This window comes from Carcharhinus amblyrhynchos, chromosome 7, assembly GCF_965287045.1.
Source record: "Carcharhinus amblyrhynchos chromosome 7, sCarAmb.v2.hapA, whole genome shotgun sequence".
NCBI classification, from domain to species: Eukaryota; Metazoa; Chordata; class Chondrichthyes; order Carcharhiniformes; family Carcharhinidae; genus Carcharhinus; species Carcharhinus amblyrhynchos.
The window spans coordinates 78,317,135-78,522,181 of NC_137330.1; the positions used below are offsets into that span (position 1 = coordinate 78,317,135).

The 205,047-nt window shown below is 42.3% G+C and overlaps 2 protein-coding genes across 3 annotated transcripts; both read left to right on the forward strand.

The window, feature by feature from the left end:
* The first annotated feature begins 59,668 nt into the window (after window positions 1-59,668).
* LOC145345076 (4-galactosyl-N-acetylglucosaminide 3-alpha-L-fucosyltransferase 9-like) lies at window positions 59,669-127,613 on the forward strand. The gene is made up of 4 exons (XM_080192644.1): window positions 59,669-59,852; window positions 111,904-111,981; window positions 112,358-112,437; window positions 125,967-127,613. Exons 3-4 carry the CDS (start codon window positions 112,383-112,385, stop codon window positions 127,025-127,027), a joined length of 1,116 nt encoding a protein of 371 aa, XP_080048770.1. The 5' UTR covers window positions 59,669-59,852; window positions 111,904-111,981; window positions 112,358-112,382; the 3' UTR covers window positions 127,028-127,613.
* Window positions 127,614-132,976: 5,363 nt separating this feature from the next.
* Window positions 132,977-189,193, forward strand: ufl1 (UFM1-specific ligase 1). Of its 2 annotated transcripts, none has more exons than XM_080192645.1 (19): window positions 132,977-133,090; window positions 136,720-136,865; window positions 138,618-138,646; window positions 139,383-139,480; window positions 141,407-141,521; window positions 142,881-143,011; window positions 148,220-148,278; window positions 151,565-151,711; window positions 156,411-156,586; window positions 157,549-157,728; window positions 159,409-159,532; window positions 159,756-159,872; window positions 162,141-162,261; window positions 172,382-172,548; window positions 178,739-178,869; window positions 179,382-179,462; window positions 185,651-185,736; window positions 187,701-187,881; window positions 188,769-189,193. In XM_080192645.1, exons 1-19 carry the CDS (start codon window positions 133,014-133,016, stop codon window positions 188,991-188,993), a joined length of 2,391 nt encoding a protein of 796 aa, XP_080048771.1. In that variant the 5' UTR covers window positions 132,977-133,013; the 3' UTR covers window positions 188,994-189,193. The 2 variants fall into 2 exon arrangements, with proteins under 2 accessions (XP_080048771.1, XP_080048772.1); XM_080192646.1 differs by having other exon boundaries at window positions 159,418-159,532.
* The last annotated feature ends 15,854 nt before the right edge of the window (window positions 189,194-205,047 follow it).

Here is a 205,047-nt window from a genome sequence, read left to right on the forward strand (position 1 = left end):
AAGGGACAGGTTTTCTCTGGTCTCATTGGTAGCCAGCATTTTCTGGGTCCTCACAACTCTTGGCTGGGCCAGCATTTGTTGCCCTTCCCTAACTGCCCTTACCTGAGTGGCCATTTCAGAGTCAACCATATTGCTGTGAGTCTGGAGTCACATATATACTAGATCAGGTAGTGACAGCAGATTTCCTCCCCTAAAGGACATTTGTGACCCAGATAGGTTTATACAGCAATCATTGTTAGACTTTCAACTGCAGATTTTATTGAGTTCATATTTCACCATCTACTATGGTGGGATTCGAATCCTAGTCTCTGGGCTGCTAGCATCCCGCCCGCCAAATGACCTGTTAGATCAATTGCTGATTTTTTAACCTAAGATGGATGGATTTTCATTAAATATTAAGAGAATATGGGGGGAAATGTAGATAAATGGAGTTAGTTTGTAGCTCAGCTGTGATCAGATTCAGATTAGACTGCAGTCTAAATTGCACAGTCCTGGGAACGGTAGTAAATGGGGCAGATGAGAGGAAAATTAAATGGGAGGTCAAGTTCTGTGAACCATTTTGCCAGCATTTGTATGTGATGGGATTCTTGTTGCTGTTCTCCCAATTGCGTTTTCACTATTTCAATTAAGTAGCTTCACAGGCTGATCAGGAGAGTTATCATTCTACCTCTCCTTTAAATGTTTATTAACTTGTAGCTCTATTCTAGTATTTCTTGTATTAATATTTCAATAATACAGCATTCACATTTTATTTGATTATCCCTTCAATAGTTTTATTGATGGGTTTGACCTGCACTGCGTTTCTGAGATTAGATTTAATAAGCAAATTTGAGTGACTTGTATGAGCTTTAGAAGAGTAATTGGATTGCCATGTACCTATGAATTATGAGCTTGCAGCATCAGTGAAGGTGGCAGCAATATTAGCTTTATGTGCCACCGGCGGTTTTCTGACACAAACTGGTATAGCTGGTTATCATTCAGGCAGTGAAGCCTAACCATATCTCACAGCTCTGCTGCTCTGTGCATTATTTCATTTATTTTTCGATCCTCCTTCTTCCAGCTGCGTGCATATATCATCTAGATGTCTTTGACCTTGCTGGATTGTTTTTGATAGTTTTGACAATCTGCACATTCATTCTCTATAAAATCATGGAATACAACTCAGGAGACAACTCAATCTATCATATAATTAACTAAGGGAAGCAGTGGTGTAGTGGTATTGTTACTGGACTAGCAATCCAGAGACCCAGGGCATGATCTGAGGACCTGGATTTGAATCCCACTATGGCAGAAGTTGAAATTTGAATCCAATAACAAAAAAGCTAGAATTACAATGTTAATGATGACCATAAAAATCCATAAAGATCTGTCATCTTTGCCTGGTGTGGCCTTCAAATGACCTCAAAATGGGCAATAAATGATGACTCACCCAGCAATACTCACATTCCATACATATTTTAAAAATTATCAATTCTTTGCTACAGCAATCTAGAACAATCACATCAATTCAATCGCTTCTCATAGTTTGTAATTTATTTGATTATCCCTTAAAAAGATGCAAGTTTCCATTCTTCAACAATGTGCAAATTCATTTTTCATAATCTTTCTCACACACAGATTTCAAACTGATGATTACTCATCCCCGAGTCCAAACTCAAAAGCAAATAATCACTATCCAAACATTCCAACATTTTAGAAACCTTTATCAATTCTTGTCCTGGACCTTCTCAACTCTAGTGGAAGTAGATCTGAGATGAATTTTGATCTTGGAGGTGGGAATCAGGAAGCAGGATTAATTCCATCACCACCACCAGGCTGGTGGGCCATAGGGTTTTCCAGCAGCCATGTTCTTACTTGTGCTAGAGAAAAGCCTGATGCAGAGAAAGAAGTGAAATAATTCCACAGCAGGTTAAAAAGCTCATCATCTTTCCCAAAATATCATCAACCTGGTTCTTCCAACAGACTCTGCAGTGAAGGTTGAGCTGTACTGAGAAGACCTCATATGCTACAGGGAACATTGAGCTCACCCTCACACTCCTACCTCACCCACAACACCCTCATCTATTCCTCCCCCCCATCCATTATCCACTTTATGAACAGAATTCACAAGCCCTATTAGCGTGTTGAAAGCCATTTAATCACTCATAAATCTCCTAGTAAGTAAATTAACTCTAAGTCAGTTGTGCACAGAGTCAAGCATTTATAAATTCATTGAACAGTTAGATTTCAGCCAACAGCTCAAAGCCTGCCAAGTAAACAATTCCATGCCACTCAATGTCCAGGCATGCCTTGTAGCCAAAAGGTAGGATGAATGCAACCAAACTGATTACCGTCTCATCATGAACTGCGATCCAAATATTAAGAAGCAATGGAAAATCTAAGCAGCTGGATATTATTGTAGTGGGCTACACTTTCAGAACTGTAAATTGCACTCCACCCTTTAATCTATTCAATCAACATTTTTAACTCAACTAAAGATTTTTTCTCATTTATAATGCTAATCCTTTTATCTTTACAGACAGCAGAAATAAGAATCTGACAAACTGTTTAACAAATAGTCACATGATATCATGGTCATGCTAAATGCCAGTACAGCATTTCATGATGTATTATGAAGGAGGCAGAACCATTCTGATTACCTTTTAAATTCTTCCCATCTCCAGCCCATGGTTCATGCCTCCATGAAGCTGATGTGGAATCCAACAGCAGCTAAAGTCCAGGCATCTCCATAAAGTTAAAAAAAACTTTGCCGGGGCAGGCTCTTAACAAGCCCACAATGTTGTTATACTGTCAGTAATCAACATGGATCTGGTTCATGCTTGTGCCTTTCCCCTGTGCTGCACAAAATGGCATGAGGTAGACCTAGAATGTAATGAGGTCAGGAGTCAAGTGGCACTGTTCAATCCCAAACTGAGCATCAGTAGGAAGGTCATAGCTAAATAAGTGCTGCTTGAAAGCACTATCAGGGACAACTTCTCCCAGAAGTGCCAATGTAGGTCATGAGATGATGGTGATTGGAAAGTGGAAATTAGGTATATGTGGTCATATGTTAGATTTGAGATTTTTATGGTTTGTCTATAATTATCATTTTGTAACCATCTTAAGAAATTGTAATGTCAATGTTTGATTACAAAACATGATCAACTTCACAGAAAAATGTCACTTTATCAATGTTGGAACACTTGTGTGTGAATGAAAATGCTCAGACTGAAAAAGAAGTAATTCTAGAAGAGGCCTATGTGCTGACTCATACAATGGTTATACAAATATAATGTAAGTATAAGTCAAATTATTATTTTTTCATTAATTTATGGGGTGTGAGTGTCATTGGCTGAGCCAGTGGTTGGCCTTGAACTGAGTGGCTGGCTAAGGCCATTTTGGACAGCATTGCAGAGTCAGCCACAGGGAGCCTGGAATCAGATGTAATGCAGCATAGATAAGCACAGCAGATTTCCTTCCTTAACAAGTGTGCCAGATGGGTTTTTACAACAATAACAATTGTTACATGGTCATCATTAGACTTTTAATTCCAGATTTTTATGGAATTTGAATTTCACAATCACACACGATTGGATTCAAATCCGGATCCCCAGAGCAATAGCCTGGATCTGTGGATTACTAATCTAGTGAACATAACACTTTACCACCAACTCCCCTATTAATAGAACTAATTATATATTATGTGCAGCAATATATTGACTTTTGATAACCAGAACCAATTTGCCAGAGGCAGAATCAACCGAGAGTCTGCAGCAAGCCAAGTGAAGACCTGGACAATATCTGAGGACTTCACCAATACATGAAACAATTAGGGAAGACAGTACTTCAGTTGTAAATAACAGCAAGTCAACCTTTGAACACTCACCAACTCTGGTGAAGACAACCACGGACAATGCCCAAACTAAACCAAAAAAACCAGAGGTTGCAATCAACATGAAAAAGTAATGCCTGAGGTTGACATCTGCCTCCCACTATTAAGTCGGAAGTGGGTGGGTTCGGGGGGGGTAATGGGAGTTTGGGGCCAATTCCTCAGAACCTCTTGTCACCACTCCCACCTGCTCCCCCCACCAGTCTCCTGTAACACCCCCTCCCTCACAACCCTCATTCTTTCCCACACAACAGTATGCAGGGTCCTTTGATCCTTGATGAAGTCTTCAGAATATTACTGGCACTAACAACCAATCCTGGTGCTATACATTTCTTCAGCTAACCAAAGAGAGAGAGACACACTCACAACATAGACTTTGGAATTGTAAGCCAAGCAACCACATTTAATGTTTTTGAAGAGTTGTCTCAAGTATGCCAGGGGAATGTTTATTCATGTTACTTTAACTGGCAGGATATGACTAGTGATGTCACTTAAGGAGCTACACTGGCTCTGAATCATGATTACTAATAACTTAGATGATGGGATAGAAAGCTGCATATCCATTTTTTCTGGTGACACAAAGATTGGCAGCATTATAAGCAATGTAGATGGAAGCACACAATTACAAAGAGGAGTTGACTGATAATACCAATGGACAATGCTGATCCCCTATCCACATGTCACTCTACCCCCTATAGCCTCAAACACCTGCCAGCCTATCCACTTACCTCACCCATCCAACCGTTTACCCATTAATTCTCTTAACTGCTCCACTCATTCATGAACTCACCAATTTACCCATTCACTAACATTAATCCATTTACCCATCCACTAACATTCACATTTAAACTTGTCTTGCAGCATCAGGAATCATAACAGGGACCTGTTCCAACCTTCCTCCATTGCCACTGCGATTTGATGGATGTCTCGGATGGAATTCATAAGCCAAGGGCAAAAGCTAGCAAACTCAGATGGCCTAACGAATAGACAAAGCCTTCAGACTAAGTGTCTGGAACTGGCAACAGGTGACCATGGGAAAGTCAGGCAGAAACCACTGTTCCCATGTTGTCAGAGAATATCTGTAATTGGTCAAGGTATATGACATTTACCAATAATTAATCTGCATTAACTATTGGATCATTTCCAACTGGGATGAGCCAGAGGGCGGGTAAAATGTCTTTAGGAAGATGTATAATTGTATTGCCAATGTGATGTAACTTCAGAGTAGTATTGGACTGCCCACTCTCTCCCAGCGTACATTGGTCAATAAAGAATGTTTTTCATCAGGATACTGTGCTTCTGAGTCATTGTATTAGCTAAAGTTGAGCTCAATACTTAGCTTCTGAAAAAGCCCCTACAATTGCCCACCAGAAATGTCTGAAAACTCTTCAATTCAGCCATCAACCATTACCCTCCTCTGCTTCCATTCGTTCCTCCACGTTAAAGAAACCCATAGGATTCCCAGCTCTGCCTCATTTTTCATAGGATCTGTGGAATATACTTTGTTCTCCTCCTAGTTGGATATCTCCGTCACTTCTTTTTCCTGATACATTGATTCCTGCAATATCATTGGTCTGTACCTTATTTAAAAGTTTACCTGGTGCTGCTCCTGACACTCTTGAAAAACATCAGAGCAACCACGGTTTAATGTAAATCAGAGGAGCACATCTCAGGAGCAGCCTTCAAGTGAGGTACAAATGTGAAGATGGAGCACTGTAGTGGTTCAAGGAGAATTTCCAGCAACATCGTTTCAGAGGAACTAGGAATGTATGTCAAATTGACATATGCCAGTGTTGCATCCTGAGAACAATTAAAAAAGGAAGTCTTTGAGTGCAAGTTAGATCCAAGCATGCTGCTCAACTGTTTCCATCTCTCTTCATTTGGAGTTTCATACACTGTTCTCTATATAAAAGTAGAGGTATGTGTATTTCTGTGTATAGATACTGGGGTCAGGGCATTGAGGAGTAGGAATAGAGGATGCCTGGTGATGCCTTTGCTATCTGGGACCTCTTTACTTCTTTCAGAAAAGGACAAGTTGCAAAACAAAAAAAATGACAGTGTCACAAAAACTAACCCAGCTCCTGATCACACCGGGGGACATAGGAGAAAATTCTAAATTTAAAGCAAAAAGGCTTAACCTTTATTTTTCCTAAAAAAAAACCTCTTGCTAGTGTTTTTATGGGGACTGCAAAATTCCACATGCTTAAACACCTTGTTCTCTCACTATACCTGAATGTCCATTTTATCTGGGCTGGAAGCACAAAGCAGCAGCAAGACAGTGGCTGTGATTCTCTAACCTCATCTACCCCGCCACCGCTGCCAGCAGGAACAGAGAATTTGGTGCTAAGCCAAAAATCTATTCACAGCAGGGGGACTGGATGCGGGCGAGGTCGGAGAATTCCAGCCAGTGTGAACACTGGAAAGTTTGGTGAATAACATAATGATGCCATTGCATTCTCATTTGCATCTGCTTCCTGGCATTCTAATAGATATTAAATGAGCAGAGATCATATATTGAGAAGAAGCCTTTAATCAAAACCTTTCCTTGAAATAAGCCACAAGCCCCACATGAGTAGAATCATTGAAAATTAGACATCAAGTTTCATTAGCACATTTGATGTGAACAGATGGTGTGGGTGACGCCTCCACAGGCAGATTCTCCTCTAAAGACACCCGGTGTTCATACAGTGAGGTTGGAAGTAGGAGTGTGCTACATGGGGGGATCTGCACTGAAGGGGGTGGGAGAGAGATGATTTCAGGGATTATTCCCCACTCATGTGGTGCCTGCCTCTCTACAGAAAGGATTTAAATAATGAGAAATCCACTTACCTCTTCTTTGAGCCACTGAAGAATCCTGAAGGTTTAGAGCTGATATTTTCCCCTCTCCCATCATCTACAAAAATTCCAATCGGAGGTTTTTCAACTGCTGTTAGACTGGTAAATTGCAATAGGAACACTGACCTGCCCACCTAATCCCATTACCAGCACTTGGCCCATAGCCTTGAATGTTATGGCATGCTAAGTATTCATCTAGGTACTCTTTAAAGGATGTGGGGCATCCCACCTCCATCACCCTCCCAGACAGCGCATTCCAATCCATCAGCACTCTCTGAGTAAAAAAAAAAGTTTTTCTCAAATTCCCCTTAATGTAGGCTCCACAAATTCTGCAATGGGAACAATTGTATAGAGGCCTGTGCAGTCTCACAGGGCACCCTGGAGCAACCCACCAGCTGCTCCAGTCACTGATGAATTCTCCATGTCTTCAGGTTGTCTTCTGCCTAGAGACAGCTCCACATCCTGGCCTGATGACGCACTCTCAGTCCTAATTGTTGCCTCAAGCCAAGTGACCCTCTTTTGCTGTGCTGCCCTTACAGGGAGAATCACCACGATTATCACAATCACCACACGCAGGATTAAAAATTAAAAGAGGCAGAAAAAATAAAATAAAAATTAGGTTTTTAATATTCTTAAAGCTTACAACAATAATTAAAGGTTAAAGGACTAACATTACAAAGTTGTAAAATTAAGTTTTCAGAGCCAGAGAGGTTGTTTGACAGTGGATAAAATCTATGTTGCTAAAAATTTGCTTACACTTGAAAGAACAAGCCCAAATTGAAGGACATAAACAAACGAAACCAAACAAAGATAAAATAATGGCAGAACTGTGAGAGCCAGAATAGAGCAAGACCAGCAGGGAGAACCAAAGAGAGTTCAAGTGTCTGGGTTCAAAACCCACTTAACGCATTCAAAATAATCTTAACATGAACATCAAAGAAAAGGAAGCAAATGATCGTTTGGTGAGTCTTCTTCCTCTCCTCTCTCTGAACACAAAGCTGACAAATTAAAAAATTCACCTGAATGACTACAACTCTACAAGTGTGTGAATATAAGAACAGAACAGATCGAGAAGCATAAATAGGCTAGACCAGCAGGTTTATTTGATACAGGGGGAATAAAAATAGTATATTAAATTAATAGTTTATTAAATTATTAAATTCATAGTTTAGTTAAGTTACTTGATGTAACAACAAATAATTGTTGAGTAATTTTTCAAAACTTGAAACATAATTAATTGAATTAATCACAATAATGTTGTCAGAACAGGGTATGAGTTGTAGCTGTAGCATGTGGGCACCAGTGCAACCACAGCAAACAGTTTCTGTAGCTCGAGGAAATTTAGCCCAGCGTTGAAGAGCTAGAGTCAGAGCTTCAGACGCTGTGGTGCATCAGTAGAGGTACTGGGTGCTTTTTTTTGAGGAGCAAATCACCGTTCTCCCTGATGGCAAACGTGGGCTGAAAATCGTCTCCAACGTCTCAGTGAAGCACTTAGGGTATTTTATTAAAGTTTTTTTTTACAAAAAGCATTGGTGCAGTAATTCTGGCTAGTTTAAACCTAGCGTCATTGCAGGTCATGGATATATTATAGTCAATGTGAAGCACAAATGAAATGAAGCTTTGTCATGTTATTGATTTTGTTTGATGCACCAGCTCTCAAATTGCATTATCACGCTCCCATATTGTTACAAAAGAATGTTATGTACACATTAGCATGAAAATATTAACGTGACTGCACAGAAAATCAATTATAGTTGCGCGTTGTGGACTGTAATAGGAGAACCTGAACTCGTTTAACTTCGGAGTCTGTTACAGAGATGGATTTACACACACACACACACACACACACACACACACACACACACACACACACACACACACACACACACACACAGCTCTAGTGTGCACACACACTCACACACACACAATACTTTGTCTCCAATGCAGTTTTGCAGAGCACAGTTTTTCCCCTGGTTTATTTAACAAAGAGTAAGCTCATTGTAGACCTGGGTGTCTTGAATATCAAATGACCTGGGGCATTTGCTTGTCAGACTGTCAAGTTGGTATAAAGGAGATCAATTAAAGGGATAGCTGAGTTTTAAAAAATACACACTTTTCAAACAGATAGCTCCAGAAGTTACCAGAACTGAATGAAAATATAACTCATAATACTCTGTAAATTATCACCATTACAAAAACTGAAATATAGATGTTGGACAATGTTCGATTCATTGGTAGTTGTTCCAATAATTTGTAATTCTTTTGTCAGCTTTTTGGTTGTTCACCAACTATTTGTAAAGTGCCCCCAACCCCCTATGTCTGCAGCTTTTGTTATCTTGGATGAAAGCCAGTTTCCCAGTGATGGAAATCTCTTATTTTCCACACAGCCTCGTTTCAGAAAGCATGAAAGAAACATTTTTGACATGGCAGTCATTGAATTAGAACCGAATTAACTCTCACTGTGATTCGAACAAGTAAAATAATAAAAATAAAACTTCCTATCCAACAGGCTGAAAAATATCTGACAGCTGTATTGCTTTGGATCATTTCTGCTGTTTGCAGCATACATTTTCTAACAAAACTCGTCTCATTTGTTCAAATAAAATAATAATTTATTCAAATTCTGTAGAATTTATTTACAATGGGATTGAATTTCTGAGCACTGTCCTCCATTACATTATACTGAAACTTTAAATTCTGAATTATTTATATTATCTTACAGATAACAATTAACTGACAAACTAAATTATTAATCTGAACTATCAGAATACTTTCTAATTATTATAAATGTTCAAAGGATTTTCAATTCTACAGAAGAATATAAGAATATAAGAACTACCATTGTAACAAGTCCACAGCAGACATCATCTCCTTGGCCCGACCCTCAACCCTAGAGCATCTGGATAACAAAGATACCTACTTCAGATTCCTATTTATTGACCACAGCTCAGCCTTCAACACCATTATTCCCACAAAATTCATCTCCAAACTCCGTGGCTGAGGGTCCGGCTCCTCCCTCTGCGACTGGTCCCTCGACTTCTTAACCCACAGACCAAAATCAGGAAGGATAGCCAACAACATTTCCTCCACGACCATCCTCAACACTGTGCCCCACCAGGCTGTGTCCTCAGCCCCTTACTAAACTATGCTTAGACAACTATGATTGTGTGGCCAAATTCCCCTCCAACTCGATTTTCAAGTTCACTAATGACAGGCGGCGTGGTGACACAATGGTTAGCACTGCTGTCTCATAGTGCCAGGGACCTGAGTTCAGTTCCCAGCTTGGATCACTGTCTGCATGTTCTCCCTGTGTCTGCATCGGTTTCCTCTGGGTGCTCCAGTTTCTTCCCACTGTCCAAAGATGTGTAGATTAGGTGGATTGGCCATGCTAAGTTGCCCCTTAGTGTCAGGGGGCCTAGCTAGGGTTATGAGGATAGGACTTGGGTGGGATTGTTGTCAGTGCAGACTCAATGGGCTGAACGACCTCCTTTTGCACTGTAGGATTCTATGATTCCATAACACCACTGGGTCAGATCTCAAACAATAAGAAGACAGAGTACAGGAAAGAGATAGAGAATCTGGTGAACTGGTACCAATACAATAATCTCTCCCCCAACAAAATGAAGGAGACCGTCATCAACTTCAGGAAGCATAGTGGAGGATATGCTCCTGTCTACATCAAAGTGGAAATGGTCGAGACCTTCAAGTTTCTCGGTGGTCAGATCACCAACAACTTGTCCTGGTCCCCCCATTCCGTGCAATAGTTAAGAAAGCCCACCAAAGCCTCTACTTTCTCAGGAAGCTAAGGAAATTTGGTACGTTCACTACAACTCTCCCCAACTTTTGCAGATACACCATAGGAAGCATTCTTTCTGGTTGTATCACAGCTTGGCTCCAGCTCTGTCCAATTATTCTGAAGGGTTGTGAATGATGCCCATTACGCAAACCAACTCCTCATTGTTTGACTCTGCTACACTTCCCACTGCCTTGGCAAAACAGCCAGCATAATTAAGGACTCCACTCATCCAGACATTCTCTCTTCCACCTTCTTCTATCAGAAAAAAGATACAAAAGTCTGAGATCACGTACCAACTGACTCAAGAACAGCTTCTTCTCTGTTGCTGTCAGACTTTTGAATGGACTTACCTCATAATAAATTGATCTTTCTCTACTCCCTAGCTATGACTGTAAGGCTTGGAAGAGATGGTGCACCAAGATTTTATCTGCCTTAAGCTACCTCCACTCCTGTGATTCTCCCATCATGATGTGGTGATGCCAGCATTGAACTGGGGTAAACACAGTAAGAAGTGTCACAAAACCAGGTTAATGTCCAACAGGTTTATTTGGTTGCAAAAGTCACTAGGTTCCAGAGCGCTCGCTGCTCCTTCATCAGGTGACCCACTCATCTGACGAAAGAGCAGCGAGCGCTCCGAAAGCTAGTGGCATTTGCTACCAAATAAACCTGTTGGACTTCAACCTGGTGTTGTGACACTTCTTACTGTATTCTTCCATCATCCATGGCAATCTGACCTGTAACACCATATTCATCCACCATAAAAGTCTTATAAAAATTCAGTCTGTCGCACCTGATACAATTAACAACCACGTAAAAACATGTAGAGAGGAACAGAACAATCTGCACTTTTTTGCTCCAGAAGGTAGTTAGAAGGACAAGCACGCAACAGTGCAGCCACCTGGAATGTGATTTTAGTCTTTTTTCTTAAATCAATAAACCTTTTCAGCCAGTCATATCAAAAATTGGGCGATTCTCCCAAAAGGTGTTGAATTCACATAAAAACTGGATTAAATTCCACTGTTTTTTTCAGTGTGAGTTTAAAAAGGAATCTCACACACTCTGTGCACTGCAGACAGCACTAGCGTGAATCACGTTAATGGCCTCCCTCCCTCTCACTCAGCCCAAATGCAGGGCAGCAGCTGGAAATACAGCGCTGGGAGATGTGCGGAGGCCCAGATGTTCAGCATAGTTCCCATGGATCAGCCGCCATTAGAGTCTCACGGCCCGCTGTGCTAAAAAAGCAGCACAGCGGGATGGGAGAATCGCACCCCCCTCCACCCATCCACCCTCCATATTTCAATATAAAGCATAGTTTGATGGCCAGGACATTTTCCTTACACGGGAACTTGGCTGCACTGTTCTTGGGCCATGAAAGAAATGTGCAGTCTGGGGGGATTCCCGAGGCCTTCTGATGAATGCAGCAGATTTAGAGGGAAATAAGCCACGTCTCCTTTTTATAGCACTAGCAGTCGTAAAACAGGAAAGTTTAAATGTCCCGCCACTTTGAGAAGCCAGGAAGAAGGTGATTGTGTAAGGTATGTGAGTCTGATGGGGGATGAAAGGGAGAGGAGAATAGGATGGGTCAGGGATAGGGTCAGCCAGGGGACCAAATGGTCAGTAGGGGAGTTTGTGGTGTCAGATAGTCAGTGTAAAGGGGAGGGTGGATCGAAGGCATCAGGTGGTCACTAGGGGTGCAGCTGAATTTCAGTGGAGATATTGTGGTCAGTGGAGTGGGTGAGGAGATGTGTTGGAGGAGGCTGGCTGGTCAGTGGATGGGTGTGGGGGTTGAGAGGTGAACCAATTGTCAGGAAGCTGTGAGGGTTGTTGGGGGGAGTGTGGTCCAGAGAGAGGGTATTTGGGGGTAGTCAGGGGGACAGGATAGATGGCCAGTTCAGGGGTCCCATGGGAAGTTAGAGTAGGGGTGGAGGTCAGTACTCTAATCATCCAGGAATTAGACATGGTCTTAATTTTTCTAAATGTTCCTGGTTAACTATTCCTGCAAAGAATCATCCGATGTTTCAGATTTGAATCGGATGGCTCCCAATACACGGTAATTACCCATTGGAAATTTGAACTTCCTGAGCAATTCCTGTACAAGACTAACGTGGCAGCTTCTAGTGGTGGATGGGGGGTAGATTCCCCAAAACATCCTCTGGTATATCTCCTGGGTACGATACTTCAAAGATCGGAAGTTTTGGACCAATATCTTTTATTATGTTTTGTCACTTCAACTTTATCTATTCTTTCACCTTTTACCCCTCAGTCTTTTCAAAGGTGTGAAGGTTAGATGGATTAGCCAAGGTAAATATGTGGGGTTACGGGTATAGGGTGGGGGCAGGCCTGGGTGGGACAGTCTCTCGGAGAGTCAGTGCAGACTTAATGGGGTGAATGGCCTCCTTCTGCATTGTAGGGATTCAATGGATTTTCTTCAGTGCAAAGCTTAGCAACTTTAGCCCTTCTTCCTCATTTAGACCTCTAAGTTCTGGAATCTTCCTTGAACTTTTGTTTCTACCAATTTTTAAAGCGCATATACCTTTTTCAGCTAGTGTGACTGAACTGCATTCCATAATCCAAAACTGGTCTCTCACCGTTGATTTTTACATTACCTGTATGGCTAGCTCTAACTTGTTGCCAAGTAACTGATTTGCTTTTATCAGAACAGATTCATTCAGGCAAGTTAATTCAATAGACTTTCATTAATAGTCATTCCAAATCCCTTGAGCATCTTTATTGATTTCTATGGGTGTCCTGGTTGTTGGATGAAGGCAGCCCTTTCTGTCTGTCTGTCCCCTGGTTAGCAATGAAGGGGTGAGGGGGTGGGAGAGGAGGGGAGGCACTGGGTATGGTGAAGAGTTTGGGTGGTGAAGGAGTGGGGTGACAATTAGGCTAACCATCTATCCATTTAAAATGTCTTTTGTTGTGGAACAGGACAGTTGGATGTAAGGCAAGTTAATACTCTGATCAGAGTCAAATATCCTACACTGCACAGACACGAGTGGAAGAAATAACTCATCTCGTGTACCACAGAATCCAATACAGTTGAGAAGAAGCTCATTCAGCTCATCATACCTGTGCCAGTTCTTTGAAAGAGTTTTCCAATGTTTCTTATATCCCTGCTCTTTCCCCACAGCTCCAGATCTGCCACGAATGTATCACATTGTGGAGCAGGCTTGATGGGCCAACCAACTCAAGAACAGCTTCTTCCCTGCTGTCAAGAGACTTTTGAGTGGCTCTATCACACATTAAGCTGATCTTTCTCTTCACCCTATTGGTAACTGCAACACGATACTCTGCACACTCTCCTTGCCTTCTCTCCTACGTACTCTTTGACAGGAATTTTACCACCCGCCTGCCACGGGAGTGGGAGCAGGTGGGAGGCAGGGCATGGGAAGGTCCGTTGACCTCAGGTGAGATTTTACGGTTTTGGGACAAGTGAGGCCATAAAATCCCACTCTATGAATAGTACATTTTGTCCATATAGCTCACAAGAGACAGCACATTTTTCACCGTATCCAATACACACAATAATAATAAATCAAATCATTCAATTCAAATGGTTTACTCCTGCTCCTATTTCTTGTGTTCTTGACTCCATGAGATCTTGATAAATCTGTTGGAACTATTTGAAGATGTACCTAGTAGAGCTGACAAGGGTTAGGGTTAGGGTTAGGATTAGGGTCAGTCGATGTGGTATATTTTGACTTTCAGAAAGCGTTTGACAATATCCCACATAAGAAATTATCATGCAAGATTAAAGCACATGAGATCGGGGAAAGTGCATCGAGATGTATAGAAAACTGGTTGGCAGAGAGGAAATAAAGAGTAGGAATTAATGGATGCTTTTCAAATTGGCAGGCAGTAACTAGTCGGGTGCTGGGATCGTGGCTGGGAGCTCAGCTATTCGCAATATATATTAATAATTTGGATAAGGGAAGAAAAAGTAGCATCTCAAAGTTTGCAGATGATAGCAAGTTGGGTGGGAGGGTGAACTGTGACGAGGATGCAGAGATCCTTCAGAATGGTCTGGACAGGTTGGGTCAGTAGGCAAATCAATTGCAAATATGGTATAATTTGGATAAATGTGAGGTTATTCACTTTGGAAGCAAAAACAAGAAGGCAGATTATTACACGAATGGCTGTAAATTGGGAGAGAAGTGCACAGCGGGACCTGGGTGTCCTTGTGTCCTGAAGGTAAGCATGCAGGTACAGCAGGTGATAAAGAAGGCAAATGGCATGTTGGCCTTCATTGCGAGAGGTTTCGAGTACAGGAGCAGGGATATGTTGTTGCAATTTTATAGGGTGAGGCCACATCTAGAGTATTGTGTGCAGCTTTGATCTCCTCTTCTGAAGAAGGATTTTCCTGCTCTGGAGGGCGTGCCGCGAAGGTTTAGCAGGCTGATTCTAGGAATGGCGGATGTTGCAGAGCAATATCAGGGAATCATGCCTTCTATATTTTAATTTATGTGTCCATTCATATTTTGTTTGATTACAGAGTAACATATGCAGAGTTACATAGGGCAAGCCCAGAGAGTCAGGCCTCACCAGAGGGAAGAAAAGGGTTAACGCTGACAGCTCGAGACCTGCTCTACCGACTGATAACAATTAACGTATGCTATCAACTTCTAACAATAGTAATGTGCAAGACATCTTTCCAAATTATCATGACAATGGGAGAACCAGCATTGAGACAGCTAGGCTCTATATAATCTAGGAAAAGATGATACCTAGCAGGGGGGTGGGAGCAAATAACATGACATTGTAGATCAGATGGGCAAACATAACGCTTTGACACAATTATCGGGTAAACGGGAGATGTCTGGAGAAATGATTAGCAGGGATGTACTGAACAATGTATTTGTATGATAAGATTAAAAGACATGATGTGGATATGCCGGCGTTGGACTGGGGTAAACACAGTAAAAAGTCTGACAACGCCAGGTTTAAGTCCAACCGATTTATTTGATAGGAAACTCACTAGCTTTTGGGTTTGTCCCTTCGTCAGGTTAGAAGTCACCTGACGAAGGGACAAACCCGAAAGCTAGTGAATTTACTATCAAATAAATCGGTTGGACTTAAACCTGGTGTTGTCAGGCTTTTTACCAAGATTAAAAGAACCATCTTGTATCCAACTCAAAGAATTAATATGATAATGTTAAACTTTGTGACTCGAAAAGTATGTTAGCAAATATGAATCTCTGATGGGCAAAGAAAACCTGAGATTTCAGGCCCAAGTTCATCCCTCCTTCATGCATATGGGATAAAATCTTTCCTTGAAGTTCGGCATGGTCTCCAAGACTCAACTCGTTTTATTTCCCTCCTACAAGGGACTGATGTATGAGGAAAGATTAACTAGGTTATGATTGTTTTTGCTGGAGTTCAGACGAATGAGGGGAGATCTGAGAGACTTATAAAATTATAACAGGACTAGACAGAGTAGATGCAGGACGGATGTTCCCGATGGTAGGGGTGTCCAGAATAAGGAGAGGATACAGGGTAGACCATTTAGGACAGACGTGAGGAGACAGTTCTTCACCCAAAGAGTAATGAGCCTGTGGAATTCACTACCACCGGAAGTAATTGATGCCAAAACATTGAATGTATTCAAGAGACGGCTAAATATAGCACTTGGGACGAATGGGATCAAAGGTTATGGGGAGAAAAAACAGGATTAGGCTATTGAGTTGGATGATCAGCCATGATCGTAATGAATGGCTGAGCAAGCTCAAGTGGCCTCCTCTCTCACCCCTCTTCTATGTTTCTATTCATGTTTCAATGGCATCCTCTAAATTCCAATAGATTCTGGCTTGACTTGTGAAATAAGAGTTAAGACAACTTAAACTGTATAGTGTGCCCACTGAAGGCCCCCCTCTAGCTCAGGATTGAGTATTGAATTATTCATAATTGCCCATTTGAACCCTAGGTTTGATAAGGAAGAGATAGGAACCTCCATTTTCTCTGAGAAATTGGTACAATAGTTACAGAATGTATCCAGTAGAGGGCTGTACCTTGCTGCTGCAGAGCAAACAGACGAGAAAAAATCATAAATTAATGTGGCAAAAAATACTATTTTAAGCTTGTATGAATTTGTGCTGAAGGCATACCATCAGAAATTCCTTACCCTTAAGAATGTACTAGACGTACATTGAATTGGGAGCCAATGTTGAGTTCAGTAAGGGCCAGTTGGGAAGCAATCCTGGCTGATCGTTATGAGCTTGTCCACAAGCTCCCATCTCAACAGTAATCTTTCCCTAATCACCCCGACAATTTGAAAAGGAGAGAAAGTGGGATAGGAAACTGAGCACACTTGGGAGATAAGGAGCTGCTGGAAGCCCTCCTCAAGTCAATATGGATAGTGCTGAGAAGAGAAGCAATACTCTGTAGCCTGTGCGATCCATTGCTATAAGTCAAGACACCTTTGTGCTGATGATTGGTGGTCACCAGACAAAACCCGTAGGATTTACTGGGGCATTTAAACCCTGCACAGAGAATGATAGTCAGGCAGAGAGCACTGCAGAGCAGTGTATGGCTGAGACCACAGCAACAAGTCCCTATCAGCACATCCCTGTGAGGTGGGGCAGGTTTAGCAAAATCTTCAAAGTCACAAGGATTTTGTGGCAGAGGGAAAAGTGGCCCCATTCTCCCAGAGTGAGGCAAGTAAGCCCATAGTCATACTGAGGGACACAGGTGACAGCCAATTTCTACTATTAAGAAAAGACATTATCTGTCTATCAGAGGGCGCACTTAATTCAAAAGTGCTGGCAAGGGTGACAGAGGGTACATGCTCATACCTCTGTCCCAGGTGGACCTGCAGTGCAGCCTTATTTTAGGACCAGTGACCAGGAGAGTCATCCACAGTTTACCTATGGCAGATTGACCAATCCCTTGGCAATGACCTAGCAAGATCAAAGGTGGCAACATCCACAATAGTTTCAGAGAGGCTGAATGAAGTCAAGGACAGTAAGAAGTCTCACAACACTAGGTTAAAGTCCAACAAGTTTATTTGATAGTAAATCCACAAGCTTTTGGAATGTTGTTCCTTCGTCAGGTGAGTGGAAAGCTCTGATCAGAAACAGGGCATATAAAGGCACACACAGTTTACAGAATACTGATTAGAATGCGAGTCCCCTTACCTGCCTCACTTACAGTCACACACTCCTGTCCCTGAGAACTGACAAAACCAGAAGAGTTTATCCTCAGGGGTCTGAATGCCTCTTGAAACAGTGTTCAGGTAAATTTTCCCATTTCTGATGCACTGAGTCTGCAGCTCAGCCTCCAGTTCAATATCTCTGAGCTAATGCACATCAAACTACGCACGCTTACTCCAGGTCTGTTTATACTCTGGTGTCAAGTAACACACACATTTTGCAGTCATAACACATCAGCTGCACTGCCATCTTTATTATGTGCTAATTTATCTATTATTACAGTGAATAAACCCTGTTACTCCCAATAATCGTTACTAATGCTAGTAAACGTTACTAATAATACAACTTTGTTACAATAAATTGTATGAGTTTTGAAAGACAGAGGGCCCAATTTTACCAGTCCAAAAACATGGTAAAGCCAGGTGTGAGGCCTTTAACGTGATCCGCACCCATGTCCGCGCAGATGCCCACTTTACTGAGGCCCGGAAATGGCCGCAATCCAATTCGTGCCCGAAACGGGTGCAACGGCAATTTAAATGCATTTGCATGCATTTAAATTGAATTAATGAACTGCCCGCCCAACTTTACCATCACGCTCACGCGTCCAGATTTGGCACGAAACAGACATGCTCGGTAAAGGTCTGTTTCGAGTGCACCAGCTTCTGAAGAGGTAAGTTCAGAGCTTCCAACAGTTCTCTGACTCAGATTGGTGGTGGGAGATGGGGGAGGCGGGCCAGATCATTCTCCAGTGATGGGGGGGTGCAGGAGAAGGAAGGCCCAATCATTGTCTGGTGGACTGGTGGGGGGAAGGGAGGAGAGCAGTCTGCTGTCTGGTGGGAGAGGAGAGGAGGGGAGGCAGGCCTGAACATTGTCTGGTGGGGAGAAGGGAGAAGGAGGCAAGTCAGATGTATCTCTGGTGGGTGGGGGGGAGGGCAGATTGTTGTCTGGTGGGGGGAGGCCCAAACATTCTCTGGGGGTTGTGGGGGGGGTGGGAGGCCAGATGGAACTCTGGTGGACAGGGGGGGCAGAAGGAGGGCAGATGGATCTCTAGTGGGGGGAGAAGGGGACAGGGACTGGTGGGTCATGATCGGTGGGGGGGGGGAACAGGACAGGGGGTCGCAATCAGACTGGGTAGCGGGGGTTGGGTGGATAAGAGGGACAGTTATCTTGTTGGGGTGGGGGTGATGTCTGTGGGGGCCATCGCTCCCCGCCCCTTTATCTGCTTTTGCAGTCCGGGAGTAATGTGACAGTGGCGCAATTTTCAATTTTTTTTCTAACTACGCATGTGCAGTTCAGAGCTCCAATTGTTTAAGTTCCACTCACAGCACAATTCAGACTCGGGATTTTTTGTTTCAGGATAAGTGTGTATGAGGGCGCCTGAAAGCAGATTTCCAAGTCAGATCTGAATTGCATCCAGATTCAGGACTGAGAATGAAAATGGTAAAATCGAGCCCAAATCATAGAATCCCTACAATGCAGAAGGAAGCCATTTGGCCCATAAAATCTGCATCAAACCTCCAAAAGAGCATCTTACCCAAGCCTACCCCCTCCCTATCCCTGTAACCCCACACATTTACTATGGCTAATCCACCTAACCTGCACATCTTTGAGCTGTGGGAAGAAACCCACACAGATACAGGAAGAATATGCAAACTCCTCACAGTCACCCAAAGCTGGAACTGAACCTGTGTCTCTGGCCCTGTGAGGCAGCAGTGCTACCCACTTTGCCACCATGGCACCCTTGAATAAAAAAATACTCACCAATCTGTTTCTCCGTAAAGTCATACTTTCTCAGAATGTGATCAGTCCACAAACTGAGTCCATAATATAAATTAGCTTTCTAGCTCATTTAAATTGGTCTGCCACTCTCTGCACTCTTTTAAACTCAAAGTTAAGGGAGCTACTTAGTGTGAACAGCACTTCCCTGCTCAATGTCCAGGATTCCTGACTCACCAAACTTCCAACCTTACATTCCATGACTGGCTGCACTCAGTGACCAGTTGCTGTCTTTGTGCCTGCTTACATCATACCGTTGGCAAAGTACCTCTATTAATATTAGCTGAAATTCTACAAAGGTAAGTCAGCACTGCTGGCTAGAGAAACTACTTGAAACTAGCTACCTAATTAACTAACTGCAGCTGCCTCTCCTGTCAGGAGCTTGTTTAGGTCTGACTAAGACTGAAAGAAACTTAACTTTAACAGTAAATTGTATTTAAATTCTAAACACAAATTAGACTAATTTTAGAAAGAGATTAATTCTTAAAATTACCACTTAAACTTCTCTATCTCACCAAATTCCCAAGTTCACACTCTGTGCAATGTTGCACTCAGTAACCAGCTGCTGCCTTTGTGCTTGCTTACTATTACCTTTCATCTATCAGGTTCTTTAACCAATAATTTAAATTTCACAGAATCACAGAATACTACAGTGTAGAAGAGGCCCTACAGCCCATTCTGCACCAATGCATGAAAGACCGAAACCTGCCCACCTAATCCCACTTGCCAGCACTTAGTCCATAGCCTTGAATCTTATGGCATGTCAAGTACTCACCCGGGTACTTTCTAAAGGATGTGAGGCATTCCCACCTCCACCATCCTCCCAGGCAGTTCATTCTATACCATCATTACCCTCTGGGTAAAAAAAGCTTTCATAAAATCCCCTCTAAACTTCCCATGCCTCACTTTTAACACAGTAGCACAGTGGTTAGCACTGTTGCTAAGACGAAGGCGTGTAAAATTGCTGGCTCCAACGCACTCCTCCCTGATGAGCTCAATGCATCCTATGCCCGTTTTGAGCAAGAGGTCAGCGAGAGCATGTCCTCCACCCTGGGAGCCCTGGATAAACCTGTATCTGGGATCACCACTGCAGATGTCAGAGCAGCTTTCTTGAAGGTCAACCTCAGAAAGCAACTGGCCCGGATGGGGTACCCGGATGTGCACTCAGATCCTGCACGGATCTGCTGGTGGGAGTATTCACAAACATCTCCAACCTCTCTTTACAACAATCTGAGTTCCCTATTTGCTTCAAGAAGATGACCATCATCCAGGTACCTAAGAAAAACCAAGTAGCGTGCCTTAATGACTAATGGCCAATGACTCTGACATCCACCATTATGAAGTGCTTCAAAAGGTTAGTCATAGTACGAATCAATTCCAGCCTCCCGGACTACCTGAATCCACTTCAGTTTGTCTACCGCTGCAACAGGTCCACAGCAGACACCATTTCCCTGGTCCTGCACTCAACCCTGGAACACCTAGATAACAACAACACCTATGTCGGACTCCTATTTATTGACTGCAACTCAGCCTTCAATACCATTATTCCCATGAAACTCATCGCCAAATGTGGTCTGGACCTCGGCATCTCCCTCTGTGACTGGATCCTGAATCTCCTAATTCACAGACCACAATCAGTAACGATAGGCAACAACACCTCCTCCACGATCACCCTCAACATCAGTGTCCCACAAGGCTGTGTCCTTAGCCCCCTAATATATTCCTTATACACCTATGACTGTGCAGCCAAATTCCCCCCCAATTCGATTTTCAAGTTTGCTGATGACACCACTGTAATGGGTCAGATCTCAAACAATGATGAGACAGAGTACAGGAATAAAATAGAGAGTCTGGTGAACTGGTGTGGCAACAATAATCTCTCCCTCAATGTCAACAAAATGAAGGAGATTGCCGTTGACATCAGGAAGAGTAAAGGAGAACATGTCCCTATCTACATCAATGGGAACGAAGTAGAAAGGGTCGAGATCTTCAAGTTTTTAGGTGGTTCAAATCACCAACAACCTGTCCTGGTTCCCCCATGCTGACACTATCGTTAAGAAAGCCTACTAATGCCTCTATTTTCTCAGAACACAAAGGAAATTTGGCATGTCAGCTATGACTCTCACACCAACTTTTACAGATGCACCATAGAAAGCGTTCTTTCTGGTTGTATCACAGCTTGGTATGGCTCCTGCTCTACCTAACAGCCCAGGGAACTACAAAAGGTTGTGAATGCAGACCAATCCAACATGCAAAACCAGCCTCCCATCCATTGACTCTGTATACACTTCTCGCTGCCTCAGCAAAGCAGCCAGCTTAATTAAGGACTTCACACACCGTAGTCATTCTCTCTTCCACCTTCTTCTACCAGGAAGAAGATACAAAAGTTTGAGGTCACATACCAACTGACTCAAGAACAGTTTCTTCCTTGCTGCTGTCAAACTTTTGAATGGACTTACCTTGCATTAAGTTGATCTTTCTCTGCACCCTAGCTATGACTGTAACACTACATTCTGCACTCTCTCGTTTCCTTCTCTATGAATGGTAGGTTTTGTCTGTATGGCATGCAAGGAATAATATTTTTCATGTGACAATAATAAATCAAATCAAATTCACAGAGCCAGGGACCTGGGCTTGATTCCCAGCTTGGGTGACCGTGTGGAGTTTGCACATTCTCCCTGTCTCTGCGTGGGTTTCCTCCGAGCGCTCCAATTTTCTCCCACATTCTGAAAGTCATGCTGGTTAGGTGCACTGACCCTAACAAGCGCTGGACTGTGGCAACTAGGGGAATGTCACAGTAACTTCATTGCAGTGTTAACGTAAGCCTTACTTGTGACTAATAAGAAAAACTTTAAAACTTGTGTCCCCTTGTAACTGACTCTTCAACTAAGAACAGCTGCTCCATATCCACCCTGTCCATGCCCCTCATAACCTTGAGCATCTCAATCAGGTCACCCCTTAGGCTTCTCTGCTCCAGAGAAAACAACCCAAGCCTATCCAACCTCTCTTTATAACTTACATGTTCCATCCCAGGCAACATACTGGTGAATCTCCTCTGCATTCCTTCCAGTGAGATCACATCCTTCCTATAATGTGGCAACCAGAACTGCACACAGTACTCCCGCTGGGCCTCACCAAAGTTTTATACAACTCCAACATGACTTCCCTGCTTTTCTAATCTATGCCCCAATTGATAAAGGCAAGTGTGCCATATGCCTTTCTCACCACCTTATTAACCTGCCTTTCTGCCTTCAGAGATCTATGAACAAACGTGCCAAAGTCAATTTGTTCTTCGGAACTTCCCAGTGCCAAACCTTTCATAGTATACTTCCTGGTCAAATTATTCCTACCAAAGTGTACCGCCTCACACTTTTCAGGGTTACATTCCATCTGCCACTTTTCCATGCATTTGACCATCTCATCTATATCTTCATGTAATCCAAGACACTCAACCTGTTGACCACCCAGCCAATCTTTGTGTCATTGGCAAACTTATTGATCCTACACCCCCAGATAGTCATCTATGTCATTTGTATAAATGATGAACAATAGGGGCTCAGCACAGATCCGTGTAATATGCCACTGGTCACTGGCCTCCAGTCACTAAATTTGTGTCCTCTATTTATTTACCTTTCTGCAACTTGACGCGTTTTCTCTTCATTTCATGATTTTGAACAGCTTTATCTTTGTAGCATTCTCTGTTCCGTGGAGAATGATTCTATTTTCTCCTCTCTACATAATAGTCGTCCCTCATTCCTGATACCATTCTAGTAAAACCTTCCACCCACTTCAAGACCTTGACACGCCTCCTGAAGTGTGAAAAGAGAAATTGAGCTCAATACTTGTGCCATTGTTCTCTTACAATTTCATTGTTGTGTATAATCAAATTCTTTGACATGCAGTTCCTTTAGTTTTTAACATTTAGTATTTAAATCAATTCTGATATGAATTTGCGAAAATACTGTACCTTTAATAAATGTATTATTATCACACTTCTTATTGTGCCTTTTAGAAATGTATTCATATCATGTTTCTTGTGAGGGATATGCTAAAAATTCAGTTCTGTTTACATGGTTCTGAATTGTCCGCACCAGGCAGCTCGCATGCTGAGAATGTAAGCTAACGGAGCGTTTGCATTAATCTGAGTAAATGGACATTTGTTTATTTTGGTTTTTCTCCTGGGATTTCAGAGCAGGGTTATTTTGTTTATCCCTCTGGCGTTTTGAGTAGAACTTTGATTAGATTGATTGACAAGACTCAGAGTCATGTACTAATGAGAGAAGCTTATGGGGAAAAATAGGCAATTTCTGCATGGTTCTGAAAGAAGCAAGATCTCTCTCTCTCTCTTTCTCTCGATGCTGTGGTTGGAGTGCCAGAAGACATATCTCTCATCACTCCCTGTTTAGGACTGTTAACAAGTAAAAACATGTAAGCCTATGTTAACCGTTTTTGAACTTGAATTTAAGTCAAGGAGGAATATTGCTTAAATCAGAACTACGAGAGATAGATTAGCAGTTAAGAATTGTATCTTGTCAGGTTTAAATATTTCAATTATGGAATGTTAAGCTAATTCACTTGTTGTAGTTAAACTGCAATGTTAAATAAAGTTAATTTTGATAAAAGCTTCCTAGTGTGTCAATAGAACCCCACATTGAGTGAAACACCTTACAACTACACCAATGCCAAAATAAAAAAAGTTGTTGGGGTCTAGTCAGGCTTCGTAACAGACCTTTGAGTTTCTGCTCTGTTACACTAACAAACTGCACAGTTCCTTCCAGGTACACCATGCACAGTTGCACATAACCTCATGGAAAAAAACAATTGTGCATAATGATTGATTTTTAGCATAAATCCTTTGATATTGTACCCTGGACCTCTTTGTATAAACCCAAGAATCCCATATGCCTTTTTAACAGCCTATCAACTTGTTTTGCTGCAGTCAGATATTCATGTACATATATCCTTCCACCCTATCCTCAAGTTTTTCTGTACCCCACATTAAAATTGTATCATTTTGTTCAAATTTGTACAGATCCTAGAAAACTCCTCTATATCAATTTGCATCTTTCTTGTTTTTGTGCATTATCCCGAAGTCCTTTGCTATCCTTGGTAATACATTTGATTTTGTGACATCTGCAAACTATAAAATGATGCAAACAGAAGTCTAGGTCAATATTATCCTATAAACAAAGGCAGGGGCCCAACACTGACCCTTATATTGTTTTCTAAAGTTTGAAAAATCAGTCACTATTGTAAGTCAACGTATTATTTACCCATTTAAAGGACAATCACTTTTTAACTATGCAACCATTTGCTAATTTATTTGATATAAATCATTGTAGATGATTGGTTGTAAAGTTAACCTTGTGTGTGTTTAGTAAGAAGTCTCACAACACATCAGGTGATCACTCACCCGACGAAGGAGCACTGTTCCGAAAGCTCATTATACCAAATAAACCTGTTGGACTTTAACCTGGTGTTGTGAGACATGTTGAGACATGTTGTGATATGTTGTGATATGACGATCGAAGACATGTAAAGGACTGTACTGAACTGCACTGTGGGCTCAGAATACAAAGCATGATGGTCAATTTAGTCAAGTTAAAGATTTGCTAGCATCAGCAAAGTTCTGCAAAATGACTTAAACTGTGGGAGGTATCGTACCAGAGAAAATAAGCAGACAGAGACTCTTTAGGGGAAGGCAGAGGCATCGCAGTATTGTCATCGGCCTAGTAATCCAGTGACCCAAGGTAATGGTCTGGAGACCCGGATTCAAATCCCACCATGGCAGATGGTGAAATCTGAATTGAATAAAAATCTGGAATTGGAAATCTAATGATGACCATGAAAACATTGTCAATTGTCATAAGAACCCATCTAAACATAGAAACACAAAAACTAGAAGCAGAAGTCAGCCATTTGGCCCTATAAGCCTGCTCCCCCATTCATTTTGATCATGGCTGATTATCAAATTCAATATCCTGATTCCACCTTCCTCCCTTGATCCCTTTAGCCCCAAGAGCTATATCTAATTTCTTCTTGAAATCAGACAACATTTTGGCCTCAATGACTTTCCGTGTTAGTGAATTCCACACATTCGCCATCCTTTTGGTGAAGAAATTTCACCTCAACTCAGTTCTAAAAGGTTTACCCCTTATCCTCAAATTATGATCCCTAGTTCTGGGTTCCTCTACCATTATGAACATTCTTTCTAAATCTACCCTGTCTAATCTTGTCAGAATCTATTCAGTTTCTATGTGATCCCCACTCACTCTAATAAACTCCACTGACTATAATTAACTGACATAGTCTCTCCTTAGATAACAGACTTGCCATCCCAGGAATCAGCCTGGTAAACATAGAACATTGAACATAGAACACTACAACACAAACAGGCCCTTCGGCCCACAAGTTGCACCGATCACACCTATACCTACCAAGCCATAGAACTATCTGTAACTCCCAATGCCATTAGATCCCATATACTCATCCAGAAGTCTTTTAAAAGACCCCAGCGAGTTCGCCTCTACCACCACCGACGGCAGCCGATTCCACTCACTCACCACCCTCTGAGTGAAAAACTTTCCCCTAACATCTCCTCTGTACTTGCTTCCCGGCACCTTAAACCTGCGTCCTCTCGTAGCGGCCATTTCAGCCCTCGGAAATAGCCTCCGAGAATCCACCCTATCTATTCCTCTCAACATTTTATAAACCTCTATCAGGTCGCCTCTCAACCTTCGTCTCTCCAGGGAGAAGAGACCTAGCTCCCTCAACCTATCTTCATAAGGCAAGACACCCAATCCAGGCAACATCCTTGTAAATCTCCTCTGCACCCTCTCAATAGCTCCCATATCCTTCCTATAGTGAGGCGACCAGAACTGCGCACAGTACTCCAAGTGGGGTCTGATAAGGGTCTTATAAAGTTGCAGCATTACCTCACGGCTCCTAAACTCAATCCCTCGATTAATGAAGGCCAGTACGCCATACGCCTTCTTGACCACATCCTCCACCTGCGAGGCCGATTTAAGAGTCCTATGGACCCGGAACCCAAGATCATTCTGCTCCTCAACACTGCTAAGACTCCTACCCTTGATATTGTACTCCTTCATCCCATTGGTCCTGCCAAAATGGACCACTACACATTATCCGCGTTGAAGTCCATCTGCCACTTCTCCGCCCAGTCTTGCATCCTATCTTTGTCACGCTGCAACTTCTGACATCCCTCCAGACTATCCACAACACCACCAACCTTTGTATCGTCGGCAAACTTACTAACCCATCCCTCCACTTCCTCATCCAGGTCATTTATGAAAATGACAAACAGCAAGGGTCCTAGAACAGATCCCTGGGGCACTCCACTGGTGACCGACCTCCATGCAGAAAAAGACCCAACCACAACCACTCTCTGCCATCTGCAGGCAAGCCAGTTCTGGATCCACAAGGCCAAAGCCCCTTGAATACCATGCCGTCTCACCTTCTCAAGAAGTCTTGCATGGGGGACCTTATCAAACGCCTTGCTGAAGTCCATGTAAACCACGTCCACCACTCTTCCTTCGTCAATGTGTTCAGTCACATTTTCAAAGAACTCAACTAGGCTCTTAAGGCATGACCTGCCTTTGACAAAGCCATGCTGACTATTCCTGATCATTCTAAACTTCTCTAAATGCTCATAAATCTTGTCCCTCAGAATCCTCTCCATCAACTTACCAACCACTGAGGTCAGACTCACTGGTCGGTAATTTCCTGGGCTATCCCTGTTCCCTTTCTTGAAAATAGGAACCATATCCGCAATCCTCCAATCCTCCCAAACCTCTCCCGTCTCCATCGACAATGCAAAGATCATTGCCAGGGGCTCTGCAATCACTTCCCTCAGCTCCCACAGTAACCTGGGGTATATCTCATCCGGTCCCAGCGACTTACGTATCTTGATAGAATTTAAAAGTTCCAACACATCCTCTTTCTTACCATCCACATACTCAATCTTTTCAGTCTGCCGCAAACCTGTAGTACAACCTCCCAGATCACTTTCCACCGTGAATACCGAGGCAAAGTACTCATTAAGCACCTCTGCCATTTCTCCCGGTTCCGCACAGACTTTTCCCCCTTCACCTTTTATAGATCCTATCCCTTCTCTTCTCATCCTTTTACTCTTCACATAATTTGTAGAACGCCTTGGAATTCTCCTTAATCTTACCCGCCAAGGCCTTCTCATGTCCCCTTCTGGCTCTCCTAATTCCCTTTTTAAGCTCCTTTCTACAAGCCTTATACTCCTCTGGATCCTTAACGTCTCTTAGCTCTCTGAACCTTTGATGCACTCCATCTATAGCAAGGACATCATTCCTCAGTTAAGTTTACTAATGCCCCTTAAGGAAGGGGAAATTTGTCGCCCTTATCTGGTGTGTCCTCCATTTTCACAGCAATGGGATTGACTCTTATGTGTCCTCCGAAATGGCCATGCAAGCCGCTCAGTTCAAGGACAATCAGGCCACATCCCAGGAATGCCCTTTCATTAGTGAATTTACATTCACATTTTCAAATTTGACCAAGAGGCAATAGACAATAAGAAAAAGGTGTCTTGAGAAAAATAACAGTCCAATTTAGAAAAAGGCAGGAAGCAAAGGGTGGAACTATTAGCAATCACAAGGGAAAGTGTGTGAACAGTGTCTAAGAAATGGCAACACGAAAGAGGGTCCACAGGGTTAGGAACTGTTAAGTGTTACAATCGTGGAGAAAAAGGGGACTTTAAATGAAACTTCAGAAAGCCTTTTCAGGATAAGGGGAGCATTGAGCAGTCACCACCAAGCCTCGGTGGTCCCTGTGGGATCCTCTGTGTGGTTTGTTCAGTTAAAAAGCTTCATTTCTGCCTAATATAACTAATTGTGCTATGCTTTAAGCCAACTTCAGCTAATTTGGCCAAATCAGCTTGGCATTCTGGATTTAGCTTCAAAATTTGCGTTTAAAAAATGCAGTGTTAAGCAGAAATGATTCTTGTCATGAACAAGCTCCATGGTCACAAATGTGAGTTGTTTTTCGAAAGTTACATACATCATTTGTACTGTGTGTACCTGGTAATTTTGTATCATAAGAAGTTATAATGCTCCGTAAAACTGTATGGTTGCAGTTCAGTTGCTGTTTGAATGCTGTATATCGCTATTTCTCTCTCTCTTCTCTCTTACCTGTAAAATTATTTTCATTCTGTAAAATGCTAGTAGAAAGGATGCTTAATAAAGAAGTTTCCACTTTGAATCAGTCATGCTCAAGTTTTTTCTGAGGAAGAAAATAGACCTACAAGCCCGATGACCAGAATCCGACAGTGGAGTTGTCAAAGTGAGCAAGAGAGCCTGAAACATTACCGGGAAACAGAATGCAGGGGACCAATGCTGACGGTATCCATCCAGCCCGAGTCCTGTGTCTAATCAGGCATGATGAATGGGAGAGACCACGGGTGAATGTTGAGGTGGAGGAAACAATTGGAGGTTATCAAGTTAAGGGATTTTTTCTTTTTAAGGGTAAAGCTGAAGTCAACCGCGGGGTGAGCTGGGAAGAGTTTTTGTCGTATAAATAAAGCTACTCGCCCGCAAACCTTCCTCATTGTTCCCTGGAGCAAGCTGAATGGAGGATTGATTTGTGACTGGTGCAGTAAGGTAAGTGATTGAGTATCTTTTTTTTGCAGGTTTTTTCTTTTTACGATTAGTTTAATGGTAAAGCAGAAGTGAGCCGCTAGGTCAGCTGGGAAGGGTTTTTGTAGTATAAATAAATACTACCTCCATTCTTCCCGGGGCAAGCTGTGTGAGAGGGAGCAGAGCGAGAGCTGTAAGGGCTTTGGCTCAATGGGCTTAGGCGAAAAGGGTGAGGCAAGGATAAGCTTAATTCTTAATTACTTTTTTCTGTGTTCCTTGATAACAGGGAAATTATGAGTGTGAGGCCAGTCTGTTGTTTCCAGTGTCGGATGTGGGAGGTCCTGGAGGCTCCTGGTCTCCCGGAAGTCCATATTTGTGCCAGGTATGTTGAGCTGCGGATCCTACGGGACTGTGTTAGAGAACTGGAAGTGCAGCTTGAGGATCTTCATCTGGTCAGGGAAAATGAGGAGGTGATAGATAGGAGCTACCAGCAGGTGGTCACACGGAGGCCACGGGAGGAAGGCAACTGGGTAATAGTCAGGAAGGGGAAAGCTCGGGTGATAGAGAGCACCCCGGTGGATGTGCCCCTTCACAATAAGTACTCCTGTTTGAGTACTGTTGGGGGGGACAGCCCACCTGGTGGAAGTAGCAGTGGCCATGTCTCTGAAGCAGAGTCCAGCCCTGTAACTCAGAGGGCTAAGGAAAGGAGGAGGAAGGCAGTATTAATCGGGGACTCTACAGTGAGGGGGTCGGACAGGCGATTTTGCAGAGGCAGACGGGAATCTCATATGGTGATTTGCCTCCCTGGTGCTGGGATCCGGGATGTCTCTGGTCGCGTCCCAGAAATCCTGAGGTGGGGGGAGAGGAGCCAGAGGTTGTGGTACGTGTTGGTACCGCTGACATAGGTAGGAAGAGGGAAGGGGTCACGAAAAGAGAATTTGGGAGTTAGGCAGACAGTTGAAAAGGAGGAACGCAAAAGTAGTAATGCCGGGAATGCTGCCTGAGCCACAGGAAATGGAATGAGGTGGAGGATGAATGCATGGCTGAAGGATTGGAGCAGGGGGCAGGGATTCAGGTTCGTGGATCGTTGGGACTTCTTTAGGGGCAGGTGTGACCTGTACAAAAAAGACGGGTGGCACTTGAATCCCAGGGGGACCAAAATCCTGGCAGGAAGGTTGGCTAAGGCTACTGGGGAGACTTTAAACTAGAATGGTTGGGGGGAGCGAATCGAGATGAGGTGACTGGGAGCGAGGAGGTTAGCTCGCAAATAGAGAAGGATTGTAGACCATGTAAGAGGGAGGATAGATGGGTGATAGAGAAGGGGAGCGCTCCGACCGAAGGTTTGAGATGTGTCTATTTTAACACCAGGAGTGTAATGAATAAAGTGGATGAGCTTAGAGCGTGGATCGCTGCTTGGAATTGTGGTGTGGTGGCCATTACTGAGACTTGGATGTCTCAGGGACAAGACTGGATACTTCAGGTGCCGGGATTCAGATGTTTCAGAAGGGACAGGGAGGGAGGCAAAAGAGGTGGGGAAGTGGCACTGTTGATCAGCGATAGTGTCATGGCTGTAGAGAAGGTGGACGCCATGGAGGGATTGTCTATGGAGTCTCTGTGGGTGGAACTTCAGAACAGGAAGGGGTCAATAACTTTACTGGGTGTTTTCTATAGGCCGCCCAATAGTAACAGGGATGTTGAGGAGCAGGTAGGGAAACAGATCGTGGAAAGATGTAGTAATAACAGAGTTGTTGTGATGGGAGACTTTAATTTCCCAAACATTGATTGGAATATCCCTAGGGTACTTACGCTGTACTTACGCAAGGATATTTTAGCCTTGGAGGGAGTGCAGAGGAGGTTTACTAGGCTGATGCCGGAGCTGAGGGGGTTGAGCTATGAGGAGAGGCTGGATAGATTAGGCTTGTACTCGTTAGAGTTTAGAAGAATGAGGGGAGATCTCATTGAGACGTATAAGATGATGAATGGGATGGATAGGATAGAGGTGGAGAGACTCTTCCCGCTCAAAAAAGACAGTAGGACTAGGGGGCATAGCCTCAAGATAAAGGGGGGGCGGTTTAGAACAGAGTTGAGGAGGAACTTCTTCACTCAAAGGGTGGTGAATCTCTGGAATTCTCTGCCCATTGAAGTGGTGGAGGCTGCCTCGCTAAATATTTTTAAGACGCGGGTTGATGGGTTTTTGATGAGAGAGGGGATTAAGGGTTATGGGGAGAGGGCGGGAATGTGGAACTGAGCCACGACAGATCAGCCATGATCTTATTGAATGGCGGGGCAGGCTCGAAGGGCTAGTTGGCCTACTCCTGCTCCTAATTCTTATGTTCTTATGTAAGGGGTTTGGATGGGGAGGAGTTGGTTAGGTGTGTTCAGGAGGGTTTCCTGACACAGTATGTAGATAAGCCGACAAGAAGACAGGCTGTACTTGATCTGGTATTGGCTAATGAACCTGGATAGTGTCAGATCTCTCAGTGGGAGAGCATCTTGGGGATAGCGATCATAACTCTATCTCCTTTACACGAGCATTGGAAAAAGATAGAATCAGGCAGGCTAGGAAAGTGTTTATCTGGAGTAAGGGGAAATATGAAGCCATCAGGTAGGAAATTAGATGAGTAAATTGGAAGGAGATATTCTCAAGGAAAAGTACTGAAGTAAGGTAGCAGATTTTCAAGGAATGTTTGTCTGGAGCTCTGCACGACAACGTTCCGATGAGACAGGGAGGTTTTGGTAGGTTATGGGAACTGTGGTGCATGAAAGTTGTAACAAACCTAGTCAAAAAGAAATGAAAAGCGTACAGTAGGTTCAGAGAGCTGGACGATGTAAGGGATCTAGAGGAGTGTACGGCTTGTAGAAAGGAACTTAAGAAGGAAATTAGGAGAGCCAGAAGGGGTCATAAAAAGGCCTTGTCGGATAAGATTAAGGAGAACCCTCAGGCATTCTACAAATATGTGAAGAGTAAAAGGATGAGATGTGAAGGAATAGGACCTATAAAAGGTGAAGGTAGGAAAGTTTGTACAGAACCGGTAGAAATAGCAGAGGAGCTTAATGAATACTTTGCCTCGGTATTCACGGTGGAAAAAGATCCTGTACTGCAGGCTTGCAGCAGACTGAAAAGATTGAGTATGTGGACATTAAGAAAGAGGGTATGTTGGAACTTTTGAATAGCATCAAGATAGATAAGTCGCCGGGACCGGATGGGAAGTACCCCAGGTTACTGTGGGAGGCTAGGGAAGAGATTGCAGAGCCCGTGGCGATGATCTTTGCCTCATCGATGGAGACGTGAGATGTTCCGGAGGATTGGAGGATTGTGGATGTGGTTCTTATATTCAAGAAATGGAATAGGGATAGCCCAGGAAATTACCAACCAGTGAGTGTAATCTTAGTAGTTGGTAAGCTGATGGAGAAGGTCCTGAGGGACAGGATTTATGAACATTTAGAGAAGTTTAGTACGCTCAAAGGCAGTCAGCACGGCTTTGTCAAAGGCAGATCATGCCATACAAGCCTGATTGAGTTTTTTGAAAATGTGACTAAACACATTGACAAAGGAAGAGCGGCGGATGTGGTTTATATGGACTTCAGTAAGGTCCGCCATGCAGGACTTCTTGAGAAAGTGAGAGGGCATGGGATCCAGGGGGCTGTTGCCTTGTGGATCTAGAACTGGCTTGCCCACAGAAGGCAGAGAGTGGTGGTCTTTTTCTGCATGGAGGTCAGTCACCAGTGGAGTGCCCCAGGGATCTGTTCTGGGCCCTTGCCATTTGTAATTTTCATAAATGACCTGGATGAGGAAGTGGAGGGATGGGTTGGTAAGTTTGCCGACGACACGAAGGTTGGTGGTGTTTGGAGGGAAGTCAGAAGTTGCAGCATGACATAGATAGGATGCAAGACTGGGCGGAGAAGTGGCAGATGGACTTCAACCCAGATAAATGTGTATTGGTCCATTTTGGCAGGTCAAATGGGATGAAGGAGTATAATATCAAGGGTAAGACTCTTAGCAGTGTAGAGGATCAGAAGGACCTTGGGGTCCGGGTCCATAGGACTCTTAAATCAGCCTCGCAGGTAGAGGATGTGGTTAAGGAGGCCTGTGGTGTACTGGCCTTCATCAATCAAGGGATTGAGTTTAGGAGTCAGGAGATAATGCTGCAGCTTTATAAGACCCTAGTCAGACCCCACTTGGAGTACTGTGCCTCATTACAGGGGGGGATGTGGAAGCTATTGAAAGGGTGTGGAGGAGATTTACAAGGATGTTGCCTGGATTGGGTGTCTTGCCTTATGAGGATCGGTTGAGGGAGCTCGGTCTTTTCTCCTTCGAGAGGTGAAGGATGAGAGGTGACCTGATAGAGGTGTATAAGATGTTGCAAGATATTGATCGTGTGGATTCTCAGAGGCTTTTTCCCAGGGCTGAAATGGTTGCTACAAGAGGACTCGGGTTTAAGGTGCTGGGGAGTAGGTACAGAGGAGATGTTAGGGGAAGTTTTTCACTCAGAGGGTAGTGGGTGAGTGGAATCGGCTGCCGTCGGTGGTGGTGGAGGCAAATTCAATAGGGTCTTTTGAGAGACTTCTGGATGAGAACATGGGGCTTAATGGAATTGAGGGTTATAGGTAAGCCTAGCAGGTAGGGACATGATCGGCGCAACTTGTGGGCCGAAGGACCTGTTTGTGCTGTAGTTTTTCTATGTTCTACGTTCTAATATGGGTATGTCCCATATGACACTGTATTGCTCAGCACCTCAATCATCTCCACGGTCTAGAGGGACCCTGTTTGAATAAGAGAGATTTATAGGTGATTTGGCATCTGGGGAGGTATCTAATTGAATGGGAATCAGGATAGGACTTCTGAAAACCAAATGGAAGTTATAATGATGAAGTGGAGCCAACCTGAGGAGGTGCTTGGAGCTGACTGGATGACAGCACGTTGCATTGCTGTGGACATTTGGAGGGGACAGGAGGAATAGAAGGAGAGAAAGAAGTAGCTAGAATCCCAGTCCAAAGACATGACCTGTTACCTCTAAGACCGTATGATATTGAGTTCCTAAAGGTCAGGTGCCTCCGGAGTATCAGTAGATATTGAGGAAACACCAATACGTGTTCACAATCCATAAACAAGATTGTGAGCATATGGGTAACACAGAGGTGCAGCTTGATGGTAATCTCATGGTTAACCCATTGTGACAATATACATTTCCAAAGGGATTTAGAGACATTAGTACAATCACTTGTAGAGCAGGACGTTTTGAGAAAAATTGCTACCCATGTGAATTCTCCTACCAGGTCAATTAAGAAACTGGATGGTGAATGACAGTGGATTAGAGTTTTGAAAAAGAATATACCATTGTATAATATACCATTCTCTGCTCTGACAGTGGCAGCAGTAGCAGATCTGAGAGCTGCCATCCCAGGCAAAGTATATGTGTTCACAATATTGAACATATCCAAAGGGTTTTGATCTGTTCCATACAGAAGACTGGTTTATACTTTTAAGAGACAGCAGTACACATGGACTTGCTCCCTCCAGGGATTTCACAATAGCCATCTGTTATTTCACCATGTATGCCAGGATGCCTGCCTGGGTTTAGTCAGCCTGACCAGCTAATAGTGTGTGTGGATGAAGTCTTATTATTCTCAGAGACTCAGGAGCAGCACCAAGAATGGTTAAAGAAACTGTTTGAGCTGCTGCAACAGGCAGGACTGAAAGTCAATCCCAAAAAAGGTTCAAGTGCGTCACATTTTGGGTCTGACATATAGAGACAGCCATGGAGGAAGGAAAGTGTAAGGCAGTGCAAGAGTTAAATTGACCAGGCTTGGTCACAGCATTTAAATCATTCTTGGGACTGACAGGATACTGCAGGGAATATATTGGAGGATATTGCAGCTACATCCACACCAATGTTGAGACCCCTGCAGAAGGAATGAAGTGGGAAAGCAATAAGGTAGGTGAGGACGCTTTTGTACAATTAAAATGAGATTTGCAAACATTTCAGCGCTAGAGATGATTAATCAAGTGAGGGATTTCTCTTCAGAAGAAGCAACCACAGAAGCTTTTCTAACGGCAGTTATTATGTAGGAAGTTAATGAACAGTTTAGACCAGTAACCTGTGCCGCGAAGGTATAAACTGCAGTTGAAAAGGATATTCAGTCTGAGAAAGACACCTGCTAGCCCCTTTTTGGGCAATGAAGCACTTTGCTATGTACACCAGGACTCGCTCAGTGACTACTATGACCACTAACCACGCTCCGACTAGGTTATTACTGGAGGAGAGGGAACAGTGTTCAGCAAGTGCATAGCCAAGTGACAGTGGCACGAGGGGGCATGGAGTTGAAGGTTAATTTTTGCCCGAGCCCTTGTTAACCCTGGCCTTGGTGCCCAGGATGTGGGAATGCCAGCGTTGGACTGGCGTAAACACAGTAAAAAGTCTGACAACACCAGGTTTTAGTCCATTGACAAGGCATGGGACAGTAGTGATAGATTTAAAGCAGGAATAAACACAGGGAATAGATATTGATGTAGATGGATCCAGTTTGATGGAGAAAGGGGAATTTAAGACAGGGTGTGTCATTTATAATCTTGAGAGAGATCTAGAAAATGCCAGTATATGGCCAGTCACGTTCAGTACACAGCAGGCTGAACTAGTAGCTGTCACTTGTATAGTGATCCATCCTCAGGAATTTCCCACTCCTTACACTAAGAGCCCTATTTTACCATTTTGATTCGAAGTGCTGGGGGTTCTTGAAACTTGGAGTGTTTCAAATCCAAGTTTTAAACCCTTTCTCAGGCGCCCCCACATATACTCTGCCTGAACAAATATCAGCGATTCTGAATCACTCTGCACAAGCCTGTGGGCGAGGCTTAACATGCCCGTAATCCTGCAGCTCCGATCGGCGCCTCCAACTGCGCATTCGCAGAAAAAACATGATAGAATGCTGCTCCCCTGCCACATCCCTTCCTGGCCACATAATGCCTCCTCCGACCCCTAAAGACATTGCCTCACCCCCCAACATTACTGACCTCCCTTATTTCCCCACTCCCCGCCACCCAGTTCAATCACAGCCCCCTTCCCCCCACTGATCTCAGGCAGCGTGGCAGTGGACCTCCTTTCACCCTCACTGATCTCAGGCAGAAGGGCAGCAGACTCCCTTTCACCTCCATTGATCACAAGCAGAATGGCAGTGGACCCTCTTTCACCCCCACTGATCACAGGCAGAGTGACAGAAGACCGCCCCCCTCTCCCCCCCACACTGATTACAGGCAGAATGGCAGCAGACCCCACTTCCTCCCCTCAACGGTCTCAAGCAGAGAGCCATCAGACGCTTCTCACTAGCCCTCACTGACAGAGCACCCGAATTGGACTGACATGAAGCATGTCTGTTTCGCGCTGATTCCAGATAGGTCAACATAGTGGTAAAGGAGGAAGCCCATTAAGTCAATTTAAATGTATGCAAATGACCATTACACCCATTTCAGGTGCTGTTCCAATCATGGTCATTTTTGGGTTTTGGTAAAGGAGAAACCAGCGTGAAGGTGGGCGCATATCGTGCTAATCGCCTCACGCCTGACTTTAACAAGCTTTCGCGCCCGAAAACAGGCACAATGCGATGGTAAAATCGGGCCCTACCTATTCAGATTCTATGTTTAGGAGAAACTTGTGTACAGAATATTCAGCAATTTGAGCTTTGCTCAGCTGATGATCATACATGATCGTAATGAATGGTGATGTAGGCTCAAAGGCCTGAATAGCCAACTCTAATTTTCCATGTTTCTATGGGTGACCACCGGTTGTAGCCCTAATATTGAGAACTGTGTTGCAGACTATAGACGAAATAGATAATGATTATTATATTCAGAAGGTGAAGTTGGGTTCAGGCCAAACTACAATAGACAAAAATGAGGCAGAAATTCAGGAACAAGTCATCTTGATGACCAACTGAAGTGATCACATTTGACTCAATCATGTCACAACGTAGAAAGAAGTGGTTAGAAGCAATTCTGACAGCCTGCGACTATGTTTGGCTGAAAATAAAAGCATTTGAAAACAGCTTTCATTCAAAACCAGGCAGTGTTCATTTAATAAGAGCAGACTACTGTGCATGCTAAAAATCTGAAATTAAAACGTGCTGCAAACCCCGGGCAGGACAGGCAGCATCTATGGAGGGAGAAACAGAGTAAATGTTTTGAGTTTATTATTTGACCCCTTCTTCAAAACTAATGAGGTAGGAATGTGATGGGTTTTATGTTGTTGAAAAGAGAAGGATGGGCAGGTGGAGCACAAGTAAGATCAGGAATAGGTTACAGGCTGGGGGAGATTAAGTAACAAAGACTGATGTCAAAGAAAATGACACAGAGGAAAAGTAAAGTAAGTGGCAATGAGAGCAGTAGATCCAGTTAATAGCAGAATAAAGGATGTGACTGTCTAAGACAAAAACATGAGCACAAGATATAGACTGGCAATTGTGGAAAAATTCAGAATGGAGGAGACAGCACACGGTCTGAATCCTGAACTCAATATTGATTTTATTTTAAATTTGATTTGATGTATTATTGACCCATGTATTAGAATATAGTGAAAGTATTGTTTCTGGGACACTATACAGTCAAAGTATACCATTCATAGAGAAGGAAAGAAGAGGGTGCAGAATATAGTACTACAATCATAACTAGAGTGTAGAGAAAGATCAACGTAATGTGAGGTAAGTCCATTCAAAAGACTGATGGCAGCAGGGGAGAAGTTACTCTTGAGTTAATTGGTACGTGACCTCAGACTTTTGTATCTTTTTTCTGACGGAAGAAGGTGGAAGTGAGAATGTCCGGGATATGTGGCTCCTTCATTATGTTGGCTGCTATTCTGAGGCAACGCGAAGTAGAAGCAGAGTCAATGGAGAGAGGCTGGTTTGCTTGATGAATAGGGTTTTGTTCACGACCTTTTGTAGTTCCTTGCAGTCTTGGACAGAGCAGGAGCCATACCAAGCCATGATACAACCAGAAGGAATGCTTTCTATGGTGCATCTGTAAAAGTTGGTGACAGTCGTAGTGGACATGCAAAATTTCCTTAGCCTCCTGAGAAAGTGGAGGTGTTGGTGAGATTTCTTAACTATAGCGTTGGCATGGAGTGATCAGGACAGGTCGTGGTGACCTAAAAACTTGAAGCATTTGACCATTCCACTTTATCCCTATTGATGTAGACAAAGGCATGTCCTCCATTACGCTTCCTGAAGTTGGTGACTATCTCCTTCATTTTATTAACATTGCAGGAGAGGTTATTGACATGCACTAGTTCACCAAATTCTCTACCTCTTTCCTGTACTTCGATTCATCATTGTTTGTGATCTGATCCACTAAGGTGGTGTCATCAGCAGACTTGAAAATTGAGTTGGAGGGGAATTTGGCCACACAGTCATAGGTGTATGAGCAGTATAGTAAGAGGCTGAGGACACAGCCTTATAGGGCACCAGTGTTGAGGATGATGATGGAGGAGGTGTTGTTGCCTACCCTTACTGATTGCAGTCTGTGAGTTAGGGAGTCTAGAAGAACTAGAGTCTAGAGTCAAAGAACAAAGAAGATTACAGCACAGGAATAGGCTCTTTGGCCATCCAAGCCTGCATCAACCATGCTGCCCAACTGAACTAAAGTCCCCTACCCCTACAGGGACCATATCCCTATTTTTCCATCCTATTCATGTATTTGTCAAGACACTCCTTAAAAGTTACAATCGTATCTGTTTCCATGACCTCCTCCAGCAGTGAGTTCCAGGCACCTACCATCCTCTGTGTAAAAAAAAACTTGCCTTGTATATTGCCTTTAAACCTTGCCCCTCGCACCTTAACCCTGTGCCCCCTAGTAATTGACTCTTCCACCTTGAGAAAAGGCTTCTGACTATCCACTCTGTCAGGTCACCCCTCAACCTCCATCATTCCAGTGAGAATAATCCAAGTTTCTCCAACTCCTCCTCATAGCTAATACCCTCCATACAAGGCAACATCCTGGTCACAGAGGGATGAGCTGAGCCGCAGGTAACGAAGGCTGGAGATGAGTTTCGTGGGAATAATAATGTTGAAGGCTGAGTTGTAGTCAAGAAATAGGAGACTGAGATGGGTGTCTTTGTTATCTAGGTGTTTCAGGGTTGAATGTAGGGCCAGGGAGATGCCATCTATTGTGGATCTGTTGCATAAGAACAAAAGAACATAAGAAATAGGAGCAGGAGTAGGCCATCTAGCCCTTCGAACCTGCCCTGCCATTCAACAAGATCATGGCTGATCTGAAGTGGATCAGTTCCACTTTCCCGCTTTCTCCCCATAACCATTAATTCCCTTGTCTATCAGAAACCTATTTTTCCATGACTTAAATATATTCAGTGAGGTAGCCTCCACCACTTCAATGGGCAGAGAATTCCAGAGACTCCCCACCCTTTGAGTGAAGAATTTCCTCCTCAACTCCGATCTAAACTGACCCTCCTTATTTCGAGACTGTGCCCTCTAGTTCTGCTATCCTTTCTAAGCGGGAAGAATCTCTCTACTTCTACCCTATCTATCCCCTTCATTATCTTGTAAGTCTCTATAAGATCCCCCCTCAGCCTTCTAAACTCTAACAAGTACAGACCCAGTCTATCCAATCTCTCTTCATAGGCTTTGCAGCAATAGATGAACTGTAGTTGATCCAGGCAATTTGGGAGGCTGGAATTGATTAGTGCCATGACTGATCTTTCATAATGATGGATGTCAGAGCCACTGCACGTTAGTTACTAAGGTAAGTTACCTGGATTTTCTTTAGTATTGGGAAGTCTGTGAAGTGCCTAACTATAAGTTGAGGTTCTTTTCCTCCAGTTTGCATTAAGATTCAGTGGAACAGTATAGCAAGACAAGAACAGAAATATGGGTATGACAGCAAGATGGCAAATTGAATTGGCATGCATAAGGTTGAGGTCGTACATACGGAATAGGTGAATGTGTGCTGCAAAGCAATGTAGAGTCTTCCCAAAGTAGAGGAGACTGCATTGTGAGCAGCATTGAGGCTAGGCTGAAAATGTATAAGTAAATCACTGTTGCCTTAGAAAGAATGTATGGAGCCCTGGACAGTATGGACATAAAAGTTGGGGGGTGGAGGGGGGGGAGGCTTTACACCTTCTGTGATTGCACGGAAACATGCCAGAGTGATAAACCAGGGTGCCAAGGACAGAATTGTTCCTTCAAAATGCTGCCAGGAGAGGGGAAGATGGAAAATGTTCTTGGTAGTTTTTTAGATTGTGGGTTACATATGCTGAAGGGCAAGGTAAGTGAAGTACTTAAACAGGAAAATGGGCAGAAAATTATAAAAATAAGGTAAATTATGGAAGTTTAAAGTTATGTAAAGTTAATATAGAATAGATAAGAGAGATTAAAATGAGAAATTTAAAAGTAAAGGAGGATAGGACCAATATCTTACTAAATTTTAGCATACATTGTAGAACTATATAATTAATATTACAATAATAAGGCAACTCTAGTATGTATTATTCAGGATTGCTTCACTATAAGTTGCATAAATTAAGAAGTTTACAAAGTGGCTAACTTGCAGTCTAGATCTGTCATTACAATCAACGATTTAAGATTTGATTTGATTTTACACCAAGCTACATCTTAGAATGTACAAATATCATGTCCAAATTCATAACACAACATTGCATGGCACAGCATGGTGGCACAGTGGTTAGCGCTGCTGCCTCACACCAGGGGCCTGGGTTCAATTCCCAGTTTGGGTCACTGTCTGTGCAGAGTCTGCATGTTCTCCCCGTGTCTACATGGGTTTCCTCCAGGAGCTCCAGTTGCCTCCCACAGTCCAAAAGACGTGCTGGTTAGGTGCATTGGTCATGCTAAATTCACCCTCCGTGTACCCAAACAAGCACGACCAGGGGATTTTCACAGTAACTTTGTTGTAATGTTAATGGAAGCCTACTTGCCATACTAATAAATAAACTTTGAACTTAGTCTCTAAAACATTAGATTATTGGAATAGAGGAAATGAATATGTGCTGCACGGTCTACTATACTTTAGGATGGGACATTGAATCTTGATCTGAAGTTCTTTAAGAAAACCATTTAAAATCATCTAGAATTCTATGGCTGGCAGTACCTTGTGTTTAATCATGCTACAATTAATACTGTATGATATTCTCCAATAATTGGTTTATAGAGCGGACTCAGCACAATCTGCAAGGTCTCAATTTGATTTGGTGTTTTTGTTAAAATAGTATCTTTGTTCCCTCCAATGTTGTACATTGATTATACTTCTATCGTGCGATACAATCATTTCCACATTGTAACATGTTTAGCGCCAACCTGGGTCACTTCTGCGGATCAGCAAGGTAGTTTGTTGACTTGTAGTGAGAACTCTGGAAAATTACATTTAAAAGCATACCGAGCTCATTGGAAGATAGTTACAAATGCTCCATTATTTTGTTTGCATTATTTCTTTCCTAACCACTCTTGGTACAGTAGAGATTTTGGAATGAAGTCTTTTTATGTGAGGTTAGCAAGTTGGATGCCACTGAACTCTCCAAATTTAAACGTCCACCTAAAAGAGGCCAAATCTAAACCCCCATTTAATTTTGTATTGAAGTGTTGGTTCTGGCGATGTGAAGTGAAGTTGGGGGATGGAGGGGTGGAGGGCAGTGGGGCTTTGGTGGAAGATATTTAATCTTCGGCGTTTTGTCGCGAATGTGGAATTTCACACAATCATCGCTGAATGAGGTCCCGCAATGATCACAAACTCTGCTTTCACCGAAACTAAAACACACGCCAAATGGTTAGGATTCTGCTCAGAAATCCGGAATAATGTTACATTTATTTATTGAGAACATTTATATTTGAATTAATGCAATGCTTTAAGGTAAATATTTTGACAAGAAGCTTTGCGGGGAGTTGACATGGATTACAGACCGTTTTGAAAGATGAATTGTAAATCGATCTGCATTTTAATGTTGACTGGTTGCACTATAGTCCACAAATCAGCTCAATAAAATGCATTTTAATAATCCAACATCCACATCTTCAACAACTTTGAAAAAATATGTACGCAGCCCCGTCTGATAGATTTAAAATCTGATAAGAAATGGCCAAAAGGTATTTTAATGTAAAAACCTCTTCCTTATCCCTGGTAAGGTTGGCAGAAATGCCGACTTTTTAATTCTCATTTTGTTCTGACTTCCGAATCAGGAACGATTTTAATGAGAAAATCCATCTCCTTGTAAAAAATACACGCAGGTTATTTAGAATTACACAAACAACACTTCACTCGCATTGTTATTTTCTGTGTTGCAAACCTTTTCAAAAAGCTTTTTGAGAAAAAGGCTCAGAACGCATTCACAGATAATAAGTAACACATTCCCGGCCCTTTTACCACATTCTCATCACTCAATATTCTGCCAACACAAACCCCCAAACTGTGCAAATGCTGCAGTCCCAACGCTGGGGAAAAAAACACCTCCAGATGCAATTGGTGAAATCACCATGTTTTAACAATAAACCACATTCCCAGGTACTCACGGTCTCAGAGTAGGATCCGCATCAATAGTGCAAAAATTAATTTTGCACAGGGGACTTCTTAAATAACAGAACAAAGGTGTCCTTTCATCTGCAACACGGGATGCTCTGAATCCTGCGGATTTGCTGCAGATATTTGTCGGAGGGTCTTTATTCCTCACTGTAATGTTTCTGACCGACAGGAAGTGGCGTCTTCTCGTCAATTTCGGTGATATGGCGCTTAGATCGCGGTGCAAGATCCATGGCTCCGCGACTCAATTCACTCTGTATTCACCCGCTTCATTGTATTAGCATCCCTGTTTCCAGTTCAACCATTGCCTTTCCCGTACCGATGGATATCATTAAAAGGCGATACCACCGACAGGTAATTTAGTTCGGGTGATACAGATTGTTGACATTAACACAGCCTCTGATTTAGGCGATATCCCCTAATCGGCTGAAGATGTTTCCCTATCTGGTTGATCAAGGCAGCACTGCGCTGTTAGAAACCTGCAGGATTCACACGAGCAGGTGAACTGGGGAACGAATGATTCAGCAGCCACCAGGAAGGGGTTCAAATAGGTATCATGTCAGACGGGTTGGCATTTTCTCCACGTTCCTTTACAGGAGAAAATCTGTTAGTCTACGATCCAGCCGAGTGCAGTAATGGGTTCGCAGTTACGATGTACTTCAGGGTAACATCTGACCAATACGTGTGGATTTGCTGCTTGCCACTCAGATTGCACAGATTTTAAATCCTTAAATACTCTTGTATCTTACGGAATCTCAGCTTTTCAGCAGTGTATCCTTGCCAACCACCATTCTAACCACCCATTGGTATTCTAATTTATGTCCACCAAAATGGTGACACCCACAGCTCAGTTTCAAAACAGGGCATTTCACGAGATAAAGATGAGAAAAGACTCGCAGGCTGCTCATATTTTTAAAACTGTATTATACACTAACACGAACATTCTCTCTTCCATCTTCTTCCGTCGGGAAAAAGATACAAGTCTGGGGTCACGTATCAACCGAATCAAGAACAGTTTCTCCCCTGCTGCCGTCAGACTTTTGAATGGACCTATCTTGCATTAAGTTGATCTTTCTCTACACCCTTGTAATGACTAACACTACATGCTGCACTCTCTTGTTTATGTCTCTATGTACGGTATGCTTTGTCTGTATAGCCGGCAAGGAAAAATACTTTCTACTGTATGCTAATACATGTGACAATAAATCAAATCAAAAAATCAAAAGCCTTACCTGATTCACTTAATCTCCCACAGATGTCTGTAGAAATACTGGTTGATTCTCAGAGGGAATCACAAAATCCCAGGAAATTTACTCATCTCCACTATTCCACTTTTCTTCACTGACCACCTGCCCTCTATGGTCAGCAATTTCCTCTACCCTTTTTCAAATTGTTATGTTTTTGGGACTATTTAATCACTTTGGCATGTACTTCAGCTGCCAAGTAAGTCACTTAGACATGCATCTGATCTTTTTTAAGGAATTATTCGTTATGGCATCAATGTCTTTTCTGGGATCCTTAAATCTGCAGGGAAAATATTTATAATTTTGAAGTTTTCTCTCTAGCTTTGTGCTTCCAATCCAATACAATTTAATTTGTTTGAATCTATGTTACAGAATTTTTCTAGCTGCAAATGATCATCATTCTCAAGAGCAGTCGCTTTACCACACCGCTTCATATTTCTGAATGTACGCACTTACTGACACCACCCAGAACATGAATAAGGGGGAAGGCCAGAAACTGGGTGGTATTCAGCAGCCAGCAATAGCTGAGCAACCAGTAGAGGGAGGGAAACAGGAGTGTTGAGTTCACAGTTGCACAGTACAATGGTTAAGATCAACGTTGATGGACTTAACCATTTTTTCTCCCATTTCTTTTCCTTTGTATCCACGAATGCAACTATGTAGGCCACAATCTGGAAATCCAATATCTACACACTCAAAATAAATAAAACTACATTCAATGAGCATTTACTTTGTACAATAAATCTCCCTTTTTGTTTAGGCAGTATCATCAATAGTATGCCAGCTAAAACTGAGAATTTCTTGTAATATTTAATGTCCCAATAAATGAGTATTGCCTCACTGGTAGCACTGTCAGCTCAGCATTAGAAGGTTGTGAGTTCAAACACAAATCCAGACATTTGTCTACTTGACCCATGCTGAAACCTCATTGCAGCATTGAAGGAGTGCTGTCCTGTTGGAGCTGTCGTGCTTTGGACGACCCATTAAACAGAGGGGCCCTCTGACAAACCAGAATCCCAAACTACTTGTAGATGAGAAAGGTATTCTACCTGTGTCCTGGCTCATGCACCAGTTCAATTGGAGTCTCCATAGATATATTGTTGGCTGCCTTATACCTCTCACCTTACATGTTGCTTCTCAGGGACATCATCTAAAAACACAATGCCAGGTTGTAAGGCCTTAAATAGAACCAGGAGTTGGCAATTTTTCTCTTTGAATCTACTTTACCATTCAAAAGGATTATGACTCACCTTCGACCTCAACCATACCTTTTCAAACGATCCCCAATTCCCTGATCCCTGTAGTGCCTAAAAATCTATCCCTCTTTATCTGAAGTTAAAATGCAGACCTGGGTTACTTCCATTCCCAAAAAGAAGCAAAGTATAGCATTAACATTATTGAAGCTACCCAAAAGTAAGATAAAGAATAAAGCATTTTCAGAAAGCATTTACAAAAAGGATTAGTTATTAGAAATATTTGAAGCCTGGACAATCTTTGATAGGTTTAGAAAATCAAAGAATCAGTCCATGGAAGAATGTATCATGGATTTTGATAAACGTTATAACACACTACAGAGATTTGCACTTGAAATTCCGTATCTGTATTGGCATTTAAATTACTGGGTTATGCCCACATTTCCCATGTTGATAGTCTTTTGGTATTAATAGAGATTCAATTTCATTAGAAATCGAGATCAAATTGCTGCAGTCCTAAAAATAATTTCTGTCACAGTCATTCCCAGCCATTCTCGTGGCAAATGCACACAAAGTGCCATGAAATGAAGGATAGAGGATTCAATTGTGACCCAGCTTCAGGATCAACCAAGCTTTAGATGAAAACTACAATACAGAGATGGTGTTAATGACAGGAGGTCTGAAAATGGTCATAACTCTAGCCAGTTTGAAAGCTGGGTTAAAAAGCATGCCTGGGATGGTGACCGTAGGCAGTTTAAACCCAAAAAATACATGGGGCATGATTAATCACTGTTCCCTGTGTAATTCCCAGAATTATTATAGAATGAACTTCCCATAGCGAAGGATTTATGTTTTTGAAGTAAACAATGAGGCAGATTTGTCTGAAACTGAAAATAATGCTAGTGGCTGCCATGATGGAACTGCATTGGTCACTGAATGTTTGAATCTACTAATTAGCATATTGAGGCTCGATTCCTTTAACTGTGCAGTTTTGGATAATGGTTGCACCTCTACAATGTGTGGAATCGACTGGTTTAACTGCTTTCTGTGGTCTCTCGATCAGACAGGCTGACAGAAGGTCAAGGAGTATCAAGTTTGGCAAGGACAAAACATTAACATCCTCCAAATGAGTGATCCTCCCTTATAAGATCACAGGGATCAATCTGTATATCAATACTGATATGGTTTCTCGTGAGATATCACTATTGTTAAATTGATCTGTGATGAAGAAGGCTGAAGTGATGCTAAGTATGAGAAACGATCAAGATGATGTGTTTGGAAAATGTGTAGATCTGCATTTCACTCAATCGACCATTATTGCTCACCACTAAGTAAGCCAGAGATTTCTCCTCAAAAAATTCATGAAATTTTGTTAACCGCTGAGAATAGGAATTTGGTGGACAAAAAGAAGATAATGTGGAAATTACACAGCTTGCACATCCAGCATCACAGGAACTGAAGGTTCTTCTTTGAGATACAGAAATGCTTGATATAGGATATGATGATCTTACTGGACAAATCACTGCTCAATGCAAAATCTGCATTAAATATCACAAGACACCACCACATCCAGTTGCCACTAGCCAAGAAGTTTAACAACACAGTGGCAATGGACTTGAAAGTTTGGGATTAGGAAAGGGGTATTTATATACTATCCTCATAGATGTGCAAACAGATTAAGCCTATCCAATGTGATACATAGTAAAAGACAAAAGGACCATTGTTGATAAAGTCATGGAGAAATTGGTAGGAGAAGAATTAGGAACACCAATGATGTTCTTGACTGTTAATGGTGAAGCATTTGCAAATGAAGAATTTCAAGATATGTGTGAAAATCTAAACAACATAGTTATGCATACAGCAGTTGAGAGCCTGTTTCAGAATAGTTTTTCCAAAAGAAACCATGTGGTAATAGGCAACATGTTACAAAATATATTGCCTGATCAACCAGATTGTAAATTGCAAATGCAATTGGCATGGTTGGTGCCAATAAACAACTTTTTGCAAATGATTGCAGAGTAGACTATATCATTTGGTGTATGGAAGAAATCCAAAGTTAGCTTCCACGCTGTCAGATGCTCCCCCTGCTCTGATGGATTGTCACATCTCCCTAGCGATGACCTGATGTCAGCAGGATATGCAGTTGTAACACCACATGCAGTCTCAGAAGCTTATGCCTTGCCAAATGGGACTTCAGCCCAGGCAGCTGAACTACTTCTCTTAAGAAGAGCTTGTATACTGGCCAAAGATAAAACTGCTAACATTTATACTGACTCACGATATGCCTTTGGAGTAGTGCATGATTTTGGTCAATTGTGGAAAAATAGAGGATTTATTACGTCCTATCAATCAAACATGCCCAACTAGTATAGAACATAGAATATTACAGCACAGTACAGGCCCTTCGGCCCTCAATGTTGCGCCGACCTGTGAAACCAATCTAAAGTTCACCTAATCTACACTATTCCAATATCATCCATATGTTTAGCCAATGACCATTTAAATGCTCTTACTTTTGGCGAGCCCACTACTTTGGAGGCAGGGCATTCCACGCTCTTACTACTCTCTGAGTAAAGAACCCCCCTCTGACATTTGTCCTATATCTATCACCCCTCAATTTAAACCTATGTTCCCTCATGCTAACCATCTCCGTCTGAGGAAAAAGGTTCACACTATCCACCTTATCTAATCCTCTGATCATCTTATATGCCTCTATTAAGACATCTCTTAACCTTCTTCTCTTTAACAAAAATGGCCTCAAGTCACTCAGCCTTTCCCCATAAGACTTTACCACCATACCAGGCAACATCCTGGTAAATCTAACCTGCACCCTTTCCAATGCTTCCACATCCGTCCTATAATGCGGCGACCAGAACTATATTCAATACTCCAAGTGCAGCCGCACCAGAGTTTTGCACAACTGCAACATGGCTCCTAAATTCAATCCCTCTACCAATAAAAGCTAACATACCGTATGCCTTCTTAACAACCCTATTAACCTGAGTGCCAACCTTTAGGGATCTATGCACGTGGATACTGAGATCTCTCTGCTCAACCACACTACCAAGTTACTTACCATTGGCCCAGTACTCTTTATTCCTGTTTCCAAAGTGAATCACTTCACACTTTTCCGCATTAAACTCCATTTGCCACCTCTCAGCCCTGCTCTGCTGCTTATCTATGTTCCTCTATAACCTGCAACATCCTTCCGCACTATCCACAACTCCACTGACTTTAGTATCATCCACAAATTTACTAACCCATCCTTCTACACCCTCATCCAGGTTATTTATAAAAATGACAAACAGCAGTGGCCCCAAAACAGATCCTTGCGGTACACCCCTAGTAACTGACCTCCAGGATGAACATTTCCCATTAACCACCACCATCTGTCTTCTTGCAGCTAGCCGATTTCTGATCCAAACCACTAAATCATCCTCAATCCCATGCCTCTGTATCTTCTGCAATAGCTTATCAAACACTTTACTGAAATCCATGTATACCGCTTTTATACTGCTTTGCCCTCATCAACCTCTTTGATCACCTTCTCAAAGAACTCAATAAGGTTTGTGAGGCATGACCTACCCTTCACAAAACCGTGCTGACTATCCCTAATCAAATTATTCCTTTCTCGATGATTATAAATCCTATCTCTTATACTCCTTTCCAAAACTTTGCCCACAACAGAAATAAGGCTCACTGGTCTATAATTACAACATTCGCTATCTTCCAGTCTTCTGGCACTATTCCTGTAGACAATGATGACCTAAAGATCAAAGCCAAAGGCTCTGAAATCTCCTCCCTAGACTTCCAGAGAATCCTAGAATAAATCCCATACGGGCCAGGAGACTTACCTATTTTCATACCTTCCAGAACTGCTAACATCTCCTTCTTATGAACCTCAATCCTGTCTGATCCAATAGTCTGTATTCTCCTTGACAACATTGTCTTTTTCCTGTGTGAATACTGATGAAAAATATTCATTTAGCGCCCCTCCTATCTCTTCGGACTCTACGCAAAACTCCCCACTATTGTCCTTGACTGGCCCTAATCTTAGCCCAGTCATTCTTTTATTCCTGACATACCTATAGGAAGCTTTAGGGTTTTCCTTGATCCTACCTGCCAAAGACTTCTCATGTCCCCTCCTGGCTCTTCTTAGCTCTCTCTTTATGTCCTTCTGGCTAACTTGTAACTCTCAAGCACCCCAACTGAGCCTTCACGTCTCATCATGACATACGTCTCCTTGTTCGTCTTCACAAGCAATTCAACTTCTTTAGTAAACAATGGTTCCCTCGCTCGATCACTTCCTCCCTGCCTGACGGTACATATTTATCAAGGACACGCAGTAGCTCCACATTTCCATTGTGCCCATCCCCTGCAGTTTCCTTCCACATCCTATGCATCTTAAATCTCACTTAATCGCACCATAATTTCCTTTCCCCCAGCTATAATTCTTGCCTTGTAGTATATACCTATCCCTTCCCATTGCTAAAGTAAATGTAATCGAATTGTGGTCATTATCACCAAAGTGTTCACCTACTTCCAAATCTAACACCTGGCCTGTTCATTACCCAGTGCCAAATCCAATGTGGCTTCGCCTTTTGTTGGCCTATCGACATACTGTGTCAGGAAACCCTCCTGCACACGTTGGACAAAAACTGACCCATCTAAAGTACTCAACCTATAGCTTTTCCAGTCAATATTTGTAAAGTTAAAATCCCCCACAACAACTACCCTGTTACTTTTGCTGCTATCTAGAATCATCTTTGCAATCCTTTCCTCTACACCTCTGGAACTTTTTGGAGGCCTGTAGAAAACTTCCAATAAGGTGACCTCTCCTTTCCTGTTTCTAACATCAGCCCATACTACTTCAGTAGACGAGTCCTCATCAAACGTTCTTTCTGCCACTGTAATACTGTCCCTGACTAACAATGCCACACCTCCCCCTCATTTACCATCTTCCCTGATCTCACTGAAAAGTATTTAACCTTGTAGATGCCATTCAGCTGCCAAGCAAAGCGCTGTTATAAAATGTGAGGCCCATATAAAAGCAGAAGATGAAGTCTCTGTTGGTAATTGCCTTGCAAACTATACAGCATGCCAAGCTGCTATACAACAACACCCCCAGGTGCAAGCTGCTGCAATTGTACCTCCTACTGTAATAGACAATACCCAGTTGCAACAAGCCCAGGGACTGGCAACAATCCAGGAAAAACAAACCTGGAGCCAGGCTGATTGCTATGTACATAATAATATCTGGATACATTCAGATGGCCGCATTGCCTATCCCTGATCATTATTCTTGCCCATCTCACCTTGCACATGGAGAGGCTCACATGGGCAAAGGTGGGATGACACGCTATAACACAGCAATGGTATGCCCCAGGAATAACAGTAACCATTGAAAAAAATTGCAAAAACATGGGAATAATAAAGGGAAGTCCCCCTGCGAAATTTGATTATCTGCCGCAAGCACAACTTCCCCCATTTGAAAACTTACAAATTAACTTTGTACACATGCCGCTAATCAAAGGATTTAAGCACATCCTGGTAGTAGTTGATATTTTTTCTAGATGGGTAGAGACATGCCCAACTAGGAGGGATGATGCTAGGATAGTAGTAAATAGACTTATAAAGGAAATAATACCTAGATTCCGGATCCTCATGGGTATCAACAGTGACTGAGGTACTCATTTTACCAGTAAATTGATACAAAATTTGACTGAAGCCATGGGTTTCGATTGGAAACCTTACCAACGCCAATCCTCTGGAATGATGGAGAGGGTTAATGGAACAATAAAAGCCATATTAATAAAACTATGCCAGCAAAATGCAATGCAATGGCCTGATGCCATGTCCATAGTAAAGTATACTATGAGGAACCAGAAGAATAGGACCACAGGTTTGACACCCCATGAGATTCTGATGGGAATACCTATGACAACAGGTACGAGATCGCCCATGACTCCTGCTGTCGTAGCCCTGGTATGGTCAGATGAGACCACTCTGAAATATGCTTAGGCGCTATGTGAGATGGCTGGGAGAATACATGAAAAGGTTAAACAAGCTCAGAAACCCCTAACTGAAGGAAATATGCATCCATTTAAGCCATGTGATCAAGTCTATGTAAAAGCAATGAACAAGGATTCTTTTTCTCCTGGTGCTGCTGACAACTAGAACAGCCGCAAAACTGAAAGAAAAACCAGACTGTATCCATGTTACACCATGTAAGCTACATTGAACAGAAAAAGCAGAAGAGACCTAAATGCTAACGTGACAACATTTAAGGCTAAAGAAAAGACATGTCCTACGACCTCTGTTAAAATCAGTAGAAGGACTGTAAGCGGTAACCTTATTGTTTCTGTGCCTGTACTTGGACTTTATATACTAACAGAAAGAACTTAAACTAGAAAATAACTCCTGTAAACTGGCTTAAACCCAGATTATATGGGTCATTTTCTTTAAGGATAAATATCTTGCTCTTTCTTATGACTGTGCAATAACATATTTACTCTGAAAGGTTGTCAGGAGCTGCATTGTGATCTTCTCAATAGATCATGATGTTGTGCATTAATTATATATAACCACATTACCTATTGAGAACAATGGCTCCATTTTGGAATCAACCAGGGAGAGGTTGTATCACATCTGTTATTGTAGTAAAGACATCCCCATAGAACCATAGAGATTAACAGCATGGAAACAGGCCTTTCATCACGTTAAATTTTACCTTCCATTTGTCAGAGAAAAGAGTGACTCTAAGACTGGATTAAGGGCAATTATGAGAGTGTAAAAGCAGAGCTAGCCAGGGTAAACTGGCAGACTAGATTAAGGGATAGGTTCAAAGCGACACAGCAGCAGACATTTACATATCTCTCTCTGGCAGGACGTCACACCAGCATAAATCAGTACTGCTGTCCACTAGCAGAGACCTGGCACAATGGTGACACTGGGGAGCGGGGATGGGGGGGGTTGGTCGGGGTGGGGGTGGTGTTGGCGGGGGGGTGCTCAGAGGCCATTGAATCCCCCAGGTGGCTGGGAGCATGGCTGCATGGTGCTCATTGTGCAGTGCCCACCTAGCATATCTCATCTGGCATAGTGGCAGATGGCCACCAGTCACCCTATCAGTGCCAGTTGGGCACCATGGCAGCATGCCAGGGTGAGCACCAAGGGGATGGGGCCTGGGTGGGATCTATGAGGGGGGGAGGGGGCGTGCAGTGGCTGGGGGGGTGCATGCAGGCGTGGATAATATCACGATGGGGGACCCACTGGGAAGGCCTCTTGCTAGCGACCCATGTGGGGGAAGGGATGGGGGAATATATCGCCTTCTAGAATTTTATTCCCTTCTAGAATAGAAGGGAAGATTCTAATGTCTGTGGGGGGAGAGAGTGCATTGTGAAATCAGGACACCCTTGTGACATGGTGCCGAAGTACTCTGAAGCTGGGCTCACAGGCATGTTTACTAAGTAAGTTGCAGGATTTTAACCAGCAACGGTGAAGTAATGTTGATATTTCCAGGTCAGGATGGTGTAAGACATGAAGGGGATCTCCAAGGTGGTGGTGTTTCCATGTGTCTGCTTCTTACTCTTTCAGATGGTAACAGAAGTGAGTTTGGAAGGTGCTACCTAAAGAACTCTACTGAGGTCTTGCTGTGCTTCTTGTAGGTGGCTTACACTGCTGCTACTGGTCATTGGCGGATGTTTGTGGAAGGATTGTCAATCAAGTAGACTGCTTTGTTCTGGATGGTCCTGAGCTGACTGAGTGTTATTGGAGCTGCAGTCATCCAGGCAAGTGAAGAATATTCCATTACATTCTTGAGTTGTGCCTTGTAGATGGCGGACAGGTTTTGGGAAGTTTTGGGTGAGTTACTCGCTGTAGCTCTTGCAGTCACAGTATTTAATAGAGCTAGTCCAGTTCAGTTTCTAATCGATGAAAACCTTTAGGATGTTGATAGTAGGGGGATTCAGTACTGGCAGTGCCATTGAATGTCAAAAGGCAATGGTTAGATTCTCTCTTGTTGGAGACTGCCATTGCCTGACACTTGTGTGGCACAAATGTTACTTGCCATTTGGCAGCCCATGCCTGGTTATTGTCCAGTTCTTGCTGCATTTGGATCTGAAGAGTCAGGAATGGTGCTGAACATTGTGAAATCATCAGTGAACATCCCGCTTCTCATCTTATAATGGATAGAAATTGTTGAATAAGCAGCTGAAGATGGTTGGGCCAAGGACGCTAAACTGAGGCACTCCTGCTGTGATATCCTGCAGCTGAGATGACTGACCGCCAACAACCACAACCATCTTCCTTCATGTTAGGTACAACTCCAAACGGAAGAGAGTTTTCCACCTGATGCCCATTGACTCTAGTTTTGCTAAGGCTCCTTGATGCCACACATGGTCAAATGCTGCCTTGATGTCAAGCACAATCACTCTTGCCTTACTTCATGAGTTCAGCTCTTTTATCCATGTATAAAACAAGGCTGTGAAGAGGTCAGGAACTGAGTCCACTTGGCAAAATCCAAATTGAGTGTCTGTGAGAAGGTTATTACTAGGCAAGTGCTACTTGATAGCACAGTTGATGACCCCTTCCATCTGATAGTTGACAATAGTCTAAAGGGCAGATAATTGGCCAAATAATTTGTCCCTTTTTTTGTATATAGGATATACTTGTGTAACGTTCCCACATTGCCGAGTAGATGCCAGTGTTGTAGCTCTACTGGAACACTTGACTTGAGGCATGTAGCGCTGTTGCAGAAATATTGTCAGTGCCTTCAGCCATTTCTTGTTGTCTTATATTTGGAATTGAATTGGCTAAAGATGGGCATCTGTGATGATGGTGACCTCCAGAGAAGGCTGAGATGGATCATCTACTCTGCACTTCTGACTGAAGATTGTTGCAAATGCTTGCATCTTATCTTTTGCACTGATCTGCTGGGTACCCATCAATGAGAGGAGAAATGTTTGTGGAGCCTCGTCCTCTCATAAGTTGTTTAGTTTCCACTACCATTCAAGAGTGGATATGGCAGGATTGTAAATATTGGATCTGAGCCATTTGTTGGAGATTTTCTTATCTCTGTTGTTTGAGTACTTTGCATGATGGTTCAATGAAACTGGACCAGATTCAAAGGAAATTAAACATGTATCTAAAGGCATCAAACTCTATGCAGCTTGGTATCCTGAATTTATTTTTCACATTTATTGTTATGTTCATGATTGTGGAAAGATAAGAATATAAGAACATAAGAACTAGGAGCAGGAGTAGGCCATCTGACTCCTCAAGTCTGCTCTGCCATTCAATAAGATCATGGCTGATCTTTTTTGTGGATTCAGCTCCACTTACCCACCTGCTCACCATAACCCTTAATTCTCTTACTGTTCAAAAATTTATTTATCTTTGCCTTAAAAACATTCAGTGGGGTAGCCTCAACTGCTTCACTGGGCAGGGAATTCCACAGATTCACAACCCTTTGTTGACCTCCCTTTTTAAACAGTGGCATCACATTTGCTGTTTTCTAATCTGCAGGAACCACTCCAGAATCTAGCGAATTTGGTAAATTACTAGTGCATTTGCTACTTCTCCCACCATCTCTTTTAATACCCTGGAATGCATTCCACCAGGACCAGGTGACTTGTCTACCTTTAGCCCCACTAACTTGCCCAACACTCATCTCTTTCATGATAATAGTTTCTAGGTTTTCACTTGCCATAGCCTTTCTGTCATCAATGTTTGGCATGTTATTTGTGTCTTCCACGGTGAAGACCGATACAAAATACCTGTTCAATGCCTCAGCCATTTTCTAATTTCTAGTTATTACATCCCCTTCTCATTCTCTAAAGGACAATGTTTTCTTTAGCCACTCTTTTTTGTTTTATATATTTGTAGAAATTTCACTGTCTGGTTTTATACTCTAAGCTAGTTTAGTCCCATAATCCAACTTACTTTACTTTATAGCTTTTTTCTGCTTTCTGCTGACTTTTAAAGATTTCCCAATCCTGTAGGTTCCCACTAACCTTTGCCACTTTGTATGCATTTTCTTTCAATTTGATACCCTCCTTTATTTCCTTAGATATCCATGGCTGATAATCTCTTTTTACACAGTCCTTCCTTATCACTGGTATACACTTTTGCTGAGCACTGTGAAAGACCACTTTGAAAGTCCTCCACTGTTTCTCAATTGTCCCACCATAAAGTTTTTGCTCCCAGCCTATCTTGGTCAATTCCTCCCTCATCCCTTTATAGTCTCCTTTGTTTAAATACCAGGTACTGGTATTGGATTTTATCTTCTCACGCTCCATCTGTACTTTAAATTCAACCATACTGTGATCACTTCTTCCAAGAGGATCCCTAACTGCAAGATCATTAATTATTTCCGTCTCATTACACTGGATCAGATCTAGGATAGCTTGCTCCCTTGTCAGTTCCATTACATACTGTTCAAGGAAACCATTGCGGATACATTTTATGAACTCCTCCTCAAGGCTGCCTTGACCGACCTGGTTTGACCAATTGATATGTAGATTAAAATCCCCCAAGATAATTGCTGTACCGTTTTTACATGCATCAGTTATTTCTTTGCTTATTTCTCACCCCACTGTGATGTCATTATTTGGTGGCTTATAGACTACGCCTATCAGTGACTTTTTCTCCTCATTATTTCTAATTTCCACCCAAGTAGATTCAACCTTTCTTTCCATAGAACCTATATCATCTCTCACTACCACCCTGATGTCATCCTTAAATATCAGAGCTCCACCACCTTCCTTACCTTCCTGTTTGTTCCTCCAAACAATTTGATAGCCCTGGATATTCAACTCCCAGTTATGACCATCCTGCAACCATGTCTCTGTAATGGCCACCAAATCGTACTCGTTCGCAATGATTTGTGCTTTCAACTCATTGTTTCGAATGCTACAAGCATTCAGATAAAGTGCCCTTATGCTTGTTTTTGTACCTTCTTTTTGAATTCTAACACTTCCATTAATAACATCTTCTGAGTTCTCCTTCCTTTTAACTTTTTTCCTGATTTTTGATGTAGTTGGAACATTCTCCCCACATTTTGTCCTTGCTCTCTCCTTCTCGGAGTCCTTATACACATTCCCATCCCTTGGCATATTAGTTTAAACCCTCCCCAAACCTCTCTAGCAAACACTTCCCCCAGGACATCAGTCCCAGCCCTGCCCAGGTGTAAACCATCGAATTTGTACAGGTCCCATCTCCCCCAGAACCGGTTCCAACGCCCTAGGAATCTGAAACCCTTTCCCTGACACCGTACCTTCAGCATGTATTTATCCGATATAGCCTTTTATTTCTACTCTGATTAGCACGTGGCAACAGTAGTAATCCTGAGATCACTACCTTTGAGGTCCGATTTCTTAACTTTCTTCCTAGCTCCCTGTATTCTGCTTTTAGGACCTCATCCCTTTTTTTTAACCTATGTCATTTGTACCGATGTGTACTATGACTACTGGCTGTTTACCCTTCCCCTCCAGAATGTCCTGTACCTGCTCTGAGACATCCTTGACCCCAGCACCAGGGAGGCAACATACCATCCTGGAGTTTCGTTTGCGGCCACAGAAACGCCTGTCTATTCCCCTTACAGTTCAATCCCCTGCACTGGCACATTTTTTACCCCTCCCCTCTACAGCAGAACCAACCGTGGTGCAGCGAGTTTGGCTGCTGCTGCTTTCCCTACAGAGGTCATTCCCCTCATCAGTATCCAAAGCGGTATATCTGTTTTGCAGGGGAATGGTCACAGGAGATTCCTGCACTACCTGCCTATCTCTCTTGCTCTGTCTGGTGGTCGCTCATTCCCTTCCTGCCTGCGGAGTCTGAGTCTGTGGTGTGACCAACTCTATACATGCTATCCACGACACTCTCTGACTCGCGGATGCTCCATAGTGTCTCCAGTCGCCGCTCCAGCTCTGAAACTCGAAGTTCCATGAGCTGTAGCTGGAGACACTTCCTGCACACATGCTGATTTGGGGGCTGGAACTGTCCCCAGCCTGCCACATGGAGCAAGAGGAGCAAACCACAGCTTGGAGCTCTCCTGTCATGTCTTACCCCTTTAAATTAAACTTTTGAAAAATGTTTTGTTTCAGATATATACAATTTTCTAGGGCCCTTCTTTCCTGTTCCTTATTATTTCCCAGTATAATCTTTTCAAACTATTCAAAGATTTTTCATAGATAGACGGGTGTCCTCTGGAGATTTTTGAAATTAGTTGTGGCCATGCTAATTTGCCCCTTAGTGTCAGGCTGACTAGCAGGGTAAATACATGGATTTATGGGGTTAGGGTTGTAGTGGGATTGTTGTCAGCTCAATGGGCCAAATAGCCTCCTTCTGCACTGTAGCAATTCTATCATATCAATCACTTGCTGCTTACACTGTTTGCACGTAGGAGGTCCTGTGTTGTAGCTCAGTTTTAGGTATGCCTGGTACTGCTCCTTGCATGCCCTCCTGCACTCTTCCTTGAACCAGGATTGTTCCCCTCGCTTAGTGGGAATGATCAGGCATGTTACAGATTGTAGCTGATACAATTCCATGGTTGCTGATGGCCCACAGTGCCTCATGGTTGCTCTGTTTTGAGTTGCTAAATCTGTTCAAAATCTGTCTCATTTGGCACAGTGGTGGAGTCCCATAATACAATGAGACTTGATCTCTAAAAGGGCTATGCCATGGTCACATCTACTGATACCATCATGAACAGATACACATGCATCTGCGGCAGGCAGGTTGGTGAGGATGGTGTCAGGAATGTGTTTTCCACTTGTCAGTTGTCTCACCACATGCCATAGGCCCAGTCTAGTACCTATGACCTTTAGGACATGACCACCTCGGTCAGAAGTGATGCTACCAAACCACTCTTGGTGGATATTGAAGTCTCCCACTCAGAGTACATTGCACATCCTTGCCATCTTCAGTGCTTCTTCCAATCGGTGTTGAACATGGACGAGTATTGATTCATCAGCTGGGTTGAGGTGGTGCTGCTGGGTACGGTACTTGGAACCCAGCAGGAGGATTCCTTGCCCATGCTTAACCTTATGCCATGAGACCTCATGGAGGTCCAGAGGTGGTGTTGAGAACTCCCAGAGTAATTCACTTACCCCGCCTCCGCTGGGTCTGTCCTATCGGTGGGGCAAGATATACCCAGGAATGAGAATGGTTGTGTCTGGGACATCACCTGCAAGGTGCGATTCTGTGAGGATGACTATGTCAGGATGAACACCAATTGGCCAAGAGTGGCTCGGTAGCACCACTACTGGCTGGGATGGTCACATCCTAAAGGTCATAGCCTTGCCTGCTCTGTGACACAGTTCTCCCAGTTTTGGCACCAAGTCCCAAATGTTAATGAGAGGACATTGCCATTGTCGTTTCCAGTGCCGAGATCGATGTTGGGTGGTCCGTCTGGTTTCATTCCATTTTATTGATTTTATAGTGATCTAAGTGGCTTGCTAGGCTATTTCAGAGGGCATTGAAGAGTTAACTACATTGCTGTGGGTCTGGAGTCACATGTAAACCAGATCGGGTAAGGAAGGCAGATTTCCTTCCCTAAAGGACATTAATGAATTAGATAGGTTTTTATGACAATCAACAATGGTTTTATGGTCATCATTCAATGTTTTCTTTCTGATCTTTTTATTAAATTCAAAGTCTACCACATTTCCTGATGCCCAGAGCATTACTCTGGGTCCCTGGGTTACTGATCCAGTGACAATAACAATGGAGTGAAAGATTGATAATCAAGGGGGTGAAAGGTTATCAGGAGTGGGCGGGAATGCAGAGTTGAGGTTATAATTGGATCAGCCATGATCTTATTGAATGATGTGGCTGAAGGATCCGAGTGGCCTATTCCGCTCCTAATTCTTAAGCTTGTATATTTATTTCCATGGTAGCCTAAATGGATAATATTGGCAGACAGACTCATGTTCTAATGGATCCGATGGACAAAACCTTCCCATTACCATGGAGATCACTTTGGAGGTAGAATGTGGAGCAAAATTTGGGACTCTGGCCTTGGGATGCTTCATGGATGCCATCCCACCTCTACGTCACCTTGCTGGAAGTGGAATCAGCCTGACACTGATTATCTGTTTGGCAACAGTTTGAACTGAGGAAAATATTGGTGACGCTGCCTGGGCCTTTTCAGCAGCTGATCTGTCTCCCACTGAGACTAAAGTCTGCTGGTGCCAGAGCCCCCTGCTTGTGAAGGGAAACCAGCAAAGTCTCCTTTAATTCTTCCAATATCCCCAGAGCCACAGATACCAGATGGCCTCGGACCATTCTATTGGAAGGGGGTCCACAACTAATTTCAAAAATCTCCATAGGACATCCCTCTATCTTATGGTGCCCTTGCCTCAGGGAAGATGAACAAGGAAGTGAATGCAATTTACACAATCATGGGCATGAGAACAAGTGTGAAAAATAAATTCAGGACACAATAATTACCAGGCTGGATAGAGTTTGGTAACTTTAGATATATGTTGAATTCCCTTGAATCTGATCCAGTTTAATTAAACCATCATGCAAAGTACTCAAAAAAAATTCAGCATTTCGACACATGGAAATTCTTGTGCATTTTGCTGCAGGTCAAATCTTGTTTCTGCCACTGAAACATGTTTCTGAAGTCACATGAATCTTACAAGTAAAAGCCAATAAGATTTCTGCTAGTAAGTTACCTGTGCAGACCTGCTCGTTGGTAAATCAGAAAACAGCTCGGCATTTGCTGTCCCATAAAAGTTTTGTCAGAATATTGAAACAAAAGGATCAAATTTCTGTTGCTGAAACTTTGTTTGGATATTCTGTTCTGCAATTTGTGGCTGCTGGAAGAACACAAGTGCAAGGAGCAAAAAGGTATGTCTTTTTGGAATTCTGTTATCAGTATACTAATGGAATTGAAGGCAGATATACCAGAAATGCTTCTTGATGTTAGGACAGTCTTATGGGATCAGAGTTGATGCATCAAGTGGGTGTGGTTCTCAAGTGAATATCGTCGCCTGTCGATATGATCCTGAGCTTCTACTGTTTTACTGTTCCACTGGAAATTAAAAAGGCACTCAACTTTCATGTTGTTGTAAGCTTTGAGAAAGAGTCACAAGTGAAAACAAAAGTTGTTAGTCCGTTACGGTGCACTGGTTAGAAAGATCAAGACGCAGAAATGTAAGAACACAAAAATAGAAGCAGGAGTCAACAAGATGAGCCATCAAACATTTTCTACAATTCAGTTCAACTATGTGATTTCAGGCTTCAACTCACTTCGCTGCCCTCTCCCCATATTCCTTGATTCCCTGAGGGAATAGAAATATGTCAATCTAAGCCGTAAATGCATTCAGTGATAAATCACACACAGCTGCGTTGGGGTACTGGATTCAGGTAACTCACAACTCTTTGAGTGAAGTCGTTTCTCTGCTCTCAGTCCTAAATGATCAGTCCCTTATCTGAAAACTGTTTTTGATGTAGCAGTCAACAAAAACAATCCCTGGACACCTACCCTGCGAAGCCCCTCAGAGTCTTCTTTGTTTCAATGAGATTGTCTCTCATTGATTTGTAAACTCCAGAGAATATAAATCCAATTTACTCAGTTCCACTTCTTAGGACAATCCTTTCATCCCTTGGATCAATTATGGGAAGCTTCACTGTACTGCCTCCAATACAGGTATGTCCTTCCTTAAATATAGGGAACAAAACTGCGCATAGTATTCTAGGCCAAAACTGTAAACAATTGTGATAAGACTTCTTCATCACTGTACTCCAGTCCCCTTATATTAAAGATTAATGTAACATGTGCATTCCTAATGGCTTACTGCTAATGCATGCTAACTTGCTGCATTCCTTGTACTCGTACATCCAAGTTTCTGTGAACCCAACATTTTAATCTTAACACTTTTCAAAATATGTTCTAATTTTCTATTCTTATAACCAGACTGCATAACCTCACACTTACACTTCTCACCCAACACTATACTTAATCTGTCATCTTGTTGCCCACTCACTTAACTTGACTATAGCTCTGTGCTGTCCCCCTGTGTCCTTCTCTCAGCTTACATTGCCAGCTTGCTTTGTATTTCTCAGAAAACTTAGACAATAGTCAATATTTAACTAACTGTAATCAATTTAGAAGTCTGAATCTGATATTGAAATTAGGCTTAACACTCTCTGAAATGCCTCATCCAGTTTAAAAGTTGCCCAAATGCCTGTGCAGGCAGAGTGCCGATCATTAGTTATTGTGACACCAGTAAAACATTGTTCTCTTTTGGCCCCTTAATTAGCCAGTGTGTGATAATTGGGAGCAGCCATCAAGCCACTGATGGTCTTTCTTTCAAAGTTAATGACTACATTAGCTTTTGACTGCAGAGCAGGGAGCAGCAAACATATCTCCTTGGCTGTCATCATATGTATGTTTGACCAAGGGAACAGGCTCAATACTATACTCATGTAGCTCTGAGTTCTCTAAGAGACAGGAGTATTGCTTATATTAATTATGTGGAGAATTGCATCATTTTGCAGTTGTTGTGCAATCACTGGCACAAGGTTTCGAGCAGCTTGCTCAATACTTTCATCCTGTGCTCACTCAGAATTCCACAATTCAAGTTGTGGATCCAGGTACTGGCTGTCAGGGAATTTTCTCTGTCTCTTGGTCCTGGGGCTTGTGACCCTCTCTACAATTATCATTGGTGGAGGATGAGTTGTTGACATACTAAAGCAGTGAGCTATTGGCATAATGAAGCAAAGGCTTCATTCCTGAGTTACAGGCAAGTCTTGCAATACAATCGTTCAAACATCTCCCAGGTTATCATGGACTGGAGTGTCCATGTGTTCTATGTACCTTCTTTGCGTTCATAAAAAAGGAAATATTGAACAGACTGAGGAGGAGCTCGATGACTCAGACAATAAAGAGAATGAGGAAGAAGAGAGAAGAAGAAAGTGATGCTTATTCTAATAAGAGTCATCAGAAAGAAAATGTGATTATGGAGACATTTCCCTCACGATATTTCCCTTCCTTTCCATCTTAAGCATCTTGTGTAGTCTGGTTCAAGGAAATCCATTTGCACAGTTGAGTGTAATGGGAAATGACTAATCACATTACCCATATCCATGGATTTTATCTATGGATAAAATTTATGTTAGAGAAAATTCCCAAGCTTGTTTATGAATAAGGCACGGAGACTGTCATGCTTTGGTGGAATCTGAATGTTGAAGTTTGATACCATCCAGGACAAAGCAGTCTACCTGATCAGTGCCCCTTTCACAAACATTCACTCCCTCCACCACCAATTTATAGTGACAACAGTGTGTACCATGTACAAGGTATTCCTGAGACAACTTCTTCCAAATCTGCCACCACTACCATCTAGAAAGACAAAGACAGCAGACACATGGAACACCACCAGCTGAAAGTTCCCCTCTAAGCCATACACCATCCTGGCTCAGAAATACATCACAGTTCCTTCTCTGTCACTGGATGAAAATCTTGGCACTCCCTCCCTAGTAGCACTGTGGGCGCACTTGAGCTACATGGACTGCAGCAGTTCAAAAAGGCTGCTCACTACCACCTTCTCAAGGTTATTTAAGTATGGGCAATAAATGTTGGCCTGGCCAGCAATGCCAGGCCAACATTTATTGCCCATACTTAAATATGGGATCTTGGCCAGCAATGCCAAGATCCCATGAATGAATTTTTTTAAAAAATCACCTTATTGAATGCCTTTTGGATAAGTATGCCATAGCTACAAGTTCCTCTTTCTACTTTGCTTGTTACTTTTTCAAAGAGGAAACACAAGGCTGCTTTACAATTGAATTTGAATAAAAAGACAATTACTGTTAACACCAGCGGGGGCACGCTGCAAAGGGAGCTGCTGATAGACAACAGAGATGAAAAAGACAACTGGGAACAAGAGAAAGTTTAAAGGTTTGTTCAGTTGGTCACTGGAGGAGCAGCCTCTACCTACTCCAAACATGCCTATTGACAAAATGGGTTTGTAGTCAGAGGCAAAACCCTATCTTCCAAATGGGACCAGGTGGTGGTATGGCTAGTTCTCCTTTTCGGATCAATCAGCAACGTAGAAGTGGGTGCCACTTGGACTCCAGAACAGGATCATGCCTGTACCATTTAAAAAAGATAAATGGAAGAAGTAACCAATATGAGAGGAGTTGAGAGGATATGAAATAACCTTTCTGGATGAGTGAGGTTGGGTACCCTTCACATGGACATTCCAGTTTCTTTGATGGACTAATAGGGCAGTGAAATGATCATTAATAATTTGGATTGATGTTGAAATTGGACATACTGATTTGTCAAAATATTTTCCAGGTTTTGTGCTCCTAGAATGGCAACTACCATGGGACTCATAGAGATATACAGCACAGAAAAAGGCTTTTCAGCCCAACTCATCCATGCCAACCAGGTTTCCTAAACTGAGCTAGTCCCATTTACCTGTGCTTGGTCCATATCTCTCTAAACATTTCCTTTGCACCTACCTGCCCAAATGTCTTATAAATGTTGTAATTATACCTGCCTGTACCACCTCCTCTGGCAGTTTACTCCACATACGGTCCACCCTCTGTGTGAAAAAAATTATGCCTCAGATCCCTTTTTAAATCTTTCCCCTCTCACCTTAAGCCTGCAACCTCTTGTTTTGCACTTCCTGCCCTGGGGAAAAGACTTTGGCTATTCACCTTACCTATGATCCTCATGATTTTATAAACCTCTACAAAGTCACTCTCTCGTCCTTCTATGCTTCGGGAAAAAAGTCCAAGCTTGTCCAGCCTATATCTCCATGACTCTATTGCTGGAATTTTACTGCCTCGCCTGGCCGAGGCTCACAAGATCCATATAAGCCAACGGAGAATACTATTCTGCATGCCTTGCCCACCCCGATTCTAGTAAAATTCTACCTTATGACTCTCAGGAGATATCTGCAAATGTATGTCCTATTATCATTTCTCCAACTTACCACACCTGCTTGGGGCTAACTTTGTCCATATCCATCCTTTCCCACTCAGCTGGCCCAATAGCCAGGTCAAAAGTGCTAGGCAGATGGGATAAAGATTTAGAAACCGGAGTGGAGAGAGACAAAGGAAGGCGTGACAACAGAAAACAGCGTTAAGGATGAGTAAACTGAAAAGGATAAAACAAAGCATTGCGATAAAAGGGTAAATAATGTGATTTACCCGTTTGTTGCTGCTTTAGACCAGAGATGTCTAAAGCAACAACAAAAATAGGTCTGTGAAGGCAGACAGGGAAACTCAATTTTCATAACTAATTTTGCATTGCATGATGAGAATTAATAAGTTGTGAATCTAAAAATCGTATTGAGAGAGGAGACAAAAGCAGAGAGTCCTGAGTTGAAGTCAAAAGTGGTATAGTGCAATCAACTGGAAATAGATAATGTGGAGCAAGCTTGGAGAATTAACAAACTGGTGGACAGAGATAGATGTGTAGTGAATTTGGAAGTTATTTGATAGCTGCAGTATGACAGATAATAGAATCTTTTTCATGGGATTGAAGAGAAAGGGGGCTGGATTCTTTGAGCTCGCTGGCAGTTGGGATTCTCCATTCTTATGCAGTGAACTGCAATTTTGATGCCAGAATCGCCACTCTTACTGCCAGCAGCAACAGGACATGAATGGCCAGAGAATTCTAGCGTGGAAGTGTGCAAAATCCATCTGGGGGCAGAACAACTTGTTAACCAGAATTTTATACTCCCCTGCCATGCAGCAGAAAATGGAAATAAGTTCTGGGCTCATCAATAAACATCCAATCCTGAAGAAATAAATGAAAATAAATTGAATCCTGGATAAATCCAATGAATTTTTTTGAAATTAGATCTCATTTAAGAAGAAATCATTGCACTAGAATCTTAGAGAAAATGTTGAAGTGCCATCTCAGTCTTCAACTTAACATGATCCTGGTTTCAAGCCATTTAAATTTGTGCAACTAATTTTTTTGTGTTGTCTTTTGACCATAAGGCTCATCTAACAAATTACTTCTGCCACGTAATCATTTGGGAAAGCTGACTTCAAATTTTATTTCCTTGAGCTGTACCAGTTCCCAGGTGTTAAGACATTGTGACCAGAGATTAATGGAAACTTCTGTCCTGTCACATGCTCACAATGGAACTGCTTTGATTTCACTGTATTATAAGAGTTTGGTCTTCAGCTATAGTCTAGATTAAAGGATTTGCCCTGATCCTAGCAATCTAATAATAGAAATGTGTGCACACACATAGAAAATTCTGTATGAAACAACAACAAAGTTATATGAAGGCAAATGATTTTACCAGTATTAATACAAACAGGATTGTTCGATGCTTGCACATATCATTTTTCCCCGCTTTAATTCTATAGACAATATAAACACAAATGCAAAGTAAATAAAGGAAAACAAATGTGAGAAAAGTTAAACAAATTAATTACATTTAATTGCTTCTTGAAGCTGGAGAGTTCCAATTTATTGTGCCACTCACTGCTCTATTTGTTCAAGCTGTTTATCTACTGTGGTTGCTGCCAATATCACATATATGTATACATTCATTCATTGTCAGAAGAATGTCATAATGTCATACATTAATTTGCACTTCTATTGGTGAGGTGGCGGATCCTGTCTGAAACCACTCCTGAGCAGCAGGTATAAATCAAGGCTGAGGCCTGAGGCCTATTCTTACCTAAGAGCCAAAGAGGCCACCATTCAGCTGCTTAGTTCACCGTGCATTAAGTTTGAAGGAAGAGTGAAAGAAATATACAGTGAGATCCCAGCAAGTCACAGGTTGATTTGTCGGTAAGTTTCTACTGTAAGGGCCTGTGTGCAAAAAGCTAGATTAATTTATTATTTTTAGGAAGGATGTGTAAATCAAATCATAGAATCCTTACAGTGCTTAAGAAGGTCATTTAGCCTATCAAATCTGCAATGACTCCCTCCCACGCCCTTTCTCCCATCCTATCCCCATAACCTCACACAAATTTCTTTTGCTCCAAGGACAACAAGCTTAATTTCTCCAAGATCACCTTGGAACTAACATCCACCATCCTTGGAGCCATTCAGCTAAATCTCGTCCATCTTCTCGAGCACCCTTACATCCTTCTGAAACTGTGGTGAACATAACCAGACAAAATACTCCAATCCGAGCCTTTTCATGACTTAAGAATGTCTTAAGTTTTACACAAAATTATTCACTTTTGAAATGCAGGAAATGCAACTTTGCAGACAGAAAGGCCCCAGCGACAGCAGTGTGAGGATGACAAGGCAATATGTTTTAGTGAAGCTGGTTAAGGGACATTCAAAAGATCTCACCTGCCCTTCTTCAAATAATGCCATAGAATCTTTCCCCTCCATCAAGAAGGCAGATGTAGGCTAGGTTTAAAGTTCCGTTTGAAAGAAGGCACCCCCGACAGTGCAGGGCCTCCTCAGGTGTTCGGCCTTGATGTTGTGCTCAAGTCTCTGAACTGCGATTTGAACCACAGTGTTTGGATTCAGTAGTGGCGCTGCTTCCGCTAAGTTACAGTCAACACCAAACAGTACAATGAGCTGGAGCACTTGAACATTGTCTTTATCATGAATAGAATTAGTTTAATATAAATCTAGATAACATCGAAGAGTGATCTTTAGTTATGTATCGAAGGCTTAAGGTACTTATGACTTGCATTAAAATTCTAGTTGTCTTATTTTGCCCACCCTCTATAACATTCTTCTGAAATATCAATCTATTCTTTTGCTTGAAACATTGGCAGCAATTCACCCAAAAGTGCTGATTTGGTGGGAAAACTGTTCTAGATCAGGACTATTTTGTTAGTTCAACTTCACACTTGAATCTCCCAATCTGGGTTCTCTGCAGTGCACTATCGGGAATCTCATTAAAAACCCAGGAGTGAGGGGGCGGGAGTGCGGCCTACTGACACTGGAGTCTGACAGTTCCGGAACACTGTGCATGCGCAGTGGCCCCGACCTATCAGTCTCCTCGATCGCTGGCCAGCCTGGGATCCCCACAGTGCTGTTCCTCCAGCCCTCTGCCACAGGCAGATCGCGGCCTCCATGACCATTCCCGGACCTGCCATCAGCTCCCTGCCCTCCCCCTGCCGGAGCATTCCAATGCCCAGTCCCCAGCAGCGGCGATTCCCCCCACACCCCTCATCCTGGCAGACCCCCACCTCCCATGGTTCCATCCCCTGGGGTCGGACCCCCTCCTGGCAGACCACCCCCCTCCAGCCTGCGCCAGTTGCTACCCTACTTCCATCCCAGACCAATCCCCATGCAGAATGGCAGCTGGACCTCTCACTCCCACTGATTGCCCCCGAGGCCCCATCTTCTTGATCAGGTGATCACCTTCTTGATCAGGTGATCACCTTCTTGTTCAGGTGATCAAGAAGGCGAATGGGATGCTGGCCTTTATAGCGAGGGGGATTGAATATAAAAGTAGGGAGGTCTTGCTGCAACTGTACAAGGCACTGGTGAGGCCGCAGCTGGAGTACTGTGTGCAGTTTTGGTCGCCGCACTTGCGCAAGGATATTTTGTCCTTGGACGGAGCACGGAGGAGGTTCACTAGGCTGATACCAGAGATGAGGGGGTTGGACTATGAAGAGAGACTAAATAGACTGGGTCTGTACTCGTTGGAGTTTAGAAGGATGAGAGGGGATCTTATAGAGACGTATAAGATAATGAAAGGGATGGATAGGGTAGAGGTAGAGAGATTCTTCCCGCTCAGAAAAGACAGCAGGACTAGAGGGCACAGCCTCATGATAAGGAGGGGTTGCAGTTTAGAACGGAGTTGAGGAGGAACTTCTTCACTCAAAGGGTAGTGATTCTCTGAAATTCTCTGCCCATTGAAGTGGTGGAGGCTACCTCGCTAAATATATTTAAGACACGGGTAGGTAGGTTTTTGGTAGACAAGGGAATTAAGGGTTATGGGGAGAAAGCGGGAAAGTGGAACTGAGCCACTTCAGATCAGCCATGATCTTATTGAATGGCAGGGCAGGCTCGAAGGGCTAGATGGCCTACTCCTGCTCCTATTTCTTATGTTCTTACGTTCACAATAGGCCCCATCCCTTGGCACTGCACCATGGGCACTTTGCCCCTTGGGCAGTGCCAGAGGGCACAGGCTGGCATTGCCAGGGTGCCCATGCTCAGGGGGCATCAGTCCCTGCCATCCGACCCCCTGAGAGGTCCCGATTGCCCCCTCCTTTCTTTCCGGTGAGGTCTCCCGCTAATTCCCTAAACCCTGCCGGAATTAAGTACTCCTGACAGGTGGGAGATTTTATTGGGCCCGACAAGTTCCGTAAAGTGCTGGGCCTGATAATAACGCGCAAAGTATGTTTAAACTATATTAAAAAAAGATTCAAATTACTTACCTGTCTTCCTACCGGTTTCCAGCATGATCTGGACTGTGACTGTTCTCAGGCTCTGGGAATGTGCATGTACTCCCAGTGCATGCGCCAACGCAGGAAAAGGCTGACGACACGATTCTCCAGACCGGACCCGCCAGAAAAGTTGTGTAAGCAACAGGTAAAGAAGCTGTTAACACATATATCTGTACACCATAGAAAAATAGCATAAAGTTAGGTAGACTGGATATAGTCAGGCACATTGATAACCCACATTATGGAAACAACTGTGATTTTAGTCACAAACATAGGGCATAAAATTCACTGCTGCTAACAGAGCAATAGTCAGGGACAATAAAGAAACTGCCTGTGGTGTAGGAATACAGATGTGTGGTGTGCAGTGAAGCATACACCACATCCTGAAGCAATGTACGAGGTCCAAGTTATAAAAAGCAAATGGTATACAAGATGTGTTGTTTCTACAACTAAGCATAAAAGGGGGAAAAAGGTCACTGAGATAGTCGGGACAGCAGTGATTAAGTTGGCAAAGGATTGATTACCGCCAATCTGAACTGGACATGTAACAGTGTTGGATAAGACGGATGAGTTTACTAATGCACTCTTGTGATAACAGGAGACTTTGTTAGATGGGGAGTAGAGGGGATGGAAACTTGGGGCACCTCGAGCCAATAGGGGAATGACAACACATAGATGGGACAGGGACCACCAATTAGGGGAGAACAACACATTGCAAAGCCATTACAATGCTTGTAAAAAAAAGTATAGAATGTGCTGCAAATCTATGTAAGGTGTGCCTATTTTATTGGACACCCGGTCTTGCAAGAACGTTAAATAAAATATCTTGCTCCTTCGAAACTTGACTTGACTAAATTGTTTGACTGTGAGCTGCGTTTCTCACAGTTGCAAGTCACGATGGGAGAATTGAGCCCAGAATTTCTGACAGCAGGTCAGTCTGATGTGTAGAATTAGCTCCCTGTTGGGTGTAAACACTGCAGCAGAGGTGACAGTCTCAGAGCAGCTTGTGCTGTTGATAATTTGTGATGCTGTGGCCTGGGGAGGTCGGGGACCATGTGAGCAAAGTAGCTTACAGAACCAGGAGTGATTGCAGGGATATGTGGAGACATACCAAGGACAGAAACAGAGCTCTGTGCTCTGAGAGGCTGAAGGAATCAAATAATGGTGTCTGGTCAGTGGTTCTGGGATGTCTGGCCATTGAGGGGAGTCAGTTATTTCAGGGTTTCCAGTCTTAAAGGGAGTTCCAATGATATTTCTTGGCATAGGTGTTTGGATTGCTCGGAAGGGCTTGAGATTGCCTGGAGGGAAGCAGCTTAGTTGCTGGGGTTCATAGACTATTCAAAAATCTGATGGCAGCAGGGAAGAAACTGTTCTTGAGTCGATTAGTACACACTCTCAGGCTTTTGTAACTGTTTCCCAACGGAAGTAGGTGGAAGAGAGAATGTCCAGGGTGTGTGGGATCCTTGATTATGCCAACTGCTTTTCAAAGGCAGCATGAAGAGTAGACAGAATGGATAGGAGGCTGGTTTGCGAGGTGGACTGGGCTACGTTCCTTTGTAATTTCTTGTGGTCTTAATCAGAGCAGACGCCATACAAAGCTGTGATACAACAGGAAAGGAAACATTGGAAGCTGCACAGAGAAAGCTTACTAGACTAATACTAGGAATTAATGCATTGTCTTATGAGGGAAGGTTGCAAATGTTTAACCTGAAACCACTGGAGTTTAAAAATTAAGAGACAACTTGACTGAAAAATATACAATCCTGAGGGGTCTTGATAGGGTGGAGGTGGAAAGGATGTTCCTTATTTAGAAGAATCTAGAACTAGGGGTCACTGTTTAAAAATAAGGTGTTGCACATTGAAGACAGAGGTAAGGAGAAACTTTTTCTCTGAGGGTTGTGAGGCTTTGGAACTACATTCCTCAAAAGGTCTTGGAAGCAAAATTTTGAATATTTTTGAGGCATAAGTAAATAGACCCTTGATAACAAGGAGGTGAAAAGTTATCGGAGGGTAGGCAAAAATGTGGAGCTGAAATTACAATCAGAGCAGCCATGATCTACCAAATTGCAGAACAGATTCTTGAGTGGCTGACTCCTTCACCTAATTTGTATGTTTCTATGTTCACTTTGTATGTTCAGTATGCCATTTTGAGAAGCCAGGGAAAAGGTACATACAAAAGTGGGTAGAATGGATTGGGGTGTAGAATGTTATCCGGTTGTAGGATCAGTGTTTGTGGATTTGATTCGATTTGTTTTATTATTTTCACATGTATTAGGAGATGGTGAAAAGTTTTGTTTCTTGCGCACTATACAGACTAAGTATACCATTCATAGAGTATGAGGGGAAGAGGAAAGGAGAGAGTGCAGAATATAGTGTTACAGTTATAGCAAGGGTGTAGAGAAAGATCAGCTTTATACATGATAGGTCCATTCAAAAGTCTGATAGTGGCAGGGAAGAAACCGTTCTTGAGGCTGGAGGATTTATTTTTAGTGAGGGAAAATGAGGCACTAATGAATAGGAACCAGATTCAAGAGGGGATCCCAGAGCCAAGGAGGGGGGATGGGTGGGTTACAGTTAGGAAGGGGAAAAAGAAGAGGAGTAACGTTCCAAAGGCTACCCCAGGGGTAGTCTCTCAAGATAGCAGGGGTAAGGCACCAACTGAGGTGGAAAGGGCACGAGGGGAAGAGGAAAATGCCTCAGAGGGAAGGAAGGGGGCTGGATGTGAGATAGTGGTGGGGGACGGGAGGGTTAGAGGAGTTGATAGGCGGTTCTGTGGGCAAAAGTGGGACTCCAGGATGGTGGTTTGCCTCCCTGGAGCAGGGGTACAGGATGTGTCGGAGAGGGTAGAGGGAATCTTGAAGGGCCAAGGGACCCAGGCGGACGTAATTATACATGTAGGAGAGAAGGACATAGGAAGGAAGAGTAGGGGGGAAATACGTACACAGTTCAGGGAGTTGGGAGCCAGGCTGAAGTGTAGGGCCTCCAGGGTGGTGATCTCTGGGCTGCTGCCAGTGCCCAGCAATAGCAGGGATAAGAATAATGAGATCCTGCAGCTGAATGCGTGGCTGAGGGATTGGTGCAGGACTGAGGGTTTTAGTTTTGTTGACCATTGGGAAGTCTTTGCAAAGGAAGGGCACTTCTATAAGAGGGATAGGGAACACTTAAATGGGAAGGGGACACATATTTTAGCTGGGAGGTTGGCTGGAGTGTTTAGGCAGGGTTTAAACTAGTATGGAGGGGGGGTGGGAAGGAGAGAGACAGCTCAGGCACTGGGAGTGAGTTGGAGGTCAGGGTAAGTCTAGATGATAGGAAAATCCCCCAGAAGAAGGAGGATCCGAGAGGGCCTGAGGGTCTTAGGTGCGTCTGTTTTAATGCAAGGAGTGTGACGGGAAAGTCGGATGAACTTAGGGCCTTGATGTTCGCGAGGAATTTAGATGTGGTGGCAGTGACAGAGACGTGGTTAAACGAGGGGCAGGACTGGCAGCTAAATGTTCCAGGGTATAAGTGTATTAGGTGTGACAGAGGAGGGTTGAAAAGAGGAGGGGGAGTGGCACTCTTAGTTAGGGAGCAGATCACAGCGGTGCAGAGGGAGGATAACATGGAGGGGTTGGAAATTGAGTCTCTGTGGGTGGAGTTGAGGAATAGGAAGGGGGCCATTACTATGCTAGGAGTATACTATAGGCCGCCCGATAGCCCACGGGCAGTGGAAGAGGGTATACGTAGGGACATTTTGAATAAGTGTAGGAAGAACAGGGTTGTTGTAGTGGGAGATTTTAATCTCCCTGGGGTGGATTGGAAGGTGCCTAAAGCTGGGGGATCTGATGGGGAGGAATTTGTAAGATGTGTATTGGAAGGATCCTTGCAACAGTATGTAGATAGCCCGACTAGAGAGGGGACTATACTGGATTTAGTTCTGGGAAATGAGCCAGGTCAGGTGGTTGAGGTTGCAGTAGGCGAACATGTGGCTAATAGTGACCACAACTCCGTCTACTTTAGGATACGAATGGAAAAAAGACGAGAGCTGTCCTAAGGGGAGGGTGCTAAATTGGGGGAAGGCTCGAAACAGCCGGATTAGGCAGGAGCTTAGGGATACAGACTGGGATAGGCTGTTGGAAGGCAAGACCACGTTAGGCATGTGGGAGTCTTTCAAGGGAAAACTGCAAAAGGTGCAGGAAAGGCATGTGCCGGTTAGGAGAAAGGATGGGAAAGGTAGGATTAGGGGACCGTGGATTACTAGAGATGTAGCAGACCTGGTTAGGAAGAAACGAGAGGCATATGTCAGGTCTAAGCAGCTGGGAACAGAGAGACCATTGGAGGAATACAGAGAGTGTAGGAGGGATCTCAAACGGGGAGTTAGGAGAGTAAAGAGGGGGCATGAGATGGCTTTGGCAGGTAGGGTTAAGGAGAATCCAAAGGCGTTTTACTCCTATCTTAAGAACAAAAGGGTGGCTAGGGGTAAAATCGGTCCTCTCAGGGACAGATGTGGGGAATTGTGCTTAGAGGCAGAGGGAATGGGGGAGATCCTGAATGAATACTTTGCGCCGGTATTCACGAAGGAGAGGGGCTTGATGTCTAGTACCCTCATTGAGGGAGCGGTAGACCAACTGAAAGATCTATCGATTACAAGGGAAGAAGTGTTAGGGCTTTTATATGGCATTAAAACCGATAAATCTCCGGGGCCCGATTGCATTTATCCTAGGCTGCTTAGAGAGGTGAGGGATGAGACTGCTGGGCCTCTGACGCGAATCGTTGTCTCTTCTTTGGACACAGGTGAGGTCCCAGAGGACTGGAGGATAGTGAACGTGGTACCATTGTTTAAAAAGGGTAGGAGGGATAGCCCGGGTAACTGTAGGTCAGTGAGCTTAACGTCAGTGGTAGGTAAGTTGATGGAGAGGATTCTTAGGGATAGAATGTATGCGCACTTAAGAGCGTTGTGATCTGGTTAAGGATACGCAGCATGGCTTTGTCAAGGGGAAGTCTTGCCTTACGAATCTGGTAGAATTCTTTGAGGAGGTGACAAAAACGGTCGACGAAGGACGAGCCGTTGATGTCGTCTATATGGATTTCAGTAAGGCGTTTGACAAAGTCCCTCATGGTAGGTTGGTACAGAAGATTAAAGCTCATGGGATATGTGGTCAGGTATCTGGATGGGTAGAGAACTGGTTTGCAAAGAGGAGTCAGAGAGTAGTACTGGAGGGGTCTTTTTCTAGCTGGAGGTCTGTCACTAGTGGTGTGCCACAGGGCTCAGTACTGGGACCTCTTCTCTTTGTAGTGTATATAAATGATTTGGAAGAGGGAGTAGGTGGTGTGATCAGCAAATTTGCTGATGACACCAAGATGGCTGGATTGGCGGGCAGTGAGGAGCAGTGTCTGGCAATACAGCGGGATATTGATAGGCTGGTTGATTGGGCAGATACATGGCAAATGGAGTTTAATCCGGATAAATGTGAGGTGATGCATTTTGGCCGGAATAATGTAGGGGGGAGTTATATGGTAAAGGGTAAGCCCATAAGGAGTATAGAATCGCAGCGAGACCTGGGGGTGCAAGTGCACAAGTCTTTGAAAGTGGCAGTGCAAGTGGAGAGTGAGGTGAAGAAAGCCTAAGGTATGTTAGCCTTTATAGGAAGGGGTCTAGAATATAAGAGCTGGAGTCTAATGTTGCAGTTGTACAGAACGTTGGTTAGGCCGCATTTGGAGTACTGCGTCCAGTTCTGGTCGCCTTACTACCGGAAGGACGTGGAGACTCTGGAGAGAGTGCAGAGGAGGTTTACCAGGATGTTGCCTGGTATGGAAGGACTGGGGTATGAGGAAAGATTGAAGAAATTGGGGCTCTTTTCCCTTGAAAGACGCCGACTGAGGGGGGATCTAATAGAGGTATATAAGATTATGAAGGGTATAGATAGAGTAAACAGAGGTAAGCTATTTCCTCTGATAGAGACATGTAGGACAAGGGGCCATGGACTTAAGGTGAGGGGGGAGAGGTACAACACAGATATTAGAGGGAGGTTTTTCACACAGAGGGTAGTGGGGGTATGGAATGCTCTGCCAAGTAAGGTGGTGGAGGAAAACACGCTAGAGTCATTTAAGACTAACTTAGACAGGCACATGACTGGGTTAGAGATGGGTGGATATAGGAGATTGTTTTAAATAAGGGTCATTAGCATTGGGGCGTCCCTGGTAATGTAAATGGATATGGTATGATAATAATGTTTTTCTCTTTTCATTCACAGGTTTTAAGTCGGTCCACCTCGTGTCTAACGAGGGGCATACACGCGATGGGTCGTACTGGGGCTGCTCTTGGTTGTTCGAGATTGGCCTAGTGCTTCATGTCGTTAGTGTGTGCCTAAACTGGACAAGATACTGGGCAAGACGACAGCTCAGTGACTATCGCTGATTGCTGTGCAGACACATGGATTTGGGCCGGTGTCTGTGGGAGTTTGCGCATTCTCCCCGTGCTTGCATGGGTTTTCTCCGGGTCTCCGGTTTCCTCCCATACCCCAAAGATGTGCTATTAGGCTGATTGGCAGTAATAAATTGTCCCTAAATCAGTTTCCCTCAATCTGGATGGCCATAAAACATTAGACAGGGATCATGGGTGGAGAGGGGGACTGGTGGTGTTGAGATGGCGGCGCGGGCTCGTTGGGCCGAAGGGCCTGTTTCCCGGGCTGTTTTTGTTCTTTGTTCTTTGTTCTTTGAGTTGGTCGGTTGTGATCTCAGACTTTTATGTAATTTTCCTGACGGAAGAAGGTGGTAGAGAGTATGTCTGGGGTGCATGGAAATGGGGATCAAAAAGTCAGTCACAGGATGAGGGGTTAGTTGAAGGGTTGGGAGGGTAGTCAGGATTGTTGCAGTGTCAGGATGGTAGACGGGGTGGGAGAATTGTTAGTGTTAAAGCATATTGGGCACAATTCGATAGGTCTGAAGAAGTATTTTCAGTCATACATGTGATAACTGCAAGTTTTTATTGACTCTTAGAATTATTTACAAAATACAGCAATGGGTAGAAGCTAAGGGCTGTCTCCATACTTGTGCTGGCTGGTACACATAACTCTTGTCCAACACGAGACTGACCCGGGGTGGATCGTGCGACTCTTACTGCATTGAATATTCACACATTAACCTACCGCACATCTTAATGCAATGCACTTAAGTGCTTATAGTTTCCCTTATCTCCTACGTTGTTCTTACTATCATACATCTACATGATCGTCACTGTATTATCACTGCTGTATCTCCCCAATTCAAGTCCCTGAGTTCAAAGGTTCTGGTGGTCTAGAGACTTTATAACATTCCATATCTCGTTTGCACTGCTATCGGAGGAGAGGTAGGCTCAATCACTGCTGACTCGTTCTGCAGGTTTGGAGACTGTTCCAGCAACTGGGTGTGTTTTCATCCTTTTTGTCATTCTGTTGTGTTGAAATGTACTTGGTCGGTTCAGCCGGTCGATGGTTGCTACCCTAACTCATTTCTTGCATGGAGGACAAGCATTTTATTCATTTCCTTGCCATTTCTATTGCTTTTTCCTGGTGTTATGTGGGTTGTGATAGAGGATGAGCATTCCTGCGACCAGAATGAAGTTTAGCAGTACGCTCACTTCTGTATTTCACTGTCAGCAACAGATGGCTGCTACCAAATTTGTTTGTGGCTTTGTCATGCTGGCTGCAAGTTGCAATGTATGCTCAGTGGTTGCAGTGTTGACCCGCTGTATCATCGTCAGGGTTGGAGGTTCAAGTTTGTCAGATGGCCGATTGCTCTCTTTTACATCCTCACTGGAGACATTGTGTCCAGACTGAGTGGTTTGACTGATCTGCCCATTGGAGGTTTTCCAGTATCGGTATTGAGAATGGAGAGACCTGCTCTGCCCTAAAAGAAGACAGTTCAGGACTGTAATCCCAGTCAGGGTAATGTTTGAATTCTTGAGAATTTGTAGCTCTGTGTGGTAAATGTCTTGACATCCTGTCTGCTTGTGGACACTCTGAGGCATACAGACATCACTGCTTAAGGGAGAGAAAGGCTGCTAATGTATGTCAGATTGAAGGTTTGATCACTGCTATTCCTTGGTGCTTCCAGAATGATGCAAATAACTGGAACTCTGATTCCTCCAAGCCAGTAGAGTGATGTGTTTATTGTTCAAAGCAGACGTCTTTTAGCCCTGGTGCTTTATCTGTCAGAGCTGTTACTTCACTGTGTGTAATCTAACGTTTGTTAGTCGGCACGGTGGCATAGTGGTGAGCAATGCTGCCTAACAGCACCGGGGCACAGGTTCGATTCCTGGCTTGGGTCATTGTGTTTGTGTGGTGTTTGCACCTTCTCCCTGTGTCTGTGTGGGCTTCCTCTGGGTGGCCCGTTTCCTCCCACAGTCTGAAAGACATGCTGGTTAGGTTGATTAGCCATGCTAAATTCTCCCTCAGTCTACCCCAACAGGTACCAGAGTGTGGCAACTAGGGGATTTTCACAGTGACTTCATTGTAGTGTTAATGTAAGCCTATTTGTGACACTAATAATAAATAAATGATTAAATTGGCATTGACTGAAAAGCCTGCATTCCAAAATGAGAAACCAAGATCTTTGACCTCACCCAAGAATCATGGCTATGTATCTTCTGGGCTTCCAGTTTCCACCTTGGGGTTAATCTTTCAGCCTTCTTTGTGTTTGAGTTTTTTTCCCTGCACAATTTGCTATTGTGTCCAGTCCTGTTGCACTGAAATCATTGGGTCGAAATCGCAGGTCATTGATCTCAACTCTTTGCTCCACAGCATTGGCATGGTCACTTTGCTGGCTGGTTCAGATATTTCTTTCCTTGGCCTGGAGTGTCCATGCTTTTGTTGCATAAAAATTGAACTATGCATTGGCCTCTGCACCACAATTTAATTTAATCAATGCATAGGACATTCACATCATTGGGCTATGGGTTAACCAATCCTCCATTAACTCACCATTGCAAGAATTGCAAATTGTTTTTACGCTGGCAGGTTTTTGACTTTTTGCTTGCTGCTAGGTTCTCCGCTCCTGCCCATTATGAAACCCGTTGCAGATGGCTGGTAAAGTTCCACCCTTTATTGTTTCATCACATCAATCTGGTAATCCTATCCCTATCAAATTTAATATCACCTGTATCACCTTATGATGTGCATCATGATACAATATTTCACCAGTAGGTATCAACACCAGACCATTCCTTGGACCTGTTGTAAAGTCCAGACACTCCATAGCCTGACTTTCGTTGTGGCTGGGAGGGTGCTGTTTGTGGTGAGAGGGAAGTGTTTTAGGTAGTTCCTCAGACAATACCACTCTTATTCTCCTCAATGACTCCAAAATCCACTGCTTTTAAGTAGGAGCATATGTGTACACTCCCTGTTCTCCTTTTGCTTGGGTCCAACAAATACCAATGCCTTAGTGTCACTATATCGCTCACAATCTGATATTTCCCTAAGTTCTCTCTTATCATATTCTTGCTGTCAAGTCAATATCCTTGGCTTAGGCCAGAACGATTTCCTACGCCTCATCTCAATCACTGTTACATTTGTAAATGCCCAGAATTTATTCTGTTCCAGAAGCAAACAATTCAGGTCTGTGGAATGGTGAACTTCCATGGCTTCCTTGAGCATACCCTTGGTGTGACCTCTCCTCCATGTCTTTTCAAGATTCCCCTGCTGCTGGGCAATTCCTAATTCCCATTTTTCCCTCAATTTGGTTACTCTAGTATCTCTATCTACCAGGTCTGCCCCCTAGCCTTTAACAATCTTTAACCATAATGAACCACTTTTCCACAGCAGTCTGGCATCAAAACATTGTGTTCCTTTACCCAATTCTAGCGTACAGATGCAATATCATTTATTGCTGGTTTCATTAATACACTGCAATTTCTTAAATATTCTGGTCATAGTCCATGGTCTCCAGGTCCTAAGGGGGGGTGGATCGGATCTGGATTACAATGGGTGGGTCACTGGGTTCCAAGGATCTGTTCGCTTTCTACATCCCAGATCAGCATCGTAAACACCAGTAATGCTTTATACATGATCTACAAAGTAAAGCACAAGGAAGAAAAACAAAAATTACTATGTGAACAGATTTTGTCACAGGCACAGGGTTATCTGCATAAAATTTGACTGCAGGTGTGAAAACAGGATGGTATGTTGTCTCCTTGATGCCAGGGTCAAAGATGTCATTAAGCAGTTGGAGGATGTTCTGAAGAGGTAGGATGAACAGCTAGAAGTTGTGGTCCATAGTGGTAACAATGACATAGATGGATGAGGTCCTTAAAGTCAAACATAGTGAGCTGGGAAATAAATTAAAAAGCAGGATCTCAAAGGTAGTAATCTCAGGATTACTCCCACTGTGACATCTAGCAGGAATAGGAGAATAGACCAGATTAATGCTTGGCTGGAGAGATGGTGTAGAAGGAGGAATTTGGATTCCTAAGGCTTTGGGACCGATTCTGGGGAAACTGGGACCTGACCAACAGGACTGGGACCAATATCCTTGCTGGGGTATTTGCTAGAGCTTTTGGGAAGGGTTTAAACAAGAGTTTCAGGGAGGTGGGAACCTAAGCTGGGAGACACAGAGAGGGAATCAAAGGTAGAAATAAAAGACAGAAAAATAGAAAGGAAAAGGCAGAGGAAACAAGGGCTAGCAGCAAATAGAGCTAAACTACAAAAAATGTGTTACAATGTTAAAAAGACAAGGCTAAAGGCACTATATCTGAATGTAAAAGAGCATTTGCAATAAGGCAACCCAATTAGCAACACAAATTAGTATATACAAGTATTATATGATTACAAAGTCATGGTAGCAGGATGGTTTAGGCTAGGACCTGAATATTCAAGGGTACTCAATATTTAAGAAGGACAGGAAAAAAGGAAATGGAAGTAGGATGGTATTGTTAATTAAGGGTGAAATCTGTGCAATAGTGAGAGAGGACATTGGCTCAGAACGTAGGCCATTGAATCTTTTCCTGCACTGATTCCATAAGCATTAATGGTCTCCTGCTGCCATTATCACAGCAGTTCTAGTAATCCAGGCCTTCTTGATTTCTGCAGTGTCATTGTCATGACAGTGTGCCGCTGTGAGGAAATTGGTCAAGGATCAATTGTGTGGGCACATCCTGGTAGATGGATGGCAAGAGGGAAAGTATGTGGGAGGATGAGTATACACAGTAAAAAGTCTGACAACACCAGGTTTAAGTCCAACCAATTTGTTTGATTGTAAACTCACTAGCTTTCGAGGTTTGCCTGTTTGTCAGGATGAGTATGACAATATTTATCATTCAGCCACCAGCTGAGTCTTGGCATGACTACATAATATCTGTACCTGGCAGTGGTGAGGAAAGGATGCCATCTCCATGACTGCGTCTTGAGAATCCATTCCATGTTTTTAATGGATCAGTGGAGTACACATCAATTCAGCAGTAATAATGACGTAGGGAAAGACTCATTTCCAGAGTCAGCTAAGAGTTGGACATATTTACAGTTTTGACAAGACAATGGCATCTCTTCTGAGGCACAAGGGGCTTCACCCTTTGGTGATCTCTCAAATGAGCATTTCACAAAATCTGCTTCCAAGACGCCAAACCTTGAATTGAATTTGATGATCAGCCACGATCAAAATTAATGGCAGAACAGGCTCGAAGAGTCAAATGGCCTACTCCTGCATCTAGGTTCTATGTTTCCATTAACTGCGCTGAGCCCACTTCCAACCTCTTTTGGAGTCATCTACGTCAACTCCTCTTCTAACCTGCTTTCCTCCAGATGGGAAAGCAAGGTCCAGGCAGTCGTTTATATTTGGGGAGCTGAGAATTCTCTCACCTCTGTGTACCTGACCCAGGAACAAAAAAATCTGGGCTTCTGTTTCAAACAAAGCAATCACAGGCTGCAAAATCAAAATTACTCCTCACAGAAGAGCCTACCCCAGTGAGCAAAGGATCCAAAATTCCAACGTCACACTAACACACAGCTTTACTCAGAGGGTAGGAAGGGCGTGGAATGCCCTGCCTGCAGCAGTTGTGGATTCGCCAACTTTAAGGGCGTTCAAATGGTCAGTGGATAGGCATACGGATAACATTGGAATAGTTTAGGTTAGGGGGTCATTAGATTCGTTCCACTGGTCGGCACAACATCGAGGACCAAAGGGCCTGTACTGCGCTGTAATGTTCTATGTTCTATGTTCTAACCCAATTGCAAAAGTTATATCCTGATGACTGTCACGAGTCAGTAAGATGCAGATTTTCACAGGGCTGGAAGGGGTCTCTAACTTAGTAAACCAACATCAGAGCCCCGATTCCAGGAGTCCCACCTCAAACCTGCCACCCACCATTTGCACTGGGGGGATGGGAACAGGGTGTTGGTAATTTCAAAATCAGTAGTTTTAGTGTGAATTTCATGATTTTTTGTACATAGAACATAGAACACTACAGCACAAACAGGCCCTTTGGCCCACAAGTTGCGTCGATCACATCAATACCTACCAATCCATAGACCTATCTATAACCCCCAATCCCATTAAATCCCATATACTCATCCAGAAGTCTTTTAAAAGACCCCAGCGAGTTCGCCTCCACCACCACTGACAGCAGCCGATTCCATTCACTCACCACCCTCTGAGTGAAAAACTTACCCCTAACATCACCTCTGTACTTGCTTCCCTGCACCTTAAATCTGTGTCCTCTCGTAGCGACCATTTCAACCTGGGGAAATAGCCTCTGAGAATCCACCCTATCTATTCCTCTCAACATTTTATAAACCTCTATCAGGTCGCCTCTCAACCTTCGTCTCTCCAGGGAGAAGAGTCCCAGCTCCCTCAACCTATCCTCATAAGGCATGCCTCCCAATCCAGGCAACATCCTTGTAAATCTCCTCTGTACCCTTTCAATAGCTTCTACGTCCTTCCTATAGTGAGGTGACCAGAACTGCGCACAGTACTCCAAGTGAGGCCTGACAAGGAACAGTGTTCCTTCCTCAGGTGTGTGGAAGGTTCTGATCAGAGAAGGGCATATAAAGAACCTTCCACATACCTGACGAAGGAACACTGTTTCCGAAAGCTTGTGAGATTGCTATCAAATAAACTGGTTGGACTCTAACCTAGTGTTGTGAGACTTCTTACTGTGTTTACTGGAAATCAGTCAGATTAGTTAAACGGATAGCTTTGCTTGTGAGACAATTAAAGAATAAGTAATTCATAAATAGATATTTTAGTAAGGCTGGTATGGTATTGTAATCAATCTGTAACACTAAACATTTAGAGCTTCTGGGATTATAAACACTTTGTATAATTAACACTTGATTATGAATACAAGTTCTTAAAATGCAGTGAGAATTCTAAGCTGCTCCTTTCCCAAACAGGCTAAAAAAACTTCAGACTTCTCATTAACCTAATTGAAGGGTTTCTATTCAAGGGTGGTGGGATTCCACCATCCCTCTGTGCTGCTATTTTTGATGTGGGTATGCCGGCATTGGACTGGCATAAACACAGTAAAAAGTCTGACAACACCAGGTTTTAGTCCAACCGATTTATTTGATAATAGACTCACAAGCTTTTGGGTTAGTCCCTTCGTCAGGTGAATGGAGAGTTCTGGCCTCAGACAGCATATAAAGCACAGACAGTTTAGAGATTACTGATTAGAATGCAAATCCTTACACCTAACCTGCTGTTCAAGACCTGAAGTGGCTGACAATGAGACCTGGTCTCAACAGGGATCTTGGGTTCATGTCGCACTATCTGTAACCCCCGTGACTTGCCTGGGTTTGCAAAACCTCACTTACTGTACTGTCTGGAGACAATACACATCTCTTTAACCTGTGATCAGTGCTTCTTCCACTCACATTGTCAGCCACTTCAGGTCTTGAACAGCAGGTTAGGTGTAAGGATTCGCATTCTAATCAGTAATCTCTAAACTGTCTGTGCTTTATATGCTCTGTCTGAGGCCAGAACTCTCCATTCACCTGACGAAGGGACTAACCCGAAAGCTTGTGAGTCTATTATCAAATAAATCGGTTGGACTAAAACCTGGTGTTGTCAGACTTTTTACTGCTATTTTTGCACAGCAGGCCAGGAGACTCTAGCAGCAGCCGACTCACACGATCCACACTGGCCGTCCAGGTCTCTGCATATCTCCCAGGGTCGGATTTCCTACGGCATCAGCTGTGTGTCAGAAATTGACACAGAGCTGCATCGTGTATTCAAACAGTGATTTTAATATGCTTTAAACATAATTAGCGGGCCCGGGACTGAAATCTCCAGACGCACTAACCTCTCCCCTCCTCCACCAGGAGTATTTCACTCCAGCAAGGTTTACTATAGCTCCCCACGACTGGGGAGCTGGTGGCCCGACCCCGCTGGAGTGAATGGGGGGGCAATTGAGAGGGGTGCGGGAGGTGTCCCATGAGCATTGGGACCTTGGCAGTGCCAGCCTGGGCCCCCAGCCTAAGGCGTAAAGTGCCAATGCCCAGGGGGCACCTTGGCACTGCCCATTGGGCATGGGGCAGTGCCAAGGGGGGTAGGGCTTAATGGGGGCAGGGCCTGTAGGGGCGATCGATGAGAAGGTGGGTCCCACTGCCACTCTGCAGTCAGGATTTGTTGGCGAGGGAGGGAGATCAGCGATCAGGGCTGGCCATTGGGTTGGGGACAGGAGATCGAAGCGGGCCAGGAGAGGGGATGGTTGAGGCTGGCCCGGACATGTCCAGGAGACCAGCTGTCAGGCTGTGGGGTGTTTGACAGGACCGGCACTGCAGTGGTCACAGGGCTGGCCAGCAATCGGGAGGCGGACAGACAGGGAGGGGGTCACTAAAATGCACCAATCTCGGCACAGATTGATCGGCACAGGCACAGTGACCTGCTCAGCACTATGCTGCCGGCCTCTCCAGCGGGAATAAGCTCCATCCATTGATCTCTGGAGAACTATTGTTCTCTGCAATGCACATATTCTTTTATGAATTCCCGCTAAAAAAAAGCTGCTGGAGTCAGGTGACCCTTTGGAGACATCAGTGCTCTTTAGAATTATTACAAGTCATTGTGAATTTGAATAAAAATGGACTGTCAACTTATCAATGCATTTAAACCCACACTTTAACTTTTTGATGATAAACATTCTGCAGTTGAAATAAAAGGTCTCTGCTTGCAAGTTCTGCAAGTTCTGTCACGGGATCGACACATTGCAGGTAAGGCCAGCATTTGTTGCCCATCCCTAATTTCCCTTGAATTGAGCGACTTGCAAAGCCAGCTCAGAGAGCAATTAAGAGTCAACCACGTTGTTATAGGTCTAGAATTATGTGTAGGCCATTGATGGAAATCCCATAGTCGCCTTTGCATTACAAGCTTTAAGATGATTTGGTTTATTATTCTGACATGTATTAGTAGGCAGTGAAATGTATTTGTTTCTTGTGCACTATACAGACACAGCATACCTGTACATAGAGAAGGAAGACATGCAGAATGTTTGAATACAGTTTTAGAAGTATAGAGTGAGAAGAAAATATAGCATTTGAGGATATGCTGAAGACAGCTTGCAAGAGGTCATCACGCTTGTTGCCATCTTGAATTCAATGTGTTAATGTACTGATGTATTAACGTTCAGATGTATTAATCGCCAGCTGCTATGCATTGAACCTGCAGTGTTTGCAGCTCAAGGAGCTCCTTCTGCAAGTTGTTTAATTGTTCACCCCCATTCATGGCTGGATGTGACAGGATTGCAGAACTTACATCTGATCCCTTGGTTGTGGAATCACTTAGCTGCTTTTATCACTTGCTGCTAATGTTCTTTGGCACATGAATAGATTTATCAGGCTGATGCCTCATTTTTAGCTTTGCTTAGTGCTGCTCATGGTCTGCCCTCCTGCATTCTTCATTGAACCAGGGTTGAACCAGGGCGTATTATGTTGCATATTGTGGCCATTCTGCTGCTGCTGATGGCCTACCGTGCCTCATAGGTGTTCAATCTCGAGTTTCTAGATCTGTTCAAAATTTATCCCATCCAGCATGATGGTAGTGCCATACAACACTATGGAAAGTATCCCTCTTGTGAAGATTCAACTTCATCTTCACAAGGTCTGTGCGTTGCTCAATCATATTGATATTGTCATAGACCAATGCATCTGCAGCAAGCAGGTTGGTGAGGATGAGGTCAAGTACGTTTCTCCCTCTTGTTAGTTAACTCAACACCTGCCACAATCCTAGTCTAGCAGTTACGTCCTTTAGGACTTGACCAGCTCGCTTAGTAGTTGATACCATTGAGTCACTCTTGGTTATGAACATTAAAGTCCCCACCCAGAATACATTCTGCACCCTTGTCATCCTCAGCACTTCCTCCAAGTGATTTCCAACATGGAAGAGTACTGATTCATCAGCTGAGCGAGGACACAAAGTAATAATCAGCAGTGGCCCTGGAAATAGTAGATCCATTGGTGGTTATTCTCCAAAACTCTTTGGACCCTGGAATAATTCCTACAGATGAGAGGGTAGCTAATTTAAGCCCACTATTCAAAAAGGGAAGTAGAAAGAAAGCAGAGAACTATAGACCAGTGAGCCTAATGATAGTATTGGGAAAATTGTTAGAGTCCATTATCAAGGATTTCATAACTCAGCATTTGGAAGGCAGTGGTATTATCAGACAAGGTCAGCATGAATTTACAGAAGGGAAATCATGCTTGACGAACCTATTGGAATTCTTTGAGGATGTAACTTGTTGAGTTGACAGAGGAGAACCAGCGGATGTGTTTTTTTTAGACTTTCAGAGGGCTTTTGACAAGGTCTCACATAAGACTACTATGTAAAGTTAAAGCACATGGGATTGCAGGTAAAGTTTTGAGATGGATAGAAAGCCAGTTAGCAGATAGGAAGCAAAGAGTTGGCATAAACGGGTCTTTAATTGATTAGCAGTTAGTGACTAGTGGGGTTCCGCAGCAATCTGTGCTTGGACCACAACTGTTCACATTATATATTAATGATTTGGAAGAGGGAAATGTGCAGATGGTACAAAGTTGGATGGGATGGTGGGCTGTGAGGAGGATACAGGGATGCTTCAGCGTGATTTGGACAGGCTGAGTGTCTGGTCATCTGCATGGCAGATGCAGTATAATGTGGATAAATGTGAGGGTATCCACTTTGGTAACAATAATAGGAAGACAAATTATTACTTGAATGGGTGTAAATTGAGAGAGCCGGATACTTAGCAAGACCTTGGTGGCCTCGTAAATCAGTCACTGAAAGTAAGTGCGCAGATACAACAGACAGTAGAGAGAGCAAATGGTATGTTGGCCTTTATGGCGAGAGAATTTGAGTACATACGGAGGTTTGGTTTCCTTATCTGAGGAAGGAAGTCCTTGCTATAGCAGGAGTACAGAAAAGGTTTACCAGACCGATTTCTGGGATGTCTGGTCTGTCATATGATTAAGTTGGTTAGAATTTTCTTCATTGGAATTCAGAAGACTGTGAGGAGATCTCATAGAAATTTATAAAGGATTCAACAGGATAAATTCAGAAAGAATGTTCCCAATGGTGGTGGAGTTCAGAGCTAGGGGTCATAGTTTGGGGAGAAGGCATAAACCTTTTAGAACTGAGGTGAGGAGAAATTTCTTCATCCAGAGGGTGGTGAATGTGCGGAATTCACTACCACAGAATGTAGTTGAGGCCAAAACATTGTCTGACTTCAAGAAGAAATTAGATATAGCTCTTGGGACTAAAGGGATCAAGGGATACGGGGGAAGAAGGGATTCAAGATATTGAATTCGATGATCAACCATAGCCAAAGTGAATGATGGAGCAGGCTCGAAGGGCCGAATAGCCTACTCCTCCTTCTAGTTTTTATATATACCACTGTGCCGCCACCACACCCATGGATCGTGATGGTAGCATCTGGGACATTATCTGTAAGATACGATTTCATGACTATGACTACATCCGGCTGTTGCTTGACTAGTCTCAGAGACAGCTCTCCTAACTTTAGCAAAAGCTCTCCAATGTTAGTAAGCAGGACTTTGCAAGATTGCCAGGGCTGGGTTTGCCATTGTTGTGTCCGATGCCTAGGTTGATGCCTGGTGGAACATCTGGTTTCATTTTTGTTTATTAACTTTGTAGCAGTTTGAATGGCTTGCTCAGCCATTTCAGGGCGGGAGTTTAAGAGTCAACCGCATTACTGTGGCACTGGAGTCACTTGTAGGCCAGACCAAGTAAAACCTATAGGACATCAGTGAACTGGATGGGTCTTTTGACAATAGTTTTATGGCCTTCATGGTCATTAGACTTCTATTTCCAGATGTTTTTTGAATTCAAATTTGAACCTGGTCTCGAGAGCATTACCCTGACTCTCTGAATTACGAGTCCAGCGATTATGCCACTGGCTCCCCCCTTATTTGAAAGAGGTTAAATGTATTAAATGAATTTTTAAAAAATTAACAATTGTGTTTTTCTGTAAGATCTTTCATAGAATCCCTACTGTGCAGAAGGGGGCCACAATCCCACCCAGGTCCTATCCCCATATTTATTCTAACTACTCACCCTGACACTAAGGGGCAATTTAGCATGGCCAATCAACCAAACCTGCACATCTTTGGAGTGTGGGAGGAAACCAAAGCACCTGGTGGAAACCCATGCAAACACAGGGAGAACGTGCAAACTCCACACAGACAGTGACCTTGTGAGAAACGCAACTCACAGTCAAACAATTTAGTCAAGTCAAGTTCCGAAGGAGCAAGATATTTTATTTAACGTTCTTGCAAGACCCGGTGTCCAATAAAATAGGCACGCCTTACATAGATTTGCAGCACATTTTTATACTTTTTTACAAGCATTGTAATGGCTTTGCAATGTGTTGTTCTCCCCTAATTGGTGGTCCCTGTCCCATCTATGTGTTGTCATTCCCCTATTGGCTCGAGGTGCCCCAAGTTTCCATCCCCTCTACTCCCCATCTAACAATGTCTCCTGTTATCACAAGAGTGCATTAGTAAACTCATCCATCTTATCCAACACTGTTACATGTCCAGTTCAGATTGGCGGTAATCAATCCTTTGCCAACTTAATCACTGCTGTCCCGACTATCTCAGTGACCTTTTTCCCCCTTTTATGCTTAGTTGTAGAAACAACACATCTTGTATACCATTTGCTTTTTATAACTTGGACCTCGTATGTTCCTTCAGGATGTGGTGTATGCTTCACTGCACACCACACATCTGGTGTAATTTCTACACCACAGGAAGTCTTTTTATTGTCTCTGACTATTGCTCTGTTAGCAGCAGCGAATTTTATGCCCTATGTTTGTGACTAAAATCACAGTTGTTTCCATAATGTGCGTTATCAATGTGCCTGACTATATCCAGTCTACCTAATTTTAGGCTATTCCTCTATGGTGTACAGATATATGTGTTAACAGCATCTTTACTTGTTGCTCACAACCTGAGGCTGGAATTGAACTTGGGTCCCTGGCGCTGTGAGGCAGCACTGCTAACATTGTGACACCATGTCTTCATTTTATCTTATCTCAGAATGGCTGTTGCTATCTTCCCATGGTGAATACTGGGTGAATTGGAATGGAAGGTGTAAGGACAAATTGTGGTGAGTGGGGCAGTTAGGGTTGACATGAGTAATCACTTAAGTTAGCATAGCGGCTATAAAGAGCTGTGGGGAATAAATGGGGGCATGAGTTGGCATGAAGTGCCACTAAATTAGCATAGGGTGGCATGGTGAATGAGGGTCCATGAGTTGTGGAAACATCAGATGGCATGAGTTGGAATGAGTACAGCCAGGGGAGAGCGCAGGGTGAGGAATTGTGAAGGGCAAAGGCTATTTTTGGTTTTAGTTTTTTTTGACAGCCGGGATGAAGCTCCAGAGCACCAGGGCAGGCCTTTTAACAAGTCCAGATAGTCCTTGGCCAGATTCCAAACTCTTTCTTAGGCAGACAGACAAAACTCCTGTTAACAACCACAACCATGGAATAAATACCTGAATGTTTGAGACACTTTCCCCTGGAGTGAAAATTCTACCCCAAGATTATAGGTTTTTGATGGATATCATTGTGATTAAGCATGGCTTTCTCTTGTAGTCAGATCACCACCTTCTCAGGCGATCCAGGAAATTGCATGAAGTAGTGAAACAGCCATGAAGGACAGGACTTTTCCCGTGAGCTTCAGGACCCAAAGCCAGGGTCAAATTAGGGTTAGAAACTCACTGTAGGGGAAACAGTCACCCAGGTGAACCCAGGTGGCCTCACAGTTTAATTAAGGATTTAGGCCAGAGTCTCTCCAGCACAGAAGCAGCAACTGCTTTTCGAGGTGAGCACAAAAGAGGGTCCCTCATAAATGGAGATGCCTTCTGTCCAACTGTTAAAACTTTAAAATAAAAAAATGCCCTTAGCAGTCAAGCCATTGTTGTGGGAAGCAAAGGTTTCGTTAAAGGGCAGCACGGTTTCGTTAAGGGGAAGTCGTGTCTGACAAATTTACTGGAGTTCTATGAGGACGTGTCTAGGGCGGTGGATAGAGGAGAGCCGGTGGATGTGGTCTTCCTGGATTTTCAGAAGGTGTTTGATAAGGTACCTCACAGGAGGTTATTGCAGAAGGTCAGGGGACATGGAGTTGGGGGTAGGGTGTTAGCGTAGATAGAGGATTGGTTGTCAAATAGGAGGCAGAGAGTGGGGGTCAACGGGTGCTATTCGGATTGGCGGATGGTGACTAGTGGAGTGCCCCAGGGGTCGGTGCTGGGGCCTCAGCTATTTACCATTTATATAGATGATCTGGAGGAGGGAACCGAGTGTAGGGTGTCGAAATTTGCTGATGACACCAAGATTGGAGGAAAGGCAAATTGTGCGGAGGGTGTGGAGAGTCTACAGAAGGATCTAGATAGGCTGGGCGAATGGGCCAGGAAATGGCAAATGGAACTTAATGTTGGCAAGTGCGAGGTGGTCCACTTTGGTAGGAATAATGTTAGGAAGGATTATCACTTACGTGGCGAAAAACTGCAGCAGGCGACGGTGCAGAGGGACCTTGGGGTCCTTGTGCATGAGTCACAAAAACCCAGCTTGCAGGTGCAGCAGGTGATCAGGAAGGCGAATGGGATGCTGGCCTTCACAGCGAGGGAGATTGAATATAAAAGTAGGGAGGTCTTGCTGCAGCTGTATAGGGCATTGGTGAGGCCGCAGCTGGAGTACTGTGTGCAGTTTTGGGCGCCGTACTTACTCAAGGATATTTTGGCCTTGGAGGGAGTGCAGAGGAGGTTTACTAGGCTGATGCCGGAGTTGAGGGGGTTGAGCTATGAGGAGAGGCTGAATAAACTAGGCTTGTACTCGTTAGAGTTTAGAAGAATGAGGGGAGTTCTCATTGAGACGTATAAGATGATGAATGGGATGGATAGGATAGAGGTGGAGAGACTCTTCCCGCTCAGAAAGGACAGTAGGACTAGGGGACACAGCCTCAAGATAAAGGGGGGGTGGTTTAGAACGGAGTTGAGGAGGAACTTCTTCACTCAAAGGGTGGTGAATCTCTGGAATTCTCTGCCCGTTGAAGTGGTGGAGGCTACCTCGCTAAATATTTTTAAGACGCGGGTTGATGGGTTTTTGATAAGAGAGGGGATTAAGGGTTATGGGGAGAGGGCGGGAATGTGGAACTGAGCCACGACAGATCAGCCATGATCTTATTGAATGGCGGGGCAGGCTCGAAGGGCTAGATGGCCTACTCCTGCTCCTATTTCTTATGTTCTTATGATCAGAAGCTGCAGCTGAGAGGCAGGCAAGGAAGGCCTTAAAGCCTATCAGGAACACTTGTCCTCTACCATCTCCCTCCAAGCCTCGCTTTCAGGAGCTTTAGGACAGCTGATAAATTCCAGTCAGCCTCCGGCAATAATCCTCAATCAACTTTTGTGTCTCACCTCAAGTGCCTTATTAGGGCCACTGGCCCAATGTGGGCAAGAAGCCTTGCCACCCCCACCATTCCTCCAGGATATTGCCCCAGGGATGGGATGTGTCGACAAATTAGCATGCTGGCCATCGGCTCAACATTGCACTGCTACTCCCGCTGGGGCCTAAAGCTTCATCCCAAAGAGACCAGATGAGGTGGCAGGGGCAGGGAGAGAAAAAGTGAGGTTGGAGCACGTAAGGTGAATCGTGAAATTCCTACAGTGCAGAAGGGGCCATTCAGGCCATTGAGTCTCTGACAGAGTATCTCACCCAGGTCCTATTCCCATCATGTCCATTTACTTAACCTGCATATCTTTGAAGTGTGGGAGGAAATAGGAGCACCAGGAGGAAACTCACGCAGATACAGGGAGAACGTGCAAACACTGCACAGTGACCTGAGGCTGGAATTGAATCCAGGTCCCTAACTGTGAGGCAGCAGTGCTAATCACTGTGCCACCGTGTTGTCCCCTATATCCCTTTTTACTCTGAATGTTGCCTGGTTTTAAAAGGAGCATTTTTCACCTAGAGCCACATCCTTGGGAATGATGGTTAATTAGCAATCAGCTCTGACATACAGCATACAGTTAATAAACATTTTGTCACTGCTTTTCTCTCGTTGTCCACCACACAAGGTTTGCAGGTGTTCAAAATGACCTCCACCTGGCCTGGACACATTCTTGTTGCCATAGTGATCTATCGTCTGCTGCGTGGTATTTTACAATGTATCCTTTAAAAAAGGTCCTTTTTCAGATTCAGTATCAGGCTTTCATTTCCCTATGCATTTTCACCGCACATCTCATCTTGGCATCCAAAAGCAAACAAAATTTAGCTCTGAATTTCAGAGTTAACACAAATTACACTGATATCTTATTACAGCTGAGAATAAACATAGCTGTAATTCCACCAAGATCCAAAATCATGACACAAAGTGACGATTCGCTCCTTTCTCTAACCCAATAGTTTGGATGTTTCTCAGTGGATGATTGGGTTTGAGCTGGTTCATATGCAGGATCTGATTTGTCAACCAGATCAGTTATCCTTGGTGCACAGTGCGTAAAAATCCCCCATATAATCTTTTGATCCACATCTTCCCTTAATTCCTGAAGTGTGGTCCATTCACAAAGAAAACAAACTGCTCACGAATGCTGGCGATCTGAAATGATGGAAAATGTTGGCAATATTTAGCAGGTCAGTTCCTTTCGCGTCTCTGGCTATTGTTGCACCTTTGGCAAAAAGGCTCCTTAAATCCCAGAAACAAAGCCGGTAATCATTTTTTTTGGAATTCTTATTTTTAAGCAACTTTAATTTGTCCCAAGTTCAAATTTAGATGAATCTCTTATCCATAATTTCGATATTTCTCATGGTTTCTTTCGTAACATCTTATGTACTGGAGCTTATAGTAAAAATTGCTTTGGGTCATAGGAACAGAGAACAACCTTCAGCCAGCAGTGCTGGGTGGATGACCCGTTTCAGCTTCCTCAGAAGGGCCCCAGCAACATAAATGCCCAGTCTTCAACCAATTTGATTCGCTCAATGTGACATTAAGAAACAGCTGAAGGCACTGGATACTGCAAAGACTACGTGCTCTGACAACATTCCAGCAGTAGTAATGCAGATTTGTGCTCCAGAACTTGTTACATCCCTAGCCGAGCTGTTCCAGTAGAGCTGCAACACTGACATCCACCCAGCAATGTGGAAATTTGCCCAGGTGTGTCCTGTACATAAAAAGCAGGGCAAATCCAACCTGGCCAATCACTACCCCAATTTACTCTTGATCATCAATAAAGTGGTAGAAGAGGTCATTGGCAATGTTATCAAGTGGCACTGCTTAAACAATAACCTGCTCACTGATGCGAAGTTTGGTTTCTGCCAGGGTCATTGGCTCCTGACCTCATTATAGCTTTGGTTCAAACATGGACAAACCAGCTGAATTCAGAGGTGAGGTAATAATGACTGCCTTAAATGTCTAGGCGCCATTTGACCAAGAGGGCATCAAGGAGCACTGGCAGTCAATGGGAATAAAGAAAGACAATTCACTGGTTGGAGTCATACCTGGCACAAAAGTAAATAGTTGTAGTGGTTGGAAGTCACCTCGGTTCTGGGACATTACTGCAGAATTTCCTCAGGATGGCATCCTCGGCCCAATCATCTTCAGCTGCTTCATCAGTGAATTTCTTTTCATCATAAGGTGAGAAGTGGGGATGTTCACTGATGACTGCACAGTATTCAGCACTAGTTATGATGCTATAGACACAAAACCATGTTGAAATGCAGCAAAACATGAACAAGCAGGCTTACAAGTAACATTCACACCACACAAGTGCCAGACAATGACCATCTCCAACGAGAGAGAATTAAACTATTGTCCCTTGACATTCAATGGCATTTCTATCACTGAATCTCCCACTAACATCATCCTTAGGATTATCATTGACCAGAAATTTAACTGGGCTAGCCATAGAAGTACTGGGCTACAAAAGCAGGTCAAAGGTTAGGATTCTTGTGTCAATAAACTCACCTCCTGTCTCCCCAAAGCCTGTATACAATCAGAAATTTGAAGGAATATTTGCTTGTCTGGATGACTGCAGTTTAACAACACTCAGAAAGTTTGAAACCATCCAGGACAAAGTAGCCCACTTGATTGGCATCTCTTCTACAAACAATGTCCAACTGGAAGAGATGCCAATCACTGCACACAATACCAGACTTGTTTAGTATTCACAAGATGCAATGCAGGAACTGATCAAGCTTCCTTGGGCAGCACCTGCCTAACCCATGACCACTAATATTTAGAAGGACAAAGCTGGCAGATGAATGGAAACACTAACACTTGGAAATTCCCCTCAAGTCACTTACCATCCTGACTTTGTAACTTATTTCCAAGTCAGGATGGTAAGTGACTTGAGGGGAATTTCCAAGAAACTGTAACTTATTTCCGTTTCTTCACTTGCTGGATCAAATTCTGGAACTTACTCCCGAACAGATGGCATCAAGAGAGTCTTCAACAGAGGAAACAAACTGAGCAATTTTACTTTCTTTTTTTTGTGAATAAGCATGTCACCCAGATTGAGAAATCAACCGCATTGGAAACTTACCGGTGAACCAAGATCTTGTAATTATTGCAACAGCTTCTGCATTTGAGTGCATCCAAGAAACCACTAACCTAAATGAGCTGGAATATTTACAATCTAAATCTCAAGGACAATCAAAGATCTTTTAACCTTTTCTACATGTGGTGTGTGTGTCCTTCCTACTGAATGAGGGCCAAATATTTGACTGCTTGTTGCTGCACTTTTAGAATTTCTCATGTTTAGAAATTAATAAGTTTGCTCTCAAGAAAACATCATTTTGTTGGTCTTTTATTGATTTAGGTTAAACAGTCAAATACATTCTGATTTGGAAAGGTACATCCTTCTAAAACGAAAGTTAAGCCTTGTTGTTGTGACCAACTGAGAAGGTTGAATAGAGGGAATCCAGTTCACCTCTTCTCACTGAGTCATAACAAAATAGAATTGGGCTGTTTTAATGAGCATCTTTCATTGCCCACCTGTACCGACTGTATGGTCAGCTGACAGCAGAGTCTGAATGTTATGCTCTCCGGCAGCAGATTTTGAGGGGGTGTGGAGGAGGGGGTAGGGTGTTGAGTGTGAAATTGCAAGGATGGGATTCCTTACAGGATCTCACCCACCCTGACCCCACACTATTTTGTGGTGGGGCAGGCAGGGCGTCAAACAGGAAACCTGCCCTTGCCCTTTAGGCTGACAGGGTGGAAAATAGAAACATTCACCATCCTCTATCTTGGACGGGGAGCTAGGAAATGTACTTTCATCAGAAGTCCCCTTTGGATTGTGGGCTCCCTGCACACAAGGATCAGATGACTCTGAACCCCCATTTCTGCTCCTCCCCCCCCCCCCCAAATCTGGCCTATCCTCTGTCAACCAATAGCCATCTCATGACCTCTCTCCAGGCATCCTCTACCTCCCTTTCCTGGGATCCCTGCTACTTACCTTCAAACCGGCTCCCTGTGCTTAGCCTCAGGTGTGGCATTGCAGTACCTCTTCTGGCCAGTGCTTTGCCTGGAGAGTTGGCTGACAGTTCTCCAAGGTGGGACTTCCTTCCAAGTTCGAATGGAAGTCCTGTCTGCTGCCAATCAATCCTCACTTGAACCAAAAACAGCAGCATGTGCTCCCCACCAACTCTCCAGATGGCAAGAGCTGCAGGACAGCTGAGCTGAACTTCAGAAGACAATGGGCCAGATTCTCCAACCTTGCCCATATCTCAGATTCTCTGGACCGGCTGCTGTGAACAGAGATTTGGTTGAGCACCAAACTGCATTCTTGCTGGCAGCAGCAGCATGGCGTGCAAGACCAGAGAATCCTGGCCAATGAAAGCTCAGCCTTCCGTCAAACCTTCGAAACAGCCAAGCAGATGGCTGATCTGAATTCATGGAAAAATCAAAGGGCTCATTTCACATCTAGATTGCACATTGCAGGAATAGTAATAAATCATGTATTGTAGTAAGTCTGAAGACTTTCACAATGATATTCATTGACTTGAAAGTTTGCCTGATGTTAGAAGTGAGAACCTGGCATCCCACCTTATTTAATGGGCACTTACCTTTTCAAAACACAGCCAATAATCACTAACTGTGTTAAACCATGCATAACTCATGGTGCAACATTTCATTATGACCTGTGAAGTTCGCCATAACTTTTGAACTCACTGCTTTCTGAATTATTGTTCCTTTGTAGATCATGACATCTGAGCTTGTGCAAAACACGTCATCCACTGAATCCATGGAATTTGTACAAAGTCTGAAATGCCCAATTGCATAATGGTGTCGACAATATCCAGATGTCAATATGTGAGTTCACAACCCTCTCCCTTATCCTGAGCCGCTGAAAAATTCCAGCAATAGAATTGGGGGAAAAATCTGAAAGCCAGGTTACATCTACCATGTTTAAAGCCAATGCAAAATAATTTGTTTTTTCTTTTTAATGGCAACTTGTTTGTGTTTTCTTCTTTTTATTAATGACAATTTTAATATACAAGTTTGAGAAGTGAAATTAAATACAGCTCAGCAATAAGAATTTCTGTTGTTGTCATGTGAAAAATGGGCAAATGCACCCTGACTAAACTTGACCAGTTTGTAGGAATCCTTTATAACTCAAATGCTTACACAGTGAGATAGAGAAAGAGGACAAGAGTCAGGTATAGGTCCAAAACAACTTTATTGAACACTTTATCAAGGAAAAACAATATTCAGTCTCTTCACAGGATTCTTCAGTAAACAGTCTTAAATCTCAAAATAACCAGTCTCAAATCTACACTAGCTATCTATTTCTAACACACACTTCTGAGCATTCACGACACCCTTTCACTATAATTGAACTGTTTGTCTGAAAAGATTGGTAGTACCCATTCAATAAGACTGGGACAGGTTATTCCTTGGTCTTTGAGCATTTGTTCCTTTGTAGGGTTTGAGCTTTCCCTCACGTCCAGGACTGGTTCTGTTCTTCGGTTCATCTCACCGGGGTGGTCTTCTGGGCCTGGTCAGTCTGATGATGCTAACCATGAAGTTCAAGGAGCTGGAGATACTGCGCTGCTTGGCTGCCAGTCAGAGATGCTCTCAGGAGATGCTGGCGAAGGAAGTGCAAAAAGGCAGAGAGGAAGAAAGAGCTAGGGCTGCAGGTTGCTCTCTTCACCCCCCTCTCAAAGTTCTGTGCCTTGTCCCTTTGCCTCCTATTGAGCTGGGTGCCACCAAGTCTATGTAGCATCCTTCTAACAAAGCAAGTTCACTGGAGGTGTAAACAATCCTGTGGTCATTAGCATCTGGCCAAGCAGTTCTAGATCTGTCTGGCTTTGACGTGAAATTGATGTCCACGCTCTGCTGCAAACAAACTGTCTGTTCTAACTCTGCAGTTTGCGAACTACAGAGTGTGACTAGGTTTAAACTTGGCTTCCAAATTGAGTTTTTATCCATGTTCATGCAAAATATCAATATTTCTGTGATAATCCTGGAGGTGGGTTATCTGACCATGCTATAACACCACATAAGCAGAACTGATCCTTGGGAAACTGGTACTGTACCATTAGTGTATCCTAAGATGGCTGGTCCTTGACGAACTTTCCGTACATAAGATATGGGGACTGGAAATTATTCTGGCAGTTAGCACAGGCCATTCCTGAACCCATTCCTGCATCAAAAATAATAGACCAACTGCGCAGCTTAAAAATTACAGCAAAAATACAATTCCTAAGCCAAAGGTATTTGAATCATCGATAGTCACGGGTGAGGTGCCTGAAGATTGGAGAGTGGAAAATGTTGTGCCTTTGTTTAAAAAGGGCTGCAGGGAAAAGCATGGGAACTACAGGCCACTGAGCCTCACATCTGTGGTGGGTAAGTTATTGGAAGGTATTTTGAGAGAGAGGATCTACAGGCATTTAGAGACACAAGGATTGATTAGGGACAGTCAGCATGGCTTTGTGAGTGGAAGATCATGTCTCACAAATTTGATTAAGCTTTTAAAGGGGGTAACCAAGAAGGTAGATGAGGACGGTGCAGTTGATGTTGTCTACATAGACTTGAGCAAGGCCTTTGACAAGGTACCGCATGGTAGATTGTTGCATAAAGTTAAATCTCATGGGATCCAGGGTGAAATATCTAAATGGATATAAAATTGGCTTCTTGAAGAAGCCAGAGGGTGGTTGTAGAGGGTTGTTTTTCAAACTGGAGGCCTGTGACCAGTGGTGTGCCTCAGGGATCAGTGCTGGGTCCACTGTTATTCATCATTTATATTAATGATTTGGATGAGAATATAGGAAACATGATTAGTAAGTTTGCAGATGACACTCAGATTGTTGGCATAGCGGATAGTGAAGAAAATTATCTCCGATTGCAACAGGATCTTGATCAATTGAGCCAGTCAGCTGACGAATGGCAGATGGAGTTTAATTTAGACAAATGCGAGGTGATGCATTTTGGTAGTTTGAACCAGGGCAGGATTTACTTAGTTAATGGTAGGGTGTTGGGGAGTGTTACAGAACAAAGAGATCTAGGGGTTCATGTTCATAGCTCCTTGAAAGTGGAGTCACAGGTGGACAAGAGGTGAAGAAGGCATTCGGCAGGCTTGGTTTCATTGATCAGAACATTGAATACAGGAGTTGGGACATCTTGTTGAAATTGTACAAGACATTGGTAAGGCCACACTTGGAATACTGTGTACAGTTCTGGTCACCCTATTTTAGAAAGGATATTATTAAATTAGAAAGAATGCAGATAAGATTTAGGATTCTATTGGGACTTGATAGTTTGAGTTATAAGGAGAGGCTGGATAGACTGGAGCGTAGGAGATGGAGAATTGATCTTATGGAGGTCTATAAAATAATGACTGGCAGCCAGATAGTCAATATCTTTTCCCAAAGATAGGGGAGTCTCAAACTAGAGGGCATAGGTTTAAGGTGAGAGATACAAAAGTGTCCAAAGGGGCAATGTTTTCACACAGAAGGTGGTGAGTGTCTGGAACAAGCTGCCAGAGATAGTAGTAGAGGCAGGTACAATTTTGTCTTTTAAAAAACACTTGGACAGTTAGCTGGGTCAGATGGGTATAGAGGGATATGGGCCAAATGTGGACAGTTGGGATTACTTTAGGGGTTTTAAAAAAAAAGGGCGGTATGGACAAGTTGGCCCAAAGCGCCTGTTTCCATGCTGTAAATCTCTATGACTCTGATTCTGAAGCCAACACCTAATTTCACCAGTGCATCTGCCATACACCACTCTGCCTGCTTAGCCAATTTTTGTCTCTAACTGCCCCTGAAATCAAGCCACAGTAAATTTGAAGTCAATGGAAATCAGGAGAAAATGTTCCGCTGCTTGTGTTTATACCAAGCACAAAGGAAGGTAGTTCTGGTTGTTGGAAGTCAATTATCTCCATCCCATGACATCATTACAGGAGTTCCTTGGCAGAATTTAATACAACTTAAAATGCAAATGGTAACTTTAATCACATGGGGCCTTCTTCAAGCCTCAGGTTGTGGCAGGAGCCTGTATCTGTCCAAAAGACTGGGTTTGGAAGGTTCTATCAAAGGAGCCTTGGTAAATTCCTGCAGGACATCTTGTAGATGTTACACACAGCTACCACTGTGCATCAGTGGTGGAGGAAGTGAGCAATGAAGGTGTGGATGGGTGTTGTCATGAATGGGATATTGCTCAAGGGGAGTATTTTGACCTGCGAGTATATGTTCAACGGCACTCACCCAGGCAAGTGGAGAGTATCCCATCACACTCCTGCCTTGTGCCTTGCAGATGGTGGACAAGCAAGGGAAAACTCAGCCATTGGGAGGGGAAACAGCATGCTGCTACCGGCTGGGGGCTGGCATTGGTGAGGATTGGGTGAGAAATGGAAGCATTTTAAATAAAAGCCGGCCTTTCAATACCCCCTCATGCTCTCATCCTTTCCAAGGCCCAGTCACACCTCAATCAGGTCCTCCCTCAGCGTTCTCTGCTCTAAGGAAAACAACTGCAGTCTATCCAGCATCTCTTCATAGCTGAAACTCTCCAGCCCAGACAACTCTCCAGATTCACCTCCTGGTGAATCTCCTCTGCACCCTTTCTAGTGCAATCAGATCCTTACTATAGTGTGGTGACCAGAATTGCACATGGTACTCTAGCTGCAGCCTATTGAGCATTAAGTACAGATCCATCATAATCTCCCTGTTGAACCAACTCCATTCCTCACACACTGTGGCTGTTCATACAACACATGAACTGCAGTCAATTTGCATGCAGCTCATGGAATAATCCAGAGATTATAACCTTTCAGGTTCTGCTTTTTATTTTAGTGTCCGATTCCTTATATTCACAAGGCAGAACCTCTTTCCTAGTTCTATCTTTGTCATCAGGCCACATAGACTACAGCAACTGGATCCATCCCCCCAGTGGGGATGGCCAGCAACTTCTTAAAGGTGGCTTCTCCCTGACAGTCTGGAAAGCTATCGGAGCTAGAAGTTCCAAAGCCCGTGAAAGCAGATGGGAATGACTTGTTTGGCAAGCAAGGGCACTGAAATCTTTTGCTGCTGGCTAGGGTTCTACACTACTGCTAACGCATGCTGAATGTAAAAATTATTTCTTCCTTTCACAGAGAGCGTGAGTGCAACTGACAAACCCAACAGGAATCCAACTTCCTTCTGATCTGTTGCGATCACATTCTGGTGTGAGTTCCTTTTCTTTACTCCGTTGCTGATAGAATGCCTGTGAGCTTATTCGTTACCACGGTTTTGCAAACCATTTTCTGTTCAGCAAATATACTGCAGCTTCTGAAACTTCATCACATGCCTGTACATAATGCTGTTGATCAGACCTTCCAGTGGTTCTGCTGTCTAATTATTCATTGGATCATGGAATGATGCACCAAAATAATTCTTTTTCTACTCTTTTGATTAGAACTAAAAGTCAGGAAATTAAACAAAAAAATGAGGTGGTGGGGTGATGACAACCCATGGTTGGGCATTGTATGCAAAACGAGATGGCAAACAAAACTATCAATGTCAGTATCAGAGTAATTCCTTTTCCACTCTTGCACACTGAATAGTATCTTTATTAGGCAAGGTTAAATTAAAATCCTAGTGCAGATTTATTGCATGTTTATTTATGTTCAATGAACACCCCTTTCCAAATTTTTGTGATTTTTGATTAGATTAAGGTTTCAAGATATATAAATTTGTGCATCCGAATCCAATCATAAATCAGTTTATTGCAAAACTTTAACCTTGACAGGCAGATCATAAGGCTTCAGTATTGAAATTAGAAGAAGGTTTATCTGCCAATGAAATAACAAAGTGATGCAGAACATAGGACTTAGGAACAGGAGTAGATCACTCAGCTTTTTGGTCTGCTCCACCATTCAATATGATCGTGGCAAATCTAGTTGTTGTCTTAACTCTGCTTTACACTTAATCGTCCTTTCAAGAATAATTAGGGATGGGCAACACTGATGGCTTTGTCAGTTACACTTACGCCCTGTGAAAGGAACAAAATAATCTTTACATTCAGCCTGCATTAGCAGTAGTGTAGAACCCAGGCCTGCAGTGACAGATTTCAGTGCCCCTCCCTTACCAAACAAGTTACTGTCATCTGCTTTAGTAGAACGCGAGTCATTTGATGGTAGTTGTTGGAGGTTTGGTAGATTTCCATTTTCACCCAGTTGGGTGGTAAACGGGCAGAGTGATTCAACCTCCAGATGTACAAACCACCCAGGTTTCATTCAACTAGGAGCATAGGAACAGGAAGGGAATAGAGTCAACAAAGAACAAAGAAAATTACAGCACAGGAACAGGCCCTTCAGCCCTTAAAGTCTGCACCGACCATGCTGCCCAACTTAACTAAACCCCCCTGCACTTCCAGGGATCATATCCCTCTATCCCCATCTCACTCATGTACTTGTCAAGAGGCCCTTTAAAAGTCACTAGCATAAGCGCTTCCACTACCTACCCCAGGAACGAGTTCCAGGCACCCACCACTCTGTGTAAAAAATCTGCCTCATACATCTCTTTTAAAACTTGCCCCTCGCACCTTAAACCTATGCTCCCTTGTAATTGACTCTTCCACCCTGGGAAAAAGCTTCTGATTATCCACTCTGTCCATGCCTCTCATAACCTTGTAGACTTCTATCAGGTCTCCCCTCAACCTTTTATCGCTCCAGTGAGATAAAACAAGTTTCTCCAACCTCTCTTCATAGCTAATGCCCTCCATACCAGGCAACATTCTGGTAACTCTTTTCTGTGCCCTCTCCAAAGCCTCCACATCCTTTTGGCAGTGTGGTGACCAGAATTGAACACTATATTCCAAGTACGGCCTAAGGTTCTATAAAGCGGCCAATTTTTAAACTCAGTACCCTGGTTGATGAAGGCAAGCATGCCGTGTGCCTTTTTGACTACCTTCTCCACCAGTGTACCTGTACACCCAGATCCCTTTGCCTATCAATACTGCTAAGGATTCGGCCATTTACTGTATATTTCCTATCTGTATTAGACCTTCCAAAATGCATTACTTCACATAGTCATAGACCATAAAGGTTCACAGCATGGAAACAGAACCTTCGACCCAACTTGTCCATGCCGCCTTTTTTTTAAACCCCTAAGCTAATCTCAATTGCCCGCATTTGGCCCATATCACTCCATACCCATCTTACCCATGTAACTGCCTAAATGCTTTTTAAAAGACAAAATTGCATCTACTATTACCTCTGGCAGCTTGTTCCCACCACTCACTACCCTCAGTGTGAAAAAAGTGCCCCACTGGATACTTTTGAATCTCACCCCTCTCACTTTAAACCTATGCCCTCTAGTTTTAGACTTCCCTACCTTTAGGAAAAGATATTGACTATCTAGCTGATCTGTGCCCCTCATTATTTTGTAGACCTCTATAAGATCACCCCTCAGCCTTCTACGCTCCAGATAAAAATGTCCCAGTCTATTCAGCCTCTCTGTATAACTTAAACCGTCAAGTCCTGGTAGCATCCTAGCAAATCTCTTCTGCGCTCTTTCTAGTTGAATAATATCCTTTCTGTAAAAGGGTGACCATGTTCTGTCATTCAATAAGACCATGGCTGATTGGTGAACTAACACCGTATACTTCCCTTTGCCCCATACCTATTAATAACTTTCCTAGTTCTACATATGTTATTGGGCCACATGGACCACGACAACTGGACTCACTGCCGCTCCCTCCACCCTTCCCTAACACAACACTCCTTTTTACATCCCTCACTTGAATGGCTTCCTATACCACGGTGCCACAGTCAGTTTACTCATCCATCAATGAACCCCTATTCTCATCCAAACAAGCTGTGGGAACATCGAACATATTGGACAATTTCAGAGTCTGACACTCCTGTGCCTCTGCATTCTAAGTCCCAATTACCTCCCTCATTCTGTTCCTGACCACTGATCAAATCAGAAGATCCCATCCCAAGTGGTGTCTCCTGGCTCAAAGCATTGCTGATAACTTTCCCCCTTCCTGATGTATCATAATGTCTGCAGCTCAGTCTCCAATGCAATGACTCTGACTTGAAGCTCCTCGAACTGCAAACGCTACAAACTTATTGCATGACCGCTGGTGATAACTTAATCCAGTTAATACATCTGAAAGCTCATCAAAGTTTTGGTGATGAGGAAACTTTCATTCATTGTTGTAAAAGCTATTCTCGTTCTCTATCAGCCATCCTTACCCACTCTGGCCTACATTTAACTCCAAGCCCATAACAATGTGGTCTGTGAGATGGTTTTGCAAGCCAGGGAAATCAACGATGGTCAAAAAATGCTGGTCTTACCAGCAATGCACAGATTCCATGGAAGAATAAATTTAAAAAATGATAAGCTGCAAGCACTGATCATTTCTCAACTGCAGCGTTTTTCTTCCAAAATTTAAAGAAATTGAAAATTTAAATGCCTTTACAACTTGATAGTCCATTTTAGTGCACATTTCTTGTCTACTTTTAAGAATTCTAAAGGGCACCTGACCTCTCCCAAAGGGATGCCTGGATCTCTCTAAAAAAGTACCCTACATCTCCAAATAACTCTTGGAATTTTACACCTGTTGCTCAAATGTTTATAGCCCACTAGCCATGTATTTGACATCCAACTAATAGAAATTTTATCTGAATGCACTTTCACATGAAACAAGTGCACAATATATTCTTCTTCAACTAACTCCACCCCCCGGGACTTTTGGAATTGGGGCTCCAGTGCCATTTCGCAAAGTTAGAGACTCCTTCCGTCCCTGTGAAAATCTGGGTCTCGCTGACAAGCTCATGACATGACGTGGAGATGCCAGCGTTGGACTGGGGTAAACACAGTAAAAAGTCTCACAATACCAGGTTAAAGTCCAACCAGTTTATTTGATAGTAAACCCACAAGCTTTCAGAAACACTGTTCCTTTGCTTCCACATACCTGACAAAGGAACAGTGTTTGCGAAAGCTTGTGGGTTTACTATCAAATAAACTGGTTGGACTTTAACCTGGCATTGTGAAGCTCATGACAACCATTAGGATATTACTTTTGTTATTGGATCAGAATAACTTTGGAAAATTTGGCCCTATGTTTACTGGGGTGGGATTTTCAGTGGGAGAGGGGTTTTGACTCAACAGCCTGTGATTGTTTTACCTGAAACAAAGTTCCATATTTTTGTTCCTGGGTCAGAGAATTCTCAGCTTTCCAAGCTCAACTTTGATAAATGGCTGCTTGAACGTTTGCTTTTCTATTTGGCTAGTACAGGAGTGGATTGGGATGATCCCAAAAGTAACGAATGATTGGAGGTTGGCTCAGTGGGCTCAGGCAATTCAAGAGCAGATAAACAGCAGGACTTCAGATAGGCATATTTGAAAGGTAGGTCATCAGTGGGTCAAGTTCCTGTGCCTCAGAGATGTCACTGTCTTGTCAGGAGAGTGTCAAAACTGTAGCCTTTCTCATCAACCACAGGTACAAGTCCATTTTCTTTGATTTGTCTTACTCGGTGGAATGTATCTATTCTGTGCATTCTGAAGTGTTCCCTTAAATATTTACCAGTGCATTTCTATTAACCTATCCCTTAACCTAATTTGCCAACTCACTTTAGTCAGCTCAGCTTTCATGCCCTCCACATTGCCCTTATTTAGTTTAAAAAATAGTCTCAAACGCATTCCTCTCTCCCTCAAACTGAATATAGTATTCAATCATGCTATAATCGCTGCTACCTACAGGCAACTTTATAATGAGGTTATGAATTAATTCCACCTCGATGCACAGTACAGGTCTCTGCTTGTGCTGTTCTAATGTATCCCAGAAACATTCTGTGAACTCTTTGTCTAGGCTACCTTTGTCCATATGCCAATTCCAGTGTATATGTAAATTAAAATCCCCCAAGATTAACACCATGCCTTTTGGGCAAGCTCCCATTATTTCTCCCTTTATGCTCTACCATATCATGTGGTTATTATTAGGGGGCTGTACACAACTTCCATAAGTGATTTCTTACCTTTATTTTTCTGATCTCTCTCCAAACCATTTCCACATCCCAGTTTCCTGAACCTTGGTCAACTGTCTAGATTGTGCACATGCTAACAGAGCCACCACTCCCCCCAACTTTTTCCTTGCTTTCTGTCTTTCCTGAATGTCCTGTATCTATATTATTCATGTCCAAATCCATGTCCTGCAGCCACATCTCTGTAATGACTTTCAAATAGTACTTATTTATTTCTGCGTGTGCTCTGAATTCAACTGATTTATTTTGAGTGCTTTGTGCATTCAGATACAAAGCGTTTAGTTGTATCCTTGTATACTTTTTATAATGTCTAGTCTTATGTATTGATTTACTGCCAGGTTTGTACCCTCCTGTATCCCTTCCTGTTTCAACAAGCTAATTAGCCTAACATCTGTTACAAGGATTTTTTTTTATTCACTGCTGGGCATCATTGGTTAGGTCAACTTTTCATGCCTGTCGCCAAATTTTCCTTGAGAAGGTGGTGGTGAACTGCCTTCCTGAAACACTGCAGTCCTGAGGTTATAGGTATACCTGCAGTGCTGTTCAGGGGGGAATTCCAGGGTTTTGACTCAGCCCCAATGAAGGAATGGCAACATCTTTCTAAGTCAGGATGGTGAGTGACTTGGAAGGTATTATGTTGTGGCATTTCAGACATCGTCAACGGATTTCACACTTTGTTGGAAATGAAAGGTATTCATTCCATTTTTTGGATCCTTTATCGGACCATTACCTTCCCTTTTAGCTTGCAGAAGTCATCTCCAATGACTTCTGTAGATTTTTTTTGTTTCTTTGCTGCCTAAGTATTCTGGGTTCTTTTTGTTAATTTCATTCAGAATGATTGGCACTATCCTTTCAGGACTATTATCTTATTTTGACTTTTTAGTTTATTTTCTTTTTTTTTGAAGCAGCTAAAGAATTCATTTTGTTCCCAAAACTACCAAACTTCACTTCCTAACTGCCCCTTAGTGCAGATGGTCCCTGCAGGCTCTGAGATTTGCAGTCTCAGTTTTTCACTTTTCTGCACTATGGCACAAACCTTTTCTTTTTTTAAAGTTCTGACCTTATTTGCTGCAGCCAATCTTCTTTCCAGATTTTTCCATTTTAAATTTGAAACACAGCTTTTATCTAGCTGGGTATATCTTTCTTTTATTTCAAAAACAACATTGATCCTTCTTTTTAAGTTCAAGATTGACTTATCTTGTTCCTGAGGGTTAATCTCTTTCCAAACTTCTGGCCACACCAGTCAAAAAAGAAAGTCACTGGGTTTGTTAATTCATCTATCCCTCAGGGTCTGGCACTACCTCAATAACTTTCTCTCTCTCTCACTCTCTCTCTCTCTTTCTCTCTCTCTGTTCTTATGTTCTTATGCTCTTATGACACTACTTGGCCTAAAACAGGCACTTGGATGGGTATCCCTTTTTTTCCAAACTTCAATTGAACCAGATACTTACAGGTAGGCAGTGCCATCCAATTGATCCACCTAGAACATAAGAACATAAGAAATAGGAGCAGGAGTAGGCCATCTAGCCCTTCGAGCCTGCCCCACCATTCAATAAGATCATGGCTGATCTGTCGTGGCTCAGTTCCACATTTCCACCCTCTCCCCATAACCCTTAATCCCCTCGCTTATCAAAAACCCATCAACCCGCGTCTTAAAAATATTTAGCGAGGCAGCCTCCACCACTTCAACAGGCAGAGAATTCCAGAGATTCACCACCCTTTGAGTGAAGAAGTTCCTCCTCAACTCCGTTCTAAACCGCGCCCCCCTTTATCTTGAGGCTGTGCCCCCTAGTCCTACTGTCCTTTCTGAGCGGGAAGAGTCTCTCCACCTCTATCCTATCCATCCCATTCATCATCTTATACGTCTCAATGAGATCTCCCGTCATTCTTCTAAACTCTAACGAGTACAAGCCTAGTTTATTCAGCCTCTCCTCATAGCTCAACCCCCTCAACTCCGGTATCAGCCTAGTAAACCTCCTCTGCACTCCCTCCAAGGCCAAGACCTCATCGCTAATATGTTATTTTGTGCCATTCCAGACATCAAGATGTTTCAGACTATGTTGGGAATAAAAAGTAATAATTGATAAACAAAGATAAAAGCAAAATACCAAGGATTTTTACCTTCACCAAAACTTGGTACGGGAGGTTTGTAGCTCTAAGCTGCCTTGGAGCAAAGCTCAAGCCCTTCCATGCTTACAACATGGCTGCTAGATGATTCTACTAAAGAGAGGACTCCATCCTTTGGTGTAATCACTCACTCTCAGTTTCCACTGGTCCCTCAAGTCAGGTGATTCACTTCTGCTGTACTGTCATAAAAAGACAGACCCCACACACACAACAGAAGGGAACCTCCAAGTGGTGGTGCTGCTATGTATATGCTGCCCTTGGCCTCCTAAATGTTAGCAGTAATAGGTTGGGAAGGTGCTGCCTAAGGAGCCTTTTGATTTCCTGCAATGCATCTTGTAGATGGTACACCCTGCTCCCACTGTCCTTCAGTGGCGAAGGGAGTGAATGTGGAAGGCATATGAATCAATTGGGCTGCTTTGTCCTGGATGGTATTAAGCTCATTTGGTGTTGTTGTTGAACTCATCCAGGTAAGTTCCATCATGCTCTGACTTTTGGCTTGTAGATGGTAGATAGGCTTTGGGGAGTCAGGAGCTGAGATACTTGTCACAGGATTCCTAGCTTCTGATCTGCTCTTGCAGCCACAGTATTTATGTGGCTGATCCAGTTCATTTTCTGTCCAAAACCAGGATGTTGATAGTAAAGGTCCCAGCAATGGTAATGTCAAGGGGCGATGGTTAGAGTCTCAATTATTGGAGATGGTCATTTCCTGGTGTCAAAGTTATTTGCAACTTGTTGGCTAAAGCCTGGATATTGTCAAGATTTTGCAGCATTTGGACATGTCTGCCCATTTCACTTGTCTGTCTTTCTGAATTCTGTTATTATCCTTCTCACTCTTTACTATATTTCCGAGTTTCAGATAATCTGCAAACTGTAAGATTACCATGAATTGATTTCCCTGCAAATAATCCTTTTACACATTGAAGCATTATCTAACTTATTTCCTGTATTGTTATGATAACTTATGCAATTTTAGAATGTAATGCTGATTTGACACCAGCGGACCATTTTTCATCTGAATGTTGCAGCTGATGTCCTTAAGCTCTTCATAGCCTTGTACAGCTGAACATTTAACCTGTGTTATTTAAAGGGATCAATAATCACCTTCATTTCTCCTGAGTGCTGCGTTGTATTGCCATTAAAGTTGCTAAAGTTCAGGAGTGATGTGTGATGTGTTGAATATGTTGCAAGCCTTTGTGCTGACTTCTTGGGATCTGCTGTGACGTTTTGTTCCCAATCATGAGCACGATTTATTTTTGCCTTCACCAGCAGCCTGATGGGAAGAATGAGCAATGATTGAATCATGATTCAGCCATGATTGAATGGCGGAGGAGACTCGATGGGCCGCGTGGTCTACTTCTGCTCCTTATGCCTGATGATCATATGTGGGTATGCCAGCGTTGGTTGGACTAAAACCTGGTGTTGTCAGACTTTTTACTGATGATCATATGAGCAGAGGAGGACAAGCAGCTTGAAGAGGGAACAGGAGAAGAGAAACAGGGGCTCACTCCAGGAAACCATATCCATCCCAGATGTTCAGAGAGAAATTCCCAACTACTCCCCATATCATATGGTTCCTTCAGAGACCAAAAATCTGTTTATCTTAGTCTTTAATTTATTCCTCTTTGGGGAGGAGAATTCCAAAGTTTCGCAATCCTTTGCATGAAGTTTTTAAAGTTTATTTATTAGTGTTATAAGTAGGCTTGCATTAAAACTGTAATGAAGTTACTGTGAAAATCCCCGAGTTGTCACTCTCCGGCGCCTGTTCAGGTACATTGAGAGAGAATTTAGCATGGCCAATGCACATAACCAGCACGACTTTTGGATTGTGGGAGAAAGTCAGAGCACCCAGAGGAAACCCACACAGACATGGGGAGAACGTGCAAACTCCACACAGTCACCCAAGCAGGGAATCAAACCTGGATCCCTAGAGCTATGAGCCAGCAATCCTAACCACTGTGCCACTATGCTGTCCTGTGAAGAGATTTCTTTTTACCTCAGTTTCAAATGATTGATTTCTTATCCTGAAATTGTACCTCTTGTGTTCTAGATCCTCAGCCAGGAAAACAACAGCTCAGTGTCTATCCTGTCAAGTCCTTTCAAAATCCAATACGTTTCAGTGAGATCACTTTTCATTTTTCTAAACCCCAGAGCATATAACTTACTCAGCCTGTCATCTGAGGATAACCCTCTCATCCTAGAAACCAATTTACTGTACTTTCATTCACTGTTTCCAGTCAAGTATACCCTTCCTTAAATATGAACACCAAACTACAAACAGTAATCCAGGTGTAGTCCCCCGAAAGCACTGTAGTGAGATTTTGTTATTCTTAATCCCCTTGAGATAAAGGCTAAGATGTCATTTCATGAAGGCCACAAGAAACTACAAAGTGTCGTGAACAAGGCCCAGTCCATCACGCAATCCAGCCTCCCATCCATTGACTGTGTCTATACTTCCCGATGCCTTGGAAAAGCAATCAGCATAATCAAGGACCGCACATACCCCAGACATACTCTCTTCCACCTTCTTCTGTTGGGAAAAGAATTCAAAATTCTGAGAACACGTATCAGCCGACTCAAGATGAGCTTCTTCTCTGCTGTCATCAGACTTTTGAATGGACCTAGGCAAAGGAGAATCCAAAGAGTGCCTACAAATACATAAAGGTCAAAAGAGTAATTAGGAAGAGAGTAGGATCTCTTAAGAATCAACAAGGTCATCTATGTGTGGATCCACAAGAGATGGGTGAGATCCTAAATTAATATTTTTCATCAGTATTCACTGTTGAGAAAAGCATAGATGCTAGGGAACTTAGGAAAATAAATAGTGATGTCTTGAGGAATGTACATATTACAAAGAAAGAGGTGCTGGAAGTCTTAAAACGCGTCAAGGAAGATAAATTCCATCTGCCACCTAGTGTATCCCAGGACATTGTGGGAGGCTAGGGAGGAAATTGCAGGTGCCTTGGCAGAGATATTTGAATCATCAATATTCACAGGTGAGGTGCCTTAAGATTGGAGACTGGCAAATGTTGTGCCTTTGTTTAAAAAGGAAAAGCCTGGGAACTACAGGCCGGTGAGCCTCACATCTGTAGTGGATAAGTTGTTGGAAGGTATTTTAAGAGACAGGATCTACAGGCATTTAGAGATGCAAGGAGTGATTAGGGACAGTCAGCTTTGTGAGTGGAAAGTACAACCCTAGTTTACTCAATCTCGCTAAGGCCCTCCATATCAGGCAACATCCTAGTGAACCTTTTCTGCACTGGCTCCAAAGCCTCCACGTCCTTCTGGTAGTGTGGCAACCAGAACTGGATGCAGTGTTCCAAATGTGGTCTCACCAACATTCTATATGACTGCAACATCATACGCCAACTTTTATACTCTATGCCTCTTCCAGTAAAGGCAAGTATGTCATATGCCTTCTTTACCACCTTTTCCACCTGTGCTGCCACTTTTAAGGATCCGTGGACTTGCACACCCAGATCCCTCTGTGTGCATATGGTTAAATCTCAGGGGATCCACGCGAGGTAGCTAAATGGATACAAAATTGGCTTGATGACAAAAGCCAGAGGGTGGTTGCAGAGGATTATTTTTCAAACTGGAGGCTGTGACTAGCAGTGTGCTTCAGGGATCAGTGCTGGATCCACTGTTATTTGTCATTTATATTAATGATTTGGATGAGAATATGGGAGGCATAGTTAGTAAGCTTGGAGATTACACCAAGATTGGTGGCATAGTAAATAGTGAAGAAGGTTATTTTGGATTGCAATGGGATCTTGATTAATTGGGCCATTGGCAGATGGAGTTTAATTTAGATAAATGTGAGGTGATGTATTTTGGTAGGTTGAACCAGAGCTGGACTTATTTGGTTAATGGTAGGGTGTTGGGGAGCATAACAGAACAAAGCAATCGAGGAGTACATATTCATAGCTCCTTGAAAATGGAGTCACAGGTGGACAGAGTGGTGAAGAAGGCATTCAGCATGCTTGGTTTCATTGAATCAAACATTGAATACAGGAGTTGGGATGTCTTGTTGAAGTTGTACAAGACATTGGTAAGGCTACACTTGGAATACTGTGTACAGTTCTGGTCACTCTATTATAGAAAGAATATTATTAAACTAGAAAGAGTGCAGAAAAGATCCACTAGGATGCTATCAGGACTTGATGGTTTGAGTTATAAGGAGAAACTGGATAGACTGGGACTTTTCTCTCTGGTGCGTAGAAGGCTGAGGGATGACCTTATAGAGGTCTATAAGGTAATGAGGGGCATAGATCAGCTAGATAGTCAATAGCTTTTCCCAAAGGTAGGGGAGTCTAAAACTAGAGGGCATAAGTTTAAGGTGAGAGGGGAGAGATACAAAAGGATCCAAAGGGGCAATTTTTTCACACAGACAGTGGTGAGTGTCTGGAACAAGCTGCCAAAGGTAATAGTAGAGGAGAGTACAATTTTGTCTTTTAAAAAGCATTTAAACTCTTACATGGGTAAGTGGGTATAGAGGGATATGGGCCAAATGCAGGCAATTGAGAGTAGCTTAGGGATTTGAAAGAAAGGACGGCATAGACAAGTTGGGCCAAAGGGCCTGTTTCCATGCTGTAAACCTCTATGACTCTATGACCTATCATATGTTAAGCTGAGCTTTCTCTTCACCATGTCTATAACTGCAACACTATATTCTGCACCCTATCCTTTCCTTCTCCCCATGTACTCTAATATGTTTTGTCTGCATAGCGCACAAGAAACAATACTTTTCACCATATCCCAATACTTGTGAAAATAATAAATAAACTCAAAGTTACCTTCCTAATTGCTTGCTGTATCAGCATGTTAATTTTTTGTATCCCCCCACATGGGTATATTCAAGTCCTTGTAAACATTAATATTTAAAGGTTTCATCCCTTTTGTCAAAATAATTCTGCTTTTCTATCTTCATTAACAAAGTGAAGAACCTCACCCTTTCCCACGTTACATTCCATCTGCTACCTTGCTGCCCAGTCACTCATCTGCCCATATCTCTTTTTGCTTCTTTGTGTCCTCCACTCAGTTTTGCATCCCATCTGATGTTGTATTGTGAACATACTTGGATTCGTTAATCTCTTTCGATCTAAATAATTAATGAAATCTCTAAATAGCTGAAGCCACAGCACTGATCATTGTGGCATTCCATGAATCATAGCCCGTTAACTTGAAAACCTCTCTTTTATCCCTACATTTTGTTTCCTGTGTATTAACCAAGATGATGAAGGGACCAGACTGTGCTTTTTCAGATCAATTGTTTACACTGAATAGATTAGGAAGAAGATGAAATCAACTTCTTTGAGATGAATGCTTGGCGGGAACAAGCTGCCATCACGATGTTAACACCGAATTCACTGAACTTGTTAAGTGAGAGTTGAAAACCCTCTTGGTGAAGGTGACCTCACGTAACGTTGTTGTCTCCTGGACTGACTACGACAACCTAAGGAGATTGGGAATGAATTTTCCATATTTTGTTTCCAGAATTGTCCTGAACTTCTTTTAATTTCTTTTTTTCTGTCTCTTTTAGATCAGATGGTTCCAGGTGGAGAATCTCTCTGTTATCTTATATATCTGTTGAAAGCTTGTCTCACCTTTTTGTGAACAGGTAATAACTGGCAATCTTGCCAGTCACATTTATCTACCAGGAGCAAAGTTGAACAAAAAATCTGCAATTATCTGTGGGGAAAGGGCAGAGCTAGTCACAGCTCAAGTCACTTTCAAACACGAGTGGTTTCAAACAAATTTGTTGTTTTTAACTTTAAGGAGATGGTGCACTGAAGTTACTAAACACAATTGATTTGCATCTAAAATATCTACATCCAGTTACGCCTACCTCTGTAACTATAATGTAGAAGCAACACATTGCAATGAAGAATTGCAGAAAAAGAGATAATTATGGAAGCACTATGGTAGCCAAATTCAAATTTATTGCATTCCTGAAAAAATAAATGATAATCTATATTTGTATGTTTTGCCTACAGAAAAAAGTCCAAAAGTCTATACGATATGTCAATGGAAGAGAGTATCTTTGCTGAGGGAGGCAGATGTGTAAAAACATCAGGTGAGGCGACCACCATGGAACTACAGCCAGGGTGTGTCAATTTAATGATCAGACATCATGTTCCATTATTCATTTACACCAGCCATATGACTATCACAGAACACATGGTCAAATAACTCTCAGCTGCAAAAATTAGTGAGCGGATCTGTGAATTTTCAGCTCAGCCACTCTTTCAAAATGACATTGAGGAGTGGGAGATTGGTGGGGGTGCAGTCGTGGTCAGGACTGTGATTCATAATCAGGGAACCTCACCCCCACCAATCTCCCAGCCCTCTGTATCATTTCCAAAGTGAAACTCCAAATTCATACAGCTGCAAAATATCTGGGGTGGGGATTACATGGAAATATCAACTGGATTTGCTCATTATTTGATTATTATAATTGCTACCAGTTATCTAAGGAAGAACATGCTGACCTTGGAGAAAGTCCAGAGGAGATTCGTAAGAATGATCCCAGGATTGAAAAGCTTGATGTATGAGGAATATTTGAGGACTCTGGGTCTCTATTCAATAGAGTTTAGAAGGATGAGGGGGGATCTCATTGAAACTTACAGAATACTGAAAGGCCTGGATAGAGTGGAGGTGGGGAAGATATTTTCATTAGTAGGTGAGACTAGAATCTGAGGGCGCAGTCTCAGAGTAAAGGGACAAGTCTTTAGAACCAAGATGAGGAGGATTTCTTCAGCCAGAGGATGATGAATCTATGAAATTCATTGCCATAGAAGGCTGTGGAGGCCAGGCCATTGATTGTATTTAAGACAAAGATCGATAGGTCCTTGATTGGCAAAGGGATCAAAGGTTATGAAGAAAAAACAAGAGAATGGGTTTGAGAAAGTTATCAGATGTGATTGAATGGCAGAGCAGACTTGATAGGCCAAATGGCCTAATGATGCTCCTGTCTCTTGTGGTCTTATGATAACCAAGTACTATATTCTAGCAAGTTTTTGAATTGACCAAATGGGATTTTTCCACAAAATGTTTCCACAGGACGTAAGGCTCCGAAAATAACCTCATTTATGGCATATGGATATAACGTGAGCTGAATCAAGATTCCTGTTGAACAATTGAGTAGTGTTGTGATTAGTAGACTGACTGATACATGGAGAATGTCACAAACCTTTGTAAAGCAGTGATGGGGAATTGGATAAGAGATATTGGTGGCAGTTTCTAACTCTGTGGCAATTCTTACTGGATGCATGACAAAGTGTAAAGGTAACTATCGATTTCTTCACTCTCCTGCCATTGTTAAAACAAAACGTTTGAAGAGCGTCATGACTATTGTGCAGAGCCCGCCAAAGCCAGCAAGTATGGGCAATCCCTTTGGTTCTGAATGAAGGGCAATGTCATCTTGAAATTTACAAAGCCCTTAAAGCTGAAGGTATACTTTAAAACATTTCAAACGTTGATTGCAATTCTATACTTTCAATTCAATTCACACTAATCCAAGGCCCAGACCAATCATAAAATTGGAGACTTTGGAGGAAAAGATTCATACATACAAACATACATAGAAAATAGAAGCAGGACTAGGCCATTCGGCCCTTCCAACCTGTTCCATCATTCATTATGATCATGGCTGATTGTCATATTTGATTCTTAAGACAAAGAATTGCTTCAGGTTTAAATAAAAAGTCAGAAGATCTGAAAACAAAGGAAGGTCTAACCCTGGAAAGGCAATCCAGATAGCTAGTCAGTCGGAACTTTGTGAACAGCACAGGACAAACCTAAGGGGACGGAATAAAACATGGTGCTGAGTCCAGCTAGTTAAGCTGCAAAGACGCAAAGGTGAAGTCAGGGGAAGTAACTCTGGAAGCGGCCAGCACAACGCCCAGGCTAGCATCGTGGAGTGAAGGACCAGGTGAGATCAATGTCCTGCAAGTGCAGCCCAATGCTGCCAGTGCAATAGGTTTGAACACTATGACAAATTGTGCAAGGGAAGAATTCTGAAATGCATGGCCCAAAGATGAAACCACATGTTGGGACTGCAAAACCAGGGACACACAGTTATACTTCTTGAATGAGATCAAATATGTTGCATAAATGGCCATTTAACAAATTTTAAATTAGATACAGAAATCAACATGACAGTTATGTCAGATTAAGAACTGTGGTTAGTGGCCCACATCATCCCTGTATGCATCAGGAGGATTACAGCTTTTGGTGAAAGACACTGAAGTATAAGGACAAAGCAATACAAGAGACTTTGTTCAGTGTCAACAACCAGGACTGCTAACTACTGCCTGTTTCAGATTGAATGTTCTGCACAAGATTGATGAGGTCAAGCAACAAAGGCCTGGTTTCAAATACAAAAGTGAATTCCTGAAGCTCATTACAAGACTGGAACATCTGAAAAATGCGTATACTATCACTTCAAAAGAGGAAGTTAAACCTGTGTGCCTTTTCACTTCACAAAAGGGTCCCCATCCCCTCATGAAACAAGTACAACAGCAGCTGGACAGGATGTACAACATCTCCCTATTCATAAAACCAACTGCATAGTGTTTCAGGATGATCCCAATCCCAAAATAGAATGCATCCATCTGATTAGCATTGACTTGACACAGCTTAACAAGGTTGCAGCCAGAGAAGTTCATCCTGTTTTCTCAGCATGCGAAAGCCTGACTAAACTCTGGAAGAGCATGGTATTACGCCAAGCTGGATACAAACAGTAGATACTGGCAACTTATTCTCAATGAGGAGAGATTCTTCAGCAGATTCTGCTTCAACTGCCTGCCATTTGGAATCACCTCAGAGCCAGAAATGTTCCACAACAGTCTTATAACACTTGCAGGAAGTTGAATAACAAATAGAGCTGGCTGGAAAGGGCATTGACCATGCCTGCACCAAAAATGAGATGGGTAGCACACAGCCAAGTGATGATCTTGCACCAGCTCATCCCTCAGACAACCATACAGTGAGTGCTTTGTCCTGTTTCAGAGTCACCTGCCATTCACTAATTTTCTCTCCTTTCTGTGACAAGCACACCTAGAAAGCCCCTGAGGGCCTCCACAAGCCAGGCCCTCAGTCCTGGTGACATTTTGACTGAGGTGGCCAAAGGACACCACAGCAGAAAACCACATCATTCCTCCTTCCAATTAGCACCTCACTTCAGCAAGGACACATCCTCATTATTTTTCAAAGGATTAGGACAATGTGATCCTGATGTTTAACTATTCACTCTCATATTGAAGTGTATGGGTGAAATGAGAGTGATAGCAAGGCTGGTGTTCTGACCCCTGATGGAGGGCACTTGCCTAAGAGGGTACTCAGTGCAATTCTTCATCCTCTTGGTGGAACCTGGTGGCAATGAGAACTTCACACAAAAAGCTGTCTCATCTGGCCCAAGCTGAGGCCTCTTTCCCTGCAACCTCAGCTTCCTCCAATGCATAATCCCTATCCCCTTCGAGGTTCTCCTCTTTGGATAAGATGTGCAACTCCTCCATTTCATCATCTGGCCAGTTTTCTTTGCAGCAGCAGGTTGTAGGACACAGCAAGCCCATAATGATCCATGAGACCCTTTGGGGGCTGCCCTGGAATGTTCCACCACATCTGTCCAGGCATAGGAATTGCATCTTTGTAATGCCAATGGTGTGCTCCACTGATGACTTGGTAGCGGCATGAGCATCATTATACCTTCTCTCAGAAAGATTCTGTGGCCGCTCCATTGGTTTCATCAGCCTCATCCTTTGCAAACACCCTTTGTCACTGAGAAGCCAGCCTAGATCCTATGTGAGCTCTCGAAGATGCCCAGGACCTGCAATCTATTCAAGAATTATAAATAGTGGATGATTCCTGAGTATCTGGTGCAACCCTGCATGATCAGTTCCTTCATAGTCACAGATCAGCTGTGTGACCAAGTGGTAGCCTTAACAGTTTACGTATTGAAGTGCCTGTTGCCAGGGAACTTTGATAACCTCATGAATGCAGTCGACGGCACCCTACACCTGTGGGAATCCAGAATACAGAGCAAAGCCCAGTGCTCTGGATCCTGGCTTGCTTGACCTCCGTCAATGTTGACATAACTATGGACCTTGGCAAAAAGGATCTCTATGATTTTTGCTTGGACATTTGAAAGCTTCTCCAGTCACTCCAGTTGAGCCTTGGAAGGAGGCATTGGTGTAGAGGTTCAGTGTCGGGATTGCTTTCACAGCCACCAGAAATAGAAATTGTCCCAGTCCCCATGGCACCAATTCCTGGAGAATGTGGCAAATGTGAGTCACCCGGTCCGTCGACGTGCAGAGCCATTGGTAACTCATCTGCAGAAAAGATATGTGAGATCTGTACACCTTACGTCTTGGGAACAGCCCACGCAGAGCATCTCTAGAAGAAGTCTTGCTGGCCCTTAATCTTGTGTGTTTATCTCCTCTCTTCGGCAAGCCAGGCACCTATGTTGCTATCTTCTTCTTTTCTCCGGCCTGCAAGTGATAATGCAGACAACAAGGAACACAGGCTGAATCTTCCTGATGGTCTCCTCTCTGCAGTATGAATGAGAACCTGACAAGAATCAGCATTAGTCTCCAAAGGTCCTCTTTCTATCAATAACTTGTCAGTGAGCCTGGGTTCAGAAAGTACTTGCCCTTGAAATTTTGGCCAGTGTGAAGTGTGTCCCAAGGTTCCACCACAGTGCTCCCCACCCCCAACACCCCCCCCCTCCCCCACTCCTCGACCCCCTATCGAATTTAACTTAGTGCTATGACATTGCTTTGGCCAGATGCTTGGAAGTGCTGCTTTCAGCTCCAGGTACTGGGATTCTCATTCATTTATTTATTTGTTTATTTTATTTATTTGTGCCTCTACAATGCAGAAGGAGCCCATTCAGCTCACCAAGCCTGCACTGACAACAATCCCTATAATCCTATCCCTGTAATCTCTTGCATTTATCCTGCTAATCCCCCTGATACTAAGGGGCAATTTAGCATGGTCAATGGTAGTGCAGTTACATGTGTAATTATGGAAACACCTCCCATCATCCAGAAGCAGCCTAATGTTAAAGTTCCTCTCTACCACAGACCTCTAGTCTTGTCCCAGTATTCCTTGATCCCATCCTGTTTGAGGTGCATATCCGCTTGTTCATCCCTGAACATTTTGAAGTGGTTGTATCTTTGCTCCATTTGAATCTCATCCCTTCCCATCTTACATCCTCGGATGCTCCCACAATTTCAAAGCTGCAGATACCTCGCCTGCCTGAATTTGTCAGCCATAGTCCATTTGATGTCTGAAATTGCACAAACTGAGGACCATGATGTTAGGACCACATCCTGCACACAACACACTGGCTATAACTGGGACTGGGTGACATGCCAGCCCCTTCCTTGGGCTGGGACAAGAGCAGTCATTACAAGTTCAACAATGGCGGCATGGTAGCACAGTGATTAGCACTGCTGCTTCACAGCTCCAGGGTCCTGGGTTCAATTCCTGGCTTGGGTCACTGTCTGTATGGACTTTGCACATTCTCCTCGTGTTGCATGGGTTTCCTCCGGGTACTCCAGTTTCCTCCCAGTCCAAAGATGTGTGGGTTAGGTTGATTGGCCATGCTAAGAAATTGCCCCTTAGTGTCCAGAATGCGTAGGTTAGAGGAGTTAGTGGGTATAATATGCAGGGATATGGGGTAGGGCCTGGGTGGGTTGTGTTCAGTGCAGACACGATGGGCCGAAGGGCCTCTTTCTGTACTGTAGTGTTCTATGATTCTACAAAACAAACTGAAGCACTCCTTCACTCAGTGCTCTCCCACCCTGGATTTACATCAATTTGTAGCAGTCTCTCTCACCATCCTGGTGCAGAGGATAATAACTCCTGTGCCTTACCCACTCATGTGTCTGAGTACAACCTTCCCCACTCATAGTTCTCAGTGATGATCTAATCCTGCAGTCCTTTCCCCTGCCTGAAGCCAGTTGTTCCCTTCCATAGCACAGCCCTAGCCCTAGCTACCCATGTCTTATCACTGATCTGGTAGGTAGAGACTTGCCTGTGACACCCCCCTGGAAGTGATGTGGTACTGTCTGTGAAGCCTGAAACCAATTCTCATGTAGGTAAATGAGCCTCAAAGTCATAGCGAAGTGCAGGTCACCAGATGCATGTCGCCTACATACTGTTGTGAAATGCATTGTTCTAATTGCATACCAACGTATGCAATGATCCAGGATGGTGGAATGATCCCAGCAGGGCATTCTTATAATAATGAAATACAAAAATTGTAATTAAATGGTGTCAGTATGTTTCTCTACAACAGCAAATTGTCCCTTATAGGGAGGAGCACATTTCCACATGGTGGAGCTGATGCAACTATTTTAAACTACTAAAACAGGAGTAATTAAGGCACTAAGAGAGATGTTTTCTAGCCAGAAGTGGGAAGGACTTAGGGAAGGAGTTCCAGGATTTTGACCCAGAGACCATGAAGAAATGATATATTTACAATCAGAATGGTGAATAGTTTGGAGGGGAACTTCCAGGTGGTGGTGTTTCCATGTATCTGCACTCGTGTCCTTCTAGATGGTTGTTAGTTTGGAAGATGTAGTCTAAGGATCTTTGATGAGTTCCTATACCTTGCAAATGGTACATACTGCTGCTACTGTGTGAAAGTGGTAGAGTGAGTGAATTTTTGAGCATGGGATGCCAATCAAGGATAGGCAGGAGGGAAAAGTGGGGGGGGGTGGCGTAGCTCTGCTGATTAAGGATAGCATCACGGTGGTAGCAAGGGATGATATTGGAGCCAAGGAGCAGAGGGTGGAATCGTTGTGGGTGGAGATTAGGAACAGCAAAGGGAGGAAGACGCTGGTGGGTGTCGTCTATAGGCCCCCGAATAATGATCTGGAGGTGGGGCGGGCTGTTAACGCGCAAATAAGTGCGGCGTGCAGGAATGGGACGGCCATAGTTATGGGGGATTTCAATCTGCATATTGATTGGTCGACCCATGTTGGACGCGGGGGTCTCAAGGAAGAGTTCTTGGAATGCTGCCGGGATAGTTTCCTCGAACAGTGTGTGTTGGAGCCGACGAGGGAGCGAGCTATCTTGGATCTGGTGCTATGTAATGAGGCGGGTAGAATTAGGGACCTTGTGGTGAAGGATCCTCTTGGGGAGAGTGATCATTGTATGGTGGAGTTTCTGGTTCAGATGGAGGAGGAGAAAGTGGGTTCCCAGACACACGTCCTTTGTTTGAATAGAGGGGAATACGGTAGGATGAGAGAAGAATTGGCGAATGTGGACTGGGGGAGCGCGTTGGAGGGAGGGTCTGCTGAGGAGCAGTGGAGGATCTTTAAGGAGATCTTTCTTGGTGCTCAGCAGAAATTTATTCCGATGGTCAAAAAGGATAGTAGGAGGAGAGGTAATAAGCCGTGGATAACGAAGGAGGTGAAGGAAAGTGTTAAACTAAAAGCGGAGGAATTTAGAGTAGCTAAGAGTAGTGGGCGAGAAGAGGATTGGGAGAGGTTTAAATGTCAACAAAGATTGACAAAGAAGTTGATAAAGAAGGGTAGGAGAAACTATGAAGCTGGGCTAGCGCTTAATATAAAAAAGGATAGCAAGAGTTTTTATAAATATATAAAAAGGAAGAGGCTGGCTAGGGTGAATGTTGGTCCTTTAGAGGATGAGAAAGGGGACCTAGTGGTAGGGGATGGGGATATGGCTAAGGTATTGAATAACTTTTTTGTTTCTGTCTTCACGGAGGAGGACGTGAATAATTTGCCGGGTGTTAGCGATGGAAAGGTGATAGGACTGGAGGGTCTTAATGACATTACTGTTACTAGAGAGGCGGTGCTCAACAGACTGGAGGGGCTGATTGTGGACAAGTCTCCAGGACCGGATGGAATGCATCCGAGGGTTCTGAAAGAAATGGCGGAGGTGATAGTGGATGCCTTGGTGGTTATTTTCCAGACGTCGCTGGATTCCAGGGAAGTGCCGGATGATTGGAAAACGGCTAATGTTACGCCGTTGTTTAAGAAGGGTGCCAGGCAGAAGGCGGGGAATTATAGGCCAGTCAGTTTAACGTCTGTGGTAGGTAAAATGTTAGAATCTGTCATTAAGGAGGAAATTGCGAGGCACCTTGAAGGGAATTGCTTGATAGAGCAGACGCAGCACGGTTTCATTAAAGGGAAGTCGTGTCTGACAAATTTACTGGAGTTCTATGAGGATGTGTCTAGGGCGGTGGATAGAGGAGAGCTGGTGGATGTGGTCTTTCTAGATTTTCAGAAGGCGTTTGACAAAGTACCTCACAAGAGGTTATTGCAGAAGGTCGAGGGACATGGAGTTGGGGGTAGGGTGTTAGCGTGGATAGGGGATTGGTTGTCAAATAGGAGGCAGAGAGTGGGGGTCAACGGGTGCTATTCGGATTGGCGGATGGTGACTAGTGGAGTGCCCCAGGGGTCGGTGCTGGGGCCTCAGCTTTTTACCATTTATATAGATGATCTGGAGGAGGGAACCGAGTGTAGGGTGTCGAAATTTGCTGATGACACCAAGATTGGGGGAACAGCAAATTGTGCGGAGGGTGTGGAGAGTCTGCAGAAGGATCTAGATAGGCTGGGCGAATGGGCCAGGAAATGGCAAATGGAATTTAATGTTGGCAAGTGTGAGGTGGTCCACTTTGGTAGGAAGAATGGTAGGAAGGACTATTACTTACGTGGCGAAAAACTGCAGCAGGCGACGGTGCAGAGGGACCTCGGGGTCCTTGTGCATGAGTTGCAAAAACCCAGCTTGCCAGTGCAGCAGGTGGTCAGGAAGGCGAATGGGATGCTGGCCTTCATAGCGAGGGGGATTGAATATAAAAGTAGGGAGGTCTTGCTGCAGCTGTATAGGGCATTGGTGAGGCCGCAGCTGGAGTACTGTGTGCAGTTTTGGGCGCCGCACCTGCGCAAAGATATTTTGGCCTTGGAGGGAGTGCAGAGGAGGTTTACTAGGCTGATACCGGAGTTGAGGGGGTTGAGCTATGAGGAGAGGCTGAATAAACTAGGCTTGTACTCGTTAGAGTTTAGAAGAATGAGGGGAGATCTCATTGAGACGTATAAGATGATGAATGGGATGGATAGGATAGAGGTGGAGAGACTCTTCCCGCTCAAAAAAGACAGTAGGACTAGGGGGCACAGCCTCAAGATAAAAGGGGGGCAGTTTAGAACGGAGTTGAGGAGGAACTTCTTCACTCAAAGGGTGGTGAATCTCTGGAATTCTCTGCCCGTTGAAGTGGTGGAGGCTGCCTCGCTAAATATTTTTAAGATGCGGGTTGATGGGTTTTTGATAAGAGAGGGGATTAAGGGTTGTGGGGAGAGGGCGGGAAAGTGGAACTGAGCAGTGACAGATCAGCCATGATCTTATTGAATGGCGGGGCAGGCTCGAAGGGCTAGATGGCCTACTCCTGCTCCTATTTCTTATGTTCTTATGTTCTTATGTTCTTATTCTGGATGATGTCAAGGTTCTTGAGTGTTGTTGGAGCTGCCTCATTCAGGTAAAGGGAGAGTATTCCATCACACACATGACTTGTACCTTGTAGATGATGGATAGGCTTTGGGGAGTCAGGATGTGAGTTACTTGCTGCAGCATTTCAAGCCTCTGATGTGCTTTTGTAGCCACAACATTTATATGGCTGGTCTAGTTCAGTTTCTGGTCAATGGAAATGCCCAGGATGTTGGTAGTTTCAAGGGGTGATGGTTAGATGGGTGTTGCTTGGCACTTCTATGCTGTGAATATTATTTGCCAATTGTCTGGATATTGTCCTTGTCTTGCTACGTTTGGACATGGACTACTCCAGTATCTGAATGGTGCTGAACGTTGTGCAATCATCAGCAAACCTTGCCACTTCAGACCTCATATTGGAAGGAAGGTCATTGATGAAGCAGCTGAAGATGGTTGGGCCTCAAACACTACCTGGGGTATGTCTGCAGTGATGCCCTGTGTTGTAAAGTGAAAGGTGGGTAAATGTACCTTGACTAACATTGACCAATTTGCCGTAACTCTTTTTAACTCAGGTGCTTACACGGTGAGATAGACAAAGGGGACCAGAATCAGGTGAAGGTCCAACTTAACTTTATTGACACTTTATCAAGAAAAGATGATATTTAACCTATTCACAGGACTCTTCAGAAAACGGTCTTTAATGTCAAGTAAACAGTCTCAAATCTACACTAGCTATCAACTTCTAATACATGCTACCAAGGATTCACTACACCTTATCCACACCCTATCACAATATTTGAACTGCTTATCTGAAAAGACTGATTGGTACCCATTAAATAAGGCTGGGACAGGCTTTGAACGTTGGTTGATGTTTCAGGATCTGAAGTCATCAATTTGGGCTTTCTCTCTCATCTAAGGTTGGCTCTGGTCTTCAGTTCATCTCACTGACGTGGTCTTTTGGATCTGGTCAGTCTGATAATGCTCGCCATGAGGCACAAGGAGCTGGAGATGCTGCTCTGCTTGGCTGCCAGTTGAAGGTGCACTTGGCAGACACCAATGAAGAAAATGCAAAAAGGCAGCAAGAGAGAGTTAGGGTTGCAGGCTGCTCTCTTCATGTCCTTCTCTAAGACCTATGCCGTTGACCTCCTACTGAGCTTGTGCCACCAAGCCTACGCACGTTCTTCTAACAAAGTAGGTTCACTAGGGATGTAAACAGTAGTTCAGTCTGAAACAATGTAGTCATTAGCACCTGACCAGGCAGTTCCAGGTTGGGAAGTTGATTGCCCAAGGCCTAGCTGAAAAAAGCTGCCTGTTCCAACTCTGCAGTTTGCAAATCAGAGTCTGGCTATGTTTAAACTCGGCTTCCACATTTTGCATTTTTATCCATGCTTATGAAAAGTATCAATCTTTTTGTAACAATACTGGAGGTTATCGGTCACCTGACCACACCTGGAACTAAGACAATGGACCTACAACAACTACAGCCCTCTTCTTTTGAGCTTGATATGACTCCAGACCAGAGGAGAATTTCTCACAATTCCCACGACTCCAGTTCTAATGTGGTTCTTTGACTCCACATTTGGTCAAATGTGGCTTTGAAGTCACTCTCCATTCACCTCTGGAATTCAGCTCATTTCTCCATATTTGAACCAAGGAAATCAAGAGCTGAGTGGCCCTGACAGAATTCAAACTGAGATCAAACTGAGTAAGTGCATCATGATAACACTGTTGATGACTTCCTTCGATCACATTACCAATGGTCGAGAGTAGACAGACAGAATGGTAGTTGGCTGCTTTGGATTTTTCATGATTTTTGTGTATTGGATATGCCCAGGCAACTTTCCACATTGGTGGGCAGATGCCAATATTGTAGCTGTACTGGAAAGGCTTGTCTAGATACATGGCAAGCTCTGGAGCACAAGTCTTCAGTACTATTGCTGGAATATTGTCAAAGCCTATAGCCTTTACCGTTTCTTGATATCACATGGAGTGAATTGAATTAGCTGAAGACTGGCATCTCTGATACTGGGGACCTCAGGATGAGGCTGAGATGGATCATCCATCTTCTGGCTGAAGATTGTAGCAAATGCTTCAGGCTTATCTTTTGCACTGACGTGCTATGCTCCCCCCCCATCCCCGCCCCCCATCATTGAGGGAAAAGTTTGAAGCTGTCTCCTCCAGAGAATATCGGTAGCCAGAAAATTGCCATGCATGGCTTCTCTACACAGATACCATTGTATAATGATTTATTCCTCCTATTCTTCATTCCCTTGGTGACATCATTCAAAAACACATCAGTTTTCACATGTATGCTGACAACAATGGTACAATGTGAGGGTGAACCAAGGTAGGAAGACAAGAGAAATTTTGTGAGAGGAAATGTATATCTATGTTTATTTAGTGAAGTCACTGAAGATGAAGAATTATGCATTGCAAAGTTTCAGTGATGAAAATAGGAACGAGACATCTATGAGATCATGATATTTGGGCAATGTCAAACAAGAACTTTTGTAGGGGTCCTCAAACATTGTTAATCTTGAAATCAGACTAATGGTGTTCTTTAGCTTTCACCAGACAGGCAATTTTAACCTAAGGTGACCAGCAAAAACTGACAAGATCAGTTTTTAATACTCTAACTGTTGGGAGTAATCTAGCACAGGCTGTAAATATACAATGAACGTAAACCTCCATGCCTGCCCAACAAGTTAACTTCAATTACCTCCTAGGTCACTGAACTAGTTGCACTTAATATCTTATCAGTCTTCAGTCACTCGTTCATTTTATTCCTTTGGGTTTGTAATTTTAACAAAATAATATTGTTTTTTGTCACCTGTATTTGATGGAATACCTCTGTCTGATATCTTAATTATCTAGCTAAATTTCAGTTTACTTTTAAGTGTTTCCCTCTCATTTCTCTTCTCTCATACTTATAGTGTAGATGTCCTTTCTGTAATGCATTGTATTATAATAGTTTTGTTGTAGTGGTAATATAGAGATCTAGACTAATAATCTAGAGCATTTGAGTTCAAATTCCATCATTTCTGCCAGAATTTGAATCCTTAAAAGAAGCCTTAAAAGAGGCCAGAATTTGAATGCATTCTTTTAAAAAGATCTGTAAAAGTGAGCATAAAGTTGTAAGTTTGTTGAAAACCTCACATGTACACCCCACAGCTTCTAACCTCGCCCTCCAAGGCCTCTAAATACGCTGACTTATTTTTTAGCTATGATTCATAAAGTCAGAAGATTGTGGGTTCAAGACGTGCTTCAGAGTGTTGAACTCAAAGTCAAGGGTAATGCAGTCAATGTTGCACTACTGGAGGTCTTTCAGAAGAGACATGTATTTGAGACCATGTCAATATTACAGGGCAGGTGACTCGAAGTCCTATGGCATAACTTCAAAGAATCTCCCCAATATTCTCACAGTACCAGGGACCCAGGTTTGATTCCAGCCTTGGGTGACTGTCTGTGGAGTTTATATGTCCTCCCTGTGTCTGCATTGGTTTCCTCTGGAAGTCCCAGTTTCCTCCCACAGTCTAAAGATATGCAACGTTGGGTGGAAGGGCCATGCTACATTTTCCCTTAGCGTCCAAACATGTAGGTTAGGTGGATTAGCAATGGTAACTGGACAGGTTTACAGGGATAGGGTGGGAAGGTGGGCCTGGGTGTGATGGGCCAAATGGCCTCCTTCTGCACTGTAGGCATTCTGTGGTTCTATCCTGACTAATAATTATTCCAAAACTAATCTCACTAAAACTAGTCATAGTCACATTTATGTGCTGTGTGAAAATTTGCTGGTGTACTTAATAACTGAAACCACAAATCAAAAATACTTCATTTGGGACATTCAGAGCCCTTTGGCAATCTCAAAGTTATTTTTTAATGCCTGACCTATATGTTGACTCTCACTGTTGTGATTTTGACACCAATGAGCCACTTAAGTATCGACTCAACTTGTTTAGCCAGTCTACTTAAGTTAACCATCATAATATTATTAAAGCTGAGTTAAACTGCAAATGCCGACCTTATTCGTGATGTCCATAATCATAAGAATAAGCTAGTTAAATAATTGGATTAAGAAATCAGTAGTCCTTGATGCAGTTTCAATGGCTTTGGTCTAAGAATCTGAACAACTTTTATTTCTTTTTATTACAGGATCTGCTAATATATCCGTGCCTCATAAAAAGATTTTCCGCAATCTGTTTTTTTCCATCATTTTTTTGGCCTGTTTTTTAACTTTATTGATGCCGTACATCAAGCTGCCGAACACACTGATTAATGATTCCACATCCGTGAAAAACATCGATATGCCTGCAACGAATTATACTGTTGTGCTTATTTGGTTTTGGCCTTTTGGTAGTAGATTTGAGCTCAATTCTTGTGAATCTGAGTTTAATATCCATGACTGTTATTTGACTGTAAATAGGAACCTGTACAATAAAGCCCACGCTGTCCTTATCCATCATTCGGACATAAATAAAGACTTGTCCAATCTACCCAAACAACCTCGACCGCCTTTTCAGAAATGGGTTTGGATGAACATGGAATCACCCAGCAACACAAAAATACAGACTGGACTTGATCCGCTCTTCAACCTGACCTTGACATATCGACCAGATTCAGATATCCAAGTGCCTTATGCGTCTCTGACAGTGAACAAAGTCCCCGTAGATTTTGCATTTCCCAAAAAAACCAACCTGGTGTGTTGGGTTATAAGCAACTGGAACAGGAATCATGCCAGAGTGAAATATTACAATGAACTCCAGAAATACATTAAAATCAACATATATGGTCAATTCTTATGGAAACGCATGAGCGATAAAGATTTGATTCCTATCGTATCTAGTTGTAAGTTCTACCTTTCCTTTGAGAATTCAATACATGAAGATTACATAACTGAAAAGCTCTACAATGCTTTGCTTGCTGGCACTGTGCCTGTGGTCTTGGGGCCACCTAGAAAAAACTATGAAAATTACATTCCGGGCAATTCGTTCATTCACGTGGATGATTTCCACTCAGCTAAAGAGCTTGCAGATTACCTGCATATGCTAGATGGTAACGAAGATTTGTACATGCACTACTTCAAATGGCGGGAGAAGTACACAGTGAGGATGGCTCATTTCTGGGATGAACATGCATGTAATGTGTGTGAGAATATAAAATATCATAAAGAACATAAATCATATTCCAGTTTGGAGAAATGGTTTCACGGCTGAATTCTAAAATATACCTTCAGTAACTATCAGCATTTGTGGAATGCATTTGCCTTTTCCCAACTACAATTTTTTTTTCATAATTAGGTGTCGGAAATTTGTTTTGGAGCGATGTTGTAAAACAGGAAATATCGATCGGCCATCCAATTTGTACACATCTGACATTCAGTTCCTTTGCCACCAATTTTTTGCAGCTGTGCCCAAGGCTAATTTCTACCTTTACTTCTTTTGTTAACCTAAAACAAATCTACAACTGTATCTGGTTATGTGAGAATTCATCGTGCCTTTGACACTTCGGCAGTGGATTTCTGAACATCATATCATCTGAATGGAAAACGCAATTTATTTTCAAGTAGAATTTTTTTTATTTTGAAAAATCTTCATTCTGTCTTTCCCCTGGCAAATGCCAGTTGTAGAAAAATAGAAGAAAAAAACCCTTACTGGAAATTAAGAAAAAGGTTTTCTGAAACAAATTAAGCAATTAACCTGAAAGTTTTACTGGAGTGATATTATTCAAATTATGTATGTTCAAGAAAAGAGCTGTATGTAATTTAGAAGCTATAAAACTGTAAAATTCACATGCATCCATTCTGAGTGAAGTAGCAGCACTTTATTTATTATTTATAAATAATACTTGATACTCAATTCATCACCATATTGCTGTGATTACATACAAAGTGGATGAAACGACTTGAAGACCCATTTCTAAAGCCTCTAACAGCAAGGTAATTCTGTGATTGACAGAATTTCTTCCTCTTTTTCATGTACCTCTTGCCCGCTTTAACAACAGCATCAAGAGACATGGGGTCTGCTACTACAGATATACTCATTACACCTTACTCTGCCTCTCCACTACCTCTGTGCTGTTGAACTGTTCATCTGAAATTCAGATACTTATGGATCACAAACCTCCACAGCATTTAAGGTAGTGGACAGTTCAAAATGGAATGCACCAAAGGGCCACCTAAGGCTATTTCTAACTTTGATATGATGTTGCATTGTATCTGTTCAGCAAAAGTTGAATCCCTTCTCAATCAGAAATAACTGCTTATCTGATAATACTGTTCTCAGATGTATTTAAGGAAGAATTTGATCTCATAAGTTGACATTTTGTTTTTGTGTATTTTGGGGTTTTTTTAATTGCTTTTCTAAATTCTTTCCATTTTCAAAATATTCTTGAATCATGTTTACTGAGAATTTTGTTGGTCCAGGTCACCAGTAAAACTTTTCATTGCACCAACATGTGATAGCCATTTTCCATATTAAAAATAGAAAATGTTGGAAGCACTCAGCAAGTCTGGCAGCATCAGTGGAGATCGAAAATGAGGGTAGAATCCTTGATTGTGCTAGGTTCCTACCCTTGGCGTGAATCTTGGAGCACACCCATCTCCCCTTGCAGGTTGTGAATCCCACAGACTCACAACCCTTTGAGAGAAGTCATTTCTCCTCATCTCTGTTTTAAATCTGCCAATCCCTTACCCTAAAACGATGACCTCTTGTTCCAGGTGGCCGTACAAGAGGAAACATCCTCTCCACATCTACTTTGTCAATCTCCCTTATCATATTGTACACTTCAATTAGATCTCCTCTCATTCTTTTAAACACCAGGGAGTATTGGCCTAAGTTTCCCAATCTCATCTCTGGAATCAATCTAGTGAATCTCATCTGAACTGCCTCCAATGCAACTACATCCCTTCTCAAGTAAGGGAACCAAAACTGTAAACAATATTCTAAATGCATTCTCACAAATGTTTTGTACGGTAGCAGCACTCAATTCCATTAGTAATAAATGCCAAAATTCCATTTGTTTTCTGTGATTCATGCACGAGGACACACAGACCCATCTGCACCGAAGCACTCCAAAGTTTCTCTCCATTTAGATAATAATTTGCCTTTGTATTTTTCCAACTAAAATTGATAAAATCACACTTATCCATGTTAGACTCCATTTGCTAAATTAGCCCTATTAACTACCTATATTCATTTCCAGACTTATCAAGAACCAATGGAAATCAATCAACAACTATCCCTGTTGGAACTTCACCTGTTCATGGTTAAGGGAGCACAGTATTGGCATCAAATCACTGGTACATGTGAGTGATGTCATGATCTCTGCTAATGTTCTCACAAAATAGCATTTGATGCAGACTATATCAGCAATGTGCATTCATGCAATGATACTGTTTTGCAACCATCTATGGCATGCATAGTTTTGAAAATATGGTCATTTTGCAAATAAATTTTGTGGCCAATAATCTGGAAATTAATTACCTCTTATAAAAGCATAATCAATGATCACCAGCATGCTTGTTAAATGTTAATTGTGTTGGATTAATTTGATTCAGTCTTTGTCCATCATTCCAGTACCTAAGAAAAACCAAGCAGCATGTCTTAATGTCTGTCGTCCAATGGCTTTGACATCCATCATTATGAAGTGCTTTGAAAGGCTAGACATGGCACGAATCAATTCCAGCCTCCCAGACTATATGGATCCACTACAGTTTGCCTACTGCCGCAACAGGTCCATAGCTGACGCCATCTCCCAGGCCCTGCACTCTGCCTTCTCATTCTTCATCTTTTCATGAGTGGGAACAGTTTCTCCCTATGTACCCTTCCCTGACTCCTCATGATTTTCCATATCTCTCTTAAATCTCTACTCAGCATTTTTTTCTTTGAGGAAAACAGTCCTAACTTCCCCAATCCTCCTCATAACTAGCATTCCTTATCCCTGGAACCATGAACCATTTTGTGAATCATTTCTGCAATCTCTGCGATGCCATCACATCCTTCCAAAAATGCAGCATCCAGAACTGGAAACAGTACTCCAGCTGAGGATGAACTAGTGTTGTACATTTCTTAATGTAACCTCCTTGATCTTATACGCTGTGCCCCTCTAAATAAAGCCTAAAGTACTGTATACTTTTTCGCCCACGCTCCCACCCTGTCCTATTACCTTCAGACTTGTGCACATTGATGCCCAGATCCCTGCGATCCCAAATTCCTTTATTTTATATTTTCTCTCCATGTTCTTCCAACTGAAATGAATCATTTCACACTTCTCTGTTTGGAACTTCTCCCTGTCGAAACATCCATTGCATCACTTCACTTTTACTCATATTTAAATTAATTTGCCTTCTATCTGCCCACTCCACCAATTTGTCTCTGCTTTTTTGAAGTTCTGCATTTCCAAGTTTTGTATCAGCTGCAAACTTTGAAACTGCATCCTGCGCATCAAGGGCTAGGTTATTATTAATCAGGAAGAGCAAGAGCGGATAGTACCAAAACTGATAATACTTTACCAACACTAATAAAACTTCCTGCTATTAACAAACCTTACTAATACTTATAAACCTTACTAAAACTGAGCACAACTTACCAATGCTAACATGTTTTACTTAAGAGAAAAAGATAAGACTCAGTCTCTACTCACTTGTTATTTGTTGTTAAAAGTAAATATTTTTAACTTTTAAAGTCCCGGTGGTGTAGATTGGCTCTTATTGCTGCTTAGGGACTCAATCATCTTATGACTCTTCTACAATACCTCTGTTCATCTATTTTAAAATAAGGGCACTCTTAGGCCTCTCTTCCTGAAGGTAAGTGCTGTTGAGCTCACTCCTAGGGCTTCATTTATTTAAACAAAGAAGAACAAAGAACAAAAACAGCCCGGGAAACAGGCCCTTCAGCTCAACAAGCCCGAGCCGCCATTTTAACATTACCAGTCCCCCCTCCACCCATGACCCTTATCTATGATTATGGCAATCCACATTGAGGGAAACTAATTTAGGGACAATTTATTACCTCCAATCAGCCTAATAGCACATCTTTGGGTGTGGGAGGAAACCGGAGCACCCGGAGAAAACCCACGCAAGCATGGGGAGAATGTGCAAACTCCCACAGACACTGGCCCAAATCCATGTGTCTGCACAGCAAACAGTGATAGTCACTGAGCTGTCGTGTTGCCCAGCATCTGGTCCAGTTTAAGCGCACACTAACAACATGAAGCACTAGGCTACTCTCGAACATTCAAGAGCAGCCCTAGTACGACCCATCGCGTGTATGCCCCTTGTTGGACAACAAGGCGGACCGACTTAAAACCTGTGAATTAAAAGAGAAAAACATTAGTATCATTCCTCATCCTTATACATTGCTAATGAACCTTATTTAAAACAATATTCTATATCCTCCCATCTCCAACCCACTCATGTGCCTGTCTAAGTAACTCTTAAACAAATCCAGCATGCCTGCCTCCACCACCTTGCTTGGCAGAGCATTCCATACCCCCAATACCCTCTGTACCTCCCTCTAATATCCGTGTTATACCTCTCCCCCCTCACCCTAAGCCCGTGGCCCCTCGTGCTGTGTGTCCCTAACATAGGAAATAGCTTACCACTGTTTACTCTACCTATACCCTTCATAATCTTATATACCTCTATTAGATCCCCCCTCAGTTGCCGTCTTTCAAGGGAAAACAGCCCCAATTTGCTCAATCTTTCCTCATAACCCAGTCCTTCCATACCAGGCAACATCGTGGTAAACCTCCTCTGCACTCTCTCCAGAGTCTCCACGTCCTTCCAGTAGTAAGGTGACCAGAACCGGACGCAGTACTTCAAATGCGGCCTAACCAACGTTCTATACAACTGCAACATCGGACTCCAGCTCTTATACTCTACTCTATTTGTTCCCACTCGTTTTTTTTTACTGAAAATGTGTCTCTCACCCTGAAATTCCTTTGTTAAATTTGTTTAAGTCAATTTTTTAAGTCCCAGTCCCTCATTTAATATTAATTTCCTTGTGATTTTTGGCAGGCTGTCTCTCCCTCTACTGTAAATGCTGATGCAAAGTAATTATAATATGTTTGCATTTCCTTATTTTCATTGAACAAATCATTGCCAGTTTTCAATGGACTTAAAATGCTCCTGATCTGTCTGCTTCCTAACACATTACTTTGTAGCATGATACCCTTTTCTGTTCTTCCTTTGTCTCTCACTTGCCAGGACTTTTTGTTTTTTTTTCAGTTTTTATGCCTTTTACTTTTATGTTGCCTCTTAATTCTTTTCACATCCATTTTGGCAAGTTCAGCTCTCAAATGTTTTAAGTTATCACATTTTTTGAAAACCCCTGTCTTCTGTTGTGTCAGAAATCAACAGATTTGTTCAGTTTACAGTGGACTGTATCTGACTCATTGCATTGAAACAGAGATGTCAGTGTTGGACTGGGGTAAATACAGTAAGAAGTCTCACAACACCAGGTTAAAGTCCAACAGGTTTATTTGGTAGCAAACGCCACTAGCTTTCAGAGCACTGCTCCTTTGTCAGGTGGGTGGCCTGGGGTGGGCACTCACCTGACGAAAGGGTAAAGTCCCAAAAGCTTGTGGCTTTTGCCACCAAATAAACCTGTGGGCCTTTAACCTGGTGTTGTGAGACTTCTTACTGTATTCGTGTATCTGCCCCGATGCCTCTTGAACGTTGTTATAGGATTTGCTTCTCTAATGTAATAACCACCACTAAAAATGTGACAATCCCATTTCCCAGCACTTTCCCCGCCAATTACTATTCCAGTCCTCTCAGCTCCAACCAATCACCAGGCCATGACCCGACTAGTCAATCAGAGCGCAGAGAAAACGGACCAATCAGAGCACACAGAGAGAAAGACAAATCAGAGTACGGGGAATAACCAATCCGAGCGCAGGGATAACAGACCAATCAGAAAACGGAAAGAATGACCAATCAGAACGCAGAGCAAGCGGACCAATCAGAGTACAGGGAATGACCAATCAGAACACAGGGAATAACCAGGCTGAGCGCACTGTGAACAGACCAATCAGAACTCAGAGATTACGGACCAATCAGGGCTCAGAGATAATAACCAATCAGAGCACAGCAGAGTCGGGCCAATCAGAGCGGTCCCACGGTGGCAGCTGCGCGGAGTGTTGACGTGGGGCTTGTGTTGACTGTAGGCCGGGTTCGGGGCTGGAGCTGGGGCAGGGGCCATGGCTGCGGACTGGGAGGAAATCAGGCGGCTGGCAGCCGATTTCCAGAGAGCGCAGTTCGCAACCACCGTGCAGAGGTACCACTTGTACACCTTTAGTCCACCTCCCCCCCCCCCCCCCCGTGTCACCGCGCCTGTTGTCCAGCTCAGGCCTACTGCTTCCCCCAGGAACCACGGCCTCCCTGTAAGGCAAGGACTGGAGAGAAATCCCTTTCCAGTCTTTAAACTCCCGGCCTAAAAGAGCTCTCTCCCTCCCCTGGAAGAGCATATGTGAGTTTAGGGCAGGGAGGTAGTTCTACTGAACTTTGCTGTGTGTCAAGCTATTTTCTCGGTTATAACGCACTGCCTGTAGTTGTTTATGTTTTTTGACCAACGTGGAATGTCGAACGTGACAGCAGCATTGGAAATTCACAAACAATTTGTATTGGCAGAAGACACAAAACATTGGATTCATCATTTGTTATTAACAAACCTTACAAATCGAGGAAAAATAGAAACGTAGCTTAAATTAATTTGGAGGTTGTGGCTGCCACCATATGTTTGGAGAAAGTAATTTAAAGTTCTTGGGTACGTTACAGCGGCTTGTTTTAATAAAGGGGTTTAATGTAATAAAATGTCTCCCCAAGGGACTTTAAGAACTTTATGAAAATAAATTAGCTGTTCACGTATTTAGTCGGTGGAAGATTTTAAGTGCCATAAAGGAGGATAATGAGGTAGCGAGGCAGATAGGGTGTAGGTAGGATCATTCCTGAGCTAAATGACTCACCAGCTGAAGGCACAGCTACTGATCGTGGTGTAATTTTAAAAATTGGGGGTGTTCAAGATTTTGGAATTCAGCTGTCTAAGCTGAGTTACTAAGTCAATCAAATTCAGTGTATTAGATTGTGGCCTGAGTTTTCTCCATGGACACAATTGGATGGCTTCAAAAATTCCCCCATTGGCAAAATGGATACCAACAATGTCAAGTTATTAAGTATCTTAGCAATCTTTTTGGACAAGACTGAAATTAAAAATGAACACACATCAGGTTGAAGAATAAGATGCCAATGAAAGCACTAAACCCACACCAAATATAAATCTCATTTTTTCCATTTCAGCTCCTTTTGATCATTCATGCACAAGATGGACAGACAGAAATGACAATAGTCCTTATTACCTAGGGTTAACAAAAAACATTAAATCTGATTTAAAAATTAACAGTTCAGCTGAGTTAGAAACTTTTGTTATTTGCATGTAGAAGTGCTCATTAACTTGGCTCCTGAAAGGCTCATAACATTAAGGCTGTGTCCCTTAGTCCTAAGCTTGTTTGATTTTGATTTGATTTATTATTGTTACATGTATTAGTATATAGTGAAAAGTATTGTTTCTTGCACGCTATATAGACAAAGCATTCTGTTCATAGAGAACTAAAAGAGAGAGTGCAGAATGTAGTGTTACAGTCATAGCTAGGATGTAAAGAAAGATCAACTTAATGTGAGTTACGTCCATCTGAAAGTCTTATGGCAGCAAGGAAGAAGCTGTCCTTGAGTTGGTTGGTGCATGACCTCAGATTTTTGTATCTTTTTCCTGAAGGAAGAAGATGGAAGAGAGAATGTCCGAGGTGCATGGGGTCCTTAATCATACTAGCTGTTTTTCCGAGACAGCGGGTAGTGTAGACAGTCAATGGATGGGAGGCTGGTTCGTGTAATGGACTGGGCTTCATTCACAACCTTTTTCAGTTTCTTGCGGTTTCGGGCAGTGCTGTGATACAACCAGAAAGAATGCTTTCTATTGTGCATCTGTAAAGGTTGGTGAGAGTCACAGCTGACATGCCAAATTTCCTTAGTTTCTAACAATCGTAAGAGTTTGGACTTTATCAAATGCCTTCTGGAAGCGCATGTAAAATACTTTTTAAAAATATGCAGTTGAGGTTTGTCAGTCATAATCTATCCTTTTACAAACAAAGAATTCCATAGAATGGGAATCAAAGAATTCCATGGGATAGAATTCATACAGTGCAGAAGGGGGCTGTTTGGCCCATCAAGTCTGAACCACCTCTCTGAAAGAGCATCTTACACAGCACCCACCCCTGCATATTTACCATGTGTATCCACCTAATATACACTTTTGGATACTAAAGGTAAATTTAGCATCTTAATATCTTTGGATACTATGGGGGAAATCCACCTAACCTATACATCCTTTGCACTGTGGGAGGAAACAAGAATACCTGAAGGATAGCCAAGCAGACACACAGAGAATGCAAATTCTACACAGATAGTCACCCAAGGTTGGAATGGAACTGGCTGAGGCAGCATTGATAACCACTCCTGCCCACGTTCAGTAATTTCATGGCAGCAGATGTTAAACTAACTGACCTATAGTTCTCTGGTTTCTATCTCAGCTTTCTTAAAAAGCAGAGTAATGTACAGTTTTCAATCTGAAGAAATGGTTCTTGAATCAGGAACTTTGAAAGTTTGTAGTTTGTGTATCAGCAATGCTCCAAACACTTTCTTTGTTTGGAACTGTTTGGTCCTGTGCTGGCCCATACAAGCACAGTGGGACCATACTCAAATTCAAGAGCTGAGTGCATAAGCCAGCATTATTTCTATTTGTTCAAGGAATTTAGCGGTTATGCAAGTATTTATTGCCCATCTTGTATTGCGTTTGAGAAGGTGGTGGTGTGCTGCCACTTTGAACTGCTGCAGTCCTTGAGGTGTAGGTGCACCAACAATGCTGTTCAGAGGGAGTTCCAAGATTTTGATCCAATAGTAGTGAAGAAGCAACGATACATTTCCAATTCAGGATGGTGAGTGGCTTGGAAGCGAACTTTCAAGGGAAGGTGGTGTTCCCATGTATCTGTTGCCATTGTCCTTCTTGATGGAGTGGTCATGGGTTTGGAATATGCTGCCCGCATCTTGTAGTTGTGTACATACAGCTGTTACAGTACATTGGTTATGGAAGAATTGAATGTTTGTGGAAGGGGTGCCAATCAACAGGCTACTTTTCCCTGGATAGTGTTAAGTATCTTGTGTGTTATTGGAATTGCACTCATTCCAGGTAAGTGGAGCGTATTCCATCACACTCCTGACTTGTGCCTTCTAGATGGTGAACAGGCTTTGGGGAGTCAGGAGGTGAATTACTTGCTGCAGGATTCTTAGCCTTTGACTTGCTCTTGTAGCCACAATATTTATGTAGCTAGTCCGGTTAAGTTTCTGGTCAATGGTAACCCCAGGACATTTGATACTGAGGGATTCAGCAATGGTAAGTGGTTTGTTGACAGCAGTCCATCCAAGTGAAGAGTTTGATGAATAGATGGAAATACTCAGATTGTAAAAATTATTGTCATACTGCAGTAGTACTTTTCAGCAAAATTCCAAAATCTTTTAAGCCATGTAATTTATTTGTTCCCAGGCTATATGTCTACCTTGGCATCTGAATACAGAGGAATGTTTGGGCACCAGTTTGAAATGGAAATGATGATAAAATCTCATGAAAAGTTGTAACATAATTCTGGTTACAAAATATATCTTTTTATGAATACCAATGCCAGCTTATGGAAGTAGTGTGAAATCCTTAACACTTATTTAAGGGCTTACTAATGCAAACTAAAGTCCCATTTATTTTGTAGTTATAATAGCTGACTTCTGTGTTTCCTAAGCATATTCTTGATAACTAAAATACATGGCTTATACTTTAATCTTGTATTTCCAATGTCATTTGGACAGGTTGTCTGAACGAAACTGTATTGAAATTGTTGCTAAATTGATAGCAGACAAACAGCTGGATGTGGTACACACACTGGATGGAAAAGAGTACATCACTCCTGCACAAATTGCCAGAGAGATACGGGATGAATTATATGTTAATGGAGGTGAGTTTTGCATGTTGCTTGAAAATTAGATTTTAATTGACCTTAAAAGAAATTGTGTAAGATCTACATGAAGTTAAATGTGAAAACTGCAATTGAGTAATTGTGTGGGTCCAGCCAAGGATGTGTGCGGAATAACAGTGATGTTTGTTACATTTTTATTTTTTGCCATAACCACCTTGCCATTTTATTACCAGTCTTAACTTGTTGGGCATTGTTAAAACAAAGAAGGAATTTGAAAGCATTTACTAAGTTTGTTGATTATTGATGAGAGTATTTATATTATTAAGCATGTTACATGGGCTCTGTTCCATTGAGGACATCATTGTCATCCTGCACTTCATGGGAAATACCCCTGAAAAAGAATCCACATTTTACTGCAATATGCTATGATAGGAAATCCAATGTTGAAAACATTTCCTTATTCTCCTCCATCACACAATATTTGCTGTTTTACTAGGTGCAATCCAGCAAACAGTTTGCTTTATTTTTACCCTTATACGAGATGTGGGTGTCACTGGCTCACCAGCAATTATTGCCCATCCCTAATTGCCCTTTAAAGGAGGTGGTGAGCTGCCTTCTCCAACCGCTGTAATCCTCGTGCTGTGGGTACATCCACCATGCTATTTGGGAGGGGCTGCAGGATTTTGACTCATTGAAGGGATGGCAGTGTATTTCCAAGTCAAGATACTGAATGATTTTGAGGCCAAGTTGCATGTTCCCATTTGTCCCCTGCCTTTGCCCTTCTAAATGATAACAGTCATGGGTTTGGAAAATACTGCCTAACCAGCAACTTGTAGATGGTATACAGTACTGCCATTGTTGATTGATGGTGGAGGGAGTGAATGTTTGTGCAAGCAATACCAATTTGTCCTGGATGGTGTTAAGCATCTTGAGTGTTATTGGAGCTGCACTCAATCAACTAGGCAAATGGAGAGTACTCCATCACACCCCTGATTTGTGCCTTACAGATGGTGTTCAGACTTTGGGGAATTGCTTACCGTAGAACTCCTTGCCTCTGACCTGTTTTTGTAGCACTGTATTTATGTGGCTAGTCCAGTTCAGTTTCTAGTCAATGGTAATTTCTAGCATGGTGATAGTGGGAGATTCAGTGATGCTAATGCCACGGAATGTCAAAGGATGATAAGTTCCTCTCTTATTGGGGATGGCTATTGCCTGGCACTTTTGTGAAGCGCATGTCACTTGTTAGCCCAAGCCTGGATATTGTACAGGTCTTGCTGCGTTTAGACATGGATTGCTCATATCTCTCCTCTTCCCAAATCATTGATTTCTGTATTATTTGATTTTTTTTCTCAGTAATTAAAATTTCTCTGATCCAGTGTCATAATTCAAATAAATTAGATATTTTATAGTACCTGTACTATATGTCCTATTGAATTGCCATTTACATATTTCATGCTTTTATGAAACGATATAAATGACAATTTAATGACCATTGACCAGAAATGCATTTTTAAAAATTTTGCTGAGATCTTTGCTTGAACTTGATATTTTTGTCTTGAGCTATGAGTTAAGTTTAGGATGTACCAGCACTGCATGTGGATTATTTTCTGTTAGTTTCTAACAATTTATGCATAGTTATTTCTCAAAATTATATGCTTTTAAAAATAAAAGCTAGCAGTCAGATTTCAAAAGTTTTGTTCAGGTAAAATTTTATTTTTAAAAATGGTAGTGAGCTTAGTTTTTGTGGCATAATTGTAAATTCTCCATATATATATTTCCTTTACATTTCAGGTAGGATAAATATTGTGGATCTGCAGAATGTGAGTATGCTTATTTGAACCATTTATTTAAGTTTTAGTTATATACATTGAATATCTACTTTTAACCACGAAGGTTATAGCCATTAATATAACCTCAAATACAATCCTTAGAATAATGCGGATTATCAATAATTGAAACACTGTTGTACTAGCAAACATGCTCCTGTTTACAGTTCAGCTGGTAGTGATGTTGTGAGACTTCTTACAGTTCAGATGGAACACGAATGTGATATAAGATCTTCAAAAAATCTTGAAATATCTCGCGCTGTATTTAGCAACCAAAAACTGGGAGATTCTTTCCAACCAACACCTTTACCTTAATGTTTTTTGGATTGATTGAGGACAAATTACCTTATATGTTTAAGGAAGCTAAAGGAGAACTCAAGCTCCATGTAAGTGCACTATTTTCTAATGGCTTGTAAATAGTCCCTACGCCTCATGAAATTCAAATTGATTCTGTCTGCAATTTATTTCAAAGGGATTAGGCACCAAAGTTTGGTTAAGCAATTTCCTGTGGCAACTGTATACTATGGAACATTTCAGCAAATACTTAAAGGGCAAAACTGAACATACATTCAGTGATTGTATGTCATTTCATCTGTAAACAAATCTACAAACCTTTTCTATTCAAATGATGCATTTCCCCCCCCCCCATTACTTGTGTTTTATTATTCATTGATTTGTGCAGTCCAAAACTAAAAATCTTAAAAGGAAACTTTTTTAAACATTTTCTTAGATTCTCAATGTGGATCTGACTCATGTTGAGAGCAGAGCAAATGACATTGTTAAATCAGACAGAAGCATTCAGCTTGTCTTGGGCCAGCTAATTGATGAGTAAGTATTGACAGTCTCTTAATTCTAGTCAGCATTTGTTTTATCTTTTTCTCAAAACAACTCGAGGGTTTAAGTGATGGTGACAGAATTTCAGAATTATAGTGATCTCTGCTTCTCTCATCTGTAACCTAGACACTCAAATTCTCAAGTATGTCAGATACCCATTTCATTTCCTGACTGAGTTCGTTTTCGGCATTGTCTCCTTTAACAGCTCCCTCCAGTCTTTAAATTAACTTTTTCATCAAGCCTACTGTCACATCATCTCCACCACCAGTTCTGAGCCCCTGACTTGCCTCTACTGGGCCATCTCCACCCTCCTCTCTCTGAAGTCCTGGAGTACATCAAGCTCCCTGCTATAATTCCACCTTTTTAACCTCTCCGTCTTGAAGACTCTTCAGTTGGATACCAAATTGTTCAATATAGTTGGAATGTATGGATAGCATTCTATGCACCTGTGACCGTTATTTATTATTTATTCTTGCCCTCCCTGTCAGCTTCAGCACTGTCTAACACTTCTCCTCTATCACTGTCTCTCTTCCACTGTCTGTATTCATGATACTGCTCTCGTATTTCCATTTGTTTCAACAAAACTGCCTCATCTCTTGTGCCAACCCCTCTCAATTATGCATGGTTAATTACTGCAGGCAGTTTGTAAGACAAGATGTTTCCAATATTTAATGTAGAAAATATATATTTATGCTGGGCTAACAATGGGGAGATTAGTGGAGATAACTAAATGTTTGGCCAATAATGTTAATTTACTATGACCTTTAAAGGAGGATATCGAGATAAAGCAGGTGAGGGGTTGAAGAAAGGAATTTGAGAAGGTGGGCCCATGTCCATCAGCACAGGCAAGGTGACGGGTGAATGGGACTTAATATGGAATTACGTAAGATTCGTAAAACATTAGATTATCTTAAATTGATAAATTAGAGGCTGACCAAAGAAACATTTGACTCTGGATGTGACAAAGGCATAGAAACATAGAAGATAGGAGGAGGCTATTTGGCCCTTCATCACGATCATGCTTGTTTGTCCAATTCTGTAGCCTAATCCTGTATGTTTGAGGTTTGATTAGAGGATAGGTAATGAAAAAATTAGTAATGGATAACATTAAGAAGATGGGAGTTAAAAATATTTTTGATGAAAAGGATGTGTGGTTGAAAGCTCAGCACAAAGGCAATTAAGATGTGGAACTTACATTCTAATTTAACCCTGAGGTTGTGGCTGGGTATGAGCTTGAATCTCCATCAGAAGGCCAAAGACAGTGGCTCCAGTCTTTCCAATGTTTACTTCAGTGGGAGAGGAAATTAAGCAAGGTGCAAAGGAAGTAGCAAGTTTGCTACAAGTATTCTTTATCTGTAATTCAAAAAAAACTTTTTTGAACCTCATTGATCTTTATCGTGCGCAGCAAGTCTAGTTGTTTATCTGCAATGTTTACCTTGTGATTTTTCTGCTGAACACATCATAAAGAAACTTATTACAGGTACTTATTTATTGTTCTGTTTACAAGTCTTACTTTTCAAGCCATTTTCTTTACTTACCTAGACAATTTCTTTGAGGTGTCCAAAAACCAAAGTTATCTAAAATCCAAAATACAGCCAGCTCCGAGGGTAAAGGATACTCAATCTGTGTTATTCGTCTATCAGCAAAATGCTAAAATAACCCCAACAGATTTTTTCCTCCAATATTTTACCCCAATAAATTAAACATCATGAACAAATAGATCTGAGGAAAATTGGCAAATATTTAATAATGCAGCTATCGTGGCATTTTGAAAAGTTTTATTTCACAATGTAGTATTGGTGCACATTCATAATTCTAGAACTCTGTGCTTGTTTTAAGTACATATGTATCTGCAGTCAAATTAATATTTTAAATAAACTCAAAGTAAAGACTGAATGTAATTTGCTGTTGCTTAATCAGAACCTATCTGGATCAGATGGCTGAAGAGGTAAATGACCGACTGCAGGAAGCTGGACAAGTGACTCTAGCAGAGCTTTGTAAATTGTATGACCTTCCAGCTGACTTTCTAACAGAGGTGAGTAAATACTATCCTATTATAATTATAATATGTTTTGTATAGCTAATGTACAGCAGTAAGGGAAGGGATCGAGCAGTAAATATTCACTGACAATTTCTAGTAATTTTTTAAAAAATACCTCAGATTTCACCAGTAATAAAACTGGCATTATGTGATCAATAACTGAGTAACTGGTTAGAAGAAGGAATGTTGTAATGGGACCAGAAGCATTAATAAGTTGGAATTCTTATATGTGTACTTGAAAATTAAGAGATGAAGGGCATGTTAATGAGGGATATTGGAGCTGCTGATGCTGTGCAGCCTACCCTTGGACCTTATATGGGTCCCTTTTGGGTCATATCTTGTGTACCAAAAATGTTGTACACATGAGATGCTCAGTGTATACAAGATATGCTAAATGGAGAAAGATCAAGGTCCATCTAGTTTTCCCTTCTTTGATTTGGATGATAGCATGAAATATGAGCTGACCTTAAATATTAGAGGCAAGTTCAATTTGGTCCCATGAAGTGCTTAAACTTTCACTCCTGCACCTGATACCCAGTGGGAGCAGTATGCACCATCGACAAGGTGCACTACAGCAATTTAGCCTAGTGGAAAGGAAAAATGGTCGAGGCAAATGGATAGAAGAAATCAGAAAGGAAAAAGAAAGGAAGGCAACAAGGGAGTTCTGTGTGACAGAAAAATGAACAGTGAAAAAGGGAGTAGAATTAATTGAGAAAGAGGATAGCATTGATACAAATTATGGATGAAAATGAAATGAGGCCTGATAGAAAACTGAGGCTATTAAGAGGTGGGAGCTGAGGTGGAGACATGAATCGAGGGAAAAGGAGGGAGGAACTCTCAGAAATCCAGGCCAAAAGCTGAGAGACGGGTAGCATGTGGGTATCAAAGGAATTGGAAATGAGTTGGACTTAACGGCAACACAATTTTATGGATGGGATTTTTCATGAAAGCCGCCACGTGTTTTGCAGCGATGGGAGGTGGCCCACTGTTGTCTGGTGGCGGGATCTTCTGCCCCTGCTGTTGTCAAAGGACTTTGCTGTTGAATGCACCCCTCAGCCGGGAAACCTGTGGAGGGGATGTGCGAAGAGCGGGACCAGAAAATCCTATTGGCATGAGCAGAATGAAAATTCCAATCTGTGACTTCAAGTTTGAAATCAAGTTTGCATTATAATATTATTGCCTTTATAAAATGGTACATCCTTAGCCTGGACAGATAAATGGCTAAATCATAGCTACATTGGATACTTTCCAAAACGCAATCGACAAACATTTTTGTTTTTGAATCCTGTCTTTTTGCAAAATCTGAATTGTTTCTGTGCAACCATAATTTCATATTTTAATTTAAATTTTGAGGTATTGTCACAGCGCCTCGGCAGAATTATAAATGGACAGATGGATGCCTATGATCGAGGAGTCATCTTTACTGATGCTTTTGTTGCTCAACATAAGGCACGGGTTCGTGGGCTTTTCAGTGCAATAACCAGGTCTGGTTCAAGTCATTGTACTTTCTTATTGATACAATTAAAGAGTAAAGCAAATAAGTTCATGTTCAAGTTAATACTTGCAGTAAGACTGTATAATATAATAAACTAATATAGCTGCAATGTGCCTTTTCCAATTACTATTGCTAATACATTTAAATGCTCACAGTGTGAACACCGATAATTTCTGCTTCATGTTTATCTTTGAAGTCTGCTCTTTTCAGTAGCTAGCTAGTCATTTTCCACCTATCATTTTGTATTATTGACTGCATTTATTGACTTGCATTATTTGTGTACTCTTGATTCTGATTTTTTTTCTCTGCACCATTATAATCAGAATGTACAGGACCAAATTTATTTTGTACTGGTTCTGTGTGAGAGTGAATTCCTGTTGCTATTTTTGTTGGCCTGGTAAACTAGTGGTAAAGGAATCTGCTATGTGCGGGGCAAAAAACAGCTTTCTCACCCTGTTCAGGTTATCAGTTACAATTTAAATGATCTCTATCTAATGTTTCCTCAACAACTGTATGGATGGTTAGTAATTCAAGTGTGTCTTTAAAATGGTTTTTGTCCCTATGTTGCACCTTTTTGGAGGAGATCAGTTTTTACTGATAACGTAACTTCCTTATTTGAAAGTCTAAAGGACATTTACTAGAGTTACTTCAAGGCTATTGTGGTCTCGTTTTATTTATCTCTTTATATATTCAGTTACTTACGATTACTATAAATGAGATTATTAGGTGTTTTGATTTGAAAACCATAGTTTGTTAATCAGTTTTTGAGGATTAATATAGAACATAGAACACTACAGCACAAACAGGCCCTTCAGCCCACAAGTTGCGCCGATCACATCAATACCTACCAATCCATAGAACTATCTATAACCCCCAATCCCATTAAATCCCATATACTCATCCAGAAGTCTTTTAAAAGACCCCAGCGAGTTCGCCTCCACCACCACTGACAGCAGCCGATTCCATTCACTCAACACCCTCTGAGTGAAAAACTTACCCCTAACATCACCTGTGTACTTGCTTCCCTGCACCTTAAATCTGTGTCCTCTCGTAGCGACCATTTCAACCCGGGGAAATAGCCTCTGAGGATCCATCCTATCTATTCCTCTCAACATTTTATAAACCTCTATCAGGTCGCCTTTCAACCTACGCCTCTCCAGGGAGAAGAGTCCCAGCTCCCTCAACCTATCTTCATAAGGCATGCCTCCCAATCCAGGCAACATCCTTGTAAATCTCCTCTGCACCCTTTCAATAGCTTCCACGTCCTTCCTATAGTGAGGCGACCAGAACTGCGCACAGTACTCCAAGTGGGGCCTGACAAGGGACTTATAAAGTTGCAGCATTACCTCCTGACTCCTAAACCCAATCCCTCGATTAATGAAGGCCAGTACACCATACGCCTTCTTGACCACATCCTCCACCTGCGAGGCCCATTTAAGAGTCCTGTGGACCCGGACCCCAAGATCCTTCTGCTCTTCAACACTGCTAAGACTCCTGCCCTTGATAGTGTACTCGTTCATCCCATTGGTCCTGCCAAAATGGGCCACTACACATTTATCCGTGTTGAAGTCCATCTGCCACTTCTCCGCCCAGTCTTGCATCCTATTTATGTCCTGCTGCAACTTCTGACATCCTTCCAGACCATCCACAACACCACCGACCTTCGTGTCATCGGCGAACTTACTAACCCATCCCTCCACTTCCTCATCTAAGTCATTTATGAAAATGACAAACAGCAAGGGTCCTAGAACAGACCCCTGGGGCACTCCACTGGTGACCGACCTCCATGCAGAAAAAGACCCATCCAGAACCACTCTCTGCCTTCTGCAGGCAAGCCAGTTCTGGATCCACAAAGCCAAAGCCCCTTGGATCCCATGCCCTCTCACCTTCTCAAGAAGTTTTGCATGGGGGACCTTATCAAACGCCTTGCTGAAGTCCATGTACACCACGTCCACTGCTCTTCCTTCGTCAATGTGTTCAGTCACATTTTCGAAGAACTCAACTAGGCTCGTAAGGCACGACCTGCCCTTGACAAAACCATGCTGACTATTTCTGATCATGCTTAACCTCTCCAAATGCTCATAAATCTTGTCCCTCAGAAGCCTCCCCGTCAGCTTACCAACTACTGAGGTCAGACTCACCGGTCGGTAATTTCCCAGGCTATCCCTGTTCCCTTTCTTGAAAATAGGAACTACATCCGCAATCGTCTGGAACCTCTCCCGTCTCCATCGACGACACAAAGATCATCGCCAGGGGCTCTGCAATCACCTCCTTCACCTCCCACAGTAACCTGGGGTACATTCCATCTGGTCCTGGCGACTTGCCTATCTTGATAAAATTTAAAAGTTCTAACACATCCTCTTCCTTAATATCCACATACTCAATCTTTTCCATCTGCTGCAAACCTGTAGCAAAATTTCCCAGATCACTTTTCACTGTGAATACGGAGGCAAAGTACTCATTAAGCACCTCTGCCATTTCTTCTGGTTCCACACAGACCTTTCCCCCTTCACCTTTTATAGGTCCTATCCCTTCTCTTCTCATCCTTTTACTTTTCACATATTTGTAGAAGGCCTTGGGATTCTCCTTAATCTTACCCGCCAAGGTCTTCTCATGACCCCTTCTGGTTCTCCTAATTTCCCTTTTAAGCTCCTTTCTACAATCCTTATACTCCTCAAGATCCTTAACATCTCCTAGCCCCCTGAACCTTTTGTACACCTTCCTTTTCTCCCTGACTAGGTTCACCACAGCCTTCGTGCACCATGGTTCCCGCGACCTACCAAAACTTCCTTGTCTCATCGGAACGTTGCCGTGCAGAGCTCCAGACAAACATTCCTTGAATATCCGCCACCTTCCTTCTGTACTTTTCCCCAAGAATGCCTCCTTCCAGTTTATTTGCCTAATTAACTGCCTGACGTCTTCGTATTTCCCCTTACTCCAGACAAACACCTTCCTAGCCTGCCTGATCCTATCTCGTTCCAATGCAATTGTGAGGGAGATAGAATTATGATCACCATTCCCAAGATGCTCTCCTACCGAGAGATCCGTCACCTGTCGTGGTTCATTCGCCAGTACCAGGTCAAGTACAGCCTCACCTCTCGTAGGCTTATCCACGTACTGTGTCAGGAAACCTTCCTGAACACACCTAACAAACTCCTCCCCATCCAAACCCCTTACCCTTGGGATATTCCAATCGATGTTTGGGAAATTGAAGTCTCCCATCACGACAACTCTGTTATTTCTACATCTCTCTAGGATCTGTTTCCCTATCTGCACCTCAACTTCCCTGTCACTATTGGGTGGCCTATAGAATACACCCAGCAAAGTTATCGACCCTTTGCTGTTCCTAACTTCCACCCACGGAGACTCCGTAGGCAGTCCCTCCACAGCATCCTCCTTCTCTGCAGCCATGACACTGTCCCTGATCAACAGTGCCACTCCACCACCTCTTTTGCCTCCCTCCCTGTTCTTCCTGAAGTATCTGAATCCTGGCACCTGAAGTACCCAGTCCTGTCCCTGAGACATCCAAGTCTCCGTAATGGCCACCACATCACATTCCCAAGCAGCAATCCACACCCTAAGCTCATCTACCTTATTTACTACACTCCTGGCGTTAAAATAGATACACTTCAGCCCCTCAGTCTGGACATTTCCCTTCTCCACCACCTGTCTAACCTCCCTCTCATACTGCCTGCAGTCCTTCCCTACCTGGGAGCTAACCTCCTCGGTCCCAGTCTCCCCATCACTATTCCCTCCCCCCATCCTTTCTAGTTTAAAGTCCCCCCAGTGGCCCTAGCCAGTCTTCCTACCAAGATATTAGTCCCCCTGGGATTCAAGTGCCACCCGCCTTTACTGTACAGGTCACACCTGCCCCTAAAGAGGTCCCAATGATCTAGGAACCGAAATCCCTGCCCCCTGCTCCAGTCCCTCAGCCACGCTTTCAGCCTCCACCTCATTCCATTCCTGCCCTCATTCTCCCGTAGCACAGGCAGCAATCCTGAGATTACTACCTTCGCTTTCCTCTTCCTCAGCTGCCTACCCAGTTCCCTATAGTCCCTTTTCATGACTGCCTCCCTCTTCCTGCCTATGTCAGCAGTACCTATATGCACTACTACCTCTGGTTCCTCATCCTCCCCTTTCAGGATGTCTGGGACACGCCCAGAGACATCCCGGATCCCAGCTCCAGGGAGACAAACCACTATCCGCGACTCACGTCTATGTCCACAAAAACGCCTGTCTGCCCCCCTCACTGTGGAGTCCCCTATTAGTACTACCTTTCTGCTCTCTTTTTTAATTTTTTGACATACTGGCTCAGCTCCAGAGACCTGGCCACTGCTGCCTCCCTCAGATGAGCTGTTCCCCCCCAGTAGTACTCAGGCAGGAGTACTTGTTTTGAAGGGGGACATCCACTGGCGTGCTCTCCATCACTTGAGGTTTCCCCTTCCTAATAGTTACCCACGTGCCTTCTTCCCGTTGCCCTGGTGTGACTACTTGCTGATAGCTCCTGTCAATTATCTCCTCACTCTCTCTAATGAGCCAAAGGTCCTCGAGCTGCATTTGCAGCTCCTTAACCTGGTTCCGTAGGGACTGCAGCTCCACACACCGAGCACAGGTGTGGACGTCTGGTAGACCAGGAGCCTCCAAGACCTCCCACATGTTGCACTGGCAACAACATACTGGCCTCATACCCATACTTGCCCCTTTTTAGTAACCCAGAGGAAAAAGTAAAAAAAAACTTATAACTTACCTTGCCTCACCCTTGTCTCTTTGGCCCTGTGAGCCAAAGCCCTTACAGCACACTCAAAAACAAACTTACCTGCTCTCAGTCAGAGCCCTTCTCTCTCTCTCTCTTTTTTTTAGGTTAGAGGAGGAGGGGGGGTTGGGATACTCTACCTATGTAGAGTATCGGGATTCCTCACCGCTCTAATTTATAGTAAGGTTAAAAAAAACTCTACCAGAGTGTCTTTGCAACTGCTTCTGGTATAAAATTTAAAGAAAAAAAAACGAGTAAAAAGTTAGCTTTAAAACAGCGCTCTACTCACCCACAAGCTCTCCTCTCGCAAATCGCTGCCTCTCTTCAGTGCTCCCAAGGAACAATATGCTGAGCTTGAATTCAGAGGGAAATATGTTTCTATGTGTGTTGCACTTAAAATGTAGTATATTTTTAAATGGGATTTTTAATGTTCTTTGTCAACAGGCCAACACCTCTAAGCTCTTTGATAACTCAATATAAATTTCAGGAGCATCTCCTTTACTGTAAGTTGGCAATGGAATTACACAATGTTACAAAGAGAAAGAATTAGTATTGAAATGCAGTTAAGTGGGCAAAACCTATTTATAAGTATAAGTGCGTATTCTGATGGAGTAGCATAAGGCTGGAAATAATACTGTTCAATTAAAAATGTTGCGCTGCAAGTATGATAACCTATTAAAAACATTCCCAGTGAAACCATTTTATTCAGTTGTTAGCAAACAGAGAAATAAATCACAGGACAATGCGAAACACTATAATACCTTGATAAAAATACAGTCACTACATTGTTTTGGTATTGAGCTCAGGCTCCATGTTTGCACCCGAATAAATTGGGTTATTTGAGTATGAGCAATTTTTGGACTACTTACTGAAATGTGACTTTAGATCTAGTGTCAAACACAGATAGTAACAAAAGGAAATTTCATAGTGATGCAACAGAGATTGCTGAAACTAAAGCCATGAAGCTCATTGATTTGTACTTGTTAAGACGCTGTCTAAGTTGTTGAGTATTTCCAACTGTCTCTCCTTTCATTCAAATTATTGCAACGCTTACTTATTGCTGTTCTTGATTATTTTCTACTCACTCCAAAGCTCTGTTAGCTATAGCCAATTCCACAGCATCCTGTTCACCCAATTGCTTAATGCCTGTTCTAGTCTGCACTGGCTGCTACTACCCCCAATCTAAAATCATAATTTTCATGTTTAAATTCGTTCTCAATTTCTCTCTATCTCCCCCTGCGCTAAACTCTGTTCCCCTCCTCTCATCCTCCCTCTTGTCAGCTTGGCCCCAGAATTTTCCTGCTTTAAGCCTCTTTACCTTCCTCTTGAAATCCCTTTGTGGCTTTGTCACACTCCATCTCTGTAATCCTCTCGTCCCCTGTCTCCAAAAAAACACCATTCCTCTATCTCTAGTCATTGGCTGTTTCATGTAGACCACAAAATACAGGAGCAAAAGTAGGCCATTCAACCCATCGGTCTGTTGTGCGATTCAGTGAGATCATGACTGATCTGATGTGATAATCCTCAACCCCATTTTCCCACCTTATCCCCATAACCCTTGATTCCCTTACTGATTTAAAAATCTGTTTTACCTCAGTCTTGAACATATTGAACAACGCAGTCACTACAGCTCAACCTTTCTTCATAAGAAAATCATTCCATGCCTGAGATCAACTTGGTGAACCTTCCCTGGCCTGCCTCCAATGCTAGCATATTTTCCTTTAGATAAGGGGACCAAGACTCTTCACAGTATTCCAGGTGTGGTCGAACTAGTGCCTTGTATAATTTTAGCAAGACTTTCCTATTTTAATACTCCATTCCCTTTGAAATAAAGATTGGTATCCATTTGCCAAAAATGTGTCGAACCTGCATATTAGCTCTTTGTGTTTTATGCATGAGGACCCTCAAATCCCGCTGTGCGCAGCTTTCTTTAAATAATGTTCACCTCCTTTATTCTCCCTACCAAAGTTCTTTATTTAACATTTTCTTACCTTCCATCTGCCAAGTTTTTACCCACTCATTTAACCTGTCCATATCCCTCTGTAGACTCTGTGTGTTATCCTCACCACTTGCCTTCCCATCTATTTTTGTGTCAACTACAAATTTGAACAAGGGATGTGAATGTACTAGTGCCAAGTTATTAATGTTTGCTGTTCACCCCATCCTTAGCTGTAGTGCCTTCAGCTGCCTAGAGCCCACACTTGGGAATTTCTATACAATCCCACCTCTTTGCCCTCTAAAGGCCTCTTTAAAATCCATCTCTTTGGTCAAACTGGATCAGCCCCAGTCTTAATATCAGTTGCTTTGCTTTAACATTGATGTATTTTTGATTGCAGCTCTTTGAAGCCCCTTGGTCTATTTTCTTATGTTAAAAGGTGTCATAAACTTCTTTTGATTAATTGATGAGAACCAGAAAACTATGCTGCGGTTAGATCAATTGTTTTAGGACCTGATTTTGTCACTAGAGGGAGTTCTGATATGCTAGAAACAGATATATACTTGTTGCCTCCTAGAATATTTTTATATCATGCACCCTTTTGTTTCGATTTGGATGCAAACACATTGAGTCAAATAGAGCCCATTTAATTTGGGTAATGTTGTGCTTAACAGATAAGTTACGAAAAATGATCAGAATGTGGCCTTTGCACTTTGAATCTCATTTTACTAAACACATACAATTAAAAAGTGTTCTTATAATTGACACCTCATATTCTTATTCACAGTGGATTAATTGTTAAAAGTGCAGGTTACCCTCAAGGAATTTTGTGCTTCCTTTGCTATCCACTTTTTAAAAGTTTTCAGCTCTAGCATTCTGGTAGATGTGACAAAACTATGTTGGAATAATTATAACGTTAGTTTTGAGCTCTTTGCTAATGATCAGCCTGTCTTGTTCCTTACTTTCCTTAACTGTTCTCTCCTTTACTTTTTGCATTTTTATTTTGTAATACATATTTAGCAAATGCAATAACGGTAGGAATGCAATGTTGAGTGTTCATAGCTCTGATGTTTAACAAGTACCAACCCTGGATTCTGGGAAACTGACATCTCTCGATGCTATGCTTGTCCAATGCTTTAGCCCAAGTTGTCTGTGGGCCAGCCACTTCCAATGGTGACAGTTCCTCATAACTCTAGTCTTAGATGAGGGATCCACCCTATCGTACAACTGGAGTGTCAACACAATATTTTTCAAAGCTCAGTGCCCTAGAGGAATTACAGACAAGACCAGCAATATATAAGTGGTATAATGCTTTCTAGGTGACTCAGCATGGGTGTTCATTCTTCCCGGACCCTCCTCCTTGACCTCCAGGCACGACTCTTCCAAAGGAGTTGTGCGCCTTGTTTTTAAGAAGAACAAAGTGGCAGCAGTGTAGGAACAGCTAACTCTAACATTCTAGCCCCTGACAGATTGGTGCTCGGGGCAAAAAATTCCCTATGGCCTCAGTGGGGAAAGTGGTGCCAGAGCAGCAAATAAGGGCTGAAGGCAGGTGCGCCTTGTGCAGGAATTTCTGCTTGACGTTTCTTGTTGGGTGAAGTCTCAATCTCCTGTTGTTGGATTCCCTGAGATCCCATGACTTGGTGTCAGATTCCAGCAGATCTCAGGAAAGGGGATGTTCAGCTCACTGATCTTTGTGGGCAGTTTTCTTTGAGGTCAGTGGCAAATGATGTCTGTCCACTGCCGACTACAAAATCCAGGCCATACCTTTTGCTAGACCGTCTCATAAGGCTAAAATCATAAAATGTTTGAGCATTTCTTACAATCACTATCTGCATGGATTATTATTTTTGCAGCTTTCCTTGAAGAGTTTATAACCAGTGGTCGTTTGAATGGAGCAGTGATTGGTGGCAGACAGGATAAGGCTGTTTATATCCCTGATATCTACGCGAGAACACAAAATAACTGGGTGGATTCCTTTCTCAAACAAAATGGCTACTTGGGTAACTATATTTAACATTTGCTGTCACAATTATTAGAAAACTTGGTTAAAGTTAAGATCTTGAAGTTTTGGGTGATCATTTTATGATGTATCATCGAAGAGCACATTTAGGTCAATGTAGACTTAAACTTCAGACTAGCTAGTACTCTGTGTAGGCCAAATTTAAAGCAGAGGTTGCAAATCACCCTCTGGATGCTTATATGGAATTAAATGTAAATTTGCCAAGAGTAGCTTGTAGTTTGGTTTGGTCTGCCTCAGCCAAAGAGTTTTCAGTCCGACATCTCAATGATGTGTTGCTAAGCTGTATTTTTGCTAAAGATGTGCAACAACTTTATTAGAAAGATAACATTTCTCCTGTCCACCTTGGCCCTTTACCTAGTTGGTTTTATAATTAAAAATTGTCTTGCTGACAATTTTTTCTTTGTATTTTCAAAAATTTGAAAGTAATAAAATTCAGACCATCTTTCACTGACCTCTGTCTTTTCTAAGCTCAGCTTTTTAATTCTTTGTAGCAGTCTTGTACTGAGTCTAATCATAGTTTTAAAAAGGATCTTACTTAAAGATGTAGCCTCGGAGATCTCATTCCCAAAATGTCACAGGTCAATAGGGCAAAGAGAAAAATCATAATTCTTTTCTACCTGTCAGCACTGGACTGAATAAATATAAATGGGTAACCAACAGAAAAATGAAGAGTTGAGCCCTTCAAATGAATTAACTTTATTTGTACTGCTCGCAGTCTTTATTTTCTTTCTTTACTTGAGCCTATTCGTAAATGCAAAAATAAGGAACATATTTTGGAGCGTTTTGTCTACTTTTGTTTTGCTGAGGGAGCCAAATGAGATGAGAGAAAGATATGGGAAATGATGAACAGTTCTTGACAGGAAGAGGTAGGGAGAACAAATCATAAAACTAAAAGTTATAAAAATAGTAACAGGACAAAACTGGCACTCTATGTAAATGCACACAGCATTTGAAACAAAACAAATGAACAGTGCAAATAAAAATTAGTAAGTATAATCTGATAACGGTTACAGAGACGTGGCTGCAGGATGGCATGCATTGGAACCTGAATATTGATCGGTACATGCTATTTAGGAAGGACAGGAAGCTAGGAAAAGGTGGAGGGGTGTCTCTGTTAATTAAATCATGATGTTAGTACAGTAGAAAAGGGTGGCTTAAGTTCAGAAAACCAGGATGAAGAGGCAGTTTGTGTAGTGGTGAGAAATGATAAAGAAATCACATGTAGGAGTGGTGTATAGGCCTCCTGAGCATACCCACAGGTGAGGACTGAGCATAAAGGAAGAAGTGACAGACATTTCAAGGGATATTTCAGAATACACAGAATAGATACATTCCAGTGAAAAAGAAAAATTTCAAGGAGGAGCCCACCATCCGTAGTTAATTAAAAAAGTTAAAGATGGTATCAAACTTAAAGAAAAACATGTAATAGCGCCAGAATGATTGGCAGATCAGAGGATTGGATAGAATATTTTTAAAAAAGCAAAGAATGACTGAAAAGATTAGCAAGGAGGGAAAAATTAGAATGAGAGAGAAACCTGGCTAGAAGTATAAAAACAGTAAGAGTTTCTATAAATATTTTAAAAAGAAAAGAATTAACAGTGAATGTAAGTTCTATAGAAAGTAAGTCTGAGGATGAATAATGGAAAATAAGGAGATGGTAGAAGAATTCAACAGGTATTTTGCATTGTCCTTCACTATAGAGGACACAAGTAACATCCCAGAAATAACTAGATCAGGAAATGAGAGAGGAAGGAACTCAAAATTACATCACCATAGAGTCATAAAGATATACAGCATAGAAACATGCCCTTTGGTCCAACTCATCCATGCCGATCCGGTTTCCGAAACTGAACTCGTCCCATTTGCCTGCATTTGGCCCATATCCTTATAAACCTTTCCTATCCATGTGCCTGTCCAAATTTATTTTAAATGTTGTAATATGCACCACCTACTGTGTGGAAATTGTTGCCCCTCAGGTCCCTTTTATGTCTCTTCCCTCTCACCTTAAACCTATGCCCTCTAGTTTTGGACTGTCCTACACTGGTTAGAAAAAAACCTTGGATATTCACCTTAGCGATTCCCCTCATGGTTTTATAATCTTCTATAAGGTCACACCCCTCATTCTCCTGCTTCTCCTTATAATTCAAACCTTCCAGTCTCAGTAACATTTTTGTAAATCTTTTTTGCACCCTTTCCAGTTTTAAGTTTTTAGGTTTTAAGTTTTTTTAATAGTGTCACAAGTAGGCTTAAATTAACACAGCAATGAAGTTACTGCGAAAATTCCCCAGCTGCCACACTCTGGCACCTATTTGGATACACTAAGGGAGAATTTAGCATGGCCAATGCACCTAACCAGCATGTCTTTCGGACTTCATTGGAGTTCACCCTAGTTTCTTGAAAGAAGTGGCTGGTGAGATAGCTGTTATGTTGGTTTTAATTTTTCACCATTCCCTAGATTTGGGGGAAGTTCCATTAGATTGGAGAATAATGAATATAACTCCTTTGTTCAAAATGGGAGGTAGGCAAGTAGAAAATGCATCCAATTAGCTTAACTTATGTCATAGGAAAAATGTAAGAAACTTTTATTAAAGACGTAATAGCGTACTTAAAAAAATTCAAGCTAATCCGAGTCAACATGGTTTTGTGAAAGGGAAATCATGTTAATCAATTTATTAGAGTTCTTTGAAGGAGTCATGTGTGCTGTGAATTAAGGGTGAATTGATCAATGGATGTACTTAGATTTCGAGAAGGCATTTGATAAAGTGCCACATCAAAGGTTATTACTGAAAATAAAAGCTCATGGTGTAGGGGATAACTTATTGGCTAGATAAGATAGAAAATTAGCTAACTAATGGGAACAGAGGATACACACAAATGGGTCTTTTCTGGTTGGCAGGCTGTAACGAGTGGTGTGCCATAGAGCCTCAACTATTTATAATTTATGTAAATGATTTGGATGAAGGGATCAAAGGCATGTTTGATAAATTTGCTGATGGCATAAAGATAGATTAGAAAGTAAATTGTAAAGAGGACATGAGACTACAAAAGGATTTTGATAAGCTAAGTGAGTGGACAAAGATTTGACAAATGGAGTATTATGTGGAAAAGGTGAAATTGTCTGTTTTGACTGAATAAAAAAAAGGAATGTCTAAATGAGAGCTTGAGATACAGAGGGATATAGGTTTCTCATGGAACTCTTCCTCGAAAGGCAATGGAAGCAGAGTTTTTGAATATTTTTAAGACAGCTAGATTCTTGATAAGCAAGGAGGTAAAAGGTTATCTGGGGTAGGTGCATTGAGGAGTTGCAGTTATAATCAGATCAGTTATTTTGTTGAGTAGCAGGGCAAGCTTGAGCAGTTGAGTGGCCTGCTCTTCCTAACTCGTAGTCCATGCAAGCGTAGAGACAGATTGTTGCAAAATGTTCTGATATTGACTTAAATACTGCGCCGGAGTTAATCACTTAGCTGTGGAATGTTTAAAGACAAAATAAGGTCATTTCACCCATGTGATGCAGCCAAGAGCTGCCTGACCTGATCTCACTTTTCTGCTCATTCCATATATCCTTAAATAATCCTCTCAAACAAGTTCCCTTTTTTAATGAATCCACATCTACTTACAAATAAAATCAGGGACCAAAAATTTCTCCTGAACTGTTCGCACTCTGCTGTTGTAACTTTGTCAGAAACATGGCACCTCAAAGGCAATGTGAATAAGAGTTGGTTTATTATTGTGAATTGTTTAGTTTTCATTAGATTCTTATTTTCCAAATGTTATTTTAATCAATAAACACCAGTGAAAAATTCCAGTTAACAGCTTATAGCAGTTGCACCAGAATAGTTTGGTGATTTGATTCACTGCTTCCTACTTCTCAGCAGTTTGTGTTTGGTTCCAATTGAACAATTTCTTTGTATTTTCATTCACCTTTGGCTGTATTAGCCAAACAGCTTTTGATTTACGTACATGTAATCAATCAGATATTTAATCAGTTAAGCCTTCATTTCAATGGTTTATTGTATTTTGCCATTCAGTGGCATGACATGATGGATCAGAACTTGCCACAAGATTTGATTTTTCAATGATTGACGTAGCCTGTTTAATTCTAGTTACTTGGACTGACTTTCAGTTCACTTGGATATTATTAACTGTTATATCAGTAATTATGCTGAAGTGAATATAGCTCTTGAAATTGACATTGGCAAGGATGAAATTACTGTGTTTGTAGAATTTCATATTGTGATCATGTTGTTTTACTTTGCTCCGTTTTTCAATCTAAAATGAAAAGTTTTTGGTGAAAGAAGTTGAGAGACAAAAGTGGCCAGTGGAAATCCTCAAGTTTGTCTTTGTTCTCTATGGGTGATCAGAAACTGGGCTAATAAATTCATATATTTTCACTGAATAGACCAGTGTCTTTAAACCCAAACTGTAATTCATGCCAGCATATACTCCGCACAGACTAGTGAGTTTTATTGACCTATATTTTCCAGGAATTATATTGCTGAGCTTTAAGTACTTCACCCACATTTATGAATAAAATCATTGTTACTGTGCGAGAATGATATAGTTAGCATATCTGCATTCCCATAATAAAATCAGGAGTTATTGGTAACTCGAGGAGGGCAGACAGCATTTAGATAGAACACTGTTCTTTTAAGTGAATTGTTTGTCTTCCTCTGTTCTAGAATTTGACACTTTGTGCAGACTGGGCATCCCAGACCCTGTGAATTACATAAAGAAGCGATACAAATCTGCATCAATGATCACTTTGAAGGCTGTTTGTGTTGGACGTACTATTGTAGATCAGGTGGAAGCTTCAGTCGAGGAGGCTATCCGATCAGGCACCTGGGTGGATATACAGGTACTGCTTTTCTGACACGCTCCCATTAATCAAGCTTTCAAACTTATGGTTGTACAATGAGGGAACAAAGCTCATCTTACAAAAGAAGGGATGATGTATGCTTTAATACATTGAGCTGTAAGACACTATTCATGAGCAAACTCTTGTGAGGGAAAATAACTATCAGTGGTTGCCAAATACTTGTTGAGTTGCGTTTTGGCATTTATTGCTCCTTTGTCCATAAAGTGGAATTGAAACACTATTTGTCATTTTATGAACTTGTCCGCCCAGTATGAAATGTACATCAGTGCTTTGAGTGGTGTTCCCTTACGTCCCCCAAGCATTTTCTAAAATTATCCTTACTGTGTTGTATGTGCCAAGAAAGAATGCAATAATGCACATATTGTTTCTAGGCCAAAGAATAAAAGCACTTGTTCAATAAAGCTATTGTACATAATTGCATTTGTAATCAATATATGCTGTGGTTTTGTGTTGAAAATTTTCAAAAAGAATCTGTTTAAAATTTAAAACAAAAAAGCATTAGCATTATTTAATTGCAGAGTTTGCCCATCTGGAGAATGAGGAGAACTGTCATGGTTTAAAGTAATGAACAGTTTCTAATTTTGTTCCCTTGAGGATTTAGTATATCCTTGAGGATGGTCATATACTTGCGGAAAGCTGTTAGTAGCAGTAACACCAGTCTTCCTTACATCTTCCTGATGAATATTGTTTCACGATATGGCCAGGATTTATTTTTCAGCTGAGTTCATTCAAAGTAAATGGCATATTTCAGTTCTAGTGTAACTTTGATAAGAAAATGTGCCCAACTCCCAAGTTTAGGAACATGCACCTCAAATAAATGTAGATGCAGTAAGAAGAGGAAAGTCTAAAGTTTACTGACTACTTCTGTGGTAGAAATTGTACGAATCTTGTTGTCTGAGGAGGCCCACCAACTCAATTCAAATACACTGCTTTGTGTACAGCCCCTGTTGCCCAGTTCATTCTCCGTGGAAGATGCCTCCATTTTGCTGCAGCAGATGATGACGACAATGCAAAAACATTCTGCTTCCAGGATTTTTGGGGACACTGTCGTAGTCAGTGAGCAGTTCATCGGCAGCTGTGTATCTCTTTTTGAGCAAATGATGCAACAGAAGGCTGAAAAGGTAAAAAAAAGCTTTTATTCAGGTCTTATTCAATATTACAGCAGCAGAAACAGCGCCAATGATGAAAGGTATTTTACAACTAAAATTAGTACAGTGAGCTTTAAGATTGATATTGTAGTTTTATTTTCTCATGATGACTTGTTGATTGGAACTTCAAGCCATGTTTGTCACTCACAGTGCTCTTTTCTTTTTGCATTTGGTGGCAGAGTCCTTTAATCTGCCTTGTTCCAAGTCTGAAGCTTCCTACCTCTACTTATCTTTCTCAGTTACGCTCTCCCTGTCTATAAAAGCCTCCTTGAGATTATACATTTTCACTTTTTTGTTCTGGTATCTCGATCCTTCCCTGTTTGACATCTGTTTTACTTCTGTAAAACACGTTGGGAGGCTTGTCACAGTAAGGGCCCTAAATAAATGCAGGTGAATGTTGACTATTGCCAGAGATTAATGCACCAATGTTCATGCAGAGTTATCCTGTCACTGTGACAATCTATGCTGGACTGATGCTTGTGGGAGCTTTCACCAGTGAGTGCAGTCACAAATTTGTTCTCATACAGAAGATCTTTTGGTTCATTGCACTAGTTCTCTGTCAAAACAATTTATAAGTGTCATCCCCTACCCTTGTACTTTCTACCTTTTCAGATAATAATCCAATTCCCTATTGAATGCTTTGATTGAATCTGCCACTGCCATAGTCTCAGACAGTGCACTTCAGAGTCTTGAAACTCACTGTGTGATGAAGCTTTTCTTCAGGTCACCATTGCCCCTGCCAATGATTCAAATGTGTACTCTCTGGTTCTCCATCCTTCCACCAGTGGAATCATTTTTTACCTGTCTAAGCAAACCCTTCATGATTTTAACATCTCTCTCTTCTCAACCTTTTGGTAAACAGTCCCAACTTCAAGTTTCAAACTTTCAGTTTCAAGTTCAGAGCAAAGTATTCAGTCTCAGCAAGTTTTTGAGTCCAGATCACTAACAACCTTTCCTGGTCCCTCCACACTGACAGTATAGCTAAGAAAGCCCACCAATGCCTCTACTTTCTCAGAAGACAAAGGAAATTTGGCATGTCAGCACATGTACAGATGCATCATCGAAAACATTCTCTCTGGTTGTATCACAGCTTTGTATGGCTCCTGCTCCATCCAAGACCGTACCAACAAGCCAGTTCTACATTGTTCAGCTATATTTAGCACATGCAGTACCCCATCCAGTTTTTTAGACACTCGTTCACTAAAAACTAGATTGATATTTTGAAATATTTTTATAAGCAAAACACAAACATTTGAGCAGTGTTTTACAATCCCACCCTTCCTCCATCCCAAAGCCACACAAACTGAATTAATTCTTTTGATTCAAATGTACTAATCTTCTGCAATATATTGCCAACCGAATCTAAGTTGCATCTCCCTTGAACTTCTTTTGTTTACATTTCATGAAATTCTAGTCACCTATGTATTGAAGTGATTAAAAATGGTCTCTTTCAGGTGACTGGTTTTAACTCCTTTGTATGCCATTTGACATTGTTCTGTTTCTAATTTTGCTGCATGGAATTTGCTTGTTCATGTTCGCGACTATTGGGTTTGTACATTCTTTGCTTGGAATCTTTAACCACTTACTTTTGTCTTCATTTTTAATTTGAGCTGTGTATTGTATTTATCTGTTGCCGGTTTGCCCTTTTCTTAGGAGGTACAGAACAACCATGCCCATGTGTTAACAGAGGAGGATCTGAAGCAGGCTGCTATTATTGCAGAAAGTATGATTTCAGTTAAGAAGGACAAGCGAGAGGACAGGAAGAAAAAGGCAACAGGTGGGTTTACAAGCAACGGTTCATGTATGTGTCCTTTTACTGACTTTGTTTCGTAGTTTTTAAAGTCTGGATAGATTCCAAAATATTCAAAACCATTAACATTTTCCCTTAAGATGCTTTGCTATGGTAAAGATGCCATATAAATACAAGTTTTTTTAGCAGCCTGAGTTGAGTTTATCTTGGGTGCAGATTCACTGCCTGTGTTCTAACCTTTTTCCATCAGATGGCAGTGGAAGTCTCCGAGCAGGAGGTGGTGGTAATGCTCGAGAAATCAAGACCAGAAAAAACAAGAAGAAGGGAAAGAGAGATGAAGATAGTGACGAAGAGATGTCAACTGCAAGTATGTCATGAGGAAACTGAGATTAATTATCGATTTTTTTTTTCTTTGACTTTTGATCTAGCAAAGTAATACAGTCAGTGATTTGGTTGCTCACGTAACATTACTTAATATGATTGTACAGCTGTGATTCATTATGTTTGTTGGAGCTTAAAACAGTCAATATTGAAGATTATTGATGTATAATTGTCAGTTTTTTGTTCAGTAACAATAGAAACATTAATTAAAATTGTTCAGTTAGATTTCTAGGTTATGAATTTCCATGCAAGAGGATAATGGTGATTTTGCTGTTGTATCTTACTTATATATGAACATAAAAATTATGAATAGGCCATTCGGCCCCTCAAACCTACTGTGCCATATGATAAGATCATTGTGGCCCCAACTCCACATTCTTCTTTGTCCCGAAATCCGTGTTCCCCTTCAGCTGCCTCTGTTATGTGACTGTATCCACACTCTGCCACAGAAAATATTAGACAGCCTTGAAAAGTTCCTATTGCATGAATCTTTAACCTTCTCTGTTGAAATGTTTTCTGTGAAAATAAGAAATCCTGATGTTATCATAGTGAATCTTTGTAGTAATTACACCCTACTTTAATAAACCTCTAATAATTGGATGGCAATAACTGCAAGATATTTCAACCTTTGGCTGAGCTAGTGTCTTACAGAAAATCAATACAACATTTTTTACATTCAAATGCTGCTGTGTATGAAAACCATAATTCTGTTTGTTTTTTTAATTAACCTTTATGGGCTGCATTTCCACTTTTAAACATGTATTGGCTTGCTGGGTTAATCTGTACTTCCAGCATTAAAAATATGAGTATTAGGTTATGCTTTTGTAGTCACTTCTAGAATGCTTCCCATTTCTCCACGTAGAACTGCATTTGTCACCTCTCTGCCCATTCTACTAATGTGTGTTTGCCCTTATCGTGGGGAAATTTGAAGGTGGCCAATTGTGTCTTGTCTTGAATAATTCAAGACTCGCAAGGCAAATATCTCTGTGTGCAAAGACATAACAAAATTTATTTAACATAAAGCAAACTAATGTACAGCTGACTGGAGACTTCCAAAGGGTTAAATAGTCCTAGGAATAGAGTGACACAACCTCCCTGAAAGATCTGAAGTGCATAGTCAAACACAGTTCAATTATAGTTTCTTCTGATCAATAATTTGGCCTTTCATTAGCTTAAAATCAATTTCATTTAGTAATCATACATCAAAACAAATCTGTCAAGTACCTCCGCCATCCACATGATACTTAAAAGCATGGTGATATTCTATTCGTCCTTCAAGTCCAAATGTGACCACCCTTCTTGGCTCTGACTACAGATAACGGCAGGTGCCACCATAAAGTCAAAATGAACATTCCCACCAGCTCACTGCCAAGTTGAATAGCCATGAGTTCCTAAGTCCAAGGGCATATCTATCCTTGTGTCTGAGCAATGAATGCATCTATTCATAAATGTTGCAGAATATGTACCCTCAGAGGAATCCTGCTGATAAGACTACTGCTGACGAACCGATTCCCAAACCTTTGACTTTATATATTGACATTTACCACCACGCCTTTTGGTAGCTTTGCTTGACCAAAGTGAACAATACATTTAAAATATCAGCATACGTTTTAAAATCATAACTACTTATTCTGATTCACTTACTGCATTTGCATGCATGTAAACTGTTTGTGTTGGCTTGCCTAGTAATCATTTAACTCTTTACTGATCTCTTGCCCTCTTAAGGACAGAATTCTGCCTGTGAATCTTACTGACTGGTTAGGAATCTCCTTTTTCATCCTACTGAAGTTGTTTTCTTTAACCATTTGCCATCTTCCTTAATTTGGTATCATCAGCAAACCACTATTATTTCTCTGTGCCTTTGTTCACAATCAGTATATAAGTAAAAATGTTAGCTCCAGACACTCGGTATCTGGGGCATTCAGTTCTTTGCATCTGCTAATCTGAAAGCACCCATTTATCTCTGAGAGTGGTCTACTTCCAAGTAACCTAGTAACTGACAGATATGAGCATTATCAGGTAGCAGATTAGTGTTCCTTTGTATTTAGGATTAAGATTCTGTTACTTTGATACTGGGGGAATGTATATTTGCTTGTGCCTGGGGGTATGCTATGATTTCATTACTGCTGTTGTGCTATAGTCCAGAGAACAGTGCATCTGTAAACCTAAGTAACTCAGACTGGAGCTAAAACTACAACTGTGTCATTAGAGGCTTTGCGTGATGATTTAAACTTTTGTTCTCTGCCTTTATTAGGTAAACACAAACAAAAGGAAATACTTTTCATGGCACAGGAAGAAATTGAAGGCATTTTGCGAAATCGTCTTCAAGAATGTCCAGAGGAACTGATGAGTGAACTTGCGGAACATTTGATCAGGTGAAGCCAATCATATAGCCTCTTTCTTCACCTTAGGACGTCTAAAAGCATGCAATTAAGTATTTTAGAAGTGAAATCATTATTGTAGTTTATGGAAATATAACAGTTAATTCGCAGACAGCAATATCCCACAAACAGCAATGAGATAAATTACTAAATAACCTTGGGGCAGCATGGTGGCACAGTGGTTAGCACTGCTGTCTCACAGCACCAGGAACCTCGGTTCGATCCTGGTTTAGGTCACTGTCTGTGTGGAGTTTGCACATTCACCCCATGTTGGCATGGGTTTCCTCTGGGTGCTCCAGTTTCCTCCTCCTGTCCAGATGTATGCAGGTTAGGTGGATTGGCCATGCTAAATTGCCCCTTAGTGTCAGGGGGCTAGCTTGGGTAAATGCATGGGGTTATCAGGATAGGGCCTGGATGGGATTGAGGTCAGTGCGGACTCGATGGGCTGAATAGCTTTCTTCTGCACTGTAGGGATTCTATGACTCTTGTATTCCACAAACAGCAATGAAATAAATGACCAAATTAACTTGAGTGATGCAAGCACAGAGGACACTGGAAAAGCTCAAATCTGCCAGCGTCTATTAGGAGAGAAACAGAGTTAAAGTTTAGAGTCCTTAGACTGCTTATCAAAATTGAAGGGAGGGAGAATATGTTAGTACTGAAGAAGCTGATCAAACAGTAGCAACTTTAAGAATGAGTAACAGCCTGTGTTGAGAATTGTGTTGAGGTTTGTATTGAGGCAGTACATGTATGGAATATTTAAAAGGGGGGATTTAAAATGGAGGTGCAAGATCAAAATCTAAAGTTGCTGAACTCAACATTGAATTCAGAGGGCTGCAGTGGGTCCAGCCAGAAAATGAGCTGCTGTTCCTCCAGCTTCCACCGGGCTCCGCTGAACCATTTCAGAAAAGATGTGGAGATGCTGGCGTTGGACTGGAGTAAACACAGTAAGAAATCTGACAACACCAGGTTTAAGTCCAACCGATTTATTTGATAGTAAACTCACAAGCTTCTGGGGTTTGCCCCTCCGTCAGGTGAATGGAGTGTTCTGGCCTCAGACAGAGCATATAACAGCACAGACAGTTTACAGATTACTGATTAGAATGCCAGTCTTTACAACTAACTTGCTATTCAAGTCTTAAGGAGGCCGACAATGTGAGTGGAAGGAGCATTAAGCACAGGTTAAATAGATGTGTATTGTCTCCAGACAGTACAGTTAAGTGAGGTTTTGCAAACCCAGGCAAGTCATGGGGGTTACAGATAGTGCGACATGAACCCGAGATCCCTGTTGAGACCGTCCTCGTGTGCAGAACTTGGCTATCAGTCTCTGCTCAGCGATTCTGAGCTTTCGTGTGTCGTGAAGGCCGCCTTGGAGAATGCTTACCCAAAGGTCAGAGGCCGAATGCCCGTGACCGCTGAAGTGTTCGCCAACAGGAAGGGAACAGTCTTGCCTGGTGATTGTCAAGCGATGTTCATTCATCCGTTGTCTTAGTGTCTGCATGGTCTCCCCAATGTACCATGCTTTGGGACATTCTTTCCTGAAGTGTATTAGGTAGACAATGTTGGCCAAGTTGCAAGAATATGTACTATGTACTTGGTGGATGATCTCACGTGTGATGATGTCATCCGTATCGATGATCCGGCATGTCTTGCAGAGGTTGCTATGGCAGGGTTCTGAGATGTTGTGGTCACTGTTCTCCTGAAGGCTGGGTAGTTTGCTGCGAACAATGGTCTACGTAACATAAGAACATAAGAAATAGGAGCAGGAGTAGGCCATCTAGCCCTTCGAGCCTGCCCCGCCATTCAGTAAGATCATGGCTGATCTGTCGTGGCTCAGTTCCACTTTCCCACCCTCTCCCCATAACCCCTAATCCCCTTGCCTATCAAAAACCTATCAACCCACGTCTTAAATATATTTAGCAAGGCAGCCTCCACCACTTCAACGGGCAGAGAATTCCAGAGATTCACCACCCTTTGAGTGAAGAAATTCCTCCTCAACTCCATTCTAAACCACCCCCCCTTTATCTTGAGGCTGTGTCTTCTAGTCCTACTGTCCTTTCTGAGCAGGAAGAGCCTCTCCACCTCTATCCTATCCATCCCATTCATCATCTTATGTCTCAATGAGATCTCCCCCATTCTTCTAAACTCTAACGAGTACAAGCCTAGTTTATTCAGCCTCTCCTCATAGTTCAACCCCCTCAACTCCAGTATCAGCCTAGTAAACATCCTCTGCACTCCCTCCAAGGCCAAAATATCCTTGCGTAAGTGCGGCGACCAAAGCTGCACACAGTACCCCAGCTGCGGCCTCACCAGTGCCCTGTACAGTTGCAGCAAGACCTCCCTACTTTTATATTCAATCCCCCTCACTATGAAGGCCAGCATCCCATTAGCCTTCCTGACCACCTGCTGCACCTGCAGGTTGGGTTTTTGCGACTCATGTGCAAGGACCCTGAGGTCCCTCTGCACCGTTGCATGCTGCAGTTTTTCGCCATGTAAGTAATAGTCCTTCCTACCATTTTTCCTACCAAAGTGGACAACTTCACACTTGCTGACATTAAATTCCATTTGCCAGTTTCTGGCCCATTCGCCCAGCCTATCTAGATCCTTCTGCAGACTTTCCACACCCTCCACACAATTTGCCGTTCCACCAATCTTTGTGTCATCAGCAAATTTCGACACCATACACTCAGTTCCCTCCTCCAGATCATCCATATAAATGGTAAATAGCTGAGGCCCCAACACCGATCCCTGGGGCACTCCACTATTCACCAACCGCCAATCCGAATAGCATCCATTGACCCCCATTCTCTGCCTCCTATTTGACAGCCAATCCCCTATCCACGCTAACACCCTACCCCCAACTCCATGCCCCCTAACCTGTAATAACCTTTTGTGCGGCACCTTATCAAACGCCTTCTGAAAATCAAGAAACACCACATCCACCAGGTCTCCTCTATCCACCGCCCTAGACACATCCTCATAGAACTCCAATAAATTCGTCAGACACGACTTCCCCTCAACGAAACCGTGCTGCGAAACCGTCTGTTTGAGGTTGTGCGGTTGTTTGAAGGCAAGAAGTGGGGGTGTGGGGATGGCCCTGGCGAGATGTTGGTCTTCTTCAATGATATGTTGAAGACTCCAGAGAAGATGTCATAGCTTCTCCGCTCAAGGACGGTCACCTCGTCACCTCACCACCTCACTGTACCGCAAGCCCACAGACAACCCCACAATGCTCCGCTTCTCCAGCTTCCACCCTAAACACGTTAAAGAAGCCATCCCCGATGGACAAGCCCTCCGTACACACAGGATCTGCTCAGATGAGGAGGATCATGACGGACACCTCCACATGCTGAAAGGTGCCCTCATAAGAACAGGATATGGCGCTCAACTCATCGATCGACAGTTCCGATGCACCACAGCGAAGAACCGCACCAACCTCCTCAGAAGACATACACGGGACATGGTGGACAGAGTACCCTTCGTCGTCCAGTACTTCCCCGGAGCGGAGAAGCTACGGCATCTTCTCCGGAGTCTTCAACATATCATTGATGAAGATGAACATCTCGCCAGGGCCATCCCCACACCCCCACTTCTTGCCTTCAGACAAATGCACAACCTCAAACAGACCATTGTTCGCAGCAGACTACCCAGCCTTCAGGAGAACAGTGACCACAATACCACACAACCTTGCCACAGCAAACTCTGCAAGACATGCCAAATCATCGACATAGATGACATCGTCACACGTGAGAATACCATCCACCGGGTGCACGGTACATATCTTGCAACTCGGCCAACGTTGTCTACCTAATACGCAGCAGGAAAGGATGTCTCGAAGCATGTACGTTGGGGAGACCATGCAAATGCAGCGACAGCGGATGAGTGAACATCGCTCGACAATCACCAGGCAAGACCGTTCCCTTCTTGTTGGCGAACACTTCAGCGGTCACAGGCATTCGGCCTCTGACCTTCAGGTAAGCATTCTCCAAGGCAGCCTTCACGACACACGAAAGCGCAGAGTCGCTGAGCAGAGACTGATAGCCAAGTTCCGCACACATGACGGTCTCAACAGGGATCTTGGGTTCATGTCGCACTATCTGTAACCCCCATGACTTGCCTGGGTTTGTAAAACCTCACTTACTGTACTGTCTGGAGACAATACACATCTCTTTAACCTGTGCTTAATGCTCCTTCCACTCACATTGTCGGCATCTTTAAGACTTGAATAGCAGGTTAGGTGTAAAGATTTGCATTCTAATCAGTAATCTGTAAACTGTCTGTGCTTTGTATGTTCTGTCTGAGGCCAGAACACTCCATTCGCCTGATGAAGGGGCAAACCCCGAAAGCTTGTGAGTTTACTATCAAATAAATCGGTTGGACTTAAACCTGGTGTTGTTAGACTTCTTATCCCATTTCAGAAAGCCAAGGGTGGACTTAAGGGTATGAGAGCAAGGTGCTGATTTAAAATGGCATGTAACAGGAAGGTTCATGGTTGCAGACTGAGCGAAGGTGTTCTGCAAAGCAGTCACACAGTCTGTGTTTAATCTCCCCAACGTACAGGTGACCACATTAAGGTGCAGATCTGTGAAAAGTCTAAGGATTTGAAACATTAACTCTGTCTCTCTCCTAGTGGATGCTGGCAGACCTGCTGAGTTTTTCCAGCATTCTGTGTTCTTGTTTCAGATTCCAGCATCCACAATGTTTTGCTTATTTTAATCTTGCGTGATTTTGGGTGAAGAATAAATATTCACCAAGACACTGAAAGATCTCACCTGCTGTTCATTAAATAGTGTGTTTAATATTTATAATGTATCATTATTTATAACCATAGTGGAACATTTACATTAAAAAAAGTGTAAAGGAGATGCAAGCTGAGAAGGAGTAGGTTATGCAATAGAACTGCTAACTGAAGGAGTTTAATTTTTGATATCTTAATGAAATGCAAAATGTTTCTAATTTATAGAAGTGCATTTGGTGGGCAGTGCCAGATTTGTTTTTCGCACAAACATAAATGTTCACTGATACCTTCAGATATCACTATAATTATATGCTGTGTGTTCCCAAGGGCTTATGAAGACAGATGATCTTACTGCATACATACAAGGAGTTGACACTTCAGCCTAATTCATCAGTCATTGTGTTCTCCTTCCCTGATTGAATCTAATGTACAAAATGCATAACCACTTGAACATTAGCTAGATATTTATTGAATTTTTCTTTCTCTATTAAAAAGACACTGCAGTCTTAGTTAAAAATGGAAATTCAAAGTACAAATTACACCAAAGGAATCATAGAATCCCTGCAATGCAGAAGAAAGCCATTTGGCCCATCAGGTCTGCACCAACTCACTGAAAGAGCATCCCAACCCTATCCTCATATATTTACCCCACTATTCCCCCAATCTACACATCTTGGGACACTAAGGGGCAATTTAACGTGGCCAAACCACTTAACCTGCACATCTTTGGACTCTGGGAGGAAACCAGAGCATCTGGAGGAAACCCATGTAGACGTGGGGAGAATGTGCAAATTCCACACTGATTCCATACCCAAGGCTGGAATTGAACTCGGGTCACTGGCTGTGCTAACCACGGTGCCCACCCTCTTTACCTCTAGCTGTCCTCCAAATGCTAGAATTTAAAATCCTTTAATTCTCAGCTATTCCGAAAGAAAGAAATAATGAATGTGTACCAGCAATGGGAGACAACTCGAGGGAGAAGTGAGGATAATTTGAAAAACACAAAAAAACCTACAGACCAGGCCTGGAATTAAAGATAATGTCCATAAAACAGGTTGGGCCTGGCAACCTCAGGATTTGGTTAATAGGGTCAATGTTAAAGAAAAATATTTGATTCCCAGTATTGGGTTCTGAAGAAAGCTTTCAACCCCAAGTATCAAGCCAACTCCTTTCTTAAGGCAGATCCTGCATTCGAAAGATCTAGCTAAAACCTGAGATAACTGTAATGTTCTTTAATGCAGCTTACTATGTAAAGTTAAAGCAGGTGGGTTTGCATGTAGTGTCTTGTGATGGATTGAAAGCTGGTTAGCAGACTGAAAGCAGAGAGTTTGGAATGAATGGATCTTTTTCTGATTGGCAGGTAGTGACTAATCGGTATTGCAGGAATCTGAGCTAAGACCCTACCTGTTTACATTATACATTAATAATTTGGGCAACGGAGCTAAATGTATTATGTCCACATTTGGAGATGATACAAATTTGGGTGGGAGGTTGAGCTGTGAAGAGGATGCAGAGATGCTTCAGCATAATTTGGACAGGCTGAGTATGTGGGCATGTGCATGGCAGATGCAGTATAATGTGGATAAATGTAAAGTTATCATCTTTAGTAGCATTAGGGTAGCATCGATAGCCACAGATGAGGTGCCTGAAGACTGGAGGGTAGCAAATGTTGTGCTTTTATTTAAGAAGGGCTGTAGGGAAAAGCCTGGGAATTCAGGTCGTAGAGTCTCACATCTTAGTGGGTAAGTTGTTAGAAGGTATTCTGAGAGAAAGGATCTACAGGCATTTAGAGGAACAAGGACTGATTAGGGACAGTAAGCATGGCTTTGTGAGAGGAAAATCATGTTTCATGAATTTGATCGAGTGTTCGAAAGGGGTCATCAAGAAGGTAGAGGAGGGCAGTGCAGTTGAAGTTGTCGACATGGACTTTAGCAAATTCTTTGACAAGATATCACATGGTAGTTGTTGCATGAGGTTAAATCTCAGGATCCAGGGTGAGGTATCTAAATTGATACAAAATTGGCTTGATGACAGAAGGTAGAGAGTGGTTGTAGAGGATCGCTTTTCAAACTGGAGGCCTGTGACCAGTGATGTGCCTGAGAGATCATGCTGGGTCCACTGTTTGTTAGTTACATTAATGATTTGGATCAGAATTTATTGCTCAGGGTTAGTAAGTTTGCAGATGATACCAAGGTTAGTGGCATTGTGGACAGTGAAAAAGGTTATCTAGGATTGCAATGGGATCTTGATCAATTGGGCCAGAGGGCTGATGAATGGCAGATGGAGTTTAATTTTGATAAATATGAGGTGATGCATTTTGGTGGATCAGATCAGGGCAGGACCTACTTAGTTAATGGTAGGGTGTTGGGGAAAATTAAAGAACAAAGCAATCTAGCAATACAGGTTGATAGCTCCTTGAAAGTGGAGTCGCAAGTGAACAGGGTGGTGAAGAAAGCTTTCGGCATACTTGGTTTCATTTCAGAACTTTTAATTCAGGAGTTGGGCTGTATTGTTGAAATTGTATAAGACATTGGTAAGGCCACACTTGGAACACTGTGTACAGTTCCGGTCACCCTATTATATAAAGGATATTATTAAACTAGAAAGAGTGTAGAAAAGATTTACTAGTATGCTACCAGGACTTGATGGTTTGAATTATAAGGAGAGGCTTGAAAGACTGGGACTTTTTTCCCTGGAGCGTCGGGGGCTTAAGGGTGATTTTATAGAGATCTATAAAATAATGAGGCATAGATCAGGTAGACAGTACACATCTTTCCCCAAAGTTGGGTGAGTCTAAAACTGGAGGGCATACATTTAAGGTGAGAAGTGAGAGAAGTAGAAGGGTCCAAACGGGCAGTATTTTCACTCTGGGTGGTAAGTGTCTGGAGCAAGCTACAAGAGGCAGTAGTAAAGGTGGATACAATTTTGTCTTTTAAAAAGCATTTAGTCAGTTACATGGGTAAGATAGGTACAGAGGGATATGGGCTAAATTGGGACAAGCTTAACAGTAAAAACTGGGTGGCATGGACAAGTTGGACTGAAGGGCTTGTTTCCATGCAATAAACCTCTATAACTCTCGGCTGCTCCTGCCTCACTGCTTATGATGTGGAGATGCCAGTGTTGGACTGGGGTAAACACAGCAAGAAGTCTCAACACCAGGTTAAAGCCCAACAGGTTTATTTGGTAGCAAAAGCCACTAGCTTTCAGAGCGCTGCCCTTTCATCAGGTGATGGGAGTTCTATTCACAAACAGGGGTATAAAGACACAACTCAATTTACAAAATAATAATTGGAATGCGAATCTTTACAGGTAATCAAGTCTGAAAGGTACAGACAGTGTAAGTGGACAGAGCATTAAGCACAGGTTAAAGAGATGCATATTGTCTCCAGACAGACAGAGATTTTGCAAGCCCAGGCAAGTCGGGGGGGGTTACAGATAGTGTGACATGAACCCAAGATCCCAGTTGAGGCCGTTGTTGTGTGCAGAACTTGGCTATCGGTCTCCGCTCAGTGACTCTATGTTGTGTGTCGTGAAGGCCGCCTAGGAGAACACTTACCTAAAGGTCAGAGGCCTAATGCGCGTGACTAAAGTGTTCCCCAACAGGAAGAGAACACTGCCTGGTGATTGTCGAACGGTGTTCATTCATCCGTTGTTGTAGCATCTGCATTGTCTGCCCAGTGTACCATGCCTTGGACATCCTTTCCTGCAGCGTATCAGGTAGACAAGGTTGGCCAAGTTGCAAGAATATGTACCGTGTACCTGGTGGAGGGTGTTCTCACATGAGATGATGGCATCCATGTCGATAATCTGGCACGTCTTGCAGAGGTTGTTGTTGCAGGATTGTATGGTGTCATGGTCACTGTTCTCCTGAAGACTGGGTAGTTTGCTGTGGGCAATGGCCTGTTTGAGGTTGTGTGGTTGTTTGAAGGCAAGAAGTGGGGGTGTGGGGATGGCCTTGGCAAGATGTTCCTCTTCATTAATGACATGCTGAAGGCTCCAGGGAAGATGATGTAGCTTCTCCGCTCTGGGGAAGTACTGGACGACAAAGTGTACTCTGACCACCATGTCCCATGTTTGTCTTCTGAGGAGGTCAGTGCGGTTTCTCGCTGTGGCATGTCGGAACTGTCCATCGATGAGTCGAGCATCGTATCCTGTTCTTTTGAGAGCATCTTTAAGCACCTGGAAGGGTCTGTTGTGATCTTCCTCATCTGAGCAGATCCTGTGTATACGGAGGGCTTGTCTGTAGAGGATGGCTTCTTTAACGTGTTTAGAGTGGAAGCTGGAGAAGTGAAGCATCACGAGGTTATCCGTGGGCTTGCGATACAGTGAGCTGCTGAGGTGACCATCCTTAATAGAGATGTATGTGTCGAAGAATGCAGCCAATTCCAGAGAGTAGTCCGTGGTGAGTCTGATGGTGGGATGGAACTTTTGATGTCATCATATAGTTGTTTCAGTGATTGTTCATCCTGAGTCCAAAGGAAGAAAATGTCATTGATGTATCTAGTGTATAGCATCGGTTGAAGATCCTGTGCAGTGAAGATGTCTTGTTCAAACCTGCACATGAAGATGTTGGCATATTGAAGTGCGAATTTGGTCCCCATAGCTGTACCTTTTAAGACTTGATTACCTGTGAAGACTTGCTTTCCAATCATTATTTTGTAAGATGAGTTTGTGTCTTTGTATGCCCTGTTTGTGAACAGAACTCCCACTCTCCTGACGAAGCTCTGAAAGCTAGCGGCTATTGCTACCAAATAAACCTGTTGGACTTTAACCTGGTGTTGTGAGATTTCTTACTGTGTCACTGCTTATGCCCAGAGCCCTCGCTCACAGCCAGGATTCAGGAGAGGGAAGCGGCGAGTGAAAGCATTTGGAAAAAAAAATCATGGGTTATAATAGCCCAACCCTGCACTTTTGTACCATAGGGGAGCCACGTGTTCACAACCCTGGTTCTCCAGGATCTGAATGGGAACCCGTATTCAGGAGAGGGAAGTGGTGACAGGATGAGTCAGGAAGTGGGAGGTTCAATGAGAGGGTAATTTGGGCACAGGGAGAGGCTGTAAATCAGAAGCTCAAGAAAGGGAAGGATCTGTGGGGAATGGGAGGTTCAGAAAGCTGAATCTTAGGTATTGTAAATAGAAAATCACTTATAATTTTAAAACTTATAGAGAAGTAATCTCATTTACTGGTTTGGAAATTTAGCAATTGCAGAGTATGATTATTTTCCCCCATAAAGAAGGTCCTGCCAAACCTAACTGCAATTTTAATTTGATTCTATGGGACCTATTTTTCTCCAAGTATTAATTTTCAGGAACACAAACACAATTTTAAAGTATGAGCCTACAAAGGAAGAGATTTAGAATTTTTTTCTTTTAACAGACCTTTGAATAAAAGCTATCAGGAAGTGTTGCATTCGGTGTTCGTGTCCACTGCCACCTCTGCCTCGGGTGTCAGTAGGAAAAAGACTGTGAAGGAACTGCAGGAGGAGGTCTCAAACTTTCATAACAATGTGAGACTGTTCGAGAAAGGAGCCAAGCTCTTTCCAGGTAAAAACTCCATTCTGTTAATGCTGTGAATGAAATGTGTTTTCAGCTGAGTTCCCTGCAGCTTGATGGTGATGTACTTCCATTGCATTACCTTATTGCACAAGTTGTCAATGAAGTATTTTAAACAGCAATCCTGATATTTGCTGCAACAACACAACATGGGTCAGCGAAAATCAGGTTGTCTCCTTCCGCTGTCCATGATGGTAAGTAAAAATTGTGTTGGATCCTGGTGCAAGCCCATGTCCAGTTTCCTTATTTGAAAAACCAGAATGTGGACTAACTTTGGGGAGGTGTGGGTTACCTGTTTGGAATGTAGGCTGATAGAAGCATGTGAAAACAAGTGGATGGAATGAAGTAAAATCATAAAGGAGGTAAAATGGAAGTGAAGCACAGGATTTTTCCACCCTCGAGTCAGTTGCACCATTCAATTAGGTGCTGTCTAGTTTGTATCTTCTTTTATCCACCTTCGCTCCCTACCCCTGAAACCACTTGCCTAACAAAAATTGATTCTTTTTAAAAGTTTAAGTTGACCTAACATGCATGGTCTACTGGGGCAAGATTTCCCATACAGATTATGCACACTTGTTATGCATTTCCCCAAAAGAGAAAACTGTTTCTTTTTAACGGAGAGATAGACTGGGTCTTTGAGGTTGAGAGAGATTTAGGGTGAGAATTTCTCAGCTTATGATCTGACCCACTGCTGCAATAGTGGGGCAATGAAATATGGGGAACACGCTGGAGGCCACACTTGGGGAAATGCATACTTATAGAATAGATAGTAGAACACAAAGATTGTTTGGTCTATCAAGTCTATGTTAACGTTATCAAAGAGCAATTCAGTTAGACCCACTCTCAAGCTCTTTATGTTAGGTTTGGCATTACTTCCTGACTTTCATACCCTGTTTCCCATTTATAAATCCCAGGATACCAAATGCTTGATTAACTGCAATGTTAACCTGTCCTATCACCTTTGCCACTTTCTGCACAAACTATATCCACCCAACCCCACCGATCCCTCCAGTTCCTCTGATCTAATATCTTTTTGTCTGACTACCACGTTTTGATTGATTATGCTCCTCTGAAGGTCTTTGGAATGTCTTCCGGCATTCGGGGTGCTGTAGAAATGCAAGCTGTTATTATGTGTTTGTTCTTATATGACTCTTAATATCTCTCCGTCAAGAAGATGGGGGAAGGATTAGCAAATAACTAACATTTAGTTCAGAGAAAGCGTGGATAAAAGGCAATACAAAGCAAAATTTATGACTTTATTTCACTTTATGGTATTTATAGTACAACAAATATTAGAATGCACACTTAATAGAGTAACATTTCGATAATGTGTGGTGACTTCTCGGTCACAGTGCATGTTATATAAGAACTAGGATCAGGAGTAGGCAATTCAGCCCCTCAAGCCTGCTCTGCCATTCAATACGATCTTGGCTGATCTCATCTTAGCCTTATCTCCACCTTCCTGCCTGTTTCCCTTCATCCCTCTGCTAATTAAAAACCTATCCATCTCCTTAAATTTGTTTAATGTTCTGGCATCCACTGCACTCTGGGATAGAGAATTCCACAGATTTACAACCCTTTGAGTGGAGTGATTCCTCATCATTTCTGTTTTAAATCTGCTACCCCCACCCTAAAACCTTTCATTCTAGAATGTTCAACAAAGGAAATTTGGTCTACATCTACCCTATTTAATCCCCTTTAGCATCTTGCACACCTCAATTAGATCTCTTATTCTTCTAAACTCCAGCGAATAGAGACCTAAACTACTCAATCTCTCTTCGGTAGACAAGTCCTTCATCCCTGGAATCAATGTAGTGAACCTTCTCTGAACTGCCTGTAATGCATTTACATACTTCCTCACGTAAGGGGACCAAAATTATGTGCAGTATTCCAGCTGCGGTCTTACCAATGTCCTATCCATCTGCGACAGCGCCTCCCTACTTTTATACTCTTCTTCCATTGTTGGAACCTCAATGGTCAACTCAACCAGTACCAAAAGTTCCTTGAGTCTGCTCAGACTTTTAGGATTGAATCTTTGGGAAAATGAAAATGTCATTGGTTTTTGTAATATTTATTGATAGATTTTTATCAAAACATTTCCTTTTTCTGATTGGTATGTTTCATATTCTGTCAAAAACACTTCTATCGCATCTGCCTTTTTCACAGCAGCATAGTCCATTGGGAAGCATGGCCTTGTTATTCTGATCTGTTCAGAGGTAGCACTTCCTGAATCTCAATCTTATACCTAGAACTGGGAGAATACAAAGGTACATTATAAAAACATCCCAGGCCAGACAAGAGAGAAGCTGCAAGTCATCAGAGTGCTAGAACATGAATGGATATCGGCTATTAAGCGAGGAAGGAGAATACACCTTAAAAAAAGGGACACTTGGTGGAAAAAATTGACCTCGGGCAGATCTAGAGTTGGAACCGTGATTGGTCTCAGCAACTTCAGATAAGAGAAACTAAAAATTGTCAGGGAATTTGTTCGATTGCTATCTAACAAACCCTTTTGATAATGTGACACAAATTAATGGAGACAGTTGATGTGAGTGGTGCAGTTAATAGTGTGTATATGGATGTACAAAAAGCTTTTGACTAAGGGCACAAAATGGACTTGGGTTCACCTTCATTATGGCACAGAAAGAGGCCATTCAGCCCATTGAGTCCATGCTGTCTCTAGAGCAATCCAAACAGTTCCATTCCCCATTCTATTCACATGGCCTGTAAGTTTATTTCTTTCAAGTGCATATTTGTGAATCATTCATCGTTTCCACTTCCAATGCCCTGAGTTCCAGGTCACTACCACTGCATGGAAAGGTCTTTGCACACATTCCCCTATAGCTCTTGTCCAAGGCATTAAACCTGTGTCCACCTTATCAAAACATTTCATAATCTTGCACACCACTATTAGATCTCCCCACAATCTCCTTTGCTGTAAGGAGGGAAGAAAACACTTGCTTCAACCTAACCTTGTAGCTAAAGTCCATCATCCCTGCAACTTCAATTGTAACCCCTCTCTGCACCTCCCTGGCATCTCTGCTAAAGTGTGGTGACCAGCACGAGGTGCTATGCTATAGTTATTACCTGACCGGAACTTTATAAAGATTGAGCATACTTTCTTTTCTTTTATACATAATACCTCTATGAAGTCTAAGATTCGTTAACTGTTCTTTTAATATGCCCTGCCCCCTTCAAAGACCAATGCGTACACTCTAGATCATTCGATTTTCACAGTAACTTCATGCAGTCTTAGTGTAAGCCTACTTGTGACAATAAATACATGAACTTTCAAACTTTTTAAATAAACCTTTAAGCTGTTCCTGCATACTGTTTGGAACATTTAGATTATATTGCCTCTTGGTGATTTTCTACCAAAATGTATCATCTCATACTTCTCTATTAATTTCCAACTGCCAGTCCATTCTGGTAGTCTATTGTATAGTCCTGTTTGCAGTCGATTGGTATCATCATCACTGTCTACCCTACCTCCAAGTATTAGATTGTAAGTGAATTTTGAAATTTTACTCTATTTCAATATCCACGTCATTTGCAAAAATAAGTGATCCGAGCATAGAACCTGGAACGCCATTTGCTTACCATCTTCCAGTCTGTAAAACAATCTTTTTATTGCAGTTAATTTGCAATTTTTTTTGTCCTTCAGCCAGTTGTTTTATCTACATTGACTCTGACTTGCCTGTTATGTGGACCTCAATTTTTGTTCATCAACCTTTTATATGATACTTTTCGAAGGATTTGTTGAAATTCATCTAAACAAAGTCTATTGCTTTCCTTTCATCAACTGTCTGATATTTCATCAAAAAATCAATTAGGTTAGTGAAGCACAGTATGTCTTTTACATGCCTTTTGCCTGTAACAAATCTGTGCTTATTCTTAATTAATTCGACTGTCTCCAAGTGCGTGTTGTTTGTTTTTTCCTGCTTGTTTTGTTTTAATTTTACCCACCACTGATGCTAAACTGACTGGCCTATAGTTACTAGGAATGTCTTCAATGAAATTGTTACATTTGCCACTTTCTAACCCACTGGCAGCTCCCCTGTATTAGGGAAGGTTGGAGGATTATGACATGCTCTTCTCATATCTCCACTCTTCTTTAACTTTTAAAAAATTTATTTATTAGTCACAAGCAAGGCTTACATTAACACTACAATGAAGTTACTGTGAAATTCCCCTAGTCACCATGTCCAGCACCTATTTGGGTCAGTCCATCTAACTAGCACGTTGTTGAGAATGTGGGAGGAAACTGACGCAGACATGTGGAGAATGTGCAAACTCCATACAGTGACCCAAGCTGGGAATCAAACCCGGATCCCTGACGTCAAGAGGCAGCAGTGCTTGCCACTGCGCCACCCACTTTCACTTCCTTTAGCAAACTGGGATGCAAGCCATTGGGACCTAAAAGCATAGCCAGCCTTCTTCGTATCATCTTTACATCAATCTTTACCCCATCCATTGTTCCTACTGCCTCTGCCAATATGATATTTTATCCACATGTTCTTTAGGAGTATTCTGTACTCATCAGATATTCTAGCCTTGCCCTGCCCCTCAACATTGTGCCAAAAAGGCTCCACCCCACCTCTTAATTACCCAAATAGTAATCACACACTGGTAGAAGAACTTTGGTTTACTTTTTATGTTAACTGCCATTCTATTCCCATATTTCTCCAGCAGTCATAATTTCCTCTTAATTTCATCTCTGAATCTATTGTAATCAGCCTGGTCTTGCTTGAAAGAATTCACTTGATATCCATCTTATTTTTGTTTCACCTATTCTGTACCTCCCTGACATCTGAGGAGCACTATCTTCCATCCAGTTTACCTTTCCCCTTGTTGAAATGTACCTAACCTGTATCTGAAAATTCGTCTTTAAAGATCTTCCTTTGTGATTGACACATTTTCCTGTCAATCTTTGTTCCATTTTATCCTTGTCTGATTCCCCTTTATCCCATTGAAACTAGACTTGTTAACAAAATTGAAACTCATGGGATTAAAGGGGTTGTAGTTGTGTGAATACAGAGTTAGTGAATGGTTGCTTTTCAGACTGGAGAGAAGTATACAGTGCACCGCATCCCCTTTTGCTTTACAAAATCATCATCTTTGTCATTCAATCTCTCCTGCCTTCCACCATATCACAGACTTTGTTGTTCTTCCCACCCTCACTTCCCCCACTCGTATTTCTCAACCTTATACTCTAAAATGTGTTACAACTCTTTACAGTTCAGGCAGAAGGTCATCAAACTGACACATGTTGGCCAGGATTTTTGATTACTAGTGGGATCAGGAAGGGATGTGTGCTTGATGCTATAGTCACATTCCCAGAGCGAACTACTATCCCCGGAATGCAGTTTTCAGACAGTGGGAGGGATCAGGGAACTTGCTCATTTCCGATTAAAATCTCATTAAGCTCCTTGAGGAACTTGTAATCTGGTATAGTGGGAATGCAATTTTGAAAGCTGAAGTCACCAAACTGAAAGTTCTGATGCACATTAGTGCACAGCTTTCTGCTTCAAAGCAGACAAATGTTAATTAGCTTTTTTAACATTGAACAGTTGCTGGAGCTGGTGGATCTTACTCTGAATTGTGTACTTTCGCTTGCATTTGGCTCCGTCATGGCTACAGTCTTGCACACTCCAGGCAATTTCTTCATCCTGATGATGCTTGGCACCACTAATTGGGTGCTGAGCTCCCCTTTAGTCCAATTAGGACATTTACATTTCAAGAAAACACTACGGGGTTGGGACCCAGAAATAATCCAATCACGATTTGGAAATTTAGCACATTAATTCTGTTCTTCGCCAAAATGTGCTGCCAGATGGTCTGAGGATTTCGTTCTTTCCTCTTTCAGAAGTCTAGCTTTTGTATACAGCCGCAATGATTTGTGATCTTTATGGGATTGAATGTATTTATGGATCAAGCTTATCTGTGTACTTGGCATTTCACTAACTGTAAACCTCATCAACAGCCTTTTTACAGCAAATGTTTATTATGTATTAGTGTAGTGACCATTACACTGTGCATCCAGGAAGTGCAGCTGTTTGACAAATTCTCAGCACATCACAGTAGGCAATGAGTCAACATATGCTTGATAATCACATCTGACTAATGGTGTTCCCTTTGATAATTATGTCACACAAGCAAATAATATTTTTGGATATTTTAGATGACACGCACATTCAACTAGGAAAACATTTATTGAAGACAATGTGCACCGATATTTCCAATCTTCTTTTCAACTTCCTGGCTGGGGATTTGATGATGGCAGTAGAAAACTACACTACAATAACGGCTGAGGTATGGAGAGCTGAGTTACTGTTTGTGGAGAAGAGTTTAAATATCCCTCATGACATGTTGTTTCATCATCATCATCAGCTGTGGTGATTTGTCTGTGATTATGGTGTTTGCAGCTGTAGCTTTCAAGTTGTTTTCAATCCACAACGTAAAAAGGCCTTGTTTTTTTCGAGATAACCCTGGGTCGAAGGTGTGAAGATTGTGTGATTGTATATTTTGGGCTGAAGCACAAAGATTAAATAATTGAGCAGCACATGGTTTGCAAATCATGTGTGATTATTAATGTAGGAAGGGAAGATGGCTTATATTCTCCAGCATTATTGATTTTTAGCCAACTATAGTGTGTGTTTTACCTCACTATGGCTTCACCTGGTAGTTCCAAGATGGTTGTTTGAAAGTAGTGTTTGCAAGTGAAGCATTTCTTGATATATCGGTTTATATGTATTCTTTGCGCAAATGCAGGCTTTTGGTTTTAAAAAAAATTGTGGGAATTCTAATTTTTTTCAAATGTTCAGCTTAGATTGAAAATCTTGGCAAAACTACCCGAGGAAACCAGAGATCCCCTCTCGAAGCTCCATAATGCACTGAATGGCAAAGTAAGTTTTGACTTTTCAGTTATTGTTCAGTAAAGTACAATTAACCTTGACTAACAGAGGTAAAAATGTAAAAATCCCTCCTGCCTGTCAAATGTCATTTGTGTGCAAGCTGACCAGTGCAGTTCGAAGTTCCTAATAGCTAAGAATCAACTTTTAATATAAGCTACACTGTTGAGATCACCCTTTTATAGTAAGGTTGGAATGTAAGCTCTCCCTCTAATAAGCTGCTTCTACAACTGTCCAATTCCCTGCTCATGCTCCTTTTATACTAATTCTCGTTGATTCTCCCAGCGCAAAACTTTCCAGCATATCCAGTAAGGAATATGTGGTGCCAGACTCTGAGGTAGTCCTTGTCAGGTTATGGTTAAATTAGAGGTTGTCTTCCATCTGAATGCTTAGTCCTCCGGGTTGCTTCACCTGAAGGCAAAGAGAGGGCTAAGGATTAGCACTTGATGTCAAGAATAAACGGAGACACGCAAGTATCTGCTGAAAGCAACAATAGTTTGTATTGCATATTGAGTGTGAGATTTCAGTGAGCAAAGAGTATGAACCCTGTAGGATGCAACCCCAAGCCGTACTGCATCCTAACTCAATTGACTCCCATAATCTGCACACCATCCTTCTCGACTGGTGAGAGCTGGTTGAGGCACGCTCGCTCCACTTTTCCTCACCTGCTCCCTGTTGGTGTTTGTGAGCTTGTCCTACAAGAAAGAATGGAAATTCCTGGTGCAGGCTTAGCAAGATGCTTTGAGGATATGCACTTCAAACTTGTATTGTGGTGCTAGTGTGTGAAGGTTGGTGGAGGCAGAAATAGTGAGCAGATAAAGTTTGGCATTAGATGTGGTAAAGTGAGGTGTGCTCCGGTAATTGGAGGAGAGTGAAGGTTTTATTTACATTTTATTCATTTACGGGGTGTGGATGTTGCTGGCAAGGCCAGCATTTATTACTCATCCCTAGTTGCCTTTGAGAAGGTGGTGATGAGGTGATTTCTTGAATTGCTACAGTCCCTGAGGTGTAGGTACACCCACAATGATATTAGGGATGGAGTTCCAGAATTTTGACCCAACAGTGAAGGAACAGTGATGTATTTCCAAGTCAGGATGGTGAGTAACCTGGGAGGGAATCTTCAGGTTGTGGTATTCCCTGTACTCATCCAGACAAGGGAAGATTATTCTGACTTGTGCCTTGTAGATGATGGGCAGTCCTTGGGGAGTCAGGAGGTGAGTTACTCACTGGAGGATTCCTAGCCTCTGACCTGCTCTTGTAGCCACAGTATTTATATGGCTAGTCTGATTAAGTTTCTGGTCGAAGGTAATCCTCAGGATGTTGATAATGGGGGAATTTGGCGATGGTACTATCATTGAATGTGAAGGAGTGATAGATCCCCTCTTTTGGAGATGATGATTGCCTTGCATGTGTGTGGTTACTTGCCACTTGTCAGCTTAAGTCTGGATATTGTCCACAGCTTGGTTCATTTGGACATGAGTAGAATGTTGGACATAGACTACTTCACTATCTGAGGGGTTGAGTTGAGCAGAACATTGTGCAATCATTAGCAAACATCCGTACTTCTGACCTTATGATGGAAGGAAGGTCATTGATGAAGCAGCTGAAGATGGTTAACCCTAGGACAAGGGAAGGTTTGAAAGTGCTGAAACAAAGTAATGAGAGATCTGTGATGGAAATCTTGCCTCAGCAATTCTGGTCAAGTCACGAAAGTTCTTCTAGAATTGTAGTCAAGTCTGTGGTGTGTTAACTGAAGCTGAGCAGCTTGCCTAAATGCCTTTATGCTGCCTAGTGGGAAGAGAACATTCCTTCTGGACTTCACTACCAATATCGCCAGAGTAGTTTCCTAGAACCAGGGGAGCTTTGTACTATCTTTTCTCCTTTTGTGGTTAGAAACATACAGTAACGATTATCTACAGTCAAACGTAACCCCCTTTAAGAAATGTTGGCTGCTTTTAAATAGTCTCAAGGGCATCTGATATTCTCACTCCCTTTAGAAGAGCAATAATTGATGGCACTAGTAATGATGATAGCCTGCCTGTATAATGAAAATAGGCTTTCTGACCAATTTCAATTCCTTGTTGTGCCCACTTGATTTGATGTTGCCACTTGCACAGCACTAATGTCTGGTCCAAAATCGCAACAAATTTCTACTCAAGTCACTGGGTAAGAAGTCTAAACTTCTTTAAACCAAGGTTGAAACTTATCACTTTCGATATTGTGATCACTAAGTGAAAAGCCTCAAAATTATAAAGTAGTAAAACTGTCAATGACAGTTAAGCAGATTTCTAAGAGGACAATGTTTCAGGGTTGATCCTGATTGAGGCTATCTCCAGCACCCAATCTGCAAGTTATTTTAGAGGGCAAACAACAAAATGTTCACAAAGAAGATGGGCTGCATGATGGCACAGTGGGTAGCACTGCTGCCTCACAGCACCAGGGACCCGGGTTCAATTCCTGGCATGGGTCATTGTCTGTGCAGGGTCTGCATGTTCTCCCCATGTCTGCATGGGTTTTCTCCAGGTGCTCTGGTTTCCTCCCACAGTCCAAAAGCCATGCTGGTTAGATGCATTGGCCAAGCTAAAATTCTTCCTCTGTGTATTTAAATGTGCGGCAACTAGGGGATTTTCACATAACTTCATTGCAATATTAATGTAAGCCTACTTGTGGTACTAATGAATAAACTTTAAAGCTTTTACAAAGAACAAAATCAGCCCGGGAAACAGGCGCTTTGGCCCAACGAGCTCGCGCTGCCATCTCAACACCACCAGTCCCCCTCTCCACCCACAACCCCTGTCTAATATTTTATGCAGTAAAAAGTCTGACACCACCAGGTTTTAGTCCAACCGATTTATTTGATAATACTCACAAGCTTTCGAGGGGACTGCCTCTTCGTCAGGTGAATGGAGAGTTCTGGCCTCAGACAGAGCATATAAAGCACAGACAGTTTAGAGATTACTGATTAAAATGCGAATCCTTACACCTAACCTGCTGTTCAAGACCTGAAGTGGCTGACAATGTGAGTGGAAGGAGCACTGATCACAGGTTACAGAGATGTGTATTGTCTCCAGACAGTACAGTAAGTGAGGTTTTGCAAACCCAGGCAAGTCACGGGGGTTACAGATAGTGCGACATGAACCCAAGATCCCTGTTGAGACCGTCCTCATGTGTGCGGAAGAGGACGGTCTCAACAGGGATCTTGGGTTCATGTCGCACTATCTGTAACCCCCGTGACTTGCCTGGGTTTGCAAAACCTCACTTACTGTACTGTCTGGAGACAATACACATCTCTGTAACCTGTGATCAGTGCTCCTTCCACTCACATTGTCAGCCACTTCAGGTCTTGAACAGCAGGTTAGGTGTAAGGATTCGCATTTTAATCAGTAATCTCTAAACTGTCTGTGCTTTATATGCTCTGTCTGAGGCCAGAACTCTCCATTCACCTGACGAAGAGGCAGTCCCCTCGAAAGCTTGTGAGTATTATCAAATAAATCGGTTGGACTAAAACCTGGTGGTGTCAGACTTTTTACTGTGTTTACGCCAGTCCAACGCCGGCATTCCCACATCATAATATTTTATGGCCATCCAGATTGAGGGAAACTGAATTAGGGACAATTTAGTCCTGCCAATCAGCCTAAAAGCACATCTTTGGGATGTGGGAGGAAACCGGAGCACCCGGAGAAAACCCACGCAAGCATGGGGAGAATGCGCAAACTCCCACAGACACCGGCCCAGATCCATGTGTCTGCACAGCAATCAGCGATAGTCACTGAGCTGTCGTCTTGCCCAGTATCTTGTCCAGTTTAGGCACACACTAATGACATGAAGTACTAGGCCAATCTCGAACAACCAAGAGCAGCCCCAGTACGACCCATCGCATGTATGCCCCTCGTTGGACACGAGGTGGACCGACTTAAAACCTGTGAATGAAAAGAGAAAAAACATTATTATCATACCATACCTATTTACATTACCAGGGACGCCCCAATGCTAATGACCCTTATTTAAAACAATCTCCTATATCCACCCATCTCCAACCCAGTCATGTGCCTAAGTTACTCTTAAATGACTCTAGCGTGTTTGCCTCCACCACCTTACTTGGCAGAGCATTCCATACCCCCACTACCCTCTGAGTGGAAAAACCTCCCTCTAATATCTGTGTTGTACCTCTCCCCCCTCACCTTAAGTCCATGGCCCCTTGTCCTACATGTCTCTATCAGAGGAAATAGCTTACCTCTGTTTATCTATACCCTTAATCTTATATACCTCTATTAGATCCCCCTCAGTCGGCGTCTTTCAAGGGAAAAGAGCCCCAATTTCTTCAATCTTTCCTCATACCCCAGTCCTTCCATACCAGGCAACATCCTGGTAAACCCCCTCTGCACTCTCTCCAGAGTCTCCACGTCCTTCTGGTAGTAAGGCGACCAGAACTGAACGCAGTACTCCAAATGCGGCCTAATCAACGTTCTGTACAACTGCAACATTAGACTCTAGCTCTTATATTCTATACCCCTTCCTATAAAGGCTAACATACCATAGGCTTTCTTCACCACACTCTCCACTTGCACTGCCACCTTCAAAGACTTGTGCACTTGCACCCCCAGGTCTCGCTGCGATTCTATACTCCTTACGGGCTTACCCTTTACCATATAACTCCCCCCTACCTTATTCCAGCCAAAATGCATCACCTCACATTTACCCGGATTAAACTCCATTTGCCGTGTATCTGCCCAATCAACCAGCCAATCAATATCCCGCTGTATTGCCGGACACTGCTCCTCACTGCCTGCCAATCCAGCCATCTTGGTGTCATCAGCAAATTTGCTGATCACACCACCTACTCCCTCTTCCAAATCATTTATATACACTACAAAGAGAAGAGGTCCCAGTACCAAGCCCTGCGGCACACCACTAGTGACAGACCTCCAGCTAGAAAAAGACCCCTCCAGTACTACTCTCTGACTCCTCTTTGCAAGCCAGTTCTCTACCCATCCAGATACCTGACCACATATCTCATGAGCTTTAATCTTCTGTACCAACCTACCGTGAGGGACTTTGTCAAACGCCTTACTGAAATCCATATAGACGACATCAACGGCTCGTCCTTCGTGGACTGTTTCTGTCACCTCAAAGAATTCTACCAGATTCGTAAGGCAAGACTTCCCCTTGACAAAGCTATGCTGCGTATCCTTAATCAGATCGCAACGCTCTAAGTGCGCATACATCCTATCCCTAAGAATCCTCTCCATCAACTTACCTACCACTGACGTTAAGCTCACCGGCCTATAGTTACCTGGGCTATCCCTCCTACCCTTTTTAAACAACGGTACCACGTTCGCTATCCTCCAGTCCTCTGGGACCTCACCTGTGTCCAAAGAAGAGACAAAGATTCGCGTCAGAGGCCCAGCAATCTCATCCCTCGCCCCTCTAAGCAGCCTAGGATAAATGCAATCGGGCCCCGGAGATTGATCGGTTTTAATGCCATCTAAAAGCCCTAACACTTCCCTCGTAATCGATAGATCTTTCAATTGGTCTACCGCTCCCTCAATGACCGTACCAGACATCAAGCCCCTGTCCTTCGTGAATACCAACTCAAAGTATTCATTCAGGATCTCCCCCTAAGCACAATTCCCCACATCTGTCCCTGAGATGACCAATTTTACCCCTAGCCACCCTTTTGTTCTTAAACGCCTTTGGATTCTCCTTAACCCTACCTGCCAAAGCCATCTCATGCCCCCTCTGTGCTCTCCTAACTCCCTGTTTCAGATCCCTCCTACTCTCTCTGTATTCCTCCAACGCTCTGTCCGTTCCCAGCTGCTTAGACCTGACATACGCCTCTCGTTTCTTCCTAACCAGGTCTTCTATATCTCTAGTAACGGAAGATTTCTGAACCAATGCAGAGCAATCGATAATGTTAAATGGTGTGGCAGACATATTCCATACCTTTAGTTATAGATCAAGAGGACAGCAAATGCTCCCCTATTAACTTTGTGCATATTGAGAAAGTTAGACCCAGCTCAGTAATCTTAAACCTGCGCTTGCACATGGTGAAACATCAACATCCAGAAGCAACTGGGGGTAAGGTAATGTATTTAAAACAGGATTAACTCTTGAAGAAACTTTCTCATTGAGTGTAGGGGAATTTTTGATTAATTGGCTGCTTTTCTTTGTTTTCCACCAAGAGCATTGAAGAGTTCCTTACTATATTGGATGGTGTGGCAGAAGTCTGTGGAATTATGCTCAAAAAGGGAGATAAAAAGAAAGAAAGGTAAAACTCAGTAAGAACTAGAAAATGTAAATTAAGAAGTGAATCTTCAGCTATCATAGTTAATGTTATTGTGATTCCAGACAATCTTCATACAGGTAACTGATTATTCTGGCAAAAGAACATTGCCCTGAAACATTAATTCTGATCCTGTCTCCTAGATGGTGCCAGACTTGCTGAGTATTTCCTGTTTTTATTTCCAAATCTTCTTTTGTTTTACAGATTCTGATATGATGAGTAACATAGCTTTAACAGACATTTGAATTGCTATGAGATAGTTCATTTCAGAGGGTAATCGTTTTGCAATTTCTCAATCTTTCCAAATATTCTTCGACAAGGTCAAAAAGCTGTAGGTGCTGGAAGTCTGAGATATAATAGAAAATTATATGCAGGAAATGCTCAGCATTCTAGCTGCGTCTGTGGAGAGAGACAGTTAACATTTCAGATCACTACACTTGTTGGAATAGTAAGGGTTGTATTTCTCCAGTATTACCATTGAATTATGTTGCTTATAAATTGGGTTTTTCCACAGCAGTACAATTTCAGTGCCGATCTAATTTTTTAAATTTTTGTTCAATATTGAAATGTGAGCTAACGAGTAACATTTATTGTCCTTCTCTAATTGCCTGTGAAAGCTAGTGGTGAGACAACTTCTTGAACCCCCATACAGTCCATATGGTGTAAGTCCACCTACAATGCTGTTGGAGAGGGTGGGGGCAGATGGTTCCCAGGGTTTTGACCCAACGGCAGTGAAGAACAATAGTACATCTCCAAATGAGAATGACGTGTGACTTAGAGCAGAGTCTAAGTGTTGGTGTCCATTGCCTTTGCTGTTCTAACTGGTAGGGGTGAAGATGCTCTTGAAGGAATCTTCATAAGTTGTATCTTGTATCTGCTCCCACTGTGCGCCAGTGGTAGAGGCAGTGGTTGTTTGAGGTAGGAGACAAGCGCCAATCAAGTGGGCTACTTTGCCCTGGATTATGTTGAGCTTTGCATATGTCGTTGGAGCTGTGTACAAGGCCCTGCTGTTAAATGCAATCATGGCTGATCTGTGCCAGCCTCGACTCCTTTCTTATGTCATTTCCCCATAGCCCTCTGTTCCTCGATCTATCAATATTTATCTACTGCCACTTTAAATATTTTTAATGATTCAGCCTCCACTACCCTTTGGGGCAGATAATTCCAGAGATTCACTACCCTCTGCGAGATGGAATTTTTATGCGCCTTAGTTTTAAATAACTGGCTCTTTGTCTTGTAGCTATGTCCCCTTGTTTGAGACTCTCTCACTAGTGAAAACATCTCACCGTCTAACCTGTCAATCTCCCTCAGGATCTTGTATGTTTGAATAAGGTCACCCCTCACTCTCCTAAACTCCAAGGAATGCAGACACAGACTTTAGTATCTCTTAATAGGACAGCTCTCTCATCCCAGGAATTAGAATGGTGAATCTCCTTTGGATTGCCTCCAATTTTTCTACATCCCTTTTTTAATGTAAGGGGGCCAAAACTGCACGTGGTTTTCCAGCTGAGGCCTTACCGTCAACCTGTACAATTGCATCGAAATCTCTCAATTTCTAAACTTCAACCCCTTTGCAATAAAGGCCTAAATGCCATTTACCTTCTTAGTCACTTGTTGGATCTGCCTTGCTAGCTTTTTGTGATTCCTGTATTACTACACCTAAATCCCTCTGTACTTCATTCATCTGCAGTCTCTCTCCATTTAGACAATAATCTGCTTTTTAATTCCTCTTACAGAAGTGCATGACCTCATACTTCCTCACATTAAATTCCATTTGCCAGAATTTCACCCAATCTATCTGTATCTTGTTGCAGTATCACAATATCCTCATCACAACATGCCCTTTCACCTATCTTCTTAATAATTCTATTAGTTCTGTACTTATCTGTGTCTTAAAATGACTTTGTACACGTTGGCTGACTGTTATCCAACATGCTCTTGTGTCTTAGGCAAGTCATTTTCCAGCACAGACAGGCATTACTTGAGCAAGTTAGGGGCACTGAGGATCCGGCGCTCCTTTTGCATCTGACATCGGTTCTGCTGTTCCAGTTGTCAACACACCACATGCTTCATGCACCTGGCAGATGTGTACCACAGGTTATAACTTTCCTCGCCACCAAGATTCCTGAGGTAACGTGCAACCTTAACACGACTGTTTGGTGTTAAAATAAACCATTTATTTTTAGTAAACAAAATCAAATGCTGTGTACCTGTTTTTAAATAAAAATATAAACCATGTCATTTATTAGATCAGTGCCAATTTTCCTAATAGTTCTTAACATCAAATGCTGGATGACTGTTTATAATGCTTGTTAATTTTTAGAGAGCAATGAGTATTTATATGTATTGTGCAGGATTATCCAGCGAGCATGCTTGCTAAGTCCAAATAGCTTTTCTCATTCCATGGCTCCTCATAATTTTAGGGAAATTAATATTGAAGTAGCATAAATGACTAAGAGCCATTGGATACTTAAGTTGTATCACCTTGCTTTAAAGAATTAAAAGGATCTTCTTGGCTCTCCTTGGTGGAACTTTTCTGCATCTTTAAATGGTTACCATAAATTCATGTCAGGCACAACACGGATGGAATGAATTTCAGCATCATTGCCGATCTTTCGGATCCATTATTTATCTCTTGTGCCGATTTATGGGACGCAATAGATTTAGAAACTAGTGCCACAATGGTTCCACACTGAGTTCCAACCTGAGGGCTTTCATTGTTGATTCAAAGTCTGCAGCAGTCATAGAGCACACCCCATTGGTACCTGGGAGGTAGAAAAATATTTTGATTAATTCAACCCCAAAGGTATGTGGATCGTTCACCCTGTTTTTTCTTATGACACAGCTTTAAAAATAGTTTAAAACCTTGCCCACAATGTGTTATATAATTTTTAGATGAGAATACTCTTGTATTAAAATCCATGACCACATAAAGAACATCTTGGGTGTACAGTTGGAAAAAATAGCTGAAGCTGGTAACATGAATTGTTTAAGTTGGATCTCGTTCTTTTTCTCAGGATCAGTACAAACTCCTACAGAAGTACCAAGGTCTAGTAGTGAAGCAACTCGTAGGTCAACACAAAAAAGGAGGCCAAGGAGATGATGACCTGGGTGAATGCAACAGCATTGAGAAAGAGAGTGAATGTGATGTAGAGACAATTCGAAAGGAACTGCAAGAATTAACACCATTTGTCAAAGACCTTGTACTGAAACCCAGAAAAACCTCTTTGACAGAAGAGTGAAATGCCAGTTGAAATGTGATGTTGTGGAATAATTCACGCTTAGAAAGCAGCTCATGCATTAAACAGTTGTAATTACATATCTAAAAAAAATTCACCTGTATCTGAGGCACAAATGAACTGCTGAGTTGAAATATATTTTATTGATTAAATGTGACTTAAAGATAACAAGCCAATAATTTTATTAAAATTGATCAATCTACCAGCCTCTTTTTTACAATTTGAAATGAAAGGACATTTTAATGACTAAAGATAACAGCATTTAATTTCTTTATTAACCAGAAATGGATATATATAAAAATTTCAATGAAAGGGACTTGAGTGCTGAATTGCTAAACTATTTGGGTCGCCACTTGCATTGTTTTTTTCCCCCAAGGTAGTGGGGGGGGTCATTTTTTATTCAACTGTAAGGAGAAAGAGTAGTGGGTGGTAGAATTTCCTTTGCACAGTGCTCAAACATTCCAAGTTATAAATGAAAGAGAGGCACCCTAATGAGGGCCTCAGTCATGCTTCCCAAACCCATGACCTCTGCTGCCAAGAAGGGCAAGGCCACAGATGCATGGAATGCCCCTCCATCCCCACTCCTAATTTCCCCTCCAAGTCATGTGCCATCCTGATTTGGAACTATATCACTGTTCCTTCAAGGTCACTATCAAAATACTGGATCTCCTTTTCTAATAGCATGGAGAATTCCAAAGAGTCACAATCCTTTGAAATAATTTCCCCTCCATCCTAAATGATCAGTCCCTTAATCCTGAGACTGTGCTCCCTTTGTTTTGCATTCCCTTGTATTTACTCTATCAAGGCCCTTCAGAATCCTGTGCATTTCACTGACATTGCCTCTCATTTTTCTGAACTCCAGAGGGAATAGAGACCATTTGCTCAGCCTCTCATAGAATAACCCTTTCATGCAAGAGGCTGATTTAATGAACTTCAGCTGTGCCACTCCCACTGCAGTTATACTTTATATATCTTAAATGTGGAGATAAAAACTGCACACACTACTCACTACGCCAGATGTGGTCCCACCAAAGTCCTGCACATGTACCCCAATCCCTTTGGCAATAATGGCTAAACAAGTACATCAAGTGCTATTGCTGCTGTGAAGGTAGTACTGTGAATGTGCATTTTGTGTAAATGTGGACAATCTAACCAGGTACTACAGTGATTTGATTTAAAATGTCCAATTTACATCACTGGCTTCATTGAGCACTTCGGCACCTGGATCTGCTTGAGAATGAGTTTGAGGGTTTGTGATTGAGGAAGGAAGGGAGTCTTAATGATTGTGCATGATTAATTATATGAATGCAAGGACTGATGTCATCAGATCTGTATACACAATTTGGCCTATTGTACTTTGAACTTAAATGTATGGCAAGGCAGTTATTTTAAATTAATTAAATTCAAAATGCTATCTTTAGCCAAACCTGATTTATTTAAATTTAAACAAAAATAAGTTAAATAACAATGTTTTATTTATTGGTTGCTTAGTATATAAATGCATCTTCTAAGGCTTTATATCACTGGGGGACTTTGCAGCATTTATCCTAAAACTTAATAAACGGGTGTAGATATATATATGTTAACCCATGGACAAGAACACCAAGGTATATTGTGAAGCCAGACTGGACACCAACAATTTTTCTATTTTAGCATAGATGTGAGGAAAGGATACTTTCTTCCAGGAATGATTCCACAGACAAAGTTGGGACTTTTTGATACTAAAATAAACTTGTATTCAGTAACACAGTTTAAATATAACTAACAAATAAAGCAACATAACTATTAACAGTTGAACAATACTTAAAAATGGAAAGGAAACATCATTGTTTCAGTTCCAAATAAGCAACATTCCTCTTAGAGACTTAAATGTCATTTCTAATACAGTTAGCAACCATAAATATACTTGCTATAATGATTGTAGTCAATCCTGAAGCTTTCAAGGAGCAATAGAGTTCCAGAAGCCTGCAAAAGCCTTCTGACTTCAACCAGGCTTCAGCTGAAAAACAAACTGCATTCTGCAGAAGCCTTTCTCTCTGAGACAGACGCAGGTCTGCACGTAAACCACATCATCACGTGATGCAGTCAATCACCAATCAAAATCCCAGGGCAACATAAGTAAACAAATGTCCACTAACTCAACTGAAGTAAACACTTGCAAGATTAAAATGAGTAATTATTCTGCTCTCCAAGCATCTGAGATGCATTCTTTCCAGATATACTGGGCACCAGCAGGGTAAAGCTGAATTTTTAAATAGTCCCCTAAAACAAAAAAAAGTCATCAATTGCACTATTATTATCACATGTATATGTCTTATATTGTCATAAACATTGAGGTAGATTATCAAAATGAGTCTGTACATTTAACTAAAATAAAAATAGAAAGTTAGAGCAAGTTCTCAGCAGCTGGAAGAGGAAGATGGTAATGTTTTAACTCCTGCAAAATTGGGACATGAAAAATAAACCTACAAAACACTAAAGTAAAGGAGCATGGGTGGAATCAAATCGGGATGTTGACTCAAGGTTGTTAATATGTTCCTTTACTAACATATTTTGAAGATATAGAAAAGAGTAAAAAAAAGGTGAAATGCAAAGATTGTGCATATTTGATCCACAAGGGGAGTTTGGCTGCAACAGGATGTTTAAGATCCTGTAAAGTAGGTACAGCTAGCAAACTTGCATGAGCCTGCCTGCTTCCAAGTTTGATTGGGACAGGTTTGAAAGTGAACAGGAACCCCTGTTGGAGCAGTTGGGTAAGTCATTTCAACAGTTAATAAGTTTAACAAGTTTTCTGAGGTGTTTTGATCTCCAGAGTTAAGGTGGTGAGAACACAACAAGGAGTCATTGTTCAATTAAACTGACAGGCTGGTGCGACTACAAGAGATTGATTAAGAAGGGAAAAATAGAGCATGAAAGTAAGCTAGTGGGGAACATATAAACTGATAGCGGAAGTTTTTATAGATGTGTAAAGACAAAAAGATTGACAAAAATTAATGTAGGCTCCTTACAGTATGTTGCAGGGTCCTCTGGAGGATAGGTGGCACCAGAACCTCAGCCAGTACAAAGACCCATGAAAGCCCGTGTCCCGGTTCACAGACGTATTTTTATTGACCAACGATCGATGGGAGAATGAGCATTGGCAGTCCAATGCCTCACAACAAGAGAAGGCTTTGAGCATTCCAACACCACTCTGAGGTTACAATGCACAAATCAATTAATTATACATTTTTCATATCAAGTTTTCCTGCCTTCTATTAGTTATGATCAAAGTATCTTAAATGTTGACCTCTATGACTCTATAAATCAAACATTTGTCCAATACTTTAGCCAATTGCATTCTACCCTCTGACATCATGGGATTTCATTGGTCTGTAGAATCCAGCTACTTCCTGCCCCTATTGCTGATGCTTCTTCCTCTATTGCTAGTAACCCCTGACGTTTAGCTACAAAGGTCAAAGTTATCATTCCCACCACCAACTCCTGCTACGTCACTGGCCAAACAAGACAGATGTACATTCTCTCATCTATCTTATCTGCATAGTGTGAAAACCTCTATTCATAAGTAATCCTGAGAACCTTACTGCGCGCAACGTTCACTGAGGTTTCATTGTTTCCGGAGAATGTGGTTCTGTCTGCTAAGGCTTCATCACATCATCCCTTGGTGTCTTTCCAATCAAACCAAGTAAACAAACTTAAATTACATTCGGACAAAGAAAAAGGGCAGCTCCCCAAAAAGAAGGGGAAACGGCCCGAACAGAAACAAAAGGTACAAAAGGAACTTAAGACACGTCAAATCAAAATGTGATTATCGGGGTCTATAAGGCACCTCAGTCCCTGTGGTGCCCAACGGGCACGGAAGGCCACAGCATCCCTTGGAGTAGCCTGCTGTTGGCTAAAGTGCACAATTACTTTTATAAAATACAGTTGATATATTTAAAATACCAAACTACACATTTAAATCAGAAATACTTTTTCAACTCTCATTCTTTTGTGCCTTCGTGCAGGCAGTTTCCCCGTTAAACTGTTAGTCTGATCAGAGGTAATTTTACTTATTGCTAGTATTTTATTAGTGACTTAAATCTCTGATTATTTGAAATTTTTCTAACCTACTAGGATTTTCTCTATAGCACAGTCAGAAATGGGGGAATTCATTAGAGGGAATAAAGAAGTGGCTGAGGAATTAAATTGGTATTTTGCTTCAGTCTTCACAAAGGAAGGCAGGCATAATGTACCAGAAGTGCTGTGAGAAATATGTTTTAATGAAGAGCTGAAGGAAATCAACATTAGTAGAGAAATGGTTTGGGGGGAATTGAGGGGGCTGAAGGTAAATAAATCCCCAGGTCCTGATAATCTTCATCTCAGACAACTTAAGGAAGTGGCCCAGGAAATACTAGGTCCATTGGTGGTTATTTTCCAAAATTCTTTGGATTCTGGAATAGTTCCTATAAATTGGAGAGTAGCTAATGTAAGTCTGCTATTTGATAAGGAAAGTCAAGAGAAAACAGGGAATTTTAGACCAGTGAGCCCAACATCAGTACTGAGGGAGTTGCTCGAGTCTATTTGATTGGCAGTCAGTGACCTCTGGGGTTTTGCAGGGATTTGTGCCAGGACCCCCAACTGTCCGCATCATATATCAATGATTTGGAAGAGGGAACTGAATGTATTATCTTCATATCTCAGCATTTGGAAGATAGTGGTATATACGAAATAGAAATCATGCTTGATGAATCTATTAGGATTTTTTGAGGATGTAACTAGTAGAGTTGATCGAGGAAAACCAGTAGGTGTCATTTATTTAGACTTTCAGAAGGCTTTTGATAAGGTCTCGCATAACAGACTACAACGTAAGGTTAAAACAAATGGAATTGCAGGTAATGTCTTGAGATGGATGGTAGGCTCATTAGCAGGTATGAAGCGAAGAGTTAGCATAAACAGGTCTTTTCTAATTGGCAATCAGTGACTAGTTGGGATTCTACAGGGATCTGTGCTCGGACCCCAACCGTTCACATATATTAATCTTTTGAAAGATGGAACTGAATGTATTATTTCCAAATTTGCAGATGATACAAAGTTAGTTGGGAGGGTGAGCTGTGAAGAGGTTGCAGAAATGTTTCAGCATGATTTGGATAGGCTAAGTGTGTGGACATATGCAGTGTAATGTGGATAATTGTGAGGTTATCCACTTTGGTAGCAATAATAGGAAGCCACATTATTACTTGAATGTATGTAAATTGAGAGAGGTGGATATTCAACAAGACCTTGGAGTCCTCATGCATCAGTTGCTGAAAATAAGCACTGAAACAACAGGCAGTAAAGAAGCAAATCGGATGTTGGCCTTCATAGTGAGAGGATTTGAGTATAAGGATAGGAATGTTTTCACTGCAATTGTACAGGGCATTGGTGAGGCCACATCTGGAGTACTGTGTGTAGTTTTGGTGTCCTTATCTGAGGAAGGATGTCCTTATTGTAGAGGGAGTACAGCAAAGGTTTACCAAGCTGATTCCTGGGATGGTAGGTCTGTCATATGAGGAGAGACTAAGTTGGTTAGGATTATATTCACAGGATTTAGAAGAGTGAGAGGGGATCACATAGAAACTCATAATTCTAACAGGATTAGACAGGGTAGATTCGTACAAAATGTTCCCAATGGTATAGGAGTCCAGAACTAGGGGGTCATAGTTTGAGGATAAGGAGTGAACATTTTAGCACTGAAGAGAGGAGAAATTTCTTCATGCAGAGGTTGGTGAATGTGTGGAATTCACTTCCACAGAATGTGGTTGAGGCTAAAATGTCTGATTTTGAGAATAAATTAGATATAACTCTTGAGGCTAAAGGGATCAAGGGTAAGGAGGGATCAGGATATTGAACTTGATAATCAGCCATGATCAAAATGAATGGCTTACCCCTCTTCCAGTTTCTATGTGCTCACAGCACTTGTTCAGACGGCCAGATTTTGCTGTTGTAGATGTGATTCCCCTTTTCAGAAGTCTTCGTACAGGTGATTCCCCTTTTTAGAAATCTTTGCAGCCACCTCAGCTTCATACATCTTGATTAGGAATTTAGAAGGATTTTTGTTTCAAAACTGATTAAAAAACCTGAAGGGACTTTATAGGGTTGAGATTGTTTCGAGTGTGTGGACAATCTAAAAACATGGGCACACATCTTCAGGATAAAGGAGCCAAACACGTAGGACTAAAATGAGAAATCCTTCATAAGAGTAACACGTACAGGGTTAATGTGGTACTGAGAACAGTACTGCCCACACACTGATGTAAGAGAGCACATGACCTGCACCCAAGTTCAGTTGGGTGTTGGACCAGTGTGTACCAACAAGCATGAAAACAGTTCCAAGCTTATACGCTTTACTATATAATTGTAAGTAGTTCCAAGAATAAATAAAGATGCACAAGACTTCTTCAGACCTACTATAATCAACATCCTGCAATAATGCTGCACTTATCTGAATCTTGGTTAGGCCATATTTGGAACACTGTACTGTTCTGGCCCCTGTCTAATTTAAAAAAATGAAGGCAGTGGACAGACTGTAAAGATTTACAAGGATGATATCAGAACTGCAAAGTTATACCTATCAGGAGAGGACCTTTCTCTCCTGAAAAAGGGAAGGCCAGTGAATGATCTAACAAGCATCATTAGAGAATGAGTTGGCTGGTGGAGGATCACACAAAATGCCGTGGCTGCTTCCCATCTGCTGCTGCTCCTGCCACAACTTTTGTTAGAGACAAATGAGGCACTGGGTAGCTTACCTGCTGTGGGCCAATTGAAGCCTTTAAGTGGCCTATTAAAGACCATTAAATGGCCTCATTCCACTGCTGCTGGGTTTAACAAGCAGCAGCAGAAGTCCACGCCAAGCAACCAAACTGGAAGCTTTGACTGCATGGCAAAGGGCAACTTGGGCAACATGCTTCCTTGGGCAACATGGTAGCACAGTGGTTAGCACTGCTGCTTCACAGCTCCAGGGACCTGGGTTCGATTCCCGGCTTGGGTCACTGTCTGTGTGGAGTTTGCACGTTCTCCCTGTGTCTGCATGGGTTTCCTCCAGGTGCTCTGGTTTCCTCCCACAGTCCAAAGATGTGCGGGCTAGGTTGATTGGCCATTCTAAATTGCCCCTTAGTGTCCTGGGATGCATAGGTTAGAGGGATTAGTGGGTAAATATGTAAGGTTATGGGAAGGGCCTGGGTGGGTTTGTGGTTGGTGCAGACTCGATAGATCGAATGGCCTTTTTCTGCACTGTAGGGGTTCTATGGTTAATGGGCCTACTGCACCCAACAGAAGCCTGCTTGACCCCTTCCCTCTTATAATCACTTTATACAAATCTGCTCCCCACTCTCTTTGCCAGGGCTTGAACTCTCCCACTTAATTTTAATTCCAGTTCCATAGCTCCAGGTGGTCAAGGACATGGATGCTGTTCCAACATTGACCACTGTTCCTGTTGGTATTGTTGATACCATTTGATTGGTCGGCAGCTATCAGAGGCAGGACTTTCCAGATGGGTTCGGAAATCCCACCTTAAGCTAATTAACAACCTCACACCCTTTAGATACCCAGAGACCCACTTGCTGGAGAGAGGATGGATTCGCCTTGACTTTTTTTGCCAAGGGGCAGAACCCTAGCACACCGAAACATCCAGCTGGTGAGTTCTATTTAATCCATTTACATAACTCATTTGAAAAGGTTCGAACACAGCTCACTCAGGATTTACCTTGAGTACTGAACAGGGACATTCATCCTGTTTAATTTGGGTTGTATTGAAATTGAGGTCTCCAAGGTGAAACACAGCACTGCATTGCCCACACCATTGTATTAAATGGGAATTCACTGATGCCTGAGGTGGTGTGTGATGAAAGGTTACTTGGGAACATATTCACATGACTCAAACATTTCGAGTCACTGAAGACTGAGCTTTAACCTTCAAAGATTTTTGATTTAAAAAATTCAAGCGTTTGGGTTAACGCCCCTGGATAGATATGAACTTAAATTCTTGTTCAGTATGTGGGCCGTAAAACAAAACATTCTCTGCTTGTGGAAATGAAAAGGGAGTGGGATGATATTTTAGTTGAGCCAAATCCAGTTCTTTGAGTTAAGCTGTGGTTTGACTGTGTGCAGTCTTGGCTTGGCTCAACTTGGCTTAAGTAAAAGCTTAACACACTCAGTATTCCATTTTGGCTGATATAAATATTTATTTTGAATGTGTGCATTTTGAAAGTTGTGCAAGGATAGTAGGAAAGCTTTCATTATCCCGTAAGAGCTTTCTTTGGTTACAGCTCTGTTTAAAATACATTTGGTTGAACTTTGCATGGCTCCACATCACCCGTAGGACCTCACGCACGGCATGTCATTAATCAGAAAGCCATTGTGTGTGAGTCCCAGCAAGGTGGTTTTCCTGCTAACATTATGGTGAAAATCAGGACAGCTCCTGTGATTACTGTAGGCGCGAATCGCAAAGATTGCATGCTGAGATCAAAGATCTTTAGATGTTTTTCCAATCAGTCTGTGGAAAATTGCCTAGTTTTTTGTGTGGCATTTTGTATCAGTGAGGAAGAGCGAGGTTCGGACCTGCACCAACTATCTTTACATTTTCCATAACTGCTGTTACAATTTGCCATTTGACCAAATACTTGGTGGCTGGTGGTATCACTGTTGGAATTCCCTGATCCAAATTAATTTAGAATTGTGGCTAAATTATCTTTTATTTTAGTTATGATTTCCCCTTTTCTGTTTAACTTTGTTAGTCTATATCAAATATTAGGCAGAACATAAAACAATGATCTTGAATGGATAAATGGAATTTTGAGCAAGTAAGGATGTGGGCAGCAGAGTTTTGAATGAGCTGAAGTTTAGGCAGGGTGAAAGGTGGAAGATTAGCCAGGAAAAGATTGGCAAAAGTCGAGTTTAGAGGTTGCAAAGGCATGGATGCAGTTTTCTATAAGCGTCAAAAGTTTTTGTCAATGTTTGGCTTTTGTAATGCAATCACTACTAAATGTCTTACCTGGCTTGCCATAATCATGTGACCTCTGCCATGTGGTAAGGCATGTTACATACAGTCAATAAGGACATTTACACTAAGAAACACTAGTCTTTGAGCATGTAGCATATTATCAGAAGTGGAGTAAAGATTGAGTTTTGAAAATCAGGAAAAGCTGACGAGAAGCCACAACTACCAAAAAATGAACGCACGAAGCTTACTAAAAACTGCCAAATAAAGCCACTGACAAGAAAAAGCAAACACAAACTGAAGGCTGCAAGTAAAACACTGGGTGAGTCAAAGTGGCTGAAAATATTCCTCTCCTTGCTTCTGTAGAAATAAAAGGTAACGTGGTAGAACTGAAAGTTTTTCCACTTGCAATGGTAAAAATATGAGATTGCAAAACATTTAATTAATAAGTTGGAGCTATTACAAGTAGCAACACTTGTTAATACTGCTGGGGAGACTGCTCCGACAGAAAAGACAGGTGACACAAACTTTGAAAGCTTTGAAGACGTGTTGAACACCAGGTGAATGTAACTTATGAATGTTACGTGGCCAACACTAGAGCTCAAGGTGAATCCATTGATTATTATGTGACTGCAATAACATAGCTCATAGAATCATGTAAATTTGGGCAACTAAAAGATGATCTCATTAACAATAGGAAATGCTTTGGTCATAAGAGGACCTGCAGTGAAAGCAGACTACCGAGAGAAGACAAACTTACTATCAAGAAAATAACAGATGTGTACAGCAATGTGTAGATTGTAAAACATTAACTAGAGCACAGTGGCAGAACAAACTAGGAAATACGTTCCAGGCTGAATGTGCAGAACAACCTTGGATAAAAGGCAAGCTGTGAATATTGCAGAGGATATCATACAAAGGAAAATAAGGATTGTCATGCAAGAGGGAAGTAATGTAAAGTAAAGCCAAGACATTGACACACGAGTGTGTGGCAAGAAAGAAGCAAAACAAGCCTATATAGATGTCCATTGGAGAAATATCAGCTGAAAATTCAATGAATCACCATACAGTTTACAAGAATTTAGCTCCATCAAGTCCCAAGATGATAAATGGATTGTGATTGTTAGGATAATGATGGCAGAAGCAGAGTATTGAGTGAACATTAAGTGCCAAATAGACACTAGTGCATTGTGGAACACCACTATCATGATCCTCAAAGGCCTGTGCGCGTGGCTGAACATGATGATCCCAAAATGAAGCTCTCGAAAGTAAGGTTGAGGCTATATGATATCACATTACTCATATTGAGAGGAGAAATTAAGCTGACAGCCCAATGCAATGACAGGAAGGAAGATCTGAAGTTCCAGATCATAGATGGAAAGCAAAAGCTAATCACCTCAACTGGAGAAAATCTAAAGCTTGGACCGGCAACACTAAACATGCCAAAAGAGTTTTATAACATGTCACAAAAGCCTTCAATGCTGAACACATCCTCAAGAAGTACAAAGATGTGTTTTCAAGGTGTGGATGGCTACTTGGTGACTATCATCTCGAAATAGATGAGAGTGTAAGATGCATTGAGCATTTGCTGAGAAGAATTCCAGTTACTCCGAAATCTAGCCTAAAAAATAAGATAGAGGAGTTTGAAAAGACAGGAGGAACTAAAAAAGTTACAACTACTACAGATTGGATTAGCAGCCTGGTAGCAGTGAAAAAAAAAAACCTGGAAAGCTGAGAGTGTGCGTACACTCAAAGGATTTGAATAAAGTGCTGAAGATCTTTCCCTATCGCATGCCAATCATCAGAGATATTTTGCCACAACTTGCCAAGATAAAAATATTCACTACACTAGATGTGAAAGAGCTACTGATAAGTGAAGCTGGATGAAAGCAGCTTTCTAACTGCATTCTGGATGCTGTTTGTGAAAGACAGGTGGGTGTATTTCCAAGAAGTGTACCAATGCAGAAAGATACCGATATTCCCAGAGTGGAAGCCATAGTGGATGATCTACTATTCTATGGATGTGGAGACACAGCGGAAGAAGCCATAGCTGACCATGATCAGAACTTAATACGATTTGCTGGAGGGAGCTCATCAGTTGAGCCTGAAACTGAATAAGAATAAATTGAAATTGAAGATACTTGAAGTCAAGCATGCAGGTCAAGTGCTGACATCAAAAACTATTGACCTGGATGCTTTCAAGGAGAGAGCTGTAACAGTGACCAGCAGATGTGATGGTAGTGCAACAATTTGTTAGACTTATGAAGTATCTAGCAGAATCTTTGCCTAATTTGTTGTCAGAGGGGAAACTATTATTCAAGCTCACTGCCAATGCTATGCTGTGGTATTGGAGCACAGAACAAGAAGTAATATCCACTAACAACTAGTGATGACAGTGCCAATGTTGTAGTTCTATTTTGTCAATGATAAAGTCACCTAGCGGTGTAATGGCAGTGAGACAGGTCTTGGATCGACTCGCATGCAGCAAGGGCAATGGGAATAGTTGCGTCTAGAGGTACAAAAGGCATGCTTGATGGTTTCAGCAATTAAGCGAGCTAAAGCAGGGCCAGGTGGGCAATGGTACAGAGATAGAATGAAGCTGTCAAGGTGATGGAAAGGAGTCAGAAATTTATTTCTAGTTCAAACAAAATGCCAGAATTGCAAATGGTGTGGTTCAACTTTGGACTGAAAAGGAGTGAACTAAAGGTTTATGATCTCTTGCTACAACTTTAGCAGGAGACCATGAGAAGCACTGGAGAAATATGTAAATGGTCATTTTAAAATTATTCATGCCACTTACTTCCCCAGAGTTCTGCAAATTTTCTACCACTTTGCAGCAATCAATTGTGAGTTTCTTCCATCATCTTTAGTCAGGTCACATTCTATTTTCGTCCAAGGTTTTTTGGTGTTTTGTGATGAATGGCAGTTGCATTTGGCATATATCACAGCTTAATATTTGTGTTTCGTGAATGTGCGCTTCCATCTCAATAGCCTGAGAACATATAATGCATTTAAATAGTGGGTTAAACTGAGTGATCTTCATCTTTAGGGCTCAGGTCTGTGATTTCAAATTCATGAAATAAATACTTTAACTATGATATCAGGCACCTGAAATTAATTCCACTAAACAAAGGTTCAGTCGCAACTGGAGTACTGCATCCAGTTCTGGACACCAGACTTTACGAAGGATGTGAAGACATTGGAGAAAAGATTCACAAGAATTATCCCAGGGATGAGGAACTTCAATTACATTGAAACACCACAGAACTTGGGAATGTTACTTGCTTATTTCTTCATTCATGTGATGTGGGTGTTGCTGGCTAGGCTGGCATCATTTGCCCACAGCTAATTGCTCTTGCAAAGTTGTGAATTTGAGAGAGTGAGCAGGCAGGAGTTTGGTAGTGATCAGGGGAATCTTAAGGGATAATCTATTTCTGAAAGCCTAGTTTTGTTTGCATTTAGCATTTAATTTAAAATCATTGTTTAAGTTTAAATTTCTTCCAGTGTTCAGCAGGATTAAACAAACTCTCTAAAAGAGAGCAGCTGTATTTAGTTAATTAGATAACTGGCTTAGTCTGGTCGCTGAGGCAGAGATTTATCTTAGTCTCAGCTTGTATAATCTCAGGAACATCTAGTACAACTGGTACTAAGTGCAACTTCAGAGTGAGCAGCTTGTATTATTGTGAGGCGGGTGGAGGGTGGGTTGCTGAAGTGGGGACTGAGGTGCTACTTTATTTTGCTACCTTTTTCATTCCCTGGTATTTGATTATTACACTGGTGCAGAAGAACAAACTGATCGGTGGGTAACTGCTGATTTATTCTACCGGAAATAGATAGTTTGTAAAGATTAAATTAATGTAGGGAAGGTTGGCCAAGTGAAGTGTGCATCTGGTGGTTGTGGAAAATATGGGCACACCATGTGTCCTGGACAAACACATTTGCAGGATCTGCAGAAACCTGAGCTCTAAGTTTCAGCACTCCAGCAGTGGCTGAAGTCACTGTGATGCATCTGCAAGGCAGGGAACTGTGTGGCTGGCATGTTTAGGGAGCTGATCACATCGCAGTTAGAAGCGTACAAGAAGAGAGAGAATAGGAGTTCTCCAGGCATTGTAAGAGAACTGGGCACATAGTGCAGGAGTCCTGCGTCGAACTTGCTTGCTAACCAGTTTTCCATTCGAGGGCGGCAGGGTAGCACAGCGGTTAGCACTGTGGCTTCACAGTGCCAGGGATTCGGGTTCAATTCCAGCCTTGGGTCACTGTCTGTGTGGAGTTTCCATAGTCTCCACATGTACATGGGGTTCTGTCCAGGTGCTCCGGTTTCCTCCCACTGACCAAAAGATGTGCAGGTCAGATGGCTTGACTATGCTATATTGCCCCTTACTGTCAGGGGGCTAGCTAGGGTTATGGGGATAGGGCCTGGGTTGGATTGTAGTCAGTGCAGACTTGATGGGTCAAATGGCCTCCTTCTGCACGGTCGGGAATTCTATAATGGATAGGGCAATGATTCTCCAGAGGAATGTAGTAAGAGCTTAATCGATAGCTGAAAAGGTTATTCAGCTGCACAGGCGATGGGAAAGAAGTTCAGAAAGGCAATAGGGTCAGGGAATTCAATAGGATAACTGACAGGCATTTCTGTGACCATTAATTGACTCCCAGATGGTATGTTGTCTTCCTGATGCCAAGGTCAAGGATGCAATGGAAGTCTGCAGGGCATTCTTCTGGGACAGTGAGAACATGATGTGGGGATGCTGGCGTTGGACGGGGGTAAACACAGTAAGAAATCTCACAACACCAAGTTAAAGTTCAACAGCTTTATTTGATAGTAAATCCACTAGCTTTCGGGGTTTGCCCCTTCGTCAAGTGAGTGGGGAGTTATTTTGTGACCAGAACTCTCCACTCACCTGACGAAGGGGCAAACCCCGAAAGCTGGTGGGTTTACTATCAAATAAACTTGTTGGACTTTAACCTGATATTGTAGACTTCTCACAGAGTGAGAACATCCAGAGACCATAGTCCACAGTGGTTCAACACGGGTAGGAAGAGGGATAAGGTCCTGAGAGCAGATTTTAGGGAGTTAGGAAAGACATTAAAAAACAGGTCATCAAATGCAGTAATATCAGGATTATTCCCCGTGCCACATGCTAGTAAGCATAGGAATAGGAAGTTTAAGTGATTGAACACGTAGTTGGGAATTTTTGTAGGAGGGAGGGACAAAGTTTCTGAGGCATTGAAAGCAGTTCTGAGTCAAGTAGAACCTGTACAAGACACATGGGTTGCACATTAACAAGGTGAGGACTAACATCCTTGCAGGAAGATTTGCGAGTGCTGTTGGGAAGAGGTTAAATTAGATTATTAGCAGGATGGGAACCCGAGAGGAAGTTCAGATTGGAGAGAAAAAACTGATAACAAGAAGTAGAAAATCAATAAGTCAAAGTGGGAGGCAGACAAAGGGAAGGCAAATTTCAGATCAGAATGCAGAATTGTGTAAACAAAAACAAAGTTTCTTTTAACACAATTCTATCTGAATGCAGGCAACATTTGCAACAAAGTAAATGATTTAGAGGCGCAAAAAGAAATAAATAGGTATGATTTAATTAACATTGTGGAGACATGATTATAGGGTGACTAAGGACGGGAACTAAATATTTAAGGATATTCCTCATTCAGGAAGGACAGGTAAAATGGAAGTGGTATAATACTGTTCATCAGTAAAATAACGCTGTCACCAAGTCACTCATGGTTATTGATGTTGAAGTCCCCCACTAATGTAAGAGCGCATTAAGTGCCCTTGCTGCCCTCAGTGCTTCTTCCAAGTGGTGTTCAAAATGGAAGAGTTGAGCGAGGGTGTAGTAGGTATCAAAAGGAAGTTTCCTTGTCTATGTTTGACGGGAAGCTTCATCGGGTCTGGATTCAAAGTTAGGACATCTAACTTCTTCCCAACTGTATACCTGCGACACAACTTCTGCTAAATCTACCCAGGAAAGGGAATGGTGGTGTCTGGAACATTGAGTAAAATATGATTTCATAAACGTGACTTACATCAGGCTGTTGCATGACTATTCAGTGGGACATTGCTCCCAATTTTGATACAAGCCCCCAGATGTTAGTACGAAGGACTTTGAAGATCAACAGGGCTGGTTGTTCCATTGTTGTTTCCATTGCTTAGGTTGATGTCAAGTTTTTTATTTGGAGAAAAGAAGCTTGAGAGATGATTTGACAGAGGTATTTGATAGAGGTATTCAAAATCTGTTAAGGAGAAACTATTCCCACTTGTGAAGAAACAAGTACCAGTTTAAGGTGATTGGCAGAAGAAGCAATGCCAACATGAGGAAAATCTTTTTGGCTGAGTGAGTGTTTAAGATCTGGAAGTCTTTGCCACTGAGTGTGGTAGGAGCAGGGTCAATTGCAGCTGTCTAAGGGAATTGGATAATTTTCTGAAAAAAATGCCAGCTACAGAGCAAAGACAGGAGAGGGGCACTATGTGAATTTCTTCTTCTGAGGAGCCAGCCCAGATATGACATGGCCTCCTTCTGATGGGGTGAGTCATTCTATGAAAAATAACCAATCAGAATCAGGAGGAGGTGGTGGTGAAATGATATTGTCGCTAAAATAGTAATCCAGAGACCAAGGGTAATGCTCAAACTTGGATTCGAATTCCACCGTGTCAGATGGTGAAATTTGAATTCAATACAAATCTGGAATTAAAGTCTAATGATGACCATGAAATCATTGTCGATTGTCATAAAAACCCATCTAGCTCACTCGTATTTTAAGGAAGGAAATATGCCATTCCTACCTGGTCTGGCCTACATGTGATATCAGACCCACAGCAATGTGGTTGATTCTTAAATGCCCTCTGAAATGGCTTAGCAAATCAGTTCAAAGGCAGTTGGGGATAGGCAATAAATATTAGCTCAGCCGGCAATGCCACATGCCTTGAATGAATAAAAATAAATTGATTGCGTGCTGAATAAGCAATTCTGAACAAAGGCAGAATTGCCAGAAATGTCCCTTGTCTGTAGCCAGTTTTATTTTCATGTCATATTATGTTTCCAAGTTCAGGATATTTAATTATGCTCGCAAGTCTTACTCAGACAACCAGCA

Coding starts and splice junctions, on each gene's coding strand:
- LOC145345076 (XM_080192644.1), top strand. CDS start 112,383: ATGTCAATGGAAGAGAGTATCTTTGCTGAGGGAGGCAGATGTGTAAAA. Junction 112,438..125,966: donor CAGATGTGTAAAAACATCAG/GTGAGGCGACCA, acceptor TTTTTATTACAG/GATCTGCTAATATATCCGTG.
- ufl1 (XM_080192645.1), top strand. CDS start 133,014: ATGGCTGCGGACTGGGAGGAAATCAGGCGGCTGGCAGCCGATTTCCAG. Junction 162,262..172,381: donor CTTGCGGAACATTTGATCAG/GTGAAGCCAATC, acceptor TTCTTTTAACAG/ACCTTTGAATAAAAGCTATC. Junction 172,549..178,738: donor AGGAGCCAAGCTCTTTCCAG/GTAAAAACTCCA, acceptor TGGATATTTTAG/ATGACACGCACATTCAACTA.